This window comes from Salarias fasciatus, chromosome 5 (genome assembly GCF_902148845.1).
Source record: "Salarias fasciatus chromosome 5, fSalaFa1.1, whole genome shotgun sequence".
NCBI lineage: Eukaryota > Metazoa > Chordata > Actinopteri > Blenniiformes > Blenniidae > Salarias > Salarias fasciatus.
In genome coordinates, this window is record NC_043749.1 from 17622789 (window position 1) to 17874157 (window position 251369).

At 41.9% G+C, this 251369-nt stretch overlaps 4 protein-coding genes and 1 long non-coding RNA gene across 15 annotated transcripts in view; 2 read left to right on the forward strand and 3 right to left on the reverse strand.

Annotated features, from left to right (window-relative positions):
* Nucleotides 1-12529: 12529 nt before the first annotated feature.
* Nucleotides 12530-124683, forward strand: tox2 (TOX high mobility group box family member 2). 9 transcript variants are annotated; one of them, XM_030091219.1, is made up of 10 exons: nucleotides 31032-31189; nucleotides 62823-62915; nucleotides 79970-80029; nucleotides 95478-95768; nucleotides 111435-111719; nucleotides 113398-113640; nucleotides 118262-118342; nucleotides 121055-121465; nucleotides 121548-121696; nucleotides 122917-124683. In XM_030091219.1, the coding sequence occupies exons 1-10, from the start codon at nucleotides 31097-31099 to the stop codon at nucleotides 122957-122959; spliced, it is 1749 nt and encodes a 582-aa protein (XP_029947079.1). In that variant the 5' UTR covers nucleotides 31032-31096; the 3' UTR covers nucleotides 122960-124683. The 9 variants fall into 9 exon arrangements, with proteins under 9 accessions (XP_029947081.1, XP_029947082.1, XP_029947079.1 ...); XM_030091220.1 differs by having other exon boundaries at nucleotides 113410-113640; XM_030091221.1 differs by lacking the exons at nucleotides 31032-31189; nucleotides 122917-124683 and adding an exon at nucleotides 12530-12814 and having other exon boundaries at nucleotides 121548-122616.
* Nucleotides 30854-35933, reverse strand: LOC115388223 (uncharacterized). Its single transcript, XR_003931456.1, has 3 exons — nucleotides 35734-35933; nucleotides 32764-32769; nucleotides 30854-30865 (listed from the first exon to the last, which is right to left on the reverse strand). It is a non-coding gene; the product is annotated as an uncharacterized LOC115388223 (long non-coding RNA).
* A 17368-nt stretch (nucleotides 124684-142051) lies between the features above and the next one.
* Nucleotides 142052-178498, reverse strand: snta1 (syntrophin, alpha 1). The gene is made up of 8 exons (XM_030091229.1): nucleotides 178098-178498; nucleotides 171596-171781; nucleotides 149857-150052; nucleotides 149439-149628; nucleotides 147699-147829; nucleotides 147066-147262; nucleotides 144882-145069; nucleotides 142052-144213 (listed from the first exon to the last, which is right to left on the reverse strand). Exons 1-8 carry the CDS (start codon nucleotides 178378-178380, stop codon nucleotides 144121-144123), a joined length of 1464 nt encoding a protein of 487 aa, XP_029947089.1. The 5' UTR covers nucleotides 178381-178498; the 3' UTR covers nucleotides 142052-144120.
* A 9805-nt stretch (nucleotides 178499-188303) lies between these two features.
* cbfa2t2 (CBFA2/RUNX1 partner transcriptional co-repressor 2) lies at nucleotides 188304-224419 on the forward strand. 3 transcript variants are annotated; one of them, XM_030091216.1, is made up of 11 exons: nucleotides 188304-188321; nucleotides 215714-215872; nucleotides 216064-216305; nucleotides 216425-216514; nucleotides 218660-218847; nucleotides 218932-219185; nucleotides 220718-220803; nucleotides 221130-221322; nucleotides 222701-222769; nucleotides 222947-223137; nucleotides 223702-224419. In XM_030091216.1, exons 2-11 carry the CDS (start codon nucleotides 215740-215742, stop codon nucleotides 224053-224055), a joined length of 1800 nt encoding a protein of 599 aa, XP_029947076.1. In that variant the 5' UTR covers nucleotides 188304-188321; nucleotides 215714-215739; the 3' UTR covers nucleotides 224056-224419. The 3 variants fall into 3 exon arrangements, with proteins under 3 accessions (XP_029947076.1, XP_029947074.1, XP_029947075.1); XM_030091214.1 differs by lacking the exon at nucleotides 188304-188321 and adding an exon at nucleotides 190949-190999; XM_030091215.1 differs by lacking the exon at nucleotides 188304-188321 and adding an exon at nucleotides 203932-204492.
* A 13479-nt stretch (nucleotides 224420-237898) lies between these two features.
* The window catches only part of necab3 (N-terminal EF-hand calcium binding protein 3), a 39144-nt gene continuing 25673 nt past the window's right edge, over nucleotides 237899-251369 (reverse strand). The window contains exons 8-13 of the mRNA XM_030091230.1: nucleotides 251096-251175; nucleotides 248591-248644; nucleotides 244328-244440; nucleotides 243897-243974; nucleotides 243312-243403; nucleotides 237899-238053 (exon numbers count right to left, since the gene is read on the reverse strand). Coding sequence (XP_029947090.1) covers nucleotides 238025-238053; nucleotides 243312-243403; nucleotides 243897-243974; nucleotides 244328-244440; nucleotides 248591-248644; nucleotides 251096-251175 — 446 coding nt within the window. The 3' untranslated portion in view covers nucleotides 237899-238024. The remainder of the gene's footprint in view (nucleotides 238054-243311; nucleotides 243404-243896; nucleotides 243975-244327; nucleotides 244441-248590; nucleotides 248645-251095; nucleotides 251176-251369) is intronic.

The window sequence follows — 251369 nt, forward strand, 5'->3', positions numbered from 1 at the left end:
CAGTATGATAGAGCGTTCGCTGAGTGACAAACCCTTCTGAACCATCAGCATTTTACTGAAAGTACCTGAATCCTCTCAGTCCATTCACACAACCTCATGAGGTTTGACTGAAAGCACGAGGAAAAAGAAGAAGAAGAAGAAGAAGAAAAAAAAAAAAGACCAACACAACAGCATTTGGGTCTGTGGTTGAAGTCCTCCATCACAGTCAAAAGGTCTTGATTGCAGTAACTGCCGTTGAGAATCATGCAACCTTTATGGGATGGTTTCAAAGATGACTCACAGACAAGCTAATTTTAGAGAGCTGTGTGCCATAGATTGACCTTGAAGCATGCAATTATGAAACATGAAACAGGGTGAGAGAGAAAGGAACTCACGAGAGCTTCTGTGCACAGTGATAGTTGTGCACGTCTTCAGCTGCTGAGGAGAAAAGAACAGACAAAAAAAAAAAAAAACAGCCTTGAATTTAAAGGTGTGTTTTGAATATTTTGACATGTTTGACATGCTGCCTGGACGTCTTGTAGTTAGTTTGACTACATTTCTCTGAAAACTCAGCAGCTTACACAGAATTTTAAAACTGGTAAGTCCACATTGCCTTTAGCGAGAGTAATTCACAACAGATGTAGCGACACCAACCCCCACCCTGAATGCATATGGCAAGCCGAATAGCTTGTAAACTGAAATAAGCAAAGTAAAAATAAAGCGCTTTCCCCACAAAACAAGATGTATTTGTCAGGAAGCGCCACAAGTTACAGGTTGGAGGTAGTTTGTGTACCCCAGTGACATTGGCTATTATATTTACTCCACAAAACAGCAGCTGAGCCAGATCCTCATACATCAGCTATTGAAGTTCATGGGTTCACCACTATTGTGACTCTGTAATTAAGCAGAGCTTTATGAGCTGCAGGAAACCCCCGGCTTGCTTTGTCTTGAAGTGTTTTATTATAAATCTGTCATGTGTACACTTTTGGTTTCTATTTTAAGGGTTTAAAATTAGCTTTCATAATGACTGAGAGAATGTTGAATTTCACTCAAAACTTCTAACGATTTAAGATAAATGCCAAAACTTCACATGCAGCATTCCAAACCTGAAAATACACAATACTGCACGGTCCTGCAAAATGTAGAGTTGAGTTGCAAATCATTTTAGTACCTAAGCTATTTATTTACATTGTGTTAGTTTTGTACGGTATTATAGTGAAATGCATTGTGGGCTCATGCTGGTCCAGTTGTTTTCTGAATATTCATCTAAATGTATCATCAATGAACTTCGCAAGGTCAAGCTATGTAATGTAGAGATTCTGTCAACAAAAGCCATGATCAATATACCACACTGGAATCAGCCCGTCTCAGGTTTCATTTATTTACATCAGGGGTGACAAACGTATGGCCCATGGGCCAGAACCGGCCCGACAGGGAGTCTAATCCAGACAAATTCTGCCAGCTGTAATATATTATGATTATTTGACCACCAGGGGCGCACTTCAGTCTGTATTATGTGGTGATTTGGTTCAGGCAATCAGGATTATTCAGAAAGGCAAAATTATTGGTAGATTACTGGTGGTCTTAACAAGCTCCAGTAACACAAAATATGGAACATAGATCATCATAATCTTTAGATTCTGGAGTAATTTCTAAATGATTAACACTACAAACCTGATCAACCATCTCCCCCCTCCACTGTAAGCAGAGGATAGCAGAGTTGGTGCTGCAGGAAGCTGCCAGCAAACAGGGCTGCCAATTGAACACCGGCGAGCTTCGCTGGTGTGTGCCTGACCTTTTACAGGGAAAACAAGACATGCTCATGTCACCGGGAGAAAACACAGCTGATTACCGTGGTTACTGCCCCCTGACGTCACTGCCAATCAGCGTTACCTGGCCGCTGGTATTTGTAGTCGAGTACTGACTCACACATCAGAAACAAGCAGACTCGAAGTGACAGCGGCAGGCAGAGAGGCCACCTTTCATATTTGAGGGAGTATTTTGTTGCTTTTGTTTGAATACCAAAGTTGGGGACATTGTAAAGGCCACATTTTTTTATTTTTTATTTTATGTTTTTACTGTTCAAATAGCAGATTTTTAAAGAAGGTAATCAGCTCTTTAAAACTCTGCACAGTTAATAAGATGATTGCACCAGGGCTGAACGCATTACAGCATTCAGCATATAAACAGCGTAATAACTGATGAACCTTAAAAGTTTTCACATTATGAGTGTTTTTACTTAAAATAGTCACAAAACCCAACAAAAAGTGGGAAATGTTTGCCATGGTTGCATAGTGCAGAGTACCAGAGAGACTGTTATCTCAGGACAATGACCATCACAACTCCTGCAAGGGTCTTTGGCCATGCGGTGTTTACATATATATGATGTCTTTCAAGAGGTTCCTTCTTCTTCTGTGCACGTTTCGTGATTCACAGTCGCTATGCATTTCCAAATTCCTTGCCATCTGTGTAAATGTGATACCTCTCCTTAGTACAATGAACTGGAAATGGAAGCTGTGTTTCATATAATCCCCAAATCCATCCAACTCTCACATCCTATCATGCAAATTTGGTTCAGTTTGAAGAGAATCCGGTCTCTCAACCATATGCTTGAGCTGTGTAAAAGATACAACAATTTATTATGCATGCATTGCACCAGGCTTATGGTAATAAGGTATTAAATTAGTGCTGGACATTATTGCTCCTCTATATCACTTCTGCTCAAAAGATTTTCATATAAGTCACAAAAAAAAGAGGTTGTGATTTTTGAGTAGATTTGTTGGGAGGAAATACCTGAGATTCACTTTCAGGTCCAGTAACTTTTGATCATGTAGATATTTTTTTTCTGAAAGCCCTTAATTAGACTTGTGTTTAACTCTGGCACTGTTCATTTTGTCATGATGTTTCAAAGACAGTTTATCTACCTGGAGACGCCACCGTTTGTCTGTAATGTTGCAATGCAATGAGCTTCTTTTGTGGTTTGTTTGGAAAATAAATTCACCATAGCTGTATTGTTCCACGATTACTCCTTACACATGGATAAATGTTAACAGAAGAGAGATAAATACAGACTGAGTGGCCATTTCTAGACTGTATGAAAACCACAGCATCAAACTTTACGCTGTGCCTTTTTAGTTCTCATACATATATTCTCATATAGTTTGTGTTTGTAGCATAAAATGGCCGAACACAAGAAGGTTAATGAGATAGAGCAACATGGATTGTGATATTTGGTTGAAGATAGTTGGCGCTGAAGTTGTGTTTTGCCTTATAAATGATATTTTCAGTTTTTAACTGTGGTTCTAATGTCTAATTTAATGCACAGCATCATTTGCATGTGTTTGTGTCTCAGTGTGCCAAAATGGTCTCTATCATGGTAGGATGTTGAAACATAATGTGAAGTGTTGACAGTTATTCATTATATTTATGAATTTTTGACTGATTTTCTGTGATTTTCACAAGGTTGATTTCACTGAATTTCTTAAAGTCATCCTTGAAAAGATTGTTGTTGTTTCATTATGGTCACAACTAATTTAATCTTTTGCTCTGATATGGAGGATAGTTGCTATTTTTTAATGAACGGAGAAAAAAACTGCACCTCGGTTTGTTACAAAGCATTAAACAGTCACCATGCTGGAACTGCTGCATTGTGTTTGTGTTTGTGATATTGGAAAGTTTCATGTTTCACCTCTAACTCTCGGTTTTTCATAACTTGTTTGGGTGTTTCCCCTGGAACAAAAACACCAGCATGCAACTTCTAAAAAGAGAGAGCGACAAAGAGAAAGTGAGAGAGAGGCAGCTGCAAATAAAACCTTTTTTCTGAGGTAGTCTAACTGAATTTGTTGAATTGTTTGCAAAACACTGCATTTATGCAATTGCTGCGTCATGCACATACGCTGCAACGCTGCGGTGATCAGCGCGGAACCATAATTTGTATATTCGGTGCATACAGCACGTGACTGTGCAGATAAAAGAGGCCGAGGTTTGGCTCACTGTGAAGTTTCTTTATTACACCAATGTGCCGAATGTGAGAAAACACACACATGCTCCTCACTACCCATGGCGTACCTGCTTTTCTTTTCTTTTTTTCTACACGAGCACAAACAGCTGCCCTGCGGCTCCCACGGTGCAGCTCCGCCGCGCAAACTGGTGTTTTGCGACACAGTTATTACCGACGCCACGCCACAGCATTAAAAATGCGGCCACAGCTAAATCACCATTAGCTGCTGGAGCTGCCACCGCTTCTATTGTTGTTGATTTTGTTATTGCAGATTTGTAATGCATTGTCTTGGAGCCATAAATCTTGCGCGGGATTACTGCGTATAAGTCGTTTGTATGGTCTTGACTCATCAATCAGCGCGGGAATGTTTGTGTTACAACTGCCACTTTGTATGATGGATGAAGATGGGTGTTTTCTAGCAGTACAGTAGCTATAGTAGGCCATGAAGGCTGTCTATGTGTGTGTGCATGCATGTGTGTGTGTGTGTGTGTGTGTGTGTGTGTGTGTGTGTGTGTGTGTCTGATAAAGCACAATGTAAGCAGTGACACTCATTATTCCATCTGCAGCCTGGAGTGATTGAACACGCTACATATTAACTGTCTTTGCGTCCTAATCCCATTGTGTTCTGCGAGATTAAATTTGAACACTAATAAACCTTTTTTTTTTTTATGACTAATTAATGTTTCGCACCTTGCCAAGAATCATCTTCTTCCACAACTAATTCTAATTGGCCCAATTAATCATGCAAAAGGTAATTAGCACAGTTTGATGTGTAGTAAAGCCACTCCGGAGCCCACTGGGGGGATTCGGAGAGGTTTTGTGTCTTGATACAAACAGAGAATTAGTCAAGGGTAGAACACGCTGGATGCTCCAACACAATACTAATGAGTGTGTTCTTTTGTGATGGTCTTTAAGGGACTGACAGCTATATTCATACTAAAAGCAGATGTGTATTGGAAGTGAATGAAGATGACTCGCTCTGGCTGCCTGCGAGATCTTTGTAATGTCCTGGAGATTTACAGTAAACACACACACACCCACACACACACACACACACACACACACACACACACACACACACACACACACACACACACATATAAAGGCCATTCACTCCCACACAGACACACAATGAGGCATTCAGGAGTTTATTCTCTGGTTATACATAGAATTGTAAAGGTCTCTTGCTATGTTTCAACGTGACAACTATTGAGTTTATCTGTGTGTGCAGCTTGAGTATCATTTTAAATAAATACCACAAGTATTTTTAGAAATGAAAAAAAATAATCAAAATAGGTAGTTAAGGTTCTATAAATCCTTTAAAATGTCAGTCAGATAGAGTCATAAACTTCCTCATATTCCATTTACGTTTAGTTAAACAGGTGGGAAGTTGTAATTTAAATGAATTAAGACAGAATCACTGGCTTTTCCCACGTGTGTGTGTGTGTGTGTGTGTGTGTGTGTGTGTGTGTGTGTGTGTGTGTGTGTGTGTGTGTGTGTGCGTGTGTGTGTGCGTTCTTGTATTTCTATCCTTGTTGGGGCCAAATGTCCCCACAAGGATAGCAAAACGTGGAACGACGTGCCTTGTGGGGACCTTTTTCCGGTCCTAAGTAGGAGAAACAGTGTTTTCTTGACCATGTTGTTGTTACTGAAAAAAGTAAAAGTGCAAAAACATTTCTTTAGGGTTAGGCTTTGTTGTAGTGTGGGTTAGGGTTAGGGTAAGGGTCAGGGTTAGGGGCTAGACATGAATGGGAGTCAATGGACGGTCCCCACAAGGATAGAAATACAAGACTGAGCGTGCGTGCATGTGTGTGTGTGTGTGTGTGTGTGTGTGTGTGTGTGGTGTGTGTGTGTGTGTGTGGTGTGGTGTGTGTGTGAGCGTTCTCGTATTTCTATCCTTGTTGGGGCCAAATGTCCACACAAGGATAGCAAAACGTGGAACGACGTGCCTTGTGGGGACCTTTTTCCGGTCCTAAGTAGGAGAAACAGTTTTCTTGACCATGTTGTGTTACTGAAAAAAGTAAAAGGTCAAAAACATTTTTTAGGGTTAGGCTTTGTTGTGGTGTGGGTTAGGGTTAGGGTAAGGGTCAGGGTTAGGGGCTAGACATGAATGGGAGTCAATGGACGGTCCCCACAAGGATAGAAATACAAGACTGAGCGTGCGTGCATGTGTGTGTGTGTGTGTGTGTGTGTGTGTGTGTGTGTGTGTGTGTGTGTGTGTGTGAGGGTTGTAGGTTGTGTAGATGCACTGCTTTTTTCACAATCACACCACAACATGTACAAGTTGTTCTCTGGTTGTGAACATCTGCATCTCCTCACCACAAATGTTGAACGTGAGAGCTGCTTTCACTATCACACACAGTTCAGCGCTTCAAGGTCCTCTCCTCGTCCACCATTGTATTTTCTTTTTGTAACTTTAAGAAATCTTTGCAGAGGTTTCAGAGAAACACTGAATAAATCAACATATCTGTTGTCCTTGTGATTAGCTGATGGTTTTTTTTTTGTTGTTGTTGTTTTTTTTTTTTTTAGAAACATCAGTGTTTCCAGAAAAGGTCCGGACAGGTTTTTTACTCTCTTGGCTGAATTGTTTGTAGCAGCTAAAGGGAAACTACTCATCATGCAGTGACTCAAACGCAACGTAAAATGTGAAAACCTGCACTCCTCCAGTTGTAATTCATTTATTTCTCAGCTAGTTTGATTTATGAAAAAAAAAAATCAAGTATGTAAGTGTATGCAGAACATAAAAACGTGACATCAACTCATCTCTCGATTTGAGTGCACATCTTTCTTTATTCCTTTCTTTAAAAAAAAACTGCTGTATAGAGCTGTATATATCTGAATGTATTCACGTGCACACCTACTCGTTCCTTACATTTCCTGGTATTTGTTGATGTGGTCACACAGAGGGTTTTTTATAGAAAAGCACAGCTGCTGTGTGTGTTATGAGTGCATTAATTATCCATTATCAGTCATTATCACTCCTACAGTACGTGTTTTGGGCACAGTGCCCCTGGTAGAGCGGCACAACGGAGAATTTATGGCAACATTTAGGAGCTGCAGTAATCACAGGGAGGCCGAAGCAGGAAATCAGATGGAAAAAGAGGCAAAGGTAAAATGTAGGATGGAGGTAGATGAAGGACGAGATGCATTTTGAAGTGATACACAATGTTTTCAGGTCACTTCAGCTATTTTAAGAGACCTATTAATATGTGAAACACGCTAACTTCATAACAGATGCTCTGTTTGCAGACTAAATTCTGACTATTTATAAAAGCTGTACAAGTAATTAATAAGATAAAGCGACAGGAGTATTCAGCATGTGCATTCCAGGCTAACAAAGCAGTAAAATGTACTTAAAAGCAGTTTTCCATGTCAAATGACATGTCAGCGATTTTGATACCACAACCTCTTCTGACTTTATAGTAATGTATGTCCTTTGAGTTCATGTTTCTCCCATGTTACTAAAGGTGGCTGCAAGCTACTACAAAACAAGACATTTGTTTCCTCAAGGTGAAAAAGAAAAAAAAAAAACTCAGTGTTATTTCTGGAAAGAACATTTCATGCAGCACAAGGAGATGGAAAAAGATTGTGAATTTATGCAGCGTGTTCCACTCTTCACATGAGGCCTTAAACAGGCCACGTGCACCATTAGACACACATTTGTATATAAGGGTGTAAGGCTGAGATGGATTGTTTTTTTTGTCCGATCATTTGATTTCATCATTCATAAAGTTTTCTCTCTGATGTAAGTTTAAATATTGTATAACCACTGAGTTCACAGCCAGCTGAGAAAATGTCATGGAAGACGCTGTTGACCTGACGCCTCGCATCCCACGTTATAGTAGTTTTTCTCTCCCTAAAAACAAAAATCTTGTTTGAATGCATCACATGAAGACACGCTTTAGTGTAAATAATATACTCAATATCAGTGATGATTTTAGTTTTAGTCTTCCAGATATAGAATTGTCAACTCTAATCTTGCCCCCTAGTGGTTTCCAGTATTACAGTGATTTAGTTATTTGCCGCTTGCTCTCTAAGTCTTCACAGATTGAGTGAAATTGTTTGGTAACTTCCAAATTTCTTCCTGTTATTCCAATCTTGATCTATAAACATACAAAACGTGATGAAGCAGGTCATATTTGCACCCTTGCTTAGGAACAACATCTTTCCCTCCCAGTTTAGAAAACTTTTCTGATGCATATGAAAGAAAATATGACTTTTAAAATTGCTTGATAATATATTGTGCACATTAGATTAATACAGGGAAATGGTTGTCAAACAATGATACTCAAAAAGAAATCTGGAGTTTATAAGGTTGAAATAACAACTTTTGGTTTGGTACAGTTCAGCTTCACATACAGATGCTTAATGGATGATGTCTGTTTACACTTGATACTGATGTCTTTAAATATCTGTAATCACTGTGAGTTAAAGATTCAAAACTACATTAAATGGATATTTTTTTTTCCAAAATTTAACATTATGTGTTCAAGATATGATATGAAACATGACAGGGTTGAATAAATAGATATATATAGATACTTAACAGGGCAAAGTAACCAGGGATATGAAAGTCGTGAAACAAGTAGAAAATGATTAAATCACTGACCTACATTTTTTTTTTATACTTTATGAAAGATGAAAATGTTCCGTAGTTCGTTTTTCTTACATGTGAATCTCCTACTGATATTAAACTCGATCAATAATTCCCAGCACTAAATTATAAACACCAATTCTTAAAATTTTCAATGGGGCACATTTAGCTGCTTAACCCCACACCCCCCCAAAAAAAAAAAAAAAAAAAAAATCTGCCAGTCAGCCCACATGTAGTTTCTTATCACTCTCTCATCATCTGCCACCACAAGAAGAAGAAAAAAAAAAATCTATGCACAGAAAGAGCGTCAGCGAAATAGTGGGCCCCTATCATAATCCTTCTTCAAGCTGAGGTTGATTATGATAGTGAAATGGCCGCAGAGTCGTGGAAGATCCCTCCGGTGATTTCAACTCCAACTCATTTCACGGCCATCTCTGGGGTCCCGATCCGCGGCGACGGGTTGGCTGGGCTCGGCCCTCCGCGCCATCCGCCGATTTCTCCATCGTGTGTTTCGTGGACTTTCACGTGTCGGTGCAGCAAGGCGAGGGGGACCTGCGAGGAGGAAGTGATGCAGCCACAAAGACTTGTAAGAGCGGCATGAAAACACTGAGGCTGCGGTTTGCTCACCTCAGAGAAGGAAAGATGCAGACAGAGAAACAGAGACAGAACGAGGCGAAGACAACGACTGTTTAATAGATGTCAGAGAGGTCTAAATGTCAGGTAGGGACAGTTTGGAGCCTGAATGTCAAACAGTGCTGCGGGTATTCTGACCCATGCAGTTTGGTTTCTGTTGCTCAAAGCGACATGCGTTGATGCAATACGCCACACGCGACATGCAGAGGATTACACTATTAAACAGAATAAAAACTAGGGGGAAAAAAAAGCACTACAGGCAGGTGGAATAAAGTCCACCACTGTGTGAATCTAAATTCTAACCTAAGCAGAGACAATGTAGTTGCTGCCTGCCAAAATTTGATTTAAAATAAATTAGATCAGTAGCTTAAAAAAAAAAAAAAACAGTCCTTGGTAAATGGAGCTTTATCTGTAAGTCAGGGCCATTAGCAGCCCTAGTCCTGAGTTGCCCTTGGGCTTTGTAATTAACTCCACTCAAGCGCAGCTAAACATTTTTGACATTTTTCCTAGTCCAGAATGAACTGTCACAGCAGAGGGAGAAAGTAACCATCTTGTCACATTGAGTTTATCGGAGGATTGTGGAACGTTGTCCTCTTCTGTTTTTCTCTCCCTCGCTCGCCTCGCTGGTACCTTTCTACAAGTCTCCCTTCACTGTTTCTCACAACACACCACACACACACACACACACACACACACCACACACACAACACACACACCACACACACACACACACACACACTATCCCTACATGGATCTCATTTCAGTAACGTCTCATGATGGAAAGTGTGACTGCGCCTCATGTTTTGAATGTTTGCGTGGCGCCATCATCAGGTTACATTACACTGCTAATTGGGAGGTGAAGTACACTACGATTTATTATATAGAGAGGCCTGTTGCTCATTTAAAGAAGGTTATACATTACAAATAAAAATCTTATGAAGGAAAAAAAAAAAAAACCTTTACAGTATAGCGTTGACACACACACACACACACACACACACACACACACACACACACACACACACACACACCCACAGTAGAGACTGTGCAGATTCACCTGATTGGTTTAGCTGAGAAACAGAGAAATGAGAAAGCTGATGTGAGCGGAAAGGCCCAAGGTGCCGCAAAACAAGCATGTCGACTCCCGAGCCAGCCAGGAACTGCTGGTACTTCCAGTAAATAATTATTTGTGTGTCACCAGAAACACGGTTAGTGTTTGATGCACGGTTACTGCTGCCTCACTGTTCTTCAGACACGCGGGGCAAACATCAAGAATATCCATTAATGAACAAACGAAACTGAACATGAAAGTAAACATATGATTCATATGAATTTGCTTCAAGATGCATCAACATAAGATAAATACATATTTTCACCTTCCTAAGTTGTTCTGAATCAAATTTGCCCCCCACACCCCAAATAAGATGAAAACTGAACCAAATATAGAACATTTGATGTCAAAAAGTGATACTTTCTTGTGATTTAGGCTCAATAAATTACATAATCTTCACCCAGGCCTTTACTGTGGGGGTAAAACAACATTTCGTCATCAAGAGCTGGTTCACTTTGGATCAGGGGTCTCAAACTCTACCAGCCTACACCCCTCCCACTTCTTTCCCATGACTTAATATCACAAAAAAGAAAAAAAAAGATTGTGCAAGTAAATGACTCTTGTATTACATAAGATTACTTAGAAACAACTGTTGCACAACTGAAATGATGAACACCTCAAAGCAATATGCAAAATAGAACAATCAGAGAAGAAGTTGGAGAGAAAGCAGAAAATGTTTTTGAAACAGCTGTCGACGTTGCATCTCTATTATTTTTAAGTTTATTGAAATAATATTTCCAGTTAGATATATCACGATCAGTGAAGAATCCTCTACTTACCACTTGAAGTTTTGTACTATTGTGCAATATTTTAAATCAAACACTGAGAAACAACAGTTTTTCTTATACATTTTTATACAACCAGAGACAGTTTCAGCAGCTGCAACCCAGCTTATCATGAGTTGGGAGTTTAAGACGTCATTTGAAGTCATAAACCTGCAATCAGCAGTTTTGTTTTTATTATTTGTTACTTTTCCACAGTTTAGCTCCTGTAGACGTTCCTGTCATGAGTTGAACCATGAGTAAGTAAACGACTGAATCTGCCTTTCTGTTCAGCAGATGGTGAAATGAAAGTAGCTAACAAGGTATTGAGCAGGGAGCAATTTCTGCTCCAGTGGCAGAGTTGCATAAGAGGGTTTTTCAGATTATTCAAGAGCATTTTAATGATGGTCGAGGTGATCTTAGACGTCGCCCACACGAATTACTCATTTGGCACATAATAGACGATTTCTGCTAAGTTTCATTTATCGAGAAGACAAAGTTTTCAATTCCTCCATCATCCTGGACGGTCAGAATGAGTAGTTGGGAGGTTATGAAAGCCACAAGATAATGTGTGACTGGCTCCAGTGAAATACCACCGGAGAAAAGTCACAAGTCAATATGGTGCAAATTTCCCCTGATGAACGCGCATTAAACCGATCGCCGCGCGTTAGCATTTCAGTGGTCCGCAGACCATTACCCGGAGCTGTAATTATACCACATATTCCATATATTACTTTGAATGAAAGAATGCCAATTACAGTCCTTTCACTCCGTCTTTCAGAGTGCTGGCTGATGCCTCCATAAAAGTCTGTGATTAAATTACTCAGGGGAAAGCACTTACATTTTATATGACAACCCCTGACGCATCGCCCCACTACGAATTCCCCGACCGGCAGCAAATCTTTTAAGAGGCTCTGACTGTGGACAGGTGGGTCCAGATGACTGAGAGAGACAGAGAAGACAAGTCCTCCAGCTTTTACGCTGAAGGCTGCGAGTCCCCATCCATTTCTGTTGATACTGAACTAACATAGCAGGCACGTGCGTTGTGTGATCTGACAGGAACATGAGGCAGAAAAGTGAATGTTTGGGACTCTCCAGACAAACTCATACCTGAACAGGCGCTTATTCAGGACTTTTTGTCTGTAAAGGGTTTAGTAGAAATAGTGAAGAAGCCCCTTCTTTCACATGAAATGCAGTCAAAGGCTTAAAATACACATACAGTAACTCCACACTCCCACATGTTTCACCCAGGCAGAAAATTCCCTCATCTGAGACGAGCGACTGCTGCAGACTGTAGGTGTTTCTGGACACTGCAAGAACTTTACATAACACTTAATTGAGAGTTTATTCCAGAACTTTATCCCCCCCCCCCCTCCCCATCTCCGTGTACGTCGGTGTCATTTTAGACGTGTGGTGCGAGTAGCGGGGCTGCACACATTTCACGCTTGCATTTCACAGACAGACAGAGAGAGAGGGAGAGAGAGAGAGAGAGAGAAATTCAGGAGTTGTTGGAGTCACGCTGGAATGTGAAATGTGAGTTCTGGGAAGGGGAGACAGACGCAGACAGAGGCCCTTCTGACAAGGGAAGGAAACCTTAACTTGTCAATCACGTCACTTCTCTGTCAATAGCTGTTTAATCCCCGGCTGAAAGCTGGCGCTGGATGTAGAAGCAGACAGGAGGTTAAAGGTGAGCTGAATGACAGACAATCCCAGATTTTTCTTAATCTGTCGGAAAGGTAAGGATTTTAACCATCTCTTTGTCTTTTTCTTCTCTCGCGAAGCCATCATTTTAATATCAAAGCTGCAGCTTCTCATGTGACAGGGATACAGATGAAAGTGATACTGAGGGTGGAAATGCAAAAACGCCTGTTATCAACTTTTGCAGATGGCATAAAACGCTTTTGCTTGAGAGCAAATCCCCCTAAAAAAAAAAAAAAAAAAAAGTATTTCTAAGAGTACTTGTTTCATGAGGAGCCCTTCTGAAAAAGACAGACAGTTGAATCAATTTTCCGTCGCACGTGCGGGTATAAACAAATCGCAATGAAATGGGCGCAGTGAAGACAATACACTTGTTTTGAACAGAAATACATCGGCGCTTATATAAGCCTCATCGTCTCCATGGCGACGGCTTTGCTGGTAACGAGGAGACGCATTATTTGTGTATAACCACAGCAACATCTTCCAATTGAATTAAGCTGCACCTGTGCACATTATGGATGGGAATAATAGACGGGGAAACAAGAGCGAACCCTTTTGCAGACGAGAAGCGTGCGGGAGACCGTTTGATTTCCAGCTTTTCGCTCGCAACTGAGGTGGATCTTGTGATTCAGCAGTGTACAAGTTTAACATAACCTGATAAACAAAGATAATGAGGGGGGGAAACGGTTCATTTCAGCCTCAGATCGATTTCCAACATGTGATCGGAAGAGTGACTAAAAGCTCCCGTTTTTGGAGTGATTACTCATACAGATGAAAAGAGTGAGATTGTTTTGTTATGACAACATGTTAATAACAGTGTGATCGAGGTTCGCTGTCCTCCTGATTCAACATTTCTGAATTGGACAAAACCAAACAAGCTCTCAAGCCCGCATGACAAACAGCAAACAACAACCCGGAGCAGATATACAAAGCAAATGGAGGACAACGGCACTCAGATAAACACTTTTTGTGCTAAACTTTATCCCATTTTGTTCACCAGTGGGATGTAAATTAAACGGTGGGATTTGTTGGATGAGCACCAGACCTGAAAGGCACACACAGGGAGGAACACTTAAGATGTGCTGTCGGAACAGATTTCTCTGCTCCTTCGCAGTAATTGGAAAATGTTATGCTGGTTCTGTCAATACATTTTCTCCCAGGATTAAAATTTGCAACAAAAATGTGATGTTTCTCTCTGGTCACATGAGATAGATATTAAAAAGACGGCTGATTTTAACTCACACATCTTAATTTGCTCTGACAGCAAGCATTAAAATGCTGGCTCAAAGTGAGTTTAAAGGCGGTTTCTGCAGGTAGTGCATAATGTGCCGTTTAATGCTGATAATGTAAAGATGTACTTCCTCGTAATGAGTCGTCTCAGCCAACAGTTATATCAGGAGGAGTATTCATTGTCATTATGGCACCGTGCCAGCACGTTTTTTTCAAGCCTCACAGCAAAATGTGCTCAAATAAAAACTCAACTCATTTGTACTGATTTAATAAGGCAGTGATCACAATTCGGAAAACAGCAGACGGCAAATATACCACCAATTGTACAACACTTAAAAATAACTTTTTAATTTTTTTTCTAGGCTATTTTCTAAAAATATGTGTGGCGGCACACTGAGAGGCAAGAAATACAGGAAAGAGGCTTACTTTACTCTGCACACTCCAACAGGAACACAAATACACAGTCTTTGTCTCAGAGGTTGCAATAATAAACTTACGACTGCAATTACAGGAAGTATAAAGCAAATGCTAAAGTGTACCGTGAGCTGAAAACAAAAAAAGAACACTGACAGTCACCAGGGGTTAAGTTTGATACATAACTCCCATAATTCTTTTAAAAAATAGCAACACTGTATTGTTTTGTCCCCTTGCTCGTTTCAAATCAAATCAAGGAAACGTGTCGCTGAATGTAGTTGCTGAATGATGAAACTGAAATGTTAAGATTTATTTATAGTGTTTGAACTGAGTTGATATACTGAAAATACTGAGAGCAGATAAACTGTCAAAATACAGAAAAGCTAATTAAGCTAATCACAAGTAGGTTATTAAGACGTGCATTGCCGTCTTACACATCATCTTCTCACTTTTTCTGCTACAAAAGAGAATTTGTTGCTTTTTTCTTTATTGCCATCAAACATGTTCATTAGCACTCTGTGAGCACTTTTTGATGTTTACTCTGTTCCTTGTACTTTCCCTCTTGGCTTTTTGCCAGTTCCTATATGGCTCCTATTTCTTTGTTTGATTTTCTTTTTTTTGAGTTAATTGTGCTGAAACTAACTGTAATGCTTAATGATTCATGTAACTGTAGCCTCTGACAGCTAGCATGGCGGTTAGCTTGGTTAGCAGATGGAAAGTAGCCATGAAAGAACTGAAATTTAAAAAAAAATTGAAAAAGAATTATTTAAATATTAAGTTGAATACAGAAAGGCATTTTGTAAGTAAGTAGGATGATACTTGATGGAAGATGGAGAGTTTAGTTCTAGTTGCAATAAATGTAAATCTGTATCAGTTAGCCTGTAACCTTTAGAGCTATTTTCATTCCTGTTTACATGATTGATGTTTCAGAAAAGTTTTGTGTTAACATGGCAACATTTTGAAATTGATGCCCGTTTACATCTTTACAGCTAAAGCAATGAAAACCGTGTAGTTACCATGCCAGGCCACGAGTTGGCGCCGTTGGTTGTTTATTTCCATGAAGCCACAATTGCATGCACATAGAAAAGAATACACACACACACACACACACACACACACACACACACACACACACACACACACAAACATTAACAACGGTGAGTGCCGGACATTGCTATTAGATTGCTTTGGGCTTGAGATATTTATTTTTGAAAAAATGTTTACATATTTGATGCAACTGCATTCTTAGCTATTGGGGAGGACACCCGTTGCTATGGCAACAGAACATCCAACTATACCAAAATCACAGCAACAGATCTGATTCACATAAAATAAAAATAAGGAATCAGAAAAAAAAACCTTTCTTATGCCAAAGTTGATTAAATTAGATTTCTTATAACAACCTTCACCTGCAGCCCACATGTTATTTTTTTCACGCAATGGGAAGTCATCTGCAGCAAGCTCTCCAGCACCAGCTCTCACTATATAATTTAATATCCGTACTATAATTAAAACATCACAGCTTTTATGGATTCATAACTCAGTGCAAAGATGAGAATTTCATATACAGTCGAAGATGTCTCACCAGCTAAGGTCAGGAATTTTTACACTAACACATGCTCACCATAAATGATAATGAAACCCAACACATGGTGATCTTAGATATTTAGTCCACAGCAAGGATGCTTGTAAACACACTGACACAATATGTGAAGGCTCATTGGCACAACACACTCAGAAATGCCTACTAGTGATATATTGTAAGGCTAATGTGGAGAATAGCAATATGATTTCTGAGAAGACAAATAATGACCACAATATTTATATTGTGGAGCTTTGACACCCGTCTTTTAAAGTCAGAACAGTGCTCTTTCTCTTGCCGCAAATTTACAGCAGCTGAAACCAAGCCATGCTGTGGAAGATTTATTTATTTATTTCAGTATTTTTTTTCCTTGTTACCAGTTTCCACAAGTTTCTGTTTTGCTGACGTCGTTGTTCTTTGTTCTTGGTTTATGTGCCTTTAGATTCTGCTTTGTAGTTGCCAGGCATGAAATAAGTATTATTAGTCAATTACAGGTTTTTTGTTAGCTAAATCACAGAATTATTGCAAATTAATCACTATTCATAACACTTTTATTTCACACTGAAAACTGTCAATTTGAGTTTGCAGACCATAACTGCAGTAGAAATGATTACAGTTCAATCAGTTCGTTGTATGTACTTTTCACTTGTTGATAATGGAATCACTTTGTTGTATACTGTGCACAGTGCGCTCTTAATGCATTTGATGCCTGAACTGAATTTGAAGGACAATTTTTTTTTGTGTATATATCAAAAATTGTCAAAGTACGCCAGTTGAAAATATGTTTGTTTTGTTTTGTTTTTCTCTCCTATGTTAGTAGATAACATAAGGAAAAGCATTCTTTTAAAGCTTCAACCTTGCATTGACATTTACAGACAGCATAATAATGCCGATTTTTTTAGTCAGTTTCATAAGTCTGCTCAGATTTGAAACATGCTGCATTTATTATCCTCATTACATCTTTGGTACACTGAAATGCTCGTTTCCTTGAGAAAAAAAAAGAAATTTGAACGATCAATCTAAATGCATGTAGAGCAGCTTGTTTATGATTGTCAACTGCATCCAAAAATGTACCCTTGCAATGCAATTTTTTTTCTCTTGATTGCATCTGTTTTCATTATTGCATCCATAAAATATGAGCAGGGATGCACTAAATGACACACACACTGAATGGTGAATTAGTGATAACGACGCAGATGTTTGGAATAATCGAGGCGTTCCGGTAAATGTCATGACAGAGGCAGGGGGGGGGGGAGAAAAAAAAAACATTGTCTTTTAACACAAGTAGGAATCTTAATTTGTCATTTCAGTGAAGGAGAATAGGATGCATGGATGTGTGTACCTGGTGCAGGAAGGAGAACCAAGCAAGATAAAAGCAAAAGCCTGTAAATGTACGGTGACACAAGGATCGCATCAGAGCAGCCAAAAGAAATGGTAAAAATGTTCGTCTCATAAAAAAAGCCATGTTTTCTGTCAAATATTAATGACTCCATGAAAGGCTTTACTCATAACAGGCGCTATTGTGAATTTATAAGAGGGCGCGGTTACACAGGGTTGTGATAAATAACTTCTCACGGCCACGCCTCTTTCTCTCTCATAGATGGGTACACAACAGTCACATCTGCATCTCCTTTCTCTGACTCGCACTCAAAACAGAACCGCGTGCGTGAGTGTGTGAGTGTGATCGCTTTTGTGTTTGTGCAGCTTTGACTTATTTTTTCACTTTTCCCTTCGACTTCCTGTGAGTCACCAGCAGTGGAGGGAAATACAGCTGTACCTTGATTTTTTTTTTTTTTTTTTTTTTTTTTTATGTGAAAACACTGCTTAATACACACAGAGAACAAAAGCAGGAATCCGCTGCAATGTTTTGCTTCACTTGTAAATTCCTGTGCACCTACTTAATTTGCTTTGCCGCTCAATGGTAAAGTGCAGTTATAGAGCTGTTACATAACCTTGCTTATTTAAGTATGTCATGAGCCGAAAGTGGCTTATGTAACTTTACAAGATGGTATAAATCTGTAGATCCTCTTCCTCTCTTCACTTATCTGAAAAAATCCAAGATACGTCTTTTGTGCTGATGGAAATTCGCCTGCGCAGATTCTCTGGGAAAACTCTCTCTTGATTAGGATGCATGAGATTAGCTCCTCTAAAGTGACGGTGTCTCCACAATTAATGTGATGCATTTGCAAAGTGTTGCCTGTCACCAGCGAGAAGCCGAGCGGGAGAGAGAGGAATAAGCTGTTCTTTATCTGGGATCATAATGTTTCCCAAGTCATCACAAAAGAGCGAATGGCTTTGATGAGTGCCGAGCTTGACGGCTGCTTGTTGGATTGTCACTCGGAGCTGCGTGAAGAGATTACATGTGACGAGAATTTGGCCTAATAAGTTGCAGGAAAAAAAAAAGGAGTAGATCTCAAAAACACCACCTTTGCGTGGAGTGTGCTCTGATACAGTGGGATAAAGCTTTCGGAGTGGATGTTGGAGGAGCTGGAGTGCAGCTCTAACATTACATAACCACCAGCAATACACAGGAGTGTAGAGAAAAGAGGGACGCTTCACCTCTCGGAACTATCTGGCTCTCCATGTTGAATGAGTATTTAGAATTTGTTTTCTAAATAATAGATAATGTTTGTTTTGTAACTGTGATGATCTGATAGTGAGATTGAAAATATGAAAATGAATCCTGTGATTATTCTTCTTTCAACTGAAAGTTAGAGGGGGAAAAGAATGTTCCAGTGCTGCTGCTGCAGTATTTTGTTTGATCAATCAATACCTTGGATGTGAAGAGTGATTATTTGAGTCACTGTTTCTGGCATCAGGAACCAGCATGTCTCTCCTCCTCTGACTCAAAAAAAAAAAAACATTGGACAGTTTCTTCTCACTGGACACCTCCTTTGTAAAGCCTGGAGAAACAAGAAACGTGATAATAGAAATAGGTGAAATATCACACCTCGGTAGGTTGCCGTGACGACATCTACTGTACATCAGGTGTGTGCAGTCGTGGTCCTGAAGGGTCAAAGCAGGGCTAAATCTATGGAGGACAGAGGTCCTCCAGGACTACATGCTGTTCTGTGATTGGCTGAGAAGATATTGCATTACACACTTGAAGAGTTGATGGACATTGCTAAAATGCCTCTTTTCCACAAAACAACATTTCATTCATCTTTTATTGTGAAAGAATGATCAATTGGTGTTGCCTAAATAGACTAGTCTTGCTTTGCCCTGAAAGCAAGCTTTGGGCCTCTGCCCCAGGGGTACAAGTCAAGCTGCCGAATGTCACTGTGTGCAGTGGTTGATACTGTTAGCTCGGAGCAATAAGGTCCCTGTTTTCTTCTCTTTGTGAATTTCACATGTTCGTACTGTACCTGTACAGCCTGGCCAGTTGGCTGTTCAAATATAATTAGTTTTGGCTGATGGACACTTTAAATTGTTCAAGACAATAATTGAGATTTACCAGGGTGCTTTGTGCACCTTCCGAATTCTTCTTTAACAATTTAATATACATGTCTCTTGCAAAAATCTGATTCAAACTCTGGTTCTTAATTGCACTTTCTTCCATCATGGACTGTAAATAAATATTTTCAGGGACTTACTTGGCTCTGTCTTCACTGCATGTCCTACTTCTGATTCCTTATATCCGTGCCTCCCACCCCTGTCCGTTTCTCGCCGTCATATCAGGCTGCAGTCTGGGACGTTTTAGGATCTTTTTGTATCCGTCTTTTTTTGGCTTGCGGCCTGACCCGCAGGTCGACTAGGCACAGGAAAACTCCAGGCACTCCAGATGGCCGATCTGTCTCATGAAAGCAAGTTACCGAGCCCCTTTTAACATCGGCAGATGTTTCATTTCAAATTCTATTTAATGGATTAATATTCAGATATAAGAACTACACTGCTTGATGGAGGTTGTACTACTACTGTTTTATTTTTTTTTTTTTGGGGGGGGGGGGGGGGGTTGGGGGTTGTAAATGTGTTTACCTTCTGCTTCATTCTGCAAACCATTCTGCAAAGTTAAAATATGTATTCAATAAAGTGCTGCAAATCAGAAGCAAAAGATACTATAAAGCCGGAGGTTACTGGGTTCTTTGCTTCCTGTGGGCTGCCAATTGTTGTGATGGTAACTATAAAACAATCACCACAGTTGTGTACCAGTTCCTGAGTGGGATCTCATCCAAATACATTAAAATGTGCCACAAAGGGCCAGCCCATTTCAAAGGCTTCTCAAAAATTCAGCAATTCTTTTGTTGAAACGTGTAAGATTTTTTTTTTTTTTTTTTTTGGTTCGGCTCTCACTACGCCATAATAATTCATGGTGAAGCAGCCTGTGATTCCATATGGGTGTTTAAATTGATCCCTGCCATGCTCTGTGGTGTATTCACAGGGCGTTCGGGTTCAGATAGTAATCTCACTGTCATATGAACAAGATCAAGGAAAACACTTCCACAGCGTATAAATAAAGAAAAGCAGGCATAAACACCACAGCTCCTAAAAGCTGTTGGGAGATTATGATCTATATTGTAGATATTATTTGCTCTTTATCTGCTGTACTATTTGACAGCTGTTTATAATGTGATTCAGAAACATTTCAAGCTCTTAATGTAAACAGTGTCAATATAAAACTCGCCCCAGTCCACCACTGGTATGTTTAATTCTTCAGCTTTTTCAGGAAAATAGTAACGTCTAAAGGCTGACAGGAACCACCTGAAACAGCTCTGGGCTCTGTGATGCTAACATCTTTGTGGAGGATAAGATTCAGGTACAACTCGACCTTCAGGTGTGATGAATAAAGAGAAAAACAGCCTGCAGTGAAACTGGGACAAATCTCAGGAGTTTTTGGGAGAAAAAAAAAAAAACTGTCTCGCTTTGGATGATGGTACATGAAGTTACTCTGTATGTCACACTGAAATTGGTTCTTACCAATAATCTGGGAATGTACGAAGGAAGATGAAAACAAAAAACAAAAAGTAGTTCATATTTTACTTTTCTGCATTATTGGTACTTGTAACTGTCAGGGTTTACAGTTCAAACTGATGATGAGAGAAAAGCAATTTCATTTTTAATTATTTTATTGTAATATTATGCTCAACAGAGCTTTTTTCCTTTTTGTCTTTTGTTTGCTTTTTCAAAACATAGATTCATAGTGTTGCCATAAATAAGCCTTGGTCTATTAAAGTGAAATGATTTTGATGTTTTTATTTTATGTCTTAAACTCTGAACAAAAATAGACTATTCACTCTTTCATTCAAATACAAGGAGTGCATTCAGACTGAGGTGTGTGATTATATGCATCAAGAACGTCACCCTCTTCACTGAGTAGATCGATTCCATGATGCTTCCATGATTAAATATCCAGCTTTACCTGAAACCTCTCCAGTATTAAATATATATTTGTTAGCAAAATCAACCAAGCTTTTTGCATTTGTTTTGAAATTTCATCACCAAAGAAACATTCTCCTTGTTTAGAATCTGTTCAGAAGTAGACGATGGAAACAGCACGCATGAAGCTTCGTGAGGCAATGAGAAATTATTATATAACTCAGAATAAGGTTTAAGCGACAATTACAGCTATTGCTAACCTTTTTCCAAGATTTGCAAAATGGTACAGTTTCTTTAATAGCATTGATTTCAACCAGCTGCTCTGCTGTTTATTTGTATTCTTTTAGCTAATTGACCTTAAATTGAGTGAATTAGACCCCTGACCGTATGGCAGGCAAAGTTCAGCAGACATACTGCAGCAATACTAGACAACACTTTAGAAAAATACAGCAATAATCTTCCACACAAGTAGCCAAAAGTAGTCAAATCATATACAAGAGAATATGTTTATGTAAGCCTGTGCCTCACCTTAAGGGAAAATAAAAACAATACAGACAAAGTCCTGTTTTTCACATGGACCTAATGTGCTCGCTGATGTTTCTCAGTTGCTCCCATCATTTCTACTATGACCATTAGGGGCCGCTACGAACTCAAACCAAAGGTATTTTGACAGCCATAAACAGCTAACTGCTTTTTCTTTGTAACACAGGGACTTGCTCATAATGTGCCAGTATCTATACAAACATGCTATTTTTCAAACACACTCCTCTCCTTACAACAATGTGAATGTTATAATAAACCTAATGGCTGTGGATTAGATTTCTGGGTTTGAAGGCAATGTCTTTCAGATCATACCAAACCAAAGTAAAATTAATGACTGCGCCATTCTTATGATCAAACTTAATTTAAAAGCAATATACTCAAAGATGCCAAAAATAAGCTCGGGGTAAAGAACAGTCGCATACATATATTCTCTTTCTGTGTGTTTTGTTTGGAAAGGCTTGGTGAGAGTAGTCGAGTTAAGTGATTGATTTTCATTAAACAATGAATTACCATCAGTGTAAACCCGACATTAAAGATACAGATGATACTGCGCAGTAATTCATTGTGAGTGAAAAGCAAAGAAGATCATTTTGCTTTGTTTTGTTATTGTAGGCTTGTGGACACGGACACCATGAGTGGCAGCAAAGAGGACATGTAAATTAATAAAACAGAGGTTTAACTGCAGACAGTAGAGATCATTTCTGAGAGTAGATTTGTATTTTCATGCTACAGTATGACCTCAAGATTGTATTAAATTACAATATTTTTTACTTTGGAATGTTGAAGACAGTTCTTAGTCGCTGCAAGATTCATATGAGTTATAAAATAATTAAAAAAAGAAAAAAACAATGGACCGAGAAGCAGCACGTCTCACACTCAAGGTCTCCTGAACTGTGTATCTTCGTTTCCCTCCCGCTTCAACACCTTTCACATTCAAATGACCTCTGAAGGCAGCGCCGGGATTTGCCTGATAGATATTACAGTATTTTGTCTGTGTCTGCTGTGTGCGAGACTTCAGCGCCGCCCCCCCCCCCACCAAGCACCCTGACCTTTCATATTTAATATACCATGTTGGCTAAAGGTCACCACTGTTTTGGCTTTTCTCCACCGGTTCTGTTGTGTGATTGGAAATGCCTACAGAGTCTTCCATATATAAATATTTTCATGTCGCTGTCAAAAACATGCAAAGGCCAAGCAATCATGGCGCATTTCAGTTTGTGATTTTTTTTTGTTTTTTTTTTTTATTTCCAACCACACCCGGCTCAGCTTACACCTGAGCATACAGAGCTTTAATGTCATGAGTTTGTCCGATGATTAATTTCCGTTACTTCAGTTCAGCCATGATCAGCTTCGTTCTCTATGCGGTCCCGGATTTAGTGCGAGAAAAGCTTGAAATTACTGTAAGACTTTTTTTGTATCATGTGTCACGAATCAAAAAATAAGATACTTTGTTATCTGGGAAAGGATCAATTGTTCAAAGCAATTATACTGAGGTATAAATATACATTTTCTCTTTCAACCGCGGATTCAGTGTCACTACCTCCCCACACTGCACTTTCATTGGAAGGGCTATGGATTTTCTTACATTAGATTTTGTAATCACATAAAGTGCCTGCTGCCGGCTCCCCATGACAGGTGCAGAAACCTAAACAGTCTCTTTGAAAAAGGAACACCTTGTTGCTAAAACCACATACATTATTTCATTACCAGGGAGAGCTGAGACCCGGATCCGCGTCGCTGTTGAGTATCACTGAAACAATGTCGACCTTCAACATATTTTAGTCATCTAGAGGAATTTCAGACTTGTTCATCACTCGGTCTTTCATTCTGTCATCATCTCTCTTTCTGGTGGTTCTGTTTTAAGACTGGGGAATGTGAAAGGCTCCAGTTAAGCTTCAAATGCCCCCCACACCCCACCCCCCCCCCCCGCTTCTCAATGAGATGGAAACATTAATCAATTAGGTTGGCCCTTAAAGGATCTGAAGGAGATGAAGCTCCCCTCTCTCTGAAAATGAAATGCCACAGACTTTTAAATCCAGTCAAAGGGCATTTTTCCCAATCTTGCTCTCTTCTTTTTTTTTCCCCCTCCCTTTCATTCCCCACTCCCTGTTTCATTCATCTTGCCTCCCATCCCCCTCTCATTTCTCATGTGCAACATAAGTAGAAGGTCGGGGAATGAGAGGATGATGAAGAGGAGGGTTTATTCAGGAGTGGAATGGGAGGATGAGGGGATGATGGAGCTGTGAAAACAGGAGTAAAAATAACATTTTCTGAAATTGGATTTAAGGCTAAAGAAAGATCCTTCTGTTCCATCAATCAAAAATCAAAAACAGATTAAATCGTTATAAGTCCTCTCAAAGTCTCAATCACATATCAAAGTCTCATTTTACTTTTTTTTTTCATTTGGATTATTTTACTGAAGCTATAAGCCACATACGCTGAAAACGGCTGCGCAGAGACTTTCTAACCTGCTGAAATGCTAAACATCCAAATGAATTGTAAATATGCAATTGGTTTGCATCTGGTGGAAACGCAACAGCAGCTAATTACCAGCATGCAAAAGGGTCACGCAGAGGGTGGAGCAGACTCCGTTAATGGCAGTTGTTTCAATGGACAATTGTCCAAAGGAACAAGAGACGACATAGTCTCATTATTGAATGTCAGTGGCCAGAAAAGGTTAGCAAAGGTTCAGCAGTGAAGAGGCCTTTGTGGTGTGCCTGCCACGGCCTCACGCACAATTTATTCACCCAGGCTTTGATGGAAAACTCAACTGTGCTTTGGTAAAGAGAAGTGCAAGGTCTGCAGAGCGTCATTTACATTGTTTCATTTGTGGAATTAACATAAATACTTGTTCATTTGCGCATTCGAATTCAGTTGATTTCAAATTGCACAATAATTGTGTGATAATAATGTCCAAAACTCACTGAAATCCTTAGAAATAGAAAATTATATAACTTTGAAAGCAGTGACAATGAACATCCTTATGCGCCTTCGATTTATAATAAATCTCTTGAAAAGCATTCCTGTGACCATAAAATAGTCGTGTTTACCTTAAAATTTCACTATAGTGGAAAATAGTTCTCCATCTATTTCTGCAAAAGTGTATTTTTGAATAAGACTGCCCTTATAGTTATTGTGATATCTGCCTAAAAAAACAATCCTTGATATGTTTGCATTGAAAGGAAATTTACATTTGAATACTTTAACAATGTCCACGTACTAAGCACGTAGTCCATGTTTTTCTAGGTTAAATTCAGTTGACTCTTTTGGCCACATCAGTGGAAAGCAACAGGAACTAAATACAAAAACAAATTATATCAAAAACCTATTATTATGTACATTAATCTTGCTTTGGACCATCAAGGACAAGCAAATGGCCACATGTGGGCCGTGAACCATACATTGTCCAAGTGCAACCAGTATGGACAACATTCTGCAGCTTGAAAATTCAGCATTTTGTTTTAGGAGCCACCAAACTCTGGCTTGTCTCTAATTCCATTGTTTTTCTGTTGCTTGTTTCCCCCACCCCAAGCACCAGCTAAATTCATTTTCTGCTCTTTTGTATATAATCATAGGACACAATGTTTGAGCAGATGAAGAAAATTTGCTCAATGCACACGGCTGAGAGGAAACAACCAAACTTACTGACCTGAATGGTTTTTCATTTGGGTAGCCGGAGTTAAGTGGAAATGTGGAAGTGGAAAATTAAGCACCTCAGTACCAGTCTGATGCAGCTCAAATTGACACAAAATGGAATTCATTGTATGAGAAGCAAAGTCAAAGGCAAAGTCATTTATAAAGGCATTTACAAAGCATTTTCACAAGCTGCTCTATAACAAAATGAATCTCAAAGCACAAATGACACAAATCAAAGCAAAGGTGAGTCTATTTAGCATAATAAGTTTCCATGGGTTTGATTTTTTTCCCTTTTTTTTTTTTCCAACCAGAAAATGCGCTGATGCTTCTTTGTAATGCTGCGAAAACCGTGTGTTTTTCAGTGTACGTCCTGGTCACTAATGAGTAGTCTTTCAGCCTAATGGACCTATTGAACTATTTCCTGTTTACTATTGCTCTGCTGTTTGCTGTCCTCTGGACAGCCTTATATGGAATTGCCATCAGTGGACCAAGGCAATGTGGTTATAATATTTACATGAGTCATAAATCAAATCAGAGAGAAAGGTAGCAACAAATAGGCCTGGAAATTTGGGTTAAAAGCAAAGTAACCTGGTGCAGCATAAAAAAATAAAAAATAAAAAAAAACACGAAACAGCCTTGCTGTGCTTGGATATTAGTACAGAAAAGCACTTGACCTACAAAAGTTCTGCTGGTAATTCCTAACACTGAAAGCTTTGACCTGATTTAAAGAATAACCATTAATATTTCACTCAAAATGACCAACAAAGAAGAAGACTGTGTCTCCTGACAAAGGCGCACCTTGAAAACTTCACTCTCTATAAACCAGAGAGGAACCCGGCGTCTTATTATAGTGACATTAAATAACACTTGCATAACTCTGCTTATTTGTTACAGATGAAGGAGTAGGCTAATGTGTATTCTCTCGTGTGGAGGAGGAGACCACTTAAGAAATACTGGATTTCGTGTTACAGTAGGTCCTCCGAGATATGCTGGCTGAGATGGTTAATGGACATTTCTCTCTTTGTTCAGGTTATTTTCCCTTTTAATAGGTGCTTTAAATGTGCGCAACTCGATCGAAGGTGTTTTCACATCATCTTCATCAAAGTCTGATAACTATGATTCAAATTGCCGGCGATGTGAAGATCTTATAATTCTAAAGTGCAGTCTGAAAACCTGAGAGGGAAGGGATGTGTGTGGCTACAAACACAGCTGTAGAAAAGTGCAAAATGTCTTCAAACAGGTTTTTGAGCATCAGTAAAGTTTTAAAACTAGTAGTTCAATTGAACGAGAAAATATTAATACCTTTTTTCAGATCAGATGTGAACTGACAGCTATGACTGCGTACAGTTCATGATGAGCTGACGACCATATAAGGACTGATGTCCTCACATATGTCCTGATGTCAACTAGTTGTGAGCAGGATGATAGAAACAGTCACTGATTTCCATTTGAATTATGCTCGCTGAATCTTTTAAAACTATTTTTTAACACTAATCATTGTATTTACGACCGAACCAAAGAAATATGCATGAGCACATCAGATCAGTAACATTTTGTTATAATCAGAGGACTTTTGTTCCTGGAATTAAAATTAGCGGCTGCAAACATACAAGAAGATAACGTCAAAATTTTAAGTAGAATAAAATCCTCTCATCCTGATGTATTGCTGAGCAGATTTTTTAAACATTTAAATGGAAATTACAATTAAGGAAGATAAGGATGGTTGCTTTCCGAAGCTAATAGCCTGTGGGGGAATGGTGTGTGATCTGTCACAGTTGATTTGTTTGGAAATTTTTGGAAAAATATTTTTGGGGATTTTTGAAAATCAAAATCCCTTCAGTACTGTGGAGCATCATTTTTATTACCACCAGTTGGATAATTTAATCGCAGAGGAAGTTATATTTTTTTCATGTTTTATTCTGATACTTGCAGAATTTTTTTTTCTGTTGAAAAAACAAAACAAAACTAACTTTGATTCGCTGTTTCTGACATTTTTTTTTGGAAAACATATCTAAATCGCATTCTACACCACATTTTTCTCTGTGTTTCAGAGATAAGGAATTTCAGGATGGGTATTGGTGGAGAAGGCGGGGGTGGAGATGGAGTTTGTTTTTTTTTTGATGGGGTCACAGTATTTCTGTTGCATTCTTGCAGGTTTCACTGCTCATTTTCCAAAATTTGCATGGTAATCTATTTGTTGTTAAAACATAGAAGTCCCTTATAACTATCAATCAGTCGCCATCATTTTTTTCTTTTTACACATCGCCGCCTCCAGAGGAATACTGTTTTTTTTTAACCACAATCATTTTTACTTGTTCCGCATCAACCAAATGTTTTCTCTTGTGTTTTCCACACACAAAAACCAAAACCAAATCTCCTCTCTTTGGCACGACTCGGTCTCTGCAGGGCCAACACTTGGTGTTATGTCAGAGGGCGAAACACACAATCTCCACGCATTCCTTTGCAGTGAAGCCATGACTCCACTTGTGCCAGATCCCCCTGTGTACTGTATCCTCTGCTGTAACAGTGACAGGGAAAAACTGAATGGACAAGCGAGAGAGAGAGAGAATCACAGACAGTACAGACTGGGGAGACGTCCGTATCCGTGTGATCGTTAACCTTATGAGCTCGGAGTCGGGGCGGCCTGAGCTGGCAGCCGATGGCAGGCCGAGACAGTCGGCCCATGGTGCGCCCCATCTGTGCCTGGTATTAAAGCAGGCTCACACCCCAGGGCCAGAGCCACCACGCCGTGTAATAGCTACATGGACACAGGCACAGTCCTGAGGGGGCCGACAAGTCACCCACTGGGATGACAATGGCGGCTTGGTTAACACAAACACAGTCCTACATTCACACACACACATACACACACAGATAGAGAAACTGCCACATGTGCACTCAAAGCAAAGAAGGAGAAGAAATGCACTCTTGGGCAGGAGCATACATGCAGCTCTGCCTTGTAAAAACACTTTAATGACACACAGAGTACATAACACCGCTCCACCGCAGTCTTAAAAGCAGGGTGTCACATTTTTTCCTGTGAGTGAGGTTAATTTTTGTCTCGGTTTCTGTCTCACATTCGCGTTGGACATTGTTCTGTGTGCACATCCTGTTGTGCAGGTCTCTGGGTGTTTTGTTTTTGTCCAGGTGTGTGTGTGTGCGTGCATGTGCGTGTGTGTGTGTGTGCAAATATATAGCTGAAAGCTTAGAGCACAGTAGCAGCGCATAGTGTCTCAACTGTTTTCTCTGTGTACTTTCGAGCTTCACTGCCTGCAGACATGCTTAACATTAAGCGAAATAAGTAAAGAGGGAAAAAAAATGCATTCCTAAAATGTTTGTGGGCAGAAGTGACGTAAGCGAAACAGCGAATAATGTATATCATAAGATTAACTTTACAGGCTAAATTACTGAAGTAAATATAGCCATTATATTAAAGTGATGTGACTAAACGCAGGATCAGGGCATTTCAATAGTATCCCCTTCTTTTTGCTTTTACAGCCTTTCACAATTCACACAGTCAGGAGATCGCTTTTCACTGGCATTCCTGCTATATGAAAATACACAAACTTTGCACATAATTGGCATTTTTCTCGTCCGCTCTCCTCGGTGTTATTCTTCCCTGACTTTCTGTGTCATTGCTAATATTCAGCGCCGTCGTATCTGCGTTAATAGACATCCTTGACAGGCCAGTCAGTGACATGAAGGAACAAAGCCACGTGTGATAGCAGTTTCACAACGCACGGCTGAAGTTTCTCCTCTCAATTATGATAACAATCCTGAACAGGACTGACAAAATACAGGATGACTGTATTTATTTAAACACATATATGGGACCTGTTACTCGCTTCTGACAGCAGTAGTTACAATCAGCAGCGTCTCCATATCGACCAGCTGAAATGAGAGATAAACAGACTACTGTACTGTATCAGGGCAAATAATCTCAATAAGTGTTAATGTATCACACCAGCTCTGGTTTATCAAATACTTTTAGCAATGTCACTTTATAGGATGTAACCGTGTTTAATTAGTTATTAAATGAATTTTAATTTGCTGCACTGGAGTAGCTATATTAACTGAGTAAGGCATTAAAGTTTTTAGTACATCTGCACACAGCGGACATATTCCGTATTTGTTTTTTGTAACCGTTTACAGTCAATGAAGACGTGTTCCCACAAAAGACTAATAGATTATTTAATGATTCCATCAAAGAAACCCTTGTGATAAGGTGAGAGTTTATGGGCAGAAAACAATGTCTTTAATTGAACCCAATGTGCAGAATGAACTATACTGTCATTCTTTGTCAACAGTACCTCACCAAGACATTAGTTTTCAGTTGGAGGTATTGCCTTCTGTTGAACACTTGTCTAGTGGTTAGCACTCTTGTTTCTCAGCAGGAAAACGCCCTGGTTGGAGTCCAGGCTGGAGGGCCTTTCTGGGTGGAGCTTCATGTTTATTATCCTGCTACTTCATATTGATCCCACGACCATTTGAACTTCATCGGTGAATGTGACTGTGTGTAAGATTGTCTCAATCAGTGTATTTGCTCTGTAAATGACCTGTCCAGGATGTTCTCTGCCTTCATCTCTTGTCAGCTGGGGATCAGTAACATCTCCCGAAGTTTGATAATATGATAAAATATATAGAGGAAGGATGGATATAAAGCAAAACGTCTCCATACCAGACCTAGTTTTTAATGCGGCCTGCTCAGGAACATTAATTGTTCTGTTGATAATAAAACATTACATATGTAAAAAAACAAAAACTAATAATAAACAATGTGTTATGGACACGAAGAGATGGAAAGACACACAGTAAACAACTTGTAATTGACTTGGATTTGACACTCACTACTGTCGTAAAATAAGGAATTATTTTAGCTAAAAGAAAGAAAGAAAAGTCTTTTCTCCCAATCCTCACAACCCCGCTGACCCTGCTGCTGCCGTTCCCCCCTGCGGCCGGTAGAGGTCGCAGCCTAGCAGGCGCTGAGTGGAGGGGAAGGCATGGACGGATCCGGGCAGAGCGCTCCCACATGACACAAAGCTACAGCGCGCGCCTGCTGGAAACCGGGAGCCGGAGCGCGAGCGTTTGCTTCTATTTTCACATATAAATTTATTTTTGGTGTGGGGGAAAAAAAAGACGCGTCGACGAGATCAATTCCGCATCTTCACCTGCAACTCCGCAACTTGCCTCCTTAGTTTTGTGAGACTACGGAGGCGCGTGGCGCATCTCCGGTTTTCCCGTTTCTTCCAAGTGAACTTTACAGGGATGTTACGCGCGAGCATCACCGTGCTCGATGCCCAGATAGTGGAGAAGTAACTATAGGCCGGATATAAAGACTGAACACCGGGAGAGACTCGTTTTCCCTCTTTTTCTATTACTTTTTTCCCCTCCTCCGTTTTTGATAGCCTGCAAACAGAGAGAAAAGGAGAGAGGGTGAGACGAACCGTGTGTGTGTGTGTGTGCAGGAGAGAGAGAGAGAGAGAGAGAGAGAGAGAGAGAGAGAGAGAGAGAGAGAGAGAGAGAGAGAGAGAGAGAGAGAGAGAAGTCGCACAGGTTTTTTTTGGAGCTACGCTTTCATGCCGTCAGTCTTGCGGACTCTGAGATGGACGTCAGATTTTATCCAGCTCCCCCTTCAAGCGTGGGTTCATGTACGTTACCGACTGACTCCGGTTTGGACTATTACCACTCCAACAAGGTAAACTATTACTACTTTCAGCGACGACGCAAAAAAGCATGAATAAAACAGGGACGCAGAAGTACATTGATTGCATGCTGTGCTCCATGCGCGTATATGCTGCGTATGATCCGACGCTGTTAGTGGAGAGTGATGCACACTTTGGGTTCCCGTGGGATAATCGAGTGGAGGGACTGTGCAAAGCTGCATTATCAGCCAACTTTCTTACATTTCCTGCGTGTTTGCAATATCAGAACTCCTCTGACACCTGCTCCGAGCCCGTGCATGTGGTGTTTTGGTTGATTGAAATTTAAAAAAAAAAAAAACAAAGCCAATCAGAAAAGAAAAGTGTGAATATGTTGTGCAGAAGCTGTCCAGTGTATCGACTTGGCGCGTCTCTGTCGCATTGGATAAAACTGGCAAACGCACTGTGATTGAACGTTTTTAGTCTTATTTAATATACATCAGCAAGTTGGTGCTTGCTAGCCACAATACACTTGAGATTTAAAAGCGAAAAGCATACTTGGGCTCTGTGCTGCGCACCAGTTCCCACATGATCAGTTCACAATCAGGCCAGTAAACAATTATCATGATTGCACCCAAATGTGATCCTGACAGCTGGTTATGAGTCCAGGGCCATTCATGACATCCTGAAGGTGCGTTGTTTCAACGGTCTTGCTTCAATAAAAAAAAAGTCTTACTTTTCCTCATTGGCTGAGAAAAGCATTTTAATGAAGAGTATTTTCTTACAGATTGATGCATGTTTGGTTGTCAACACCCAAAAAGATCAGTATAGCTGAATAACTTTTTGGGGGTATAATTATTCATTAGACACCTACAAGGACATTAATAGTGATTTGTTTTAGTCCAAAGGATTCTACATTTGACTTTATTAAATAGGAGTTTGTATTCATATTGTCTCTGACAGAAGTTGTTGCCTCATAAATTTTCCCTCAACTCACACAATAGTTTGTTGATGTATACCTTTATTTGTATTTTTGAGGTGCACGCTATGAATTATTTATTAGTTCCCAGTTTTTATATATTGAAAAAAGTTTTTAAAATCTGTTTGTTTACTTTGCTCCGTAAATTCATTTTTTGAATAGCATAGTTATTAAAATTGTCGCTTCAAGTCGTCGGGCCTCCTGTAAAGAGATTACCTCTACTTCACTGTTTACTCTACAATACAGTGCGAATACTTTGCTTCACAGAAAACAAGCTTTGGCAGTTAAGCGTTAGAAATTTATATACGTACCTGCTATACAGTCCAGGTCAGGAGTAATAAGGTTTCTTTTCCTCCGGTCAAGGTGAAACTTGTGTAAACATTGGTCAGTGACTACTGGGCAGTGCTGAAAGAAGGCTTTACACCCCCGGCCATTCAGACCAGCATGCTTGCCTTAGCACCTGGAGGGAAGCCAGCAGGCAGTTAACATTTACTGATGACAAAGTGAAACATTATAGCGCAGTACAATATTTGAGCTGTTAATCTCCTCTGTTCATACACACTGTCACCTGTATGTATACATGTACAACACACACAGTGAGCTCCAAGCGCACGCACACACACACACTCACACACTGACACCCACGCTCACAAAACACTCGCCTGCAGATGGGTTTGGAGTACAATGCAGGAGCACTTCACATCCACTACAGTCATGTCTCAACTTCTGAACATAACGTCAACTGCATCACAAGACATCCTGATTATCACTTAACTTCAAATCACATCTTTACTTTGCCCATTAGGAACAAAAAATCCTAGCTAAAGTAGTGCTGTTTTCCTGGATGAAAGCTCTGTAAATTCCCAATTGTGTGGTAACATCCAAACAGCTGTGCACAAGGTTGCTGCAGATGTGTAAAGATGAGAGGAAGGCCTGTGTCTCCCTGACAGAGGCGATGCCCCGGGTCTTGTAGTATTAACACAATGAACTGTACCAGTTATCACGATTCAGGCAGCGTAGAGCCTGTTTGGCCCAGTGAGGAGCAGGCTTGGGTTTCAAGGACAGAATCGTATAACGTTGTCATTACTAAAGTAACAGCTGTGACTAAGATGTAAAGTGACACATTATCTGCACGGCACTCCTGCTGCTGCACGTCGCTGTTGAATAACGACACAGGGGCTTCATATGACGTATAGACAATAGTTCATCAATATGGCACTTTCATTTCAAGAGCAGAATAGAGTTGATTGCATTGTGGTTAAATAAGTTAATTTGCAACAAATAACATTTATATTAAAGATGCTTGTTTTCAGGTACATGTATTATTCATTTTAATAGTGATTGATTCTTTGGAAATAGGTTATAATCTAAGTACACATTCTAAGTACACAGTCCATGCACTTCCTCTTCATCCCCCGTCATATTCACTCTGAACAGGCTAAATATTTACTTTTGACTTTGAATGTGCATTACTGTAAAGTATGTATGTACTATACAGCACAGCGCACCAGGAAGGAAGCACAGTGTTAAGTATTTAGATCCATTTATAAAAGCCCATTACTTCCTGTTCTCGAGGTGTCAACTGAAAACACATCTCTTTGGGCACGTGACTAATGAATGACTGTAAATGATTTTGCATAAACATTTTTCAGACATGTGGTCATTCATGTGCAAACCCGACAGGGTTAAAGCTGGAGGCACGCAAAGAATGTCTTAAGCTGAAAACGGCTCGAGCTGATTGACAACATTCACTGCAATGGTTGATTGATGCATGGCAGGTATATAGATCGCTTTTGACAGAAAAAAAAGAAAGATATATCCATGAATGTACCTTAAAAATATTTTAAAAACCAACAGATGACCTTATCTTGCTAAAATAAATCCTTACGTGATAGTGATTGTTTTATGGTTTGTCATATTTTTTGTAAACTTTGATGCATCATAATGATTTAACTTATCCTCGATTATGTCGTTGCAACAAGAGAGGATAAAAACATCTCAAACACCTGTCAGCACCACACAATCCAGTTCAGCAACACCACAGAGTACATCCTGTAGTCTTAAAGTTGCTTCAGCACCTCCCTGAAACAACACTATGATCTTCGTGAAGGATTTACTGCTCGACTACTGACTGTAATCTCCATTCGTACCAGGTGTAACTAATAAACAGGAAAATAAGTATAATGGAATTCTTTTCATACAAATCAAAATCAGACTGATAATCGAAGCAACGATGGAGGGATTATCTTGGGCAACAAGGGGTTAATTGTACTTCTCCTTATTTCATTGTGAAGCGTTTCATAAAGCAACCTGTGCATCAACATTTCAGGACAATGCAAAGAACAACACATGAGAAAAGCATCGATTTGTGTTTTGCAAAGCGCCCCACGGCTCTGTTGCTCTTCTTAACTCCATCCAACTTGCATTGTCCTGCACTTGCACAATCACTGTGAGTCATCTTTACTTTTCGCCCAAGATTTCTCCTAATCTTTTTGAAGCCTCTCTGTATCTTTCCTCGCTGAGTGGGAGGCTTGTTTGTTCAGCGTACACTCAGCTGTGTATACCAGCGCTGAAGGCCACTTCTTTGCAAATGCCTGTTTTAGTGGGAGACTATTTGTCAAATGCATTATGACTTGTGCATACCCCCAGGCAGAATCACTCCGGTGAAATGAAGTTGGATAGATTACTGTAGATGTTCCACTTTCTCCTCATCCTTTTTCCCCTCTAAGAGCACAGGGCCCAAGAGAGAGCCTCTCATGTAATTATACTGTAGTTACACTGTAGTTTTATAATCCAGTGGTTTGCAGATGTTATTCTTTACAAAGTTGAAGTCTCTTCCAACTTTACTGTATGTTATTTGTGCACACAAGTATTTTGTGTAGGACTTTATGCCTGCATGCGTGAGCACAGTGTATACATAATTGCTAATATGCCTTGAGGTGAAATGCACAAAGCATGTTTAACAACACAGCCCTCATTTATACCATGTATTAATCCAGCTGTACTTTGTTTTACTTTGTGCACAGCTTTAGGGGTGTCAGTATCAAGCAGCTGACATTTTTCCACTCAAACACTGATGATGCTTGCTGCTGCAGAACACGCAACACCCCCTTTTCAAGTGGTCCATTCCGTTTCCAGTACTGTTCAAATCGCCGTATTAGTCATGGGATACTTCAAAGTATGGACAGAAGAATTTTATTTTCCATGTTGAATTCTCAGAATGAGATTTTTTTTACATATATATTTATATATACACCCCATCTTCGAAACATGACTGTAATAGAAACAGAAAAATAAGAGTTATTCCAGCAGTACCTCATTCTGTACACAGAAAGAAGTTAATTACATGGAGGAAAGCATTCTTGGGTTGACAGCGTGGACTTGGGGTTTTTTCATTGTGCCCATTCATAACATTCTGCTGACTGGCCAGTCTGAGTTGCAATATCCCGAGCATTCTCACTGGGAAAACGTTAACCCATGCATGGCTCAGACACACACCGGAGGGGGAGAAAATGCGGCCTGTGTCGCACCGCACTTAAAGTGGTGCATGTATTGTCGTAATGCAGCTGCAGGTGGTTAACGCAGAGTGCACAGACTCATGTAATGAACATTATATTCAACCATTAAAGGGTCGGCGCTTTGTGATGTTGTTTTCTGGTCTTGCCACTTCCTGGCACTCTTCATAATCGAGTCTTTCGGTCTTTTCGCTTCTTCCCCCCCCCCCCCCCTCTCTGTGTCTAACTTCTTCTCTCATTTACCTTCCCAGCAGCAATGTCAAAAGGTTATGGAGGGAAGCTGGATCGCCTGGGGCTGATTGTGTCTTTGAGTTAATGATAAGTAGCTACAGTGTTATTCTCTGGAGCAGTGGGGCTCAGAGTGTTGTGTACTCAGACCATTACAGTAGGAAGACAGTGAGCTTATTCACGAGGGTTTTTAAATCACATGTTAAAACGCAGCAAAGAAACAATGCCAACTGCATTTAAAAAAAAAAAAAAGTTAATAAAAGGAAAAGGGGGAGTCACTTGCTGAATTTCACATTCTGCATAATCAATTTATGTTTATTCAGTGAAGTTACTGCACAGTGAAAACGCAGGAAAAAGCCCCAGTACACCCACCATCAATGATGCTGTAGTTTCTATTGTATACCTATTATTTCTGTGGCCATTTTAAGGACAATTGTCTGTTTGGAGAAAAAGAAGTACAGCTGTCCATTACAGGGATTTGCCCTCGTCGGCCTGACTTTAACCTGCAGGACAGTGAAGGTTGTGAAGCCTCAACTAGGCTGTGCTGCACTCTTGTCTCTCTGCTCTGTACTTTATAATCGAGACCAGACGTGACTCAGAGCTACTAGAGGTGTTAAGAGGGTCATAAGTCATGTATGGCTGAAAATAGATACTATAGTTTATCCTGCCTGGTTAGCTACTTAATCACCAAGGTCCTTAGAAACAGGCTATTTATGTTGATGATTGATTTTAATAACCACCAAGAATTGAGTCATGACAGTGCATTTTTTAAAACTCTTCCCATTATACTTTGGTGATATAGTGCTGCTACGCAAATCATTTCTGTGCTGGTATCACACGGAAATCTATCACCCATTAAGTGTATTATAAGAAAATCAGCAGACTGCTTCAAGGAAAAGACTGAGAACATCTTTTTTTTTTTTTTTTAAAGCTTGGTGACAAACACAATAAAGTGTAAGTTACTGCAAAACACAGCCGCATCACAAGATGTCAGAGTAATTCCAATTTTGACGTTGATTGTGGATCTTAGCTGTGCCCGGTCCCTGCCAAACGCGTGCCCCTCATTAAATCACATTAACCCTAATTATCGCCGCGGCCCCTCCAAAGCCAAAATAGTGCAGCCGGCCTCGACTCGTGGATCCTCAGCTGGATGTTGGGTGTGTGTGTTTCCAACCCTTGTGGCTTGAGTAAAGTCCAGTCCATTGTGCCAAGGTGTTTTAAACTGTCTGCACCTCAGGAGGCCAGTGGTTTCTCAGTAGCGGTTTACTCTGACTGGTTCTCTCTCTCTCTTTCTCTCTCTCTCCCCCCTCCTGCTTGCAGCCCAGTTTCCTTGTGCTGTTTTATATTCACTTCTTGATTGGTTGGGGGATGGGGTGGTTGAACAGCGTTTGAGAGGTTAGCTGGTTAGTGGAGGGAGGGGGAAGTCGAACTGGTGTGTGCATAAAGATAGAGAAAGAGTGAGAGAAAGACGAGCCGCGGATGGAGGGAAAATAGAGAGAGATTTTTAAGGGGTGCTTTATTTTTGAGCTCGCCATTGAGTCTGTAATGTCATTCAACGATGTGGAAACCAAAATGAGCCCTGCCACCAGATGTGTTCCAGTCCAGATAGCGACTTGAAAGACAGACGTTTATTGTTTTAGTGCATTTGGTGTGGTTCAAACCCAAACTGCATGAAATGCTGATTGATGGATTTCACTGAAGAATGTGAGTGCATGTATGTGTGTAAGGGAGAAAAAAGAGAGAAAGGGAGAGGGAGAGCAAGATCTCCTTTATCTGATTTATTTAACCATTTCAATGGCCTGTTCATTGCCCTGGCTGCTGATGAGAAGTGAAAACTGACTGTATTTCACTGTGCTACTGTAGCATTTCAAAGCAGGTTCATCTGCTTTCCATCAGCGCAGAAATAGGAGGAAAAAGAAAATACACCCTCTAATGCAATCCTGACTGTATTGCTGGCTTGCTGTATCATGTGAAATGTCCCTTTGACATCTACACAATGTGGTCTCTATATGTAAAGAAAAAAAAAAACATATAGCATGAAAACACTTGTTGTTGAAAGAAAGGCTTTTTCTGTAACCATAGGTCAAAGTCAATTCCGTGATTCAAACTGTTCTAACTTTTTTGATTTGCTCAGCCCAACAGCCGAACTTATTGTTGCTGCTGACATTTAGCAAAAATCCACAAGCTCGGTGGTTTTGACACCAGATCAGGAAGTGTGCTGTTTAGACTCTCCACCTCTCTCTCTCTCTCTCTTTCTCTCTCTCTCTCTCTCTCTCTCTCTCTCTCTCTCATTCTCTTTTTGCAACAGTTTTAGGATGCCAACTGTGAAGCGCATGTCCCAAATTATCGTACCGTGGCAATTTTAGTCGTTCCTATTGTTTTATGATTAAGGTGTCAGCATGCCAACGCGGCGGCAACAAAGGCGAAACATTTTTGCTGCGCTAAAACGCTGCAATTCCCCCCAGCAAGAAAGCTGATCTTCATTAGGATAATTGCTTCATTTCATTCATAAACAAATAGACCACAAAGTGATTATTTGAGATGCAGGAGATTATGAGTGCCGTTATTGGCCTTGGCAGATTTGTGTAAAGCAGGCTTTGGTACATAAATTAGCGTAACCATTGTATGAGAAAACCATATCAACATTTCAAATAAGCACAGACGGAGCTCATCATCTCGCACTTTCACACTCGCCATACTGCGAGGATCTCACAGTTCATCCAACAGTTTGTTTTTCATTTCATCTCACTGGGAAAGTCGATGGGCAGGATATGAAACACTAAGCAGTGGAAGGAGTGAAGAAAAAAAGGGGCAAGGGCAGTTTTGGGGCATCTTGACAGATCAAACTGTGAAAGTTTTGACAGGTTACAGACACAATAGATGATCTGTCCTGTGAATATCACAAGGTTGGAGGGGACAGACTATTTTTTTATCCGCTTTAGTTTGATTTGTTGATGCTTCCAATGAATGTTTGGAGATTTATTATCAACTTTTTTTAGACGCAGAGACTGTTGACTCAATCCTTGTTGTATTGCTGGTTTGCTGCATGAAATAGGTGACAAATGTTGCATGTTACAGAAGCGTGCCCTGTGATGTGCAGCACTTTTTAACTTCTCTACGCCTTTCTGACGAAAAGGTCAGCGGGGATGCGGTGATCCAGCAGATTCCATAGGATGAATGTACAAAAAAACAGCGATAAACACGGTGTCCGTGCTGTCGAAGAATGCGGCTGTCGAGTGTATTAAAAGAGGTTCGCAAGCCTGGGCAAACATGAACAGTTGTCTTAGCTTCCTGAGGCATGTCCTGTGCAAACACAACTGGAGACGGCTGGTTCAGGTCCACAGTCAAAGACCATGGGCCCTATGAGTACACACATTCAGAGACATGAACTCTCTCACAGGTAGTACGCGCACGCACCCACACACACACACACACACACACACACACACACACGCGCGCGCGCGCGCGCTGGAGTTTCTTGCATGCAGATGCAAGCATGTACACGCATGTCTGCAGCATAAATAAACACAAGTGCTCATGTGAGCACAGACCACAGAAATGCAGCCTTGTTGTTGCGCAGCAGCCCGCAAATTACTGCACTGTGTCGAGTATTAACAGTTGATACTGTGTGTGATCATGAGCATTATTTTCACAAGGTTTATTGAGAAGAGACGAGTCTACAATAATAATAAAAACAAAAATCAGCCTTCAGTACTTTTACTTTTTCAAGGAGTGTTTGATGTCTCCACAGATCAGGATTGGCTACTTCTGGGTTTGCAGAGGAAGTTAGTCAGCTTGTTAGGCCACCGAGGATTGGTGCTGTGCCATGTGCCGTTTGTCCCCAAGCCTCTCCAAGCCAAGTGTGTGTGTGTGTGTGTGTGTGTGTGTGTGTGTGTGTGTGTGTGTGTGTGTGTGTGTGTGTGTGTGTGACTCCCCTCCCTATCACTACAAACCCACAGTCCCCCCAGGCCTCTTTTTGCCTCAGTCTTGTAAACCACCTCTGGCACTTTTGGGCTTTGTTCATAATATTTTCATTGTAGCTTTTCCCTTTCTTTCCAGGAATTTCATTCTCTGTGACTTGATAGTCAGCCTTTGCAGCCCGGTTATTTTCAGTGACAACCTAGTATAATAAGAACACTTAATCTTATAGAAAAGCTACCCTATACTTAGATGCAGATGTAATTGCATTTCTCTTTTTTTTTCCCCTCTTTGCATGTCAGTGCCGAACCTAGATTGGAAAAAAGCTTTTACTCCTATTTTTAACATCTGTACACACATACAGGATAATACTTTAGCAGCGGAGCTTGATATCGCCCCTAAAATGTTTCAAGTTCTTGCTCGTAATGTGCATGCTCTCCTTATTTCTGGCGGTGCTGCAGAAGCCGATGAGGTCTGTTTCAGGCCTCTGTGTGTCGACTGCTATGTAATGTGGTGGTGCAGCTGAAACTGAGTGCATCCACTGTGCAAACACAGCAATGCTGGCAGTCCTGGTTTCACTTAATCTTTGACACAAAGGCACTGGCATGTGGCTGAGCTCTCACACAAATTCAGCGACACAAAAAAAAAAAGTGCAAGGGAGTGAGAGAGGTGTGGGTAAAGTGTACATAAATAAAGCGGTAATTGCTTAAAGGTTCACAGATTTCACATTTGAAATGGTTTGTTTCAGAATATCTATTTATTTAAATGGAAAGGCTACCTTGTTTGAGGGATTTCTGTTGGCATTCAGAGACAGTTATTAGGACTTCCTGAAGCAAACATGAAAATGTGTGGCTGATGCCATGCCCGGTCAATTTAGGACCTTATTCTGGGCTTTAGTGTACACAGACATCCACACACACTGCCTGTCTGAACAGATGATTTATTTGCCTGTCATCCCATAATTACCCACTGGGTAGATGGGAGGACCTTTCTGAGATTATAGTTTGTCTGTGCTGTAAAAAAAAGAAAAAAGAAAAAAAAAGAAAAAGAAAAAAGCTGAGAAACTTTAAACGATTTGCCAATAAGCTCTTTTAAAGCATCTTTTGATGTTTTATCAAAGTGGGACATATTGATTTGGAATAAATATTCCTCACTGCTGTAGTGATGGGAACGTGGGAGACAAATGAATTGAAACTTGAAAATGTTTTTTTTTTTTTAAGATTTCATCCAAATTATGTTATCTGGAGCTGTGTGCTTAATTGCTGCTGTTCTGCCTTTTTCTTTTTCTTTTTTTTTTTCTAGTGAAACGTTACCTCCTGGCATCACAGGCTGTTGTTTGCATAGTTTGATAGCTTTCAGATGCAGACGTGTCGCGTTCTGACTCGTAACGAACGAACAATTTCACATCAAAAGGGTTGTTTCTGTGTTTTTTGGACGTGGCTGCGGGCTAGAAAAAATGAATCCAAACTGCGCAGCGGTGACCTCTCATCAGACTTCGACAGGATTTCGCTGACACCAGACGTGGATAATCACCAGCTCTTTGGCAGGAGAAAGGTATCAGTTCTTTGTAGGTATACACCACCTAATATCCTTTTAATTGACTTCACAGAAACTGTATCAAGACGTGCTGATGAAGTTACAAATTGGCTAAAGCAGCGTGCTCTGAGCGCCAGATCTCCTTGTTCCTCCTGGTTTGGTTTGTTGTACTTTCTGCTGCTCTGCATAATGACGCGAGTGGAAGATTTCAATTACTTGGAGAAAGTCAAGGAGGCTGTTGAAGTTTGGGAAATACAACATGAGCTGGTCCCAGTGTGGAGATTGCGCCCATTTGGAATATAATTAAATTGGTTTGGCTGCTTGCCACGGTAAGGGAAAAAAAAAATTCTTCTTTTTTCTCATCTCAAATAAAATGTATAGAGTGTTTTGCTGAAAAATACCTGGAGGGAACAGTGTGCTGTTGAATTTTTGTAATACAGCTTGCATTGTGCAGTTGAAATGAGTTTTGAGATGAGTTATCCGCCGTGGTTTCCCCTTTGACATTTCAAAGGTATGCAGCTTTTGAACCATGGATTTACTGTAATCTATTTTTTTTTCTATTATTGATGTGTGGTTGAGTTATAAACTGTAGATTGGCTCCTCTGCCATTTCCCTGGCTTTGCCATATCAGAAACCACAAGGCCACGGTGCAGAGGCAGACTTTGTAATAATGTTTATATATAGTCACATGTAAACCTCAGTTGTTGGTCTGAGAGACTGCTGTTTACCATATAGAGTGTGTGAATCTCTCAAAAGGCTCCTCTGTCACTCCGCAATGTAACCAGCTCTTATGAAGCACGTGCCAAATCACACTAACCGCTCTAATTTAAAGATAATGAAAAAAAAAAGCGCATGTGAAAAACACTGAACAGTGAATGTAGGATTCTCGATTCTGTAGTAGTAGTAGTAGTGATGGACTGCTGAACATTATCAAGGTACAAATGTGTGATAGACACGTAAAAAGCAATGTCCATCTTCTCATTTATGTCTGACTGGAGGTCAGCTGACAGTCCGTCAAAGAGAAAACACAGAGATACGGCTGCAGCCACTTTTATATATTCACTTGTTTACCTCAAATGTTTATTTTCTGTTTGAGGAATCCCACAGATGCACAGGGAGAACATGCAAATCATGCACAGAAAGGCTCCATAGTCCATAAATATTCATGCTGTGAGGTCAGACTGCAAGTCAGAGTAAACTTTTCCGTGTACAAAAACTTTGCTGTCCACAGGAAACTACTGAGAATGCCGTGGTGTTTATGCCGGGCCTGTAAGAGCACGGTGAAATACAGCAGAACCAGAGAAGGAGAGGAGTCGGTTGTCAAGGGAAAGATGGAGGTGCTGAATGTTTTCAAATTCATCTTCTCAATTATTAAAAAAAAAAATTGCAGTTTTATTTCCCAAAAAACTCCAGCTTCATGTGGACTGAACGTCTATCCCATTAAAAAACAGCAACAGATTTGCAGGTACAATGTCCATGTGACCATAAAGCTAATTTTATTACGAGCATTACAGCTTCTATTCAAATTGACAAAAACACCAGTGAATAAACATTATTGGAAAGTAACTAATCATGACAGATGGACTCTACTCAATAGATGCATAGTAATAAATAGTTTCCTGTTCTCACTTCCTTCTGGCTGTGGTGTAAAGATGAGCCATGGTTGACATCTGAGGTTGTTTTGGCTCTCGCCACGTACAAACTGATCTCCCACTTCTTCAAATGACCACAAAAAAAGACAACATTTTCTCAGAATTATTCTTTTCCCTCTCTCCTTAGAAATTGCACCTTTTCCCTTTCAACAGCACTTTCATGGTTTCTCTTCCAGCAATTTTTAGGCTGCATAATAATAGCAATTTCTGATTGGTCACAACGGCATGAAAATGTCTCGACAATTGTGTTATGAGCGAAAGAGAGCGAGGGAGGGCGTGCGGCAGATAGATACAGAACCGTAAATGCGAGTTGTTGACTTGTTGTGTGTTTGCCGTGGAGTATTATGAAAATCCAGCCGCCTCTGATCCACTTTTGCCTGATCTGCAAATGGATCGCGCTGCCCAGTGGAGCCATTCTTACAAAATCAGCCTGGCATGGCGTTATAATAGCTTTTCCTTGTACGTGTTCTGTCAAATCAACTTAGCCTCTTTGGGTGCTATTTTAGTGTTAGCCACTCAGTCGATAGAAGGAGTTCTGTGTGTTGCCACTTGTCCCCAGAGAGCCCGGGGAAATGCGCCCGCGCGTCCGATGCCGTAATCCCGCCGTTGCGCCGTGACACTTTGGGAAACGGTCCTTTGAAACCAGATCCACAAAGCGAGGCGGAGAGGTGCTGAGATGATGAGCTAATTAGCGAGGTCTACCGCCGTCGCGCTAATGGCTGTTTGTGGGTTTGTGGGTGCCGTCGCGTGCGCGCGCGCACGCACTCATGCAGCGCGGTTGATTTTTAGAGGCTTAATCCGGCGTGCGCATGACAAAGCCTGCTAAGTGAATCAAAAACCTGCATATCAGTGGAGACAAGGCTCCTCAATGGAGCCGCGGAGATAGAAGGAATGGGCACACAACGTATGCCAGCGCACCTTCGGGGCATTGACTCCTCGCCATGACGCTTTCATGTGCGTTTCCTGCATGTTGAATGGTAAAGTCACATCTTAATGGAGCGTGCGCTTTATTATTATTTTTTTTTCTATGTTGTTTATATGCCGTGCCAGATACATCGACGCAAAGGAGTGTGTATTGCGTCTGAACCCATTCTCCGAGAAACACTGTATAATGATCTGGGTTTTTTTCTGCTATAGCGGCTCGTAATTGTGCAAGGAACGATAAAACAAACACGTGCACGAGAGGAAGACGCGATGGAAAGATTGATCTTTATCTAACAGACAGAAAGAGGCCGATTGAGCAACTGTGCAAGCTTCGAGAAACACAGAAGAACAGAATAAAGTCAGCACACACACACACGCACACACACACACACACACACGCACACGCACACGCACACGCACACGCACACACACACACATGCACAGCTCTCATTTTAATTTGCACCTGCTGACACTTGAACCTTATCACATAATAAATAATATTTTCAGCAACTGAGAGAGAAGGATTTTGCCCAAAAAAAAAAAAAAAAAAAGGAAGTTGAAAACAAACCACCAGAGTTAAATTTTGGTTCTGAGTGAACTAAAACATCAGTGAACACACGGGAACGTTGGTCGATGTGGTGAAGGAAAACTGCAGCTAGATTGCCACATTTTGTCATGATCTGTCTGAAGGACAAAGGAGGGAAGAGCGCACACAGTTTATGCCTAAAAATAAATTTGTTTTATATAACAAAACTAAAGATAGAGCACAGCCAAGCCGATGGGAGTATGAAGCCAGGGGAGGGAGAAACATGGCCGTCTGCCACCACCTTCTTCTGCAGCCAGAGCAGGTGAGCTGATAAAGCGTCTCCGTCCTCCACATTGTTACAGTCACAGCTGATTGTCAGTGAATCACATTAATTATTTCAGTTTAACTCCTCATGACAGTTCTTATTCTTACTTAAAAAAAAAAAAAATTGAGAGAGAGAGACAGTTTAGATGTCTCCCAGTTTTGAGCACACATAAATCTAACGATTGCATCATCTTCGAGTGCTTAGGAAAGCACAATAACAGGCTGCTTGTTGCAATCAGGTATGTTGGAACAAGGAGAGGAGCGATAAAATGCAGGAATGTGTCCCTCACTTTGCAGAGCCCTTCTGAGGGCTGGATTGATCCCTCCTCGGGCCAAATCCGGCTCGGAGGAGGGATGTTTGACATCTCGACTTTAAGCTGTTCGAACAAATGATCAGTGGTGTCCAGCAGATTTTAATGTCTGTGAAAGTTCTGTGGCTTGGACCAAGAAGAAGTTCATTCCTGGAGAGAAGTGCATGGTTGGAAAAATATGCAGAAAGGGAGGGGCGATCCGCTGACCGTCCATCGGCTTGACCTTTCCTCAACACTTCCAGATTTTCTCACATTACAAAAATATTTCTTCGTTTTGTTACAACTTTGGAGAGTCCACAATCTCTCTTGTGCAAACTGACTTACAAAGCCCGGCTGTGCGCGTCTGAAGGTACTCTGGTTTTCTTGACATCTTTTAATAATTAAGTGAGATTTGCTGAAGTTGCTCAGACTTGTTCGAGGTATTTGGCAACTTTTACTGCTAAGCTGCACAAACAAACCCAATCAACAAAGCCACACGAGGGGTAAGCGGGTCTCATGTTCAACACAGAGTTGACAAATGAGCTAATTGGGGATTAACTGTTAATAACTGAAAGAGGGGAGACAAGTAGAGTGTCGAGTCTTTTATTTTTTTCCCGTGCCACAGTCTGTGGTAACGTTCTTTCTTCTCAGTATTTCTCACCTGTCATGCTTTTGTTTCTGTCTCTGGATTCTCATTTTCTGTGTCTCAGGCTGCTGGATTTCTTTTCGCCCCTATTTTTTTTCTCTCTCTTTTTTTTTTTTTTACCCCGTCTCTTTCTCTCTTTCTCTGGCTGATTCTCATCAGCCTGTATTAGTTGCAAATGCAGAACTAAGTAGCTGTGACAACATTCTCAGATGCTCCAGCTGCCACAGATTTATTGAGTTATTAAAGTAATGTACTGTGATTAAAAATGCTAATTTTCCTTCTAAATCGCATGCCAGCTTACATAGCTTTTTTCAATAGCTGATTTAATTACATGGAAAATGAAACAAGGGCTGATGATTCAATCTTTGCAGCCAATTGCCTCTCCATGCAAAAATGAATTACCTCGTGACACAGAATTATTGTTTGAACAAGAAAAAGTGAGACGACAATGGCAATCTTCCGGACTGAATAATCAGAGCTTTCGCCTTTTCTGTTTGCGTAGCTGTTGAGAGCACGAGCGATTATATTTGAACCGCCACATATTTTAGCGCAGCTTACATTTTTGTTTGTATATCATTCGAACGATCTCACCTCGGGCCATAATGTGAGAAAAGAGATTTTGAGTGGAGTGGAGAAGCACGATCCCTTTAAATCCTAATCTTGCTGCAGAAGTACTCTCAGTTCACGTGGGGTAGTTTTACATTTAAAGCATGGATTTTAAAGGAAACGAGAGAAAGAGAAAAGTTCCCTCTTTTTTTTTCCCAATATTGTTATGAATTGTATCCTCGTCTATTCTGAATAATTTCCTCTCCCCCTGAGGGATTTCTTCTCCGTGCTTTCCTTGGCTCATTTTGGCCTCTTATTATGCATTCATGTATTTGTTTATATAATGCAAAACACTGCGGCTTCATTGGACAGATCTCCGTCGTCTTGGACAGCATTGTGCATGATACACATACGGCAGCATCACTTTTCCTTAAATTCTGTGTTTATTCTTCACTTTTACTTACAGCAGCTGCTTTCTGCTGCTGCAGTTCTTTTCGCTGAATATGGAGGACCTCTTTTAAACATCACAGGATTGAATCGGCCTCTAAAAAAAAAAAAAAAGTAATTGTCATTCATAAAATGAGATAGGGCTCCTTGGCCTTGATCTTTGTGGAGAAGTTTTGCTGAGCAGCAGATAGCATCTCGCTGCGCCTCTAAAATCTCTGCGAGATGACCGGAGCAGCTTTTCCATATTTTTTGGATCCCTTCCAAACGTCTCAGTGCACTGTAACAGATCCCCGCCGGTATCAGCAGCACTTTACAGCCCTCTCCTGTCAGTAGTGGCTATAGGTGAGCGTGTGAAATATCCATGACCATGTTGGACGTCTTTTCCTAACCCGGACGGGATTGAGTCGTGGCGTGGGGGGGGGGGGGGTACTCGGCGGAGTGAGCGGCTCCGGCCTTCCAGATGTCCCAGACATAACAGGGGCTTGTCAGCTCTGTAGCCGGGCTCTAAATGGGTCACTCTCCTTGATATCGCGCAGCTCCTTCACAATGACCCCACTGTTCTCCTGATATTACAGCACACCAGGTGGCTCACTATGAAAAGTCACAGCCAGGCAAATATGGTCCACATGTATTTGCGAACAGTCACCAAAACGCACAGCGGACGATTTCTGAAACGTTGCTTCAGGATATAGAAACATTTATAATACAAACACCTGAAGTATTGGATTTTTCTCTGGCTGTATAGCTTCAGGTGTCTAAGGATAGAAACCCTCTTATGCATTTTTTATCGAGTTGCTCTTCGCTCTCGCTCAGAACAGTATGCATAGCTGTATGTAAGGTATCATGGAGGGAGGGGGTGGTAACCAAACGGAGAAAGGATTGGGTAGATGGCAGTTCAGTGATTTCTGATTTATGGTTTGATTACAGTCTTTTCCATTCTGCTGAAGACCGCCTGCATCCATCTGCGTCACGTGAACTCCTCCTCACATGGCCCTCGTCACGCACCGAGCCCCGGCTCGCTCTGCCTCTCGTCAGAACGAAACACGCGCGCACACGTGCGCGTCCGAAGACACACAGCGGTGGGACGGCAGTGGTCACGCACACCCACCAACACACTGATTGAGAGATAAAATGGAGAGTGGCTCTTTTAGTCAGCTGAGCTGTCTCCCCCTCCCTGCAGCCTGGCAACCATTCAATACCATTTACCTCCTACTGGGAAATAATATTGATATTCACAAATGTACCAAGTAAGGAGACAAAAAATATCGACTGTGCGATTTGAGCACAGGTGTCCGCCGTCTTGGATTCATGATACGCCGCTCAGCAGAATGAAAATCAGCATATTTATTGCTGCAAATATGAATGAGTAGCGAAAGTCGCTTCATCTAGAATGTCAATGCCACTGCTTTGTAAGAAGAGTAGCCTTGAAAATTAGACAATGGACCTTTTTTCACCTGTTGCCGGCTGGATATTCACGACTGAGAGCCGCATTCCATTAATAGGAGTGATCAGACCTTGGCGCGAAAGAAACACAGAAGCTGAGTGTGCTCCCTTTTTCAGCCATTAGTGTTTTTAACCAGCATCGATCCACCTGCATTTAGACCATGTTGGTGTATGAATAGGATGAAAGCAGCTGAAAGAGCCAGCCGCTGATATCATGTCTCCCCCGGCATTCATTAAACTGCCATTCATTCTTGTCTGGAAGGCCTCTTACTTTAAATTCTTTAACTTCACACTCTGTACCCAGAACTGAAGTAGATCATCAGAGTTCACCTTGTCACTCAGGCTGATTGTGAACGACTTCGGTAAAGATGAAAAGCAGCAGAAGATCGAAATCTAGAGATTTCTTCTTCTTTTTTTTTTTTTTTTTTTTTTTTAGCTTTGACATGTTAAAATCCAAATTTATGAGTCTGTAATATGTTTTTCCTGTGTGTGTGTGTTTATTATTGTTTTCCCAAGCCCATGTGCGCAGCGTCCCGCAGGGACTCGTGTCACCATGCGGTGATTGATTGAGCTTGGATATAGTGAGAGTTATTGTGAGGCAAACAGGAGAATCATTCGAGTCAATAGTAAATACAACATATGCTTCTTTAATGCATGCAAAACTTAAAAATGTTGTAATTCCAACAACCCAGATTGGTTACAGCTCACTCGACGATAATAATTGTGCCTAATTTTATATGTTAAAGGATGAGACAGTGCAAGGTAATCTGTACAGTTTGTGAAACACATTCAAGTAGAAAGGAACTTTTTTTACTTTTTCCTGACATCTTGAACCTTTTTTGAAGTATTATAATAATAAGATAATGATAATTTGTGTCTTTTAGCTGTTTTGTGTAAGAAACTTAGTTACTTTCCTAATTAGAACTGTAATATGGTTGCTGTATTTTGTGTTAAACACGATGAAATCCCTGCATTGATAGGACATTTTGGTGTTAAACCTCTCCTGATGGGCGTGTTAACCTCTGCAGCTTTAACTGTTCACCATCACACAGGTTTTAGGTGTATTAATATAGCTGAAGCAAAGCACAGAACACTTGTAAAAAAAAAAAAAGTATTTCACTAAATTAACAAAGCACCAATACTTGATTACTTTACTGGGGACTGGAAAACCAAACTGGATTTGATTTGGTCTGTGCGTTGTCGTTGACTGAAGTCAGTTTGACAGTCGAGTAGCGAACAGCAGAGAGGAACTGATTATCTCTGGCAGCACTCGGGCAGATCTGAAATTAACACCTACTGAAAGCAGATGTTAAAAACCTGCGAATGCTTTGGAGGAAAAAAAAAAAAAAGAAAAGGGTCCAACCAGAAGGATGACTGAGCTCGCAGCAGCAGCTCCTTCATCGGCAGGTACATTTGAATATGAACGGCCCCGACTGAAAGGTTATGACCCATAAAGAAGGGGAACGATTTGAGTGAATCGTGCAGAGGGGAGAAATGTCAGAGTGAGAATGGCAGGAAATATGTTAGTGACAAGGAAAAAGCTGCCCCTGGTATACTAGAGCCCTGATGAGTAAAAATAGGGCATTGGGCAAGAAGGCAGGAAACCAGCAGAGCGAGGCCTCTAGTAGGAATTTCTTCTGGGGAGAAGAGATAAGGGACTTAACTCCCTCCTGTCTGGGCCGGCCGACTTTTACATGCGACGTGTGATCACTGATCACTTATGTAGAGATGGACGGAGGAAGAGGAGACTGAAGAACTGAATACATGATTTGAGCACTGATGGATGTGTGTGTGTGTGTGTGTGCGTGTGTGTGCGTGCGTGCACTGTGTTGTGTATGCGCCTGGATGGAAACTGAGGATCACGCACAAGGGGGCCCTTTATGTGTGCATGCACGGACACACACATGCACATGTATGCACACATTTTCTACTCAACTACTACTTGCTTAAATGTAAATATAGTGTGACGTTAAAGCTTATTTTTGATTCACAGGAACTAGACTCAATTTTTGTTCCTAATATGACAGAAGTGTTGTGGAAAATACCTGCAGACACCCACACACACACACACACACACACACACACACACAAAAAATAACCTGTTCTTCTTTTTTCTGACAAAATATTGAAATAAAAGGAGTAAAATAGCTTTAAATTCCCAAATAAATAAATAAATAAATACATATATTGTTAAATCCTATGAATAAACGTGTAAATGAAAAACATCCAAAATAGCTGAAAGTGGTCAGAAATATAATGAAACAGCTCAAGTTGCTAATATGGTTTAAATTTTTAAAACAGCTTAATCCAAAAAAAAAAATGCTGGAAAAGAAAGATAAAAAGGTCAGTAAAACATATAAAAGGTTTAAGTCCTTCAATAATGGTCTTTAGAAAAGTAGTTAAAACAGTAAATACAGCAGCAGTTTAAAGAATCAAAGAAAATGTTTATTATTTCTAATTCAAGTGCAATTTCAGTGCCATATAAGACAGTTTCTGTATTGGTGGGGAAATTTTACAACCTGACAAGCTTAAAGGTTAAACGTGTTCTGTAGCTTCAAATTAATTATGTTGTGGAAAGTGACATAAAGGTCGCCTCTGCTCTGACCTGAACTTTGACCTGATTTAACCTCAGAAGTAAAGTAAAATCTGTAAAACCTTGTGGGCTCCTGTGTTTTGATTGGTTTTACCCAATAATGCAGTGACCATTCAGGTTAAAGTTCTCACAAAAGGGAGACTTTAAACACACACACACACACACGCACGCACACACACACACACACACTGAGGTAATGGCTCAGGAGTGGAAAGTACCGTGTATGAGAGTTCCTCAGGTTAGAGAGTGGAAGTTGGACAATAAACAGAGGCCTTATCAGGCTCGGGGCAGAGCTTCCAACCTGATACCCGACATATCACTTCAACTATTAGAAACAAATATGACCTCTACAACAGTGCCCGACACGGCCCACTAGCGCTCATGAATAAGTGATTTTTTTTTTTTTTCTGGAAAGGACCCTCACTTACAACTCTGCCCTGGTGTTTTCTCAGATTTGAGCCTGCTGTGTACATTAGCCTCAACCCCGTGCTCCTTCACTGTCACTTTACCACGCCGATCACGCCGCCGTTATTTGATTTGCGCGTAGTTACGTGACATCACCGACACAAGATTTATCAGGATTTCTTCCAAATCAAATTTCCAGGCCTGCTGGAATGTGAGATTGATGGCCCAGAGGAGGCCAGACAACAAGATGATTATCATATCATTGATTACAGTAATTTGTACACGGGGTGGCGGTCCTTTTGGCTGATGGGGCGTTCACTGTCAAGTGCACAGCTGACGACGTGGCCACTTCTTAGAAACTGTGGGTGGTTTTTGAGCAGGAAGAAAGTCAGAAGATGCCAAACGTCTTTTCAAACAGCTAAGAATAGTGTACAACAGCTTAACATCAGCATCAACAATAGAGGTCACTGACATGAATTATGTGTTTTCAAGTATTTCATTCCTGTTCTAACAACCAAAAAAAAATTTGTTGGAGTTCTGTAAGTGTAAGGCAACACAATTTGGAAAGTCTTTGGAAAGTTTTTGTTCAAAGTACCTCCACACAGATTGCAACTTTCATGCAGTGAAAGAATGAGGTCGGGTTTTCGTGACTTTTTCTCCATCTCAGATGAACCGACCAGTCGATGGTGATGTTCTCCACTGAAGTCGTGTCAAAATAACAGTGGCAGGCCTGTTGATCGTTTGTGTTTTTGGCTCCGCAAATGCAGCGATGGCGTCTTCAGAAGGGCCTCCACCTGTCCTACAGACACCCAGAGTGTGGCAGTGGGGGTGTGGGGGGGGGGGGGGGGCATCCTGTACACCTGGGATATGCATTCTGACTTAAAACATGTCACAGTTCCTGCAAGACATAAAGAAACTCCTTGTCTGTTTTTCTGAATCAAAAGCTCCAGAAAAATCTGCCTTGTTTCCCTCTGCAGTAATGAGCGCTCACATGTTTATTTGCACCTTTCGAAGTTGCTATCCAGTGTTGCCGGTATGTATAATTTAGATGCAAATTCTCACAGTTTTCTCTCTTCCTTTATTGTTTTTTGTTAAGCCTCGAGAAAAAGAGAAGAGATCTTCATGAATTTCATGAAGTGTTGAATATTTAGGTTGTCCAAGTGTCCAATTCATTTCACTCCAGGAGCCAGTAGAATGACAGCCAGGGATGCACCCATACCACTCTTTTAAAGGGCGAGCACAACAGTAAGTCCTAAACTGCATGGCACTGGGTACCAATACGGGTACATATTAAACACCATGAATCCTAATTCATAATCCATGTGGAAACAATGAGCTGTGAACCTTTAAGATTTGAGGCTAAGTTGTCTTTGGGTCGGATTGAACCCTCTGCCTGGACCCGTTCTGCCTTTATGTTTGACACCATGATTTAGGCCTTCGCCAGCTTGTTGAAAACATAAACTGGCATAATATTGAAAACCTTGTACACTTCAGACAGATTGTAGCGAATGATTTTTGTTATGATGAATCGTCTGTTGTTACTTGGAAGGATGAGATCATGGAAGTGTTTAAGATCTGAGTAGCACTGAATTACTGCAGCCATTTGACAGAATAATCGTGCAAAGAGAGAAAGGTCTGTCATAATTGGAGTTTAAAGACAGAGGTGTTTTTTTTTTTTTTTCCACCCTGAAGAGGCACAGCGTTGCATAAGCGTCCTTATCTGTCCTTGTTGCATCCAGTTGCTGTCGTATCGAGGACACAGCCTCGCTTCCAGCAGTATTGCTCCACGAGACGATAACCTAAATACCTGTTGGATTTTGGCCTTTCCTGCTCCGTGTTTCTTTCCCTCGCTCTATCTTTGTGATCCCATTTCGCTCTCACATTCACACTCCTTTTCTTTCCCCTCTTCCTGCACATGCACCCCTTTACCCACACTCCCTCATGGTCACTCTCTTAAGTGATTGCTACATTTCATCTCATGGTAAATCGGCCGTCAGCCCGGTGAGCTATCATTATGCAAATGATGGGCAATTCAATTTCAGTTGGTCGGAGGGGGAATTTCTAATTAGGGTGAGGCACGGCACTCAAGATGGAGAGAAAGATGTGAAGGCAGGAGGAGAGACAGTAAGGTGGAGGAGTGCTGTGAGGGGACAGCGGAGGTTCGAGGACGGCCGACGCTGGGCCCGCCTGAACGCAGGATACACAACGGACAGACCGCCGGTTCATCACAGGACGAACGCAGAGGCAGTCGCACACAATCACATTCAAATCTACTGGAAATCTACAGTCTCAGATTAGCTTCAGACGCACATTTTTAGACTTAAACTGGAGAACCTGGTGAAAAAAAAATCCATCTGTCAACAAAAAACTGTAATAATCATGTGAAAAATAACTGCGCAGAGAAAATACATGAAAATATTGTTTTTTCAGACGGAACTTTATTGCCTTACAGCGCACTCCTTGCAGATTTACTCTGTCGAACACAATTAAAACAACAAAAAGTGTTTTGTTTTGTTTTTTTTTAGAGTTAATGTGATGATTACAGTAAATCCCAACGCAGCATTGGCACGTTTGTGAATCACATCTCTACCAGTGATTTTTGATGCCGTGCTGCTGTCAGAATGGAGCCGCGCTGTGCAGCCAGTTTATTTTGATGGAGTGTCTCTTTTTCCTCCCATTGCTGTAATGAAGCATTGCACTTGTCTGTGTTTTTTATTTATTCAGCAGCCCGGAGGGACAACGTGTTTCCTGCAGGGAAAAAGACGATGGGGGAAAAAAAAAAAAGAAAAAAGGAGTCGGTCAAACTTTTTCATCTTCATTAAGTGATTTCCCTGGACATGAGGATGTTTTGTATCCTCTCGTAGTTTGTTATTGCTTAGTTAACCATCATTTATGAGCTGATTTATGTGTTAGTTCATCTTTCTGTTTTGCACATCCAGATATATCTCAACGTGTGTAGGTGTACGAATGTGTTGTCACGCACACACACAGGCACACAGGCACGCACACAAGAATGCGCACACACACACACACACACACACACACACACACACACACACACACACACACACACACACACACACACAGAACAGAGGATTCAGCTGAGATCAGCAGCTCACCCTAGGCTGTCAAATATTCTGTCAGCACAGCCCAAGAATCACAATTGGACTCTTTGGGAGGCATTAATTCAAAGCACCGTAACAATGCTCTCTGAAACCAAATCAACTGCCTGTAGTCAGCATATCAACTCTCAGCTAACTCCCTCCCTCTATCTCTCTATCTTTCTCTCTCTCTTTCTCTCTTCTGGCCTTGTGTGTTGCACACACTTTTCTCTGCTCTGTCTTTACTGCACTGTCTCTTTCTGCTCACATCTCTCCTCGTTTCTGCAATGATTGAACTTCTCAATATGTTTCAGAAGCTGTACAAGATTTTCTAAGTTAGATAGTAACTACCTCTGCAGTTCAGATTGTGAACAAGTGAAGGTTTTATTTTGGAAGGCGCTAGGTGATTTGTGTTGTAGAAGTGATCACTTGTTTTGGGACTGTGATGTTTTGATTTTAGCATCCTTTCAAAGCCACATTAAGGATTTACACATCCGACCAAAACATCTCATATTTGGTTTATGCTCTGCATGAAAGACACGTGGTTGTGTAGTGATGAGCTCTCTTAGTTGAAGCTTAGGAGCCTTCCTGAGTTTGCATGTTCTCCCTGTGTGTTCTCTGGTTGCCTCCCACAACAAGCAACAATAAGTTTAGTTAATGATCTGGCAGTCTCTCCAGAGTGTAATCTAAATAGAGGGACAGATGTGACATTTTATAATGCCACTGATATCCTTCTGTCAACTTGTTTAGAGCTGCCAATAATTGCTATTTTCATCACCGCGTCACCAAAATGTTTATTAAGGGTCAGAAAATTCTGTATTGAGATTCTCAAGTCTAAGAAGACATCCTGAAACTGTTTATCTAGTCAAATAAAAAAAAAAAAATTGAAAACAGATCTTGAGTGAGGAAGTAAGCTAAATGTCATTTCTGATAAGAATGATGTTTTTTCTTTTTTGTTTAGCAACTAATTAATGACAGATTTTGTTGAGTAACAAATATACAGTATACACAGACCACATACATTACAGCCAGAGCCACGGAGATGTAATAGATGATGTTAATGATTTAAATGCTTCCAGCAGTTCTTGGAGTCATGCTGTATGCGTGTTGCGCCCAGTGTTGTTGTTGTGGCTGCTCCTGTTTATGGAAACAGTGGATTATAGTCACAGATCTACTTATTCAATCAGATGACTGATATACTCTGACATTTGGACGTTTCTGCTCTCCACGGCAATCCCAATTTGTCGAGGAACCGTTCTGCTCCCTTTCTGTCTGCATTAAAGTGATCTTGTGTTTGAATGTATCGCCTGTGGAAAATAAAAAGAGAGAGAGAGACAGAGAAAATCCACAGTTTTTGTTCTGGCTGAAGCTTTTCCCAGCCATCTGTTTTCTGCCTGTAACACAGTAGTTGTGGTCAGCGCACAGCCAAGGTGCTGTTTCTGCTTGTCAGCTGTTGGTGGTAAGTTGTATTGTTATAACAACGTGTTGTTTTGTCTTCAGGAAACAGCCTTAAAAAGATGATGGGTTTCGAAAAAAGAAAAAAGAAAAGAGATAAAGCAAAATGAAAAGTTTCTTTTCTCTGAGTCGGTGATAGCAAGGGCACCGACTGCACTTTATTACTGCACTCCATCTCCCTCACTTTTCTGTCAGACGTAATACAAAGGGCAGATGTCTGTGTGTGTGTGTGTGTGTGTGTGTGCGCAACTGTGTGAGAGAGAGAGTGACGAAAAATAGAACAAATTTCTTTAATCAGGAGTTATTCCAGAGTACCTTATCCTTGGCAAGACGTGGAGTGCTGCAGAGGGCTTTGTGACATCTTCAAATTGCATTCGATGTAAATACAAGGCATAATTTATGAAGCGGTTGCTTGTCTCTCACATGCCGCTTTGTTGTAGATAAAACCTGACTACTTCTTTGAAATAAAAATTAAAGCTTTTATGTGAACAATTTTGATACTGTTTATCCCCATACCAAACCGTCCTTGACCTTCTTTGAATGAAGCAAACACTTTAATTGCATCTATCATTTCTTTTCTGTATTCCCATGCAGGGACTATAAAACAGCAGGGTCTTAATTCACTCATTAATCTAGTGATTGGACTATATGTAGTATCACAGCTGCTGTGTAAATTTATAAGGTGCTGTTGGATCTTCTTTCACACCTGAAAACAAGCAGCTAAACTCTGCATTGTTTTGTTTATTTTTCCTTCAGATACTGAATTGCTTCTGTCTGAGTACCATGCAGCTGAAGGTAGAAATGCAAAGTTGAGTTAAGTAGAAGTGAGAAACTCAGCATGACGCGGAAAAAAAAAGTGAAATAAAGTATAACTAAGACTTGCAAATTTTCATAGTTGATTTCATCCATAAAGAAAATTCAAGTTGTTCAAGCTGTTGCACAACGGGTGATGTTATTGATTGATTTTACTCTTGTTTTTGGTCGGGATTTGAACGATTTGATTTGGATGAGTAGGTAAATGGTGTTTAGCGGCGTTTCGTATGGACTACACCAATGTATAATAGGTGGGAGGTTCAGTCACTGCTGTTAAATATTCCTCTTGGTGCTTGTTTGCATGAAACAATACACCCTCCTGTGGCACAAATTGGCATTGCAAGACTATCTGGGTAAAAAGATAGCAACAAAAGAAATATTCTGTCTGATTTGGATTATTGTTTGGAATCTTGGCCGCCTCGTGGAAAAGATTTATTAGAGATATGGAAACCTTAAGGCAACAACAGAAAGGAGAATCAGTGTGAATTGCAGGAGATCAGAAAATAAGTGGGCATTATGAGAAATAATGCTGCATTCAATTTGGAATTGTAATAGTGATTATACCAACTGGCTGAATTCTGCTTCTTATTGTTGGCTGGTGGCCCACATTGGGTGATATCCTAAATATCACTGGTGTGTTTCCTGTTTTGCTTTCTGCTTTATTGCATGACTCAATACACCATCTTGTGGTGCAAAGTTGCATTGCAAGACAAAACAGCAGCAAAACTGGAAAACTTGATTTTGGTAGGTACACCATGAGCACATCATACGACTGCTTTGAAATGACATTGGGAGTGTTGTTTTGCGTAATCAGTGTTATTCCTTTCAATTATATTGACATATATTTAACAAAAAAATTCATAGTTTACATTTAACAATAAAGTCGGCATGGTTGGATAATTGTTGTATAACCAAACAGACATGTTTACATGAGGAACGGCCGAGCAGTCCCTGGAAAAGCTGTGGCCGGGTATAAATAGCCATGGCTCAAATGCTGGAGTTGGTTGGATATTCCCAACAGTGTTATCAGTGGTTTGAGTCTCTGTGAAGACCTGAGGTCGCGTCAAGCTTTGTGTTCTGGCTGTAGCTGAGCTGCTCAGACATTTTGCATTTCATCTCCTTCTCATACAAAGTGATTTTTTCTTCCATTGCGGTTTTAGCAAATACATTAAAATACTTACAGCTACCTTTTTATACTCCATTAATAATTCATGCACCACTAAGCAGAAAACAATTACTGTAAACAAACATATGCCACAGAAGATATGCATCAGTAGGTTGTTCCATTTGAACTATATATGAATATATCAACACATTCTGTTGTTAATTATGATTTAGAAGCACAGGGTTCACAACACACTCTTTGCTACACTTGGACCTTGAGCTATATATTAAATGCATCTTATTTTAATGAACTATAGATTCTGGTTTAACTATGTCCTTCACTTTGAAATAAACAACACTTAAATGTCCGTGTCTTCAAGGTCCATAGGCTAGAACTCACAGATGGTAGCAGAGATACAGAGGATAAATTACCGCCTAAATATGTCAGCTAATCCTTTCCAAGTCCCTGCAAAGAAAAGTTGGTTACATAAACTTGAGGAGTGTCAAAATCAAAGTAGGTTGCTCTGAAATTCTTGTAGGATTACATCACACACAGCCCATAAACCAGGACATGTTTCAGGTTTTGTTTGAACATCATACTGAAGAGTCACAGACGTAAAGCGAGGAAGAAATAAGCCTGGTTTTTTTTTTTTTTTTTTTTCCCCCATCAAGCTAAATTATGTTGCATTCAAGTGAAAATTGCAGACAGGAAACTGATTCATCACAACTCAATAATAAGGAAACCAATGTGAAGCTTTGCAGGTGGTTTTGTCTTAGACTGAAGTCTCTCATAAGCCACTGAAAAAGTGAATCATACTCTATTGCTGACTGTTAGACCACCACTGCTTAATATGACAATCATCCGATATTCTTTATGCAAAACAACCTGATGCGTTTTATCAGTCAGCTATGAGGAAGAGCTTCAGAAAAAGCAGCCGCTCTCAAACAAGTGCAAGATGTTTCTTTTTAATGATTGATCACCTGACCTCATTGTGCATGCATTGTTTGGTGCATACTGTACATAGAGTATGGAGCAGCGTCTCTGTAATGTATAAATACAGAATGTGTGTATATGACTGGGTGTGTGCACACATTGTGAACACTGTATACTATAGATGAGTGATAGGGTTTCCCCATAAGCCCGTCTGGGCCTTGCATTCCTCTCATCGGTAGAGTCTGATGTGTGCAGGCTTTCAGCTAATCTGGGAAGAATGTCGGTTTCAGACACACATGTGTTCCATTAAGTCCAGATCGGCGTAAATAATATAACATGCAACAGCTAGCATTACAGGTAACTATACCCCCGCAGCTGCGCCTTTACTTTACAGTGCCCCAGCAGTCCGACCTATAAAGAAAGGGAAAGCCAGTGTTGATATCTAATGAGAAAACACGTTATTAAACTGAGCTGAAGGAAAACTGCTGATTCATAGAAAAGTTGGAGATAATTAAGGTTTATTAGACAACAAATTCTGGACTGTATTAGCTATTGTAAACCAGGAAATCTCCTATTTAACATTTAATAAAGCAAGCCTTTATGCAATGAAGTCGGCATAAGATATGGACAATAATTTAAAAAAATCCAATATGAGATCTATCAGTAATAATGATACAATATGAATGAATATACAGTTATTTTTTTAAAAAAATGTAATGAAATATGATATGTGATGTGAGAAAGCTAATCAGAGCTGTGAACCTTTTGGGTATTTTTATCAAATGAATGATTTGAAATTAACTTTTAAAAACTAACACGAGTAGCTAAGAATTCAATGCCTGGATAGTGAAAGCTTTGTTTAAATGACTGATGAGAGAAAATTAAGAGAAAATTGTGAAATACAATGACATTTTGGTTCTTTTCAAATGATTTTTTTTTTTCAAATAACTAAAAGCATGTCTTTCATGTATTTAAAAATTACACTGACTTTTGAATTTTATGAAACAAAAAAATCTGTTTAGGATCATGACTGCGCTCGTGTTTTTTTTTTACACCATCATACATGTTTATATCAATAAACTTGTCAAATCTTGATTTTAGTTAATATCAGCCTGCCAATGAGGCTCTTGGCCTCAATTAAAAAAATGTGTTGGCAAATACTTTAATTACTGCGATTTGCCACATCGTCCTTTAATCACAGTGAATTCCACGTCTTTACATCCGAAACTATCACACGGAAATGAAGACAATGTAAGCAGCAGTGTAAGTCTGCTACTTGTCAGGAGTCATGTAAGAATGCAAAACCCTCCTCCTATTGTTAAAGGCTGTACGTTCAGTCGGCTCTCATTGGCTCGTGGTGTTTATTGCGAGCTTTCTCTTCATGTGCCGATTGGCCCGGGCCAATGTTTGCTTTTGCAGCCTGCCAGGGGAAGTCCCTCTTGTCCTCAAACAGGCCCACATAGTACAGTAACCAACACAAAGTTCAGAGAATGCCAACATTTTCATGGTCCGGTGGCAAATCACCAGTTAGTTAGAAGCTGTGTGTCAGTGATTTATTTATGTGTTTACCGTTGCAGCAAAAGAATTACAACAATGTGAGCAAACAAGTGCACTCCAGTGAGATTTTGCACTCTATTTTGGTCAGAACAAGAGTGTGGGTGTGCGGGATTATAAAAAAAAAAAAAAAAAAAAAAGAAGTAAGAGGTTAGACTCAACATGATGTTGAGAAAAGATGGTAAACGGCTGGCAGGATCTGGTTGGGTGGAAATATCGTAGAAAATCAAAGCCAGACAAACAGTGAGAGAGAGAGGTGACGAGGGTGAGAGCCTCTGAAGTGAGGACTGGGAAACAAAAGGAAGGTGTCAGAGAACAAGTGTCGAGAACGATGCTTCTTGCACTTGCAAACTGTTGTGAGCCAGCGAGGAAACGCGAGGAGTTTGGCTGTTGCTGTTCTGGGTGCCAGCACTCCTAATGAGTCTGTCAGGGCCAGTTAGCACAGCCAGGCCTGCTTGTGTCCCCTCCAGGCCGCAGACAGCTGTTATTAGCCCCGTAATGGCATGCCACAGGGCCAGATTAGCCTGGCACACTGGAGAAATATCAAACATTCACTTACTGTGGCTCCTTCGCTGGCTAAAGCTGCTATTCTGCGAGGCATTCATTTAGCGGCGATGCTGGCAAGCTACCTAACAAGCCTCAAAAGAAGAAGAAGGGGAAAAAAAAACTCTCCATAGAAAGATGGAGCTAGTGCACAGCAGCTCCTCTGCAAGCCTGGCAGAAAATGAAATGTCAGACTCAAGGATGTTTAAGACAGTATATCAGGGCACATTCTTTTAGTATAATCTTTCAAAAAATATATATTTTCAGCTGCACAGAGAAACTTTGCATTTATTTTCGGATCCATTTTCAAAACTGTGGATGGTGATACGTTATCTTTAATAATGCAGAGTCACCACTATGCAAACCGTATTGACAAGCTGGCCGCTACTGTCTACTCATCTGTTTTTTACCTTTCATAATGAGCACAGGAAATCAAAACCTTACACAGCATGTACTCTGCCTCCGCCCCGGGGAATAACCTGCACTGTGTACAGTCTGAGATCGGTCTGCACCATCAGATCAGCACACCGCCGACACGTACTCTTATCTGTGAAGAGTGCTGCTAATAAGATAGAAATCACACTATTTGAGCATGCTTCTGTTTTTGTTTTTTTTGTTTTTTTTGTTCAATGTTTGCTATCGAGTGCTTGCATGCTTTGTTTTGAGGCTTTCGCGGCTTTCATGGTATGGTAATCGCTCTGCATTTAGGCCCATAAACACAATCTGCAGAGGTGTGTTTACGGTGTAAGAGCTGGCTGCACTCTTTTGTGCACTGGAGTGTGTTTGGGTGCATTGTGCGAGCGATGACATGAGAACAACGGGGCCGGTTTTGGTTGGTTCAGGGACGTTCTCTCACTCACTTGTTAAATATCTGTAAATGCTGCATAGCAATCTCAAGCCCTGCCCTTGAATGTACTTGTGTATGTGTGTGTGTGTCGTTGCAATAGGTGTGTGTGTTTTTTTTTTTTGTTAGCTGACAAAATTAACGTTAAGAAAGAGAAAACTGGAGGTTGACTACAGCAAGTAGAGGAGTTCACTGTGTAAGAGAGAGAAAGATAATGTGATTTTTGTTCTAAATTGCCATGCTGTTTTTTTTTTTTTCCTCTAACAATCTACAGCATATCCTCATTAGCAGACTGTATGGATCAAGCGTGGCACAGTCATTATGCTCTATACATAGCGCAGAGCAGCCATAGTCATTTCCAAATATAAATTAATGTTGTATCCTCGTATTTATGAGGACACATTTTCCACATCAACAGTTGCAGGTTTCATTTTACAACAGGCAGCGCACACAAGCTAATGCAGCTTCTCAAACACGCAGAGACAAAGGAAGAAAGAAGCGCTTGTTTTTGTACTTTAGCAGTCTCACAAGATAGGTTATCACTGTTTTACAAATCAGATGACAGCAAACTGTTGACCAGATGATAGCGATGTTAATGTGAGAACAACAGAATATCAGCGAGTCACGGAGTAGAAGTGCGATGTGTGTAGCCGAGACTGAAGTGAGAAGGAAGATAAAGACAACCAGGGAGATAAAGGAGTTGGGATTTGAAGAGAATCCTGGGAGGTGGCCACGCTGTGACTGTGGACCACGGTGTGAACCCCACTGAGCGACACTGTCTTTCCCTGGCAGGGCCCACTTTTCACAAATCATTAGCTTCCCAAGTACTGAAGGCTCCTCCATCACTTCTGGAGGTGGCGTTACACAGCTGAACACATGCACGGGGACGCACGGGGAGGAGATGACAAGCTGAGAACCGACTCGACTGTAATTATCAGCTGTGTAATGTATAGAAAGATGGAGTCAGTAGAGTGCGGCGCTGCTCTGGACCCCTGGCTACCAAACACAACAGCTTAGTGCCATTAGTGCTGCATGAGCCAATCTTATCCAGTTATTATGTGTGGTACATCACCATGAGGTGATGTGATTTAACATGGCAGCCAATGTGCAGGCTGTGTGACTTGGTGGAAATTAATGAAAGTAACACTGCTTTGCGAAATGAGAACCATAAAAAAAACAACCTAATGCAAAATGTGTGGACTGTCTGATCGCTTCACGTTGGGGGGGGAGAGCAGAAAAGTTGAGTAGCTTTGAAGCTCAGCTAAATGTTTGATTTATAACTGGATCTTTTATTGCAAATTTACCCCGGTGTTTGATGAAAAACTGATGCCGACTTAAATCCTCTCTCTTTCTTCCTCTGCCCCTTCAGAGCAGATACGGCGCTGCAGATCGAGGTGTGAGGCTCTACAGTTCCCTGCCCATGCGCCCAAACCCTGACGGCAAAAGACTGCCCTCTACTGGGGTAAGACACACCTCTTCCTCCCCCCCCACCACATCACCCAACCGTGTACATCAGTGCTAATGTACCACACTGAACCTGCAGAAACCCACTGAGGAGGGGTTTCTTTCTTTTCTTCTCACGGTTCTACTCATGTTCTCATCTGCAGGCACTTTGCAGACACCACCTAACCTAGACCATGCCTTTTTGTTGTGGGAAGAAGCCTCAGTCCGTGCAGATGGAGATCTCCTCTCTGTCCTCATCTCCCTCTGCTTCACCTTTACTCGTCTTTTGACCCCTCGCCCCCCACCCTCTAACTTATTCCAACCACAGAAGTCACCCAGGCTCGCTCAGCTATCCGCCCGGGCTGGTAAACCATTACCGGTCACCACAAGGCTCCCTCGGTGGCTTGTGTGGCACTTTCCCCCTTGTTCATCCTCTCCGAGATGCACGTCGATGTGCATGATAGCCCAAACCACCTGCCTGCTTCTGCATTTCTATCCACACAGAACAAAGGCCACGCAGTGGCTTTCTGGGTAAAACGCTGCGGCTTCAGACCTTTTTTAGGTGTCTGAAGGGATTGGCAAATGTTGATTAAAATTTAAGTATTTTGGGGAGGTTTTTTTTTTTTACCCTTTAACTTAATCTTTCCTTGTAAAACAACTGCATTTGGACATCAAAGCCTCGTTTTTAAGTTATTTCATTATATAAGTGTTCATGAGGACACTTGCAAGAAGAAAAAAGATTAGGCTTATTGAAGTTAAATGATGCAGCTCTTGCAGTGCTTTGACTTTGACAAAGTGCTGGAACAGTCAGTCTACTTTGTTTGTGAAACCTTTCTTTCATTTTCTTAATAATAAAAAAAAAAAATCTTTCAGTATTGTGAAAATCATAATTAGAATCTCGCTTGCTTTGCTTTTATGCATTTATGTAACAAAGGGGAGAAAATGAAAGAACAATAGAGCGAAAAGGGAGAATTTAATTTCATATGTCTCCCTTTTTCATGTTTCACTCCATGCAAGTGCTTTTTGAATTATCTCTTCACTGCTCCGGGGCTCAATGAGAGGAAGAGTGGGTGAGTGAGGAAGAGAGGAGGAGGAGAGACAGACTGAGGGAGAGACAGACAAAGCGAAAACTGTGTAATATTGTTGCTGCGCACCTTTTTTAATTACAACAGAGATTGTATTGATGTCTCAGGCCACATGTCCTAAATCATTTATCAAGGAGGGAGAGTGCTAACAAAGCATTTCTAAGAAACCCATCCTCTCCCAGGGCCTGGAATCATACGTTATCTAAAGTGAATATTGTTAATGCTTTTCAGGGGAGAGACCCACTTACAAATCATGGGAATGAGTTCCTTGTCAGGACATGCTTGAGGTTGTAAAGATATATATCCACTTTTATCCAATCCTCTGTTGTGCAAATTAAAGCCGGCTTCCTCGGCGCAGGAGTTGTTTGTAAAATAAAGATGCTCAAAGTTGCGGGTAAACATTAACGCAAAGGAAAAGAGCATTTCTAAATTGCTTTGTTGCTTTGTTCAACAACAATTTAAAGAATTCATCATCTCCTGTGCCGTGAAGGATTCGACAGGGATAAGAAAAAAAAAAGCAACGGCGAGAGTCGGTGCTATTTTCTTCCTCGTCACTCATTCACCCTCTGGTTTTCTTTTATTTGCCTTTGTCTGTTATTACCTGTGTGTAGCGTCAGTACAGTAGCAGGCTGCGCAGCTACAGGCTGCATGGAGAGGAGAATATAAACCACTTAACATGCAGGAGGAAACCAGACGTTTTTCCATTGCACTTATCAGGTGCTGCGGTGAGAGCAAGTGTCAAGGTGCAGTAGGTCCCCCCCCCCCCTCACCCCCCACCCCCTCTTCCTTCCCCTGCACACCCCTTTTATTTTCCCCTGATCTTTATCTTTGCTCCCCACCCCCCACCCCCCACCCCACCACCACCACCAACACTCACCACCCTCAGTTCAGTTAAAAGTGGGCTTGGCACTTCCGCAGTCTAACCCCCCCCCCCCCCATCCTCCCCACCACTTCTTTTCTCTCTGTCAAACTAACCTCCAACTCCTGCTCTTCACCTCTATGTTTCCTGTCAAGGTGCACTGCCCACCTCCCCCACACAGCCAGCAGCTCTGCCCCCGCAACCTTTCTCTCTTTTTTTTTTTCAAAATCTATTACGGTTCCAAATGCCTACAGTTCATTTTTTTTAAATGCTCAGAGCAAAGGACATGACCCCCCCAACACACACACACGCACACGCACACGCACACGCACACGCACACGCACACGCACACGCACACGCACACGCACACGCACACGCACAGTCTTGTATTTCTATCCTTGTGGGGACCGTCCATTGACTCCCATTCATGTCTAGCCCCTAACCCTGACCCTTACCCTAACCCTAACCCACACCACAAACAAAGCCTAACCCTAAAGAAATGTTTTTGCACTTTTACTTTTTTCAGTAACAACAACATGGTCAAGAAAACACTGTTTCTCCTACTTAGGACCGGAAAAGGGTCCCCACAAGGCACGTCGTTCCACGTTTTGCTATCCTTGTGGGGACATTTGGCCCCAACAAGGATAGAAATACAAGAACGTGCACACACACACACGCACACACACACACATGCACACACACGCACACCTCCACCGCCCCTCGCCGCCCTACTGTGATCTTGTCATTCACACATGCACAAGAACAGAGGAGGGTTTTGTTGCATTAAGTGACTTTTAGTGGAAACTCTCATGTAAAACTGAATCTGCACTTCGGTGCAGAGTCCCGTCGGCTTCTCGCTGAAAGTATTGATGAGTGTCTGAAAAAGTCCCGGAGTCGCTGATTCACACTGCGTATTGTCTAAGCCTAACGTCTTGGATCCCGACCCCCCCCCCCCCCCCCAACTCAAACCTCACGCAAGACCTTAAACCTTGCATGTCAGAGAGGATAGAGATTTGTTTCACCTCGCAGTGAGGATATCATGAACATGACGGCAACAGAACCTGCACTCCAGAGGAAGTGGTGCAGGAAAGCAGCACGTTTCTCCTGATTCAACACTGATTTCACCCATTAATGCCAAAGTAGTGAGACGCTTATGCGTCACACACCCTGATCATTTCAAATATTGTTGAAATTTTCAGTGTAGCACATTGTCAGGCGGGCGGTTGTCCCTAGTTTTTAAACATCAGTGCGTCAGTTGTTGCCGCAGCTGAGTGTCTGACACCAGAAAGGTGCTGAGCAACAATTTCTGATCATACTCAAAACGTTTCTCCGTGCAGATCAGACCGCACACACATGTTGCAAAGTCACAAGTTTAAAAGTTTAACCCCTCTCCTCTTTTCACTTCATATCTGCAGGGTTTTCTTGTAAACAAAGTTTCGGTTTCAGTGTCTTTCTCTGTGTATCCTTGAGGTTAAAAATGCTCCGAGTAGGGTTTTTTTTTTTTCATCGTGGAACATTTGCAAAAGCTGCATCTCTTCAATATTTTCAAACTTGCAATGTTTACATCCATGCTCAGTAGCTTGCAGGCTTCCTCTGCCCCACGTTTGCTGGCACACCGCTACGAATCTGGGCGCTTCACCACCGCGTACCGACGAGTGGAATGGTGTGAAACCATTGGCAAAAATCTGTATTGCATAAGCCTTATGTTTGTCTATGTCCCTGCATGTGTGATGTTGCAAACAGAAGAACAGATAAAATGGAGACTTGCTCACAAAATGTTGCTGCATTCTGCCAATAGTAGTGCAGAACTCCAGAGGAGCACCGTTGCATGTCTACGATTTTTAAAATTCATCTTACTCCCCATTTGACAGTAGAGGTTCTGTAAAATATCTGTCAGAATATGATCAAATAAAATACGTTCCCTGCATCATATCTGCATATCTTACATCTCTGGAATTTAAAAAAAAAAGCTTTAGTAGATTTGAACTGTGTTTGACAGCAACACAACTGATCTTGTGGTAAATCAGTCAAGGCTTCTAGATAAGTTCTTTTTCTACAAAATGCGTATGATCACAATACATAGCTGACTTAAAATTTGTTTAGGAGATGCATAATGACTTAAATCAGCTCAGGAAGAGTTGTCTCAGCTCTGGTTGGATTCTCATCAGATGTGTTCTTTGTAAAGAGTCAAAGCCTTTGTGCCGTTGCTGCAGTTGTTGTTCGTGCTGCTGTTGCTTTAGTTCCACTGAAGTACACAGGTGAGGGTTCAGGATCTGCTGTAATGCGGAGATGACAGGATCGTTTCAGGAATGGCTTCTGCAGCTTCCCCTCTCTCCTCCTCCCTCTCCTGCTCTCTTTGTCTCTCTGTGTCTTTTTCTCTCTTTCCAAGCTGATTTGGAGCCTTGCATAGTCAATTATGTAGGGAGTGAGAGATGGAGTGGGGGCTCCAGCTTCCATATTTTGGTGTGATATTAATATTGCATGAGCGCTATTCTGTAGCGAATATCTAAGAGACTGCCTATTAAGGCAGCAGCAGGAGAAGAATGTGACACACACACACACACACACACACACACACACACACACACAGAAAAGCCAGAGAGTGCAGGGGTGAATCAGTCAGGATCAGGCACAGGTTGTTATAATTAGTGTTTTCCTGATTTATTTTGGTTGGATAATAAGAGTGACTCATTTTCCTGTTTAATATGTCATGTTTGTTTATCTTGACATGGCTCACATCACACTTTACAGTGTGTGTATGTGTGTGTGTGCGTGCTCGTGTTTGATGTTGGCAAGAACTGAATGATGTTCTGCTGTAATTGTGCTAAGAATGGAATATTTTAACTAACCAAGTGAATAAACAAACAAAACACAGAGACACAAAACAAATTCATGCTGTAAGAAAGAAGAAGAAGAAAAAAAAAAAGGCAAGCTAATTGTATCATTGCATATAGTGGAACAGGATTGATCTGCAGGCAGGCTGTTTATTTTCTGCTGCTGGATGGGTATCAATGATGCATACAGCGAATGTCAACAGTGATGGTCTCCAGCGATGACTGAGAGGCTCGGCCTGGACACTAACTGCTTCTTTTAGGTGCCGTGCTGCAACGGTATCAAGCGGTTTCTTGGTAAACAACACAAGTGTTTTTATCTTAGATAAATTATAAAACAAAAAAAAAAGTATATGATCTTTAAAGGTTGATAAAAAAAAAAAAAGTGGCTGCTTTAAAAAGTGTATAGTTTGTATGTAAACCTGAGGAATCCCAACCGGTAGTGACATGGCTGAAGGAAATATGGATTTACTTTGTATAATAATATATAAATTTCTGAGTAGAAGAGTTAAAGAAGACTCACATCTTTGAGATGTAATTAGATAAATTGTAATCAATAAATGCTGATTTTTCTGCCTTGTACATACATTATTTGGCATTGGAATTACCTCTTGGTCGAATGGGATACAATCCAGAGTTGTAATGTATATCAAGCAGTGTTGAGCTTTAACTGAAAATACTAGTGCTGCGCGTCAGAAATACTCTAAATGTGTTAAACCTCCTCTCTGATTTACTGTCCGTGTTCATCCAGTCATTTCCCTCATATTTGCCAAATCAGGTAAGAAGCTGCCGCACACCTTCTGCATATTAAAGACAATAATCAGTAGATAGGCTTCATCCCACAGGACCTGGACTTGTAAACATGCTGAAGTGGCACTCCTTTACAATCTTTTCCCTCTTGCCGCAGCGCTGCCAGGCGCTGTCAAAAGCCCAGAAAGCCCGGCCTGGAGTTGACAAAGCCAGTTAGTCCTGAGCCCAGAAGCATCACGCTGGGCTCCACGTTGAACAAGTGCTTGGTGACCTTACAGCACCAGCTGGAGTTTAAAGAAGTCTTTAAAAGGCCGATTCTCCACAGTAATATCATCGCCCATGCCTCAAAGAGTCTGGATTAAGGCCCACTTTCCCTCGCTAAAATGTAACAAATGTGTGAAAAAACATCACAGCCAAATCCAATGTGGAGAGTCGTAGTGCTGCTGCTGCTGCTGGTGGGGGTGGGGGGGGGGTGGTGGGGGTGGTGGTGATGGGGGGCTAGGAGCAGATAGGAGAGGCAAAAAAAAAAAAAGAAGAAGGGAGAAAGAAAGTAAAGAAAACTCAGCATCTCAACACTCGCCAAGCCCCCTCCCTGCCAGATATATCAATGTAGTTGGCTTTCTCTGAAATTCAAATGGCAAGAGAGAGAGGGAGAGAGAGGGAGAGAAAAAAAAGCAGATGAAAAAAAGAAACCTCTGGCTTTGGAGGGGGGGTTGGGGGGGTTGGGGTGGGGGGTGCTGAGAAAAAGACCTGCCATCTATGTATTAGTGCTCTGTAAATATTACATGAGCTCCACATTCGCTCAGTTGTTTGGCATTACTTCCACTGGATGGGTATATTATTTTAGAAACCATGCCTTGTTTATGGAGAGGCATGACCTACTTCCAGACACTCCTCTCTTTCTCTCTGCCTTTTTCTTTTTTCTTTTTTTTTTTTTTTGCTCCCCTCTTTCTCTTCCTTCATTCTCTCATTCCCTTCACCTCTCTTTTTTCCCTCCCTTTCTCTTCCTTCGCTGTCTCTTATTCACTCTCAGTCTGCGAAATCTCAACTGGTTGTCCCTGCTGAACAATTACAAGGCAGAGAGACCCAAATGGAGATGTTTGTAGAAAACAACATGTGTATAATTAAGGTTTAATGAGCTCTTGTCAGGGTGGAATGTGCAATTAGATTGGTAATAGAAAATTCTGCCTGAATGCAAGTGGCACAGGCTGTATATGGAGTCAGCATGGCAGTGAATGAAAGAACAGTGAATTATTTTGAGCCCTATTGACAGAAGTAGATGGTTCTTCGACGCTGCATTTAGATTTAAATACATGGTAAGATCCCAAACGGAGAAAGAACAGGCTTTTTTCCCTCCTCTGTTCTATATTGTGCACTTTAAAATTACTGTACTTGTGCACACCAGGTTGGTTTCTTGGAGGGGGAAAAAAAAAACAGTTCTTGAAAAGTTATGCTTTTACTGCAGAATAGAGACAATCATAGTGATTTAAATGGAAAAGCTTCACAGAAAATAGAGGGGGACAGTTGTATTGTAAAAGCTTTATTGCAGGTTGTTTAAGGCTGAAGAGACTCACACCACGATTAACTCTTGTAAGTGACCACTTTTACATTTTATTTTAACAAGACATATTTTGACCCACATGGTGGTTGAGCGGTTCGTACTTGTCTTACAGCGCTCTCGCCTCACAGCGAGAGTTTCTCCAGCTCAAGCTTTTCTGTTTGGAATTTTCACAGCTTTTTCTCTGGGAAATCCAGTTTCCTCCCATGGTGCAAAAACATGCACTAGAAGTTCATTGGTAAATTTGTGGTGTTTAAAACAGAGTTATTCAGAGTTATTGATTTTTCAGATTAATTAACATAAAGTTATGCCGATGAAAATTCATCATGTTATTGCAGCATTAAATACAGGTGGAATGAACACTACAGGTAATGAGGATTGTAATACGAGATTCGCTTGCTGGGTATTTTATTCTTGACTTCTCAGTTGCTTGTTGCATGATTTACGTCAGAAATAACATGATTTGCCCTCCATCATATAATTATCAATGCCTTTGTGTTTACAAATGACCAGTTTATGTATAATAGAAGAAGTAGGTCAAATAATAGAGATGGGATCACACTTCGAGCAAAAATCTACCTCCATCTTTAGTAAAGTGTTAAATTCAGACGATAAAGTAATTCACCACACTATCAGTGTGCAGGTGTTATAGAAATGCTTGCCAGTTGTTCCTCATTCATACAGGTCATGATATACCTGTTTATTGTCTTGAAACTGTTTCGTCCCTCACATGAGAGGTTTTTCAGTTCTCCAAGAATTGCAAACATATCTGATGAAGCCTGTCAGAGGGGAGGTGAAACATCTTCAAACCTTCAGCAAGCGTGGTTTTCTATTCACATAAGAAATGGGGACATGCCATCTCTTTTGTAGTTTAGTCAGACTGGTAAACCGACCTGAAAGTGCTGCCTTTGTGGTAAATGTTACTGTAGCATGTGTATATAGGTGTAAGTGTATTTACTGGAAGCAGACCATAAACTGTCGCCGAGCTGTTTTCTCGCCAGGTCCTTGCCATCAATTTTCCGGTAATTTTCAATAAAAACGGGTATCGCATTGCTCTCTTTTTTGTGTTCTCTTGTTGTTTTTTTTTTTTTTTTTCTTTTTTAAATTCTGAAAGACTTTTCTTGATTTGCTGAAATTGTGGCTTGTGAGTCCGGTGGAGAAGATTCACACACACACACACACACACACACACACACACACACACACACACACACACACACACAAATTGTCTGGCTCTTTCTGAATGACTTGACTGGTCCCTGAAAGAGAGGGCCCTTTGTTGTCTTCCTCTGGGACTGCCCTTGAAAGGCTCCTATTGTGCAGTAAGCACTATGATATAATGCAATGGATTTAATAGATTTAATGGAACAAGCAGACATGCTTCTCAAACCCTCATGCGATGCGCAGCAGCCTGTTTTAGATGATCACAACTACATGTTAAAGAACTGAAATGATACTAAAATACCGTGCTGGTTCAGAAGTATGTCAGTTTCAGTCGAGTGTTTGGAAAAAAAAAATGGAGATAAAATCCAGAGAGCTGACTTTTGGTATCTGGTTTGTCAAATTTGTGTCGGCGTTGTGCAATTTCTCGTATCTGCGTTCCACCTGAGTTGTGTTGGACGTCAAGGTTAGGCAGAGTCGGGGGAATTGAATGTCAGCGATGTGTTAGCTTTGTTTTCATTGTGTTAACAGGAGCACAATGGTATGATTGTGTGGCCATCTGAAACCCTACACCTACCCAGAGCTTTCGGGGGTCAGAGGTGGGGGAGATGTGTGTGTGTATGTGTGTGTGTGTGCGTGAGTGTGTGTGTGCCTTTAGCCTGATGAACCATGCATTTTGAAAAACCCAGAAACTGAGGAGTAATCCATCCAGCATACCATCAAAACCATTCTGCCTCACCGGCTCTGGCTCGCATACCAGATCTGCTCATCCTTGTAAAACGCTCTCATTTTCCAAATATAAATGATGGTTTTTCATTCTTCTCTTCCCCTTGTTGCTTTGTAATCTGTGTCATTATTTTAAGGTGCCATTTGAGGAGTGGCCTGCCTCTCGAAGCCCTTCAGTGTGATGGACAAGACCATAAAGCCAAGCAATAAACCTGAGATGAATGTTATATCTTAACACTGATAGAGGCAATTAAGTCCATCATAAGCGAGAGAGGGAACACTCTTCTCTGGGGACTCATTCGCTTGCATGGTTTAACATGATCCCCAGCTAAATGCCTTATTTTATTTCTCCTCTCAGCTCACGGCTTACAGTCGAGCACAAATTGAGCTGATATGTGTTTTTTTTTTTTCTTCTTTTCCCCACACAATTTGGTCTTTCTGTCTAGCCTGCCCTTTTCTGTCTGTCGTCATGTGTCTCCCCGTTCTCCTCCTTTCTATTTCTCCCTTTGGCTCTATCCTCCTCATTTTGTTGTATTTGTCATGGTAATGTAAAAAAAAAAAAAAAAAAAAAAAATCTCAGCTACTCCAAATGATTTCGTTCTCTTTCAGACAAGAAAGGAGGGCAATTCTGTCTCTCCTCAGTAGTTTGGGTGTATTGAGGCTTAAAGGTAATGAAGAGCATATTTCATCTGCATGGAGTTATATGACTGGGTGTGGCTACGCAGGTCTGTCATGGGAAAATAAATATTATGGAAGGGCTAACTCTGTTATCTTTATCACACCGGGATCAATGTGTGTATTATTGAGCAGGATACATTACACAAACATGCAGGCCGGCATGTGATACAAACACACACACACACACACACACACACACACACACACACACACACACACACACACATCCAGAACCTAAAACACAGTGTGCTCGAGCTCTGACTCTAGAATTCAAATGCGCACAAACATTACGTGCAAGATGCAGAAACACAAATAGATATCTACACACACACACACACACACACACACAATCCATATCTGCTTTATAAAGTACCATCCCCATATTCCCCGTCTGTTTCCGTGTGTGTGTGCGTGCATGCACGCGTGCATGTCTGCCTGCCAGTGAGTCACTGAATGCTCTAATGACCACAGTCCTGACACAGGTATTTTGACTGCTGCCTCTTTCCATCGGCACATTGACTGACATGCGATTAGTTACGCTGTGCTGAAAAACGAAGGAGGCGCACGCCGCAACCATGAAAAGAGGGTATAAGAAGGAGGGTTCAGTCCACTCCGCCGCATCTCTCCTGCCTGGTCGTTCTTAAAAATCTAAAACCATCCCTGGCTGTGGTTACTTGTCCCGTGATTTGGTATTCAGCCCGTACAGTAAAGCACAGCTAGGCTCCCAGCGACCTTATGAGAAAACACTCTCCTCCAGATCAATGCAGGTTAGCGGCGCTGCAGTGTGGAATGCAAAGCAACCACCGCAACCGGCAATGTGGACCTGGTGCAAAACTGATCTGAAAATGATCTCGGTAAGTCGATATAGTATTGATTAGACTTAAACGACCCTCTTCAAATACACGTCTCACTCATTTAAGTGAGTCCCTCAACTTCAAGATCATGCAGATTATCCTGTAGACGTGGATGAAAAGAGAACCACAATATAAAACAGAAGTTTAAGTTGTGGTCATGGTGCAGAAAACAAATTAAATGATGTCCCGATTTATTATAAAATTTGTGTTTCCCAATCTTGTCATGGTTTGGAGGATGTAACAGTAACAGCGTCCATTCTGCATGCCAGTTCCGCATGAACACCAGTGATCTTTTCCCTGGCACAGCCTTCGTCTTCTCAATACAATCTGCACACAACATACTTGCAGAAGTACAAAATAAGCCCAATACATGTCCAAAAAAACCCACAGAATATCAGGCATTTGAAACATAATTCCACGAAACAGAATGTTTTAGGTAAAACTGAAACATGGCAGCAAATTAAAAACCTGAGAAGTTAGAATGTGGCGGCGCTCACATGGTTATTTTCTCGTCAGTCGGACTGAGAGATCAGATTGTCATGTTTACCTGAACATAGAATAAATAATCAGATTAGCATGAGGGTTTAATTCTCCCGAGAAAATCATCCAATGCAGTGAGTTGACCAGTCCCACAATGCTTTGCTGTGTGGTAAAGTCATACCACTGTTCTTCTCAAAACGTTGTGTGTGGAGTGTTAAGTGGTGACGTATCGTAACAGATGTGTTTGAGCACGGGGGAGTGCTCCCATGAGCCTCCTGCATGGGGTCTGGAGGTTCACAGATGTTTACATGCTTTGTGATTTTGGAATCAGAATCAATTTAAAATCAAAGTTGAACAAATGAAATTTAATGTTCACTTGATTTTATTCAGATCCTCACTTAATAAGGTCAGTTTTAATCCATATAGCTGCAGCTAAACAAAGCTACATCACAGTAGTTACACACTAGTATTTCACTTTTGTCTGCAGCATTAAAATTTGGTTCAGAACAAACCAACGAAAATTGTTGAAATTCCTCTGATATGATTTAAAAAAATAAAAATAAAATAAAAAAAAGTTTGATAAAATCAAAACTTTGAGTCTCTGCTTGAAGGCTCTAGAAAAAACTGAAAATAAAACTGTATATACTGTGTTTCAATCAACTGTTGTTCTGTAACCTCCATGGCTGTGGTGCACTTCCTGCATCAAACTGACATTGGCTTGGCTTTACGCAAACACAAAGTTATTTATAGCATCTCTCCCGCTTTATTTTCTCCCTCCTATTCTCCCCTCCCCTCCATCTCTCTCCCTCTCACGTATTTGCATTTGTGCTATGCAAACAGGAGTCTGGTGTCAAGTGCGTCAGTTTTACAGCCCTCGCTTGTCCTTCTTCTTTCTCAAGCTTCAGTATCTATCTCAAAACTCCGTCTCCCCTTCATTCCCCCGCTCGACACAGCTCCCCTCTCCCCCAGCTCACTGCAGCTCTCCAGCTCTCCCACCTTCACCCTCCTCCCCCCGTTTCACCCTCCCTTCCCCTCTCTCTCTCTCTCTCTCTCTCTCTCTCTCTCTCTCTCTCTCTCTCTCTCTCTCTCTCTCTCTCTCTCTCTCTCTTTCTGTCTGTGTTTTCCTTTGCTCAATTGTTTTGCTGTAGATTTGACCGCTATGATTAATGACCTCAAAGCCTCAGGAAAGCAAACACGGAGAGACACGACAAGCTCGCCCTTCTCTTACAAACCTCCCTTTTTCTCATATGTCAACCGCTTGCTGAGCACATTACGACTGCTGCTCAAGCATCTGCATTAGTCCCGAATTTTTATGGAGCAATGCACCGTATTCATTTTGAATGATCAAAAACTTCCATTAGACTCTCATTTCAGTGCGTTCTATTTTTTTGCCTTGTTTTCAAAATGATGGAGTGAGCCTCAGACATCAGAGGCAGTGAATCAGCCTTACGGAGGGAGGAATGTAGGGTCTTTGTCAAGGACACTTCACTGACGTGCATACCTGAAAGTGTCACATTTGACTGGGTGACTTTTGTAAGCATAATCTTTGTGAGGTGTGTTAAGTTAGCACAGTAAACATCTGGTATTGAGCATTGTTGAATAAAATGTTATAGGTGCTCAGTGTCTTAATGTATTCAATGATTTTGAAGGCGAGTTCATTTTGGGTTCATTGGGAAACAGCTACTTTCTTCTAATATCCCTGGTTTTAAAGTTGCAAGTGAGCTAGACTGATACTAAAACTGGAAAACAAACAAACAAACAAACAAAAAAGCTTCCTGACCAATCCCAAAACATTGGATCTAAAATCTAATCAAAACAAATTCAGGTTGGGTTAGTCCAACACAAACTGAAAAATGTGATTCCAGTTGAGCAGACATGGTGACTTGTACGGTATTCTAAAGTGGTTTGTGTTGAAAATGTCAGCATACAGTTGTGATGACTCACGACATGCCGATCAAATTCAGATGAATGACCTGATACCAAAGCAAAGTAGTTAAACTGAATGATAGCATGTGGTAGAAAAGCGTCCCTGGATGCTGCATCTGAAATCTTAGCTGGACCTAAAGACCCGAACAACCCAGTTAAGAAGTCAGGAATTCACTGTAGCAAAATATTTACATCTTGTAAATGATCCCAAAAATATTTTTTGTTTATGTTCCTGCATTTTTGTTTAGCCACAGTATTGAATTTATTCACATTCTTTGGTAAAATTAAAAAGAAAAAAAAAAACAGAAGTGATATCAGGCAGCCCTCCTTGACCGAGTCTTGACCCTGAGTGTGGGAGATGCAGGTTTGAATCCTGGTCTCAGTAATAAGGTCAAACACTATCCATGTGCACCGTGCGAGTTGGAATGACTGGCTTTGGCGACCCCTTTTAAAGGGAGCAGCTGAAAATATACAACTGCTTTGTTAATTATTACCCTTTGAAGAGAGAGGGTTTCTTTATTTTGCTCTGTAAACGTGTGCAGTATTGATGTTCTCATCTTATTCCCAAGCAAAGAAGTAAATAAATGTGTTTTCCAAATGCTGAAAGTCCTATTTTACCATCAGAGTTAAACCCTTGAACCTTTGCAAATGGGTAAGCATGCTTGTAAAGCTTCCTTTCCATTCAGGTCATTCAGTGATTTGTTTGCTCGGGTCAGCTCGTGTGTATTTATTCCAGCGTATGTTTCTGCAAGTGACCAGTTATTAAAACCATTTAGAGTGAATTTCTTTTTTCCTCCCTTCCTCTTAATTTAAATACTGGTTATTCTAACAGCTCTCCCCTCGGTGACACCTCACCATTGTGCCGCAGAAGCGGCATCGCAGACGTCACTTTGCTCTTTGACATTCTGTATAATTGTTTTGTACTCACACTGTTGTGCTCATCGAGATCTTGGTTTGCAGGTGTGAAAACAGCCTATTTCAAGACACCATCACATCTAGCAAAACATGATTAGGCCGGCGTGTAAAATCATTTTCCAAGAGCAATAAAGAAAGTGATTTCATTTTCATTGCAGAATATGATGATTGTTCCTCCAGCAAACTAATTGTGCTATCAGACAGAAATCATTGCTCTAGAAGTAACTCTTCCATCGGCGGCTGAATGATAACGTGAAATGAAACTGGTCTTTCAAATTGAATAATGTTGCAAGGAGCTGCCTTTGTTCTGCTGTTTGTTTGCTGTTCTGGATGTGTCGTGTATAAAAGGAACACACCTTTAAGAAAAGTGTTTTTGGAGTCAGCTCTGGCAATGTAATGTAAAGGGGTAAAAAAAAAAAAAAAATGGAAATGTTCACAGCTCATAGTGAATGACTTAACAGCCTTAATTCAGTCGCAGGAACATATGGCACAGTACATGTGGTGAAACATGGCTATAAAAGAAGTGGTTCATTTTTAGTTCCTGGCCACAGCTTGAGAAACACCCACAGTAACTTACAACAGGCACATATCCATCCCGATGCTTGACCTTACAGTAGCAACAGTAATTCATCTCAGCCACTAGTAGCTGTCTTGAGGTGTGTTTTTCTCATAAATGCTCGGTGCCAAATAGTGTCAGGTAGAGAGGCAAGGAAGGCCCCTGGGAGTGTGTGTGTGTGTGTGTGTGTGTGTGTGTGTGTGTGTGTGTGTGTGTGTGTGTGTGTGTGTGTGTGTGTGTGTGTGTGTGGGTGTGTGTGTGGGTGTGTGCGCGCGCGCGCGCGCGTGTGTTTTACTTACATCGGCTGGACCAAAACTGAAACAAACACATGTTGGGGATTTCACTGACATATGAAGATAAAACCTGAAGTCCAAGTTGGCTACTGTAAACCATTTTCCCCTCAATCACAAAAATCAAGATGCTGTGAAGTAAATTGTTTCGTCTTTCAACGAAAATATGTTTTCAGGTGTGACACTGGTGAGGGTTTGGTCACGCAGCGACGACTGAGTTTAGAGTAATTCTGGTGGAAGTGTTGATATAAAGTCTATGTAAAGTCCCCTGAAGTGATGAAAACACAAGTTTGTGTGTGAGTGTGTGTGTGTGTGTGTGTGTGTGTGTGTGTGCGTGTGTGTGCAGCCTCTGGCTGTGACCCCAGTGTTAATCACTCCACAGCCAGAACAACCACAGGCTCTATTGCCACCACTGCTTACAGCCCTCCTTCGCCTTCTCTTTCTTTCTCATTCACGCTCTCTGTTCTTACGCCGTCTTTATTTTTCTCTCAGTCGACCGCCCCCCCATCACCTACAGTGTCTCTCACCACTTGACCCGCCACTTACACAAGATCGTTATCTCGTTCACCATTAGCTCAGGGATACACCCTTGTCTTTCTCATCCTCTCCCCGTAACCTCAAACTGTCACCTTTCGTCTCGCCGAAGCCTCCCCTTTAGGCTGTGCGAGCTTTGTGTTTCTGAGCTCTGAATTAGCAGGGCTGTCCTGTCCTCATTTCTTTGGAGAAAGTGCAAAAAGCTAAAGGCTCTTCTCACCTCTTTGACTCTGTGCAGTCTAACACTCGCTGGGCGGCTGTTAGCATTGATGGAAAAAGTGTTAGCTTGTGTTTCGTCTGTTATTCGTCGATGTGTTTTATGTGAGCGGTACAGTGGGCAACAGCTGAGTGGGTGGGTTAACATTTCAGTATCTGTCAGGTTTAGTCCTCACATGACAGCTATGAAAATCTTTTTTTTTTTTTTTTTTTTGTTTAACTCAACCTCTTAATTCCTGGAACATGTGGAAATTTGTGAAATCTGCAGTGAAGAACAAAATGACCCAGATCAGCAGAAAGCTGACCTTCTGCGGTTTAGAAATGCTACTTTTACAGAAATTAATATAAATAGTCGACTTTGTGAACACCGAAAGTAGGTCCCTGGAAATTTCTGTGGCTGTTCGAGCAAACTGCATGGCACAGCAGATCAATTTCTGGGTCAACATGCGATCTGATTTACCTGTCAAGCGCTCTGTAATTACACCACTGCTGCCTTTGATTTGCCGTTTCTACGAACGTGTGCAGCTACAGCAGAGCGATGTTCACCAGATTCACTCTCTTAGTACAGCATATTTTGCAAATTTATTAATTAGCACTCATCACAAATTATGGATGAGACAAATGGGAACGCCATTAAATTATTTTGCCTGAGCACCATATGTTGCAGTTCTCAAAAAGTAAATACTAGCATTTTGAGCAAGTTGAAAACAAACAACATATGAAACTCATGTAAAAATGTCATGTGTCAATGGGGTCGTACATGCTAATTAAAAATAAATGAGCGCACAGATAACATATAATAACAATTCCAATCTGAGTTTTAAACAAGTTGAAAACATTTGAATAAGTGTGATGACACTTTTGCCATTTTTGATAAGACCTTTTTATAAATCTTCTCATTGTGTGTTTAATTTATTGAGAAGGTAGATAAGCTGGAATATCTTTCAGTCTAAATGAGAAGTAGACGCTGAATACTTCTGCACAAAAGGAATTCTTCTCGAACGAGTCACGAAAGCAAAGAGGTCACTGTGCGAATTTTGTGGAACTCATGACAAACTGTTGAGTTCAAAGTGGACAAAAACATCTGAGAAGGTTTTAAAAAGTTTTCGAGGTCAAACCAGGGCCAATACATATGGGTTCCATTTGCATGTGAGCAAAAATATTTCAAGTAGTCTGACTTTAAAACTGCCAAAAAAAAAAAAAGGAAAAAAGAACAAAGCAGACCTTTCTCGTGGATTTGAATGGGAAACATGAGGATGAGTAACTGTCCAGCTTGCTGGCTGACTAGCTCAATGTCCCGGCCTTGATTTTTCTGTCTGCTGATTATCACTCAGTTGCGCCTTTGTCGCCTTGTGACACCCGAGGAATCGCAGTTAGGTGTGCAAACACTTGGACACACACACACACACTCAAGCTGTAGGCAAGCTGGGACGAAGAGTGTGAGTTACACAAGCTTTGACAGGGCCTAATTATATGTGTCTCTAATGAACTGTAATTACTGACATCCACCAGAACATCGAGGTCTATAAGCCGAGGACTTACAGTCATTAGGCTGCTGTGTTACACTTTCTGTCTCCACTGACTGACTGAAATTTCTCTTTCCTGCCCCGTTGTGATGCCTCACTGTTGCCTCGTTTCTCTCTGCCCTCTGCAGTTTGATGGTGACAACATGTATATGAATGAAAACAACCACGAGTTCCTCCCGCCAAACCAGGTGAGTCCTCAATGCTCTTAATAAGGCACCTGATCTCCCTGATATTCATCACTTTTATCCCCCCCCATCAGTGGCCTTGACGGTATTTTTCTTCCAGTAGCAGCTGTGGTTATATTAATGAGAAGCAGTTTGATTTAACACCAAATCAGATCAGTTCTGATTCAGCTGGACCCGTCTGACTCCATGTAAACAGCACATCGGATTACTTCCCACTGTTGACGTTTTGTGCTTGTGTCTGTTGAGTAAGGTCACTCTGTTGATTAGACTGGGTAAAGAGAATGTTTCTTTGCTTTTGCAGTTTCAAAAGAAACACAGCTCACTCAATCAGTCTCACTTCAATACTTTTCAGTTTCCACACGGAAGCCATCTTCACTGCGCAAAGCACCATGGGATTGAGCCACTCACGGTGTCAGATTCTTTCTGTAGTTGTATTCTGATACTCCATTTGAAAGAATTTTTGCCACTTTCCGTATAATAAATCCTTAACATCCACCGGCACATTGTCATTCCACCAGTGCTAAATGAAGATAAGGCAAGTTCCCCACGTCACTTTCATTCTGTCATGTGTTGAAAATGTCAGAGGAATTATTGCACAGTATTTATTATGTGAAAGTGAGGGGGGAGTCAGCACTCTCCTACAGTAAATGGCAACAACGCAGAGGCGCTGTAGCACAGCTGGTCAGAACAACTGGGAGACCATATGGTAGCGTTTGGAGAGGGGGATTTGTGGAGTTTGTGAATAAGCCCATCTGACATACACAGTGGGGGTAGGGAATTTGTCCCTGTCAATTGAAATTATTAGAAACAAGCCGTGGGTTACAGTAGCCCGAGTTTCTGTTGCGTTTGCCGTTTTGCTTAATTCTTTAATGCTTCGGTTTGTTAAAGTGTGGCTCCGGGCCCACAGTGAAACACAGAGCCGCTTATGTTGCGTTTCCCACATTTGTAAAGTTTACTTAAATGCCTCTGACAACAAATACATCTGTCACAAGGTAATTTCCAGCAGGATAGTGCTGTTATCTGACAAATTCCTCATGCAGATACCTCGGCTGTCTGAAAAATCTTAAGAACCCCTGCTTTTATCGACCAATTTGATTCTGCACATGTAGCTTTGCTGAAGCGCTGATTGACTGATTACAAGCCGTGCTGATGCGCACTGTGTGTTTTTGCTGAATTACTGAGGGACAGATAAAACATTGCAAATTTGGCATAGAAGATAGAGATGGGGGGAGCGCGGGGGAGAGAAAGGTAGAGATCAGGGAAGCAGGAAAGGAAGAGACAGAGAGGGAAATAGCGTGAAAGACGGTGATGGGATGAGAGACGATTTTGCTTTGCTCTGTGTTATACTTTGTTTACTCAAGATCACTTCATATTTGACATGTGCCTTGCTCTATTCTCCGCTTCACCAAGTTTAGCCTCTCCCTCCCTCTGACAGCTCGAATCAGGGAGGCCTTCGGGGTGGACACACACTTCGACAACAAAACATTGAGATGGAAGAAATAGAAAAATCACTGATCTGCACCTTCTTAGCTGTGTCCTACTTTGACACTACATACTAATCCCAAACAGATTTTTAGTGTGTGTTCACACTGGGGAACGTGGTATAGCATGTTTTAAAAATGCACTATGAATATTTACTTATTTCTTCATATTTGTAAATTCTAAATAAACACTGTCTGGAGACCTTTTGCACTGTTTCACTTATACTTCAAGATGATTTTCAACAAAATATTACTTAGCTAACAAAGTAATTTAACAAGTGCTATTTATTTGTTGATCACTTCAAAAATAATCGTCTGAGACAGCAATAATGCTTCGGTTTGACACGAAATTCTGTCAGAATGAAGTGTGTGCGAGCAGCTGAGATCTGATTTACGGAGACCCTGTTGAAAACAGGCTGCGCTTCAGATGCCAGTCGTGCTTTCATTCTGCATGCTTTTTGCAAATGATCGGCTCAGTATCACACCAAGAGTGATATCATGCACAAACATGAGTATTCAAATGAGGGGTTTTGTTTGCATTAGGCCCTCTCAACATGAGAATCATCTGCTGTAAATTTGATTGTTTCCACAATCATCTTGGAGTGATTGGATCGGCCGCTGGTCTCCAACAGGCACCACAGGAAATGTGACACTGTGGACTTGGACGTGTTTTCAAACATATTGTCAAATACAAGTTTAAATACATTTGAACTGAAGGAGAAAAAGAAAACAAATTGAGCTGTTGGAAAAAGAAGACAAATAATTTGCGCCTCCTTTTCAAATGCATTAAAAGTTGCAGTCATAAAGAAGGCAAACACATTCAGTAGTTGTAAATAAGCCATGCATCAGTTTAAATAATCCTTCAAGTATTTTGCAAAATACTTGATATATGATCGATTTTCACATTCAGCGAACCAGCTAAGTCGATAGTATATCTTTCCTGTCTGTCAGATGTGATCCTGTGAGTAGATCAACTTTGTCTACATGCCTGTTCGCAAACACACAATCCTAAATATCTACTAAAGACCAGACTCATGGTGTTTGCAGGTAAAATGTGTTTCTTTCTATTTGAGTGTGTTTGAGACCGCCTGGTTAAAGTGAAGTTCAAAACACATCAGGAGACAATAAATCTGTTTATGCTCATGTTGAGATAAAACAGACTTGTAATGAAAGTAGCGGCGGGTTAAAACAGCTGTGGGCTTAATTTTTATTAGCTTCTTTTATTTTTGTGGAAAAGTGTGATACAGTATACACAGTCACTGTATTATTCTCTCCATTTTAAACAAAAACAAATCACACTGCCTAAAGCTGACTTACTGCTGCTCGCTGCTTTACTATCTCACTTCACTTCTCTATCTTTATTCCGCCCATTTTCTCTGACTCCCCCACTCTTGCTATTTCTCTCACAGTTTCTCTTTTTCTCTCTCTTACCCCCTGCTGCATTTAAATGCATTTGGGTCAGCGGTTCTGCTTCGAAACTGTGTGAACGTGTTTTTTTTTTTTTCTTCGTACTCTGCTGTCTCTCACTTCAATTTCTCTTTGTAATTGCTCTATTTAATCCAGCCGTACAGTGTGAATGCATATTTCATACATAGGGTGAATTCCTATAGGTGGTAATCAGGGGCGTGTTGAGTAAATCCGAACCAGAATCACATCAAACAGTGCAGTGGGTTTGTACGAGTGATGAGTCACAAGGAAATGGGGTCAGTGCCATTGTCATATCAATGTTCCCATGAGCATCGTGGTCTGACCCTGCTTAGCTGGCTGTAGTGTAGTCCGCCCGCCCCCCAGCAGAGTGACAAAGTGTTAGTGATTCAATGACAGGGTCACAGACCCCGGTCTTGGCATCAACAAGCTCTTTGTCTGCCCCTGTGGTCACTGACTATTGTCGTGGCAGCATACAAGAGAGAGAAAAAAAAAAAAGTAGCCAACCACACGAGGAGCTCTGGCATTTTCCAGCAGCATCGCAGAGATCTGATGAAGCCTCCACAGCCAGGAAAAGAGCTCCTCCAAAGTAAACAATCCTTTTTCATCGTAAAGGTCTGAGCAGACCTTCACCTGATGCAGGATTTTTTTTTCTTTCCAGTACTAAACAGAAGCCGCGTGGAGCGACACTATCAAAGATAATGCACTGTGGAGATGCCTTCTCATAGCTCCACCGCAAAGCGAGAGAAACAATATACTTCATCAGCACTTTACCTTGACAATGTTTTCTTTTGATGTCTTTCTCCCTGAGTTGTGAATTAATTTAGCAGAACTGCTGTTTAAGAGAAATATGTCGCAGGAAAAGAACATGAGGAGGAAATCGAGGGAGGAGGAGGAGGAGGAGGAGGAGGAGGAGGGAGGCCTGGAGATGGAGAAACTGCACTGGGGAATAATTCGGCTAATGGAGTGACTGTTTGGATATTCAGCAGAAGTAGGAATGGAGATTATGATCTCGCAATTAGCGTAACAAGGTTTTATTGATTGGCTGCTGCTGTAGCGTCTTTGCTGCCAAGACGCTGCATGTGGTTTTAACATGCACAGTGTGTGTGTAGCCCAGCCAGTCACACTAGTCCTACAACTACAACACTCGCAAAGCCCAATCCAGCTCTGTGTTAGCATCGAGCGGTGGCCATTTCCCGATCATCAAAGCTGAAATATTATGGATTACTTAGTTGAAAGGGTCTGCTTGAACGCCTGATGATAAAGTGGACCACATTTGCATTTTCCGCTCACTTTTAAGTTAATGCATTGCCCTCCTTCCCCTTTTGAGTTAAAAGCAGGTATGAAAAGAAAGCTCCTGGTGTAACGAGTGATTTGAAAGTTTGTCTGCCTGTTTTGCATGTTGTGAGTTCAAATGATGTTTTAGCGCTAAGTTTGATGCCGCTCCTCGTCGCTGCAGTTATTCTGCGAGCCGTTGCTGGCACGGATTACGGCCGTCCCTCGGGTGTTGTAATTGTAATTATGGCAACGTTTGAGTGCCAACAGCAGATCTGCGTGACAAAGAGAAACGGAGACACATCGAGGATCGATGGAAAGTTTTTCTTCCTAATAGGGCGCCAAACAGATGTGATGATGAGCACGTTTCTGAAACGAGCTGACAGAGTGAACTTATAATGTGCCTTTCATGTTTTGTTTTTAACGAGACATTTAGTGGCTCTTGGTAACAGATTTGGACAGGCACGACGCCTGAGTGCCGAAACTTCTCAAAACTCGTCTTATGAATATGATTAAGTGCTCCGCTGAAGCTCCCTTGTGCGCGTCTCATCTTTCCTCCATATGTTTCTGATGAACCATTGTCGAACATGATCCCGCAGTCTTTTATGTCCAACCTTTGACAAATCTATCACCTCTTCCCTCTGTGCTCTGAATTAAAGGCCCATTCCACCTTTCCAGTTTAGATGAGTAATTCTCCTGTTTGGCAGCAGCCCAAAGCCCAGCCGGCGTATCTGGATCCTCGGCGGAGCCTGATTGGTCGGGTTCAGTCGTGTGTGACTGACAGGAAGCCTGCTGATTGGGGGAGACGGTATCTCTGGATCGCTGCGCTGATTAAAGCCTCGCGGCTGCGTTTTTGTAAACTCCCGCCGTTCGGGGTCCCCGCACTAGCGCCCCGGCCCTGCTGGTCTGAATTACGGCTTGGTCGCATTAGTCTGATTTACAGCTTCCTCCTGCTGTTTAGATTGGAGCTGGGTATCAAGAGTGGCAGACTCCTCCTCCGCTAGACGTCCACCTGCCCCCTCCTCTTCCTATCAATTCCTCACCCTCTACTCCTCGCCTCGATCTGCCCACTCCCTTGTCTGCTGCCCCTTTTGTGCCACCTCACCTCGTTTGCCTCATTTACAACCCCTGCCGGCTTCTTACTTATCTCTCCCTCTAATTCACCCTCTCAGACTTCTGTCCTTCGCTCTCTTCACACTCCTCCTTTTCTCAAACCTCGGACAACATCCCGCTACCTTTCCTACCCGGCAACCCTCCCTCCTGCCGTACCTTCCCCCCCTCCTGTCCTCTTTCCCTCTTTTTCACTCCCTCTCTACATCTTTTGTGAAAATGAAAACAAAGAGCAGCCTGCCAAAATATTTCTATAGCCGTTCGCTGACGAAGCAGGGAGCGGAGACAAAGCAAAAAGATGTGCAGGCATATTTGTCGCGGCAGCAGAAAGATGGAAAGCTCTCTCTGCCCGTGGCCTTTTTACAGTCATTTGGAAACCCCCCCCACCACCACCACCACCACCCCCCCACCTCGCCCTCCTCACTCTCTCACCCTGCTTAAAAGCCCTCTGTTTGAAATACTCCTCTGACATGGCGTTATATATAAATGCGCGGCTGTATATTTGTGTAAGGTCCTCGCTCTGCCAAGCTGTCCATCCCCCTGTTGCCCTAGGTGATCAGATGAAACTAATGGCAACCTTAATGTGTTTGTGTAGGCCTTTCACTCCATTGGATAAAATGATGAGAGACCAAACACTCACTGTCGTGCGAGACCACATGCCAGAGTATTATAAAAACCCACATAACGCAGTGTCTTTTCAGCCTTTTCATAACTACAGAGATGTCTCTTTTAAAAAAAAAAAAAAAAAAAAAAAAAACTTTGCAAAGTTTGCCTTGAATCGTGTTCTCCCTCGTGGCTGTGAAAAGTAAGCTCTCAGAACACAAAAATACATTCAGCCGTGATCATTTGCAAAGGACTTGGTTAATTATTAATGCCGTATCTTCAAGGTATGGAAAAAGCTCAGAGCCGACATTGATCCATGTTGACTCGTTTCTTTGGCTGAAAGGAAATCGAAACGCGGCGATATTATTTCCTATTTAAACAGGTTAAACTGCTCGCAGCGAAATGTTCACAGCAACTCTGCTGTTTCTGCACTGCATTTGTTAGCTTATCTGAACCGCATGATGAAATAGTTACTGGAAATATTTCTGCAGGAATCAATTCAGTCTGACTGGGTTGCATTGCACGCTCTCTATAGTAGGTATTTACAGCTGGGTTAACAAGAATACGGGTCAGTGGGCTGTTAGCTGCTCTGTGCAGCTGCTCATACTCACCATAAGTAATGCTCATCTTTTTTTATTGTTACCACTATAATGAACATGAATACACTATTATTTGAATTCTTCCCCAAGAATGGACATGGACCTTTCTAATAATTAATAACAGCACTTAATGTAAGAAAAGAAATGGGATATATTTATCCAGAAGGTCTGTTTGAATAGAACTCAAATTAACTGTATATATGCTTCCATGCTCTAGGTCTTCATGTGGACACTTTTGAGATGCATCAAGTATGATTTGCAGTGCAGAACTCCAGTGGAAGACAGGGAGGTTCATTGATACTGGAGAGCTGTCTCCTCCACTCCCCTCCACTCACAATCAGCCTCTTATTAACAATGGCACCGAGAGTACGAGGGTCCAGATGTTAGACTCCTGCTCCCACCAGCTGTGCCAGCCTCCGATACACAGCCTCATTGACTCTGAACCAGGGAGGCAAGACACTTAAGAACACACTGACACCACATGCACACACACACACACAATGCAGGCAGTTTTGTTAAAAAAGAAAAAGGAAAAAAAAAAGATACCCAGGACATATTCATAGAAGCATTCAGAAAACTACTTCACTCTGTTTCGCGCAGACAAAACTGAACGTGCGTTCGAATCCGCTGCACAAATTAAATGACACACGTGTGTTCTCCAACCAGCCACATGCTCTTTACACCCCCTTCTCCTGGTGTAGAGTTATTTGTGGGTGACAGGATCCTAACAATTCTCAGAATAATGCACATTTGTTTGGATGACTGCGCCATCAGCGCTCCCTTTGTTATTTTGAACATTGTTAGAGTCAGTCGGTACAGATCCACCAGCTCTTTATTCTCCTGTTTTTTTTTTCTTCCTTTCTTTTTTGTCCATTTACTTGTTCTTATAACAATAATTAGTTTTGTCATTCAGACACAGTAGCACTATTGTCCACATGCTAATAAGGATTTTTGACAGTGGGCGCAGAAAAGTAGATAACTGAGGAGTCATTAAATATTAAAAAACAGTTGCCTGGCTGCTGTGTTTTTGGCCTTGTTGAGCCTTCGCGCTGCTTCTGTGTAGTTGTAGCTCAACTCCTGCGCTGGCTCTTATTACGTCCCGCAGAACAGACAGTGGTGTTCTTGTGAGCAAAGTTAAAAAAGGCGTCCCTCCTCTGGAGACACGGCTGCTCCCAACTGAAAGAGACAGAAGGGACTGTGGAAATAACACTGTACGTCCGCCAGCGTAACATCATAATTCTAGATTCACCCTGTCAGGCAATAAGTTTGATTATAGTCCTCATTTGAAATGTTGGATTCATCTCTTTCCCCTCCCCCTTTCTGCCTCGTCCGCCCTCCTTTCGCCCTCCTCCTCCCCCCGCCACCCACAGCAGTATCAACATCGGCATCACAATCACTCTGGATGAGTATTGGGAAACCTGAGCTATCTCGTGCACCCATGGCTTGTTTTCCGACCGCATTACTGGAGATCACAGCTTTCACTGACACTGTGAGGCATCTGCATATCGTTACTACCACCGGGTCCTGAACCGTGTCTGCGTACATGACACCGGAGCAGCAGACCGATGCACTCTTTAGTCATTATTGTCTTCTGCTCTGTTCTTTATGATCCCATTCTGTTTTGTTTTATTGTAATATATTCTTTTCAGTATTCTTCTACTCTGCTTTGCTATGTTGTTTTCTATTTTCTTCTGTTATATTACATTCTGCTGCACTCCATTTCATTCTGTTTGTTTTTTTTATTCTATTCTATTCTATTCTATTCTATTCTATTCTATTCTATTCTATTCTATTCTATTCAGATCTGCTCTGTTTTAATCTATTGTTTTATTGGCTTGTGTTGTTCCATTTTGCTTCCGTCCATCCTTTTCTATCTTCTTCTGTTCCATTCCGTCCTGAACCTTTCCATTCTATTATCCTGTTTGTTTTCTGTTAAAATCTATTTGAGTTTTTTTTTCAATTCTATTCAGTTTTGCTGTATTCCACTGTGTTCTGTTCTGTCCCTTCCCAGTCTATTCTTCACTCTCAGTCCACCTCAGGAATAAAGAAAAGTTTTTTTTTTTTTTTTTTTTTTTTTTTTCTGATTCTGGTTCTATTCTATTTGATCATATTCAAATCCATTTTCTTCAATTCTATTTTGAAATTCTTCACTTATCTCTGCCAAACTATTCTTTTATGTTTTTTATCCAATATATTTTCTTCTATACTTTTCTCGTCCATTCACTTTTTTATTCTGTTGTACTAATTTCTGTATTCTACACTATTCTAACCCATTCCGTTACAATCTGTTTCATAATAATTTGTTTAATTTTTGCCCCATTCTTATCCATTCTTTAATTATATTGGGGTTTTTTTTTTCCTTTTCAGGATGATTCTATTCTACTTTGATGCAATTCTGTTACATTTTTAATATTATTTCCATCTTATTCTGTGATTTAGTGCTGTTCTGTTCCGTTCCATTCTTTTTGCCTCTCTTTCATTGCTTTGTGTTTTCAAGTCACCCGGCAGAGATTTTAATGTTGTGTTCCACTCGAGTGTTCCGTAATAATGATGCAGTAGTTGTAGCTGACAGCACTTCTCCATTAGTCTCTTCTCTTGCCAAAATCAAGAGTTATTAGACAGTGAGGAAGAAACAGAGTCAACAAGAGGAATGAGGGTTACTGACACACTTCCTGTGAATCGAATTAATAAAGAAGGAGGCGGAAAAGAGGCAAAAGAAGGCGAGTAATGTCTGCGAACTTGCATCAGCGTGAGAAGCGGGTGAATGAGAAGCAGACAGAAACACAGGTACAAGGGAGATTGTGTTTATTATTTGATAAAGTCTCTCTTATAACCTCGGCATGTTGGGCAATAGCTCCGGCTCTCCTTCAACTCTACAGCGTGCCACTTCAAATTAGTCGCTTGTGGAGAGGGCCTGCCCCGTCTTTGCAAAATGCATTAGTACACCACTCAGAGCCTCATACAGCCTAGGGTTAAACACAAATTATATCATTTCTGTCATCCAATCAAATCACACTGACCCCTTGACCCGCGAGATGAGTCAAATGCATAATGAAATATGACATGGCACAAAAGCTCTGATTCTAATCGGTTCTGACGCACAATCAGATGAGGGTGACCTCCTGACCTCCGCTGACAAGTGAGACGAGCACTGGGAACAGGATACACGAGGGACAGGGAGGGAAGAAAACATGAAAAGAAAAGGGGGGGGGGGGTATGTGCAATTAGAAAGGCTGGTTTTAGTCAATGGGAGGTTAGTTAGTAATCAGCTCAGTATCTGAGGTGAGTGGGGCCATCTGCATCCTTGGACTTTGGACAGTTGGTGCCCACCTTAATTATTCTCCCCATATTTTCCTTTCTGACCCATCCGGGGTTAATTCCTAGGAAGAGTATGCCTTTGACGTGATGTCTTTCTTTATCTTCCCCACTTTCTCACTCACTTCCCACATTTTCCTTCCAATCACTCGACACAGTGAAGCCAGCCTCCCCCGGCGGCTCACCGTCCCTGCGCCCGCTGACACTTCTGTGCGACATGGCGAGAGATAAATAATGCAGCTGGGCTGTTTTGGAGAGAGAGAAGATGAGATGACAGAGGGACGGCCGAGGTGAGCTGATCAGGTTTGGAGCAGGGACCGGGCGCTGCGTTGGCTTCATGAGGAACAGAGCTGATCGAGGCTCCGCCGGCCGAGAGAGGACGAGGAAAGTGGAGGTATAGGATGGCTGTAACTGGATCTTCTTCAACCCCTCCTCCTCCTCCTCCTCTCTTTAGCTGTGCGGTGTGTTGATGCCCTTTGACATGATATCGCAGCAGAAGAACAGCCATGGCTTTAATTAAGGCCAAGTTGACAGGGAGAGATGGACAGATAACGAGAGAAAAGGAGAAGGACGATAAGAAACAGACTGAGAGCAGTTCAAGCCTTTCTGATTGGTGTTTGAAAGCAGTATTTGCCTCGGCGGCGTCACGCCAAAACAAGAACTTTGTACACGCGTAAACAGGATCATTCATAAATACCGAGTGTAACCCTCCTTTGGGTGAGCGATGGCGGCGTGAATGAAGAGGCTTCTTCTCAAACTGGACAGTTCGGGAAGAGCAGATAACGGTGTCTGGGCCCTCGTGCTGAGTGCTGGATGGGAGGAAGGTGTTGGAACGCCGAGTGTCGGAGGTGATGGAGGTGGCGGTAATGTGTGGGGGATTTTGAGCATAAATCACCGCCGTGACAAAGCTCTTCAATAGGCAGATAAGTGCACATTAGCGCTAAGACAGATATGTCATCGTCTGTCTCGAGGCTGTCCGTGTCCCTCCCTCCCCCTGAAACAAACGTTGGGGCTTGGGAGGACTCCAAACTCTTCATCTGTGCGGAACACAAGGAGCCGGCCTGAAAATACAACACTTGCGCTCTTATTGTGTCACTTGATGTCTCACTAGTGGAAACGTTCGCAGTTCGTGGGCCTCCTGTTAAAATAATATTTGTATAATGATGTTTTGTTTTTTTTTCCTAATATGCTTCAAAATCAGCAAATAACAGAAGCGGGGCTGCAACTGAGGGTTTCTGGGTAGCTGACGGTTACTACTTCAGCCTGTACTACAAATTAAAAACACTGTTTTGTGTAACCAATCATCCAAAACTGCAGAGAAAAGTGATATATCCTCTGACTTCAGAGCCCTAAAACCAATGCGTTGTCTTGTTATCACATCTATTTTTGAATTAGCTAAATATAATACTGTTGTTAATTAGAATTCCTATTTTTTTCTTAAGTTTAATCTTTTGTATTGAAAATGCCATTTTGCACGTCCAAGTTATTTTTGAGTATATTTCAACAAGGTAAGGAGAACTATTCTCAAATTTTCTTTAGTTGTATCCAAAGTATATGTAAAGTAGTTGTTTTACTAAATTAATCCAAACATATTTACCTCCTGAACTTGGAACGCAACAATGAAATGCTCCAGCAACAGCATGAGCTGCTGCTGGGTTTAATCAATTTTATTGGAGCAGAAATGTTGTGAAGTGCAAACAAACAGCGCCTTTGTACATCTGCTTCTGTCTGTTTGTTACCAACTCTCAGCCGCATACCTTTGAACTCTCACCAAATTCATCACTTGTTTGTGATAATTCAAACTGAAATTACTTTGGTGATATTTAAATTCCATTTGCACGAGTGACAAGCTGCTTCTGACAGGCTAAACTGAGGAGTGAGGGAATGTTTTCAGATAAAAAAAAAATAAAAAATGCCATTCATGTCATTTTCACACAGAAACTGACCTGTTTTTTTTCTGATTTCTGAAATGGTTTGCAGTCTGTGAGGCATTTGACAACTGAAAAGGTGCGTGCGTTTTGGGGGTCAGTGGGAAAAAATTGGAGATGAAGCTGTTTGTAACGTTCAGAAATGCGTGTCGGCTTGGTTATGGTGCCTTGCAGAGGTGGAAGACTACTCTTCATTAAATATTTTAATAGACAAACAACTTCTTTAACTCTTTTCCCACAAATATTAACACTAGCGTTTTAACACGTTAATGCTGACAGGTCTAACGTTCACATGTGACTTGTAGGTCAGTAGTTTCACCTGGTCGTTTCAACCTAAATCACATTATGAATCTTGTAATCTCTCGTATTTTCACCGAGAGGCATGCAGCTTTTTATTGTACTTCAGAATTACATCTGGCAGCCGGGTATATTTAAAATGGATATACAATTTAATATTAACTGGGTGATGTCCTAAATCCTGATTTCCACAGGCATCACAATAATCTAATAAGAGGAAGAATATACAGATAATGAGCCATTAGCCACAGTCAATATCATCTCCAGAAGGCCTTGAATACTCAGGCAGTGTTACAGAGGGAAGGAGAGCTCCGTGCCAAATAAAAGACAAGCTGGATCGCTCCCCAATCAATGTTATTTTCTCTCTCAGTCCCAGACCAACTGTCTATTCATCTGTTTCTTTCAAATGAAAGGTGTGCTGGTATGTAACACTTACAGTCGGGAGATCTGTCTCGTAATTAAAGCGTTACAGATTGTGTTTCGCTCACTGTGCAGACAGCATACTGTGGATTGGAAATAATGTTCCCTATAGTGTGCCGTATTGATCTGATGAGTAAAAAAAATATATATAAATAAATAAATAAATAAATAAATAAAATAAAGGATGTCTCTGTGTTGAAAATGGAATATGTGTAATGCAGCTTTTGGGAGGAGAGTGGCCCTGACTGCTGAAAGTAAACCAGGGACGAGCACCTCCGCCATTGTTTGAAAAGCCAATTCCATACTAGGACACACGCTGGCCCATACGATCCATCAAACGCATCGCCTTTGTTTGGATTTTACTTTTAAAGGAGAAAAGAGTATACATTAGCCAGAGTGTACATGTGGTTCTGTACATGCAATCTCATTTTGAATAGAGGCATATGAATAATTTATCTTGCCACAATCCAACTGGGAACGTCCTTGGTATTTACATTTTATCATCAAGGGCACTGGATGAGCCTTCACAGCAATCTAACACATGACACATCCTCGGTCCTTGTCCCTCTGCACAATCATACGCAGCGGATGGGAACAGGAAAATGTTTCTTTTTTTTTTTTTTTATGCTTGGATATATGTATTAATATACTGTGAAAACAACAGATTGATGAGCGTGCGAGGTGATGACTAAGCAGGGTGGTCTTTAGATTACACACCGGCGTCCCACATCGCGAGTGAAGCTCTGAGGGACACGCACACACACACACTCACTCACTCCGCACAATAGCTCCCATGTTTACAGCAGACAATTTAGTTTCCTTCCAACAATTATGAGGGAAATTGAATCTCAGGAAATGTTCGTTTTCTTGTCCATTAGACCAAACAATAACACGATCCCCAAAGGTTTACAAAAGCATCTGTCTTCAAAGGACAGTCCAGAAAATTAATATCAACTTGCTTTCAGGCTATGTCAGGACAAAGTAAATCAAATTGAGGCAATCACACTTATCTCTCTTCTTCTCCTCCTCTTTCTTTCCTTTGGTGTAACATTTAAGAAGATGAAAGTGCGCTTTTAATGCGCAGTGTGTGTCTACACTTGAGTGCAACACAGCAAATGTCCTTTTTTCTGCCGAAATTAAAGACGGGTGTTTCAGTTGTCTAGTTGTTGTAACTTAATGAAATCCCTCTCGCATGGCTCCGAGACGCTGGATCCATTTTAATCCTGCTAAAAGTTGTTGTGGAAGATTGTCTCTTATTATGTGAGACACAAATAAAAACAAAAGGCTTACCCTACTCTTCAGTCTCAAAGACAAGGAATTAAAGCAGCTTTCACCTCAAAATTAACAAACTTCTGCATCGTGTCGTCTTATTATTTGACAGTTTCTTATGTTTTCTGAGCTTCCTTTTGCAATGAAAGAACACTATTCCTAAATAGTTTTGTTTATCTTAACAAATTTGTAATATATGTGCTCAGAAATTGCAGAAGCGGCATTTACACTCACCTTCAAAGGAGAAATGAATGGAGAAAAACAAGGAGGAGAAGAAATGTACCCTGTATGCTTTTCTCTTTTCTCCCATCTCCCAGTGCCCCTTATTTTCTAAAAGTATCTGTTTGAGAGATAAATGACCACTCTGCTGCCGAGGATGACAGCCTACACAAAGATGATATTGAATTGATTTCAGAAATGTTGCAGAACTGACTGTTTGATGTATACCGCCAGACATGAATCATAAAAATTCTATTAAAAAACCCTTGAATGGCTGACACCAGAATATTATTTGTGATGATTAATTTGACTCAGTCATTACAATGGGAGTCAAGTTGGATCGTCTCAGACAAAATTGCTTTTCATTCCCCGTTGAATTTCCCTGCTATTTTTCTTTTCTGCTTGCTCCGTGCACAACTCTGATCTGATTGGACTTACTGTGTTAGTGTGACAGCACACAAATACAGAGACCGTTGCTTTTCTTTATTACCGATCACCGAGCACGGAGTTTTTGTTCCAGAAATGAGCCGTTTAACATCTGAAACAAAATTATACCTATTCTCCTGAAATGACAGATCGGAGCTTAAACAGTTTACAAAGCTTTTTAGGGAATTTCTTATGTGATACAATGTGAGCACAATAAGACAGTGAATCTTCTTCAGTCCATTTATACCTGTGCGTCACGGCATTACCCTCAGCAAAGATATTTGCATGTTCTTTAAATTGAAGCCTTTGGAGGAGCGACATTAACCTTAAGTATTAAGCTTATTATTTTTCTTTCTGGATATTTAAACTGCAGTTAGTATCACTATTGCTGTACAGCTTGTTTCTGTTATTTTCTCTTTGGGAGTTCTGATACAATTGTTTATAAATGTCGAAGGACGTAAATATATCCTCCCATATATACATTTGGTGCTCTTTCTCACTATGCATGCATGGGTTTACTCAAAGTACTCTAGACTTCCTCCCACAGTCATAATATGTGCATTTTGAAGTGTTACTGCAAGAATCAAACTTGCAACCTTACGATTCTGAGGCAATCTGCTTCACAAGCTGTGCCACAGTCATCCTAATGGACTGGCAACCAGTGCACAGCTTCACTCAGATGATTATGGCCGACAAACCACAAGTGGATGAAGAGTTTATTTCCATCCAATTTTTAGTTCTGCCAGAATTAGGTTCTGAATATATTTTCATGCGGTAAAGAATCAAGTGAAATGTGTAAAACAGCTGGACTGACTTCAGCTCACATTGCTGGTGCTTTCAAAAACAAGTCACCAAAAGTTCTGCAATATCCATCCAATAGTGAATTCATCCAGTTATTTCAGTCGACCTACCTGTCCGTTCTGTTAGGATAATTTATATCCAACTTTGAATGTTGTTGGAGACTAAAAAACACTTTATTTGTCACTTCAGTTGATTTCATGTTTGTATTGTTCTCATCTGATTATTAAGCTTTGAGTATTTAACTTATTATTAATAGTTTCTTCTGCATTTTTTTGTCCCTCAGAATTACACAGGTCAGACAGGCGGCGGTGGAGGAGGAGGCGGCGGCGGCGGCGGGACCTCGAGCGGCAACGGAACAGGGGACGAAGACTACGAGATCCCCCCCATCACTCCACCCAACCACCCCGAGCCCCCGCTCCTTCACCTGATGGAGCACGACTCCACGGGCTACCTCTGTCACTCGCTGCCACACAACGGGCTCATCAACCCGTACTCCTACCCGGAGCTGCCCACACTCATGATGTCCAACATGCTGGCGCAGGACAGCCACCTCGTCTCCAGCCAAATGCCCTCGGTGAGTCGCAGAAAGCCTCCAGAGACGACACCCGAAGTACACAGTGGCGAATGCGAGAACAGATCACAGGTTTTTAACTTGGTTAATGGTTAATTAGAAAAAAAAAATTAAATCAGTGCACATGAAGTAATATTTTGGTGTGCTGCAAACCTGGAAGACATGAGTTCCAGATATTCTGGCTTTCGCATGCATCTGGGTCAATCTATCAATCAGGCTTCACAGTGGGACGACTGATGATCCAGGTTAATTAGCCGACAACAGCAGTGAGTTCACCCCAGTGGAAATCGCTCATTTCAAGAATGGATTTCTTTACGTCTGTAGCACGACTTCTTATGGGAGTAGTATGTTTTTGCTCTTCTTTAAAATTAAAAACTGTTTGGATTTCTAATATTCAATCTCAGATTAAGAAATAAGTACAGCAAATATTACATCTTAACCTTCACACATTATATGATGAAGATGTTACAATTAAAAAAGTGATGATGAGGCACATCTGGGATTGAGCAGTTTTTGCACTTGTAAAAATGATTTAAATGGATTTTTAGAGCAGATGAAATGAACATTGAAGAGCTGTCAACCCTGTTAATGCCACACCTTTCTAATGGGAAATAAATTAGAACCTAAAAAAAGGTAAATGCAGGTTTTAAGGCATGGAGACTGGGGCTTACTGTGGGGAACTGAATGATTGTTCAGCGGCGGTTGCCATGTCAGCTGTAATGCATGGAGAAAAGGATTGTGGGTAAATCCATCAGCATCATATCTGCCTCGACAGCATGCATCGGTCAATCTGTCAGGCCTTCAAACATGAATATGTGCTGATTACTCCCTCAGCTCCGCACACAACTGCCACTCCACAAATTAGCATCTCCAAACCATAATTGCATTCACGAGGAGTGCTGCGAATAGAGCAGGTTTCTATCACAACAAATGATGTAAAGCTTAGAGATGAAACACGTATGAGCTTCCAAAAAGGATGTAATCTCTCTTCAGCAAGTCCTTCTTAGGGTATATCACACATATAGACCCAAGTGCAGCGGCGCTTTGAATCTGGAGCCGAACTTTGATTACGCATTAATGAAAGCTTTTGTACCACACCCTAATCAGCGAAGAACTACACTGAAAAGTGTTCTTTTTATGTCCCATTTACATTTGATAGTGTCAGATCTTAATGCATCTCTTTGAAACATGGGCCGACTGATGTCTTTTATTGATCGCAGCGCTGAGATCCCCCATGAATGAACAGATATGGTTAGCAATGTTGACGTATCCGCGATTGTTTTGTGCCGAAGCCTCGTATTGACTCAGACATCAAAACGCAGATCCAGAAATACTCACACGTGTCTCTTTAAGTGATTTAATATCGCGGCAGTTTAAGACGGCACTTGTTTTGTTTGCATTATCACAAATGACAAAAGTCACCGGTGTTTTGTGTGTGTCAATAAAAGATAACAGTGTGTTTTATACACAGCATACATTATATTCAGTACAGACGCATATCAAGGTCAAGCATATTGTATAATGTTCATCATAAACTGGAGAGATAAAGATAAACAGCAAGTCGGCGTACAGGCAAAATATGGCTTGATAAGGATCTGAAATATAAACATATTATGCATTATATATAATGTTGGAATATTCCCCCGAGGTATTGGATCCGTGTGTCATTTATCTTCATATTCATTTCACATTTTGGTCATGACCTTTACTGTGGAGACAGTGGTTGATTGGCGAGTCGTTCACTCTGCAGTCAGGATATTTGTTACTGCTACATAAGGCCACACTCAGTGGTTTTAATGGATTGAATACAGCAGGCCGTCTGATAAAAATGCATGAGATTTTAAATGTTGAGCTTGTGCACAATGAACACATGTTCAAACAAATATACTCCAAATGCTGGTGACTGTTTGTGTTTTCAGTTTGGAGAACGGAGACAATGGTGATTACATGCAATGACAAATGAAGTTCATATTTAGTAATTCTTCGCACAGACACACAAATAACAGTGCTGGAAAGTGCACTACCAAATGTAAAACTGGTTAGAAGTAAAGGTGATCTTTTCCAAATTATACCTTGTGAGGAAAAAAAAAACCTCCAAATCTTGCTATTTTCTAACCGCCTCTCAAAGAGACTCCTCCAACATATAGCAGATATTTTCAGGGCTCCACTTCAACTTCACGGTGAAATAGCAGCATATAAAGCCAAGTCAGAGAATTTTTTAAATCAAATAGTCTGCCTGGCGAAACTACCAAACCGTAGCCGAGGTTCATTTGTGCTGAGAACGGGGTGTCTATTAAATTGGTGCCTCACCTTGACACAGTCTGTTGAGCAGAGTAATTAAGCAAACTCTGCAGTTCAAACATGAGATGCTATCATTATGAATACCTTACTTGACATGGATAGATAAATAATGAGGGTTAATTCTAATTTCAGGCTCTTTTATGGGGAGGTGGGGGCTTTAAAAAGACAGTGTATTGCTGCTGCTGCTGCTGCTGTTGACATTGCACTGTATGTGTCTGTCGGTCCGTCTGTGTTTCTGTGCCTCCACTATAAACAATATCTCTGCTGTTGAAATGGATCCACTACATCTGGAGGTCAGGCCTTATATTCAATCTTGAGCACATTGAAAAAAAAATCCATTAGGGTTCATCTTTCCTGCATCAGCCATTCTATTGTGGTGCTGCAGTGAGATCTGTTTTCATCAGGCAGATTCAATACGTGAGCTGGGCAATGAAAAGAGTGCAATAGAGTTGGATGAAGAGAGGAGGGGGTGAGGAAGGGGAGAGAGAGAGAGAGAGAGAGAGAAGGAGAGAGGAGGGCATTGTGGGGAGGAAAGCAAGAAGAAATTGTAAAGATGAAAAAAAAAAAAAAGTAACTCCTATTCAAAATGAGCACATACCTCCAGTTTTCTGTACCTCCTGGATTTCATTATTAGATATTTTAGAGATAATTCAGTTGAGTGAAATAAGGTTATTCTGCCTCAACAAAAGGCTGAGAGCCTCTGGATTTTAAATGTGTGGCTACGTGATTCAAGCATGAGGACATCTGAAAGTGCTCCAGTGCAGGTGCAACAATATAAACATAAAATAAATAGGACGATTATATAACAATAAAAGGGTTTGGAGCAGAACGGTGTTAAAGCAGCAGTTGATCATGGTCGGAGAGCTGTTCGACAGAACAGATAGGGGTGTGTTTGGGGTTTTTTTTGTGTGTGTGTGTGTGTGTGTGTGTGTGTCAGCTTCAATTACACAACTGAATGGTGTTTGGATTTACAGCTAATGGTGGATTCCACTCTGCCTCACTGATCCATCAAAAATATCGCGCACAAATTAAAAATTGAAAGCCAGAAGCTCCGACTGAGGGTTTATTAGAAGTTTCTCTTTGAGAAAAAAACTTCCTTTGACCTTTTGAAGAACACTCATTGATGCACTTCATGATATTGTGGAAGGATATATCAAGGCTTTTTGCTTTTGTTGCTTTTTATAATCGTGAGTGCGGGAACACAATTACATCTTTTAGTCACAAATGATTGAATGATTTCCTGCACTTCCTTCTTTATTATTACTTGTAAAACTCAATCATGAGTGATGATTAAAACTAGAATATTGTGCATTTTTATTCTAAAAATACTGCAGAATGAACCGAAAAGGTAATAGGGTTTGGTTTGAAAGCATTTCCAATCCTAAGGTTGTAGTTAAATTATTTCCCAAAAAATAAAGCACAAAAAAGTTATTTGCTAAAGAATCCCTGCTGTTATTTGACGAGGGGAGTTCAAGTTCAACAAAAGCGATTCCTTCAATCTTCCGTTATACGTGAAGCACACCGTGCAGCCCACAGCAGCTTTGGTGTGATTCATAATTACGGAGGAAATTATAGCGCCTACTACAGACCAGTAGAAACTACAAGTGAACCAAATTCAAACACAGTGGAATGGCTGCTACACCACTGATGCAGAGGCTGAATGTCGTGCAGGATTTAGAGTTAAAACATGGACGAGTTTATCGTCATCGCATCAGCTCAGTCATGCAGTTTTAATAGTTTGACACTGTGGAAATCTGCATTCTTACTTCAAAGGTAGTGTTTTGACGGAAGCTTGGATATTATCATATTGACATTATAATTTTACTGCCGGTTTCTGAATCTCAAGAACGGGATCAGTGGAATCAAACAATCACCATCACAAACTGTACAAGCCTGGCTGAAACGCCGGCTGGACTGACTCTGATGGAAAATGAATACGAGCAGTTGATAGAAGAGTTTTCCCCCCGACTGCTGACTTCAGAACCCAAAAGACATAATTGACTTTACTACTTTAGTGATTGTGTAAAAAAAGCCATATTCAATTTTCTTTTCTTTTTCTTTTCTCGCTGGTGTTTCTCGATATGGTGTTGTTGTGGTCTGAAGCCCCTCCTGGCCAAACCTGATATCTTTCAGAGAGCTCTTTTCTCTGATGCTCTGATGCACTTGGCAGGGCCCTCTCCCCCCCTCTGCCTCTGCCTCTCTCTCTGTTAATGCCCCCACTGTCGTAGCATCTACAAGTTCCAAAACACATTAGACATTTAATAGCCTTGCTCAGGTTGCATTGATCTTATCAATACAGCCCAGAAAGATACACATCTCTGCTGCGACTGGTGAATCATTTCTGGGCTCGCAAGTGGAGTGGCCTCATTGTTGTCTGCCCCATCTTCATTTACACTAAAAACACACCTCAAATCATAGACTGAATCCCTCCTCTGCTGCGGCACCTACACCTTAACCTCATTTAAACTCAACAACTCAGTTTTTAATTAAGATAAACTTAAAAAGCCCCTTACATTCACATGACCCACAGCTCCAAATGGAATAAATTATCTTTAATTCACTCTTTTTTTTTTTTCCTTTTGCAGGTTACTAAATGGTGCATTCAATATTAACCATCATCAAAGTGTCTGGAATGTGATGTTTTCAATATATAATGAATGATGGACATATGTTATGTATAACAGCAAAGTATTTGCAAAAAAAAAAAAAAAAAAAAAAACAGAGGAAGAAGGGTGTTGGGCTATAAGCAGCCTCGGCACCATTTCACACCCAGGTATTAGCTCATTTGTTATTTTTCCAGGACGCAAGGCTTGAATCCGCTTGAATTAGGGTCAGTTCGTTTGTAATGAGGGTTGTGGCACCCAGAAGATCTTCCCGCTGTATTCATATTCAAATTCATCCTCTAATTTCTTTTGTTGCGACGATTTGAATGAAAGAATTTTCCTCACAAGCTCTTTATCTTCAGTTGCCGAGGTTAATTATTGAGTATTAATCCCACCCTGATTGTCATGTTAAGTTGGATTGAAGCCCGTGTTTTCTTTTTCCTTCTTTATTTTTCCTCGCAAGGTATTAAGTGCTGCTGGCAGGTGCTCGCTCGCTCTCCGAGCCTGTGTGAATGAAATATGAGCTGCAATGTCAACTGAACTTGTCACAGACAAGCTGGGATGAATTAATGATAAGAGAGCAGAGGTGTGTTTTAATGTGTTCCTCTCTGATGGAGGGCCTCGGCAAATGTATTATCGTATACTGTACACCTGCTGGTTTTTGTATAAACATGGAAACAGAAAAAAGGGTGGATTAGAGATACGCTGATGCATTTATAGAGACAATCTCTCTAAGTTTAAACAATGAATATTTCATTGTGCAGCCTGTTACCCAATGACATTTCAGACATACTGTAATTAAATGTATTTTTTTCCCAATATGGGCTTTAAAAGTGTTGTACCTTTAGCCTTTAAAGACTTTCTGCTCTTTGCAGCTTTGCCTTCTTCTATACTTTTTATTCAGATGAAGAAAAACCTATTTCTCCTTTGAAAGACCTTCATTTTCAGCCATTTTTTAAAGGGATTAGAGCGTCTGCAGGAAATGATGGAATGTCTGTCGCTTTTCACCACAGTTCAACAAGCGCAGTGATAGAAAGGGACTTGTATTAGTTATTCCAGTGTTGATTCAGGCATAGATGATTTTGAATGATCAATGCCTGCAGCGGAACAAAAATCACTTGCTTGTTTAATGGCCTCTTCAAATCTACAAGAAAGGGAGAGTTCTGAGCTTTAAACTGCTTCCCCCCCTAATCTTTTTTTTTTCTTCTTCTTCTTCTTTCGTTCTCTCCTTTACTTTGTTGTGATTATTTATTTTCAAATTGTCCCTTAGGCTAATGTTCCATTTTGGCATTTCACACCTCCCTCTCCCATAAATGAACCATCACAGCCATAAATCACTGGACAAACAGAGACTTGTGCAAACCCTGAAAGGTTCAAAGATTTATGTAACACATTCATGTTTTCCACTTCCTCATTTTAGTACTCCACTGGTAAAGCCTAGCTAATAAAAGGTCCTATTAATATTTCCTGTTGCTAAGCAACGGCAGGCAGCAAGTAATAGCATTCGGTGGAAAAATAGATGACCGATAAGGAAAAATTCAATTCTTTTCTCATCTCCTGGGAGAAAGTGCCTTATTTCTCTGGCAATGTGATATGAAACTGTAGTTGTATATTAAGAAATATTTTAAAAGAAATATAGGTTATTTTCCAATTTCAGCGGTTTGCAGGGATTTTTATTGCAGGATGGAACAGCAGCTCATCTTTTTTCCTCCGTTCTGATAAAGTCAATTAACCTGCTGGATTAAGCTAATCAGGGGATAAGGTGGGACTTAATTTCTCTGCTTTAATCAAAAACTCTAAAGAGGTGGTGTTCAATAACACCGGCGCCCAACTTTAGAAAGAGCAGCAACGTGAGACAAATTACATTTCATTTAATCTGAGGTGTAATTTAAACTTGTTTTGTACAAACACAGGCCGCCGCCGACGGAGCGCCACGCAACGCCTCTTCTAATAACGCCGCTTATCGCTGCGATCGCAGGTAATAGAAGAGGATCTCTACAGTGACAATTTTCAATTTAGATAATTCATCACATCATATATCAAAAACACCCAGGTAAAATGTGTGTTATCACACACACACACACACGTTGTTGTCGGCGTGCCTCCTCCGCGCTGAAGATGTGATCAACTGCGGCATTCAAGCAAAGAACAGGAGCTAAAAGAAACAAACGCAGATTCAGCCGCCGCAGATAGCCGGTGTTATGAAGCAGATACGAAGATAAGGGATTTCATATTACACTTAGCCACGCGCCCCCGCTGAGATTTATCATGCCATGAAATCGTGTCCATATTGCACTGTGCCCTATCTCAACCATCCATCAACTCATTCTGCTTTCACCACCAGGAATATTCAGCCCTGCCGCCGCTGGCGGAGAGCCGTCCCATGTCAGCTCACTCTGGGACAGCCCCCCCCCCACCCCACCCCACCCCCCACCCTCAACCCCTGCTGTGGCAAAAGCCACCAGTTCACCTCAATCCCGCCACTCCGTCCCCTTAATGCGTGCAGAGGTTGCTCGCGTCGGGGTGATTAAAACACTCCACGTGTTCACTCGGCGCAGTCGATGGCATGCAGGACCAAGAGAGGGGAGCTTTCATCCTTGATGCTGTGAGATGAGAACTTGGCCTGTGGTTAACAGGAGAGCTGTCAGGTGAAAATGTTCAAAAAAAAAAAAATCATATTAAGGTTGACAAGGTGGGCTGCAGCTGCATGGTGGCTGTGGTCCTTCTCTCTGGTGTTAATGTGTTTTTTTGTTTGTATCGGTGGGTTTTTTGGTTTCGTCCAAACACATGCTCTTGACAGTGACTGGTGTGTATACGCTGACTTTAGGTGTGAACGTGATGACGTGAATGTCTGTTTGCTCTGTGAATCACACTGCGATCTGTCCAGGTTGCACTTTGCTCTCACCCACAGCGTGCAGCGCTTTGAGGCGTGTGAACCATGATCGGATGGATTGATCGGGTTAACGTCAATTAACAAACGAGCAGCTGTTTTGATTTTTGTCTCTATTTAATACCGGAGGAGATTTTACCAACTGCTGTAACTGTTGCAGAACCAAGAGTTTGTGAACATGTAAGATCAAGGTGAAAAAAAGTAAGAATTTATTAGTCTGCAGCTGGATTGTATTCATCTCATTAAAAGAGGTGATGGGATCCTCTTGCATGTGTGAAATTCTCTGTTGGAGAACACAAAACACACACAGTTAACCTTTACATGGCCTCTTCTGTGATATGTGTTGCTTTTTTTTAATTGTAGATGCTCTATATTGTTTTTTTGCATTCATTATTTATATATTCTCATTGTTCTGTGGTCGCGCACGCATACGTGCACGCGTGTGTATAGATATATATACACATACACACACACACTATTTGACACGGCAGTCAGGAGTCTCATTAGTGGGAGCAGAGCTGCCTTGCCTTCCTCTGTCAAGAGTGTGTCCCTGCCGCTCCACACAACCGTCTTCTGCATGTCATGTCAGGCGAGGCTCTGATTCTCTGACGCCGTGCTTTGTGAGGTGAGCTCAGAGACACGCCCGGGCTGAGAGGGAGCAAGAGAAGAGGAGAAAGAAACAGTGAGAAGAGAGAGAGAGAGAGAGAGAGAGAGGTTGGAGACAGAGAAAGAGAGAGAATAAAATAAAAGAGTAGTGAGGAGCAAGAAAGGGAACTGAAGGAGGGGTGAAAAATACAGAGAGGGAGAGAGAGAGGGGGAGAAAATAAAAGCAAAGGAGGTTCTAACATTAGCGGTAATGAGGAACATGGAGGATGGTGCCGAGGGGGACATCATGACATTACTATCTGCAAATCAACCACTGCCTTGTTGCTGCTGCGGATCCCCTCTGAGAGACATTCAGGGTGGTACAGTACTTTTCAAACCAGCAGTCAATCACTGCCAGAAACATCAGCCTCTCCGTGCAAACGCTTCCAGCTGCACTGCGTTACCCTTCTATGATCCTGCCATCATCATTACTATTAATATTCTGGAGATTGTTATTGTTGGGCTGTGTCCTGACCTTGAGTGCCAGATCGATCATTGAAAGAAGAGTATTTGGCTTTAAAAAAAATCAAAAAGTTGCAATGACAAACTGTAAAACTGTTATATACAACCTGTCACAAGAGGGTTTCTTCAAAACTTTCTGTTTCATTCATTTTATGTGAGTTTGTCTGTGTCTGTTTTCACTTTTCTGGCACAGCTAAACAGTCAAGCCTGCATTTAATGAAACTATCAGCAGCGCTGGTATGGATTGCTTTTGGCGTTGAGAGATATAATGGCAGAGTTCATTTCAACAGTGCGGCTACTCAAGGCGTTCTTGGACTCAGTCGCCCGTTTTCGCTTCAAAAGTTTGTGCTAAAAACTCGTAATTATTTCCTCGTACTGTTAGTTTGTGAGGTATTGCTGTTTTCCTGCCAGTTTAATTGCACGATTACGGTCCAGCACGGGAGGTGTAAGAGCAAGTGTTTTATACGATTTCCTTTTGACTAGCATGTAATTGGAACGATCCAAAGTGACCTTATGGTGTCTTGTTTTGGCAACATGGAGTGAGTGCCAAGCTAATAAATAAAATGAGGCTTTAATAGTGTGTTTCTAAATACAGTTGGCGGCCGTACACCTGGAACACTGCATCGCATTAGATTTAAATCAAAGTCACCTTGTCTCATTTTATAATATACAATAAAGTCGTCTTGAAACCTACTAAATCACATCCAATTAGGCTTTAACAAAATCTTAAAACACTTGTGTTCCTGCGTGTTATGAAACACTGGCGTCCGCTGCCCATCATATCTCCGTGCTTAGCATCTGTCTGATGTCACAAGACGGCAGATCCAGCGTTTTGCCGTTGCTTTCATACTTTAAGTAGCGTATGATTCATGAATCCACTCGCTTATTAATTCTCCTCAGCTTGTGTAAATGACCCTCCTGGGTATATAAGCTTGATAAACCAAAGACATGGATGAAGAGAGAGAGAGGGAGAGAGAGGGAGAGAGAGAGGGAGGGGAGGTGGGAGGCTCGTAGGCTCTTTGAGGAACAGAGTTGTTAGTGCTTTGCCCTCAGGGTGAATGAGAAGTAGCTTTGAGGGCTGCGAGACCGAGGGTCGGTTCCCCCCACCTGAAGGCGTGTTTACCACCGTGTTGCGCGGCGGCTGCGCTTTTGAAGGATCAGTCTTGAGCGCGCCTCTAATTAAAGCTGTCATGGCTGGGTGCCTGCAGGGATAATGTTCTATTATTATAGTCATTTGTTTCAATTAAACGCTGGCTGATTTTACAATAGCGGCCGTGAACCTGTGCGAGTGAGCCATCACTCCAAACAAGATGGCTCCAGTCAAGCAGGGGAGTGAGGAGGAGGAGGAGGAGGAGGAGGAGGGGGGGGAGGGGGGGGGGGGGGGGGGATGTCTCAGGACTGATGGAGGCGCTGATGGCGGTGTGTTCAAACAGGCCGGGGCAGGATGGTGGGGGGGGGGGGGGGATTGTCTGATCGCGCTGATTAAAAAAAGATCAGCAGGAGATGTTTCTTCGAAATCGAAATCAGACAGATGTTATTCAGCATCGCGAGAAGACAAACACTGCCGCGAACAATTAAATCTCACTTCTCATTCACGCAGTGGAAATGAATTGACTCCGGCTCTATTGAAAGTACATAATTAAAAACTGACAGACAAGGAAAATTTATTCCCGATGGCGCGAGCGCATGAAACATGACCACAACTTTTTATTGATTGTGCAAGCTTCCAAAGAGAGCTTTATTATGATGCCAGCGCAATAAAAGCCGCATAGCAATCAGCCCGCTGATTTAAATAATGAAACAGATGCCACTCTGGTATAATCATGGTAAGGACGGAGCAAGGTTAGCCGTTTTCACTCTCCTCTGGTGTGGATCTCCTCTTTCTCCTTGTGGCTGTGTGTAGAGCTCTCTTCTCCCTTCCTCTCATCTCTGTGCTGGTGGTCAAATCCCCTTAGCTAAATCAAATGGTGCAGGCAATTGGAGCGGCCGTGAAACCATTTCAAAGGTAAGGTCAGCAGGAGCAGGGGAACAATGGCTTTGTGATATTCCATCTCGCACACAATGTGCTACACATAATTGGAAAGCCTTTGTTATTTGACTCCCATTTGACTATGATGTACAAGATGTGAATACAAACACGACAGGCGTGACGGCGGCGGAGGAGCACGCTCACGCCGCGTTTCCTGGCTTTACATCACAGTTTAGGTCTGCCTGGCCTGGCTCGTCACCAAAAAGCAATATCTGACTGTCCCCTTGCTGACTTCACCCGTGAATTTTACCGTTCAGGTCATGTGGTGTGTGTGTGTTTATCATTTTTTCCTAGCACCTCTGCTTTTTCTTTACGTGCTCCAGTTTCCCTGCTATTTTTCCTCTCTGAGGGACTCCTGGGGCCTAATAACAAACAACTAAATTTATAGATATTAAGCACAGCTACGACAGTACCCAAGAGAGCGCAGAATCCTATTTTACAAATCATCTAAATATATCAATGAGCCATGAAATAGCAGACGGATGGTGAACAAAGTTGAACGTATTAGTTGCTTTGCATCCATTTATCCAGTGCTGCTGTTTCCACTCAGCGTGTGAAGCAGCCATTAACAGGACGATGGCCAATTACAAAAATCCCTCACAATAACGTAATCATTTTGGCAATGTGATAAAGCCATTAATGTATCAACTCGTTAAAAGTATAAAAGATATTTAAGCCAACATTGCTCTGATATTTTACCAGTGATTTCAGAACCTTGTTGGCCAGTTACCGCGTCGCTGGAGCAGCATTAAAAATCATTTGAACCCTGCTGCCGGTGATATAGTATATAAACGGGACTGCACTCCTTGGAAATACATGTTTTTATACAGTTTCCTTATTAGAAATATTAAGTTGTTGGTGTAGTCGTCATATTCTTTCATTAAGGACACAATATGCAACACTCTCTCAATTAGGATTGTAATTGAAAAACATATATATACATTATTGGCAAATTAGTACAGAATTACATTGAAAATTGTTAAACCGATTTCATTACAGGCCATTATTAAAATGTTGCTCACTGTAGGGTGGAGTTGGCTCTCACAGATGGACTGAGGGTGAAACAAAATGAAATGAAAATCAGGAATAAAGCGAGTCTGAAATATTTGATGTAAAAGAATAATGAAGCTGAAGATTTGTATAAATGTTACAGTAAAATCCTTGCGCTAACATGTTTCCAGTTGTGTTTGAAGTAGTTCTCTGTATCTTCTAATGAGGAAAAACATCAAAAAGCAAACTGAAAGAACTATGAAGAGTTTGCACATTTCATTCTCATTCCTAAAAAAGTGAGCAGTCCTGTCTGTCCTATAATAATTTTATGCATTTTGTCCGGTCTGCTGGTTAAGTAGCTTCATGAGGGCGTGGATAGATTTCATCCCCTCTGATGGAAATATCTCAGCTGAAAGGGGTCACATGCAGATCGCAGGTTGGTATGCCTCATCCCCCCCCCCCCCCCCCCCCCTTTGGCAAACCCATCAAATCTTAAATTACAGGAATGAAATCAGTTTTCCAGGTCTGCCGTTCACGTCTGCGGCCCGGGAGAAGTCAGCATGTGGCGGCTCCATGCTAAAGGCAGAGAGCAGTGGCGAGGTGCGCTCTCGGTGCACTCCCACCTCCTTTGGCCAGCCACTCGGATGACACCATTAGGAATTAGCATACAGTACCTATGGCAACCGGCAACCTTTGTCACATTCTTTCATAATATTTGTACAGCAGTCTGCCACTGAGTTTTTTATGGGTTTTTTTTTTTTTTTTTTTTTTTTTTTTTTAGCTCGGGCTTGATGGCACTATGTGATAACTTCTTGGTATTTTCTGGCTCGCACAGGTGAACTAAAAGCTCTCTGAAACAAGGAGGACAGAAGAATGCCTGCAAGAAGGAAATTATCACAGTGGGAGCGTTTTAAGCAAACGTGTTGCACAATAACAACCTGGTTTTAGAACCTGCGGAAAGATAAAGTAGACTTTCAGACAAGGGAATAATTATTCAGCAAAGTGTGCGCTGTCAGCTTTACGCACAAGGTGGAAGTTTTTCTATTTTAGGATCATTTGGCACAAATGAACATGCAGGCTGAATGAAAATTGAATCAAAGTCCTGAGATATGTTCAGTAAAATAAGTAACGTTACTTGATGACACATGCAAGTTACGGTTTGACTTCAGCTGTTGCATGTCACACTTATTGTTTTAGACTGCGCTTTTTGTAATATGTCATTTAGTATTCACTGCCTTCACATTACATTAATTTGCATATAAAAACAAGAAAACATTCACACACAATTATTTATCTGTCAGCGTCACGTGAAAAGTAAACAATTTGCGATCTAATAAATAATATCAAGAGCTACAGATACAGTACACTAATTAATAGCTGGTTTAGCCTCACCGTGTGAGGAAATGCTGCTGTGAGCTTCACACATGGAGACGCCACTGTGCCTGTAAAGCTTGAGTGACCCCATGTTTTGTGTTTCTTTTTTTTTTTTTTTTCTTGACTCTGCTCGTAATGGTGTGACACCGACTCTCCTGGATGCCGCGGTTCTTCCCCCCCCCCCCCCCCCCCCCCCCCCCCCCCCCCACGTGGAGCCCTCTGCCGTGCACGTCTTCCTCTTGTTTATATTAAACATGGTGTGACTCAGATTAAAGGGTGACAATTTTGCCTGGAGGCTGTTGCTATGGAAATGCATCTGCTATAGCTATGATAGGCCATTCATGTTTGATTAATTGGTTTTTCAATGCTTCTCACTTTGTGAGGACCCTTAAAGAGCAAGTCTATGGAAAATGGGAAATTAATGGTTTTCTATTTCCCTCTTTTTCCTCCTCTTTTTCCCCCCCTTCTCTCGTCTAACTAGTTATTTTGCTGAAGCTATTTCCTCCTGTTTTAAGAAGTGTAGTGACGGTGTTTTGAATTATGATTGGGAGTTGGAGATTGCTGTGGATGGGGGAGGTTTCGAGCTTGGTTATTTGAAATGCAAAAGGAATGTCTTTGTTCACGGCTGGCTTTTGTGAGCAGCTGCTGAGGCAAACACAGAATCTAATGTCGTGTGAATATTATGAGTTTTCAAAGCAGGCCAGAGCCTCATACAACATTACTTTGTTGTGCATTTTTATTCTAGCAATCTACTGGGACCAATTATGATTAGAGAGCTGAGCCTTCATCTCTGAACCTCTACTTGTGTTTATCAAGACCTCATATGCTCGGGCCCTTTCAATTTGATCTTTTTTTTTTTCGCGCTGCACTAATGTGTAATGTATTATTTAACTCATGAATGTTTAAAAGAGCTAACAAATGCTAGTTCATCACTTTCTGATCTGTAAATTGCCAAACATTCCCACTTATGCCTGCATTAAGAGCATCCTTTGGTTCAGGCTCATGTTCTGTCCCCATGAATCTTGGAGGAAAACGTTGGATGTTGTCATTATTCGAAGATCTTTCAAGACGTCAGAAGTTTGTCAGAGTCTGACTTCATGCTCACGAAAAGGTGTGAACTATTTTTGTTACGATTTGTGCATCGAAATGTTGCAAAAGGTGTCAACATGGCAGGAAGTGATTTTTTTTTTTCTCTTTCTTAGAACACAGTGAATATAATGCATCCGCAGGGGGTGGATAGGGTTGTTGATCAATATTATTTACTCAATGATTACCTGTCCAGATCCTGGGATTTATTCATTCTCTAACACAGAATTTTGAGTAGTAGGGTCTGTATTGTTACTCAACAAACACCCAAGGCCACCGCACCACAAAGACCTCGGAGGCTTTACTTGTTGCACTTTCTCGTAATTGCCTGGAGAAGTCATCTGAAGTCAATTGGATTTATGGATTGTACTTTTAACCATAATCGAGAGCTCCATTTATTACTGACATCATGTTGTACTTCAGTAATAATGGCCCTGTGTGATATATCGACGATATTAAAACAATGCAAAATTGCTTCTACGTCTTTAAAGATCCCTGAATGGATCTTAGATGTGGAAATTTTATGTCCTCAACGTATTGTATTTTGAGGGATTAGAAAGTTGAACGTAACCCTGAGAACTTATTACTTTTTGCCGTTAAAAGGAAAAATGTGTCATATAATGGAGTTATGTCTCTCTCCCCAGCTTTTCTTTGGAAGTATTGTATACGAATTCTCATTTTTGCGCTGGTCGCCATTTATTTTCAGATGCTCATATCTGACGGTTTAAATGCACTTGTGAGTGATTTGACTGAACGCAGCTGCTTGTTGTGGTTGTAAACAGAAAACTAAAGCGCTGAACTGAGAAGGTGCTAAATTGCAGAGTTAATCGTGACCCAGAATCACACAAAAATTGTTTATGGTTGCTGAATCTGATCTGTAGCTGCATTATTAAGAATAACTTTATGTAAGCAGCACATCAGTCTTGACGAGTCATGTCCGTGCTTCAGATTAGTTTGGCATGTTGAACGTTAACTTAGTCAGGTTGCTGCTTTTGGATGATTGGTGGGTTTGAACCAGCAATCCACAAAACAAAAAGAAGGTGGTTCAGGAATAACAAAACTTGAGCCCGTTCAAGGTGTTATTAACTCTCTCGTTTCTCCCAAAACACTCTCCCCTCATTCCCACTGAACACGTTACTTTATGTCGTCTGCTTCATCCAACACGCCAACACGCTATATCTCAAATTCTCAAATGTCATCTCCACTTTTGTTCATTTGGCTGATTGGCAAACTGATTATTCTTGAGTTGAGGAGAAGATGGTAAAGCTGGTGTTCTTCTCTCGCCCCAGATGCAGGAGATGGCTTTGCACCACCACCACCACCACCACCACCACCAACAGCAACACCATCACCAGCACCCTGACGGCGCTCATTATGACCCCGCCCGTCACCACCCCCTGATAAACAGCTCACCTCCGATACTCCCCAATCCCATGAGCGCACTGTCCCAGCTGAACCCTCAGGTCAGCCGGAGCGCTCTGCCTCACGGCTCCCCCTCACCTCCCGGAAGTAAATCGGCCACACCCTCCCCTTCAAGCTCCAATCAGGAAGAGGAGACTGATCCTCATTCGAAGGTACTGGCGCGGCTTTCAGGCGAGGGCTCGGCCGTGCTGGGCTCTGACGGCTCACAGAGTTCTGTTTGAGAGGGCAGTGGAGATCAGCATGCTTGTAATTCTTTAAGGCTCGGTTTTTGATTTGAATTCAGAATTCATACTGACTTTGTTGTATTTATTTAATGCTTTTTGCCTTTTTAGATCAAATTAAGCATTTCAAAGGAGCCTGAGATCCGATTGCCATTCAGCCCTCCTGCTCAATGTGAAACGATTTCAAAAGTTAATGTCAAAACGGCGGCTTTTTTCCCGTATAATTGCTTGAAATTAAATATATGCTGCTACGTTCTTTGCAAGTCAAATTAATTATGACATTATTTGTTTGGTTATCAGCGTTTCTTCACACATCAGTTTGTCCCAGCACGCATTCGGCTGCCTGCTTCTCACCGTAGCCACAATTAAAACTGTTCAAAATTTTGTATTTGTTCCATTTAAAGAAAAAATGATTTAATAAATCATATATTACAAAAGTAAAGGTAAAATATAGATAATGTGTTTGACACAAAAAGATCATTTTGTATCTGGTTGCTTCAGAAATAAGTTGTAAATTAGACCTGAGTGGACAAAATGTACACTGTAACTAAGACAACATTAAAAAAAAAATCCATTTCTGAGTTTGCACAATAACTCTAAAACACACCAGACCATTTGTCCATGCCCTTTTTCCATTATTGAACAGTATATAAATGTGATATATTTCCCCTGAGGTCATAAAACTATTCCGATATCCACATGTGTGAAAAATGCGTTAATGAGATGACCGTCAACAACTCCGACTTGATTTGTAGCGAGTCCGAGCCAACTTCGTCACCGGCTTACAGAGTTAGCAGTTCCGTCCAGCCGCCACTCCTTCATTTAAATTACTGCATCATTTAAATGAGAGTAGATGGATACTTGTTTACATTCATTTGGTTTATGTAAATCTGTAAAAACCGCTTTCATAAATTGCCCGCCGACCAGTGTCTCTGTGGATTCGCTTCATTTCTGTCACGGGAGTGTGAATGGGTGTATAATTGAATGTGCCACTTCCACCGTGTTTCAGATCCATCTGTGCATTTAACTGCTAGCTCGCAGTGATACAGTGGAACAAGAAGGGGGATCCTTTAGTTTAAAAAATATGTTTCCCTGCCTATACATCTCTGCCTCTCACTGTGTGTGTGTGAAAAAAAAAAAAAGATTACCATCTCCCCTATCAGTAAGTAATTCCATTTGCTCTCTCCAATTCATTCTGAGACCACATCAAAGCCAGAGCAGATACAGCAGACGATTTAAAATTCCTTTCACCCCAAGCATGAAAAGTCAGAATTTATGACTTGCTCAACAACTGCAAAATAAAGATTTGAAAAGGTTTGATAAATTCAACCAACAGATGTTATTTGTGACAAAGTAAAGCTTGAAGAAAAACACAAACTGCTGTCAACATGTAAACTGTTGCCTTCAGTAAAACATCGCTGCAGTATTCAAGCGTCGAGAAATGAAATTAGTGCTTTAATGAAGTTTACATGCTTCACCTGGGTCTGACGCTGTCGGCGTTCATCAGAGATTAAAGTATTCATTGTGGAGCTCTCCTGTGTTTCCACCCAAGGTCGATGAACCCGGTTTCCGTATCAATAAGGTGTTTTGTTTTTCTCTCTGCCCACTGATGGTTTTCCAGATCACGGGCGAGAAGCGGCCGTCTTCAGAGATGATGAAGCCCAAACCCAAGCCCCAAAAAAAGAAGAAGAAGAAGGATCCCAACGAGCCCACCAAGCCCGTGTCGGCCTACGCCTTGTTCTTCAGGGACACCCAGGCGGCCATTAAAGGACAGAATCCCAACGCCACGTTTGGAGACGTTTCGAAATTAGTCGCCTCCATGTGGGACGGACTCGGGGAGGAGCAGAAACAGGTACAGTCCAAGGATTTGATTCAAGTTGGCTCTTGTGAAATAGTAACATATAATATTCAAGGGAAGAAAAAATGTAAATTAAAAAAATAATAGTTATTCTGATGACACTTTGACCTCAGCTTGACCATTTTTTTGAAAATGATTTGAAGCCAGTGTTGTGTGACATATTTAAATATTTAGTGTGATTTCTGCTTGTGGTCACTCTGTGAATGTAGTTCAATATTTACACCCCTTTTGGTCGCACCGAGTTTTACTGAAAGGAGAAATAACAGAAAGTTGTTTGATTACCAAGGTGACTGTTCGTCTGCAGCCGTCGCACAAGAACAAATTTGTTTGTTGTGCGGTGAAATTGACTGAAAATATTACTCACTATTCAGCAGATTTGTGTTGTCAGATTCAGCACCTGTCCCTCACTTTGCATGACAGAGAAGCTCATTCCGTTCTTATTTATCGTAGCGAGTCGGGCACTGTCCTAACTTCATCTTTTCCACGCTGGTGAGTTCGATGTTCACGTTCAGCCCAGTGCGAGACACGGTGATCATGCATCATTATCCCGTCTCATATGGTGACACTTGTATATAAAAGTAAGTGAAATGTTTGTGGCCATCGGCAGCAGCGTGGCTCTGTCACCTGAATTTGGCTCTATTATAACTCTGCATGCGAAACTCCATTAATACTCACTGCAGTTTTAGATCGTTCCTCTCTGGCATGTTTTCTATTTCATTTTAGCATTCCGGGCCACCACACAAAGTCAAAGGGGTTTCTGTGTGTTTGCGGTAACAAATGACGGTGTGAAATGAATGGAAAACGAGACAGTCTGATGATCATGCGCAGACTCATATTTTTAGAATATCCAGTCAGGGCACAGCCTATTGGGTGTCAAATAAAAGCACCTGTCTCCATGACAAAGTGCAGCCCATTCTCCTCAGCCCCAGCCACCATCTACCAGACCCCATCTCGCATGTGTGTGTATGTGTGTGTGTGTGTGTGTGTGTGTTTTTCTCCCACCAAACCTACTTTATACGCCGGACTTTGGAGGCCGTCTGTCCCTTTTATTTGCAGTTAATTTTTGCCGCCTTCACCAGGGCTCTTCACCATGAATCTTCATTTCGCCGCTGACACCCTTGAATGTGAATTCCTCATTTCCTGTCCTTTTATTTATATCTGTTGCCTGGTGATTTGATCATGCTGGGAATACAAGATTAGCAATTGCCTTGTCCTTGGTTTTGCCTCAAGGACATCTGCTCCTGAAATGTTATTGTTTGTGCTTCTTAACCCTTTGAGTCCTGACTGCTTTTTCACCTTAGATTTTGCGCTGCAGGAAGCATCTCTCTCTCTCTCCTCTCTCTCTCTCTCTCTCTCTCTCTCTCTCTCTCTCTCTCTCTCTCTCTCTCTCTCTCTCTCCCTCCCCATTCGTCCTTCACAGTTCTACCTGCAAACGGAGACGATTCCCACAAAATGGCACATCCACCATTAAAAATCCTTCCATTAAGTGTACCATTCCACGGCTAATTTTTTGATTTGTTTGTGCATCCGCGTGTTTAATCAAACATGTCACCTCGCAAGACGTAATTAACTTGAGGTAATGATGTCATTACGGGATACAATGTGGCGCCCTGTCTGGGCAATAAAACTGTGATTGCTCTAATTATTCCCACTGACTAGCACTATCATTTATTTCACCACAACAAATGGAGAAACTTGATGACCGTGTATTTGCGGAGTGTAAGCAACGCGGGCAAGTTCACATTAATACTCATTAATGTCAGTAATGACAGCTCCTCGCAAAGGCTTAACTCAAGAAAGAACATTTCTTTATCCACATCTGCTGATGTTCGCCGGAACGAAATATGTTTTTGTGGAGCTTTTTCCACGGCCCCTCGTCGTACAACAGCCGTTCAACGTTTCCAGTACACAGATTTGATTTCTATCATAGTCTGTCCTTGATCTACTGCTGTATATATAAGTACATATGTTGTTATTGCTTCTCCTCCAGCATCGACTGTCACGTCATTTCTCTATAGGGCCGATGAGGTGTGTTCTATAATGTCACAGTCAGACCCTCTGGAGCCATGCAGGAGCACCAGAATGTAAACACAACCCTTCCCCTACACACAGCTTTGTTTTAACTAGATCCTGGGCCCTGTTTCCAATTACCTACAGCGCTCCTCAAACACACCATGCAGCAGAATTCACATAAATACATCGAAGGCAGCGTTTTTTTATTGCTGTAGTTTATTGAAGGAACGATCACAAGTTTCACTGTCGTGATTTGTGCTCCTTTTGTGATTCTTCTTGTCGAGCTTCAGCCTGCATATCTCCGCACTTTGCTTGTGTTGTGTATTCTCCAGTGCCGTCCTTGAGTTTGCCAGAACAAAGTGGCTCTTTCCCCCCCCCCGCCTCTAAATTCATGTTTATGTTCATATTTTCTTTTTTTTATTAAGATGTTTTCGCTGCACGCACACTATACAACGTTTTTTTTTTTAATTCCCAAAGGCATTTGCTTTATAGTGCAAGATCAATGCATTATTTGGGCTGTGTTATTCCTCAAGGTGACTACATGTTAAAGCTGCCCCAGAAACACAAAAGAACATTTTTCTTGTTTTTGTTATTTAAGATTAAGATCAATTTTCAGTTTTTATACAGCAGAGGGAAGGAACAGTAATAATTGATTCGAAGGGGGGGGGGCTTAGCTTTTTATAATTGAGTCTGTGTGTTGCAGTTGTGTACTGGTAAAAGGTCGAAGATAGAAGGAAGAGAACTCTGTCACTTTGTTTAAAGAGCGAGTTTTGATAATAAAGTTGGGTAGGTTCCCTTTTCTTGTTATCTATTCCGCTACTATTGGTTCGTTTTGTGTCTGCTGTTCGCATTAACTTCCCTGTTTGGCAGTAAGACTCCTCTCCACCTCTCTCTCTTCTCTTCTACCTCTCTTCCCCGATGTTCCCTCTCTTCCTCCTCCTCCTCTCTGTCTTCGGTCGCAGGGTAATCACTCCCTTCAGTGTCAGCGGGGTGCAGAGTTATTGTCTCCTGTAATTAACTGGTTATCAAACAAGAACATTTCATTAAGGTACAATTAGGGGCTAATTCAGGCGGGACACCTCTGTGTCAGGATTACGATGGAGGCATATGCTCTCCCCTCGCAGCTTTGTTATTTTTAATTCATACTGACCTGCAGCCTTTGACGGCTTCAATTGCTAATGAATCCACTCACTTTGGAATAATTAGACATCCTTAGGCATGGTAATTTATTTAAAAGTATCCGTCGTTGCGCGAATCATTAGCCGCGTTAAATTAATTTGAAATTAAAGCTACTGGGAGTAGTTTGGGTTACTGAGGAAGCAGCCACGAGTCTATCAGCATGTAAGAGGTGGGGGGGGATATGTCACATTCTGTGGGTTTTTTTAGTGCTTTGTTTGGTTCATTCATTTATTTCACAGGAAGTGCTCTTCATTTCCTAATAGATATTTTCTCTTTCTATTGTAAAAAAAAAAAAAAAATGCGTGGAGGACTAATCCCTGTGGATATTGACATGGTGCGAACCCACAATTCATCCAGTCCCGCTCCAAAATATCTGAATGTATATCAGAGAAGGCAAATAATAATAATAATATTGTAAATAGGGATGAGTGAGACGACAAACATCAGCTGTTTGAGCAAGAGATTGTATCCGCCTTCATCCCAGTTTGTTTGCTGCTCTATGTGCATGTCTGTTTGTTTATTGACTCTGTGTGTTCGCGGCTGCCAGCCTATGTGCATTTTGGCAACACATGAATGCTTAATGGTTATTCTACCCCACCTCTTTGAAAGAAATGACCCCTGTCCATGCAGCCACAGTCAGTCCCTCAGTGAGGATCAGTAATTACCCATTGCATTTACTCGCTCGCAAACACACTCTCCCCTTCATATTAAAATGCTCCGGAGACAAGCACGGATCTGAGTCTTCCTCCTCGATTTAAGGGTGGACTCTTTGCAACTTGCCTCCCTTGCATCAAAAAAAAAGAAGAAAAAAAGCAATGGCTGCTATAAAGAGCCTGTGAGTGACATGTGATGACATTAACTCGAATTCCCCGTCTTAACGCATCATTTGAGGTTCATCCAGCAGGCTTGAGATTGCCTCTTTGCTAATGCTGTTTTGGATTCTTTTATTTTTCCCTTTCGCGTCTGAATGATTTGCTGGGACATCAGCTCTGATTAAGAGATGAGCAACTGCCTTAATAGAGGAAGAGACTGAAAAGCAGTACACAAAATGACAAACAGCATCTCACTCCTCATTTAACGCCATAAAATGTTCCTGCTATTTTCTTGTTATTGTGCACAGGTTTTTTTTTTTTTTTTTTTCTCCCCCTCCTTCTTGGCATTTCATTTTGGGACGTCTGAAAGAAATGAAACAATTCAGACGTGCAGCAAAAAGCCATGCAGATGGTGAAATCCCAGTGACCTGGTGGCTGTGCGATGAATTCATCTGATGTGTTTTTCATCAGCGAGCACACCGCCGGGTCACACAATCACACCATGAATCCCAAAATCACATCCACATCAGTCTGTGTTGACCACAGGGTCATTTTAGCCTTTGGTATCACCTTGTAATCAATCGTGGTTGTTGTTGTGTTTGCTCCTGCAGAGCTACAAGAGGAAAACAGAGGCTGCTAAGAAGGAGTACCTGAAAGCCCTGGCCGCCTACAGAGCCAGTCTGGTTTCCAAGGTAACAGCGGGGGTCACGTCTTTGATATACATGGGTCAGCGGCGATATAAGGGATGATAAATTAGAGAGAGGATACCTCTCACTCTCATTCCGAGAAAAGGGTCCACTGGCTGCACTGAGGGGTTGGTATGTTTGTGCGTCAAAAAGTGTGTTTGTGTGCATATATCTGTGTGTGTGTGCTCAAAGGAGAACAGTGAAAATTAGATCTCAAACACACCTGATTTGTCACCTGGGGAGAAATGGAAAGTAATAGTACACATTTGTGTGCTCATCGGTGTACACTCGCACGAGTCGAAGTGGACATTACCCGTCATCTGCTGTCCTCCCGGTGTTTCTGTCCTCCCTGATGGGCCGCTAATGTGTTGGCTGAGGTTCACTCCAGCCCTCTGCTCTCCCTCCTAAAACAAGTTACAACACTTTACTCTCAAACAATTTGACATTTTCGCAGCAGCCTGTGTGTTAAAACATCTGCGGGGCTTTTACAATTGGCGTGAGAGCACAGGGGCGTTTTAATCTGCTCATATACTGCAGTTCATTTCTGTATTTCTGCATTGTTTTTTTTAAATACGGCCTTAAATTGCATTCGCATATACCCAAGTTCCTCCTCCTCCTCCTCCTCCTCCTCATCCTCCCTCCCCTCGTCTTCCTCCCCAAAGCACAGCACCACACTTCCTCTCATGTTCATGGGCCGAAAACAAGCACCTTGATTAAGGCATGAATAGTTAATTCATCAGCCTCTTCACTGTGGCATACTTTCAACTAAAAAGACTATTCTCATCTCTTGTCTTTGGTGCAATTAGACATTCATGTCAGAGCTCTTACACAGAGGCTTGATTGATACTATATGTTGGTAGATTGCCAGTCAAAAAAAAAAAAAAAAAAACTGACTGACAAAAATAAACCTGCAAACCCTCCTTCACTCATTCAGGAGCAACCAATCTGAATGCGAGGCTGAATCTCACGATTCAACGCAACTCTCTTTTTTTAATTACCAATGAAGGAGTCTTTTCAGAGTGAATTGGGGTGGGTGGAATTGGAGGTAATTGGAGCATCATTTGAAGGATTCACATCTTCAGCTTGCACCTGTTGCCTTTTTGTTTTGTGACGCATGTTAGTTTGTTTGGGAGGAGAAGAAAAAAACAAAAGTTTGATTGCTACCCACTACGTGTCACTGCACTCCTCTTTGTGTTTATTCTAATGCAGAAAAAAAAAATCCATGCACAAGATTTTATAAAGTTTAAGATTGCACCATATTGTAATATCTTACAAATTGCAATCAACTATCAATGTCTGTTTTGAAGAAAACAACAACCAAACCTACAGACTTTAATGGTTTATTTTCCACTTGACCCTGCTAATGTGTCCCTCTGCTTTGGCCGTCCGTTCATCTGCGCCCATTGATTATTTCGCGGATTCAGTTGGATGGATGCGAGCCATTACTAAACAGCAGACCGCCACACATCACTCCTGCCGGCCTGACAGTTAATGAGAAACACTAGATATATTTCATATATATACAAGAAACAAGAGGGGCGGGAGCGGACCGTGCCTGGGTTATTGTTCCTTCCATCCTGGCGGGGTCTCCCGAGACTGTGGGAACAAAACATATTCCCTAGATAAGGAATCATTAAATATTTAGGTGAGGGTCTGTTTTAGGTTTGTTCGGAGTTAGAGTCATGTGAAGATGAGGTTAGGAGTCGGACAGACAGTACAGTAGTCGCGTCTGTGTCGAGAGAGCGTTGGAGTTGGATTTAATGTAAGTCAATGTCATGTCCCTGGAAAGCACACAGCATCTGTGTGTGTGTGAGTGTGTGAGGTGGGGGTTGGCTGAATAAATAAAAAGAGGTGAATGTGGATAGAATTAGCAATGATGGCTTTACACAATAAAGACACTTTACTGTGTGTAATGAATGTTATCGCATTAACGCATACCGTTGACCATGTAAGAAGCAATAAACACCAATGCTGTCACATTTTTAAAAAAGTTTCCTGGTTGAGCAGCTGTGTCACCTTTCAATTTATTCCATAAATTCAAATGTACAGATCCCAGCTGCTGCTGCTCTCCTGCTTCATTGACGACTTCTTCCCTGACAGGGTTGTCTCGGCGCAAACGAAAAGGCTCGCAGATTTAAATGACAGTTTTATCACTTCAGCTGCCATCAGATCCTTCCACTGTCTGCAATGTCACAATTTATATGTGCACACTTAAACTGCACATTAACAGTAGATGGTAGTGGGAAAAGAAGCTGTAGGGACAGAGTAGCAGTGCTGGACATGCAGTTTTGATTCTTCCAGCAAGTCCAATCTGGAGAAACCCACAGCTGCTCTTAAATGAAAAGTCCAGTTTATTACACCTCTGGTCTTCTTCTTGTGACTCTGGGCATCATTTCTAGTGGCTCTGATAACATTTTACTCATCAAAAGAAACTGCTGAGATCTGGGAGGCAAGGCAGCATCAATAATGTCAGGCAGGGCAAGGAACAGGAACGGTCTGGCAATCATACGGCTCGTAAACAAGCAACATGATCTAAAGACTTTATACGGAATAAAAACTGAATGTAAGCACATAAAAAGTATCTCATGATGTGATGAAAACTATGCATGCACAACTCCAAAAAGTAGAACCTGAGAGTTCTTAACTGCAATCATCATTGAAGATGGAGGTATTGTTACGATCGCTGTAAGTGTTTTTTTTGCTCTCCCTCCTTTCTAGACATATAATGACCCAGTGGAGACGAAAAGTGCGCAAACGAGCCAGGCGTCTCCACATATGATGCCAGCCAACCCGCCCCTGTACAGCGTGCCACCTCCCCCGCAGCCGTCGTCGCCATACCTGGGGCCCGGGGCCTTCCCCCTCACCGACCTGCAGAGCTACGCGGGACACGCCCCCCGCCACGCCCTGTCGCAGACGCTCAGCCAATCGCAGATGCTGCCCAGCATTAGTGCCTCTCCCCCTTCCTCCTTCCAGATCAGTCCGCCGCTTCACCCCCACCAGCAGCTCTCCCTGCACCAGAGCTCGCTCCTCAACCAGCCCATCCGCATGCAGCAGGTCCAATCCCAGCCAATCATCTCTCACCAAATGGGGCTCCAGGCCTCTCTCCACTCCCCGCCACCAGGGCAGCAGGTACAAAACACACTGCGCCGTCGTTGGAGTGAAACGGTTTCAACCTCGAGATGTTGGCTCATTTTTAATTTCCTTCCTCCAGGGTTTCCCCCACCTCCAGTCAGAGTATCAGAAGAGCATTGGCGGTTCCCAGTCTCCAGGAGCCCCTGGTCCCGGTCCAGGCCCTGGAGTGGCTCAGACCCACGACTGGGACAGTGAATACTGCAATCGGGAGTGTGGCAACCACTGCAGGTCAGCAGAGACTGACGCATACCGAGTAGTCCAAAGTTACATTCAGAAAAGAGACAAATGAATTCAGTGCAACCAGGTAAACACCCTGGGCGTCATTTACTCAGAACCTGTATAAAGCATGCTAAACTGCGGGCTCACACAAATAGACGACGCTTTCGGTTTGGTTTCCATGTCTGTTCGCTTGCTGTGGCATGATTGGATTAACACTGAGTCCCCACAAGCACAAAAATGAAACGTGGTTCCACGCAGGAAGGAGGGTCCTTACGTACAATGGATCTTCATGGCAAATGATCATTATTTTACAGAGAGAGAGAAAGAAAAACAGAATGAGAAAAGTACATGTGCAAGAATTAATTGGTACAAAACAGAAAACATCTTATAACGAAGTCCGAAAAATTAAACACTTGCAGCAGAGTTCCTGTTGACAGTTTAGACTAACAGACGAAATCATTCATAAAAATCACACCAATCACAGGTTGATGAATCAGCATAAGCTTGTCTCAGTGACTGGAGTAATCTGGACAATACGCCCGATAACCCCCATAATAAGAAGGCAAATGCGCCAAACCGTTCCATCGTGTGTCTGTCAGACGCGATCGTCTCTTCATCGTTTGTGTTTGTGTGTTTGCACCCATCAGGTCCACTGTCATTTGCATTTTTGACACATTCTTATCAATTGTGTGACATAAAAAAGTTGAAATTACTCGAACCAATAGCTTGCTCATTGGTCAGGCAAACCAGGATCCAGCTCGAATTTAAAACTCTAAGAAATAAATATGTTCAGTATGCTCTTAAAATAAAAAAATAAAAAAATAAAAAAACTTGTCAATTGGGTTGTTGAGAGGAGACAGCTGGACAGCTGGACAGGTAATAGTGAGATAATAGAGCTTGTCATGTGTTTGTCAAACAGCAGTAAAAAACAGATGTTCCAGTCAGTCCGGCAGCAGTGGGGATCCAGCGCTCCAGTCCTGCTCACTTACTATAACGGCTGTTTTATGACTGTAGTTTAAGGTTTAGCCAGATAAAAACTTAAATCCAGCCACCAGGGAATCACAAGTTCAGTCCTCCCACTTTGGGCTCTCTTGTACTTCACTTTTTTTGATGTCGCTGTTTTTGTTTTTATCGTTACATCTTCAGCTGGAATCTAACCTGTGTCTCTGTTTTGTTTGTTTCTTTTTTGTTGATTTTTTTGTTTTGTTTTGTTTTTTTTGTTTTTCCAGTGGCAGCATGATAGGCAGGGACAAGCCACTCTACCTCACCTGAAACTGAAGATCATACTCTGTCGACAAAAAAAAAAAAAAAAAAAAGACACCGAGGAGTCTACTCTCATCCCCCACGCCCCCCCCCCCCCCGGTTCCCCGAACCCTCCTCCATTGCACATACCGACATGCGATGCACACCTGACATACAAGAACACACAGACACGCACACACACACATTCCCAAACACACCATCATCACCACCACCATCTTGTTTTTTTTTTTTTTTTGTCAATGTAATTATTCTTTTTCCTCAGTTTCTAGACTTTGTGACCAGAGCTTTTTGACTAGATGACTACTGTCTGTACCACTTAATGTATTAGCAGTCTTCTTGCTGTTTAAATTTGCCAAGCACTTATAAAAGTCTCTCCCCCTCTTCCTCCTCCTCTTCCTCTCTGAGTTGTGCGTCTCGGCCCTCTCCGACACAGGCGGGTTACAGGAGCACTCCTCCAGCGTGTCACCATCGCAGTCCCCTCAGGGACCCCATCCAGCTTTAATTAGAGTGAGACAAAAAAGTAATACTCTTCCTCTTTGTTAATTATTTTATTCTAATTTTTTTTTTCCCCGCTCTTCTCTTCAGTGTTGTTGTTGCTGTTTTATTTATTTCTGGCTTGCTAAGTTTGTTTTTCCTTTTTATTTTATTTTTTCATTTTCTATTTTGCCAATAAGCGAGGGGCCCCGTACTGTAGAGAAATATTAACTTCTAGTAGGTTCAGCACAGGCCTTGGTGTTATGGTAGCTTTGCTTAAGGGCCTGCAGATTAATACAAAAAGTTTAGGCAGGGAGGAAAAACAAAACAAAACAAAAACAAAAAAAAAAAATAGAAATCTTTTTTTAATATTGAAGACCTGTTGAGGTCTACCGAGCTGTCACAGTGTGATTGTAAATATCACTTTTACGGGATCAAATTGGGAATTGGAAGTCCAGACAGATCTGTTTCTTCAATCTTACATGTAAGTCATCGTGTGTGCGTGCATGTGGCGCGAGTGCGAGTGCGTGCGTGCGTGCGTGCGTGCGTGCGTCTGGACGTTTGAATGTACTGCATTCATGACGTGTGCAGTCGGGTATGTGTTGCAACGTGCACGGACACACACACCCGTGCGCGGAGTGTCGAGTCCTTCTCGTGAATTTTAACAGCCCTGTGCAGCTGGATTTCAGAGGAGTATTTCACACTCTCCTTCTTGCATTAAATCTGTGCTCACTGGTGTGTTTTTTTCCAATAAAGTTCAATCTAAAAACTGAATACACAATATGTGTCCTGCAGATCATTAAATGGAAAGAGAGAGAGGGAGAGCCAGGTGAGAGATAGATGGAAAAAAAAAAAAAAAGAGAAAGAAATGCTGTGAGATAAAATGAGATGTAATGTTGCAGGTTGAGAGAGAGAAAAAAAAAATAAAAAAAAAAGAGAGAGAAAAGATGCCTCAAAATGCCTGCCCCTCCTCGGGTTCTTCTGTCTCACCATAATGTCGGTTTTTTTTGTCCCCTCGACATACAGAAGTGAAGTAACGAAACATGTGAATGGAGCCATCACATCCACATTATACAGTGATTTTTATAAGTTTCTAGTTGGTGTTTGGTTGTGTTGAGATCATCTTTTTAACTTGTGTGATTAACAGAAATGCATTTTTTTTTTTTTTTTGCCGACGACGACATCTCGTTTTTATCTCTTACGTGTAGCATAACTTCAGTTTTAGTTGCTGCAGAAACTATAACATTTTAAGTTGTGTACAAAAAAAAAGGAAATAAAACCTGCCAATTGTAGTTATTTTATTTGTAAAGCCAGTAATGATAAATATTTTAAATGGTTACCAGTATATTGTTTTCTGCTAGTTGCCCATCAGCCATTTGACAGGTTTTTCTTATTTATGACAGAAATTAGGTCACTTTTGCTTCTTACAATGGAGGTGTATTTTTATTCTTTTATTTTATTGTTTCTTTGCGTTGGTTTGATAAAAAAGGAGAAAAAAAAAACAAAGATGATGACCACGACAATGATTTTGTTTTCCATTTATTTTATACATTTGGGGTGCTGCGCCTTTCTTTCCTTGCTAGCAGCATCGGTTTGTGTCACAATGCTTCTTTTATTTCAAACCTGCATAATAAATAAAAAAAAAGTTTAAAAATGACTTTGTGTTATGCTTTTTTTTTTTTCTTTTTCTTTCATCCCTACTTTAATTGCTGGATCACACTTTACAAAAAGAAATTATAATACCCATTTTTAAGATGCAACAAACGTCCCCAACTTATTGTAGTTTGCAGTGTGTTTGCGCTCAGGAGGGTCACATTTTGTATCCCGTATTTATATTTAGCTCCGGACTCCAATGGCATCGGCTAATTAACCACGGACGCAGGGTACACCAGCCAGCGTGGATACTGCCAGTAAACTATCTTAACAAACAAGAGAGCAGATGCGAGAGGGACGTTTGCTTTGCTTGTGAAAGTAGTGCATCGTAGGCGTCTAGTGCGAGATAAAGAGAACAGAGAAATGCAATGTGCATACAAACTCAGGCAGCCGTCCAACTGCTGATTTTACCCCAATTGCACACAAGTCTTCTTGGGAGACTTTATGAGGGAGAGAAAGAAAGAGAGACTGAAATGGAACTGTCACGATCCCTCCATTCGATGTTTTATTCATTTGACGTCTGCCTGCCGTCTCTTCTTCAGTGGTATTGAATTGGCAAATAGATCATTATTGGACAATTGGAAAACCTGCCACTTTGTGATATGACACACATTATATGAAAATCACAGTCATACATTCTTAATGCAGTGTCAGATAAAAGAGGTTTTGGGTGCAGCCACGCACACTCGCTTCCGTGCCTTTTTTTTTTTTTTTTTTTTTGTACGTACAGTCGTGTTTGTGTGTGTGAGTGTGTTTTTCTTATCTTCTGCGTTGGGTGTTGCCTCTCCTCTCGAGCTGTAGGTATATTTTCTGCATATAAAAGTGGTGGGTTAACAATGGTAACAATAGATTTCAGTGGCAACAATAGTTTCCTCTTTCTTTATTTGAGACAACATTAAAAAAAAAAAAAAAGAAGAGAAAAGCCAGTCATATTTGTGCTGCTCTGCCATCTGCAGCCATGCTGGCTGTTGTTGTCTGTAGTAATACTGTAGTAAATATTGCAAGAAGACAGTATCAATTTGACACTTCTGTCAGACCCTTTAATCCCATCCTTCATCTCAGAGTCAAAGTCACGGGGGCCAGCGGAGAATGAAAAGTAACAATTTATGGGGGGGGGGTTGCCATTGAAAGGAGGTGAGCGCGTCGGTCTTGTGGGTTTCCATAGATTTAAAAAGACCAGAGCAGCGGCTAAATGGAAGTCATCAGTAAGACCAGGCTGCATGTCCATGACAAGGTCACTCTGGTGTCCATTAGGAAAGAACAATCAGTAAAACCCACTGCTTTTATTATATTCATCCCAAAAGGATGGAATTTCTTATTATACTATAAATTACTATGATCGCTTTATTCAAGGGTTGGCTGAATTGTAAACTGTTTGTTCAACACTAATAATATTAATCAGTGTTTCGTGACGGCTTCCCATCTGTCATACGGATGTTTGTCACTAGTTGGAGCTTTTTTGTGCTTAGAAATAATGAAAATGAGAAACATGTTAAACAGGTCAGCTCGAACACCGAAGCTCTGCAGCCCCAACTAGTGGCGGTTATGTGCACGACCGCTAAAATGCCTTCCCTAAGCAACAAGAATTAGCTCAACTGACGACTACTTGTGTTTAGAAATGGAGAAATTCCAGTCTTTGAGAGGACCTAAATGGAATTCATGCACACCGAAGCTAATGTTAAAGTTAATACTCATGCTGTGGTCAAACAGCAACATACAAGCGAGAATCTGTTAAATTAAACAGAATGTATTTGATTAATTTATCTACTATAATTAGGTCAGTAAGAATAAAGTTTAACTTTTGCAAGAAATAGAGAATCATTGGTAGTAATAATAAACTGATTCAGTGCAAAGCTCTTCAGGTAATTTTCCCTGCCTGTAATTTAGTTATTTTAATGTATTTTGTTTGTTTTGTGTTAAACAACTGTGTTTTCTATTTCCTGTGATTAAACGGTGCCACAACTGGTTCTACAGTCAATCTCAAAACTAATTCAGCTGACCACGAGACCGCCGGTGACCTGGATGTTCCAGAGCTTTTAGTCAAACTCAAGGTTTCTCTTTTACACGAAGCCTTTCACAGACCGTCCGCACAGAACGTTTTGCCTGCACCTTCGGCGCTGCGGTGGGGAAACAAACAGCAGGAAATGTGGGTGGTTTTAACAAGAAATGAGTTTCGCTTTGTGCTCAGAACCAGTGACAGTTTCCTTTTTTGAGCTGGCTCTGGTGCACGAAATAAGAAAAAAAAAAAAAAAGAAGTGCTTTAATGACAATTGATTTTTGATTTGCTGGATTGTTTGTGATGAGTTCTGTAAAGTTGTTCACAATTTGTAATGAAGACAATTCTGTAATAAAGATGAAGTGTTTTACACAGTGTTTTTATTTATGTGTTCGAACCAAAGAACTTGGGCTAAAAGTCAACAGAAGGTGGCAGGATATATCGCACAGGACACCGACTTGAGGCACAAAGCACACTTGTGGTTTCACACCTATAGATAAATACGTAATCCAGGATATATGCTATGTCAACTCTGACCACTGTAAACTGCCCTATTTCAGCAATTTCCTGTTGTTGTTTTTTTTCTGATATGATAAAGTTCAAAGTTCTTGAAGTGATTTTCCAAAAAAAAAAAAAAAAAAATGAAAGCTTTAGGTTATTTCTCCAAGTTTCCCCTCACACACATTCTGAAACGTCAGGTGATGAAGGCGTTCTCATTCTGACTGCTTCAAACCAAATTTGAATATCTCAATATCAATTGAACCAGTTTGCTTCAAGCTTGAAGAAAGAATAAGAGCATTATCTGGAATATTTATATGAACAGTTTAAAAAAAAAGAAGACTTTTCCCTTTGTTTTATTTATTTTGAGATATAAAAGACTAGTACTTCAGAATATATATAAAAAAAAAATTTTTACATTTCTGCTCAGAGGAAGTGGGAAGCCTTTGTTAATCCCACCCCCATTTCACCTCATATGAAAGTTAACATTATGAATGTAAATACTCACTCCTGTCTGCTGAACCTCTAAACCGGGACAGACAGCGACTGGCCTCATTTCACACAGACTCATTCAACAATATTTAAATTCTATAACCAGAAAGGAAATGAAAATAGAGGCAATATGCATTCACGGTGGTGTTATCACGAGCAACAGTCAACCGGAACTCCCAGAATAACCAGATAAAAATGATGATAGCAATACTAATGATGATAATAGTGGTATTGAGCATCACATAAGGTAAAAAACAACAATCACACATCAACTTAAGTGTTTACACACTCGATCATTACACTGGGACCAGACCATATGTTTAAATGACAGTTTAAATCTGTGGATATTTTGGCAAAGCTTGTGATGAATATCCAGGCTGTTCCAAAGTCTCGCTCCACATACGCACAAAAAACTTACAAAATGTAGACAATGTGTAAATCTCCATACACTCCCAGGTTAGGAGAACTCTCACAAATTGTGAATTACCTGGTAGTTATTTGTTGAATGCCTTAAATCAAATTATTTATGTAGCACACTTTACAAGATCCTGGAGTTTTAGTAGTTTGGACCGAATAAACGGTTTGTGTTCTAGAAATCCAACCTTGTGGATAATCCACACAGCTCATTACTGTAATGAGACAAAAGGATTGATTGCACTTTGCTGAGAAATTCCCCACACTTCAACACAACATGTGAAGTATGGTAGTACCAAGGGGCAGTACAGAGTACGGCGCGCATAAGGTGTGGTTTCACTTCGTTTATAACCAAAAGGCAGTTGGAGATTTTTGTTTTCATGTGTCTGACGTGTCTTTTCATGATCATTTAGTGTCTATTATAACTGAGAAATATATTCCCTTCGACATTTTCAGTTTGGACACCGTTAGTCATTTTTCTGTGGTTCTGAGTTGGTTTTGACTTTTCCAAACATCATCACTTTAGTCTTATTTATAATTATTGATAGTTTATCACTCTCCATTCACTTATTCAGATAATTTAATTTCTTGTTTACCATGGCTTCAAATACATTACTGCTAAAGAATATGATGGTGTCATCTGCGAAAAGTAAAGGCTTTGCGATTGAGATACATGAAATATGTCATTGATATAAATATTGAACAATACTGGTCCCAAAACGGACCCCTGGGGGACTCCACAAGACATGTCAAGTTTTTCTGGACGACTTCTGTCCCATTTTAATATTTCCTTGAGCTAGCTTGTTAACCACTCCAAGGAACACTCCGAATACCACATTTGAGTTTAATGAGCAGGACTGAGTTTTTGTGTCAAAAGATTTTTTAATTCAATAAGATCTCCAATTGAGTGTTTTTGTTTTTTTAGATCCAGTGCGTTAGTGATTTCTTTTATTACTTCAGTTGCTGCCATCATCATGGTGGCTTTTGTTCTGAAACTGCAGTAACCTTGATTAATTGTCTGATGTTTATCAAGGAACTTTATTAGCTGGGAATTAAAGGAGTTTTTCTAAGATTTTGGAAAGACTTATGACTGTAAAAGTGGAAATAATTGAAAATAAACCCTGAAAAACAAATTCATTGCTGGCTCATAAGCAGACACAGACTGTCAGACAGCTCTACGTGCCTTCACACCAGTGTGATTTATCTCATGTTCGTTGTGAGAAAAATCTGAATCTGTATTAACAACGGAAACACTAATATGCTGAAACGCTGACGTGGCATCCCCAACTCTTCTGCAGTGCGCCTGTGGTAACCCTGCTGGTGTGGTTCGTTTAATCTGCTGCTGAAGTAGCTTTGATCGTAAGAGGAGAGGAACCATTTAATTTATCCTCAAAAATAAATCAATAAAAAAACAGACAGATACCTGATAATAGTTTTTTAATAAACTATTAAAGCTGCATATGAACTGGAGATCCCATCAAAGTAATGTCAACACAGGTTCAACGTAACAATTTTACTTTTCGCTTTATCTTGTGTCGATTCTCACTTCATAAATGCATGCAGGATGTGAACATTTTGTATCAGAGCTGGGGGAAACCATCTCAAACGTGAACTGATTGAACTTCTGGTTTTATCATCCTGGCTGATGTAAAGTACTATTGTGATGAAACATTATAAATTAGTGAAAATATACCCATATTGAATCACCCAGCCAGGAGGACTGTGGATTGTATCTCCCATGTTGACCTTGTGTTGTCTGGAACAGGTTTGCTCTCTCTGCAGCCCTGGTCCGCTTCACAGGAGCAGAAGGTGGATCTAACTCTTTACTAACATTACAAAACCAACTTGCTGTATGTTAGAAAAGGTCTGAATGCATGTGATTGTTGCACATTTCCAAAAGGTCCGTTTGTCTGACTGGAAACACAGAGTGAGGTGCAAAAGCTGATGCTGCACTTCAGACTTGGTGAACATGTGAAAATTGTGGTTGAGAGCATTAAGCCAGCGGTGGCCGGAAGACAGACTTGTTTGATGAGAAGTGGAGTTCTCAGCCCCCCTCCTCCCCCGCTCCCCTTTCTGCCCCGCCTCCAATGGGCTGGGAGCTGTACGGGGCAGGAGCCCCCATCCCTGCAGAGAACCCACAGCACTTTACTGACTAAGAGGTAAAATAATACAGCCTCGCATTTCACCATCTCAGCGTTCTCCATCTTAGGTCCTGACTTGAAGTGTCGGTGAGTCAGATTGAGAACCGCACATGTAACTATTTTCTCATCACCTCCACTGTCATCTGTGAAAGTCAGCTCTCTCTGTGCTCTGGATCACCTCAGACTGGAGCCGCAGAAACGGGACCAGCCATACACAGTCATTTCAGATGTTTGTTAAACACCGCAGCTGCTCTATTTGAGCAATACCGCCCACACATGCTGCACCTCAGATCCTCCAATAATTGCATGTTGGAGAGAGTGTTAGAAAGAAACGGTTATGTTATTGTAATAAGGTTCTGGTCCAGATGTTTGGGATTAAAGGCTTGTTATAAAAATACAAAGTAGTTACTCAGGAAGTTAGGTATTCGGCTCTGTCATGCACATGGCATGAAAGGCTGTTTGAATAAGCTCCGAGATGAGATTGGGAAAGGGATTCGACTGGAAATAGTGCAACATGTTGGCATGTTGTATAATAGACTGTCGTAGCATTTGGTTGGCAAAAAAAAAGGTCCATGTTCTTAAAATCAGCGGCATAGCAACCAAGCTGTGAAACGTGGTTCGCCAATATACAGTAAACATAACATAACAATGCATTACAGTGATTTATTCTGACTTCATCAGGGCTGTTATGGCCTTTGAAACAGCTCTGCTTAATTCACTCATATAATCATCGAACACAAAACATTTAGGAGGCGTTTGGGAAAATAAATACAGTTTACAACCATTTTTAAATGCTGTGTTTACTCGGTAATTGGATTATGAGAAGGTTCTGAATTCACTGATAACAGACCACAAATAAAATGACTCCTAAAAATGAAGAATGGGATTTTTGCAGCTTGCCCCTTAAAGCAGAGATCACATACTGTATTCATGCTGCTGTTTGACAACATCGCTTAAAAATATGCTTATGGAAAAGAACGGGGCTGTGTGATATCAGGTGAATATTTTAATGTCACTGTGTCTTGAGTCTTGTTCTTGGCTCATGATTATTCATGCACGATACTACAGATCTCGTTTCTGAGCTGCGATATGAATGCATTTCAAACACACAGCCACGTTACCGTTACTAATCATCCGCAAAAGAAGTAGTCCCACGAACCAGCAGGACACAAGACCAAACGAAAATGTTTAGATTTCTCAAAGAACTACTGCATGCATCACAAACTTATTGTCAAGTATAGCTGAGTGGAGACGGATTCATTAGAACAAACACTGCTGTTTAAGTTACAGGAGCTTGTTTTCCCAGAAGCACTGGGAGGTGGAGCAAGCAGCCAACAAAGCCATGCCCTGAAGAAAAAAAAATCTAAGAAGTCTAAACACAGACAAAAGTCTGGAGCACAAGGAATGCAGAAATCACAGGAACACAATCAACTCTGAAACACAGACGAACCAGTAAACAAGAGACACACACCAAAAAGGTCAACATATATAGCCTACCGCTGCCACCAGGTGACGGCGGTCACACACTGAGGCACAGGTGAAACACATCTGGGTGATAATCCGACACTTGACTCAGTGTATAAATATGCGCTTAAGATCCATGATAGAAAACCCAGGCATTACCATCATTGTTCTATTCTAACCAAACATCAAATTTTGAACTTGGAAAATCAAATATTCTACTCAAATGTATGTCTTCTCTTCAAAATAATTAAAGGTCTCGCAGCACCTCCACTGAGAACATTTGTAGCCCTGGGTTCTGAAAAAATGAACCGACAACAACTCGATCTACAACCAGAGGAGAAAGCAGCGTTCCTAAGTGTAAAACTGCGTTTGCTCGATCAGCCTTCTCTATAACGTCAATGACTCGGTGGAACTCACTACCAACTGAGATTCTTGCGTGTACCAATTTTAAAACATTTGCACGTTTAACAAAAGAATGGCTGATAAAAAAAAATCAGGTTTGTAGCCACTTTTAAACTATGGTGTGATGAGTGAGTGAAAGAGCTTGTGTGTAGAAATGGGCGACGATGTGTTTTTTAAGGTAAATGTCTCTCAAATTAAATGTTATGAAATGATCTTAGGATACCAGTTTTGTAAGATATGGTCATCATGTTCCATCTACATTTAGAATCAGTTTTTACAGTTTGTAACATCAACCTGCCCTGGGATTACTGGTGGAAATTAGCATTTTTGCTATAACCTGGTACAAAGCATCTCTCCTTTGTGGTTAATGTTATTTTGTACACTGTCCCTGTATAAATAAAACCATACCATACCATACGAGGAGGGGAAATCAAGGAGGCTGAAATGAGAGGCAGAGTCTCAAAGTAAAGCAAGAAACCAAATGTGAACCATGACAGTTATGACAATATCATCAAGATCAATATCACAAAACACTGACTGACCTGCAATGAAGTAATGCTCAGTAAAATTAAAATGATAGGATTTCAAGAATTGGCATTCTCTTGCACTGTTAAAGCCATTTCACAGTTTAACAGGGAAAAAAAATCATTCTGAATGTTTATTATTTTTAAAAATAGTATCTTGTTCTTTAAATCGCTGAATGAAATGGCACAATTCACTCTGATAATGGCTCTCACACTTAACCAACACGATCTGCTCCACTTAAAAATGTAGGGTTTTTTTTTAAACAGAGTGAAGAGACATGAACAAAGAAATTTTTAAAAAAATAAAATAAGTCGCGAGTCTAAGATGCTGATATGAAAGAAAAGAGTGACGAATTCCTACAAATCTAACAAAATAGAAAAAATAACTACCTTGATCTTTCATCAAAACAGTCAGAATCTCTTCTACTTGGCGATGAACCTGATTCCTGTGTGAATCAGTGAAGTGAATTATAACTAAGTTTATACAGAAGTTGCCAAACTTTTAAAATTCCTGTGATTTCTGAATATAAAACAGAGAGTCGTGCATAGCCAGCAAGCTCCAACTAATCAATGACAGTCATATTTATCTCTGTGTTGCTTTATCTGTTAAAAAAAAAAAAAAAAGTTGTGTTTTTGGCATTTTCAACAACAGAAAAAACATGAATTCTGTTTGAGTGTGAGCTCAAAGCACGATAAAATGAGGACAAACCAGATTGTCTTGTTTAGTCACTGTGAGTGCCATTGTGTCTGACACATGGCACGTCATGCTCAAGTAGTTCTCCTCTTTCACCAATTACTGTGTTTATGTACCTGCAGAAAGCAGAATGCTTTGTGCATGATTGCAATTTTCATATTTCAGACCCAATCTATTGTTCTATCTTGAAACCCTCTCACTTTCTATTTGCATCGATGTGACAAACTTCCTTTTTTTTTTTCTCCTTCCCGAGGGACATTTATTTTTATCAGGTGTATCTGCATTCATTACATTCATTTTTTTCCCCCTTCTTCTTCCTTTTTTTTTTTTAACTTCAGTTTTATTCCTCCTTGTGTCTCTTGCGAGTAATGATACTTTCTATCACTCTAAAGCGTTTTCGATCAGTCCCCCTGGTTTTAAAGAAACGGACTTAAAAAGGCTTGGCACACAGAGAAAAAAAAAATGTGGATGGAATTCTAACCAAGGATTCAATTCAAGAAATCAACCTGAACTAAATCATTCACAAAGAGCCGTGGACGCTCCTCGTCGACTCCGATGAAGGCCAAACGAAGCCGGAGAACCAGCCGGCTTTTACAAACGTTTTCTGAGAGGGGCATTTAACTTTTTTTTTTCTTTTTTTTTTCTTTTTTTTTTTTTAGAAAATGTTACTCATCTACTCTTTAGATCGTGTCAGTGCAGAAGGTGAGGTTGAACCAGAATAACATTTCTAAGTGTGAGCTAACTTGGCGTGGAGATGGGCACCAGCTGCCGAGGCTGCAGAGTGCCACCTGAGGAGGAGAGAGGTCAGGTGGTCGTGTGCAGCGTGGAACAGGTCGGGGAGGATTTTTTTAGACCGTTCAGACAAAATCAACCTCATCTGACCCCGTCTCCTTGAAGAGAACTCACCAAATCCTCGTGCTCATCATGACATGAATCCAAAGCTTTGTGCACCTTAGATTTCTGTTTACATGACAACAGTGGAGCCACTAAAAACACAACCTTAGGAAAACTGTTCCCAGAACACCATAAACGAGTCCTCACTAGTGGCACAACATGGAGAATACGTCATTTTCAGCATTTCTGCTGTTTCCATGCAAACAGATGTGTTTGAGAAAATAAAAATGTCTGCATTTTCACTTGAAATGTCATTGTGTAAACTGGGCCTCAGTAAAACAGGGATTATTGATCCTCTCCTCCTCTATACAGAAGTCCAGTCAAATGGCGAACAGCAGCTTCAGCTAATGCTAAAGCTAATAGCTGGACAGACGAGACAGCAGCTCTGCAGCTTGTTGCTACAGAAATCGTTATGTTACTTTACAACATTCAATTCCCCAGACAGCAAAGTGGGAATAAACAGACCATGGTGATGTGTGAAATGTTACAGTGGTCCATCCAATATTTCAGAGTGAATACTTTTAGTGAGTAGCATTACTAAAAAAGCAGGCTTTCTGTGTTCTCCTATAGCTTTTCATCATCTTCAAAACATTTAAATGTGAGTCATCCTAAAACAATCCCCAGGACAAGGACACAATATAGACATAAAGGCATTTTTACAAAGCAGATAGGCGTTGTTCATAACCTCCAAAAATCAAAAAACAGACAGATTTCTTTGTCTCCTTCTCCGCAATGGTTACAAGACTACAGCAGTCCTAAAAACAAAAAGGTAATACGCTAATACGCGAAAGGCACAGGCCCGAACTCACTAATCTGGAGGGCTGTTTCAACATGCACCATAAATTCATATTAGAAACACTGCAATTTAATCATTCATTAGTGACTTTAATTGCATTTGTTAACCATGAGGCAGTAATGACTTAAATCCTGTTTTCTTCTCACACCCACATACACGCAGCTTGCGGCCTCTCCTTTCTCCGCTCGTCAGCCTCAGATAATAAACACAGGAGAACATTCTGGAGAAAGGCACTTTTGAATACATTTCTTTTGAAAAATGGATTATCAAATTAATGGAAACTGCTCAATAACTGCTGCAGTGAGGAATGCTTCCCACCTAATTGAATTAGGGTTTTCATTTCTGTGATTTCTGTGTTTGTTTTTGGCAGCTGCCATCTGTTTGCCCGGGACCGGCTCTATTAATAAGCCATTCAGATTGGGATGGGGCTTTATTCCAGCAACTGTTTCTCACCTCTCTCTCTCTCTCTCTCTCTCTCTCTCTCTCTCTCTCTCTCTCTCTCTCTTTCCCCTTTTCTCACTTCCTCGCTCACTCAAATGATTGTCATGGAAATCATCAGAGGTGCCAAGCCGCAAACAAAAGAAAGAGCTTTAAAACACACCTGAGCCAAAAAGAACAGAACTGTAGTCTAATTACGATGGGAACAATTAAGACTGTGCATATTTATTGACAGGGGACTTCACACAGGAGCATATGTTCATGAATAGCAAAAAAAAAAAAAAAAAGAAAAAAGAAGGCAGAGTGGAGTGGGGAGACTGTGCTGGATCTGAACGTCTATATATGATGATGTTACTGCGAAAAAATTGTTTTAACACTCAGATTTTTTCCAAATCTTCTTATCAGCTATTGTATGAGACGTTCATTTCCCACAATGTTCTTTTTTTTTTTTTTTACACCTTTCAAAAAGCAGCGTGGTTAATTCCCACTGTTTCCACTGAAAGAAAAAGCTTAATTGTCTCTTACCAACATTAACCCCTTCCTCTCTCTGTCTTTCATTCCCTCACTGGTCTTTATTTCTTTTAGCTCTCCTGTTGACAGCTACAGTCTCCCTTTCATTGCTTCAAGAACAAGGAAGTCCAATCTGGGCTTTTTACTCAGTATTCTGATCACACACCTCTCTCCTCCAGTAATACAAGTCTACTTTAAAATTCATAACTACATTTGGAAAGAATAAAAGGGTGCCCTGATGGAATATTTCCAAGGAGCTTACTTGAGCGAAAATACAATTCGCTTTGGCATATTTAATAACCCTAACCTGGTCTTTAAGACATACAGTAGTAATAACAATATTAAAAAAAAATAATAAAAAATACTGGTGAGAAAAAAAAAAGGAAATTCCAGCTACGCCTCAGCATGAAATGAGTACCTGTAATTCCTGCCTCTAGGAGGAGGATGAGAGGATGGAGAGAATGGAGGGAAAAATGAAGGAGACAAGAGATGGGAGAGAGTCTTTGTCAAAGTTAGAAAGAGTCGGCTCAGCTCGGCTCTCATTCTCTGCTCTCCTCTGCCTCTCTCCTTCTGCCTGGGAGGCAGTTTGAATTGAATCAAACAACCTAGATTGATTAAGCTCGGATGAATGACTTTCCAATGACACAGGATTCGGCGTCGGCCTCACCCCGTCCCTCTGTACATATTTGACATGGTTATTGGGGAGTTGATGTGCGAGTGATTGCACAGTAGCTTCCTCTGGATTCTCTGCAAGGTTAAAAACCTCCGAGCCGCACTAAATGTTGTCGCCATTGTTCGGTTCTTTGAAAGTCCTATTTGATTCCTGTTGAATCCCGCTTTGATTCGCATGCCTCTCAGGAAGAAAAAACGCACAATGAATGAGTGTGAGAAAATAGATAACATGTTCTTCCAATTGCAATATGAATTGCTCTGCTTGAGCTTTAGTATTAATCTCTTGTCCTCCTTCCTCTCACTAGTTCTTTTGTGTTTAAAGGGGAAGGGGGGGGGGGGGGGGGGGGGGGGGTGAGGACTGAATATTGTGGGATGTCCTGTTCTGAATTTGGTCAGGACCAATCAAAGCTTAAATTCTCTCTCTCTGAACAGCAGCTCCCTCTTTGTGGCTCTTCATCTGGCATGGAGAGACAGAGACCCCTGCTGCCTCTGACAGTGCAGGAAAACCCTCCACAGCCGACTTCCTGTCTGAGCCTGCAGGACTCTACTGCCACCTGCCTGCCGTGGATGTCATGCAAACCAAACGGCACAACCCTGCACAGCACCAATAATATGTAGACAGAAATATTATGTCAACAGGACCCATCTGTCTTCTGCATTTATCGACTGCGACCAAAGGTGGAGTTCATCCTGGAGATCCCACCAGTCCATCACAGGACCAGACGCTTCCTCTGCTGCAGGCAATTCGGTCTCCCCACTTAACTCCAGATGCATGTTTTTGGAGTGTGTTAGGATGCCGGAGTCTCTGGAGCTCTGATTGAAACCAGTTGTTTTCTCTCTGTGTCCCGCTTCACCTCAGCAGCTGATAGAGTTGCTGCAGTATCTCAGTCGTGTCAGAGTCAGAGAGTCCTGCAGAAAATCTGACAAAAATACATTTAGGAGACATTCTTATCTACAATGGTCTTTCTGGATGGAGTTTACATGTACTATATGGGCTCTAAGCTGCTGTAGACCAGGAGGTAGATTTGGCCACTGCCGTTTTATGAGCTTATTTGCAATAAAAAGATCTGTTCCAGATGAACTGGCCGTGTAACAGTTAAAGCTAAACGTGGCGAAAAAAAACCAAGTGAGAAGCTGATAAAAGACTGAGGGTTCTCAAAATACCATTACTGACAGCACTGAGGAAAATACTGATTCTAATGATGTCTCCTCTGAACAATATAAAACAAAAGTAGCCGCAGCAGTGATTTGTGTGTCGGGGGGAGCCGCCCACGTTAATCTGCAGTTGAAGCAGTGATTGAAGAAGCTCTGATGGAGCATTAAAGTGTAAAACATGATGCCAAATGGACAAACTGGACCTGAGCCCGATCGCTGGCCATTATTCACCACAGACTTTAATTCAGACCCACTTCGATGGCTTTCAATTTAATAACAACCACTTAATATTGCTCAAAATGACCGCAGTTTCAAGAGTGACAAAAAAATATTCAATTTCTATTAATATAATGGATTCAGAATTGTTTTAAAAATGGAGAAGCTCACATTGCTCTTAATTTTACTGCGACCATGAAGTATTTAGGACATTATCCCAGGAGTCCACAGGAAGTGGGGAAACAAATGAGCAGCTTTGAAACATTTAATTGACTATGATGGACGGCGGTGCTTGGATGCTGAAAAAAAAAAACTGGTTCATTAGACTGTCGTGCAAAAAAACTGTGATAAAGAGCAAAGTGAGTATAGACGGTTTCTCCTGGCTCATGAATTATTATTTTATATTATTTATCGTCATACAACAAAATCAAAAGTGCTTTCTGGTCAGTGTGTCACACAGACAGTAGATATAAAAGCAGTTAAAACTGTGAAATAGATCAAACTTTTAAAAACATCTGAAACATTTTAGCGTTTCGTCTGATTTATGCCAACAAATTTGTTTTTTCTGTGGATTTCTGTTAGAGCTTCTGATACTGATCTGTAATATTTACAACAAAAAAAAGTGATTACTAGTCAATAATTGAAGTAACGGCAGACATCATGAATACGATAAAAACAAAGATTGAATGTGAAAAGACCTTCTCCATGACTAAACAATCGAGGGATGCTGTTGCTCTCATAACAAACTGCTCAATGTGAAATGTTGAGTAAAACCTTTCAAAACCACCAGCAAGGTATTATGGGTCTGTGTTTTAGAGAGCTTGGATCTATTTTATGTGGAGTACTTCTCCATGTGAGAGGCGTCCTTTTGTAAAAATCCATACAAAGAGCCTAATGCTTGACTGGATAAGAATTTTACTCATTTCCTTCAGAGACAGACTCTTTTTGTGTGACAGTGTTTGCTCCCCGGGCTTCAACATCACAGAAAGGATGCATTGTGTCCAGTGTAACATTCTCTCTTAGCCTCTTCTTACCTAACATCACATTTTCCAGCTACATTCTGGCCCCCCTTTCCTCTCCACCCCAAAGTGCCCTTCCATTTTTTTTTTTTTTTTTTGGGTAATCAAAATATATTCACACAATCTCCTCCTCCTCTCCTGCAGGATCTGAGGAGCTGATTGGCAATTTCAGCAGCAAACCCACAGTTCAGTGGAAGAGACGGACGCAGCCAAACTCAAAGCTCCCTGCCGTTGCCATGGAAACACCTCAACAAGAGGGGGTGAGAGACGATATGATCAAATGTGAACGCTCCACACACCTCGCAGTTTGTTGTTGCTACACCGCTCTCCTCCCTTTATTCCGTGTTCATGCGCACGCATGCAAATCCACCTGTGTCTAAACAGCACACACACACACACACACACACACACGCACACACACTTTATATAGTAGCAAGCAGCATCTGCGCCTCACTGATAACACTGCATCATCATCATCATCATCATCATCATCGCTGTAAAAGCATAAGAGAGCAGACTGCATGCTCGCTCCGTGTTGAATGGCCAGCTGCAGGCCGAACTGTCTCCATCACACACGCCCTGCTGACTTCAGCATCTCATCCTCATCATCATCATCATCCTCATCCTCATCATCATCATCATCATCATCTCCGCTCTCCCCGTTCTCCTGATCTGTCCGGACTTAATAAAACTGTCAGACCACCGGCTGGGGCTGTTAAATAAAGACAGCGTGAGGGCCGGATCTGCTCCCCGGAACACTGCGTTAAACACTGTGGAGTCCGTTAAGTCGGGCTTAAAGGATTTTTGGTTCAAGAAGCTGTTTAGAGAAACAGATGTTGTGGATAAGACCGAGGATGGGATGCAACATTTACCCTCACTTGATGTTGCATGAAAACTTGACCTATATTTCATGTGAAAACATTTCCAGAGGAAACCTAATCAAGTCATTTATGATGTAAAACAAGCTTTTCAAAAATATGTATATATCATTAATTCTATTTGATTGAGTTTTATTCAAGGGAATCAATGCACTAGAACGGTGGCTGGGCAACTTTAACCTTTATCCCTACGATATTTATTAATTAGAATAGCTTAATTATTGAAAATAATTCTGTATGGCATTTATTAGCACAAAATGCAAATATTTCATGTTGTCACCCAAAATGCATTGATTAGAATTGTATTTACAGAGTATTAAAAAATATATATTACAGGTTAAAAGTCCCTTTGTCTGATAAAGAGTTAATAGAATTCAATTTAAATGTTAATTCTGGAATCTGTGAAAGAATTCATCATGAGCAATTAAACTGGATATATGTGTTACATGTATATATTGAGCATAAATGTCTGTACGGTTCCAGTAAAGCTGTTATGAATTAGTTCTGTCTGATCCTGGATGAATCCATCACGGTTTATTTCACTCACTGCACTGTTTGTTTGTTCGGTGGAAAATTCCCACAAAATCTCGATGCCCAGGTCAATGTTCTTACATTCAGATGCGTTCTGATCACTTCCCATCACTCAAACCCGTCTCACTGCATTCATCTGTGAATCTTTTGTGGAGTGTCAAACTCTGTGGTCTTCCTGGAACAACTGGATCACTCTAAGAAGCTTTTAGAGTTTGAAATGTATCGATACAGATTCCGACCTGGCTTGTTGATGCGAATATCATTGTAACCCCGAGCATCTCAACAAAGTCCAGTAAATATCTACTGGACATAGAGCAATAATTAAATAACAGATCCACTGAATATTTCAATGATATATTGTCTGCAAATGCAGAATTTTTTTTAATGATTTTTGAGAGGAAAACCATGTGAGAATGAATAATTACTATTATTTTGTAATTATTATAAAACACTTATCAGTGACAACAACAGTGCTGTGAGCCTGGTTTTTTTCTTGGGTACATTTTGAATTCTGGCAGCGGGTTGTTTGTCTCTCTCAGATATGGCAGCGATCAGATGTCTTCATGTGGAGATTTCATAACATGAACGTTGGTTGGAAAAGAGCTTGAGTTTTGCCTTCTGAATGTATCTCAAATAGAGATAAAGAAGCACAATCCAAACTCCTCCACAGCATATGTTCAGCAAATCAGACAACAGCCAAATTCACAGACATCAAAACAATCGCTTGACGATCCAGTCAGAAAAATCTGGAGAGACTGAATATCTTTATTTTTCTCCCAAATCTACTGGGATTGTATTCAAGACTTGTAGAACTCTGTAAACCCCAATAATAAAAGACTTGAATTCTTGCTTAGTTTCTACCTTTCATATTAACTTTTGTTGTTTGTACATGAATAAAAATTCAGTCAAATCAGCCCCGACCTTCAATCACTTCCTTTGGGATCTGAAAATGTTGCTCTACTCTTTAAACTTGGTTAGCAAAGCCATGAGACTGTTAGACGACCCTTACCACGATTAATTTGCTCTTGTCCTGGCTCACACACTAACAACTTAAGGCGCTTCAGGTGCCACAGTCACACAGGTGAAATGTGATTAGCTGAGAGGAATGGAGACATCTGATTGGCTGCCGGGTTATGAGGTCAAACCTGATGGACAAACCCAGCAGGACAGAAACTGGTTTACAAAAAAGACAATTACTAAAAGCAACAGAACAGAGAGAAAATGATTGACCAATAAAGAATAAAAGTTAACAAAGTTTATTACATGTTTATATACAAACAACCCTGCAAGGCACACCTTTGTTTAAATAAGAATATACAATACATTTTATTGTTGGAAGCAAACTTCTTTTTTTTTAGTTTTGAAATATATATTAATACAAGTCTGTTTAGTGTTGGAGAGAGAGAAAAAAAGGCCCCAAATTTTAAATGTTTCATCAATACAAACAATAAAGAAATATGTGATCAAACATTTCATGATGTAAACATCATCTTTGAACTAATATATTTTTGAACTGTTGAACAAATTGCGTAAAAAAACAGTCTCGGGTCCTTTTTTTTTGTGCACACACTTTGTACAGTTAAGAAGGCTTAATTAAAGCAACACAAATGCAACGTTTGCTGAGCAGCAGAATTATTGTGGCTGTGAGAGGCAATCACACAAAACGTTGAAAACAAACATTTGCTTCTGCCATAAGTCAGAAGACGTTAAAGAGCAGCGCATCGGCTACAACAATGTACATAATTCTGAAAACTATGGTAAAATGAACTGACATATCAACACCTATCAGTGTCTTTAAGTCTTACCAAGCACAACGTCGTCTCAGTATGTCTACGTAGCAGCTAGACTGATTCAGCTTATGGCCGAAAACTAGATCAATAACCCTTTAGCAAAGGTTAACGGAGGGTTACCGCCTCAGTATTCAGCGTCCGGTGTCCCTTTGCTCCTACAGATACACTCCAAGCACAGAGAGTCAACTGATATTGAGACGTTCCATACAGCATCGAAAAGGCTGAAACAACCCAGAGCGGTTTGAGCGTGTGGCCGCTTGCTGCTTGGTCACATAGCAGGCATGAAGAAGAGGGGAACAGATTTTGATAGGCCGACCGAACGGCCTGAGAAGAAGCATCATGGAAGTTCCTCTGCATGGTGTAGCTACTGGTCATTACCTTCGATATATGACACACAGAAAAGGTTCAGGACGCAGATTTGGAACATAAGAATCATGCTATTTCCCCCTTTACGAGTCAAAATGAGTTTGACGGTTTCAGGTGTAACAACTGAAAAATGTTGCTTTTCATTTAATGTGAAAACAGAACCGAGGGGAAAAAAAAGCTTCTGTAGCCTGTCAACCGCTAAAAAAAAAAAAAAAAATGATGGTGTGACAACCTGTTGCTGCCACTGCAGGAACATGAAAATGGATTATATCGGCGAGGGCTGAAAAAAAATCAAACAAAAAGCTGAAATCATCACAGCCACTAGAATTCAAGGGAAGTGAATCTTGGTTAGCATTTTTATGAGAATTCCTGTTAATCCAAAACAAATGTTAACATATTGTGTGTTTTTATTGTGTGTGTGTGGTTAAATCGGTAACAATGAAGGAAAATTAAAAATTCCTTCAGCTGCAGTAAACTATAAAATCTGTTTCCACATTTGGAAGTTGTCTTTACTTTATACTCGTACAATAAAAACACTGAGTTGTTCTACATGAACAGCGTCTAACTGTTTAGGCCAGACTATAATCCTGTAGAGACGTGTGTGAGTGTGTGTGTGTGTGTGTGTGTGTGTGTGTGTGTGTGTGTGTGTGTGTGTGTGTGTGTGTGTGTGTGTGTGTGTGTGTGTGTGTGTGTGTGTGTGTGAGTATGTGTGTGATCCAGTCACTCATTAGAAGCTGCTTTAATTAAAACGATAAACAAAGTGGTTCACATCAGTCAGGATTTTTGTGAATTCACACAAATGGAGACTGGAAGAGGAAGAGACCCTTGTGACAAGGCTTGTCAGGACTCATGGAATAAAAGTAAACTACACAAAGGGTCCAAAAAGAAAAGAAAAGAAAAGAAAAGAAAAGAATACATGTTTGGGACTTCAAGCTTGAAGACGTTAAGATACAGACGATCAAACTCCCACAATTCACGACCATCATACCTGGTGTCTGAAATCTGTCTGAAATCTGTGATAACTAGCCGAGGAAGGCTGAAAACAGCCGGTCAGCGTGGTTTCCTGGGCGTCGTCATTGGGAGTTTCCAGGTCTTCTGGGCTGTTTGCTTTATTCAATATTCCTACTGTGACATTCGGGATGGTTGGTCATCATCATGCCAGGAGGCCAAGTCGCTTCACTTTTGCAGACAGGAAAGAGTGGATGATGAAGACTATGGTTTTAGGACAACAGTGGAGGTCCAGTTGCTGAGATAGGAAAAGAGAGAGGAGAGAGAGGAGAAAAGAAGAAGTTAAGATGGAATAGACTGAAGAATTTACAGAGTTTTATAGTATGAATACAATATAAAAACAAACAAGTTAACGTTGAGGTGCAGTGGTTTGCACCCTAAATATGTTGCTGGAAAGTCCCTTGTTTAAGTCCCAATGTTTAAATTTTTTGAATTTTGTTATTAAACTTAAAAAGGTAGAGTATCAATTGTCCTTTTGTTCTTTTACTTTCTTTCTCAGGTTATTTATTCTTTGTTGGGTTTTTGTTTTAGCTTTCGGTCCGTCTTTTAGTTTTGCTGCTGTATTTCTGTTTTATCGACACCTACACAACTTCTCCTTTATGTTATGCTTCTGTAGAGACCGGGGGGCATAACAGACGCCTTTTGGAGTTTGCATAAGAGATTACTTGTAGAATATGTGTTTCTGAACCAGACTGTTGGTGATTTTTGGCGTTAAACCTCATGTTGACCTGATGTTGTTTCTGTTTTTTTTTTTTTTTTTTTTTTAATTCCATTTCAAATGAATTCAACTTTCTCATGACAACTGAGACAAATCTAAATGTAGAACAAGCCTCGGAGTACGAAGACTGTGTGTAATAATGCAACTGTTGACTTAAATTTAACTGTACTGCATAAGAAACAACTTACAATCTCAGCCTCGGGGCCTCCGAAGTCGAGGAACATCATCCGGACGCCGTCGTCCGAGGACATCCGGAGCCGTTCGAACGGCTGCTGGAGGAGGACGCTTTTCCTCACACCCATTTCTTCCGTGAATAGTGTGAAACCCTCGTCGATGTGCACTCCCAGGGTACACTCTTTCCCGTTCCAGCTGCAGGCTGCAAAAAAGAAAAAAAAAAAAAGGTGTTTGCATCAGAAGTGAACAAGTGAGGGTAATGCTGTGATTTATCAGCGCCAAACTGGAATCATCTCCGTTTCTCATCGTCCAATGCTGTTGTAGCGCTGCTGAATACACACTCACTGGTCACTTCATTCACTGCACTCGCACAATGCAATGTGATTGCAGGATGCAAAATTAACACGGAAAAGAGGGATTTTTTTTTTTGTAATATATATCTCTTCAAATGAAGCCACCAATCGCTCACCAATACTTCAAGCTACAACCTTAAAAAATTAACCTCTGCCATCTTCCTTTTGATCTCAGGCCAAATTAAACATTACTGCCTTCGATAAGCTGATTCGTTGTGCATCAAATTAGCAAAGACTTCAAGACTGTATCCTGTGAATGACACCTAAATAGACAGAATAATAACTAATGTAACAACAATAATACATATTCCAAAGATCCATTTTTTAGACGTCTGAAAAGTTGTTGCACTACCTCAAACCCCCAGCAGAGGGCAACATAATCCCATCATTACACTGAACTGTCTCTGTACTGGTGGATGAAGTAGAGTGTGTGTATTGTCTAATGTTCAAATAAAAAGCTGTTTGGGTGTTTACTTCTTCAGATATGAGTCGAGACACTACAATCACAGCTACACTTCAGGCAAAACACCCTTGTTTCTCCTCCAGCTATTCCAGAAAATCTATAACAAAAAAGGCTCTTATTTCAATCAGCTACTTCATAAAAATGTAACCAGATGTTATCTGCAGAGACTGAGGACGTTCTTCAAAGGAGAACAGTCTGCACTTGAAAATCATTGTGGTGAAGAACAATAAATCAGACTAATCCTTCTTTGTCGAACGAGCTTCTGCAGTGGATAAAAAAGTGAGTCTCTCAGTTTCTTGGTGCCTGAGCACAAACCGTTGGGGTGAACGAGATCTGAAGGGTATTTATGGACAAAGTGGAGGAGTAGCAGGTTTGATTATGAGTAGAAAATATGGACACGACCTCGAGCATTACTGCTAGCAACTGTAAAAGCATGACGCCCAGATTTTCTTTAGTTATGGGTTTAACTATTTGATATAAAACTGAACTATAACAGTTTTTACGGTATTTTAGAGCAAAATGTCTCTCAGTAGGAAGGTTACAGGTTTGATCATCTATCTTGCTGAAATATAGTTGAGCAGAATAGTAAATCTTCAAACCACTCACAATGAATGGATCGATACATGTAAATGTTGACGGTTTAAAAGCAGCGGAAACGCTACTTGAGTGAAATCCATTTACCATACTGGAAAACCTGTTCATTTCAATCGCCAAGTTTGTCAGGATTGTGTTGGATGAAGAGCAGATTTATGTGATTAGCACACATGAAAAATCTACACCTCCAAGCGTAAGACATATGTAATCATTCAGTCTCAAAGATCCATTAAGCTTCACAAACCGATAGCATTCTTATTTATCGAGTTTTCGTGAATAAAAAGATATATATATTTTTTTTAACAATTTACGTCTACATTTTTATATTTGATTATAGATTAGAAAAAAAAGATCATTCAACGATACGTTGTTTGGTCGTTGCTGAATTAGCCTTGTAGAATTATCACAGCTTAAATTGGTTAAGAAAAGTAAAAAGTCTTCCATACTAATGAGAACCCAGCAGGCTCTTAATCTGAAGTTTCAAAGGAGACTGAAAATGCAACTAGCGTTAGCGTCAGCGGCATCTCAACACAAATCATTCTCTAGTATCATAGTGTGAAGCTGGCAGGCTTATCAACCTGCATTACAATGAAAAGAAACATTATTTTTAACAAAGAGTGACCACAGTTGGAGTCGAATCTTCAGCTCTCTGCTCACTCAAGCAAGAAGGAGCAGAGACGGCCGAATGGATCCGACCGATTCACCGAGACACAAAACGGCGTGGAGAAACGTCTGAATTTGCTGCTTGCAGGTGGGACGGCCTGCATGAAGTGGCTGCGTGTCTGTACCCGTGGTGACCTCCTTGATGAGTTCAGCTGCGTTGTGGCAGCCCTCCACCAGCAGATGAGTCCAGGTGGACAGCTCCTTGGCGGAATCCACCCTGAAGACGTGAGTCTCCACGCCTTGCTTGGTGCCTGAACGCAGGCCAAACGACAGCTCAGAGTCCAGGAGGGGAGAACTTTTCCCCGGGCCGGAGTGGACCAATCTGTGAGGAAAAACACGCCACAAACACGTCGTTTTTAGGATTCAAAGAAAAGAACAAGATAAGAGAAACAGGTGGCGTCGCAGAGAAATGGTTACAGTGGGGAAACGTGAGATGCAGAGAACAGAAAAGAAAGAGAGAGAGAAGGGAGGAAAAACACATGACTCATTGGTTCTGGTTCCACTAATGCTTTCCAAATGAATGTGATGTTATGTGGCGAGATGTCCACTTATGGAAAAAGTGAGCATGAACTCCCTGACTGGGCCTTGGCTGCAGAGGGTGTGGAGAGATCTGTACAGTTTATGAAACTCCCAAACAATGTGTTACTTCAGGAGAGAGGATTTAGACGAAAAGGAGAAAAACAAGCAGGGATAAAACACGACAGCGTGGCAGTGTGTGTGTGTGTGTGTGTGTGTCGCATGCATGTCTGCACGTGAACCTGGTGGTGATGAGCGGGTGGCTCTTGGTGGGGCTGCTGAGGCTGTCTTTGCTTTCGGGCAGGGAGGGGTACAGGAGCAGGTCCTTGTCGGTCAACACGGCCAGGACGGGTTTTTCTGGACCGTGAGACACCTGCAGAGGACAGGACAGGACAGGACAGATGAGGAAAACACTCACACACTCAGATTCAGTTTGAAATGAAGTAACTACTTAATAACTTCTTTAATTTGTGTAGTTTGTGCATGTGAACATGTTATGTTATCGCCATGCTGCACCTCAACAATGTTAGATCATAAAAAAATATCTTTACTTTTTTTTGACAAGGCATGGACAACTCAGCGGCTGTTTGTAACTCCAGTCAGTGATAAAGTTGTGTGTTTCTTTTGTGGAAAACTGATCAAAGCTACACATGGACAACAACTTCAACAATTGGCGCCAGAAAAAAAAATGAGGACGTCAATGCTGAAACTGAAGTTCGTCCAAACCAAGAAACATATTCATTTTCATAAATCTGTTGCTATTGAGCAGAAATGAGTTGAGCGTTTGACTCAAGCCTCCACAGCAGTGCTGGATTTTAACGTGGCTCCTGTGGAAAACGAATTTCTCACTCCTGTGCCAGACAGATTTATAGAAATCAGTGTTCCTCTGTCAGCCTACCACTGAGGTCCTGACTGACATAACTCAACAATAATGACTTCAACTATAATAAAACATGTCATTCCTGAACCAGATGTTCTATTCTCATAATTTCTGAGACATTCCTGTTAACGCTTCCTTTAATTGTTATTTAATCAAACATATGGATGGCTATTAGATGGACTGATTTCTTGTATCTGCAGTAAGTTTATCTGAAGCTTCCATCAACCTCGTGCTTTATCAGAGGAACAACGAGCTGGCCAAGCAGCACCTGAACTCTTGGTATTTTCTTGACCTTGATCTGTGCTCTCTCCAGCGCCGTGGCGTTTTGGTTCACAGTGCAGAACGCACTGTGAACTTCATTCAAACGAAGCGGCTCGGAGGTGTTGACATTTCAGCGGAGAGCGTCTCCGCACTGAGGAACGGACATCTCTGTCTCGGGTTGCAACATCAATCTGCTGCTCCTTTTTGAAGACGTGATTTTTATCAACAAACTCCAAATATTTGGAGCAGCAACAACAGAGTTGTGCTGGAGATATAAATAAACCATGAACAAACACTGGACTATTTTGAGAAAGTGCTAAATCCTGTGGCCCGTTAACAGAATATTAGTCAGAATGGCAGCACGTAAAAGAGAGATGCTTATATAATAGTTGCTGCGTGCGCACGTCGAAAACGGCTTGATGTGCTTTCATTGTGATGCCACTGGTTTGAGCTGTCTGAGAACACTGAACAGTACATGTTAAATGAAAGCACAACAGATGCTACATATTTTATAGAACATAATTATGATGGTAAAGTTCGATCACACATGACGCGTCTGACAGCGTGTCAGTGGGTATGAGCCGGCGCTGATGGAGAACGTGGAACTAAGTAATTGACATGCATCCGCGGCCTTGTGAATGCAAATGCGCTTTTCGTATGTGTGCGCTGCTGCAGGCAGTTTTAAAACAGGGTGCGAGTTATTATTCAACGGGGTGAAGATCTGTCTCAGCAAAACCAGGAAAAAGACGCAGAAGCACGTAAAACTGAAAAGAACAAATCGAGAGTGAGAACAGATCCTTCAAATTCAAGTTAAATCAGTTCACAAGTAGGTCCTCTGTACCTGCTCTGTGATCCAGCCCAGATGTTTGACCTCCATGCCAGGCTGCAGGATTTTCATCTCCTCCTTGACTCGGGGTAGAAGGTGGGCAGCGCCAGCCTGGATGGCGTTGTACCAGGACTGGGCCATGGCTGGGTCTTTGGCCCGCAGGAACACCGAGTTCTTTCTGTTGGATGAAACCACCTCAAAATACCTGACAAATGAGATCAAAGGAGGAGGGAGGGGAGAGAGACAGAGAGGCAGAGAGACAAGACAAGGATAAAGCTTGAGGGTTAACTGGAAGGTTCCAATAAACACAAATCCATAAAACTAATTTGATGAATTGATATTATTAACTAATCAACTTTCTCAACCATTTTCTCTCTAAAATGCACAAAATGAAACTACTTCAAGCGGAACCTTTTTTTTTACCATGTAGTACCTGTTTTCTGTGTCTGGAGGGCACTGTTTTCGTGACACCTGGCACATTTTCAGAGGGATGCTGCGAGGCTCCTTCGCCTCGGCAGCAGAGGACTCGGTCCCCCTCTGAGGTGTGGATGGGGGGGAATCCCACGGGAGGGCCGCTCCGGGGGACCCGGAGCTTTTAAAGAAGGCAGACATTTCCTTGATGTACTTCACTGCAGCACAGGGAGAGAGCAGGGGAGAGGGAATTAGATAGAAATACCCTGGGATAGAGGGGGCACAAAAAAAAGACATTTTGGGAAAAAGACATTTGAATAAATGAGTTGAAGCATTTCCTTCAAAATTATGCAGAAATCAATCAAGTTAGGTTCAAATTCCAAAGATGGTGAATATCAACACGAGGCATTAGACATTCTATTATCTTAAGATCCTCCTGATGGGAGTTGTGCATTCGTTGACACGGGGGCATTTCCTGAGCATCAGCTGGAGGCACAGAGGGGACGTAATTCCCTCCAGTTGTACACTAACACCATGACACGGGTGACTGAGCACAGCTGGACGCGCTGGGGAACACGCGACCCAAATTGTAACATCTTAAGACTTTGGCTTATCAACAAGTATAAAGCATTACGGAAACCATCTGAGGCGGTGGGTGTTAGAACGGCGAGCTTTTGACCAGAAGGTCAGAGTTGTACGTCTCACACTGAGACATTGTGCCAAGGCAAACGTGTTGGGAGGTGGTTTGAACCTGTGTGTATTTCCTGTTTACCAACAGCACATTAAAATGCCCTTTGAGGCCAAACAATGACACAAACAAGATTAAATTGAGATAATTAGTGCAGCGGATCAGCTTACCTTGCTTTATCAGTGCTCAACTAAATTCTTGCATTTCATGACTTTTGTGTAATTACAGCTGATTTAAAACATCTTTATGTTTACAATGTTGAAAGAGCTCCTGTTCAAGGCTTAATTGCCCTAAATTAAAGTCTTTTTGAAGTGTACAGATCTTTTCAAATCCAGTTTTACAACTCACATCTTTGCACACACACCTACACATGGAAACACATGGCTCCAGCTCCAGTCCAGTCGGCTGCGGTATGGCTTCAAGCACAAGTCGCCGCCGCTGGAGTAAAAATAGCCCAGAGGACATGGCAAGACGGGCGGCTGGAGGCAAAGTTCTAGTTTCACCGGGGGAAGTGTGAAGAGCTCTTCTTGCACAGTACAAGAGGCATTAAGCCAGAGGGGCAAGCAGAAGAGTCACTGCTCAGGACAACAGCAGTGAGAGCGGGGGGCTTTCACCGCACCCAAAATAGAGCATATGCCAGCCAGCAAAACTGTTACTCTGTTAAAACATCAGGCAGTGAATCATTTCGACGGCTGGGACTGCGTTTCTAGTTTTATTTCATTACTGTGTTATTATTCATTACTGCAAGTTAGATTTTTGTCATTAAAGATGGAAAAAAAAAGACACAAATGTCCCTTTGAAGTGTGTTTTAGGAGAGAACACTGTGCACCTCTAACGCCTGCCTACTCTCGGGAAACCTGCTAGAAAGTGTCGCTTTTAGTGTGCGGACTGCTAATTCAAGTCATTGAGTGCAGATTCCACACAGCTGCAGAAAAGTGTCAAGCTGACTCTTGAAAAAGACGTTACCACTGTGAACGTAGGGTTCAAATGACAAGAAGACAACCATCACAGGAAGCTCAAGCAGAAAGAGGAAGGTGAGGGATCGCTTGTTATCTGATTGTTGGCACAGAGAAACGACAAGCTTCAGTCCACGACCAAGGAGTCTCTATTCATCAATCCGGCTTTCAACTGCTTCAACCAACGTAATATAGAGTTACAATCAAATCACCTGTCTGACTACCAGTCCTGAAAATAATCACAGTAAGTTTAATGACTAAGCTGTGTGCTTTACTAAAAAACATAACTGCACTGATACTCTATTTAGCTGCACAAAATGCCACATAACTGTTGTTCAGCCTGAAGTAAGACAAGTCCCAGAGCAACGCATGGAAAAAGTGACCAGTGTTTTCCAAATACTGTAGCAGCAACATCGGGGGATTGCACTGCATTTCAGAGAGAGTCTGAAGTCGCAGCCGAGGCGGAAAACAACTTATAGTTGTTAACTGAATCAGTACAATTTGAGTTCCTTTCAGTCCACAGCCTCTTTGAAAAACTATCTTGTTTAAATAATAATGCCATTAATGCCTTTTTTCTCTCAACTTCCTTTTTCCCCCCCGTTTTTAGAAGATCGCTCGTCTGTTTGGTTCACAAAGTGGATTGTTTCAAAATCTGGAGAAAAAAAAAAAGTCTCACTATTGAAGAGTTTTCTCTCATATCTATAACTAAGCATTCAGAAGAATGGCAAAATATCTCCCATTGAACTCTTTAATCACATTTATTTGATCAGTTGTCGTCCCCACAGTCTGAGATTACACAAAAACCTGCACACAGATCAGCAACACACATAATAAGATCACAGTAATGTATGATGTGGCTCTGTGTTGCTCGGAGTCACGCAGTGTCTGAAAAGTAGCACAAGCCGTCATCAAAAACTTACTGTCATTTCTCCTTTTGAAGAAACCTGCACTTTTGACAGTCTCTGACTTAAAATCAAACTTCATATGATCAGTAAGCCTTTAATGTCTGACCGTACTGATCTCGCACGGCTATAATAAAGGTGTTTCTCTCCTTAACTGAAGGCTTCTTCCTCCATCTTCTCCCTTTATTTATGTTATGAAAAATCAGTTCAATATACAAGACAAAAAAAAGCGTAACTGACTGTGGGCAAAACCACTAGGTTTGTGTACACTGGGAGCACAAATCGAGCAGTGAGCGGGAAATCTGTACTTGCTTTGAAGTAGCTGTCAACATGCATACGTAATGTTTCATGGAAATGAGCTCCAGTCCATTTGTTCCCGTGCCAACACGCTGATGCTTGAACCTCAGGGTAGCCAAATGCTTCCTTGTTGCTGGAGTATAGCCATTCAAAATCAATGCGGTCAATTTTAATAAGGCAGGTTAGACCCCAAGACTCAGAAGAAAAGAGGTTATGGACTTTGCTTATAAAGCCCGATTTTATCTCTTCAGCATTCTCGGAGTGCTTTAAATGATTTGTCTGCCGGGGGCTCGCTCGCAACTGCACATTAGGCACTGGGCTTGTGCTGAATCGTATATTAGCGATTGAAGGAATGATTGTTTTTTTGTTCTCTTAGCAATGCTAAGTTGGAGCAAATGTGCAGTTAATGCCCATTTTATGGATGCATGGATGCTTGGCTGCACAGGATGTGATCTGAGGCCATTTCGCAGCACCAGAGGCAGCTCGACGCTCTGCTCTGAGGACAACCACAGGTCATGACAGAAACGACACTGTAAATCCTGTGATTTTCAAAATAAAATGGCTCACTTGTAGATTGCATTTCATTTTCATTCATGAAACATTACGTTCGCCCTGATGGCAGGAGGCCTGTCAGCCCTGAGTTTTTGCTCAGGGTGAGATGATGTTCTGTTTAACAAAAACATCTTGGATGTTCAAGTGTCGGTACCGAAATTGTCGGTACTTAAAAAAAAAAGTCTGCAAAAGAATAGCATCTGACAGAAATTTACATTTTGACAATTACAATTTGACATTTTCAGTCTGTGTAGCTGTTTTAGTTTTCTCAAACATAACTGTCCTGCTCTTATCTCCACTTCAACACACTGAACAAACTGAATAGAACCATTTTCCTCCAACACATTTTTATTTTGAGTAAAATTAGGTTTACCAAGAGGTGCATTTATGAACTGGAAGGCAGTGTACAGGTAACATAATGCAATATGACACATATTTCAGTTTACAAATCACTGAAGCATTCTTTGAAGTCCTTCTGGAGCTTTTGAAAGCGTGCAATTAAAATAAAGAGGAACTGAATTTGTGAGAGCTGCAGGGAGCCACTAGAGAGGCACTAAAGAGTCACATGTGCCTCCAGAGCTTTGAACTATACCAAGACATCGAGCTGTTTTTTTTTTTTTAGAGAGAGAGTCTGTGGATAGCAGCACCGTGCACCTAAATAGATAAAAAGTGGCACGTCTCTACTGTAAAATTAGACCTATACTTCACACTAATAATAATAAAACTCTGCAAGCGATAGTCAGAGGAGACAGAGCAGGCATGGCTGGAGGTGCAAATATCTGGCACATAAACACATTTCTATTCTCAGCGTTCATTACTCGTCATTATGTAAGAGTTTGTCTCTTTTACATGCTGCACTAAAAGCAGCACAGAACAGTCTGGAAATGCAGCCATTATAGCAGGTAGAGGATGTTTACGTTTGTGGAGTTTCTTCAACAGTGTTAATAGAGGAATGCAGACATCATCAGATTGCTGTTTCCCCAGATTGGATATGTCAGGCTTTAGCTGTGGCCCAGCACTGTAAATTGGAGGCGATAGCTTTGAGAGTAGAGTATTAGAAAAGGAGCAGAGGGAGAAGTAGAGAATGAAAAGATGAAAAACTGAATGAACAAGACTGAAAGAGAGAGAGACAGGCGGGAAAATAAGGCCAGGAGAAATGAATTATTGCTTAAAAGCGTGAGACAGGCAATACAGACAGACCAAAAATACCACTAAGCTCAGCCAGAAATGTTGCCATGAATGCCAGTGGCGGCACATTCAATACACGGCTAAAATTAGCTGAGATGGCACTGTTATTACTTTAGCTTATCTGGCAGCCAATGAGACTGCTTTTGTAGTGTGTGTGTGTGTGTGTGTGTGTGTGTGTGTGTGTGTGTGTGTGTGTGTGTGTGTGTGTGTGTGTGTGTGTGTTTGTACTGGACCTCACAAATCCTGACCATCCATTTCAGCAAATTCAGTTTTGACTCAATTCACCAATGTCTAGTTTTGAATTGTTATTACTGATTTTTATCTGAATTCTCTGGTCAAAGTATCACTTTGAAAAATTTAAAAGTGTGCTTGTTCGGCCTCCGCCTTCACCCCTCCTCACCCCCTGGATACCACCACCTGCACCCTGTAGAATCAATTCTCTGAATCTTCAAAACATCTGCTGTCTTGGTAAACAGTGCTGATATGCCTCTTGCTTGCTGGTCATACAGTTTCATAACCTTGCCGGACAGCAAACAATGCGCTGGAGCGAGCAGCCGCCCTCCATCCCCCACCACTGGTTTCTGTGGGAGCAGCTGGAATGTCACTGGCCAGCCGGCGACCTCCGAAGCATGCTGTAAACCACGTTGGGAAAATAATGTCCCCCTGTTACATCTGCGAGGAAAGACGTCTTGATTCAAAAACAACTCCATAAATAACTATGAAACTCAGGGAACGCCTCATGTTTCCATCGGGTACACTGAGGTTGACTGAGGTAAGAGTGAAAAGATGAGATTACTGTATCGGCCTTGTAGTCATTAAATCGGAGTGTGTTTGAAAAGAGGAATGCGCAAAAGAGGAAGACAGACACAACATTTACACCTCACTGCAGAAGCACATGCAACAGATTCAATGCTAATTCTTAGCGTGCGTTTTTTTTTTTTTTTATCACTCTGGAGAGATTTCCCAATCACAACCACAAACAAACAGAGGCAGGAAGAAAAAAAACCCAACAACAGTGAGAAGTTTACCAAGTCTCATTTGGCTTTCATCAACATGTACAAACCAAATTTCATCAGGCAAACAATCAACCGTGCACTGGCTCGCCAGGTACCGTCTCAAATACAAAGAGACTGAGACAGACAGAACTTCGTCATTCAGTTCCACGCAGCGTAAAGAACGACACTTGGTTGCAGATGCTACTTAACTGTCACTAGGCGGCGCGGCAGAGCCTTCAGACAGCAGTTCGCCCCACACATAGCAGCGCACTGGAGTTTTAAAACACAGCATGAGAAATGTCCACCAAACCTGCAGAGCTTCCCAGCAGTATATAATTTAATAATCTAATGTAACTACAAATGTTGCATTGCAATGCAAAACTGTGCAAATTGTAGTACGTTAACATGAATCACTGCAAATGATTTAAGCATTTTTTTTGACTAGTTTATTACTATTAGTTCAAGATTTCTGTTGAGTCGGAGAAATTAATGTTGAGGAACATCCTTGATGGGAGCAGGAAACAAACTGATCCGTTGTCTCTGGCGTCCTCATAAGGGGGCCGAGGACCACGTAGTCGGAGATGCAGGTTGAGAGCACCTTAAGAATTATGAATATACCAATTACTTCTGATCTGACCAGCCAGACCCACAAGTAGATGTGTCCATTTAGACGAAAATGTGCAAACGTGCAAAAAAACAAGTGTGCAAAAGCAATGCTTCCTTGGTGATCTGTAAACTCATGTGTAACTATTAAATTCCAACTCGGAGTTCCCAGAATCTCACTGATTAATGTGAGTCTCTTACTGGCAGCGTCCGTCCACCAGAGAAGATTTCTTCTGCTCCGTATGATTTAGAAAGGTTCATGGTTCCTAAAGCCCATCTCATTAAAATCATGGACACATGCCAGGCATGAGGGGCGTTAGGTGTGGCGCGAGCGAGCGAGGGTAAGAGAGGGAGGGAAGCAGAGTGAGCAAGACTTTTAAACTAATTCACATACTGCCAAGGCGTAGATTTGATTACTGGGCATAGTGTGTCAAGAGAGTTAATTATCCTAATTTAACAAAGTGAAAGTGAAAGAAACTTAAACAAGACCTGGCAGAGGACGAAAACAAAGTGAAATGAAAGGTACAGCTGCAGACATTACTGCCCAAACTTTTCTTTTTTTTTTTTTTTTTCCCAGTGCTGGCTGAAACGTAAAGAAACTCAATTATCCATTTATGGGGCTGTATATATTTTCCCAGTGTGATTTGATGCACTGACAGACATTGCCCAACATTTGGACCTAGTTTGCAGTTTATTTTTATTTGTATTGATCGAAAGGAAGGGACGGCAACATCAGCTCTTCAATTTCTAAACGCTGCGGGATTTAAAATTGAAGTTTCTAAACATTATTTCAAAGAAATAGTGCACCTGAAAATTCATGAAGAACTTGAACAAAGCATTTTTTTTTGGTGCAATCAGCAAAGGCGTCTCTTGCATTTTCTTTCATTTTTAACATTTACATGTAACACAATGTTGCATGTTGCATGCAGGTATTACTCGTCTTCATGTGTAAAGTGGTGAAAGTGTGAATGCTGCCATCTGCACCAAATAAACAGATCAAGTCCACTTGACAAGTGGAGCAAAGCACCTTTGCATGCAAACTCTGGTGCGTTTCCATTAAAGTTTAAATGAAATCTAAATCCAGCAGCTTTAAACCGATCGAACACAGGACATGACGGGTTTCAAGAATGCCTTATCCTCGCAGTTTATTGTAAACAACGGAAATAGCAGAGGTGCTCCTGCTACTGTTTTCACAAAATCATTCATTTCATATGGTGTCGGTGAATTGTCTTCATGTAAAAATCCCCAAAACACTACAGTCTGCACCATTTACTGCAGCACATATACAGCATATTTGTGTGTTTAGCTCAATTCTTTTGCTCTAATGTTGAAAATGCCGGTGTAAGCACAAAGTGAACTGAGCATTAGTTCAAACCAGGGAACTGCAGGTCGTGTGAGAACACTGCCTGAAGCGGCTCCGCCAATTTATCAGGGGCCCAGGATCAGGGTGAAGGGGTTCAAAGGGGGCTATTACAGCAAACTTGACGCCACAGAGGGGCTGAGGGGAGATCTGCGATTTTATACAGCTATGTTATTTTGCGGGTTAATCCATTCCTCGCTGAGTGCAAGCACAATGTCCTCACGGGCCAGTGGCTCTGAAGGAAAATGGAACGAAGCTTTGTGTCTGCAGGGTTAGAGGTTTCACAGTACGGAAACACACCAGAGGCCAGCGACAGAGGGCAGAACCCAGACTACAGCACAAGCTGATTGATGAGGACAGATCGCTCTGATTACATCTTTGACATCATGTCCGAAACAAACTTTGTTGCTGACACATCTTTTTAGTTGTTACTTATGTACAGAACGGGCTGAATACAAGGAATAACTTCCCAAAGGGAATAAATAAAGCCATTTGAAATGTAATTAACAAAGAAAAAAACATAAAGAGGTGACATTGTTACAGTCAACAGTTTTTGGCAACAGGGTTGGTGACTTACAGACAGTCAGGAGCAGAAAAGAAAATTGGCTCTTGCAGGGTGCCAATTTACCTCTCAGGTGCATGAGAGAGCGAGTAAGAGACTGTGAGAGTGTAAAGACGAGCCAAAAATCAGCGCAGATGGAAGTGTGCTCCAAGGAGTCTGGCAGCCAACAGTTCTACTATCTGCGTTTTGCTAGAAAATAAAAACTGCAAAACATACAGTCCAGGTATCTCCTCTCCAAATGCTGACTTGAATGCTGAAGGAGGATCATCAGTTTTCACTCGAATACGTAGGAAGTGTCACACTGTGGTGAAGACAGCTGTGGGTTTTATTGAGGAGGTTGCATTTTCCCCATTTGTTAACTTTTCCACTTTCAGCTTTGAGATTTGCTTCCGGAGTGCTGAGCAGGGCGTTCGCGTCGGACCTGAAAAGACGATTAAGGCTCCCCAGTGACCCCTGACCACAGTCTGGAGGCTGAAACATGACGTAAATTCACGCACTTGCAGAAGAATTGAACATGTGTGATCTGATCACACTCAAACCTTTTGACCTGTTCATGGGGAAACTGACTTCTTCTCCTGAGTCAAACCCGATATCAACTTCCCTGTACACAAAAATGACTGAATACAAACAATACATGGTTCAAAGCAGCTTGATGTAACACTGGAGCTTCTTCAATGAGCTTGACATTTAAACAACCCCAAAATCAAGAGGTAAAGTTTTCACTGAGTGCAGAGGCAGAATAAATGCTTTATGCTCTAAATTCACTGAAATGACACCAGAATGGAAAGATCATTTATTATAAAGATCAAGAGAGTAATGCAAGCTGGAAGAAAGACAACAAAAAAACAAATTGCGATTTATAATCCTAATTTATTTACAAGCATTTATATTTCATAGCTAAATTGCTGCTCACCTTTTACTACAAACACCTCCAAGAACAAAAGAGCGAGGATCACAAAACCATCCTGGCACGATACTATCGTATTCAATACAAGTTCCACTACAGAAGATTTATCCAAATAGCTTTTGTTAGAAGGGAACACAATGAGCCTTCAACAACAAAGCCAAAATGTTTCCACTTTCTCCTTTTGTGGGCCTGTAAAGAAGTGGGGCACCAGATGGGTGGGATTAATTTCTCACAAACTGCCAGCGACAGTGTCAATAACAGCACACACCTTTGTGTGTCCTGGGAAGACCTGCACCTGAAGGCACTAAAGCAAACAGAAACAAAAGTGTCCTCAAGTTCAGCTTGGCCCAGATTTGAGATGTATATAAGAAAGTTAAATTAAAAAGCTTTTCATCAGGGAGTGAAGAATACTGCAGGTAAGAAGAAAAAAAAGAGGCATCACCACCTTTTCTAGGTCAGAGTAAAGGGGGAATATAATGCCACTTATTCTAATAGAGTTTTCCTCCACAGAAATACACTCTTTTCAAAGGTTAGATTAATTTCTAGCTTTCCTGACTATACTGAACATCTACGCTAAGCATCTTTTTTTTTTTTGTTTGCATATGTTCCAGAGCCAACAACAGACTAATTATTGTCAAAAAATAATCTTCAATATTCACTACATGAATTCATCTCACATGAAAGGAAAGAACAATAAAGAAAGGTTGTATCTCTCAGTGTGATGTACTTCACAGAGCAAATTACCTGCACACAAACAACAGTCAAATGATCCAGTTAAATTAATTTCCAGTTTGCTGCCAATGAAGCGAAAAGCTTCACAAAGACTTTCATATCGAGATAATGGGAGATCCAATATTACGAGAAAGCTTTTATCTCTTTACCGTTACATAAGTCACTTGCAGAACAGAAGAAAATTAATTGAGCATTGAACAAATACAGTATATACGTAAGAGAGAGTTAGAAATAAAGGGTAGGTGAACAATTCAGTCAGGCTACAAGAGAAATAAAAATACAAGGTAATAATTATTCTGTCATAAAAGTAAAAGCTACATTGGTGCAGCTCCATAAGAGGAGGAGGAGGCAGTTATGAAGCAGAAGCTGCACCAATCAGGCATGCAGCCTCAGAATCAATCCTGATTGAGTTAATGTGTCTAGACTTTACAGACATGTTTTTATTAAAAAAAAAAAAAAAAAAAAAAATCAATTTCGAAAAAACCCAGAAGAGAAAAAAATACGTAGTTGTGAATCTGATCACATAGTCATGTTTGCTATGTGTACTAATCATGAAATGGCTCATCAATAAATCATCCAGATTTGATAGAAAACTGGAATATTTCCACATGTAGATGCACATTGCAACTTGCAATTAAATTTGACAGACAGGCCATATTAAGGAAAACGGGAGGGGGCGGGGGACAAGCATGTCTAATGTCTAATCCAGGACTCTAAATTGGTCTCCTAGTTAGGAGAAAGTTCTTCTGCAACAGATATCTATAACACTGTTAAATGAACAGGTTTTACATATGTGTTTCATTAGGTGATGGTTCAAGTAAGAAAAGCATGAAAGTCGAGCCGCACATCATTGTTGCAACAACATGTGAATGCAAATGTCCTGTTGCTGGACATGTGACATTTACTGTTTTCACATGTGGCGGTGCTGACAGGCATGTGCATTTTGTGTGAACCAAAATGTAAAATTAATAGCATAGTTTACATGCATGAGCATCTAAATTCAAACTTCATATCTGCACAAAATTTTGAGGCTACATCTTAAATAAAACTTCTAATTCTCTACCAGATAAGAAAAATCAAATATGGCAAAGCATGTTGGCGTGATATCACAAAATCACACCAGCAAGGAAATGTAATTTAGAGCACTTGTTTCCAAATCTAAAAATTATTTTTGTCAAAAATCTAGCAAGGGCAAACAAATCCATCAAAAACCTGTAATGTAAGAAAAAGGAACAAAAAGGCTGCTGGGAGTAACACTTCCACACACTGAGCCTTGAGGCTACTGCTCCCGCCCACCTGATGAACAGATTAGTTAATACTCGGAAAGACAGACCATCATGTCTCTGACAGGAGCGATCCAGCTCGCCCAAAATCTAACCACCTGAGAAATTCCACCTGGAAACTGTGAATTAAGAAAATCACACTCGCTGCGCTGACTGTAAGTGAAGCGGGACTAAATAAAGGCACGGACCGCCCTCCGGGTCAGCAGGACAGGTAGGGATATCTGTGAGCGGTTTCTTGCATACATGAGCGGCCTATTTTCAGAAGATATTACATGTGAACAGATAACGCTGCTGAGAAGGCTTGAGCCACAGAAGCTGAACTACAGAGAGAACTTCACACAAAGTATGAGAAGAGCACTCGCTCTGCGCCAGCAGCATGCAGAGTCCCAGTGAGGCGCTTTAAACTCTTCTCCCCAAAGTCATTATATTTCATAAATCACTCACTTAGCCATTCTTGAATCAGCGCAGGAAGATAATACAGGAGTCTATATCTCTGCTGGCCTTGTTCAAAAAGACTATATAGTATATATCTCCTGTGGGGCTGGAGTCACAAGTTCTTGAAGAGCTTGATTTGTGGACAAGAAAAAGGATTTTTAGCCCTCAAAGCACAATATAACTAATGAAAAAGCTGAAAAGCTATCATCTCTTAATAGTAGTGTGAGAAATATGGGTTTATTATTGCGATCACAGTGTCCAAGGTCTACCTTAACAACCATAGCGAAGGTGGTTGGTAAATACCATGCTGCACGCTGCTGCTGAAGGTCAGTCTACAACTTACATGTAGTATGCAGCGCAAACAGTCCGTGTGCCCAGCAGCGGCCTTGTTGTTTGCAAAGCAGCAGCGATTGTGGAATTTATCGATTTCTGCACAACATGCAGGAGCTGCAGAAGAATAGTCTTTGGTCCACAACACACACGATCTGAATGGTGAATGGCGTTATTGACCAAGCTTTTTCATCAGGTGAAGAATGTTTAATGGCTCACATGAGGGAACGCCACTCGTAAATAGAACTTAAATGGGGTGTTTATATTTGTAAAATAAAAGACAATTGTTGAACATGTAAAGCGGTTTTGCCTAATCAAATAATCTGATTTAGAGAAGTATGAGCTCTCTTCATGTGTTTAAAGACAAATAGCTTACGTACGAGGTCAGCTCTTTTTCATAATGCTGACCAGACGTTTTTAAGCGAACTCTGATCGCAAACAAACCTCATCTCACTTCAGGCACACCTGAAAAAAAAACCCTGCTTGTTCTTGCCAGATGTTTGGACAATTTCCAAACACATAAAAAAGTCGTTGGTCTGCAAGAAAGATGCCACGAATGTAGTCACGTGTATTCATGCAATTTAAACTGTGAGAGAGCACATGGCTCAACAGAAGTCGGTGCTAATGTCATCTTTCAGTCCTTGGCACATGTGTGACTGAATATGACAAAAAAAAAATGAAGAAAAGGGTAATGCACACTGTAAGTACTGGCTTACCATTAAAGATAAAATAAATGAGACATGGACATTTATAGCAGCTTAAACCTTCACGTTTTACTGCATGCATCTGTCTGCAAACCCGTATCATTTCTCCGGGAATGAAATTTAAAAATAGCTCGACATGCCAAGTATGACGCAGGCAATTAAAAAGACTGAGCGACCAAATCTACAAACACAGTATAGACGGCATGTATAACTCACATTGCACAGAAGCACAAGTGGTATTTCTTTAGTTTAGGAATCAGGAAAACAGACTATCACATCGAAAAACATTAATAAATGCTGGCAATAGTTGAAATTAAGCAATAATAAATAAAAACCTGATCAGCATTCACTTCTCATGTATTGTGTGAATAAAGTCATGCTTTCGACATGTTGTTTTCTTGTATTTATGGTAATGAAATTGATGATTAATGAATTGCAATTGTGTTATGGACCAGTATGACTTGATTATTCCATTTTCCAAAATTGATTATTTTTTGCATTACTTCATTTTGTAAGAATTACATCCCACGGGAACGTCACATGTGCGTGCCCAATTTCTCAAATGCGTGCAGCGGCCACCGCGAGTGAGTGGTAAAGTGGACGATGAACCTGCAAGTGGCAACCAACCAATCCACCCAGCTCCATCTGGACCAGATGAACTGAAGCACTGCAGCCGTACCAGCAACTTGAGGGCTCACATCTCCCGCTTCCATCCGGAGGAGGCTGCATGGGTTAAAGACGACCACTGAAAGCCTGTCATCTGATTTCTGTTCTCAGTTCCCATCATCCTTAAAGGCGAGGAACAGTGAATATAACATCTACACAGAGTGAGGCAGATGTGTCTGGCGCTGAACACCTAGTGAAGGGCCTCAAGCCCATGACTGGCCACAACCAAAATGTCTGAGGACAGCATGCCTACTCTCGCCGTCATCACTCCGCTACAAACCCAGCTCCTGGCCGACTTCACCACCGCACCAGAGGATGACCTGATGACCCCCGAAATCAAGCATGCCCTCCGGGGAAGATTTGAGGAGGAGATATACATCCACAAAATAGAGGCACACACTCTATACAGCATCTGCCCTCGATCCCCTTCCTGAAAGCTCCTTCACTTCTTTCAGAGGATGAAAAAGTGGAGACATACAGCGGAGTGACTACAGAGACAGCAGTCCTCAAGGTAGTCTCTCCTTTGATATCAATACTTCTTCTACTTTAGCTAATGATTATTAAGCTGATTGATAGAATGCTTTGTATTACAAAAATATGGCAAAGAAAAAAATCAAAAAATGAATACCTTAGTTTCACTGGGAAGGTTTTGAGCGTAAAATGTAGACCTGGAATGCAAAATTTAAATGTAAGCAGTTGAGAAGGTTCGAGACAAAGCCCCAAAGCTGTAGGATGCCCCCCCAAAGCTGTAGGATGCCCCCCCCCCCCACGCCCTCCACCATAAAACCATCGTCCCTGACTGCACTGTTCGGCCAAACCTTTGGTGCTGTTGTCACCAAAGTGGAGCTCAATTCGGCACAAACCAGGGCTGAGGAAGAGGTAAGTATCTGGAATCCCCTTCACTTCCACTCACCGATGACCGATGGTGGAGCATCAACAGTCATGTGTATGTTCTCCTGGCCAAGCTGGCCAAAGATTCTTATGTATCCCAGGTGCGAGCGCTGCTGCAGGCAGAGTGTTCTCTAATGCAGTGGGCGTTGTGTCAGCACAACGGAGAACACTCACTCCTCAACATGTGGACCAGCTGGTCTTCCTCCAGAAGAATCTTGACGTTCCAGAACAATGAATGTTCAGTGCAGCTTGATCACTTACAAGTTACGGTGCGTTGTGTTCTGTCGCTGTGTTCCACAGAATATAAGCTCCAGTGAGTTTTACCTCTAAAGGAAACAGGCCTTCCTGTTGTCATGATAGTGCAATGAATCTGCTCATTCTACACCACTCATTGTTCTTTAGTATAACTTTAATCTTGTTCTTTAGTATGACCAGTCAAAGCGTAATGTGATGCGTTCATTTCTGTGTTCAACAGTATCTTAGCTAGTGAAGCTACAAGTTTTGACATTTCAGTTTCAATGAAGGTGTGTACAAAAACCTGTTTTTTTGTTCTACAGAAGAAAAAAACCCCAAAATGTGGACATTTATTTGCAAGTGTTTTAAGTTTTTTTTCATTCATTTTCTGCCGCTGGTCCCTTTCGGGGTCGCGGGTGGCTGGAGCCGATCCCAGCTGCTGTGGGCGAAGGCGGGGTCACCCTGGACAGGTCGCCAGTCTGTCGCAGGGCTGACATGTAGAGACAGACAACCACGCATTCATACCTAGGGGCAATTTTAGGGTGACCAATTAACCTACCATGCATGTTTTTGGACCGTGGGAGGAAGCCGGAGTACCCGGAGGGAACCCACGCACACACGGGGAGAACATGCAAACTCCACCCCGAGCCCCGGCCGGTATTTGAACCCAGGACCTTCTTGTTGTGAGGCAAGAGCGCTAACCACTGCGCCACCGTGCGGCCCATGTTTTAAGTTAAAACAAATAATTCTGAAGTTACTACACTACAAATTGCTTTGAGTTATTACTCAATAAAAGAGAAGTTAAGTGAAATAACCCATGTCACCAGATTTAAACGTTTTTAAAGAGTTACAGTTGGATTTTCAAGTAGGCTGATTTCTGACTCATGCAAACTTAAATAATGTTACAGGTGACTTCATGAATATCAGATTACTTTATTGCACATAAATAAACTTCACTTATAGAGTGCATTTTCATTGTTTCAAAGATGCTTGACAGAACTGCAATAAACGTTGCTTTCAGTCTTATTTCACATTTAAAATCAGTGGTAACCCAAAACAAAGTTAACTTTAAATGTTTTCACACTCTGTCCAACAGCAATCAGACGATTTGACACAGAAAACAACACATGTTCAAAACATGTACCATCCCAGCGAGAAGCTTGGACAAGTGAAAGCTCCACAGAGCTTCCATGAATAAGCCTAGGTAATCCATGTGGATGTGCACCGAGTCGCAGCACAGCTACCTTAATGAAAAGGACGGGACAGAAAGAAGCAGCAGTGTCCAGAAAAGTCTTGGCAGAAAACCCCATCCATCACTCCTCACATACATACAACGCATCACACAGGAAATGAGGTACTGTTGGATATCTGAGTGATTTCTGCAGAAATACAGGCAGGTTGACACCAAGTTAACGCCAACACGATGTACAAACAAAATCCTAACTGCATGGATCATGAGCAACAAAGTTTTTAATAGCAGCATGAGCAAAATGTACTTTTTAATGGCAGTTTTCTCCCTTTTCGGGTGCCAAGTGTGAAGAGTCCCTCACTGGGGGTTTGTCACTTATTAAAGTTTATAAAATGGAGCAGCACTGTACGCTGTGCCACTGTGGCTGAATCCTTCTCACAAAGTGTGAACCAACCATCCCGGGGCCTGGAGACGATCCCAAACTGACTGTGGAAGAAGGCAGAGTCCAGTCAGGTCAGGCCAGCCGACAGTCTCACACAAACACACACTCTCACATTCACACCTGTACAATTTAAAGTATACTCAATATAAAATTAACACCTCATGCTGGAAATGGTTGTCCATCTCTGTTACCGAAAAGCTGCATGTGCAGAATACATCATTTTGATATGATGATCGATTACATGGAATCATTGCTGTAATATGGCTGAAATGTGCCTCTACTGATCCAGGTGATGTTAAAGCACCAGAAGCAGTTCACTAGAATCTGCATTTATTGTTGATCGACTCTCACACGTGCAAAAACTGTACTGACTGCAACTTTCAGGTGCATGTTGAAGTACTTCGTGCTTCATAAAAGCTGCAAGACAGCGAGGGGGCCGCTGATGTCTGTTCAGTCAGTAAGTGCCCTTTCCCTTGTCCATCACTGCAGCTAAGGAGGTGCTACATTCTTCTCCTGCACGACAAAACACGGCGTACCAGTGCCACTCGGACTCCTGGGATACATGCACGCCGCTCAGATACACACACAGGAGAGGATATATACTTGTGACCTATGAAAAACCTTCTCTCTCCTTCTCTCTCTGTCCTGCGCACACACACACACACACACACACACACACACACACACACACACACACACACACACAGACACACACACACACACACACAGTCTGACTTCCACATTCACAATTACCTCAGTGTCCTGCCCTGTCCTCGGCAGCCTATTTATTCTCCTTCCTCTGTGTTTAACACAGCGTGCGTGTACATTTTCATGCGAGCCGTATGTATGTGTAGCGTATTGCTGTATGCTTTCTTTGTGGGAGCACTTTTGCTGCAGACGTCGGTTGCCCGGGGAACGGCCCTACCATTGAACTATCCTTACCCCCCACCCTTTCTTTCACACAAGCACACACCCTTTTAAAGCACTGTGTGGGTCTGTGTGTGTACATAATGTAGTGGAATGTGCCCTGTCTTGGCGGGAGAGCTGGTTGCAGTGATGGATGTGTTTGCAGTGAGAGTCCAAATTAAAATAGGGTGGAAACACAGCGGGCGACTTGGAGACCTGTAATATATATCGACACCAACTCAGCTGTCAAATATCACTGTTATCGCTTCAACGCCCGTCTATTTTTTGTTCACGTTTGTGGACTTTTGTAACATCTGTCTCCGCTTCACTAGCATTTTACAACAATAATACAATCTTGCCATTTTAGTCATAACAGCAACACTGACAAGGTCTCCCATTGCCTCTTTTCTTGCACGTTCACTCTACGTTAGCAAGTACAGATGCATTCCCATCAACACATGGAGATGCAGAAAAAAACACAAACACATGCACGCCCAGGCAAAATGCATATAGTCTCACGCACGCACGCACACGCACACACACACACACACACACACACACACACACAGAAAATGCATACAGAGATACACGGTCAGGCTATAAATGTCACTGGGAGGAAATGAAGGCAGCTGTGCTTTTATGGTTTCATCTGGTGTGTTATATTTATCTGACCCTCCCGTGTCCTCTCCCACACACACACATACATACACGCACACACACACACACCCATTATTCCATCAGGTGAAAGGTTAAGTTTTTTTCTTTCAAACAGATTGACTATGCACAGGTTCATATTTACAGATTGAGGTTTTTACACACACCTGCTGGCCTCGTCTTGCGCTGTCAGCTGCTAGGCAACAGCTTGACCTCCTCAAACCATACAATTTATTAATAGTAAATAAACCAAACAATGAAAAGATTATTTACAGCTGAGTCACACAAATTTCATTTCTTTGTTTTTATTTTTTCTCCATAAAATTAAAAATGATACATTGACTTTTCAGTCTGCGACTTTAAGTGCTTCTGAATACTCTTTTATAATGTGCCAAAGAATTGACAAATTTCATTGCGTTCCCTCTTTTTCTCAGAGTTCAGAGTCTGATGACTCCACTTCCAAACTCTGCATTTGACAGAAATAATTATGCACCATCATGGGTTAAAAATCATAAAATGAAGTTACTTATATAATGTATTTTACAACCTTGGAAGTCTCAGCGTGGGTCACCTGATCAGCAACACTCACACATTCTCTCAGACACCAGCGGTGACGGCCAGAGATGCAAAGTGCTCGCACACCGTTGCGAGCAACTTGGGATTGAGTGTCTTGCTCGAAGATATTGTGACACATGGACGTGGCAGGATGGGGGATCGCACCACCGACTTTGGGACTGAAAGGTGAACCGCCAGCCTCTCACTGCGGGGGTCCCTCCGACATCAATAGCAGCGCTGGCTTCAGATATCAGCTGGAACTGGCAGGACTGCAGAATGCACATTCAGCACAATTTGCTCCTGAAAATGTCCTCAGATTTTAAGTGTTTTTCCCGAAAAAATGGACTAAACATCCCTCATATACTGTTTCACTGGGTTTTCTAGTTTTTAAACAGTCTTGAGTACAACCTTTTAGCCAGTACACTCTCTCTGAAAATACCCTCCACCTTGATTAGGCTGTTTAATTGAAGAGGCTGACCTTGGCATTAATAACTCTGATGAGCCACTGCAACAATAAAATTATGTTAATCTGAGCAGGCAGGAATCTGCTTAACACAAACTACATATTTACTTCATTTAAATAGGGTTATAAATGGAAGAAAAAAAATTTCCACAGGCAAAGAATGCCAACGAGGCTTCCAACACATCTCATTTAAACATTGTGAAAGGACCGATCTGAGCTGTATGATTGTTCACATATTCCAGATATCTGAATGTGATAAAGGCAGTTTCCCCTTGATCTCAGTCAAGGCCGCCTGCTTCATGAATTTCACAGAGCGAAGGAAACTGCCGTGAGCGCAGCAGTGGCGGCTGTTTGTTGCTGTGCACATGTAAGAAAGGCTGCTAGCATGACCTCTGACGCTGTAGTGGTGCCAAGAAGGCGTTTGTTTTCTGAGAATTTCTTGATAAAATGCCAAAACCAAAATAAATGTGCTTGAACTTCATGTCGTGCGTATTTACACAAAACAGAATTTTTTTTTTTTTACGCAGTGCAAACTGCTCCCACTATGAAAGCGAAATCCTGGAAGCAGCAGCTGCAAATGTTGACTGAAAACTTTCATTTGCTTATTTCAACTATTCCCCCAAAATGCTGCAAAGCTTTTCACACAACAGATGTGCATCTTTGCAGTCATGCCATCCCCAGGTCAGACACACACACACACAAACACATCTCAGGGATCTCAGAACATCAAAAAAAAGGTGCACAGACACACAGACTCAGCCCTCTCCTCTCAGTAAGCCTCCGAGCCTCTTTCGTCTCCTCACTCCTCTATCAGGTCCTCGGGGTGGGAGAGGAAACCCATGAAATGATTTCTGACATGACAGATCACAGAGCAGAGCTGGTTGAGCCGCCTGATATCAACACTTTTCTGTCTGACTGTGGACAAGTAAGACAGGGGGGATTTGCAATGATTTCCCCTGGCTGTAGCTCTCCAGCCGTATCTGCTAACTGAAGGTAACGGCGAGGCTGGCCCACAGTGCAAGTTCCCCCGTGGAAATGCTGTGACAGGGAAAACAGGAAACTCTTCATCTTCATACTGCCTATCAAACATGTTTAAAGTCCGATTTTAGGCCTGGAAATACATGACAACAAAGGTTGGCGTCTTTCAAGTGATGAAGAGTTTTTGTGGCGGTCTGAGACTGACTGACAGCATCTATAGCTTCAAGTCAGTTTGACTCAGACCACTGAAAATAGCCTGTTTACATTCAGGTACACTTTCCAAAACCCGCATTATGACACAGATGGAAGTTATCAGTCGATAAAAAAACATAATCACAACAAAACAACAAAGAGTCAGCTTCTGTGGCTCTGGATGAAAAGTGCTGTAGGAGCGCTGCAGGCCAGTTCAGAGCGTACTGCTAATTCACTAGAACCAACGATATTGAGAATGTTTCTGCTGGTTTGATGTGATGAACTGGATTAGAATCAAAAGACGACTGTTTTTAATGTGTTCCAAAACAAATTATTGAATCATTTTAGTTGAATCAATTTTTTATCTTAGTTTGTTTAATTAAATAACACATTTATATTTTGCCTTCGAATCCACAAGAACAACAGCGCTAACCACTGTGAAGCCAAGAAGAATTGCTACGTTTACTATGATGTATGATGCATGATGTAAAAATACGATCTATAATCTATAGCCCTTAAATCCAAGTTATTTTTCAGGAGCCAAAGCATAAGCTTATTAGTAATCCACAGAGTTCACTGCCAGCCCTCCGTCTAGACAATACCAGCTATATTACTGGGCTAAAACACTTGTTTTCTTCATTTGGATTTTAACTTTGAATCAAAATCCTAATTTTTGTTTGGTCAGCAGAGAAAGAGAGTTACTGTGAGCCAATCCCAGCTAACACTGGGAAATAAGCAGTGTGTACCCCAAATGGCTGGCATGCATTCCCAAACATGTAAACTTCACATACTAAAGCCTCAGAAACCACTCTAGGTCCTCTCACTGGGGAGCCAGAGCGGTAACCGCTACACCCCCGAGCCGGCTGAAAGATACTATAACCTGTGTGTGGGTGTGCGCACAGCGTGATAGGTCAAGTTAAAATACTTGCAAAAGTGAGTATACAGGTGGCTATAAAGGGTGGTCAGTGTTCAGATGGAAGACATAATATCCACTGAGGTTTATATATTTGTTGGTGAGCAAAGACAATATTCTGAGGAGGCAACGAAATATTCTTCAGTCATACACTAATTCATGACGGACTTCTTATCCAGTGATGAAGCAAACCTTATCTGAAGCACTTAGCTGAAGACCTATTTAAACAGGCAAGGCTGCACTATATTTCCCAGCCTGCAGACACTGTGCATCTCTGAGGGATCGACAAATTGGTTTGGGGCAATCTCGTAGTGAGGAGAAACATTTTAATCCTTTTCATCTCTCCCCTCAATTACAGATCGAAACTGAGATTCACCTTGTTGTTTCACACCTGCCGATAGACTCACACACACCCATCCAGGCGAGATCACACCCGGTAAATGACTCATTTGTAGGAATTAGAAAAGAGCGCTCAGATTCTGAACATTTGATCTGGCAGTTTGTCTGAATGACTAAGAGCAGAGAGGAAGAAAAACACCTGCTGACTCCATTTCAACAGCTTTGCTTGCACACTGGGTCTCACTCTGGATTCTCCAAAGCTCCGTGTCCCGACATGAACTCAACTTCACATCAGTGTCAAAAGTGTTTGATGTTGTGGAAGAGTGCTCATTAACATGCTGAGATTCGAAGAGGTGTGGGCCACAACAATATTCTTGAATCTTGAGTCTTTGGTTTCTTCTTCTCTTGCTGTTTCATTTCAACTCATTATTTGGATGTTTCCAAAGAACTCTGATCAAAGTTCGGATTTAATGGACCGCCTCTCTCAGTTCGTCATACATCGCCTCGGAGAATCAAACAGGGGCTTGAGAGATGTATCAAAATAAATCAAGATATCAAATGTTCCCATCGTTTTCATCTACGGGTCTATTTGAAGCAATGGAGCGCAGACCGGGGAGGTGCTTTCTCGACACTATGCAGACGAGTGCTCTGTCCTCACCTCCTCTCTGGATAATATTGATGAGAAATACATACGTGTTTCATCATCAACACAAACAATAAAACATACTCTGCAAGTGTGTCTTTTAGCTATTCTCCTGGCATTTTGCTGAAATTCCTATCAGCAGAACAGGAAGAGTTGAATGGAAGGGAAAGCCGGTGAGGGTGTGATCAGGAAGACATCTTACCTTCAAGGATGACCTCTTTGCCAGTTTTTTTCAGCGCCTGCACGGCCTCATCGTGTGTCGCCTCCCTCAAGTCATAACCGTTGACAGACAATATAGCATCGCCAACATAAAGTGCCTCGGTCTGGTCAGCGGCCAGCCCCTTGAAGATTTTGGAAATGAGGATCGGCATCTTGTTTTCTTTGCCACCTGCAACACAACAGAAACAGTATCATGTTAATGTTTCTAACAACTTGTCGAGTCAAATACTTCAAAATGTGCTGACAGAGAGTTTAACCACTAATGATTTTCACGAATGAGTTTAAAATTAGGTTTATTCCTACTTATGACATCCACAACAGTTACAACTGTATGTGCTACTACTGCCTTTTTGCAAGCCGATTTAAATTGGGTGTAAATGCAGCACCGGGTGAGAATGCCATTACTTTTACTGTGACTCCACACCGGTGAGTTCAGTGTGTGAGTCACTCAACTAAAAAAGAGAGTGGATGGTTAGTAGCTAGAACTGTAAACACGAAACGCATCCTACGCCTTTTTAAATTCCAGCCAAAGCTCTCGTCTCCAAATTTAAGATTCAAATCAAGTTCAATCTCCTGAACTGCCATTAAAAGAGCGCATCGGGACAAACACAGATCATTTCTCCCTCTCTCTCTCTGTCTCGTTAAATGAAGGTCAGCGAGTAAGCTGATGGATCTACCTCTTGCTGTGGGCTTTCACCCTTCATGAGAAATATCACCGTTAATGTCAGCTGGCAGTTGGACTCTCGCCTTCAAGCAAGAGAGAAATTATCTAAAAAAGAGGATTACATTTAATTAATATTAAATATGTCTTCCAAAGGGTGTTTTTACTGAGTGATCTCTTTGGATTTAACTCATGTTTCTATCTTTGGAGGCTACAGTCATATTTGTACTCCAAATATGATGAGGGGAAAAAAAAAAAAAAAAATCCACCAAGGCTTAACTGGCACTTTGGTGCTATGCATTTCAATCACGCCAAGTTTCAAAGTGTTTTATGAAGCATGACTTTTAGAAGCAGGGATTCATCATCGACTTGACCACCACAGATGACCATTTGCTGCACGGCAGAGTAACAGAAATAAGCCAATGCCCCGCACTTACTGAGGCCTTGAATGAATGAATTGAAAAAAAATTCCTAATGTGTAGGTAAAAAGTAATGTTTAGCGCTGCTGTTGAAGCAAGAGATGAATGCTTTGAGAAAACCTCCAATTTCCACTCAAACACCTGTTGAATGACAAGTTTGCATGCTGAAGCCAAAGGAATACCAGTTTATCACCAATTAAATATACATTTTTAGGGACTTTTATATGAAAAAAACTTCAATATTTTCATGCGTATAAACCCTGCACAATACAGTCAATGAATAATTAAGTCCAGATACACAACTTAAACTTCATCACTTGTAGATAAATCTGTAAATTTAAGGTTGTCTTAAGCAAAAAGCAGCATGCACAAGGCTAGAGAGTGCTAAATGGCAATACAAACTGAAAATTTACTGATCACAACGATAAATTCACAAGACTATGGTTTAGATACGTCTTTGATGAGAAAGCATCAACTTGACTACTCATTCTTGGAGGTGGGGGTGGGGGGAGTTGTTCAGTCCTTCTGTTCAATTGTCTTTGTTTTCTAACACTTCATTCAACTACTACATTCAAAGTAAAATGGCATTAACCGCTTATATAAGATGTTGTGTTATGGAAACCCTTTTTGACACCAAATTCTAGCACATTTATGGAGAGCCAATCATGAAAATACTTCTGAAGCACAAGCCCGTTGGTATGTCTGGTGAAATAACATTTTTCTTAAATAATTAGCTGCTTCAGTACATTTGGTTACGCTTAAAATAAATACGGTACTGTGCTAAAGAAATCCCATAATTTTAAAAAGCGGGACAGCTCGGTCGATGAGTAAGCATCAAGTGATCCTGTGAAAAAAGCAGGCTAAATGGAAAAGACACAGCAACAGGAACAACGTGTACTTGGGGGTTTGCATAAACCGCTGTGAGGTAAATTAAGCACAAACGGTGAAACTTAGCATATCGCATCATATTGCCGAAGTGACAGCTTGAAGAAAAAAAAAAAAAACATTATCAGGGTTAAGATGACAGCAACACATACTAACAAAAAGCTGTCCTTTTCTGACTGAAAACTATTAATGCATGCCTCTGAATGTCAGTTTTGACAGTCTGGCGACAACTGAAGTGCCCACTCACCCAGATCGGGGCTTTCTCAGCTGGTTTGAGGATTACAGCAGAATACCATCTAGTCACAGGTTGCTTCTCTAACCTTGATGCTAACTTTGTCCCCAGCTTGCACCACAATCGCTGTCCTGAGTTACACTGCCCCGTAATCTCTTTTTAATGCGTAAGAACGCCACAGTACTAATGCCAACACATAAACAGAAGACTTATCTGAATCAGCTATATGAGAATTGAAAACCTTTAGCACGAGGATTGTGTCAATGGGACAGGACTGCTGCAACTTAAAGGGACTTAAGGCAAGATTTGTGGAAAAACTACACATGCATTTCCACTTTATTCAATGCTAATGGGCCGTGAAGCAATAAAAACCTAAAATAACAGGCCAATCCGCATATCTGTCTGTTGCCTCATACAGGCTGTGTGCCACATAACTGGCTGCAGTTCGGAGTCCAAAATTCCTGCGCAATCGTGGGGATGTGACGTAAATTGACGCTGTATGCGCGTTGCCAACAGCTCTTGAACAGGAAGAACATGGCTGCCGTGGACACGGACTCAAACACTGCTGGGATCAGGGGCGGGGTGGCCATCGGGAGGTTCGGGAGATTCCCCAAACGGCTAGTGTGTTGTTCCGTGCCGGTGGGGTCTATTTGCCTATTTGAGGTATATCTGAGTCCAGATATGATCGATAACCATTAACCATCACGGTAATTCACACAGGTTTGGTTTAATTCACGCTAGTAGTGTCTCAGGATGGATGGATGGATGGATACAGTCAGGTAAGTGTATGTAGGCAAACTGTTCTGTCATTTCACAAAACAAAGACAGTGATTACCAACAACAAAGAAAATAGACATTTGCCCACGTTTCCTGTTTTCTACTTTTTTTTACCCTCCTGTCGGACTTTTGAACTTCACTCTAACTATAAATACATCTTATTGATGTCACATCTGAACACCTATGGTATGCGAAAGTGAAATCAGTAATCAATGTGCCTATCACTCCTACACAACCCTTCCAATCTGACCAGTCCCTCTTTAGCTTTTCATGTCAAATGCAGTTGGGACTTTTCAGCTGGCGGCGTGTCGTTCAGCTGACAGGTGGGTGGCGGTGTTAGGCGTGGGGTTGGAGCAGGTAAATGAAAGGTAACAGCTTGTACACTGACATGTACCTAATTAGGCAATTTTGTGCAAACGTGTTTGCTGCGATAATGCTGCTTTCAAATAATTCAGCATCATCAGCATTTCGCCTCATCAAACTTGAGCTGCTGAGCTGCAAACAGCACTAATAAGCAAACAACTGGAAATAGATGACACTTTCAAAATATGCATTACAAGTGATTTGCATATGTTCATTTGCATGCATTTATCTGCACATGATGTGAGCATGCATATATAACCAGATATGTATGTTTCTACATATTTTGCCATCATGTCTGCATCATATTTCAGTCGTAATAAGCATTGCTGTGGTGAACTATGAGTCAGGAAACTGATTTCCACATGTATCATTCCACTCAAGTAAGATCACACAATATTGATGAAAGCTAAACTTGCCAATATTTTACAGCCTCAGATCCATTCATTTATCTCTGTAAAGCTTTGTTAATTTTACTGTGGTAAACTGGTTTCGAAATGTGGCTCAGGAAATGCACGTTTGCAGAAGCATGCTCCTTCCGACTTTGACCAGCGGGCCTGTGTAGAGGCCTGGAGTCTCGCTCCCTAGCCACCCCTCTCAAATTTAGACATGCGAGTAAAGGTTGCCACAAAGCTCTTCTGCGAGCTGGGGTGGGCTTCCTAAAATTAACACCAGCGGAGTACTCCACTCCCAGCCACATAGCTTTCATCTTTGGCCAATGACAACTGACTGCAGCGGGCTCTTCCTCTCAGCTGTTCACAACGTGGTGTCAGCTCGTCCTCACCAAGTTCTGCTCTGTTCTTCCATTAACCGAACGCTGTTTTTATTAACACTTTGTTTTCGGCGTCTGCCCATTAAATTGCCTTCTTTGCCCCGGTGCTGTCGTTGCCATTCCTTTGAGATGTCACGAGGTTTCTATCTATCTCTGAACAACCAGCATCATAACATTGCCAAGCCAACAGGATGCCAGCGATGATTTTGTTTTTAATAACATGCTGTCGGATTTTTAAAACCACCCATTTCAACAGAGATGGACATTACATTTATGTCATTAGGACCTGGCTTTGTTTTGTTGTCGGTGGAAGTGGTGGGGGAACTAAAATTAACATGTCACCAGCAGCGACAATGACAAGCCATCCGTGTGACATGACAAGGGTGAGAGTTTACAATTACCCATCAAAACGACCTGCGCGTCAGCCAGAGGAAAAGTGACTACCTGTAAATACAAACCTGGAGGCGGAGGAAGGGGAGGGGGAGGGGGAGGAGGAGGAGGCAGGGGAGGAGGGGCAGGTTTTACCTCACGGAGGCAAGTTCAAACACATCCTGAACATACATATCAGCATGCGGATTCATTATTTATCACCTCCTTTGCTGGCTTGATGTTTGTTATGGAAGTACAAACATCAGCACAGAGGAAAAGTCACGACTTTCCGATTATAATGCTCAAGTCCAGTTTATAGGTAAAATATGCAATATTTTATTTATATGTGAACACAAGTAATACTCAGATTCGGACTGAGTAACAGCCCTAATGTCATTTTAATGACAAGTCTTACGTCATGCTGATTTAGCTTTTGAAAGTAGAACATTTTCCCACTTACTGAAACACATTCAGGCTTGGAAACCAAGTTTGCACCACGAGATGGTGTACTGAGTCGGTCCAAAAAACAGTCCAAGAAAAGCTAGCAGAACTGCAATTGAAACTTTTGGTTGCTATATGTGGTGATGTAGGGAGGTGAAGACCATGGATCCATATACATACATCCACTGGACCCAAACTGGACCTCTGCAGCTACCAAAGGAAAAGCAAATTAAAAAAAGTAAAAACTCAGAAAGGTTAGATTAGGTAAAAACACTGAGGCATGAGTTAAATGTTACATAGAGCATCTTTAAGCCAACAACAAGAGCAACAAAGTATTTAAGTGACCAAAATATCCAAACTGGGATTGCTGAAAAAATAAACTAATTGTAACAAAAGGCATGAAGCAAACCAGTTATGCAGAAAGAGATGAAAAAGCTGTCCATGTGAGTTTAATGAAGCAGTAAACTTGACTTTTTTTTTTTTTACTACCTCCTAGACATCAAATCCACATGTTTCTCCAACAGCACTATCAGTTGTAGCTGTAGTTTGTACTGACACAGCTTCCCAGTGCTCAGCCTCCCCGGTCTTTTTCTTCACACCGAGATTGCTGCTGAGATAGCATCCTGATGCTGCGGGTCGTGGAAACGGGACAAGGAAGTGGGTTTTATCAGCTGCTGCAGGACAGCATGCAGGTATGTAAGCCCGACTTGTAAGATATGAAGGGGTCACAACCTCTTCCCATTTAAGGGTTATGGGGGCAACAAGGGCGTAGCCATCATGTGACACAGCATGTGTCTGACCTGCATGTCTTTGCTTATTGAGAGGCAAACACTATCAGGAAAAAAAAAGTGTGGACACATTATATTGAGATAACGTTTTGCTCAATGTGTGTGGTTGTGTAAGGACTGATATGCAACAGGGATCCTGATCCAGACAGATATCAGTGAATGTATTACAGCAGATAAAAAAAAGTGCAAATAATCACAGTTTTTGTCTATTGGGATGCAGAGATAACAGGGTTAATAATTTATGTATCCAACTATCTGATAATGTGTTGAAAAGAAGTTTGGGTGATTATGTAACAAATCAGGGAACTTTTGGAAACTTTTGTGTGTATATTTTTAAATCAGTATAGGAAACATCCAGTGTGTTTGAGTGTTTTTAATGAAGTTATTTGCGTGTTTGCGGCCACACCTGTTGGCTCTGTAGGACAGTAACTAATGACCGTCTCCTGTGACTCCGGGGAACTGGAATGGTTCCCCGTCGAGAGGAGGCACAGCTTGAGATAATAACAGCTGTCATTTTTCGCTCGGCGTTTTCAAATTTATTGAGTTGTAAATCGGAACGAGACGTTTTGCGCCCGTGAAACAAGCCAAAGTTTCCATTCACCGTGAGTTTTTCCTTTTCTTTAATTTCTCCGTTATAACGGAGGCTTGAAGTTCGCAGAGTTGACTAACTGCTGTTCTCTAACTCCCGAGTCGAAACTTGGTCTGACAGCAACTCCATGTTCGTGAAGCGACATGACATTTTCAGGTTGTTTGTTTAGTGTTTTTTTAAATGTTTCCTTACCTTTGATACTAATTCCGAGTCCGCCAACATCTTGCTTGGTGACTCGCACGGTGCGCTTCACGTTGGTGATGGTTTCCGGGACCGGGGACGCGCTGAGGTTCGGGGGGTCTCCGTTCAGAGCGCCGGCGGGAGCCGGGCTGGGCTTCGCGGGCTCCTCGGCGCCCTCGCCGGGGTTCACCGTCAGCGTGTCCTCGGTGAGCGTCGCCAGCACCCGGATCCAGCGGTCCACGGTCACCCGAAGTTCCAGCAGTCCCGTTTTCTGCGCCTTCATCGCGGCAGCCATGTTCAACGCATTCCTGGAATAACTCTAGACGGGCTGGCAGTCCTGTAAAGGAGGGTGGAGGGCTGGGGCTGGGGTAGGGGGCATGCAGGCACACTCAGCTCCCCCCTTTTTCCTCCCTCCCTCCTCCTCCTGCTCTTCCAAATGGGGTTTATAGTAAGAAGTAAAGTTAATTGAGGGTGATACGATTAGCCACCGTGTTGACACACACGCCGAAAAGTTCAAAGCGCGTCTCGTGGAGTCCGTCCATTAATCAACGGAGTGCGCGCGAGTCACACATAATTAAGTTTTGATTCATTCATTTATTTATTTAATTCGGGGGCATTGAACCGTCCGGCCTCAGTTCGCGGATCTCATTTGCAACGTGCTGAAAAGACTTAAAATCACCGCGCTCGCATGTGCAGATGTTCTGTCATGAAGAAAATAAAATCAATATGCTTCCCCGGGCCAGAAATACAGTTTCCAGCGGGGAGAGCTCATGTCAAGCATGAAATCCACAAAACGCCTTCAGCCTGAACTCTGCTGACAGAAAACATGTTTACAATTGGGTGTGATGTTAACAGAGGGGAAAAAAAGCCTAATCATTTCCCCTCGGAACTCCACACCCCCAAACAAATAGAGGCATTCCTACTGAAGCATGATCTGGAAAGGCAAACAGACACATTCTTCTGTCTTCTGAAAAACCGTCCAAAATCATGCTAACATTAGAAAGAAATTATAAATGCTCAAAACCTATCAATAACTATATGTACCTGCACCATGTGACCTCTGTGAAAAAAAATCGGGTTTGTTTTTGTAAATTACACAAATTATGTGAAAAAGTTTTCTCGATGCTTTTAGAGAATTCCAGTTCCTATTTTATTCCATTGTGATGTGTTTGACAGTGTTAAGTGATCTAGTTTGTGTGTTCGAGAGCTTCATATTTGACCATTTTCCAGGTATTGCAATTTCCAGGTTAATTTTTGACACTAAATCACCTGCAGATGTGTGATTGTGTGTTTGCCCTACGGTGGCCTTATCCACCTGTGTGTCCTGCCTTTGCCTATTATTAGCTGGGATTGGTTCTATTACACCATTACCCTGAAAGTGGGATCAGCGATCGATGACACAGGTTGGAACACTTTAAATGTTTGATACTGTATCCTGTATGGTGACCCTTATAGGACATCTGAAAGCATATGAAATCCTGCTCCAGGAAGACTATCGTCTTATGTAAAATCTTTCTGGTCGATCTTAGCTGATCGTCAAGAATGTGTCATGATCAGATTTTCTTGAGGATGAAACATTTATTAGATGTGCAGAGGGAAGGAAAACATTGCAGGTCATTGAGAAACATGAAGGATAGTATCCCTCCAGGACCACTGTTCCACACCTTTTGTCCAGAGAATCTCTCCAGCGGACACTAAATGATTCGGCAACATTAGCAAATGACAAAGGTGAACGCTGGTCCTGCAGAGTCACTGTCCTGCATGATGATGTTTGAAATGCCATCAGGCTTTCTGATCAGCTTCACAATGACACAGAGACAGGGTTGTAGAAAACATGCAGGACTGTGGCCTTCTAGGACCAGGATGATGTGATCTATGAATGTCATAGTTCACAGCTAGACTGTATAGCTCACAGCTTCATTTACTTGTTTTTATTCAGCCAAGTCGACACCCAAAAAGTCATGACTTCATGACACTTTGAATAAAAGTGTTTGCTGATATCATTAACAGAAGATAAGTTGGAGGTATAACTATCACAGTAACTTGATTCTCTCATGCTGTAATATGTAATTTTGTTCGGTTTTATAAATCATTTTATTTTCTAAAAAGTGTCAATCTGTACTACCAAGCAAACGCATACATTTTCCTAAATAATGTACAGATTATAATTATCGTACAATATTAAAACTACCGAATAATCTACATTTGATATCTGTTTGTCTTGAGCTACACCTTCAGCCGGTGTGATCTCAGGTCATACCCTTTTGCCGCCGTGTTGACGGCTGCTTCATACGATGGAAAAGTAGTGCACGGTCATGGTGACTCAGCAGAGGTCCACTTAATTGTGCAGAGTAGACATTAAGAACATGCATGAGTCGCTGAAACAAGCTGATGAGGCAGTCCACAGTTGCCAGGCTCTGGTGCATCTGTAAGTAATCTGGCAGCCCTTCAGCTGTGTGTGTGTGTGGCAGTCAGTGTTGCATCTGCTTCACAGCAGGTGAAATAGCAAAGAGGTTCCAACACCCAATTTTAGAAAACATTCTTCTGGGTGGGCTGTCGAGGGGCAATTGCTGCTTTTAATGAAAACACGTTTGGGGCTTTGACAGAAAATTACCCTCAACCCCTACAGATGCTTTGAAGCGGTTTGATTTGTTAATTAAAAAAAGTGTCAGCGTCATTAAAGCAGCTTAGCAGAGCAGCAACAGTAATTTTTAACGTCTCAATTTATTTCTAACAGACTCACGTTTGCTACAGAGTAGAACTGTATTTTTCAAGTCATTTTCCCAAAGACTACAAGTTCAGAATCTGTTCAATACAGGTTTGTGAAGGTTAGTTTATGATCCTCTGTCTCCCTCTAGTGACTAAATAGCTTTATTACCCCAGCGAGGGAAACGAGCAGCATATCTAATGACACATTAATGTCAGATGGTGTCGTTTTACCCTTTGTTTGACCAGATGCAACCATTGATTGATGAAGGTTTTATAGAGAAATGTTGTGACAGTAACATTTTTGCTGTGAGACAGGCTCTTTGGACTAATACCAAAATGACCTTATTTGTATTCTTACAGATACAATATTTATATATGCCATGCATCGATTAATCTCCTGAGCGCAGGATTAAAGATAGAGTCATTGTGTCACTGACTGGCACCTCAATCTGTCACTGGATTAATGCAACACAGTTATCATACATTCATATTCCACCATATGTCAAGCTATAGGATTTGCGCCAACCAGACAGAACACTTATAGATAGATAGATGGATAGATAAGAGTCAGAGAACATACATTTTTCCAACTTCTTTTTTAAACCTTCCTTTTAATAATAAACCGTTATTGAATAAACTTCTGAATAAACTTCAGTATGCTATATAAGATGGCCTTATCAAAAATGTCTGTTTTTGCACAAATCACAAAACAATAGACTGTTTTTTTTTCAGAATGTTTGGAGATTTCGCTCCAAAATGGCACAATTCATCAATATTTTTTTTAAGTAACACCGAACAAATGATCCCATCAATTATCTGCTGTGTCTGGGGTCACTATTGTCAGGGCCTGCAAATGTTCATAACAATTCAATCTCAGCATTCTCATCAAAACTGTTTCCAGGCACAGCTGGCAGCTTTTTGTTTTCTAAAGAAAAAAGATGGTGGTGATGAAACAGCTGTTTGCCAGCTGTTCAGAATGGAAACTGTGGAGCATTCAACAGAGCTTTATCTGCTTGATCTGACCGAGTCAAGCATGGCCTCAAGCAACGAAACGTAAGGAAGAAAAAAGCTGAAAACAAAAGTAAAGAATGCACTGGACAAGCAGCACACAAACAAATCTCTCCTGTATTACTGCTTTCCTGTTGGATGTCTACATTTGCTGCTGTTTGCTAACATTTCTTGAGGCTGGATGTGAGCTTATTGAAGTGTTCTGAACTCAGGCAGAATATCTCTTAAAATCAATGAAAACCAATGATTTTTTTTCTGTTTTCCAACAAGTTTTTTTTTACTCATTTTTACCTGTTTTATGCCTCTTTTCTCAGGGGAAGGTTCTCCTGTACTGATTTGCACATGGATTGAACAACACGTATAAATATCTCAGCAACAAAGAAAAGGAGGCTTCAGCAACAATGCTCATCTTAAGACCACCTCCAACTAATGATGTTTTAGCATTATGGCAAAGTGTTTGACCATCTGACCCGCTGTCTATACATCTGTCAGTCTATTACTTTGTGATGTGAGTGGCAGGTGGCCGGCCTGTCTTTCACAGTAGCGCCGCCTAATATGTTTTCAAAGCTCCAGTGAATGGAACAGCAGGATTTGTGTGAATCTTTGACATGCACAAGAATAGAGGTCGTCTCACAGAAGGCGCGTCTGTAGTTCGAGGTGTACAGTGATGAAAAGTGCAGGATCAAAAATGTCAAAAAGTACATATAGTATTGCATTTTACTCTCTTTTTGGCTCTGCGAGGGCTAACTTGGCTGTTTGCATGTTTGAGCATTGGTTTTCTTTCTTCTTTTTTTTCTACATTTGTATTTAACTCATAGTCCTTTTTTAAAATTATTTCTTGCTTTCTGCTAGAATCCCATTCATTTAAGGCTTGACAGACTTAAAGTTCATAATACTGCTGATAATAGTCATAATAGCACTAATATTTATCATCAATCTCATTACTAATATGGCAGTCTTCTACAGTTCTTTCATTTGCCTTTACTTTGTGTAATATGGACAATATTCAAATTGAAAACTGATAAAATGTTGACTCAATCTTTCTTACAATACATCAAAATCAATAACTCTTAATACCTCTAACACAATATTTACAGTCCTGAATCTTTTTAATGTATCCTGAATTAAATCCTGGCATAATTTTGAAGGAACATTGCATATTCAGGTTAACTTAGGGTAAAAAAAAATGCTTAATTTGTAGTAACAGGCTTTCATATACACTGAAGAAATATTTTTTAACTTTCACGTTTTGATAAATTAATGGCAGGTGTTTTCCTTTTGCTCAAAAAATGGAATCAAGAAGAAAAAAAAAGAAATGAGCACATGCAGTTGAAGACACTGCGACCCCCACTTGTCATCTCCTCACCCTCAGTTCAATCAGCCACATATATTCATGTCTCAACTCCCCAAAGACAGTGGACAGTTGGGGTGGCCTGCTGATTAGTTTCAAACCCCCCACCCAGCCTGTTTCCCTCTGCCTCCTCCTCCTCCTCCTCCTCCTCCTGCCATCCACCAACCATGTCCGCTTCCATCCATCCATCCATCCATCCCTCTAGCTGCAGAGGTCTACCATATGGGCCAGTGTCTGAGCGGCTGACTGCCTGCCTCCCCTGCAGCTTCTGTGTGTGTGTGTGTGTGTGTGTGTGTGTGTGTGTGTCTGTGTGTGTGTGTGTGTGTGTGTGTGTGTGTGTGTGTGTGTGTGTGTGTGTGTGTGTGTGTGTGTGTGTGTGTGTGTGTGTGTGTGTGTGTGTGTGTTTATGTGTGCGTGCGTGCGTGCGTGCGATTCAAGCTTGTGCTGACTGTTTACCCTGCCCCACCTGTTCCTCTGTAACAACAGAGCCATCCTCTCATCCACAGGCCATCCATGACAGGCTGATAATAGACAGATAAAGAGTAAACACACATGAAGAAAATCATTTGAGCTTGATATCACCTCAGGAGGGTTGAAAGACCTCGGTCAAAAGTGACTCTGGAGTTTAGATTTGTCACCGCAGCAATATTTCTGCTTGCTGTCGCGCACCTCCAATTATTTTTGCAGGAGCTGAAAATGAGATAAGGAAGAAGAAAGCAATCGCGAGTGCAGGACAGATGGAGGAGACGTGAAGCAAACAGATGAGCAGACAATAATAGAATTAAAAAATATGGAATAATTTATTCTTGAAATATGAATGACAGCCTGCGCGAGGAGCAGACACACCACGGTGCTCCCCAAACACCCGAGGACACAGGATAATAATGAATGAGAACTTGGGGGGTGATAATGAGAGGTCAAAGAGAAGAATAAGTCTCCGGCTTGTACACCTGTGGCCCACCTTCTGCCATCTAAACCGCCAGGCGACAATTTTTTAACCCACCCCCCCTCAACAATATTCAGTTACTCTCATTATAACCTCCTGAATAATGTAAAGGTATATATGCATGAGGATGGAAGCGGAGGAGAGGACACAGGGCCGAGGGTTGGAGGGATCTACATAATAGGGCTATCTCTTCTCCATCTGGTCATGTGTTCATAATCTCCCCCTCCTCCTTCTTAATGCTGATCTATCTGTTTGTTTGACACATGAGAATCAACCCCCCCCCCCATCTCCCTGCAGTTTACCCCACATCAGCGGTGCACACTTTAAGTGTTTCCCAGTGTGATAGGAACGGTCTATACGAGTGCGTGCGAGCTGGTCTTTATCTGTGCATTTCAGTGCCGGTCCGTACGAGCTGACGCGAGCACTCTGCGGCCTCAGGAGAATTAACCAGGCGTCTGCCACCTGACCCCGTTGACTCCGACCATCCTGGGCTCAGCTGACACGCGTGCCTTGTGGCCCTGACATGAGGAGGACAAAACAGCATGAGGAGTGGGAGGAGGGCATAGACAGAAGGACCAGCAGGCAATGAATGATTATGATGACTATGGCCATCTTGCTGGCCTCGGCCACCTCTCCCCCTTGCTCACCCTCCAGCAGAAACCCTGGCCTTGGCCCTGGCTCTGGGTCCCACATGGACTAGTGATCTGGCTCAGGTCGGCGTGGGTGAAGTGTCACCACCAGGCAGGGTCTGGTCTGTCAGCTGTTGCTGGATGACAGGAGGAGAGGAGAGGAGAGGTGTATGCTATGAGCGAAAAAAAAAGGGAGAAGATTGTAGAATTGAGCAGATGAATAAATAATGAAAGGGAGACTGGAGGAAAGAGAGTGAAATCTTGAAAAGACGACAAAAAGTGCAAGCGCGAAGGCACATGGCGACGAAATGTAATATTGGAAGGAGCAGGCTGAAACAATGGATGAAAGGGAACAGGTTTTGCGGAGGTGTCATATCTGCCAGGCCTTATGCAACCTACAGAGCTCACGCAGATGGCATGACTGCTGAGAAAGTAGGGTAAACAGTCCCTGCTAATGACTTGCCCCCCTTGATTTTTTTTCTTTGTTTTGTTTTGTGTGTGTTTTTTTTTTTTTGTTTTTTTTTATTGCAGCGAACTGAAAGAGCAAATAATTTGAGAAAACATTCCCACATGGAGGTTAAGAAACTGTCAGGTCAAACGCTGTACTGTGGAGAGCAAAAGTGAATTGCGGATAAATATGTGGGTTTATATGTTCATTTTGCCTTTCTGCAGTGCTGCTGATCCTGTAAAATCTCTCCAGCTATCTGTCTATCTTTTATACTGTGTGTTATCCTACTTGGAGTTGCGCGACGTAGGAGCTGATCCCAGCTGACTCCGGGTGAAGCCCAGTACATCAGATGAGCAGAGGGTAAACACAGACATTCACATCTATGAACAGTTCTGTTTTTGAATTGAGGGATAAAATTGATGGAGGGACATCTGAACTTTATACGGAAAGACACCCAAATGGACTCCATCTGATGAAACTGCTGCCTAAAGTAGTTCTTCCCAAAACATATGGATATAGTCAAAAAGTGAAAATTCTTGTGGCATGCATAAAAAAAAAACAAACAAAAAAGAAAAAAAAATATCATTGTCAACTCACCGTAATAAAACACATTCAAGCCATTACTTTTTTTTTACTTGTTTTTTATTAAATCTTCAATGCAAGTCAAATACAACATCAAAACCGATATACAAGTAAATGTCAAAAAGTATATCAATACAACATAGGTACATCAACCACAATACAGCATTACAATGTCACTTTGAAATGTATCTTTGAATACGAGACCATCTGTCCATGAATATGTTCATTTTCATTTGAAGTCTTGCTGTGATTTGCTCCATATTATATACCCAAGCAATTATTTTTAAACTATGTGGGAACTGAATGTTGTTATTTGTAAGAGATCCTCAGTCTTTAATTCAGTGACATTGACCTAGCCAGCTCCTTTTTTTCTGTGCACATTAACAACAACAACTTGTCATGGATAAATCTCAAATAAGACACATCTTGAAACAAGGCAGAAAGTTTAATTTAACGTTGACGGTCAACCGTTGACCGATTGATTTGCTGTGTTGTCCAGACACATTTGCGTTGGTGGAAGGTAGAGTAATGGCTCATGAGGTACTGTTGATGCATTAAATTAATTTTCAATGTTGGGTCGGTGATAGTCAAGAATATTTGTTCTCCTCACTTGGTTTCTGCTGCTGTCTTTATTTCTTTAATGGTGCAATCACTCAAATATGCCTGCAACTGTTTTACAGTATAGTTTTGGATGGCATAGTTGACTTCTCTAATGTACACAAATTTACTTGAACGTGAGTCATTTGTTTTGTTTTTTTTTTTTTGCTTTTTTTGCTCAATGTCAAAGTGATTACTAAGCAGGCAGTTGCATATTTGGTAAACACCCACAGCAACTCTTCTCTGCGGTTGGTCTCAACCAACCTTGGAAAGAAATATCTGACTGTTCAGTCGCTGTAATGCCAACAGCAGTGAATAAGTTCAGTGGTAGATGTTTACCTCGCTTGTTTTTGCTTGTGCTAAACCTGACAAAGCTGAAAGTGAAATTGTAAGTTCTCAGACGAAAAATTTCAGCAGTAAATCAACTGTTAATTCTCCGTGAGCTCCTAATATGAGAAATTCCTTTCGAATAGAGGCAGTTACATCATCTGTTGGTATAATGATACATGATATGGCCGCAGCGGCCAGCTTTGCAGAAACTTTGATCTGCTGGTGACAAAATGTTCACGCCTCAGTGCGCATGGAGTCAGTAGGTTTGAGTTAATGGAGTGAAGTGAGTGGGTTACAATCTGAAAAAAGTTCGCAGCGGCTCAGTAGATTATACGTTCGGACAGTCGTTCAGTGGGGTTGGAGGTCAGGTCAGCTTATTTGCTGTGTAACAGTCCTGCTGGTGTGATTAAAGAGGCTGTGACAAAGACGCTGAAAGGAGATGAAGGGGGGGCAATGACCAGCTGTCACACACACAGACACCATAATGGCTGCTGAAAACCTCGCTGCCGTCTGAGCCCGGTTTCTTCGTTGACTTTGGCCTCCTGCTAACTGACTACTCACCCCTTTGTCAACCCGTCACAGAGCTGGTTGACGAGATGAGTTAGACAGCACATTGACGTCAAAGGTTTTGTCCAGTTTGATTCACTGAACGTGTAACGAGCACTAGGTTTTGATTGCCCTGACTGATGCATTTCCACCCTCAAGTAACAAAAGCTGACGCTTGGATGAAAGAAACTTGTGAGTTATTTGAAGGAACCATGTTCATAAGCAACATGTTCCGTGTTTGGCAATGTGAAATGTATTTTACACTGTCCAGTGCATTTAGTCAAATTCATTTAACCGTTCATTGTTTCTGCTCATTCCTCATGCAGGATTATTCTGTTGCATCCTGAACTGGTCTGATCTTACAAGCTTGCAAGGTAGGTAATTTGTTTGTTCATACAGATTTGTTCCACCATAAGAAGCATAAACATGATATTGCATCTGTGCATGCACTGCTTCTCCTCTGACTAATTCTCAAGCCCTGAGTGAAACAAAGACGTCTTTCCTCTAAAGCAGGGTTTGCCAATACATTTTTCCAAAGGGGAAAAAGTTGGATTTCTGCAGAGAGCCAAGTCATGATTCAACTCAATAAGATAAAAAAAAAAAAACAAAAAAAAAAAACCCAAAAGAAATCTCTCAATAAAAAAGCACTGTGTCCCACAGTTTTGATTTTCTGTAATATTCCTGCTCTGCTAGTTGTAGTATTTGTCTATGAGCTGTGTCTGTCAACTGTCATTTAAATTGTCATCTTTGAATCCACAAATCTGTAAACACATAACTTTACCTTAGACTTCAGGTACATGAAGTCCTTTGATGTTCAGTTTCTTCTAATTTTTTGAACGCATAAGCTGACATTTGACAATAACAATGGTCTGCTTAGTTTTCACAAACAGGTAAAGATTGATAAGGGTGCACGGACCAGTATATAGTGTATATATATATATATAAAAAAAGATTTCAACTTTCAAAATTAAAGCAAAGCCCATGTAATACATGAAAATACACATGTTTTTTTTTTGTTGTTGTTTGTTTTATGGGCTGTTCAAGGACAACTAGAGGACCTCAAGTGACCCTCAGTTCACACAATGCACAGGTCTGTATATTTCCAGGAATAAGCTGTCATCACAGTTTATGCAAAGTTTCACAGCTGTGTTGTCCTCTTCACTGTGTTGTCTTTGGTTATGCTCTGTTTAATACGCTTCCCTGATAGAGTATATGCATGGTTGACATGACCAACAGCAGAGTCTCTATGTCTCACTGGAAACTAAAACACTGGATCTGAAATGACACATGTTGAGGGAATGTATGTGTTGGTTTGATCGAGAGAGACAGGATAGTTGACTAACAAGTCAGAGTTCAGATCACAAGTTTTAAATGATTTTTTTAGAGGATTGTTGAAGAAGTTGAATTTAACAATTAAACCAATGACGGCGTACATAAAGCCAAATGAAAACAAAGTCTTTCGCGGCTTTGAGAGACTCATACCAGATATCAGACGAGGAGTTAAAGGTCTTCCTCCACTCCCACCCTCTGGCATCAGCTGTCCAAAGTTGTATTTATTTTGTGCCATAACCAAATACTGTTCTGTCAATATGTTCAAAAGAACATGGTCAGTGTTCATAATCAGCAGCAGTTGGGGAGATGGGGAGTTTGAGATGTGAACCCTTACTTCTGTTCCCAAAATATAGAATGTTTCCCTCACAACACAAGGGAACAGAATATAATTTCCAACTGAAACTGCAACAGCAGGGACAAGAATAGAATTATTTGCATGTCAGTGTCAATTTATGTTTTATTACATGGGTAAATGTCAATGTCATTCTAAATTTATGCTTTTTTCTGTGGCAGATTGTGTGATTTTTTTTTTTTAATCTTCCCTTTGTTTAAAAACATTTTCCAGGTTGATTTGTTTTTGCCACAGATAAACATTATATTTGAGGCACAGAGTAGTGCAGTGGTTTGCACTTACACCTCACAGTGTGAACACCCCTGCTGTGGTTCGAGTCAGAAACCAAAAGCTTGGAGGGTCTTATTCTTTACCAAGTTTGCATGTTTTCCCTGTGTATGAACAGGTTTTCTTTTGGCACTCCAATTTCCTCTCATATTTCAAAAGCCATGTGTTTGTGTTGAATTGGCGCCATGTCACTGCCTGTAGGTGTGACGGTGAGTGTGTGTGGTTGTCCTACATGGACTGGAAACCTGTCCTAGATCTACTCTGCCTTCACTAACAGTCAACTGGCACTGACCCTGATTTGGTTAAAGTGGCCTGGAAGATGAATAGATTCATTACTGTACATTTCAATTATTATTATTATTATTATTATTATTGTTATTTTTTACAAATTTGAACAATGCAGATGGAGGCAGCCCAGTATGATGGCTGTTGTCTATATTATAGCAACATGATCAAACTAGGAGCTCAAATACTTGATGAAGCCTACAGGAAAAACTAAATTACAATACAAAAATTTCAACTTCATTCATTTAGGCACATGTAATAAAACTTCAGGATGTGGAAACGTTCTTTTCATCTGCCCAGATAATCATTTCAGTGTTTTCCTAATCTGATTATACTGAATTGGGATGCTGCTGCTTTCATTCCCACAAAGTCTCATGAAAACATCACAAGCAGCACGTGGCGTGCCCCGACACTGACTGACACAGCGTGATGACTCCTGGCTCGTGTGTCCTTCTCCCAACTGCAGCCCCTCCATCCTCTGCTCCACATCAAAACAATTAAAGAGTCCCCCCGGCCCCCTTGGCTCTGCACATAAAGGGAGGAAACACACAGAGGAGGCAGCAGCCGATGGCTCGGAGATCCTCTCTATAGCAGGAGTAGTAGGTAATGACTCCTGCCTGCCACGGTGGACCTTAATTTGTTATTGTAGCAGAGCAGCTGTGCAGCATGCTGCAGAGAGCAGGTGGCAGCCTGGCAGGAGTGGAGGGTGGGGTGGAGGCCGGAGGGGGGAGGGGGGGCAGGAGCGTGTGGCATATGTGGGTGGCTGTGGGAGGGGAGGATGGAAAGATGATGGTGCATGCGTGCATTGGGGGGGGTGGTGCAGCTTGCAGCCTCCAAATATGATCCCCTGTAAAGAATAATAACGCAGGAGGTTTCTTTTTTTTTTTTTTTTTTGGATGGAGTCCAGATTCTGGCTCAACAGATGAATCACACACTCCATGCTCTTTAACTTCTGCTCCTCACCTGCGCTTTATTTAATTAATCCAGGTCATGATTATTAACATATTCAACATCTCCACGTGCAACTCATCCTCTCGGTGATCATTTTTATTTTTTGTGGTGGCATTCCGGGATTATGGATTTAGGTTATGCACAACAAAAATCAATACACCAACAAGTTGAGGTCACGCAGGACTTTGCTGAAGGCGGTGGAAGTGTGTCTGCAGCGGGGATTAGAGCTGAGCCGCTGTCCTATTGTTAATCATTACTGAGACACAGTTTCCCCTCCTGTACCGGAGTGTTATTGGCTTTCTGGTTAAATGCGTACAACTCGCACCGCCCACCCAGAACCTTGTGAGAGAGAAGATACCTGATGGCGAGCGGTGAGGAGGATCGATCCCGGGCTTTTCTTTCACTGCTTAATTGATTGGGTATGAAAAGTGTGCCATTATTAAGAGGACGGGTCAAAGAGTGATCGAGAGCAAGAGGAGGGTGGGTGAAGAAGGCTAATCGCTAATATAAAAAAAAAAAAATAAAGAAGAATAAAGTCCAAATCACGGAGGGAATGGTCGGAATTCCGAGTTTTTCAACCCGTAAGTAAAGATTTTCACCGTTTCTTCTTTGTGCAGTGTAATCGTTCATGATCACATGGGACTGACATGCAGCTTATTTCTGAGTGTGTGCTGCAGATGTGCACCTGCATGCTATAATGGAAACACTGCACGCCTGTTTGAGCTCATTCTTGTGTTTTTACATGATTAAAAGACACAGTTTATGATGCTTTTGGATGGTAATGGCAATACTGCACGGGGCTGTGTCTGCATAATGTGCAGAGAAAACAGTCTATTATGATCAGAGTTTTCTCCCAGAGGGGTTGCTAACTCCTCAGAAAAAGAGCTTTGAATGTGTTTCTTCAGATTATATCAAATCATTATAATGAGCAAACAAAACCTCAGTCATCCTTTTGTCTGCTAAGATCTTACGCTCATTAGGGTCCATTAAAGAGTGAGAATAAACTATGCATAACACACACTCCATTGGATGTAGTGTCCCTCATATAGCCTCCACAAGCCAGCTATTATGCTCACATTTGATTGAATAGCAGCTTGTGGTCTATGTGTCTTTTCAGTGGAGGATTTGGAGCCCTTAATCCACCAGGCTAAGTTTTTTTCTCCCTTTCCACCATCTGGAGTTTACAGCTTTTCAAGACAAAAACACCAGGCGGTGTGAAACCAGGCAGGAGCTGCTGCTCAATGCCAGGAGTAGGTTTTTTTCCCTCTTTGCCTGCACTTTCTTGAATTTTTTTGCGTCAGGGTTCAATAGTGCAGTCCTGTGATGTACAGGGAGTCAGGAGGGCCCGGGGCTTGACTGAGGTGTGACTGAATACCCCTGGACTACCTGCTTAAAGTGGCTCTTGTGGGTAGAGTTATGTTCAAAACGATGTCGGAAACACAACTGCATATCGGACTTTCACTGTTCGAGTGATAATAAGTGACCAAAGGCTGTTCAAACAGTGGTTAGTTGAAGAATCACTCAGTGTGAGTGGCGTCACCCGGCCTGAGGACCTCAGCTCTGCTCTGACTCCTCTTGACAACAAATATGCCACAAAATGACAAATAAGAGCATGGTGATGCTGGCAATTACAGTGATGATGATGATGATGATGATGATGATGATGATGATGATGAAGCTACCACAGCCACCAGGGAGCAGCAGAGTTTGTACTGTAATAAAAATCTGTAAACATGATAGATTCTAAGTTAGAAAATTCCAATGCAACAAGCATTGTCTGAACTGTTGATGCTATTTTATGTCGTCTAGAAAGCTGAACAGTCCCTGTGGAAAGCGCAGACGCTTCATGTACAGCAGGGAGAAAACGTGTTAAAGAGCATGTAGTCTCAACATTGCTACACTAGTCAATCATTTCCATTCTCCCTTGATTCAATTAGCTGTACTTGAAAACATGTGGACAATTTGGATCCCTCCAATAATTTTCCCTTTTGCCTTTTCTCCTCTTCTCTTTGGGGTGGGTTATAGAGCCGGATTCCAACCCTCTGACATTAAAAGGGGAAATAAACGACAAAGGGGCCCTGCAGGTTTGCATTAGGGACTTAATTGGTTTTGGCTTGAGTGGGCCGTTAGCGATGCCAGACGTAAGCCCTTTGTGTTTTGCCATGTGGGAGAATTTCCCCACAGTGGAGGTAGAGAGAGGTGCCTGCAGATCTTTTGTGAATCAGCCCTTCAACATTTTATTGACTCTGTGGACACTTTGCATGCGCTCATGTCCAGGCCTTATAATTAGAATTTAATATTTTTTTCCATTTATCTCGCGTGATATAAAAGCGTGTATCTGTGTATCGCTATGTGTCATGTATGTGGTTGGCTGTGTTTTTGTGAAATGTGTGTGCTTCGGTGAATGCCTGTGTGTGTCAGGCTGCGAGCCCAGTATCCTTCTCACTCCCTCTGGTCTCTGCGTGGGTCTTTTCCACCACCACTGCCACCTGTTAGTGTTTTACTCATGCCCCAGGGCTACAATGACTGCAGAACCTTCCAGATTTGCTCATCAAGCACATCAGATCGTCGCTCTTACCTCAAGTCTGGCTCCCATTTCCTACCGCAGGACCGATCCGAGCTGGAGTCCTCGGTGCAGTTTAGCTGAGTCAAGACTGAGAGCGCGCTGCACTGCTGGATCACAATGAAGTGTTTGCTGATCGTGATTGTACTGGGGACACAATATTTTTAAAGTTTACATTTATCAAGTTACTTTGGATCCCAGCGATAACCACAAGAATCTGAATCATGATCAACTTTCATCACTGCGTATGAGCTGAACTGTGATGACAGAAATGGAAAGAGAGAATATTTTCAAGTTAATTTGCGATAGTTCCCAATTCATGTTTACAAAAAGATCAGATTTGTCCTGTCCCCAGTTTCGTGAGACCTATGATCTTTCTGCTCCGTCGTCTGTTTCCAATTCAGCGCACTGTCCTCCACTGGTCTGTTACTTCAGACAGAGTGGCAACCTGAAACAAAGGAGCGACCCAACATTTAAAGGAACTAAACAGTGAGAGAATGAGAGCAGAAGGGGGATTAACTGTCAGGGAGAATGTGAGGCTAATTGAAGCCAGTTTTGCACAGCTGTTTCTTGTTGCCGTGCAGTACTGCGCAGAGCGGCTGGCCAGATAGGATCCAGATGTGATCTGTGCACCGAGGATCACCCGGCAATAACAATCCCTGCAAATACCAGTCGTACAGGAGACGTGGGCCGGGGGGGGACTGTATTAGAGTGTCCATACTCTTCTACTCTCTGGCAAAACATCACTTTTCTGCCTCTGAAAGATAACCCAGCTGTGCTTTTCACTCTCGATTGCAAGTCTCGGCTTGGCTCCTGAGTGTTGTTAACACTGTCATTTTGTTATACTGCCAGCCAGCGCCACGACCCCTGCATTCAGGTGTCACCCTGTAGCGTAAACATTGCTTTGACACATTTGACTATTCCAAAAAGGCGGTTCACAGGATTTGAGAGCAGTTTTGCATATTTGTCATATGGCTTTTGAATCGCTCGTCCAAAAAGGATTAAAGCCTCTTTTGTGTGTTCCTCTCTTTAAAGTGTTCAATTTAAATCATCATGGAAAAAACATGTATCCTTTATTGGGATGCTAAGATGCAGGTCCTGTGCCGGTGCGCAGGCATTTATTCGCTCATCTGCTTTAAATGGAGCTAACAAAAGGGCCCGGGCACTCCAGATTGATCTGGCTAAGCACAAAAAAATAATGCCCGTCTTTCTTTTCCCACTCTCTGCCTTTCACCCCCTTCCATCATTTCCCACTTGGCTCAGACAAAGAGGAGTTAGCATTGGTTACCCTTTTTCTCCACGCCTTCCAGGGTTACTCCAGCACTTCTTTCTCACCTCCTGTTTCTGTCTCATGTTTCTGCCTCCCTCCATCCATCCTTTCTTTGTCGCCTCAGCTTTGTTCTCTCCATTCCCTCTGATTCTTTAAGTTCCCACTCCTCTTTCGCCTCCATTTATTTGCCTTTATCCTTCTCTCCATGCCCGTTCATACATTCATCTTGCCATGCAGAGTTCAGCTGCAGCTGGCCGGACATCCACGAGAGCAAAGCTTACATCCAGCTGTGTGTGAGTCCTTACTGCAGACCCAGTACAGTGACTACATGTCCATAATATCGCATCTTCTGAAACCACACTGTCAATTTTTGCACATTTTGCTCAATGAAATCCGAAGAGATTATTACTATAAGCCAAAGCATATGCTGTAGATTAATCCAGCAAAGTGTCTGGCCTGATAATCCCTTCACAATAATAACTCCTATCGTGAGGAAAAAATGGAATGAAGATTATGTGTGACCTCAGTATACTGTCACTTTATATATCTGACACAAGAACATGAACATGTGCAGTGAGCGCAGGAGATTCCAGCCAAAGTCCGGATCCCTTCTGAGCTTCTCTTCCGCTGTGTCACTTGTGAGTTTTATGACTTTTGTCAAGTTCACCTCATCTGTCCCTTTCTCTGATTTCACTCCTGCTGGGACCTGTGTAGTCAGAGACAAGGGCTGTCTCTGTTTTCACACACACACACACACACACACACACACACACACACACACACACACACACACACACACACGAGCACACGAGTCTGCAGTTGCTCCCAGCGCGAGTCGTGTTCTGGGTGATATTGTTTATGTCTCTTGTCCTCAGCTGGTGTCTCTGCTTGTTGTCTTTGCCTGTTTGTCCTCACAGGGTTCAGTTGTGAAATGTCATCCTAGTGGTGAGCATGCAAAGAAACAACAAAGCAGGTGCTTCCCGGAATCCGTTAGATGTCTGCAGGATTTCGGTTCGCAACATTAAACAGGAACCACCGGGTTCGCCAGAGTTTATGTCTTGAAATGAAAAAAATACAAAAAAAACAAAAACAAAATTGACTTGAACAAGTCAAACTGTAAATACCCACACGTGCCCCGGTTCTTCTGTTACACTTTGCACACACACACACACACATTTATTGCAGCACTGACAAGTCCAAACATCCCTGAGGCTTAACCTTGGGAAATGCCAACACATGCCCCTGAATGTGAGCGTTGGTGTATGTGTGAGCGAAGCCAGCCGTTATCTTCCCTCAGCTTTAATTGAGCCCTTCAGAAATCCCCCAAACTATTACACACACACACACACACTCACACACACACACACGGAGCGCAGCCCGGAGGCTCTATCTCTGCCCGGCCAGGTGTTCGCGGCTCCGCTGCCAGATGAACCACCTGCAGATCACAGGTGTGGCCGTCGCCAGGGAAGAGAACAACACAGCTGCTCCTGCAGCCCCGGGGGGAGAAGAGAGAGACGGGAGGCTTCATGCAGGATCAGCTGCGGGTTGAAGGAAACTTTGCACACACATCGGGAAAAGAAGGGAAAACAAGGGACACAAAATTATAGATGGTTTTGTCATGGCCTGCTTTTTTTTTTTAGAAAAGACGACCTGTGCTTTCTTAGCCCACCAGCAGTATGCGTTTCGTTGGAGCAGCTCAGTGTGATTGCATTGACAAGAGTGGGAGCTGTTATGACTCATGACACAGCATGTAAGTCCATTTATTGTAATAATAATACGGAAAACAGAAAAGGGATTTTTTTTTTTTTTTTTTTTTACAGTGTTGCTAATTTTTCAGGACAGGCCAAGTCAAACATGTGTAAAAGAGAAAAAAAAAAAAGTATATGTGACTAAACCCTTCAGTCTTTTTTAATAAATCTGAGAGAAATCTTTTATTGAGCTGGAACGTTATGCTGCTTTTCTGTCTGCAAATGCAAGACACGTTACAGACCACTTTCTTTTTCAGGACCTTCAAGCCATTTTTTGCCTTTAATATGTTTTAATAAACTTCTTTAATTCATAGAAACCAAATTTTTTTTCTTCAGTTAGATCGTCTATCCAGCTGCTCCTTTTTTAGAGATCACCACAGAAAGCCATTACAACATGAACCTTACACTGGGCTAGTTTTTACACCAAACGCCTTTCCTGCTGCAACTGGGATTCAAATCTGGTTCCTGACACTCAGTCAAATAATTGAAGAAGTGTACCTTTTTATAAATTCGATAAATCTGTTACTTTTTTTTTTTTTTTGCGAAAGGTTGATAGATCAATCAGTCAAAGTAAACTTCAATGGTGGCGTCGAAGTGAAAGCAGTCACTTTGGATGCATTTCGAAAATTCACGTGACTTCGCTCCACATTCATCTCTGATCGTGATTGTTCCTCTTTTCGATTTAAAAAATGGCAGAGTTGATGCTGATGGGCGAGCCGCTCTCCTGACTCTTCTAGTGATGTTCCTCCCTGGCCAATCAGCGGCCGGCCTTCTGCTGACGTCACATTTTCGGCTCGACTTCAGCTTGTTTGGGAGCCGGGTCGTGGAAAAGGGGCTAACGTGACTAGAAAACTCAAAATTCCTCCTCTAAAATCAAATACAACTTGTGCATCCCAACCTGCTGTGACTTCCAGAGTAGAAACCAGCTGAAAGATGCTCATCGTCATCTGATTTAGCACTGTAATCACTTCCTCGTTTGAAACCAACAGCAAAAATGTAAATCATTTCGCAGCAAGGCGTAAATAATGCTGTACAGTAGCGCCACTGAAGGGAAGCTCGCTCTCCTGGGAGGGATATCCTGTGCAACATTAGACCACTCGCTGTACGCGTTGCGTCTGTGTGTGGGCTCCTCCACGTTTTGGTGATTACACTCTCTTTTTACACATGACTTCTCCCAAACATGGACTTGTTTATGAGAACCATTCATGTTTATGTGCCGACAATTGGGTGTAGCTGGCAACACAGAACGAGCTCTGATTCACGCTATCATTTTCCAATTAGCACAATTGCTACATTTAGGATTTAACAGTGAGCGCCATAGATGGATATCCCCATCAGCGGAGGCCTGGTACATCGGTTAAAGAAAAGCAGCGGCGGGAGGGACTTTGAAAAGTGTGCGGTTGTTGAATATCGTTTAAGCGGAGTTATTGGTGAGAAGACTTTGGCATTTGGGCTACGAACTTGGCTCCGCCGGTGGAAACTCTAGGAAGATGCAGCCAAGTGAGCGTGTGACCCACCGCTCATAAATTTTGAGCACACATCCAGCCACTCTCTCACTCTGTCTGCGCACACAAACACTTTCTCGCTCACTTTCCCTCCTGCTCGTAAACGCACACCCGTGCGCACATTTCTCACTCTTCTTTACGGCCACCGTTTTATTATTTACTCATCTCTATTTGTCTCTGTCTTGTTTTGCACACACACACACACACACACACATACACGGAGAAGAGCCGAGTGTCTCCCCTCTGTGTGTGGAGTGTAATAGGAGATCTGATGGTTTTCCGTGGGTGAGTAGGCGGGTCAGGCCTTACTTAAACTAATGGCTCCCAGCAGTGTTGAATAGCCAGACACACTGGAGCCGAGGCCTGAGGTTTTGGAATGCCACTGCCGGCTCAATGCCTGCCTTTCATCGGCACCGAGTGGAGGAGAAGAGAGAGAGAGAGAGAGAGAGCGAGAGAGAGAGAGTATGAGACACAGAAAATAGGAGAAAGGAGGGGGAAGAAGAAAATTCAGGACTGGTTTGTTATGGGTGATATTTGGATTGCTGAAACAGAAGACACTGTTGTCTCTGAACGGAAGGACAGATGGGGACGGGTTTAAGGTGAAGTTGAAACACAAATGCTGCAAGCGGCTTCGGCTGCTACTTTTAATTTGGAATAAATGGAGCGACAGAATGATCCAGATGAATTCAGCAGGTGGCAGAACTGAAACATTGCTTTGGAAATGTAATCGTACCGCACTGCTTCATTCATGCATCTTTAGTGTGGAGTTCAGGCTTTGATGTGGTGTTTTATCACTCTTCGATAAGAAAAGCTCTCTGGTCCTCCTATGTCGGCGCACATACGTCATTTTAAATATTTCAGCTTCATCAAAGTGCTTCAGAAAAGTCAGAGCAGAGCTGCTCAACATTATTTTTCATTTATTTTTTAGTTCCTATTTAAAATTTGTGCTTTGTATGGAATTTCTTTTTTTTACATTGTTGAATTTACTGAATTCGGTGTTTTGGCTGAACAAATGTGTGCGCGACATGGTTGACATTGGCACAAGTTTTCCACTGAGATCCTACCTGGCACAGCCTGAGATGATGGGTTTCAGCACAGTGACCCAGTGGAGGAGTTGAACCAGAGAGCTTCTAGATATAGAAGCTGATTTTCGGTACCTTCTGGGTCTTCACTGACAAACTTAATCAGAATGACTGAGCTGAGGCAAATTCAGCTGCTGCTGCTTGCTGTTCCATCACAAGACCAATACATACACAGTCAAGTTTGGTGCAACTATTTACTCTCAGTACCAAGAGAAAACCCAAAAACACACTGGGACAGCATGCAAACCCTGCACAGAAAGGCCGTACCTGGACTCTGACTTGGGATATATAAGGGTACAAACTTGAATGTCGCAAGAAGGAAGTGAATAATATTCATACCTATTCACTTAACACTTTTATGTACTTAATAAATGCAGCAATGTGATAAAATATCAGGTTTGCAAGAGTAGTAAAGTTTGACAATATTAAGGCATCACTGCCCAAAAGTTGATTATGGTTTATTCGAGAGGAACTTGAAATATCCATCCATCCAAATGGTTAAAGCAGAATAACCACTAACATGATGAGGGTGTTATTTGCATATTCTGCCATGCGTTTAAATTTGTCAAACTGTTTTTACAAAATAAGAATAGGTAACATGTTTTGGGAGTCTCACCATCCATCAGTCTTTTTATATTTGAAGGTTGAGAACAAGCAAATACAGTAAAGAGGGTTTTATCTTTCTGGTTTCTGATTGCATCACCTATCATTTATCTTACCCTGCAGACAGAGAGAAAATAACCCTCACTTTTCTTGGATTACTACCGAGAAACATCTTATTTGATCGCGAATTGCGCTTGTTTTAACAGTAAACGGTCCACCAGACAGACATGGAGCTGGAAAGTGACGTGTCCTTCCTAGATAAATGTGCAAGGGGAAGCTGTAATGGAAAATGTGGCATTGTAAAATCAGCCAGCGAAATCTATGGCTGCATCAGATTAGTGAACATCGGGAGTCTGAAAACTGATCAGATGGACTCAGAGAGGGGAAGGAGAGTGGCGGGGAGGGGGGGGGGACCCTGCTGGTAAGATGGGTTGACAGAGAAGAGGGGGGAGCCGTAATGAGGGTTGGTGGGAAAAATAGCAACAAAATGAATAATTATCTGGAATTTTTATCAGATGGGCAGACAGAGGCAGAAATAGAGGATGCTGGGTATGTGAATGAACGGGCCCAGACACAGTCCAGTGATGTTATGGGTTTTATTGGTAATCATTTATAGGATTTACTGGTGATCAAAGCCAAAGACAAGCTGTAAGCAGTGATGTTTCCTGCACTTTTAGAACACTGCACTTTTATGATGCATTTGAAGTTACCAATACATGATAAGTTTTGTTTTGTTTTTTTTTTTTTAATTAAACTTTTACATTTTTGTCACTTCCAAGTTCTGTGCATACATACATACATACATGCATGGTTGCAGTTGTGACTGTCATTTGTCTTTGCGGTTTGCTGTAACTTGAGCTGCGGTGTAGGGAAGCCTTCCTTAGGCTTACACACAAAGCAAGCCTGTCTTTATTTGTGTTAGCTCTGGTGGTGTCAGGACCCTATAGAGACATCCTGGCCAACAAATTTGAGGTTGGTGGGAGTTTGGCCAGAGATCAACTTGTTTTGGCAGACCTCCAAGCGCTATGACGAGAGAGGAGCTTAATAACTGATAAAACCGCATTCACATAACACATGCATCCCATGCGCTCACAAACGCCAAAACTTAACACAGTGAGAAGCTGGAAAGCTTCTGCTCGTAAGAAGCTGTGTCTGGGAAACAAAACAAAGCGGCACGCTCGTCTTTTAAGGATCTTTGTCATCAATTCACACTTATTTGGCAGCAGCTTTTTTGTGAAATCCCTTCACTCAAGTTACAATTTTAAAGTCTTCGTTGTGCTGACAACTAAATGCTCTCGCCATGTGCGACTCGTGTTGCCTTTTAAAATTGAATGTATTTCCAGCCCATTGTCTGCTCGAGAGGTTATTTCAGTGCCGAGCTGCACTCAGGAGGCCTGCTGGCCAAGTGACCTTGTTTCTCAGTCGGAACGTTTACATGCACAGAGGAGCTGCGGTTGCATCCCAACTAATACGTTTGTTTCAACACACAGGAATATACATAGGGTTTTAGGTTTTTTTTTAAATTGTCATTTATTTGCAGTAATTGTCTCCATGGTAAACTATGGCCAGGTGATATAATGCAATATCAATATACACATTCACAATGAATTATATTTCCTTGCAGTGCACATTTATCTTCATCATGTATGTATTCGGGAAAATCAGATGGATCAGCACTGACACAGATTGTTTTGAAGGTGGCTCTCATTTCACATAAGAGATCATAAAACACAAACAAATTAGAATATGAACAAGTGTTTGGGCAAACTAGAAACTACCAAAATGATGGGTTGTTTTTTTTTCTTTAGCTGTATCGACACAGAACCACATTTTTTACCTCAGCTGTATCCCTATTGGCGGTTATATTTTCAGCACATCACTGCTTCAGTTATTCGAGTGAGTATAGACTGACTGCATTAGCATCCATTGTCAAGATGATACTGCATTAAAAAAACAACTGTTTTGTTTGAGGCTCATATGCATGAGTGTGAACCCTGCAGAATCTGAATAGATGTAGTTACTTGTTTTCTCAAATATGCTTTTAATCCATGATGGAGTGAGAAAACCTTTATAAATAAAAGACGCAATACTCTCCACTTTCTTGTATTTTATTTCTTAGTTTTTTGGTGGTTCTGGATGTATACACACTCAAGAAGAGAGTTGGTCAGATTTCAAAGATCCAGATCTCAGTTTCTCAGTGACTAATGTAAAAAAAGAAAGAAAGCTGAATTTCCTCTGCTTCTCTGCCTTTTTTGGTGCTTTCCTTAAAAAAAATGCTGTTTACTTTTTCTAAAAGTGGAAGTTTGGCTCCAGAGCGTGTGAACAGAAACAGATGCTGCATACTCTCTCCTTGTGTCACACACACACACACACACACACACACACACACACACACACACGCACACGCACATACACGCACACACAATCCCAAACAGCTGTGCAACACTGGAACCGCTGCAGCAAATCGTACAGTATGCATACATGCAGCATGAAAAGCATAACTTCCTATGACAAAGTTATAACACAACATATTACTGCTGCTCACTCTCGTTATTCAGGACTCTTTGGGGAGGAGAGGCTCTCAAACTGAAGGCCAGTGCAGTTTTTATGCAAATGACTCCTTCCGGTATAATCCTCCCAAACAATGACGAGCAGCAGCTCACATGTCCTTCAAAGGCAGAGACCCAGAACAGGGCTCCATTTCAACAGCTGTGCTGGTATGTAGCTGTAGCTGCGGGTGAGACACTGAAAGAGGACACAGTAGGAGTGACAGATTAAAGGCCGAGCAGACACCCAAACGCTGCACTACAATTTATAAGGCCAAATTCAAGCCCACTTCACCCATCTTGATAAAAAAAAGGCTCTTTCATTCACTTAACTGGGGCCAGACTGTCGACACACAGGGGTGTCAACACGAGGTCGTACCGCAGTAAAGTTGAACTTCACGTAATCTGCAGGCAATGAGTGCTTTTTTGTTTTAATCGGCCAAGGTTAGCTGGGTTTAACTTCGAACGCCAAAAAGCACTGCCAGCACTGCCGTGTCTGCGAACTGTCTCCACACTAATGAAACAGGGGACGGTGTATTTCACTCACAAGTCAGGCTAGTTGAAGCATGAAAACTTGAATAGTTTCACACACTGTTTATATGCTATTTTAAAGTGGAAATGTCCAACCTTTTTCACATTTAGCTGTTTCAGCATTGGTTTTTGGACTCTCTGAAAACAGTTTTGAGAGTGCAGTATTTTCTAAATGGAACAGAGAACAAGTATGTGCACTACATGTTCCAGTAAATAGTTTTTCTCTGCATGTGCAAGCAGATCAACAACAATAACAGTGTCCCAGAGTGCTGCTTGTGCTGTTCGCCTTTTTTCTTCAGACTGTAACAGTGTTTCTCCAGAGTGTGCATGTACCACTCCATCATCTGGATCAGTGGGGACATGTTTCATGTAAAAGGACTGTACTTCTAAGATGCTGCCATTGCCAGCCACGTTTGGCTCACCAAACACTATGCGGTGCAGTCATATGTTGTCCGTGATGTGCAGCTTCAGATGTTTGGCCTTCATCATCTCTCCATCCTTTCAGTCCCTCCCCTCCTTCCCCTCACTCACTACCACCTGGTCCTGCATGCGAGCCTGCTGACTGACCAGATGCACCCTGAATAGAGTTGATGCGAGGAGGCCAATGGGAGGAGAGGAGGGGAAGTAGGGCTTGTTATGTTCAGTCAAATGTAGTAGCTTTGGCAATGCAAAACCAAGCAACGAACCGTTTTGTGATTTTCCATAAACAACTACACGTCGTATCAGTATGGGTTTCAACCACGCTTATTAAAAAACAGGCAAATTTCACCTGTGTTTTTGGATCACACCAAATGTTTTGCTGTTCAGATGTGTTTTGCCAGTCATGTATCAGAGCGGGGAAATGAGCTGCACCTTCTCCCAATGAACTTCATCTGACATCATTTGCATGTTTGTTTACAAAGCCAAGTGTCTGTGGATCCTCACATGTTGATCATGTTCTTCCAATTGTTAGTCTCTAACTAAAACCAGATTAATGTCTTATTTACCCCAAGCTCAGACTGAACACAGCACCATCCTCTGCGCTCTCCTCAAGTAAACTTGAGCAGCGAAGTGAATTAAGCGTGCGGACTCGCCCCGTCGCAGGCGGGCACCATTACCTTCACCTGCATTGTCTCGGGCCGGGCATAAATCAGACGGTGATTTAAGTTTAACTCAGTGAAGACGCGGCGCGGAGGATAAGAGGGCAGAAGAGAGAAGAAGAATAACTCATTCAAGCTCCTCAAGTGTCCCAGCAATGGGGCTGGCTGGCAAAGCAGCGCCGAGCCGGCCACATTAAGGTGCTGAGACAAAAGAGGGCTTCAGTGAAAGACCCCTGAAAAGGGGGAGGGAGGAGGGGGTGGTCTGTATAAAAACATTCTGAAGGGAGATCCCCACTTCTCTTGAGGGGGGCCCGGCGAGGGGAGGGGAGGGTGGAAGGAGAGGGGACACTCATACACATACATGCAGATGCACACACACTTTTGTGTCTCCCCCCGCTTTGGCACAGCTTCTTGTTTAGCCTTTAGGTGCCAAAGCAATTAGTTATGTTAATTGCAGGGTCCATCGCCGGTGAATGCAGGTTGAATAGGGCCAGTCAGCAGTGGATGATTGGCTGGGATCCATGAGGGTTTCAAAAAAAAAAAGAAAAAGATTGGTGGTGGTGGTGGTGGTGGTGGGGTGGGTCCTGGGAGGAGGGGGGGCCTGTGACGTTGCCGGAGCCCTCGGCCCATGAAAGCAGAGAGGAGGACGGTGTGTGGGAAAATAGAGGAGGAGCCTGAACCGAAAGAGAGAGAGAGAGACGGGGAGGGTGGGAAGCTCAGAGCTTGAGAGAGCAAGCGTGAGAGAGGACGCAAACTCAATGAGAGAAGCCCAGAGGGAGCGTTTCAGTACGGCAGCAGAGGCAAGACAACCTGAGAGATACTGAGAGCGATCGGCAGAGACAGAGCTTCACGTGAGCGTACCCAGCACAACAAAGACAGAAGGAAAGTAAGCGAGAGTGTGTGTGAGTGCGTAGTGCAGCGTTTGTTGGTCTGCTGCTCGGTTATCTGTCTCCATCTGGGTGCCATCTGTGTCTCTGGCTCTGGCCTTCGCCACACTGGAGCTCACATATGTGGGAATGCAAACACATGCCTGACATATGAAGGCGAGGAGTCAAAGAAAAGGACAAAAATCAAGGAAACCGAAAAACCCTGGCCACTGCAACTGACTCTCTGGAAGGACTGAAGAGTGGACTCTACTAGAGAGGAGGTAGGAGAGCGAAGCGTTTTGCCTTTTCCCTGTGTATTTTTGGTGAATAGTTCTCATTTATCTCTGCGAGTGAGCGAGTGTGTTTATTTTGGCAAACAGTGCACTTCATGTACACAGTGTATGTGTGTGTGTGTCCCATCTTAATTCTCAGAGCTGCTCTCGTGCTGTACAGATGGTGGTTCATCCTTTACTCTTTATCTCTTCATCCTTTCTGACTCAGGTAGCTTGCTTTACCTGTGCGCAGGAAACTTCTGCTGCCATATGGGCACAGCACTAATTGCTGTTTAAGCAATTCATTTATTCAGTGATGCATGTTTTTATTTCAAGCTGTTCAGTGATGAATGGAGAATTTCTCAGAGCAACTGCAACTTGGGTAGTTTTGCTGATTTACATTTTATATTTCTTTGATTGGTCAGTGCTTCCAGTTCATCCACGTGTCATTGCAGCATGCAGGAACACCACGAGCGTTCAAGTGTTTTTACAGGATAATACAGTCATTATTGCGACATGTACCATTCTGTAACTTCTCTAATGCGTCTCAGTCATTCTTCAAATGGCAGCAGAATCAAAGTTTAATCGAATACGGGAAGGTTTTTCCCCTTTCACTCCCTATACTGCACAAACAGAAAATAACAGAGACCTCATAAAGATAAAAGAAAACCTTGCGGTCTGACTCGTTTTGTGTTCAAAAAAGGTCCACCTCGCTCAGCTGTCATTTACTCAGATAGTAATCAGTTTTTCCACATGGCAAACAGAGCAGAAGAAACTAGGTAAAGAAGACGCGTGCATCTGTTGTACAGTATCCCAGACATATGGGGAGAGGAGGGAAACTGCTGTGTCTGTCTTTCATGCTGTGCCTACATGTTACACACTGACATCAGGGAGAGTGTGGATCCCGGTGCAAAGGTCACGCCGCCGTGCTGCTCCACATTTCGTTGCCATCTATAGTAGCCTGCATGGGATTTGTGTTGCTGTTTGTGTGCCTGAGAATGATGTGGAGGGAGGAGGCGTGTGAGAAAAGACAGGGAGACCTGGCCAGTGTCACGACAGCCCAGACCGGTCCATCAGGGAGATAGGAGCGACTGACTGTCGGCTGCAGACTCAGACCAGAGACCCCTGTCTGGTCTGCTGGACTCTGTCACACTCCTGACAACCTGCGCTGTGCTGTGTCTCTCTGTGCGGGTCTGTGTTTTCGCATGGCTCTCTGTGCAGAAAGCAGTGCCAGTTATTTTATTTAGAGCTTTAATTTAACATCCTTTCAAATCTGGATGCTCAGTGGCTGTTTTCGTCTCTCATTTGTGTGGCTTTGAAGTTTTTGATCACATACTTGATAAGTATATGTTTGACTCTGAGGAAGTGAGTGTGTGTCCATGTGTGCACCAGGTGTCTTGCAGACATTGTGTCTGCTGAACTACAAGGTTGCTTGTCTTATGGTGCACAGCCGCTTTTTTTCCCCCCCTTTCCTCCTGACCTCAAACACAGCTGGGAGTTTCTCTGCTGAAAGTGTTGTAATAGATAGAGAAACGGACCACCATGACCCTCGCTCAGCACGTTATTATCTGAAGAATTCATCTGCAGAATACCCCCTATTTCAGCACGCACATATACGCGCAGAAAAGAGCAGCTGCTCCGAGAGTTTTCGCTGCAGGAAATGCTCTATTAGTTCCAGTGGTGAGGGGCTGTGATATCTGGCCCCGGGGGTTCAGTTAGAGGTTGTGCCGTTTGAATGTGAGTGCCGGCCTGTATGTTTGTGTGTGCGTGGACATGAAAGGGTTCGCTCATTTATTCAACGGAAGCCACCCAGTCACCGCACTGGATGATTGTTTCATCATGGGGAAATCTCTCCTGACTGTGTAAATGATGATATCTGTGTGAAACGGGGAGTACTGAGGGCTGTCTCGGTGTCAAAGAGCACCTGCACTCCCGTCATCCTCGCTGATGCAACCACGCTGACATTGTCGCCTCCCTCCTTGTGCTGAGTGCAGGAGTCAGAGGTCTCTTCCATGAGTTGACCGACCCTTTCCTAGAATGAGAGACCCGGTCAGTGACCCAGTACAAGTCCTCTATTTACTGAACTGGGCCGACCTGAAAGGAAGTGTCCACACGTGCTTAAAAGGGTGTGAAATTACCTCCATTGAATTTCTCAGTCATCTGCAATTCAAGTTTTATAGTTTTCAATCAAGATTGAACGCCTGTGTAAAATGAGACTTTTGTATTTAGTGGTTGATAAGAGTACGTACACAGATCAGAGTCAATACCATCATCCCACTGCAAAGAAAAGGCTCGCAGTGTTTGGGTGTGGAGCAAATTGTGTTATTGCTCAGTGGCATTAGCTCCCTTCTCACATAACACTGAGTCATTTCATATTTAATATCACAAATATGATGCAATGGAGCCTCTGTGCTTAGTTTTCCAGTGCTTTACCAAAAAGACAGGAGGAACAGTCGGGTTTCTGTTGGTTGCAGTAAAAAAAATGTGTGCAACAGAATGCATTTAAACTCGTGCAGCTTTTCCTGGAAAGTCTGTAATTTTCCTGTGTTGAACCCAAAAGCACAAATTGATGCTCAAGAGAACTAAAAAAAAAACAAAAAAGAAGAAGCATGTGCTGTGTTGTTAGGTGTGTGGGTGGATGAGAAATGGGTGGCGTTGCCTTTCTGCATGGATTGTCTGTCATAGTCATTATTTTCTCCTTTTCTCTCACTTTTCATTCCCTTCTCTTTAAATCAAAGACAGTGTACACTTAAATGAGAGTGTTTCAAGAACAAAAAAAAAACCCCACTCTGCTCCTTTTATGATTTGTTCTGACTTGAAACTTCAGTTGCACGTAGACTCACACCTTCCTTGTGGAACATTTCATGTCGCAGCTGCAGTGTGTAATCCTACTTTTGTCATTGAGAAACATGTTGTCAAGACGTTTACAGAAGAGAATTCACAGTGTTCTTAAACATATGTGCGCGCGCGGCGATAACACTCATCAAAACACACCTCTGCCCACACGTCCACAAACACTTGCTCATCCTCCACGGCCTATCTCCGTCTCATTCTTTACATTGTTTTGAGCACAGCTGGCCTCTTTGTTTTGCTTATCTGTCTCTCCCAGCATTTGTTGAGCTCTGGTCTTTCATGCTAAGCTTGCCCACAGAGCTCTGTTTATAGACTTCTTGGACCATACCCACAGCACTGCTCAGTTTTGATTCATCCAATCACCAAAACCAGAGGATAACAGATTAGTAGTCTGTATAGTCCATAGTATCGATGGATTCGTTGGGCGAAGCGACTCATCTCCCTTTTATAGTGTTTTGCAGCACAACTGGCCAATCGTGTGTTTTTTATAACAAACATGTGAGCAATCTGTGTGCTAATTTTTCACTGATTCTTCTTTTCTGGAAATTTTACAAGAGCTTTTCATGTAGTAAAGACAGATCATCAACACAGCTGGTAAAATGCAAAGGATCATTGTCATTGCCACAGCAAGTCATTTCGACTTGCCACCGTCTCGACTACTTTTTATGCAGTTCGCTTTTCCTGCTGCAACTGCGGGTCAAGACTTATTGCTTCCAGAGTGGGAAGCAAAAGCTCTCAACCCCGACACCGACGTCCTCAATCAGGGTAAAGACAGACTGTTATTGTCCCCAGCATGTTTCTATGTTGATGGCAACATCTGGTTGGACCAGAGCCCACCAGTCAACTGTTAAAGTCCCGGACACCTGGTCTGAAACAGGCCGGCCTTCATGTCCGTGTTGTTTTCTCATGTCCACAGCTTGTATTTTGTTTTATGGACTACTGGTGACTTACTATTTCAGAGTGTGTGTGTGTCTGTGCATGTGTGTGTTAGCGTGGAGCTGAGGAAAAACAGTGTTTTGTCTGGCTGCAGTTTAAGTTGATTGTCTGGTTTTATGATGTATAGGAGACATGCTGTCTTAATCCCCCAGACAGACACAATGATATGCATCGCTGTGTGAGGCTGCTCTGATGAAACATTTTTACGACTGGGGGGGAAAGAAAAGCGTACAAAACTATTTCTGTTTAAAGTCGTCATGCTTCCATTAAATGACTGTTTTGCAGATTTGGGGTTTAAAGCCTCACCCGACTCATGATGATTGATGGGTAGGCTAATCAATTAGTTACAGAGAGGTGAGAAGGGTTGTAACCAGATAGGCAGATAATCCACTGACCCCTGGAGAAGGGGAGCTGGTGTGAGAGTCTGCCTTTTGTGATTTGAGAGTCATGATTGACAGATCTGAATTTTCCTCGCTATGCCACTGTTGTTACTCGTGCAGTGTGTGTGTGTGTGTGTGTGTGTGTGTGTGTGTGTGTGTGTGCCCCTGGCAGGCTGTTTCACAGGTGTTTATGTCACTGTTACCTCAAAGCTAAGTGTTTTTTTTTTCCCTCTCTCTCCACTCAGCCGATGACAAACCCAACACCTGGTAAACGGGGCCAAGGCGCACACACACACACACACACAGACACACACACACACAGCCACGGTGACACACGCTCCCCTCCAGCGACGTGGCCCTGCGGCGTGTGACGCAGGCGTGTGTCTGAATTACACACATTCATCTGACCCATTGACAATAAAGCCTGTAATGGCTGCCAAATGCAACTGCAAGCGCCTTTCTTTGCCAGATACGGTTTTTACACGCACAGTTACAAGAAACACAAGAGAATTAAGGCTTTATGTTGCGGTTGTGGTTCTCAACTGAATAAATGAAGCTCTCCAGACTCTGTAATATAAAGAAGAATGAGATTTTGGCCTTCCAGTTTTGGTCGGTGTTTTTCAGTTAGCCACTCTTTGCAGTGCGGCCTGACCTCGTCTACACATGGACAGTGTCTTCTGACCTCCGCCTCGTCTGCTCCTCTGCTTCCAGCGTCACGTCACATGTACCTCTGTTTTACGGCTCATTCTTCGCTTTTATGGACAGCGTCTGTCTGCCATGCCGTCTCCCCTCGTACTTTCCTCCTCAGCAGTCTGCCACTAAGTACATTTCCATCTCTGGGTTTCTCTGTCCAGTATGTGGCATGCAGGATGACTGCAGTGTTTTTCTAATTATCCCACTGGGTGATGAGGTTATGCAAGGGCTTCTCTCACCGTCTCTGCCACGGGGAAATGTGACAAATTCACTTCAGGGGCATGACTGAGCGTTGCGGCTCCGGAGCACTTTTCTCACTTCACCTCCATCCCTCTTCTTGCAAAGTTGTCCCTCCTTCCTCCCAGTGTGCATGCATGCGTCTTTCTCTCATCCCTCCTTCCCCACTACTGTCAACCTTTTCCACCTCTCCGTCTCTCCCCTTCCTCGTGGACTGAGGAGTGTTGACGTTGGGTTTTGTCCAAATATGTCGTCTATGGGGCTGGAAGGTGGTAATGAGAGCCAAGAACAACAGCCTGGCTCTGAGTCTGACAACCAGGCTTGTCTTTCTGATGAAACCAAACGAAAACAGTATTTTCTCTCCTTGTTATTTCATCCCTCCCCGTCCTCCATCTTTTCCTCCCTGCTTGTGAGTCTCCTTCTTAGCTCCCGGTGCCTCTAATTTGGAGGATCATTTCTGATTCCTGTCCCTGCTTGTTTAAAATTCCTGAGCAGTCTGTGACGGTGGCTCTGTGATAATAGACAGGCAACAATTCTGCCATGTTGTTTTGAGTGAGGAGGCCAAGCGATGCCACAGTTGCAGAGGTAATGTAAAAACAAACTTGAATTTGCACAAAATATCCCTCTAAATATGGTTTAAATGTAAATGTTGCTGAACAAGTGCTTTGCTGACTCGTGAGCCACAATAAAACATTTGTAATATGAACTTGCTGGCGTGTTACTATTTAAAACAACTTTGGAAACAGTACAACAACATCAACAGATGAAGAGTGAGCGCCAAGAGAGCAACGGTATAAATAACCCTGATTCAAACCATCAAATGAAAGCACACGTCCAGATTTGCAACAAATCTGACGCTTTACCCTCCACGAAATGCTGAAGTCATTGAACCTGTTGTGAGGTTATAACGACTGTCTAATGTGAGGAGAGAAGCATGCACTGTTGAACTGTCTGCTTTAAAAATGGATGCTGCCTAAAGTGTGCGTGTGTGTATGTGTGTGTGTGTGTGTGTGGGTGGGTGGGTGGAGGTCAGGAGGGATCGCAGGAGAGAGGAACAGATGTGTGCTGTATTGTGGCTGTGTGCGTGGACGGACGGGGACCAGGTGCAGCCTTTGTCTCCGCAGCATTTAAGTCCACTCGCTTGCATTCAGCTGCCTCATGCCTCCCCTCAATGCCCCCCCCCCCCCCCCCCCCCCCCCCCCCCCAGAGGGAAGGCAGAGATGTGTGTGTGTGTGTGTGTGTGTGTGTGTGTGTGTGTGTGTGTGTGTGTGAGAGAGAGAGAGAGAGAGAGAGCGCTGGGGCTGCCCTGGTTTAGTGGAGGAGGCTCCAACAGTCCCTTCTGCACACTCCTCCTCCTCCTCCTCCTCCTCCTCCTCCTCCTCCTCCTCCTCCTCCTCACAGGTGACTGTTGGCGGTCCCAGCTGGCCGGCTCTTGGCCGATTAGATCCATATGGTACAGGAAGAGCAGGAGGAGGAAGAGGAGAAAGGTCCTGTTTAATTTATAAATCAATTCTCCTTTAGTCTGTGTGTGTGTGTGTGTGTGTTTTTAATTGGGTTAAATACACAGGCTCAACTGGCAATTAAAAATACCTGGTCACACCTACTTTAAAATTAAGTTCAATTAGGGAAGATTTCATTTCAATAAACTGTAGAGTTGGCAAAAGTTCCCACATTCTTTATTTCAAGAGAAATGAAGATAGTTCTGTAAATTAAAAAAAGGAAAAAGTGAAAGTAATTCAACTTAGGTTCTTGGTTGTACTCAAAATAAATGTTTGATACAATTTTTTAACCTTTTTAACGTCACTTTCAATGATAATTCAGTGGTGGCTGTGGGATCAAATGTGCTTACACACATTTTAAATAGCTTATTCCAAATGTAATACCATATTTGTCGGTGTACGACAGCTTAATCACAGTACAGGATTCTACTTTAATGAGCTTTTTTTTTTTCATACTGTAAATTTCTTTTAAATATTTTATCTAAAAGACACTTTTTGATTCACAAACAAGTTCAGGCATTCAGCCACTGTTGATATATTCTGACAGTCATACTCCTGTAACTCTGAATCATCACTGCAGAAGTTAATACAAGTAAGAAGCCATTTTTAGGAATGTGAGTAAAAGTACTGACGCTTGTGCTGTAATTGATTCGGTAACACAACGTGAGAAACACAAATACTAAAGTGAAGAACAGATAATTGGAAAACTTACTTCAGTACAATAACAGAGGGTAAAGACTTTCTTTCTCCTACAAATTGTACACAAATTAACCAAGCCTTGTTTTCTGAACCTTTTTTCCAGTATTTATCAACACATATCATCATTCTGAGATATTACCGCTTTACTTTAAAAAAATAACATGGAACGTCCACAGCAAATGTTCACTATTAGCACCATCCGTTGAACATTAGCTTATCTAGCAACACGTCAGCTGCTGCCTGCATGTTGGCATTTTATCTCAGCTTGCCTCTTTTTCTTGGAATTTCTTGAAAGAGCCAGTCTCATGCTGATTATTGTGAATATTTAAAGCACCTTTGACGACAAGATATTCTTCCTAAGTGATTCACAGTTGTCAGCAAATTGGGTAAGTCTCAGTAGTGGTGAATAATGTAAAGAAGGATTTGCTTTATTTTCATTTTCTGAACGAATCGTCTGTTTGGCTACTTCCTTTTGTAGGGATTACTATCATAAGTCACTTGTGAAATCTAAGATCTTGACCCTATATGCTGCAAGAGGTAATTTTCATTTCCATTTAAAGCTTTCAAAACCATTTGGATCTTTATTTTTTTTTGTAGCTCATCACTGGATTTTATCACAAGTCATTTGCGTAATGCTGAATTCACACAGTTTGAGGTTGCTATAAGTTGTTTGTCCTCTAAAGCATGTGTTTTTAATGTATTGTTCAGTACTATAAAAGCCCACCAAACAATACGTTTTTACTTTTTATGATAAGCTTAACCAGCTGAGACTGATATCTAACATTTGTTGCTGTCGTCTCATGATTAGGTGAAAAACCTGTAATTCATATATTTTGTAGTTCAGTTTGAGGTATATAGTGTGTGTGTGTGTGTGTGTGTGTGTGTGTGTGTGTGTTTAGGTATTTGTGACGTGCGCGTCCTGAGCCCACATATTTGTATCATTGCACATGCTGTGAGTTTTCTTTCTCCTCTCTGATGAATTGGTCGGAGCTGTGTTCCATCTCCTCACACCTCATCCGCAGTGACAGGCCAGAGATAGCAGTTCAGCGCACACACACACACACACACACACACACACACACACACACACACACACACACACACACACACACACACACACACGCCTGTCTCACAGCTGCCAACCACACACCCATCGCCTGGACTTTTAAGAGTTTAGTGTTAAAACGTGATCCAGTTTTTACACAGTATTTATACCTCACATCACGAAGCATCTAGGTCATTTATCCCCACCCCGCACCAGGAGGCAGATGTATATTTTTGGTTGTTATTTGTCTTTTCATAACCATCTCCATTATTCATAGTCTTGCCTCCGCAGTGGTGGCTCCACAGGAGCAGTCACATTGTGCTTCTTTCTTATTGTATTTTTTTTCCAGAGCCTCATTCTGAACGCTCACCTGCAGAGACAGAGGCAATTATAACCCGCTGGATGTTTTAATGCAGACGAGCGTCACCTGAAGCTGAACAAACAAGGAACACCTGGTTAGCAACAGCCGTCTCCGCAGATGCATGCTGCTTTTCCATCGCTGTGATAACAACTGCTGTAGGAAACGGAAGCGTGAGCTCAAGTGACCGATGAGACCGTGGGTCTTTAAAAGGGACTGACGGACAGCCGCATAGAGTGGTATGAGGAGATTTTCTAATTGTTTTCTCTTGATGTCAGCCGCTGATAGCTGTGGGTTATATTCATTTTATTCGGAAGTGTTGTCTATGCATCGGGGTGTTTCCATCCAATCCTCCTGATGACGTTCGTCCACCTTCCCTTTGTTCCCTCGCGACAGGGGCAACAGGTGGCATTCAGACCAGACAAACACCCTACATCCTCCTCTAAGCCAATATTCACCTGAGTTAACATTGGACCACTCTGTGCGCCGCGAGCGCGTGCGTTTGGCGGCTCCTGTGACAGCTGCCTCCCCTGCGACGGACTCAGGTGCTCGCGCGCCAGATGAAGTCATCCGGCTATGTGCAACGTCTAATTGACAAGCAGAGGCAATTCTCAGTGGGCCGTTAGCAATACATGCGCACGCACCTGATGTCTCCGGTTACCTCTGGCACGGCGAGCGATATATCCCCCCCCACAAGATCTTAAGATTTGCGCAGCTGCAACCTAATTTCTCACCTCCGTGAAGAAATAGGTCACACAGTAAAGGGCAAAAATGCTGCGATCGCTCACGTTTTTACATTTTTTTGGGAGGTTTCATGTCCACCTGTGGGTCAAACAAAATGAGCTATTAAAACTATTTCAGCACAATCACTCCAATGAGGCTTCTTGTGTGTTTGTATATATATATAAAAAGTTGTTTACATGGTTACAGTGTTGACACAAAGGCCATATGCCCCGTTGATTCTGTTATTGAGATGTCAGTCTAATTTCCTGGCCATACGGATGGGGCGTGCGGAACTGTGGAGCAGGCATTTGTGTGTGTGTGTGTGTGCACGCAGGCTGCTCCCTGCAGCACGCTGGCAGGCCACGCGTGGTGGGCATGACAGTCCAAATGTCTGTATAGATCCCTTCTTCCTGCCCCCTATGTTGGTGAACAGGTGGAGCCGTGGCGGGCCGGCCACAGCGCCGGTAAAGAGGACTGGGGAGCGAGGGTAAAGGGTACTGCTGAACCGAGTGAAAGCTGCATGATGAGCTGCAGATATGATGAATAAGTGGTGAGGTTATAAAAAAAAAAAAAAAAAAAAGTGTGCAGATTGAAGGGGACAAGCGAAATCGTCAAATTTGTCAAGGCTGCATGAAAAAATAAGTTTGTCAGTGTGTGCAAGTGTGTATAAACTCACTAGAGGTTTCTCTTCTGTTTTTATTTTTCATATTTTGCACTCAGAAAAGTACATTTTATTTGTGCAACAGGCTTTTCAATGTCCCGCTGACAGCTTAAGTCTTCCATCTTAAGCCTTTATAAACTGGGACCCTGTGGCTCAAGGCCATGCAGAGTTCATAGCTGTGAAAAAGATATAAAGGGCGCCATTGAAAGCAAAGCCCTAAAACCATGAAACCACATTTAAAAAGCTGCTTTCTGCTGACCCATGACCTGTGGGACCGTGCTTGTCTATTAATCGTCAATTCTCGGCGCAGTTAGAAAAGTCTGATCCACTCTAAATGGAGACGGGACCCGGCCTTCATGCATCTCCGGGAAACAAAGGCGGCTTCTGATCCCGCATCTCGCCACCGCCACACCCCCCATTACACTTTCTCCATTCCTCCTTATCTGGTGGTCTCATTCAGCGTCAAAGGCATATTGAGAAGTTGCGTTTAACATTCAAAAGCTTTGCCGATCTTGTTAGCAAAGCGTGAAATAGCCCCGTCCCTTTCTCTCACTGTCTCTCCTTTCTTTCTTTGCCCCCCTATTTGTTGGGGAGCTCAATGAGGGGGCATTCTACTCCCACACAATAGACTTCTTCAGCATTTCTTCTGTTATTGATCTGAATGGGTGAGTGTGGGGCTAAACTTTAGACATCTGTCTCTTTGCTGGGGGCAGGGTGGTTGTTACCCGGCGCTGTGTGTGTGTGTTGTGTGATGTGAAGTGGAGCTGGGGGGAGCCGGGCATTTTTTGTTTTTCTTTTGTAGCTATACGCTCAAAGCCTCGCCATTGATTTAAACCACTGAGCTGATGGTGGGAGTTAAAAAGGCCCATTTGTTTTCTTATTTATTTGTCATGTCAAAGCACGGGCGAGTTTCTCGCTCGTGCTTTTACAAATTGAAAAACTATGCCATAGCGAAAACACTGCTTGCTCATTTTTACTGGCAGTAGAAGTATGTTTTTTTTAGACTTTTGAAAATCTGTTTTGGATTTTCGTTCGTTCGGTTTCGCCACGGGACAACAACTTCTTCTTCTTCTTTTTTTTTTTTTTGAAGCGCTGTGGTTTCTGACCCACGGCTGACCTCTCTCCTCCTGCCCTGTTCCTGTGCAGACAGTAGAGAGAAGAAGAGCCCTGCCATGCCCGGTTCTCCTGTGGATGCTAAGACTCATTCCAGATCAGCCCCCAGCAGCAGCGCCAGCTCCACAATGCCCCCCCTCCCCTCCGTCAACCCCAGTGGTCCTCGCCCGGCGTCTTTCTCCACCACAGCACGTAAGTTATGCCCAGATCTTTCTTCGTTACCTCTCCAGCTCCCCAGCGCATGCACACGTGAAACATTTGCCTGCTTACTGGTTGCACATTTAAAAAGAAGAAGAAAAAAAAAGAAGAAGAAGGAACATCTGGTTTCTCTCAGCGGTGTTTATGTTAATGTCTCCCTCCTGCATCTCCTCCGTCTTCCTCAGTGACCAACGGGAATCATCATTCCCCTCCGACCCTAAACGCAGTGCCGTCACCGCCGCAGCGCTACAGCAACGGGCCGTCCTCCTCCTCCTCGTCATCGCTGGCGAACCAGCAGCTGCCGGCCACCTGTGGGGCTCGCCAGCTGAGCAAGCTGAAACGTTTCCTGACCACGCTGCAGCAGTTTGGCAACGACATTTCCCCCGAGATGGGAGACAGCGTTCGGAGCCTGGTCCTGGCCCTCGTGGTGAGGCCTTTTGATCACGTGTCAGAAAGGATCAAAATGAACCCACGCCTTGAAAACTTGAAATGTTTGTGTGATCCGCATGAGTTTCTGAACCTTTTCTTGCGGTCTCCGTTTCCCAGAATTCGACGGTAACCATCGAGGAATTTCACTCTCGGCTTCACGAGGCCACAAACTTCCCCTTACGACCGTTCGTTATTCCATTTCTCAAGGTAAACTATTTTGTTGGATTACTTCCTTTCTTTCCTGGAAGTTTTTTTTTTTTTCTTTTTAATTTAAATCTCAATACTCAGTCTTTTTGCCTGTTAGCCTGTGGTTAGTAATGCAACAGGCTAATAGAGAAAGGGTCTTTAACATCGCCGTAACCCCAGTTCAGGATGATTTAAATGATTTATGAATGACACCGTCACCACCCAGGAGCCGTGATGGAGAAGTTATAGCTTCATTTATTACATTGTTTTGTGGATACAGTGCGTGGCGCTATAAATAGGCTTCGCTGCAGTTACAGATTGCTTCTCAATGGTTAATAATAACCACCAAGAGTTGCGTGCAGACTTGACAAGCAACAGATGAGTGTGTGTTAACCGCCTCTTGAGCCCCTTTGTAACCAGGGGACTCTGCAAGAGTATACTTTTTAGGAGCTCCCCCACCAGTAAAGTAGCTCGTAAATCTTCAGTCGGTTGCAACGCGGCACTCGAAGTCGGAGCAGCTGAAATGTCTTTTTCCACACTTACCTCTCGCTCACCTTTGGAGAAGCTCCATCTGTCTGCTCGGCGAGGCTGAGACAGAACCCTCCCAGATTGCAAAGATGAAGGAGACGCACAAATGAATTCCAAACTCCTTCAGAAGAATCTCTCAAAAAAGAGAAACGGGACAGATGGGACAAAGTCTGCGAGGAAGTGAAAAAGGAGTGAAGTGGGTGAGGATAAGAGAAGGGAAAAGTGGAAAGTCGGAAGTGTGAAACATGCCTATAAAGCGGCTCCCTTCCCTTTTTTTTTATGGTCTGCAGCGTGCCATATGGAGCCGCTGTCCTGTTAAAAGAGCATTCAGCTGCCGAGGCGCCGCCAATCTAGCATCCGCCCCGCTGAACCCCGGAGAGCCCCGCGCTCAACCGACACACAGCACATGTGTCTGTGAGCTGGGGCCCCAGGGAAAGCAGGGATGCAGAGGAGCATGGGAGCGCAGACCATAAAGCACAAGTATTAGCATCTTTAGGGAAAAAGCACAAGAGATGCTGTAAGCTTCAGCTGGCCTTAACAGAGGAGAAGTGGCCAGACTGAATGGAAAATGGGAAGAGGTTCACAGAAGACGACGGTTGAAAGTGCTACTTTGAAAGCAGAGGTCGGTCAGAGGAAAAAAAAAAGAAAGAGGGAAAGAGAGAACAGTGCGGTTATTTAGTTTGTTGCTCAAGAAGAGGGAGTGAGGAAGTGTTGTAATTGCAAACACACTGGAGTCTGTTCCTAATTAGGGAAATGCGGGGAACAAAAGAGAGATGGAAAGATTGGAGTCACAGATAAATATTTAGGGGGAAAAACAGAGTGAAGAATGACGGTGAACTTGAGCCTATTTTTATGTTTTGAAAACTCTCTCATTTTCATACATACCTCCGGTGTGACGGACTTATTGTTCTCGGCGCGCCGCGCCACAGACATGAGGTTTGTAATCAACGTCAGCAGCGGCTTAGAAAACGCAGCTATTTTCATTTGAGTTGGAAAAGCCGCAGCCACCATGGAAGCAGCCACAGAACAACACCCAGACCCAGTCTTAAAGTCCAGATCTCCAGAAGCCGCTGCGCCCCCCCCCCCCCCCCCCCCCCCCCCACCCCACCCCACCCCTACACCCACCACCCCCCTTCCTAGAAACTCCTTTCTCCCAGCCAGGCATCCTCCCCGGGAGGCAGATCTGCTCTGTGTCTCCTCGCTCCGCCGCTGCATGGTGGTAGTCTGTCTCCGCCAGCTGTGGTCTGTTTGCTTCAGATCAGCGTGTCTCTTCTTTATTGATAGGAAGCTTGACGATTCGTTTCTTTGTGTCTGCTTCTGTCGCTGAATGAAGTTAAGTTCCATTAATACAAGACTGATGATGTGAATGACAGAGGGAAAGCCGAATAAAGCGGAATACTTGTACAACACTGTTTAACCCTTTATTGGTCAAGTGATTGTGTTCGGCAAATCCTGCTGAACATGAAAATGGGAATATTTGGGGAAAAAATAAGAATAAAACTGATAATTTCACATTAAACTGGTGCTCAAGTAAGATAATCTAATTGTGTTTATCAATAAAAACAAGTTTTTAATTTCTCTCTTTTGTTTTTCAGATAAGTTTGTTATCTCACAAGTATGTTTTGTCTCCTCTGCCAGGCCAATCTCCCCCTCTTACAGCGGGAGCTGCTCCATTGTGCGAGGGCAGCCAAGCAGACCCCAGCTCAGTACTTGTCCCAGCATGAGCACCTCCTCCTGAGCACCTCCTCCCTGGCCTCCTCTCCAGACTCCTCCGAGCTGCTGATGGATCCTCCTGAGACGGGGACTAAGAGACACAGCCCCAGCAGGTCAGCGACGGCGTCAAACTCTGTCAGTGTGTGTCCGACTCGACGCTGATGGAAACATAAAGACCTCTGCCGTCTCCTCTCCAGGGCCAAAGAGAATGGTTTCCATGAGCGACCACCGGTAACCATGGAGCCCGCCTCCAAGCGGATCTGCACCATCAGCCCCGCGCCCCGACACAGCCCCGCCCACCCGCTGCCCCTCAGCGCCCAGCTCCACCCGACCCCTCCGCCCCTGCAGCACTACGCTCTGGACGACATCGCAGCGCCGCACATCTTACACCGGGAGCACAGCCAGCGCGTGCTGGAGATCCGCGAGCTCAAAGACCGGCCCCGGCTGCCCGGTATGTCCTGCAGGCCCCGTCCACAACTCACCAGCTGAATCCAATTTATTACAATAATGGATGATATGTGCTTTCTAGTGTAAAATTTTCCAACCATCAAGCTACCATCTCTGCACTTTCTCAAAACTCAGCCAAAATCTTCTTGTTTTTTTTTTCCCCTCCATAGTGGGAATACAAGCCGCTTACAAACGCAATTAGAGACGAACAAACTTGCGTTAAAAACAAACATGCTCACATATCATATTCTACACGCACTAATGGGTGGTCTGTGTGTTTGTGTAGCTGAGCCCGGTACATCTCTGGAGTCCCCACATGTGTATAAACAGAGCCGTACTGTCCAAGCGAGGGAGGATTGGATGGACTCTGGTGTATATCTGCCCTCCATTCGGGGCTTGTCAGCACTCAGTGGAAACAGCAGTAGCTCACAGACGCAGGCGCACACATACAGACACGCACCTTAATATGTTCATGGTAGAGGTGCTGTGTTTACGAGGCCTTAGTCCCTTGTCTGACAGCCTCCCGCCCGCCTGCCGCCACTTAACTCACAGGCGCACACACACACACACGCATAAACACACCAGTCCGCGCACTCGTGGCTTTGAACTGATGAACGCTGATGAGAACCAGAAGTTGAGAAGATGTTTAGAAGAAAAGTGAGTGTGTGCGTACGAGGGCTCATTATTCTCTTCGGCTGGCTCAGTGCGCATGTGGCCTCTCGGCAGTTCCTTACCCAGTTTTACCCAGATTGTGGTTTAAAACGATGTGTATGTCCTTGTGTACCCGCCTGAATGCCGTGCTTTTGCGTATAGATACATATAAACATATTTTTGCTCTCTGCGTGAATGCAAAGTTTTCATGCACACTGCGATCACTGCAGATTGTATATATGGGCATTACTTACATTGATGACTGGACTCCAATCTGATTTGTGTATGTGTGTGTATTTGTGTTTGAGTTTTGTGTGTGTGTGTGTGTGTGTGTGTGTGTGTGGCTGTAAGAGTCCACACTGAGTGTCAGACCGGCTGGTTGTGTTTAGAAGTGGAGCCACTCTACTCAGCCTGAGTGTCTCCCTGCTGGAATGCTGTGAGCTCCAGGAGGGGAGTGTGTGTCTGTATGTGTGTGTGTGTGTGTGTGTGTGTGTGTGTGTGTGTGTGTGTGTGTGTGTGTGGCTGACAGCTGACTTCCAGATGTGCGTAGGCTCGGGGAGCTGGGCGTCTGTTTTGCATCATAGGCTTCTTTTTTTCTCTTTCACTTCACCTTTTGTTGCTCACTGTGCCTACATCTATCTGAAAGTGTGTGTGTGTGTGTGCCATCTTTAAATGTAAATAAGCTTTATATGTGCTGTTCCTGGACTGTGGACATGTTTTCATTTTTTCCATTGTTCCTATTTTATTTAATGCTTGTACCAAAACACAAAATGAGCAGCCATATTGACGCACTGGGACAGATTTCACTCACTCGCCGTCACTTGTGGCTTCCTTTACATGTTAATCACGTCGGTCTTTGGTCTGCCCTGTGTGTGTTTTAATCAGGCACTAATGGGGGCTACCGCGAGGAGCCGGTTGACCACAGACTGACAGACCGAGAGTGGGCTGATGAATGGAGGCATCTGGATCATGTAAGTGCACAGACAGGCAGCCCTCCTGCTAATGGTTTGAGATACAGAAAGAATGTAATTTGTTTTCTGGGGTTTGTCGACTGGGAAGCAGATTGATGAACTTACGATCAACATCCACGATCGTAGCTGTAATGAGACTTTGACTCTCAGGTTATGCCTAATTGTGGCGTGTGAAGGATGTTGAAATAAGAGATTTCTTATTTATTATATTGATTTATTGTGGGTCATGTTGACAAGTTTTGTTGAAAAGTAATATAATAATATAATAATAATATGATATGATTAGGAACCACAAATGTTAATGAATCGTCTCCTTCACCGTTTAGGTGTTGAACTGCATTGTGGACATGGTTGAGAAGACACGGAGGTCAGTGAGCGTGCTCAGACGGTGTCAGGAATCCGACCGCGAGGAGCTCAACTACTGGAGACGCCGCTCCAGCGAGCAGGAAGACCCACGCAAAGGAGGCTCGGCCTCCACTCCGTTCTCCAAGACACACAGTCCCCACTCCGCAGAGTCAGGTGAGAATCTAATCTCTACTCAAACCTGAGGCAAAGAGCAAAACTTCCTCTGAACCCGGAAGAAGTGATTCATTCAGTTCTGATAGTTGATCCAAATTACTTATTTACCCCAAAATATAAATACTTAAAGTGATAGAATATTTAACCTTCAGCTTTTGCCTTGAAGAACAAGAGCTCTGGGTTGTGTTTCATCAACGAGCATCAACAGATTTGGCTTCTCTGCATTTATAATATGATGATGACAGACGTTTCAGAGACAGATACGTAAACGCAACTAATGAACATGTTTCCTTTTCTTTTCATTTTCAAGTATCATAAATGAGCATCAGTCTCGGTTCATGAGAAACAGATGTCTTTGTTTGGAAAGTAGAACCACTGGCAATTCTCTGTGAGATACTGATGGTAGATAAACAGCTACAAACCCAGGCCAAATGTCTCCTATGTTCACAATAATAGGATATAATGATGTGGACTTCCTGAGATTAATTTAGATGGTATCAAAGTCTGAACACAGCCCAGCACAGATTCCCTCCTGTGTCATGCTCATGACATCCTCTAGTGGCCATTGAGAGAACTGCCACGTTTCCGCGTGCTGGAGAGTCCCTCCACAGTTAGTCGACAGTCTGCTGTGTACTGGCAATGTTCTCTCTGTGTGCCAGCCTCGCCGTCCCCCTGCTGCTCCATAGCCACAGACAGGTGCCAGGACTGGCCTCCGCCATATCGGCCACAGAAGGGCCGTCCTGCCGTCCTGCAGGCTCAGAGACCCAGAGCTGGCTGACTCGCCAGAGCGCCATCTGGGCTCCCAGCCGGAAAGCCTGCCTCGCCTGCCTGGGCTCGAGCTGCAATAGTGGGGGTGTGCTGAAAGCGTGGTGGGAAACGGAGGGATGTAAATGAACAGAGAGAGAGAGAGAGAATCGGTGGCGAGCTAGGACACGAGAGATGAAGGAACAGGAAATGAGCCAGGCAGCAGCATCGCAGAGGCAGAGCCACAGAAATGAAATGGGCTGCGGGGAGGAGGGAGATTCGAGGGGAACAGACAGAATATTGACACAGCTTGTCGGTTTGCGATTCCCTCCAAGCCAAACACATTCCTTTCTAAAGCTGTCAAGTCTCGTATCAGGCCAAGGCTCCGATAACCAACAGTTACGCTGCCTGTGTGGCCTACATATCCGCTCTCGTTTGTATCAGTTAAGAAAAGACAGAACTACATGACAGAGATACTGTCACTGTCTGCCCGTGTGGATTTGCCTTCCTTACACGTGCTGCCCCGATTGAGCTGTCGGTCACACAATTGGCCATTATTTAAAAAAAAGGACTATAATATCTTCATAAGCCCTGGCAGGTGCTGATCCCTTCTGTTTTTGCCTTTTTCCTGCAGAATCCCAGCGTGATTTTGTGCCGCGGCCAGGCTCAGCATACGTCACAGATGAAATCTGGAGGAAAGCTGGTAAGAAACTCGATAGGAATTCAAAATGCTTGAGAATACCTTCACAGCAAATTCAAACACCTTTTACTGAAGAAGAAACACGTTCTGGAATATTTGGACACCTTAGTGCTTAACAGGTGTGGGCAAAGTTGAAAGCAGCTGAACTGAACTTGAACCTCTCCCCCTCTGGACGTGCAGAAGAAGCGGTGAACGAGGTCAAGCGTCAGGCCATGGACGAGGTTCAGAAGGCCGTGGCCGAGGCCGAGCAGAAAGCCTTCGAGATGATCGCGTCCGAGCGGGCGAAGATGGAGAAGACTCTGGCTGAGGCGAAGAGGAAAGCTCAGGAGGACGCCATCATGGTCATCAACGAGCAGGAGGACTCCAGCGAGGTGAGCGAGGAAGATATTACATCAGGCATGAAGATTCACGCATTCATAATTATGCTGCCTGCGACATGGCTTCCTCACATGGATCTGGATGCATTTCTTCAGATCACGGCACATTGAGTTGGTAATGGGCCTTTTAAAAATAATGAGATCATATAAACCCGTTCATGCAAATGTGTCTAGAGGGAATACGCAGCGCTGCTCCAGATCTCGATGCCTTAAAGCTGCAGTGATTAATATTAATATAAAGTGGATCAAATTACTTTGTCTCAGTCCAAGGGGTCACTCAGAGGGATACATCCACAGTGAGCGTTTGCGGCGAACATAGGGGAGCAATCAGCGAATCCGCAGCCAGTTATTTCTCTCAGGAGACGGAGATTGAGCCAGAAACACAGTCCCAGCTGAATGAAGAAATGATCGTCTGCTTACAGTTGCACGGTGCGCAGCGAATGCCAGTGTTTTGTTTTACTTGCTAATTGCAAGAGGAGCTAAGAACACCTCTGTGTAGAGAAGCTTGTTAGTCACACATGGAAAACTGACACTTTCCCTTTTTTTTCCCCTCCTCAGTGTTGCTGGAACTGCGGTCGCAAAGCCAGCGAGACGTGCAGCGGCTGCAACGCCGCTCGCTACTGCGGCTCCTTCTGCCAGCACAAAGATTGGGAGAGACATCACCTCATCTGCAGCCCGGGACTCCAGGCTCAGCCCAAACCCGTTTCTGCCATTACTGCAAGTAGGGCAGCAGCAGCAGCCGCCGCCACAGCAGCGGCGGCGGCCGGAGTGTCTCCCGTCGGCCTGGCTGGGGTCAAAGCTCCAGACAGCGTGCCTTCCATCTCCAGTCCAGGTGGAGAGAAGACTTCGGTCGCCTCCCGATCCTCCACTCCCTCCACCCCCGCCTCCGCCCCCGAGACCAACGGACACTGAGAGGCGAGGCGCTTCAGCGTCGCCTCCGCTCCCGGTTAACCGGGACAGTCCGACTCAGCAGCATGAGGAAACTATTTGTGGGTTAAGTTAGGATAACAGATTTTTCATCATACACTTTGGCAGACAAAAGAGGACAGATTAAGGATGACTGTTTGAGTGATATGTCAACTGGGACTCTGGCTTTGGCAAGGAACAGGAGGACTCGTCTCGAAACGCATCTATTGGACGAACAGATCTCCCTAACAGATGGAAACGTGTTTCTCATCCTTCCAAAACCCCAAATGTTGGATCTGTGCGTAGAGGGGAGAGAAAAAGAAAAAAAAAAAGAAAGAGAGATGATGATTGATCTTGGTTTATCTCTGGCTGCAGGGAGGAAGTTATGAGAGGAAGGCATATGAGAAATAACAGTGGAGATGAAAAAAAAAAAAACAAAAGACAGAGATATAAAGACACTCCCACTCCATGAACTGATATCCTCACTTTGTTGTATAAATTTAAGATAGGGAGGTGGAGGTTGATGTAAACAGTGTAATAATAGTACCAGCCCTTAAGCATCCGTTTTTGTCCTGTAGGAAAAAGAAAATATCTGACAGTAGACCGTGTAAAGTCGTCTCTGCCGCTCTCTTGTACAATAAATATTTGCTCATCAACATTTTGTCAGGATTTCATATGCGTGAATGTCAAACAGTCGTGCCGTCGGTGAATATTGTAAAGCATATGATTATTTTTTTGTCAAAGCAATATTAAAATGAAGTGTTCAGGTATTTCAAGCCATTTCTGCATCACCAAAGTTATCCGTCACTAAAGAGCGAGTCGTAGTCGTCGCCTGTAACCGTCTTTTGTGGAAAAAAAAAAAAAAAAAAAAAGGATCCACATATTGCATCATTGTGAGTTCAACCAGGGGTGTCAAACATATGGCCCGTGGACCAAAACGTTGTAGTGACCTGGATGTGTAAAAAGAAGAAATTACATATTCCATCAGATTTGCAACTTTCAATGAAAGTAACTATTTCAAATTTGTCAATAGGGTGAAGAGATAAACTTTTACCAAGCTCATTCTGGAGAGAAATGGGTTATTTTTTCAGGAAGGTTCATTTCGTTCATATCAGGTTTAATAAAAAAAAATGAATTAATTAAATGTGAACATTTTCAGCTATCCGGCCCCGAGTTGACTTGACACCCCTGAGTTCAACCTAAAAACTCCCGTTTTGAAGTTTTGATGGTCGGACATCTTCAGACAGCAGAAGGAAAGGTGGTGGTGATTGGATCAAGTGAGCACAGCAGCTGCTCGGTTCAGATTTCTCTTCCGGTCGCAGTTTCACTTTGGTGCTTGTTCACATCACCAGCTGTGGACGACAGTCAGACGTCGCTCCGAATCGTCCCGCCACTGCCATATTTGTCATCGGATTGTCCATCCGAATACTTTCAGCGGTGAAAACATGATGGATTTTCACTGTATGTGAACTGATCCACAGGAAGGAGCCTCTCTGGCGCGGTGGCGATGGCACAGGTGCAGAGCAGCGACTCTGTCCCACAGAGAATCTCAGGAGTTAAGCTGTATTTGTGTGTACAGATCATATCTTGTCGGCGAGGAAATCGGACTCATGGTACTCTGCTGTTACAACTGAGATATTTCCTGTTTTCGTTTGTTGTAAGATGACTTTGTAAAATATTATGAGAGATTGCCTTTATTTTGTGAGCCACAATTTTACCTTCATCCTTTAAACCCGTTCTTTTGTTATGAAGCGTACCTTCATATGAAAAAAAAAACATATCTTGACATGAAGTATGAAATAAAGAAGTAGGATTGCTTCAAAAGGTGTGGAACCCGGCCTGTATGTCTTTACATGAGGGGCGTGAGAGGAAATGTCAGCTGATCTAATCCTGCGGAGTAACAAACCGGTGAAATTAGATTTAAGAGCAAAGTGTTGAATGAAAACGCAATTATATCCTTTAAAATACAAAATTAAAGGTATGAAAGCAGTCATTACCAGGCTGGCTTTCATTTCAGAGTCAGATATGCATGTCAGACGTAGAAGGTGCGCACACACACACACACACACACACACACACACACACGCCGCAGTCTTGTATTTCTATCCTTGTGGGGACCGTCCATTGACTCCCATTCATGTCTAGCCCCTAACCCTGACCCTTACCCTAACCCTAACCCACACCACAACAAAGCCTAACCCTAAAGAAATGTTTTTGCACTTTTACTTTTTTCAGTAACAACAACATGGTCAAGAAAACACTGTTTCTCCTACTTAGGACCGGAAAAAGGTCCCCACAAGGCACGTCGTTCCACGTTTTGCTATCCTTGTGGGGACATTTGGCCCCAACAAGGATAGAAATACGAGAACGCTCACACACACACACACACACACACACACACACACACACACACACACACACACACACACATCATCACTTCATTAGTTAGACACACATATATCTCACACTAAGTGAAAGAATAACACAGGATTTTATGTTTTCATAATTTTTGGGGACTTTTTGTCAACTTGCCTTGAGTTCCTTTAGACTTCCTTGAACACACATGAGGACTGTTGTTGCTATAATTCAAAGAGGTACAGTCAATAAATACTCCTATTTTAACCGTGACATGTTTTTTGCATAAATAATTCAATTTAAAATGAAAAAAAAAATAGATTCATAAGATAAACAATAACGGGAGCAGTGCCAGTGTTAAACTGCCTGATGGAGGTTTCTCTCAAAGCAAGCATCTAAATTTTGCATCACATTTGTCCCCCTAATGCTGTGAATCATTCAGTGACTCTTAGTTAAATATGCAAGACGCAGATCTGAGTTCAGGTGAGAAGTAAAGAGAAGGATTTGGTGTGACTGGCTTATTGTGAAGTGGGAATTTTGTCCTACATTATTTATCGTGTTTTCCTCCTTTGTTCATATTCAAGTTCAAGTTCTGTTCTGATTCAAAGTATTGATTAAACACTGCTGTGGCTGTTAAATACGTTGTGCTTTTAAATTTGCTTCACTTTATACAACCTTTTGCATCAAAGCAGTGATATAATGAACTGATCTAAAAAAGCCTGCAGGCAGGAGGAGAATGTAATATCCTGTTCTACCACAAGGTGACACTGTAAGCTCTGTGTTGACAAGAGAAGATTATGGTGACGTGCTGTGGAGCCATGGCAGGGAAATATCAGTACATCTAAAGGTTAATTTGGAAAATGTCAGTCACAGAGCGCTGCTTCGTGCCCTCATGTTGTGGCTTCATGTGAAAACCTGATCATTAAAAAACACCGTGTCCTGCAAAAGAGCAGAGTCATCAGAATCGGCCCACATCTGTCCTAGAATAAAATACGCATAAGATAAAGGTGAAAACATAAACAATCTTTAATCCTCTTTAATCCTCCAGTCTGACTTCCATAATCAAGGTAGAACCAAAGAGCTAAAACAACTGAAAATCTGTGACCTAACAGCCATAAAGGGGCTGGATGATACTGTTGGCTTGATCAAGGCCAAAAAAGGCTCAGTCACCTTTAGTTCTGTGATTCTCTGATCTGAGACGACAGAGAGAAATCACTGAGTCATTTATCAGCAGTGTGTGGAGTCAGTGAGACAGTGGCAACACTCAGTTCAATTTGACTAAAGAGATATTTCTCTTCCACATGTCAGAATCAGAAACACACTCAGGTCAGCCCTGTTAATCAAAACCCATTAAAATGTACACTCATCTTAAACAAAACCATAACAGTCAGAAACACTCACTATAAATTGGAACATACTGCACATTTAAAGCAGAATCTATCTAAGAAGTAAGAGCTCAGAGTTTCAAGACCCCTCTTTGACATGATGTGATAGAAATGTTGGAGTGGTTGTACAGAAAAAAAATTACTCAGTCATATAGTTATTTTATTTTCATTTAATTTCTACACAGTCGTCTTCCCTTTCTACCCTCCCTCTGTGCTCTGTGTTCAATAAACTCATAAATTCTAACCCTGTTCCAGAACCTGCCTCCGGGTTCTCCGTCTCGTCTCTGTTTCGCTGGTGGAGGTTTGATCTCAAGCTCTTCGTCTTCTCTTTTCCTTTTCCTGCTCTGGTTTAGATGAACTTAAAGAGTCTCTGGATCATCTGCGGCCTCGTGAAGTTTTGTGAAGCTGCTGAGTATCGTCATCTTTTTTGGTGGAGGGGTGTCGTCTGATAGAGGGCACAGCATTTCATCTTCTTCCTGCTCTACGAGGCTGCTGACACACTCTGGGAACTCCGTACCGTCTCAACGTCTCTTCCTGGAACCATCTGAAGAACTGCTGCTGACTTCCTGAGCAGAGACCTCCTCCTCACTGCTCTGCTGTCTGGGAGATTCTTCACTGTCAACACCGTGATGCTGGTGGTGCTAGGAGGGCAGAGTAAACTCTTCCTCTTCTTCCAACCTCCAGTTTGCACAGACTTCCATCAGCTCAGATGATGACTTTAAGTAGCTGTGGTGCTGACTGGGGTCAAGGTGGCTCATTGTCAAATAAGGATGCTCCAACATTTGAACAGGCGTGATTCCTCTTCACCTGGTCGATGGGGTTTAATTGGGGCCCTCTGTGTGTTCTGGTTGTTTGCTCATCTGTGTTTGAAGTTGTCGTAGCTGTCCACCACCTCAAGTCATTAACTCCTGTAATCTCAAGAACTTTCTTATTTTGGACATTTAGATGAGATTATGTTCCACCTATGGTGATGTTTGGCATCTTCAGTCTTCCTTTGAACCAAACATAAACATTTGTGTCTGAATGAATCAAGTCATCAAGAGAAACTTCTCATAGCATTACAAATATTAGTGGAAGTATGTCCTCTGCCATGAAGAGAGAAAACACAATGAAACAAAATAATATTTTGCATTTTTCACAATGAAAACACATGAACAAGATGGATGGAGACTTAAGTCTCCAAAGGAAATGCCCCCTGCTGAGGAGATAAATTGTGCTGCAGACACTCGTCTATATGGACAAGCAGCGTTCACACTGGTAGAAACCAACATCAGAGCGCATCAGTGAGTCAGAGTAAAGCTGAAGCTGCACATTTCCACCAGGGGTGAAAGGTGGGCTGAGCCCTGTCTGGGGGTCACCACCACATGCAGCATCAGTACAGATTCAAGGACTGCTTGAGGGTCAGTAACACTATGTAGATTATAGCTGCTCAATGATGTGACCTCTCCAGTAAACATTGAACACCCAACCTGTTAAAATACATGCCTTCCTGGCTATGTGAGGAGAAAGTTCTGACCAATACAGGTGTTGAGTTTCACTGTGAGTCCTGAGTCCTGTTCAATTTTACAAAACTAGAAATTGGGATGTTTCTAAAAAAAAAAAAAAAAGGGGGGGGGGGGGGGGGGGGCAGCAAAACAACAGACCATCAAACAAATATAGGAAAACATTTGTTGCTGAACATCATCATCAGCCTTAATGCATCAAGCATCAAGCGACACACGATATAAATAGCACAACAACTTTTCAAGACTAATTTTCAGTGCAAAGAGGGATGAGTCTATCATGAAAATGTTCACACTTGATTGAATTTCTTTTTGCAAATGCTGAATCAATTGAAAGTTTCCCTTTTTCCAAATGTAGAGAAATATTAAACATTCTCCACTTGCTGTGTGTTACAGCTTTCACACGTACTTTTGCGTATCCATATGCAGTGGTTCCACAGATTTGATTCACTTTCATTTACATTTAATGTTTCATTTTAATTAATATCAGTTTCAACATCTTCTCGATGGTTACAAAGTGTAAGGCCTGTTGAGAAAATATAACAGATTGGGTTTAAAGTCGTGATACATAAAACACCAACTTTTAATTATGTGCGAGACTATAATCAGTTGTTTGGTCATTAATTTACAAGGCAGTCCTTGAATTGAAGTATTGCTAAAGGCATTTTGAATATGTTCAACAACCTAATTTCTCATGTTAGTGTCTTCTTGAGCTTTTAAAAAACAGTGACTTGTGATTGTGTGTTTGTCTGGTTTTCTTTTCTGAGTTCCCGCTGTGACGGACTGCCGATCTGTCCATGATCAGATGGCCCAGCCTTTGCCAACAGTCATTGATCCTGCATTGGATAAAGCAGTGGGAGAGGGATCAATTTGAACCTGCTTCTTTAATGTTATACGTCATACCCAGATTTATCGTATATATTCAGGATGACAAACCGTTGTGCTGTGAAGCAGCTGATAGCTGCAGAATGACACTGCCGAATATGGAATAGGCACATAAAACAAAGCGGATGTAAGGTACAGGATGTGAAAGCAGCAAGTACCTATAATTCAAACGCTTGACGCACGACTCTCTCTCAAATTTGTCCTTCAACACGGCACAACGAAATAAGAGAAACGTGAAACCACTTCAGGTACGAAGTTCGTAGTGAGATCATGTCTGGAAAGTAGCATGATTAGAAATCAATCAGATATAAATCAAATATGGCTCATCTGCAGCATCGTCTCAGACATATGCATGGAAAAAACGAGTGCAGGCTCGGTGCAGACTCAAAACTCTTCAGTCTTGTTATTCACAAGAGGCAAAGTACGCTGCTCTTCATAAAAGCTGTGCAAACTTCTCCCTTTTAGGCCGTGTTTTCTTTTTTTAAAGCATTTTATAATAACTTTCATGGCATTCAAGTGCTTTTCTTTTGTTCTGCTCTTCTGAAAAACATATTTATTTATTATTTTTGATGAGTTTATGTTGTAGCTCTGCACCACAAGGCCGCTCAAAGAAAAAGTGGAGTCAGCAAACACTTGTGTGTGTGTGTGTGTGTGTGTGTGTGTGTGTGTGTGTGTGTGGCAGTCTGGTGTTGTCTTGGGGGCCGAGGGCTGCCTCAGTGTGTGGGGAGCCACTACCGCTTGTTCTTTGGCAGGAGCGCCGCTGCACAGCGTTGTAATGACTGCAGAGGGAGAGCGGTTTAATTATGTGCCTGGTTCCTGTCCCGATGTCTCACTGGAGGAAGACGCCTCTGATTCTGATCTTCTTCTCAAGGCTCGGAATGGAACGACGGTTAAAAACGCACAAGCAGCAGCGTGTAAGGAAAACTGAGAAAAACACTCGGTGTTTCACTCCACTTTCTTTCCTTTCGCTCATTATTTTCTAACTTTTCCAAATCAATTTCTAAAGCTTTGTGTCTTCTGAAGCTTCTCAAGTTTTCCCGTCATGTTCACCGCAGGTTGTAAAGTGATGATGAGTAAATAATTAACTTAAAGACTCAGCCGTCTCCCACACAGAGGAAGGACTACTTCTAACAATTCAGCGACGACACAACACAAAGCTCTAAAAAGCATCAAATATTCAAAACATAAATGAATGAATAGTAATAAATATTCAGTTGAGTGTGGAAAAAAAAATCGTGCAAAGCAGTTGAAAAAAAAACAAACTCAGTACGATGATTATGAAGTCCGTCTTCAGTCTGTAACAGTCTTCCTTTCTCCCTCACTTGGAAGCAAATTCCCTGTATTTTGCGTTGAGTAAAGCAATCCGCTTTTTCTTTAGAGCTCTTTCCATCCATCCATTGATGGATCGATACAACACACACACACACAGATTTAACATATTTGTAGAGTTTAGATAAATGTGAGTGTCTGTCGAAAACCCATCGACGTGCAGAGGCCCCGGGTGCAGTCTGTACCTGTCGGCTCGTACATTCTGTATTGACACAATTATATCGACTAAGTCAGGGAGTCTGCAGAGTCTAATGAATGTCACAAGAGCACAAGTGAAAAATACAGTTTAAATGACAAACTGAGGAGTTTAAGTTCTCTGAAAACATTTGGTGATGCACAATAAAGTCATTTATCAGAGGGAAGCAAAGAGGACAATAAAATCAGGACGACAAAAAGAAGCCCTCAGTCTGGTTTACATCTCTCTTTAGAGACATTTCAACCCTTCCCTCTCACTCCGCCTGCCCCTGGGTAAAATGTGCCAAATGGCTTCTGACAGGATGCCATTATAAATACTTAATGCTTTCAAGGCCGGGAGTGATTTACTGTAATTTATAGGGAGAACAATTTTGGGACTGTGCTGCTGCTGCTTGACCTCCATCATTTAAAAAAAAAAAAAAAAAAAAAAGCAATTTATGTGTTAATCGTGAGCTCTTGAGAGCAGCAGCAGCATGAGATAATAGATTACAGTGAAGTACAGAGAAACTCGAGTCAATCTGAGTCTTTAAGTCAACAAGGACAAGTGATTCAGTGTTTCAGAGGCAAGACGCCCTCTGAACACGTTATCTCCCACACGAGCCTCCGGTTTGAAGAAGCTCACACACTGAGAGGCACAAAACAGGACTGCAGCTGCTGCTTTGTCACTTTTGACCCCAAGCTTTTCGTTTTCAGACACAGAGAGAAAAACTGAACAACTGATTATCAACTGTATCCAGCACTTAGAATTAATCAATAATCAAAAAATAGGTTTTTATCTTTCAGCTTTCTTTTTCACATTGACAGGCACTGAATGACCTGTCCATGGTACAATCTGTGCTGGATAACCTGAGTTGGCATTGAAAACAGATGGATGTGCAATTACGGCAATTGTGCAATTAGTAATATGTGAATTGTAGCATTCTCATCGTGCTTCACACTGATGGTCATGTTCATTCATCCCCTAATGTACACTGACTCACACTCTCACCATGGAAAGTACACACACACACACACACACACACACACACACACACACACACACACACACACACACAGAGCTGGGAACACGTTATGTAGAGTTTTTTGACCAAATGAAGGTGGAGCCAGAAATGGAATTAGTTTTCATAATTCTTGTAAAGACTTGTGTTAATCAAAATTTGTTTTTCTTTGTCAAGAGGAGTGTGTATTGTAAAGAATATAATACAGTGAGGTAAAACGTGGTTTATTTGTTTTTTTTTTTAGTCTTCTGTCAGTTTTGGGAAAGTATGAGGAGCTCAGTTGAGACTGTATTTCAATAAGATGAAAGCCAGATGCCAGAATGGCTTGTTTCAGCCACAAAATAGACCGACGTATAATTTAAAAAAGAAAAAGAAGTTTGCATGAAAATGGCTCTCAATATAATAGCGATAACAAAAAGCTCCCTGTGGAACGACTTTCACTGCAGCGGTGCTTAAAACGTCCCTGTTTACCCGACCCTTTCTTTGGTATTGTTTCTGTGTTTGCATGTTGTGAGCTTCTTCACGGCGTTGAGCTGGAAGCAGACACAGAAGCAGACTTTGGACGCCTTCTGCGAGCTGCTTCCTGCACAACAAAGGGACCGAGGAGGGGGAAGAGAAAACAGTGAGGAGTGGAACAGGACAACAGATGTCGTTTGGTCACCTCAGCCCTGGCCCCCTGGCCTCCTAAAGAGATGAGCTGTTTGCACACATCAGAGCCAAGGGCACCTGCCTCTTTGAGGGGGAAAAAAAAACAAAAAAACCTCCAAAACAAAACAAGACGCCCTTTTCTTCTGCAGAGCTGCACACGGAGGAGGTGTTATTCGGAGGACTGCACGATCTGAAATCACCGAGCAAGGTTTTAACCTTGACTTCGGCTATTCACCAACGCTGCTTCAGCTAAAAAGAAAAGCATGTTTCATAATCAAGAATAATAGAAAAATTATTACTCACATGAAAAGAGGACAGTGTAAAGAAACCTGGGTGAAAAAAAAAAGTCATTTTATATCAATGTTATTGAATTACAGCTCATTTGAAACATCCATTCTATGAAACTGTGATGGAGTCAAAACAGGCCGTGCTCCTGTTGTTTCAGGATTATGTATACGGGAATATGTAATGCAGCTGCAGTCTCTACCGTTGTTTTCTGAGAGAATAATTCATTCCATGGTGGTTTCAGTCGCATATGAACATTTCTCATCCACCAGGATCCCTACATCATCTGCAAAAATAGAACAGAGACGGGGCCAGTCCTGCTCCTCTGCAGTCAGTCAGGTGGAGGACTGTATCCACCCTGTGTTTAGAGGAGAAGCAGCCGGAACAGGTGATGACTGGACGTAATGTATGCTGCAGAAGTTAAAGACCAATCAACCTTTTATCCTGCAAATAGTAAAAAAAAAAAAAGTAGTTTCCTCATTCCTTTTTTTTTACAAGCTAAAAAGAGTGAGTTATCAGCGTCCATACAGATGAATCATGAAACTGTCGTGTTGTGCAGTGAGAAAGGAGCTGCTCGTGTAGGATATGAAGTGTCAGTGAGAATGATGATAACGCACCGCAGTCATGATGATTCACACTCAAAATAGCATACACGCTGTTGTGTTTTGGCTCTGTTGCTCTTATCAGTGCCTCTGAATGGACGTGTGGTCTGAAGGGGGGCTGAGCTGAACAGATCAGTGCTGGTGCCCATCTGCAAATCATGACATTTCAGGAGAAGTAGTGACTCTGAATTGCCCGTAGTTTTAAATTGCCCCATCGTTGTGTGTATGAGTGTGTGTATGTCTGTCTCTCTGCATTTATCCTGCGATGGCCTGTGTATATGAATTTACCGACAGGTCACTGGGACCAGCTCGAGTCCATAAGGTTGTATTGCAGTTGCATGTATTGCAATGAGATGAATGCACGGAGGGAAGTTATCATATGCAGTAACTTCCAGATGCATGTTGCTTCTGTGGAATGAGGTGATTAAAACGTGAATATGAGGTGCATTTGAGAAACACAAAGTGATAAGGACTAAAGGGTTGTATAAGCAGTTTGAAGACATCAAGTAATGACGACAAAAGTCCCAACAGTTGAGTTTTTAAATTCTCCATTTGCAAATATTATATTATATATTATAAAACAGGGGTCTCAAACTGTATTCCTGGAGGGCTGCAGCCTCCAAGGTCTTTCAACACAGCTGATTGGAATGAGGCTCGTTATCAGGCTTTCAGCTGATCCTGGTGATGGAGCCCTAATGAGAGTCAGGTGTGTTGAAACAGGGAGAAATGGAGAACATGCAGGATCTGGGTTTGAGACCCCTGTTATAAAGGGTTAATGTGCTTAAATTCATGAAATTAAACAACAAATGTTCACATAACTTTTCCAAAATATTTTTTTTATGTTTCATTTCATAGTATTTCAACTGGTGCCATTTATTTTGAGTTCAATTTCCAAAGGCAAATATAATCTGTGCGAAGGAGTCGAGACAGTAACAGCAGCAGCAGTAGTAGTGGCTGTAGCAGTGCTCATGAAGGCAAATTCATTTCTAGAGAGCCATTCAGACACAAGGTAATTCACAGTGCTTTACAAAAAAATAAAAGAAACGTATTGAAGCAAAGAGATCAGGCTTCATAATGTTCAGTGATTAAGATAATGAAATAACGTAAGCTACAGTAGTGTCAGTAGCAGGAGGAGGAGGAGGAGGAGGAGGAGCAGTGGTAGTCGAAGTGTTTCAGCTGATTCTTTCTGGCTCATATTATCTGCATGTTTTCCCTGGATGTCTCTCCTGACTCAGCCGGGGCGGTCGGGGCCTGCAGAGCCACGGCAGTGACCCGTCAGTGCAATTTAAATAAATCCACCTCCCCTCCTTCATCCATTCAATGCACTGACATTTACTATTACTGTAATTTTCTTTCTATTCACACACTCCTTTTAAATTACCCTCACATGCTTGGCAGATCATTCGTGAACCTCACACGGCTGACCGGCTGCACACTTACATTTAATGGGTATTTTTTAAAGCGGAATCGATCTCCCCACCTGATTCTGACATGAAACTGCGTAACCGCTCTCTGTGTGGACGTCGCGCACACTGCTGCAACCGAACCGCTGCTTTGTATGCTGCAAGGCGTTGCTGCTGCGCTTGAGTCGCAGTCCCGTTGTCACAGCGCAGGAGGAGCAAAAGCCTGAATGTGTGTGTGAAGGTTTAACGTAAGCCGTTGCTCCTATAAGGCCGCGCACATCAAAAGGAACACACTTTGCACAATTCAAACAGATGAGGCTCATCAGGAGGCCGTGACCACGACGCTCAAGTCTCAGTCCCACTCAGACGGGGAGACACCGGGACATCTCGAGTGCAGAGCACATCTCGGAGCCGTGTTTGGTATTCATGGCTCACAGAAAAGCGATGAATAAAAATATTGGCAAAATTAGAGCGAGACGTCGCTCCGCTCCCAATTTGCAGGCCTGGCTTCAATTTTCTTCTTCTTTTTATTCTTCCTCGGGCTCCATATTGATTGTTTTGAATTTTGATGTCTTACTTCGCATAAGTTCAGTTGTTGTCTTGAAGCCTGATCAATTCAGATACAATAGTGGAAGCGGTTAAAGTTGCTTCAGTCAATACCTTCAGAATTGCCATTCACTCAAACAATAGTGAGAAAGCAGCTCCTTCACTGCTGAACAATTATCCAACAAGTTAGAAACAAATCTTTAAGTTCTTTGGAATAAGTGCTGATGGTCTGTCAGCATGAAAGAGAAAATGCTGCTATTATTCACTCATAATTGCTTCTTTTTTTTCAGTAATTACTTAGTTTTCTTTAATCTTTAGCTCATTTTATTGTGTTTTTAAACACTTCGTGTAAAGTTTTGTCTCCATAGGTGTTAAAAGTTACACAAACCGATCATTAAATGTGTCTGAAGGGCACGTCACACAATAAATCAGACGATTGAGAACAGAAGGTAGATTAATGGATAATACGAGTACAGCAAGCCAGAGCACTGGAAGGAAGAGTTATTTTTAATTGGATTATAGATGAACACAGTCGTCTGGCAGAGAAATCACAAGATCTATAGCAGGAATGAACATCCACTCTGATTTGATAGTCAAATCTATTAAATCTCTATTTTGGAAACAAGCACATTTTTCAACTTTTTTTAAAATGTTATTTTTGCATCATTTATTTCAAATCTTTATATTTCTATTGCATTACTGTATGCTTTATAAAGCACTGTGATTTGTACAGAAAGCTGCTATAAAAATAAATGTGCCTTGCCTTACTAAATGTGCAATAGAAAGCAATAAAGTTGCCCGTCTGACAGTACAGTTGGTTTCTCAATCAATTTATTAAAGTTGCTTATTCGTTTCGTGGTGTACATTACCAAACTGAAGCAAAACAGAAATAGAAACACGGTATGCGAGCTCAATATATATACAGATAGAATGAACTTACAATGGTCAAAATAAATGCAATACATTAAATATACATATTTCTCTTCATAACTTGGTGGTACAGTGAAATCTCCTCACAAAGTGCTATTTTCCAGATATGCATTATTGTAAATAGATTTTTACCGATGAGACTGAAAGGTTAAGGAGAGGCAACAAATAGCCACGAGCGTTTTCTCTAGCAATAGTCAGAAGTCAGGGCAGGTGTAGCATTTGTAACAGCAGCTGTTGTGTTGGCATTGTGTGCACATGACGGCCAGGTAGCTTAAATGAAAACGGTATCATACAGCATGTACAGCCGGGATCTGGCCACATCAGCATGCAAGCACCCTCCTCTTCCTCATCCTCTCTGCTTTTCCCATTCCCATTAGAAGCATCGACCAGTAAAACACCTTGTGAAAAACACACGAAACACCACTAGCACGACACTTTTCATTCCAAATTGAGATTCGCTCTAGTAGCACGCATTAGCATTGTTTAGCCCGTCCTCCACTGCAAGACAAAGGAGGCCAAACCACTGGTGACAGACAGGGTTAGAAAAAAGTCTGCATTGCAGAGAACCTGGAACTTTCAGGTCTATAAACTGGCTAAAGGGTGCAACTATCCCCCCCTGATGGAAGCAGCACAATAATGAGCATTCGAAGACAGGAACATTAAAAGATGCCGCTGGAGAAGCTCGACGGTGCCATTCTCTCCGTCTCCTGTTGCTTTCAAACACATGGACGCCTTTTGAATCCTCCTGTGTGTGTGTGTGTGTGTGTGTGTGTGTGTGTGTGTGTGTGTGTGTGTGTGTGTGTGTGTGTGTGTGTGTGTGTGTGGAGTGAGAGAGTGGGTGGGTTGATGCGCCAGTGTGCCTTTGTCCATGTGACAGTGTAGGCAGTGGATGTCACACTCTGGATTGGGCTGCTAGTTGTTAGTCATAATCCACCACGACGCTGAGGAAACACAGACAGAAAGAGCGAGGTCACCTCACACCAGAACGCTTAACAACCATCAATCTCGTCGGCACGTCGATCACCATTCAGTTTTTTTTTGAGTCCATTATCTGGTCTGTGATTCAGTCCTTTTCAAGCTGTGACTGAAGCAGAGGATCCTTCAAGAATCGAACAATGCAATCAAAGCACAGCGAGACTCATACAGATCCTTTTCAAACAGGTTTTCAAACCAATTCATTTTAAAGAGTTTTAAAAAAAATTACTGTTTTTAGTTACAGTCCAAATTTAATCTGTGGACAGTTTTTTTTAATGGTAATCAAGTCTAACATAACAATGTAGTTAACTCTAAAGCATTAGTTTGCCGTCCACTTACAAAATAAAAAGTTGATAGAGTTTTTATTTGTGACTTAAAGCCAATTCAGTGTTTGAGTAATACAAAAAAAAAAAAAATATATATATATATTAGGGGTGTAACGATACACAAAAATCTTGGTTTGATGAGTACCTCGGTTCTGAGGTCACGGTTCGGTTCGGTACAGTACGAGAACAAAATGCGAAACCAAAAATGTCTTGTTGTTCATTTGGGTGTTTATTATTTATAAACAACAATTTACTGTAACAACTTACTGTTTAATACAAACAGGAAAATGAAATATATGCAAATTGCTGCTTAGTAGTAAGTTAAATAAAATTATTCGCGCACCATCAATCCGAACGCGCCGTCTCTCATGCTGCATTTGGGCTCACGCGGTGCGCTTTCCACGCAGGCGCACTGATCCACGAGAAGCTTTTCCGGCACTCTCGACTGTTTATCTGAACCTTTATTACAGATTATTTATAGGAAATGAGGCACATACATTGTCAGTACATTATCATTTAGTATCAGAGTTTATTTAACCTTTTTTTTCCTGTTTCTGAATCGCGGGGACGGCGGCCCAATGATTCGATTTTTTTCATTTCTGCCTGCAGACCTTCTAATCCCTCCCGACAGACTCTGCTCCCTCCGGCCACCAGTGCCTCAGTCTCTGGATGTCTTTATAGACGGAGCTACAGCCTGTTCGCTTCACACAGTCCCTTTTCAAAGTCAGCGTCTGTCGTGTTTTGTTAGCTGTGGCGCTCCGGCGCGTGCGTATACCGACGCGGCCTGCACGCATGTGCAACACATGGCTGCGCGCGAACCGTAGAAAACAGGAATTCAAGACTATTTTTATGTCCCAGGGACCAATGCACAACGTGGACACACGCGGACATGTGAAGCATGGACGAGGCTGCTAGCAATAGCCATTATGCGCACGAGCTGCAGGTGTAGCTGCACGTGGTAGAACGTAAAAGACATGCAACGTCCGGCCGGTGAGCCAAAACAAAAAAAAAAAAACAAAAAAAAAAAAAAAAACCCTCCGGCCCGTAAACTAACCCGTGCACAGCCCTATACGTACCACACCGAACGTCTCGTACCGAAACGGTTCAATACAAATACATGCATTGTTACACCCCTAATATATTTAATTTCTGGTTCCTTGATTGATTTTAATTCAAACATTATATCAAGGATAGAAAAATACAAAACTGTAAACAGCAGACTGTAAACGTCTGATTAATACAATAAAAATAGCAAACAAGTGCAAATGCTTGCTTCTTTTATTGCAACTTTTTTTTCTGATAGAAATGTTCACTAATCAGAAATTTCCTAAGAGATTGCTATTTAACCGTGGGATAAATAAATTAAATAACAAATTGTATTACATTTCAAAGTTTATACAAGTAGTTGCAGAAGGATGCAGTCTGGAAAATGAGCTTGAGACCCTTGTGTGAAACAGCTGCAGCCCAGTTAAATATACAGTACATTCAATCATTTTGAGGGTTTCAGCCATTAAACCCTCCACAGCACAGCATCGCCCTCAGGCAACCAAAGATTTTCTTAAGTCCAGAAATCTAATACACATGTTTTTGCATCATCACACTCTATCAAATTAGACCACAAAAAAAAAAAAAAAAAAAAAGTACAATCCACTGAGACGCATCGCTGAAATGCATCTTCTTTTGTTCAACACTAAAACAAAGCAGTGATCTGGAGTGATTTTTATCATGCATCCTCCAAAATGTGTAGTGGAGTTAAATGCCAGTCTGATTGGACAGGTTCGTCCTGAAATGACTTAAGAAGGCAGGACATTTAATGTGATGATGACACATGAACACCCATGGAAAAAAAAACAACAACAACTACTTAGGTTTGCGTTTCATCGTAAATAAATTTAGTCATGTCAAATGAACTGACTGGAATGTAAAGTGCTACAAACCTAAAAAAATGATCATTTTTTTGTTTCAATTTTTTAAAATGCAGAAGAAAAATCAGAAAACAGTATGAATCTGTTCTTACAGCATTTTTTCAGGAGTTATATTTGTCCTCAATGACTTTGATTGATCCGATTTCTCAATTTCAAATGTGTATTGATTATCTAACGAGTCTCTGTTTAAATGTGCTGCCTTGTTTTGTCATTTGGATTCTTTGTTTTTCAATAGGTGATGTATTTTGTCCTGTTCTTTTTGCCCATATTCATTACTGCAGCATCATTCAGGCGAACAAATGTTATACTTGTTTCAAAAAGCTTCTCCAAAGGGAACCGAAACATGCTCTCTTGTGGTTTGACTTTAATTCTCCAATCAAATACTTTTCCATCATCTCAATCTTCTGAGGCTTTCTGGGTATAATTACCTCCATCATGCATGCATGCATATTCACCAGGAATGCAAATTCAAATTACAGAGACAAATCAAGCAGATTGAATGAAGGTTTGCAGACGACTGCAGGAATGGAAGGAGTTTGAGTAAAACCTAAAAATATCACATTTCCCTCTTCAGAAACAAATGAAACTGATCAACGTATGAAAAAATGATTAGATCTCGTCTGTGATTGAGTTTATTGATGCTCCAGTGTTTGATTCTTTACATTATTGTGGTACATTTGGAGCCACATGTCCTCACACAGCCAAACGATGGCAGATCAAGAGGAAAAAAAAAATGCCCATAATGATGTCTGAGGGTTCAAACGGCCGTCTGCTGGTGCAAAATCCCTCCTGGAGGAAAAGAAAGGAGTCCAGAAACTGTCAGCAGGGCAGAGAATAACAGCAGCGTCTTCCAGCTGAATGCTACGCTTTATTTATCCTTCAGTTATTGATTTCAGCAACGACCCCTTCCTGCTCTACTGATGTGCTCCTCATAATCTATCCCTCCTCTTCCTCCTGATCGGTGCGGCGTGACTCCCCCCCCACGAAGCCCCTGCAACCAGCCTGATGTGAAGGAGCTTAACGGCTCCTTCACTGGAACTACATCGGTATTGAGAGATCAAAACTCAGCAAACACACAGCTTGCAGGCAGATAAATCCCCACATATGCTGCAACCTTCACTATGTGCTGCAGGCCGAGTTTAAACAGGAGACGGACGCTTTGCTCCATCAGGACACACACTTATGCACAAATACACACAGTATTTAATATCTAGTATTTAAATATTTGCAATTGCTTCAGTAAACATTGCATCTCATCTGCTAAAAGTTTGCATGTGTCATAAAAAACTGACACACTCGTCTAATTTAATAACTCCAGATTACATATGACAGACGAGCAGAATGCCATGAACGATCAATCATCAGTGTCGCTATATCTTCTCATTTTCTAAAAGTTTTTATCTCCTTCTCTTCCTATAACTTGACTGATCACTTAACCTAAAATCGAGATTTATCTGTTTCACATGTTTGATTTTGGGCTTGTGGCGGCTCAGTGCTTCATCCAACCACTTAGTAAACACGTGAAAAAAAAAAAGCCTCATATGAAAACTCCTGTTTGTATTATCTTAATTGTTCCTAGTTGAAGAACTACAAAATGCATCAAATAAAATGTCACAGATACTATTAATTCTAAATATCCAGATTAGAAACACATATTATATAAAATATGACAAGCACAAAAATTACATTCATGCCAATGAAAAGGACAGACTGAAGCCTGTGCATACTTTACAGTTGATGTAAGTCTGATTGAATTTTTTTCAGAAGGAAAAAGTAGATTGTGTAAAGGTTCACAGCCTTTTGCAATCTTTCCTTGAAGCAAGCCTCGAGGCTAATTTGCTCAGAGGTGGGTTTTTTTAAATATATATATATATATATCTTCCCACTTTTGACTGCTTTCCAATATCAAAATCCCATGTTTAATTTACAGAAAGGGTTGGATTCATGTCTGAACCAGTCGGCGTTCGCGGACGGGAGTCACAGATGTGGAGGTAAACAACCACGTACAGTATCCTAGCAACGGGCACAACCCGTGCAGCCCACACAGCCGAGTCGCCATCTGCATCCGATGCAAAAAAAAAAACGGTAGAAATATCAATTAATGATCCTGCTTTCTGAAGTACATCTCAAAGTGTCCCTGGCAACAAATTGAGTGCATGTCAAGCTGGGAGCGAGGAGTCATGACTGCAGCCTGCGCAGGAGCGGCGGTGATTCATGTAATCGCTCATCTGCTCAGGAGTCCATGACGAACTCAACATGAGACGTGCGTCACTTTGCTAAACAAGCTCGTATTTGACATTTAAATCAAACAGGAAGATACTTCACATTATGTCCTGCGATGTTTGTCCGTTCACGTAACACAAAGGTGAAGCTAGTTCTTTGTGATGTGCTGCACCACAACGTTCCCAAAATTCTATTAATTTGAGAATTAGACGGGGGACGGATTTTACAGTTTTCTTATCAAAGCAATATTTCGGAACCAATTTTCTTGTCACAGGTTACAAAACTAATTTCCGTCTGAGTGACACAGCAAATCACAATGAAAAGAGGTTTAAAAAGCAGCGAAAATGACAGATCTTAGCAGAAGAGATCAGTCAAGCGGACAAAAAAAACTGAGAGCTGCTCTCGCCCTGCTTGCTCCAAAGAATTTGGGTCTAATGTGCAAAACACCGTGGGAGATTTTTACATGCCAGAATCTGGCCTCATGACTCATGAAAACACAGCAGTAACCAGATTAAAGATGTTTTGATGCCTGTGGTCCAATAAAATCCTGGCTGTCTTTTCCACAGGAAATATCAGGATATTTTTCAAGGACATGGATTTAAGGTTCAACAAGACAATGCCTTTCATGAACTTTAAAAACTGGGAAATGCCTCAATATTACCTGAAAAAAAAAAAATCAACATTTGATATGGATCTGTTTGTGGAACAGTGTCATTAATTCTATAAATGTCTGGATGAACAGATACAAACCTGGGAGCAACATAGTAGAGACGGTTTCAGCGTCTTCCAGCATGTCGATGACGCAGCGCTGGAAATCTTTACTGCTGTTGGACTGAAGATAGCTGCAGAGAGCGACACAAGAAACAGCTTAGAGGGTGTTTGACTGAATCTTTACCTGAGGGGAAAAAAAAACCAAACTTTGTGTTGTTCTTCTGGTCAGAGATGTACAGTAACCAGCAAATAATAAAACGTCTAGCATTATTGTGAAAATACTATTATTATTTTTTGGCTTTATTACCAAACACCAACAAAAATAATTAACATAATTAAGGATATTTGCATGGCAAAGGCTATTTAAAATCTTTTATTGCATTGCTGTGTGTGTGTGTGTGTGTGTGTGTGTGTGTGTGTGTGTGTGTGTGTGTGTGTGTGTGTGTGTGTGTGTGTGTGTGTGTCTTTGAGGATATGTGCAAAGTGAGAGATGAGCCATCTGTTCATCTTTACCAGTGGGGAACATTTCCATCAAAAAGTTAAGAGTGCCAAACAGTCTGCCAATATCTTACACACACACACACACACACACACACACACACACACACACACACACGGACTGACCTCATCCAGGAGATGCGGTCTTGCCAGAACTCATACATTATGTAACACGACTTTCCTGGGAGCTTCTGAACAGACACGCTGACAGCGGGACGGAGAGCGAGGGTCGAGAGAGGAAAGGAGAGAGTACAAAGTGAATCAGAGTTTGCACTCAGTGAGGGTGAATTACGGGAAGAGGATTTTGACTCCTTCGGCCACTTTTAGCAAGGCAAGGCTCGTTTCGTCAGGTTCGAGGAAGAGTCAGTGGTGAATTGTTTTTATGAACTGGAGTACTGTGAAAAAAAAAATGTCAACAGATTCTCGTAGTCATCCGTCACTGAGATCACATTTGGCATACGGCATAATTCGATACTCCAAAAGCTGCCGCAGCAGGAGGGCCTGGCTTATTGTTTGAAAGACAAACGACGCCGTCTGGAAGGGAGCGAAGTACTCACTGCAGGTTGTCAGAGTGGGCAGAGGTGGCGTCGATGTAGCTCTTCAGCACTTTGCGGAAGTCGTCCAGATCGTCATCAGTCACTGACATCTGCCTCTGAACTAGTAGGATGTTCTGTGGGCAACACGACGGGAGACGGAGATGAAGCGAGATGACAACAAGTCTCTGCGGGAGCAGATGCTTCTTAGTCCGTCTCTGATGTGAGAGCATTTTCTGATGTTTACCACATTTGGTTAAATCTCACATGCGACAGATATTCAGGAGATGAGGTTTAATATGTGATATGCAACAAAATCATTTTAACCCAACACAAGCAGGACTGATAACAATGAATTGAAAAGTAGCTGATTCACTTGCTACGAAAAAAAAAAGTTTCTGTAAAAGTAGTTTGTGCATCACTTTTAATTGTCTCTGTTCATGTAGTTGCTATGACACGTTAGCTGAGCCGTCAGCACTGTGTGGGTCAGACTGATTCACTCATTAGGTTCAGCTCAAGCTCCATCAGTTAGCCGAGAGTCCGACGGAGGTGTCAGATGGTGTTATTTTGGTGTGTGTGTGTGTGTGTGTGTGTGTAACTTAGTCAGTCACGATACTTTCAAGTGCGAGCGCTGTCTCCTGCAACGGGGGATAAAAGTCACAGAGATCCTGCAGATCCTGGCCGAATGGTGACCATGTAACAGACAACAAATGAGCTGACAAAAACCACCAAGGAAAATGAATATCTTTCTGAGACAGAGATGAGCAGCATCTCCGTGTGGACGGCCACAATGTACTGGATTATCAAAGGATTAATGAGAACTGGACAGCACAGGTTTCACACCAAGTATTTTAAATCAAAATGCACGCAACAGACAATTTATATGTTAAAATGCATTCAATCTCACAATATTTAGGGGGAAATTCCAGTAGATATTGGATTTATGGTCTAATTTCTGCAAAGACTAAAGAGTATTTATTTGTGATATGCTCTGTACTCCTTTACAATCCAAGCTCACCTTGATGTTAACGATAGAAATGTTTTTACTTCAGTCATATTATTATTCAGTTTTTCACTTTTGTGGCTCAGTTTGCGTGCAGGTCTCATTCTTTCTTGTGACAAGGAAGAAACAGAAAAACACAATGACAGCTATACTATAAAAACTCTGTTGCTATGCCAATGAGTAGATCTGTCAGAGCAGGCAGTTCATAAAACATAAAGACAGCAGTAACAGCTGAGAGATTTTTTTTTCTCTAACGTATAAAGTCATGACGACAATGCTCTCTAAAGATCCCATTAAAACAAATTCAAACCTCTCAACTGCTGATTTTTATATCAATTTAAAGGCATTTTGACGTCAGGAAAAGTGCTTTTAAACATAATGCTTTCTGCCATTCATTACTCGGTGCATCTTCGCATATAGATCATCCCACAAAAGGCAGAAATTCAGGAAGGACTTGCATCCGGTGGTGAGGGAGTCAGAGCATTAAAAAAACCAGTGGATGAAAGATGTGACCTCGAATACAGACAAAATCATGAACAGCACAGTGTTTTCACAAACAGTAAATCGTGCTAGATGTTTGGCACATAAATTAATCTATTAGCATAAAGCCCTCCAAGGATTTTGTTAAATCATTCGTGTCAATTATGTTGTGCATTTATCAGATACGAATCCTCTGTCTATCCAAAATCACATCCCGGGCAAACGTTTCTGAACTCAGGCCCATAAATTTCAATTTAAAAAAAAAAAAAAAAAAAAAAAAAAAAAAAAAATGAGGAAGCGACGCTGTGAAATATTAATGCAAAATTACGAGATTGAGTTGTTTATGCAAAGATTGCTAAGACGGAACTACTTACTAAACATTGCGTCTGGGCGTAGTGATTTCAAAAGAAAAAGTAGTTCCCAGTATTTGCTTCAGTGTCGTAACGCTACAATATTATTTGTTGGTGTTCCACAGCGTAGTGAATGTGCGGATTATAACGTGTCCACCAAAGTGTTTTGGGGTTGCTGGATTTTATATATGATGAGTTTGACGAGGGGAACCAAAAATACCATTCACTTCCATTGTGTCCGTCCCGAAAACGTTCCCCAACTCATCTCTGAATAAACAACAGCTCGCCCTCACAAAAAAAGTAAGTATGCTGTTCGAAATGACTAAGGAATTGCGCTAAATGGGCCAATTTGCCAAAATTTTGAAGTATCCCTTCAATACAAATGAGGATGAGAAGCTATTTCGCTTATGGTAAGTACAATATCGGCAGCATAAAAATTATACTATATATCCAGATTTAATTTAAACATCTCAATTTTTTTTCCAAATGTGGTTGAATTAAAAAATGACTTGTAAATTGCATGTTTTAAATTACAGCTTTTCATTCATTCATCAAACTGGGCTGTATGTTGCTCCTTAATTAACATGAGATTTGTTTCCACCACTCCTCGTCAGAGTCATTTAGACCGACCAACTGCTTGAGAGGAACATTAAAGAAGCCTTCCCACTGCCTGCTCTCCCCACCGTCCTCTGGAAGGAGACAAAATACAATTTCCTCTTCATTTTAATTTCATTTCAATCATTGTGTATCCTTTAAATTTCATTCTTGAGCTGCTCGTTTTGTCATCGTTCTTAAACAATAACGGTTCACACTGGATCTGAACTGAGGCTGATCTCCAGAGCACCACGTGCACATCCTGTCCTCCACCCCATCTCACTGAATAACGGCTGCAGTGACTCACTGTGGCACTTGAATAAAAATCCATTTGATGCCTTCGCTTATAAGCTTCATCTCACAGACCTGAATCTGCCTCAACGTGTTGCTTCACAACGATTATATATGCAGCTTTTTGTGTGTGATTGGCTCAGCTGTCAGTTTAAAAACTCTAAATTTATTTGCTTTTACACTGAAAAATGGGGGATAAAATTAGACACACAACTGCTTTATGGTCTCAGTGTATTATCTTCAAGAAACAGCAAAGGAAAGAGTTTGCTGAGGCAGCTACTGAAACATCAGTGCACATTTTAACACAAAATGTGAAAATAATCTGGAGAATAAAACCGAGTGAATGACAGTCAACATATAAGTATTTTAAAAGTGAATATGCAAGACTGCTGTGGCCTCAAACAACTCCTATTCTAATATCATTATGATTAGCCAAGTCCAACGGAAGCAGAGATAATGTGCCCTCTGTATTGTGTATCCCTATATTTTTAAATAAATATGCCAACTTGTAACACCAGGCATCACTTCATTATTGCGCTTATAAATAGTTGGAGTAAACCGTCACCAGTTACCCGTAACAACAGGCTGCACTCTCACCTGTCTGTGGGTGTTTCCACGGCATTTCCGCCTCTCCAATTGATCACGAGCGTTTTGTTTTCCATCCCTTTGCGAGCGCGTGTCAGATGTGTTCACACTTATAATTGAACCATTTACAGATGCGTCTCTTTTGTTACATCCAGAGCCCCGTCGTCACGATTTAACCTGGAGCTTTTTTCAACTTGTGTTTTTTTGATGAGTGTTGTGATGTTTATAACTAAAATGAAGAACAAACTGAAAGTTTGAGCACTGCAAAGCCTTTTATGGGGAATAAGGTGAAGAAAAGACTTTTTTGGTAACACATTTTGCCTGGTGGAATAGTTCAGAACCACCTGTACATGTTAAGGAATCTCAAAAAAAAAAAAAAACAACTTGTAATTAGAATAAAATATTTCAAATAACAAAACATTTGTAAATCAATCACATACAGTGACCTTGACATATCTGCTATGTAGACCCAAGTATGTATAAATAATTATCCTTGAGTGCTTCAATTGTTTGAGATGTTTCTTTTTTTTTTTTAACCAATCAAACTCCGAGCTGGAAAGAAATCTCTAAACAGGTCAAAAATTGTCACTGAATGTCTTCAAATCCTTGTTTTTCCATGATCCGGTTGTCTCATCTCAACCACCACAAGGTGCGAGTGATGTGCTTCATGGTTATTCACTTGATAAATTTGAAAGAATAATACTGTATTTAAAAGAAAAAAGCATTGAAAGTGACAAAATGTGGCAGCTCTACAACTGATTTTTTTTTTATTTTAAATAATATGTATTGTTACTTTTATCATGGCAGTCAGTAATCAAACCATTAATGCTGTATTTTCATTAATACTGCCGCTTGATGGTGAGTCTTTCACAATGTTGATCAAGTCACTATACCGGCCAGAGCTAATCAGAGCCATGACCATTTTAAATGAGACTCGCTCAGTTCGGTAATAAATGTGTCATCTCGCTCTCGGCTCTGACTTACAGACTTGTATGTGCTGGCCAGTGTGTCCTCCTTGAGTGGCTCCAACTTGGGACTCTGAAACAAGAAGATAATAGTAATTACAGAAAGATCCTGGCGTTTCGTTGCATCGGGGTAACAGAGATCAGTGGAGGTACTGGAACAACCATAAATTACTGCAATTAAACCGTCCGAGCCAACTCGGATGAAAAAGAGAGGACTGTCTGCAGGCAGCTTAATAAGGCTGCCTTACATTTCTTGGCCAGCTGGAGAAACAGGATAAATCTGCTTATTAGATGAAAAAAGAACGAGGATAACAGATGACATTTTTCTTTTTGTTCTGCAGGTGTATATGTAATATCAGTTTTTTTTTTCTCTGAATATCTATTTTGCAGTTTTTGTACAGACAGATGAAGGTTACATCCATTCATTAAAAAATGGCAATAGGTTATTAATTATTAAATAAAATAGGGGTTGAGTGGCAAAGTAACCACACTATATTAAGCATGTGGAAAACATGCAATTGTTAGTGTTCTATGATCACATCCATCAGAAGTAAAAAATAAATGTAATTCCATGTATTGTGCAATAAATGTAACAACAGAATGAGCTCTCGGCCGTAAAGGTTACGATCCGTGTGTGTGCCTGATTTTACACTGGAAAACATAACCTTTGAGCGAGAAATCCCATTCTGTTGCGTTTGAGAAAGCGTCGAATGGGAGCGGAATGGACAGAAGGGGTGTGTGATGGTGGCGGCGCCGCCGCCGAGGTGTGTGGCGATGGATATTGCTCTCAGAACAACATGCCAGTCATGAATTGCTTTGATATTGCATTCGGAGTCCCTCCGGGCTGGCAAAAACAGAGAACTGGAGAGAGAAAAATGCTTTGTGAGAGGCTGAAAGGGGGAGGAAGAGAATGGACATCAAAAGGTGGGAGTAAGAGGAGTTAATAAAGAAAGGAGATGGAGCAGAAGATGGGCCGGGAGAGCGTGAAACAGGGGACGGGTCACAGGATGAGACAGGCACAGGTGACTGTGCTTTGTGTTCGACACGTACAAGGACCTGCACAAGTCCATTTGTGTTGTTCGTTCTCAGTATTCGCCGTTACAATACGTCGCCGCACCCTGCTGCCTGACAGAACATTCCTCACTCTGTTCAGCCTGCAGGTCGTTCTCCATTAAGTCTGGGCGGTCAGCTTAAATCCACACGTTGGAATTAATGTCGTGACTGTAGGCCGTCTAACGCAGAACAGAGGTCTAAAGGTAACGCTGCATTGAAATGAGCAGTCCAACTTCTCATTACTTCTAAAACTTCAACATTCTGCACTGCAAAGCAAATTATCTCGTGCATTCAGTCTTTCTTTATTTGCATATTTTATCCATTTTTTTTTTCTCCAGAAGTTTAATACAAGGATCATAATTAATTCATTTTATTTTCCTTTCTTATTTTTAGATTCATTCTATTGCCTGCTCTTCAGTGGTAATATATTCAGTGTTGATGATTGTATTTGTATTCATGGGAAAGTTCTGCATTATGTATTTCATCTATGGGTGATCACGGCGAACAGCGGGCCACGACATTAAGGCTCCCCGCTCAGAGATTCATCCATTATCAGGAATTCATACAACCTTGATGATACAGAAAAGACAGTTAGAGGATAATAACTGAACATGTGTCGTCTGGAGATCCCAACACTATAATCATCTGCCTTTGTCGATACTTTCATGATATGATTTCACATCTTGCATTCCTCCACTAATCAACAGAATCACTTCATGACATCGTTCCTGCCACTGAAACCTCTCCGTGATGCCGCCATGCCTCACTGTCGGGTTGGTTCTGGCCTGGTTTCCTCCAAACGTAACATCTGGCATTCAGTCAAAGAGTCCAATCTGTCTCCTCGGATCAGAGAATTTTGATTCTCGTAGAATGGGAGATCTTCAGATGCATCTTTGCGAACTGGCGGGCTGCCATGTGCTTTTTACTAAGGAGTAGCTTCCATCTGGCCGCTCGACCGTACAGGTCTGACTGGTGGATTACTGCAGAGATGCTTTTCTGGTTTTTCAATGATTCCTCCTGTTTTCATTATCTTTCACATATCGGGGTTGTTTTGAACGTTGTCGCAGTTTCTTTTGTTTTTATAGTCTCTTTTCCTTTTTATCATTTAATATTGTTATCTCAATCCTCTGTGTGCTTATCTTCATCAAAGTTTGTTTATTAATCTCAGAATTTTTCATTTTTCATGGTTATTGAAACTCGTGGAACCTCTGTACAAGCCCTTTGGGCTTCATTCCCTCCTTGCACCATTTTTGTCTGTGTGCTGAATAGATAAACTCAAACTGAGGTGATGGTTGGTTTTCTGGAAGCTCTACACCTGCACTAATGCACATCTACAGCAGCTTGCCATCAACGTTTATAAGAGAATGAGGGACACAAATGCACCAGAAATGAATATTAGGTGAACGTGGCAGACGCAGCAGGATACACACTGCTGTGTGACTGGTTATGAGAGCATTCAGTGGTTTCATACCTGGCATTCCAGTTTATCCAAGAGTTGCTGCAACCTGTTAATCTGGGAGCACCAGTTCTCTCCGTCTTCCATGCTGACGCCTGGGGGAGACAGTGAACCATCAGCTGGTTCACCTCAGACCCACCAGACATACTATAATGTAAACTTAGCTCTGTGTATGTAAAACACACTGTAGCAAACATGACACTTGAAAAACTGGAAAAATAAAAATAAAAAGCAAAATTAAGAATTTATTGATATAAAGTGAGTTCCTGATAACTACGAGGTGCTTCCT

What these genes read in the sequence shown, in the direction of transcription:
- cbfa2t2 (XM_030091214.1), top strand. Translation starts at nt 190,972, where the DNA reads ATGGTCGGAATTCCGAGTTTTTCAACCC. An exon ending in TCGTTATTCCATTTCTCAAG is followed by an intron (nt 216,515 to 218,659) that starts GTAAACTATTTT and finishes CTCCTCTGCCAG; the next exon opens with GCCAATCTCCCCCTCTTACA. An exon ending in TGAAATCTGGAGGAAAGCTG is followed by an intron (nt 222,770 to 222,946) that starts GTAAGAAACTCG and finishes CTGGACGTGCAG; the next exon opens with AAGAAGCGGTGAACGAGGTC.
- snta1 (XM_030091229.1), bottom strand. Translation starts at nt 178,380, where the DNA reads ATGGCTGCCGCGATGAAGGCGCAGAAAACGGGACTGCTGGAACTTCGG. An exon ending in CAAAGAGGTCATCCTTGAAG is followed by an intron (nt 150,053 to 171,595) that starts GTAAGATGTCTT and finishes CCTGTGCTGCAG; the next exon opens with TGAAGTACATCAAGGAAATG. An exon ending in CATCAAGGAGGTCACCACGG is followed by an intron (nt 145,070 to 147,065) that starts GTACAGACACGC and finishes TCTTTTTTGCAG; the next exon opens with CCTGCAGCTGGAACGGGAAA.
- tox2 (XM_030091217.1), top strand. Translation starts at nt 31,097, where the DNA reads ATGGACGTCAGATTTTATCCAGCTCCCCCTTCAAGCGTGGGTTCATGT. An exon ending in AGTTCCTCCCGCCAAACCAG is followed by an intron (nt 80,030 to 95,477) that starts GTGAGTCCTCAA and finishes TTTGTCCCTCAG; the next exon opens with AATTACACAGGTCAGACAGG. An exon ending in TCTCCAGCCAAATGCCCTCG is followed by an intron (nt 95,769 to 111,434) that starts GTGAGTCGCAGA and finishes CTCTCGCCCCAG; the next exon opens with ATGCAGGAGATGGCTTTGCA.